General features: G+C 50.5%; 12 protein-coding genes and 1 long non-coding RNA gene across 18 annotated transcripts; 6 read left to right on the top strand and 7 right to left on the bottom strand.

Moving 5' to 3' along the window:
- Positions 1–10,463: 10,463 nt before the first annotated feature.
- On the top strand, positions 10,464–12,546 carry Chst6 (carbohydrate sulfotransferase 6). The gene is made up of 2 exons (XM_048355203.1): positions 10,464–10,541; positions 11,322–12,546. The coding sequence occupies exon 2, from the start codon at positions 11,337–11,339 to the stop codon at positions 12,540–12,542; it is 1,206 nt and encodes a 401-aa protein (XP_048211160.1). The 5' UTR covers positions 10,464–10,541; positions 11,322–11,336; the 3' UTR covers positions 12,543–12,546.
- Positions 12,547–19,899: 7,353 nt separating this feature from the next.
- On the top strand, positions 19,900–31,773 carry Tmem170a (transmembrane protein 170A). 3 transcript variants are annotated; one of them, XM_048355107.1, is made up of 3 exons: positions 19,900–20,160; positions 27,997–28,167; positions 30,784–31,773. In XM_048355107.1, the coding sequence occupies exons 1-3, from the start codon at positions 20,025–20,027 to the stop codon at positions 30,912–30,914; spliced, it is 438 nt and encodes a 145-aa protein (XP_048211064.1). In that variant the 5' UTR covers positions 19,900–20,024; the 3' UTR covers positions 30,915–31,773. The 3 variants fall into 3 exon arrangements, with proteins under 3 accessions (XP_048211064.1, XP_048211065.1, XP_048211067.1); XM_048355108.1 differs by having other exon boundaries at positions 27,997–28,098; XM_048355110.1 differs by having other exon boundaries at positions 20,023–20,096.
- An 8,032-nt stretch (positions 31,774–39,805) lies between these two features.
- Cfdp1 (craniofacial development protein 1) lies at positions 39,806–125,522 on the top strand. Its single transcript, XM_048355111.1, has 7 exons — positions 39,806–40,000; positions 41,176–41,293; positions 44,409–44,634; positions 45,164–45,291; positions 53,292–53,411; positions 115,363–115,521; positions 125,214–125,522. Exons 1-7 carry the CDS (start codon positions 39,937–39,939, stop codon positions 125,302–125,304), a joined length of 906 nt encoding a protein of 301 aa, XP_048211068.1. The 5' UTR covers positions 39,806–39,936; the 3' UTR covers positions 125,305–125,522.
- A 17,393-nt stretch (positions 125,523–142,915) lies between these two features.
- Bcar1 (BCAR1 scaffold protein, Cas family member) lies at positions 142,916–176,249 on the top strand. Its single transcript, XM_048355112.1, is given in 8 exon segments — positions 142,916–143,081; positions 166,053–166,670; positions 171,453–171,614; positions 171,725–171,841; positions 172,151–172,474; positions 172,476–173,249; positions 173,636–173,725; positions 175,367–176,249. Coding segments are annotated over 8 exon segments (2,610 nt in total). The 5' UTR covers positions 142,916–143,069; the 3' UTR covers positions 175,880–176,249.
- A 798-nt stretch (positions 176,250–177,047) lies between these two features.
- Positions 177,048–179,439, bottom strand: LOC125357871 (chymotrypsinogen B2-like). Its single transcript, XM_048354730.1, has 8 exons — positions 179,388–179,439; positions 178,740–178,843; positions 178,560–178,639; positions 178,385–178,463; positions 178,095–178,275; positions 177,722–177,982; positions 177,526–177,659; positions 177,048–177,217 (listed from the first exon to the last, which is right to left on the bottom strand). The coding sequence occupies exons 1-8, from the start codon at positions 179,437–179,439 to the stop codon at positions 177,056–177,058; spliced, it is 1,053 nt and encodes a 350-aa protein (XP_048210687.1). The 3' UTR covers positions 177,048–177,055.
- Positions 179,440–183,464: 4,025 nt separating this feature from the next.
- Positions 183,465–185,879, bottom strand: LOC125357872 (chymotrypsinogen B2-like). Its single transcript, XM_048354731.1, has 8 exons — positions 185,828–185,879; positions 185,180–185,283; positions 184,998–185,077; positions 184,832–184,910; positions 184,542–184,722; positions 184,309–184,365; positions 183,994–184,127; positions 183,465–183,683 (listed from the first exon to the last, which is right to left on the bottom strand). Exons 1-8 carry the CDS (start codon positions 185,877–185,879, stop codon positions 183,522–183,524), a joined length of 849 nt encoding a protein of 282 aa, XP_048210688.1. The 3' UTR covers positions 183,465–183,521.
- Positions 185,880–189,782: 3,903 nt separating this feature from the next.
- On the bottom strand, positions 189,783–192,066 carry LOC125357873 (chymotrypsinogen B2-like). The gene is made up of 7 exons (XM_048354732.1): positions 192,015–192,066; positions 191,367–191,470; positions 191,186–191,265; positions 191,020–191,098; positions 190,730–190,910; positions 190,420–190,553; positions 189,783–190,108 (listed from the first exon to the last, which is right to left on the bottom strand). The coding sequence occupies exons 1-7, from the start codon at positions 192,064–192,066 to the stop codon at positions 189,947–189,949; spliced, it is 792 nt and encodes a 263-aa protein (XP_048210689.1). The 3' UTR covers positions 189,783–189,946.
- Positions 192,067–196,148: 4,082 nt separating this feature from the next.
- LOC125357874 (chymotrypsinogen B-like) lies at positions 196,149–197,658 on the bottom strand (the record flags this gene model as incomplete). The annotated part of the gene is made up of 4 exons (XM_048354734.1): positions 196,149–196,370; positions 196,705–196,838; positions 197,267–197,447; positions 197,542–197,658. Coding segments are annotated over 4 exons (594 nt in total), but the record flags the coding sequence as incomplete, so codon positions are not given.
- Positions 197,621–198,328, bottom strand: LOC125358178 (chymotrypsinogen B-like). Its single transcript, XM_048355113.1, has 3 exons — positions 198,150–198,328; positions 197,898–198,001; positions 197,621–197,799 (listed from the first exon to the last, which is right to left on the bottom strand). The coding sequence occupies exons 1-3, from the start codon at positions 198,235–198,237 to the stop codon at positions 197,716–197,718; spliced, it is 276 nt and encodes a 91-aa protein (XP_048211070.1). The 5' UTR covers positions 198,238–198,328; the 3' UTR covers positions 197,621–197,715.
- Positions 198,329–203,411: 5,083 nt separating this feature from the next.
- Positions 203,412–207,358, top strand: LOC125358182 (chymotrypsinogen B-like). Its single transcript, XM_048355119.1, has 7 exons — positions 203,412–203,463; positions 205,258–205,361; positions 205,452–205,531; positions 205,623–205,701; positions 205,829–206,009; positions 206,803–206,936; positions 207,152–207,358. Exons 1-7 carry the CDS (start codon positions 203,412–203,414, stop codon positions 207,311–207,313), a joined length of 792 nt encoding a protein of 263 aa, XP_048211076.1. The 3' UTR covers positions 207,314–207,358.
- A 5,054-nt stretch (positions 207,359–212,412) lies between these two features.
- Positions 212,413–219,967, bottom strand: Zfp1 (ZFP1 zinc finger protein). 4 transcript variants are annotated; one of them, XM_048355115.1, is made up of 4 exons: positions 219,455–219,967; positions 217,414–217,478; positions 214,823–214,949; positions 212,413–213,902 (listed from the first exon to the last, which is right to left on the bottom strand). In XM_048355115.1, exons 2-4 carry the CDS (start codon positions 217,435–217,437, stop codon positions 212,824–212,826), a joined length of 1,230 nt encoding a protein of 409 aa, XP_048211072.1. In that variant the 5' UTR covers positions 217,438–217,478; positions 219,455–219,967; the 3' UTR covers positions 212,413–212,823. The 4 variants fall into 4 exon arrangements, with proteins under 4 accessions (XP_048211072.1, XP_048211074.1, XP_048211075.1 ...); XM_048355117.1 differs by having other exon boundaries at positions 217,414–217,472; positions 219,450–219,967; XM_048355118.1 differs by lacking the exon at positions 219,455–219,967 and adding an exon at positions 218,905–218,928 and having other exon boundaries at positions 217,414–217,472.
- A 4,039-nt stretch (positions 219,968–224,006) lies between these two features.
- On the top strand, positions 224,007–227,475 carry Ldhd (lactate dehydrogenase D). The gene is made up of 11 exons (XM_048355114.1): positions 224,007–224,118; positions 224,214–224,326; positions 224,444–224,585; positions 224,688–224,829; positions 224,948–225,107; positions 225,639–225,838; positions 225,934–226,062; positions 226,139–226,266; positions 226,756–226,846; positions 226,932–227,043; positions 227,123–227,475. The coding sequence occupies exons 1-11, from the start codon at positions 224,050–224,052 to the stop codon at positions 227,286–227,288; spliced, it is 1,452 nt and encodes a 483-aa protein (XP_048211071.1). The 5' UTR covers positions 224,007–224,049; the 3' UTR covers positions 227,289–227,475.
- A 3,714-nt stretch (positions 227,476–231,189) lies between these two features.
- On the bottom strand, positions 231,190–235,721 carry LOC125358184. The gene is made up of 3 exons (XR_007212277.1): positions 234,643–235,721; positions 233,251–233,342; positions 231,190–232,575 (listed from the first exon to the last, which is right to left on the bottom strand). It is a non-coding gene; the product is annotated as an uncharacterized LOC125358184 (long non-coding RNA).
- Positions 235,722–241,205: the final 5,484 nt, after the last annotated feature.

Below are 241,205 nucleotides of genomic sequence, written 5' to 3' on the forward strand. Positions count from 1 at the left end.
TCCCTTAGCTTTTGTGCTCAGGCCTGAGGCTCTACCACTTGAGCCACAGTTCCACTTCCAGCTTTTTGGTGGTTAGTTGGAGAACAGAGTCTCATGGACTTTCCTACCTGGCTAACTTCAACCTGAGATCCTCAGATCTCAGCCACCTGAGTAGCTAGGATTACAGGCGTGAGCCATGGGCACTTGGCCTTGTGGCCATATTTAAGGATCTTAAGTCAGGATGCCTAACCTCACCAGCAAAGACTGCACTAATTCACCTTCCCAGTGTCAGGGACTCCCGGTTTACAGGTTTTCACAATGCTCCATCCTCTATGCCTGGGTCCTGCCTTGTTATTTACCAGGAGGAAATTCGGTTACCTTTGAGACGGATCCTGTCTTTATTTGGACCTGGAATCTTAGTCGAGGCTAACACTGGAAGTGGACGGGAAGAGGGAGCAAAGCCGCAGGCCCAGCTCCTAAAAGCCACCTGGCCTCTGGGTCCCTTCCCAGCCCACCATTACAGGGCGAAGCGGCCTCAGCTGGGTCTTGGCTTAGGGCTGAGGACTTGGGAAGCCCTTTGGGCTCCAAGTCACTGTGCCATGAAGATGCCGGGAGGGCAGGGATGGGGTGGGTGTGGGCAAGATGATTGCATTTCCTTCACAAGGGCCTTTTGTCCTCCCAGGAGCGTCGGCTCCCCCCCCCCCCCCCCCCCGCCGCCGCCGCCGCCGCCGCCGCCGCCGCCGTGTGTGTGTGTGTGTGTGTGTGTGTGTGTGTGTGTGTCTTTCTCTCGGATGGGGGGGGTTGTTGGCCAGTTACTGGGGATGAGAGGTGAGGGCGGTCACCCTGGCCACCCTCGGCCCATCAGGGTGCTCTCCCTCCCGCGTCCCAGAGCCCACAGGGTGTCCTCCCTCTCCGGGACCCCTCCGTGCCCGCCCTCGGCTGGCCGCCCCTCCCCCGAGGCGTGGCCCACGGCTGGAGCTGGGGAGGGCCGCGGGAGCCCGAAGCCAACGGGCTCCTTTCTCCCCCTGCTCCTCCCCGGTTCCTTGGGGCGGCCTGGGACGCGAGCCCTGGTCGAGTGCCTCCTCCCCGCGTGCGCCCCGCGGACAGGCACAGGTACGGGGATGCGCGCCGGGGCGCACAGGCTCGGGGCGGGGGTGGGGTGGGAGGGGGCGTCGCCCGGCGGGGCGGGGGGTGCACAGGTACGGGGTTGCGCACAGGTACGGGGGTGCGCTCGGTGGAGCGGGGCGCACAGGTACTGGGGTGCGCTCGTGGGGCGGGGGTGCATTGGTACGGGGTTGCGCACAGGTGTGGGGGTGCGCTCGGTGGGGCGGGGTCGCACAGGTACTGGGGTGCGCTTGTGGGGGGTGCACTGGTACGGGGTTGCGCACAGGTACTGGGGTGCGCTCGCTGGGGCGGGGGTGCACAGATACGGGGGGCCGCTCGGCGGGGCGGGGGCGCACAGGAACGAGGGGCGCGCGGGGGGGTGGGGAGATGCCTGCGTGTGATCGACCGGCCTGCACCCCACCATCTCGTCTGGACTGCGCCTCCCTTTTCCCTGAGACGCCCTCCTTGTGTCCACGTCCGCTCTGCCCGCCGGCGCTGCTAGTGCCGAGGTTATCCCGATTCCCCAAGTCCGGTGCTGGGTGTCACCCGCCGCATCCTAGCAGTCGCCGGACCCTGAGAGCCAAGTCCCCCCCCCCTTCCCACTGAGGGGGGGAGAGCTGGCTGCGGGTGGGCCTGGGAAAGGGGCCGTCCAGGGGCCTCGGATGCGCGGAGGGGCGGAGCGCGGGCGCAGGCGCCGACCCTGGAGCACAGTGGCCCATCCGCCGTCGGCGCGGGATAGCTCCCCATCAGGACCGGCTTGGGGCCGGGCCCGGCGGGGGCAGGGCGGGGCTTCCTCTGGGGCTGGGGGGCTGTTTGTGCCGCACCCGGGACTCCTGATGAGACTTGAGTTTCAGTGGACAGGGTTTTGTTAGTTTGTTTTAATAAAGCTCCCCGAAGAGCTTTTCCCCCAAGAAGTTTCGAGGGAGAATCATGAGTTCGGAGCCACACTGGGATGGATTTGAGTCCTACTGCCCCGGCCTTCCCACTGCTCATCCTGGGCTCGGTGGAGGAGACCTGCAAACGCCTCTCCTTTCTCCTCCCTCTTAAACAGGGGGGCCCAGGTGGTCAAGATACCCCTTAAGGAAAAACATCTCCTCTCCTCCTCCTCGTGTGTGTTGGTTCTTGAACTCAGGGCCTGGGCTGTCCCTTAACTTTTTATTCAAGGTTGGCACTCTACCACTTGAGCTATAGTTCATCATGGTTCAAAGCCAGCCCAGGCAGAAAAGTCTGAGACTCTTATCTGCGATTAACACCAAAAGACTGGAGGTGGAGTTGTGGCTCAAATGGTAGAACACCAGCTAAGAGGCAGTACTCATTCCCCGAGTTCAAGCCCCAGTACTAGCATAGAAGGAAGGAAAGGAGGGGAGGGGAGGGGAGGGGAGGGGAGGGGAGGGGAGGGAAGGGGAGGAGAGGGGAGCTAGAATTTTTTTTTTTTACCAAGGCAGAAACTCTCATTTCCCTCTCCATTGGAGATGCTGGCTACAAGGCAATTATCGGACCTCCCTTGTCTGATAGCATAGCATGACACCCCTATTTCAAAAGGGATCTGGTCCTGTACTTGGAGCAAAGACTGTTGTACAGAAAGGCCAAAAAGAAGCTCAACAGACAGGCCGGGCTGGGCTCCCCACCCAGCCTGTGCAGCACACAAATCTAGAAGTCTTCATTCAAACCCAGAGGGACGGGACGAAGCTGGCTGAGCAGAGACGGTTCCTGGAGAGAGTATCGAGTTCCGTGCCTCTTCTGTACCTCACCCACCCTGCCCAGTCTTTTCTCTGTAGCCTTTATAACATCCTCTGTAATAAACCAGCAAACCAAGTGTTTGCCTGAGTTCTATGATCCAGTCAAGAACCTTAACCAATCCCCAGGAAAGGGTCAGGAGCTGGTGGATTCATGACAACCAGGACTGGCACGAGGCATATAAGGGGAGGGGTGGTCTTGAGGGCCGAGGCCCTCCGCCTGTGGGATCTAATCCTGGTCCCAGGGAACTGGAGTCAGAACCAGTGCTTTGGCATTGGTTGCTTGCCCACTAGAGGAGGGAAATCCCACTATTGGGGGGGGGTGTCACAGGAGAAGTTTTTGCCGATCAAGGTGTGGAGGAAAGACAAAGCTACTTTTCCTAAGCAGAATTCTCAAGCTCAGAGCCAGGGAAAGAGGCTTCCTCTGTGCTTCTGTCTGTTTACCTGTTCTCAAATGTCCCAGGGTGGATCTGAGCCTGGAAAGCTTAAGGCTCCTTTCTCAGGCCTGATTTGAATGCACTTGCCCCAAAAATGTTTGAAGGAAGGTCTGTTTCCTCCAGTGGTCTCTGTGTGGTACAACTCTAATCTCGCCGCCCCTAGGGGCTGTCACACAGCTGCTGACAGAGCTGTTGTAGCCCAGCCTAGGGATCAGGTGGGTCTTCTGCAGAGGGGCACAGCTCACAGGGTGGACTGGGAGGCCTTGATACTTGAACTGCACCAAAGTCGGTCCATCCGGTACCTCTGGCTTTCTCAGGCTAACTTCATATTCAGCTCAGCTGGAAGGAAGAGGGCCTTGAAGACATGTCTCCCTTACAGTGAAATTGGAGGAAACCACACTCATGCCTCCTCAAGGCAACTGAAAATAACTAATCTAAGCCAGGAACCAGTGGTTCACACCTGTAATCCTAACTGCTCAGAAGGTTGAGATCTGTGGGTTGTGATTGGAAGCCAGCCTGAACAAGAAAGTCCAACTAACACTAAAAAGCCAGAAATGGAGCTGTGACTCAAGTAGCAGAGTACTAGTTGAGTGAAAATGCTAAGGGACAGTAGTTCCCAGAACCTTAGTTCAAGCCCAGTCCCAGAACTAAATTAATCAATAATATAAAAATGAATAAACAAATCCAATCTGTAAGTGTTAAAGTAATGAAAGGCTATTAGACGATCAGGTACTATAGCAAACAAAAACTAATTTAAAAAGTCTGTAACTTGACCATAGAGAAGTTAACACTAATATTGTTTGTGTCTTTCCACAGTTGTGTTGTTCTTGTATATTTTACAAATGACTTTGAGGCATAACTCCCATACCTTAGAGTTTGTTCCTTTTAAGTGTACGATTAGTGTCATGTATCAGTACATCATTCCCTTTCTTTTTCTTTTTGTCCAACTATCAGGGCTTGAACTCAGAGCCTCTTACTCTTACTAAGCTTTCTTCTGCTCTGTCACTTAAGCCATACATCCAGCCTGGCACCTTGCTAGTTAATTGGAGGTAAGAGCCTTGCAAACCTTTCTGCCCAGGCTGGCTTCAAATTGTGATCCTCCAGGTTTCAGCTTCGTGAGAGGCTAGGATTTACAAGTGTGAGCCAAGGACCAAGTCACCAAGCACTAATTCATATTGCCACAGAACTTTCTGTTGTGTGATATGCAGTACCGTATTTTATTTATCCATCTATCATCTATTGACAAAGGAGCATTTGAGATGTTTCTGCTTTGGGGCTGCTATGAAAATCCATGCTTTTATGAGGCTCGAACTCTGGGCCTGGGTGCTGTTCCTGAACTCTTCAGCTCAAGGCTCTACCACTTAAACCATCGCACCACTTTCAGTTTTCTGGTGGCTAATTGGAGAGAAGAGTCTCATGGACTTTTCTGCCTCGGTTGGCTTTGAACCGCGATCCTCAGATCTCAGCCTCCCGAGTGGCTAGGGTTATAGGCGTGAGCCACCGGCGCCTGGCCCCATGCAAATTTTTGTGTGGCCCTATGTTTTCAGTTTTCTTTGGCACACCACTAGGCCTGGAACCGCTACATCATATGGCAACTTTAGATTCAGTCTTTTGAGGAACTGCCAACCTATTTTCCACTCCGTACCAGCGTGCCATTTTATATGCTCACTAGCACTGTAGAAGGGTTCCAACTTTTCCTGTTTTCACTAACACTTGTCATTTTAAAACTTATTGTCCCTGCCTCTGTCTCTGTTTGTCTCTTTCTCTCTGTGTCTTGCTGGGGATCCAGCCCAGGACCTGGCTCATGCCAGGCTAGCCCTCTATTGCTCTGTGGCTGAGCTATGCCTCCCCCCTGAGCGGCCTCTATTTCCTACAGCTGTTGTAGAGGATGCAAGTAGCACATCATTGCAGTTTTGACTTGCATTGTCCTAATGACTAAAACCAGAACTTTTTCTTTTTTCTTTTCTTTTGCCAGCTTGGGCACTGCTCCTGGCTTCTTTTTGCTCAAGGCTAGCACTCTACCACTTGAGCCACAGAGCCACTTCTGGCTTTTTCTGTTTATGTGGTGCTGAGGAATCAAACCCAGGGATTCATGCATGCTAGGCAAGCACTAAGCCACATTCCCAGCCCTTTCTAGGATAGCTTAAAGAAATAAACCAGCACCAAGGATTTATACACAAACTTCACAACATAAAGGGAAGAAAGAACACAAAAGATTACAAAGATGCATTCTAGAATACCAGCTACAACAGTTTCCATGTAGTGTAAGACAACTGTTTGTTTAGTTTTTTTTGTTGTTGTTGTTGTTTCTGGGTGTTCTTTTTTTTTGTTGGTGGTGGTGGGGAGATGCGTTCTGGGGCCTGAACTCAGGGCCTGGGTACTGTCGTTGAGCTCTTTCTGCTCAAGGCTAGAGCTCTACTACTTGAGCCACAGTGCCATTTCCAGCTTTTCCTGTATATATGGTACCAAGGAACCGAACCCAGGGCTTCATGCATGCTAGACAAGCACTCTACCACTAGGCCAAACTCCTACCACGGTTATCTTTTGATATTTGTGTGTTTTACTCAAAACTGTTGTCACCCTGTGTGACTTGTTACTTCTGGTTTTCCACTTCTCACTTAGGTAATAAAGACCTCTAAAGGCAGACTGCTAGAGTTAAGATTCTGACTAGCTACTATGTGGACCCATTGGTAAATCTTTTAATCTTTTTAATAATAGATGTGGTCATTTTGTCCATTTCCTTATTGTTGTGAGGACTAAGTCAGAAAATAGATGAACCAGGCGCCAGTGGCTCTGCCTTTAGCCCTAGCTACTCAGGAAGCTGAGATCTGAGGATCATGATTTAAAGCCAACCTGTGCAGATTTTTATTTCCAATAACACCAAAAAGCCAGAATAGAGCTGTTGCTCAAGTGGTAGAGTGCTAGCCTTCAGCAACAAGAAACTTAGGGATAGCAACCCAGGCTGAGTTCAAGCCCCAGGACTGGCAGCAAAAAAAAAGAAAACAGAAAAAGAAGAAAAAAGAAGGCTTAGCTGTATAGGAATCCCTCAAGAGATGGTATTTGTGGTTGCTTCTCCACCACCAACAATGATCTGCCTCACTTCCTTCCTGCTTTTCTTTTCTCCCTGCCCTTTTCTCTTCCTCTCCTCTTCATCTTTCTCCCAAAAGAATGTGCTGGGCATTAATATAACTACTTTGCCCTACTGGTAGCCCTTAATGTCTAAGGTTTCCCTACCCAGAATCTCCTGTGGATTCCTCAACAAAGATGGCCTCCAGCTGACACCAAACTGAGAGCAATCCAAGCTTAGGATTTTCACCTAGTATTACATTTCAGCCTCTTAGAAGCCACGCCAGGGCTGGGGCAGGCTGGTGACAAGAGAAGCTGTCTGTTTGAGGGTAGGCAGAGCTTGGCTAGAACTCCAGCTCAACACCTGCTCTGGCGAACCATCCCTTATCCTGTGTCTCCATTTTCCCATCTGCAAGCCAGGCAAACAAGAGCCCCTTCCTGTTTCTCTCAGGCCAAGAAATGGTAAGGGATGTTTTAGAAGATGCTATAATTTTAAGGTCAAAGCAGAAAGAAATGTGGGATAAGTGAGCAATTAGTTACTTTCTTTGGGTTTGGTGATCTGATTTCAATTAAGTAGATATTAATGTCATACTCCTTTGTTCTGTGTGTGTGTGTGTGTGTATTGCAACTCTCACTTAGCTTTTTCAACTAAGGCTAGTGTTCTACCACTTGAGCCAAATCTCTACTTCCAGCTTTTTTCTGGTTAATTTGGAAATAAGAATTTCCCAGACTTTTCTGCCTATGCTGGTTTCAAACCTTGATCCTCAGATCTCAGCCTCCCGAATATCTATGATTACAGGTGTGAGCCACCAACACCTGCCTTTTATTTGGTGTTTAGAATGTTTCTAGACACGATTCATAGTCTTATTCAGTCAGGATTCTTAACCTTTTTTGTCTTGGTGCTCCGGGGGCCTGAACTCATTACCTGGGCACTGTCCCTGAGCTTTTTTGCTAAAGGCTAGCGTTCCTGAGCAGCTAGGATTAGACATGACCACCCGTGCCCAAAAACTCTTAACATTTTGCTGAAGTCGAACATACATCAGAAAAGAGCACAGATCACAAAGCACTGCTTCACAAACGAAATGCAGCCATAATTATGGCATCACCGGTGCCCGTAGGCTTCATTCCCCTCCTCCTTCCCTGAATAAGATTTTACTTCACCTTCATCACCGTCAGTTAGTGGAAAGTAAGGAAAGGGCTGCCTCTGGAGAGGGCATAGGGGACAATGTAGCCGAGTGCTCTGGTTGGGGGGGGGGCAGTGGGTCTGCTCTGAGAACAGGTGGGGCGGGTCTCGTTCTGAGCTTCACAAATGAAATATGCACAGATGCCCTCACCTCACTTGTTCCTTTGGAATTCTGAGCAACCTCCATGCATTGCTTTTTCCAAAAATCCAATGTATATCTCCCCAACCCCCAAAAAGGAGGAAAGTTTATAAGGAAAGGAGGAAGCCTTTGAGGATGGAGCCTTCTCTGAACAAAGGGTTAGGAATATTACCTACCAGAGCCTGGCACAAAGTTCTGGCCCCTGCATACTTCTTCTTTCTCTTCACTGCTGGTGGCACTTGTTTGGTTGGTTTGTTTTCTTGTTTGTTGTGACACTGGGTGGACAGTGAATCCGGGGCCTCATGCCTATGCATGCTAGGCAAGGGCTGTACACGGAACTACAGCCTCACCCTCACCCCTGACCTTTGCTGGCTGGGTATTCTCAGCTTGACTGCTTGAATGAAAACAGGGATAATAATCTCTACCTTGTAGGAATGCCGGGAGGATAAAATGTAATCATGAAGATAAAAGTACGTTTCACAATGTCCACCTGCCATGTTCTTCTTAGGTTGAAACCCTCTGGCAACTGACCATTGTGGAGAACACAAGGCCCCTTATCAGAAGACTCTCGGCTAGGACCAGAACGCCCAGACACCTTGGGTGGCATGGGACGTTACGATGGCTTTCCTAGTTCTTGAATTCCAGTAACAGGATCAAAGAGCAGCTCCAGTAGTATATGAGTCACTTAAAAAGACTTTAGACTTACTTAGCACTGAGGAACCAAAACGCCTCGATCTGGGGAGGTCACCAGGGGAACACCAGACTGACCAAGGCAACAGAGTCCTGCACTCTGTGAGTCTTTCAACTAAAGAACTGAGTTTGCTGGGCACCGGGGTGGCTCATGTCTGTAATTCCGTCTACTCAGGAGGCTGAGCTCTGAGGATCATGATCCAAAACTTAGCAGGAATATGCAAGTGAGACTCTTATCTCCAATTAAGCACCAAAAAAAAGCTGGAAGTGGAACAGTAGGTCAAAGGGTAGAGCAGTAGCCTTAATTACAAAAAGAGTTGAAGCTCCAGGATGAGAAGCAAAAAAAGAGTTCATAATGCCCACATCAGGGGGCTGTTGAGTTAAATCACAGAGTGGATGGATGGTGCCTAGCACGTTTTGGGAAATAGGAATCCCCTTCTTCCCTGTTCTCCAGGGAGCCTGCAACCCAGAAGGGTTGGTGACATGTACAGAGCAGGTGGGTAGCTACCCTTCTCTGTGTTCCAGGTTTTCCAGGACTGGGTGTGGGATCCGGGAAGCAGCTCCAGAGTCAGCAGGTGTTGGAGCTTCTGGGCATCCTCCGCCCATGCTTGTGTCCTCACAGGGAGGGATCTGCTATACCTCAGCCACTCTGTGGTGATGTGCAGAGGGGAGAAGGATGGGAAGCAAATGCTACAAAAGCAGGGAGAACATTTCAAGGTCCCTGCCTGTTGGCCACTGATCTTGGAAATTGTTTGCTAGAGCAAAAGATGCACAGAGATGAAGCACTAGTAGTGCATGCCTATAACCCTTGCTATTGGGGAGGCTGAGAGCTGAGGATCAAGGTTCAGAGCCTGCCCAGACAGCAAGGTCTGTGCGATTCTTATATCCACTGACCACCAAAAAGCCTGAAGTAGAACTATGCTCAAGTGGTAGCATGCTAGCCTTGAGTGAAAAAGCTAAGAGGGAGTGAGAGGCCTTGAGTTCAAGTCTCAGACCTACATGCTCAAAGCCTCAAAGTACACACACACACACACACACACACACACACACACACACACGAAGAAAACTCTGGGACCTTGGGAGCTGGGCCTAGTGCTCCTTCTTCCTGTGGGACAAGTGTGTTGGTTTAAAGGCCCACTGAAGGAAGCAGGGATGTCTGGATGGTAGAGGTTGTCCTGGAAGAGGTTGAAATGCAAAGTAGAGATGGCCTCAGAATGTCTCCTCTAGGCTCTCTCTGCAGGTGTTGACCATGTCCTTCCTCGCAGCAATCCTAAGGAGTTAAATGCTTCCATCTTTGTGATGCCAAGGAGAATATTGAGCCTCCGTGAGATCCAGTCACTTGGGGCCTCACAGCTCCCAAGTGTGGTGCTGGGACTCAAAGCCAGCCCTCTTTCCTTGGTCCATTAAGAGAGTCTATCAGTTCACACACATCCTTAGGAAAAATACTCAGCTCAGGCCAGTGATAGAGTGGCTCCCTTTCCAGCCTCTGGGGAAAGGGGGGCGGGTGTGTGTGGGGGGACAACTATGACGGATGATCAGACTGTCTCCTGGGGTGGGGGGAGGCTCTGACTCAGTCTCCCTCCTGCTTTCTCAGGCCTGAGGAATCTCCAAGCATCTTCTATGGACTCTTCTTCCTGTGGGACAAGTGTGTTGGTTTAAAGGCCCACTGAAGGAAGCAGGGATGTCTGGATGGTAGAGGTTGTCCTGGAAGAGGTTGAAATGCAAAGTAGAGATGGCCTCAGAATGTCTCCTCTAGGCTCTCTCTGCAGGTGTTGACCATGTCCTTCCTCGCAGCAATCCTAAGGAGTTAAATGCTTCCATCTTTGTGATGCCAAGGAGAATATTGAGCCTCCGTGAGATCCAGTCACTTGGGGCCTCACAGCTCCCAAGTGTGGTGCTGGGACTCAAAGCCAGCCCTCTTTCCTTGGTCCATTAAGAGAGTCTATCAGTTCACACACATCCTTAGGAAAAATACTCAGCTCAGGCCAGTGATAGAGTGGCTCCCTTTCCAGCCTCTGGGGAAAGGGGGGCGGGTGTGTGTGGGGGGACAACTATGACGGATGATCAGACTGTCTCCTGGGGTGGGGGGAGGCTCTGACTCAGTCTCCCTCCTGCTTTCTCAGGCCTGAGGAATCTCCAAGCATCTTCTATGGACTCGTGACCAGACAGATCGGCAGAGCCAGCTCTCCCAGGGGCCTTGGACCACAGTGAGCACCTTCTTGAGGGAAGAGGCAGGCAGCCAGCCAAGGGTGAGTCTCCACCCTGTCTCTCTGCCACTCTGGCTCCACTCTACTTCCCCTTTAACTGGACTCTTAGGAAACCCACAGGGCTCTGGGAGGCTGCCTTCCCTCCAGGGGGGAAGGCAACAACCACATCTGTGTATCTATTTGGTTTGTTTACTCTTACTCTACCACTTGAGCCACATTCCTACTTCCACCTTTTTTTTTTTTTAATTGAACCATCTTGTTTTTTGGTTTTTTGCTTTTTTAAAAATACTTTTGGTGGTATTGGGATTGAACTCAGGAACTTCACATTGCCTTGCTGCTGAGCCACGCCTCCAGTCCTTAATTCCAGCTTTTTGCAGGCTAACTTGGGATAAGAGTTCTCTCAGAAGTAGCTTCCTGGGCTGGCATCAGCTCTCATCCTCCTGAGTAGCCACGTTTACAGGTGCGAGTCACCAGCCAGGAACTGGCCTAAGCAAAAGCTAGGATTTCTGTTTGAAAAAGCGACATTTCCCCCAATGAAGGCGAGCATACGGATCCATGGATTTCCCCACGACAGTCTGCAACCACAACTCTGCTGTCAAGTCATCCTAGGCGTGATCATGTCCTATGTCTTAACTTCACGTTTCTGGAAGAGTCTACCGTGACCGAGGGAGAGTTAGGAGGGCCGTACATCTAGGAGGCTCTGGGGGAGGGGGGGCAGAGGGTGGGCAGATGGGTGGCCGTCCCTAACCACCCCCCCCCCCCGCGTTCTTCCCCCGGCAGGCCTGGGCCGACGGCATGCGGCTGCCCCGCGCCTTCTCCTCGGGCACCGCGGTGGCCGCCCTCCTGCTGGGGCAGACCTGCCTGCTGCTGTTCCTGGCCTGGCGGCCGGGTCCGGCGTCGCCGGCGGGCGGCCCGGAGCGCGTGCACGTGCTGGTGCTGTCGTCGTGGCGCTCGGGCTCGTCCTTCGTGGGGCAGCTGTTCAGCCAGCACCCGGACGTCTTCTACCTGATGGAGCCCGCGTGGCACGTGTGGGCCGCGCTGTCGCAGGGCAGCGCCGCCGCGCTGCAGATGGCCGTGCGGGACCTGGTGCGCTCGGTGTTCCTGTGCGACATGGACGTGTTCGAGGCCTACCTGCCGTGGCGCCGCAACCTGTCGGACCTGTTCCAGTGGGCGGTGAGCCGCGCGCTGTGCTCGCCGCCCGCCTGCGGCGCCTTCCCGCGCGGCGCCATCAGCAGCGAGGCGGTGTGCAAGCCGCTGTGCGCGCGGCGCCCCTTCGCGGCGGTGCGGGACGCCTGCCGCACCTACAGCCACGTGGTGCTCAAGGAGGTCCGCTTCTTCGACCTGCGGGCGCTGCGGCCGCTGCTCACCGACCCGGCCCTCGACCTGCGCCTGGTGCACCTGGTGCGCGACCCCCGCGCCGTGCTGCGCTCGCGCGAGCAGACGGCCCGCGCGCTGGCCCGCGACAACGGCATCGTGCTGGGCACCAACGGCACGTGGGTGGAGGCCGACCCGCGCCTGCGCGTGGTGACGGAGGTGTGCCGCAGCCACGTGCGCATCGCCGACGCCGCGCTGCGCAAGCCGCCGCCCTTCCTGCGCGGCCGCTACCTGCTGGTGCGCTTCGAGGACCTGGCGCGCGACCCGCTCGCCGAGATCCGCGCGCTCTACGCCTTCGCCGGCCTGCGCCTCACGCCCGAGCTGCGGGCCTGGATCCACAACCTCACGCACGGCCCCGGCCCCGGCCCCGGCCCCGGCGCGCGCCGCGAGGCCTTCCAGACCACCTCCCGGGACGCGCGGAACGTCTCGCAGGCCTGGCGCCACGCGCTGCCCTTCGCCAAGATCCGCCGCGTGCAGGAGCTCTGCGCAGGCGCGCTGCAGGCGCTCGGCTACCGGCCCGTCTTCTCCGAGCAGGAGCAGCGCGACCTCGCGCTCGACCTGGTGCTGCCGCGCGGCCCCGGCAGCTTCCGGTGGGCGTCGGCCGCCGGGCCGCAGCTGGGGCCCTAGCCGAGCCGCCGGGACACACACACACACCCCCTCCCGCCCCCAGCCCGGAGGAGGAGAGGGGACCCGGTGAGCAGAGAGAGGGGCTGGCGCCAGACACCAGGGGCCCGGAGCTGGAGATCGCCCCCAGTTCCGCCTTCCCCCCTCCCTCTCTGGGTTAATTTCCTTTCTCCCTTCCCCTTCCTTCCTTCCTTCCTTCCTTCCTTCCTTCCTTCCTTCCTTCCTTCCTTCCTTCCTTCCTTCCTTCTTCTTTCCTTCCTTCCTCTCCTTCCTTCCTTCCCTTCCTTCTTTCTTCTCCTTCCTCTCCTTCCTTCCTTCTCTCCCTCCCTCCCTCCCTTCCTTCCTTCCTCCCTTCCTTCCTTTTCTCCATTCCATTCTTTCTTGTGTGTGACTTGAGACTGAGACTTGAACTCAAGGCCTCCTGTTCTCACTTGTCCTTTGTATTTTTCATCTCAAAGCTGACACTCTACTCCTGGAGTCACACCTCCACTTCCAGCTTTTGCTGGCTAATTGGAACTAAGAGCCCCTCGCCCATCTGTCTGGTTTCAGATTGCAGCGTTCGGATCTCAGCCTCCTGAGTAGCTGGGATTAAGGGGCCTAGAGGCGGGACTCAAGTAGTATAGCGCCAGCCTGAGAGCAGAAAAGGGTCGGATGGGGCGAGGGCCCTGAGTAAGATTACAGGCGTGTGTGCCACCAGCCTCCCGCGTTCCTTTGAGTCTTCTTTAGGAGCTGGGCTCCCAGCAGGCTCAATCTTCATGGAAACGAGAAACTCTTACCCCCACTTTCTCTGGGCGTACAGCAGGTATGGCTCCCCTCTAGCACTTTCCTCTTAACTCTCTCCTCTCTTGGATGTACAGTGCAGTAGCTGAGTTCCTGCCCGGTATGCCATTCCTGACTGGGCATGGAGGGGCACCCACGCACCCCATTCTCTCCATGCTTGGGTCACCAAATTCCATCAAAGCCTTGGGCGTCCCATCTCCATCTGCAGAGAGAGAGACAGAGAGCAGAGGCAGTGTCTTATGGTCTCCCCTTCACTTCTCTCTGCCCCACCTTCCAGGGGTTCCCTCCACACCCCATCACCCTGCCCTGGTGTAATGAACCTTTGATTTGTCTGGAAGGGAAACATCCTACTGTGGAAATAAACATCGTCATTGTCTTGTGTGATGCATATTAGACTTGCACTGTCCCCTTGAGCTTTTTCTGCTCATGGCTGGCACTCTGTCACTCCAGCCACGACTCCACTTCCACTTTTTTTTTGCGGGTTACTTGGAGATTAGAGTCTCATGGACTTTTCCTACCCAGAATGGATTTGAACTGTGATCCTCAGATCTCAGCTTTTGGAGTATGTACAATTCCAGGCATGCGCCATCGGTGCCTGGCCAGGTTAGATTTTTTTGCAGCCTATAAAATCCCTTCAGAAGTAAAGGGCCAAGGTGATGAGGAGAGAAGAATCATGAAGGGTGGAGTGAGATTTTGCTCTTGTATTGCAGGCAAAGAAGAGGATGAACGAAGCTTGCCAAGACCCTTTCCCTAGCAGAAAGGTGGACTTCCCCCCCCCACCTTTTTAAAAATTTGCTTTAGGGAAGAGTGGGGCCCGCAACGCAGCTGTGCCACGTAGGAGGTGGTAAATTCTGGGCTGAGAATCTGAAGAGCAACCTGCGTAAGCCTAGCAGGGGGCGGTGAGAAGAGGAGGAAGAGGAGAGGTCTGCACGGCGAGTCGGGTGAAGTGGGTAGCAGGGTTAAGAAGCTGGCACAGGCTGGCCAGAGGCGCCAGTGCCTGGTAGGCATATGGGGTAGATCATGGGTTCAGTGTGATGAATCAGTCTGGCTAGGAACTTGGAAGAAAAACAAGACTCTAGGAGGCGCTTCTACCTTCCCTTTGTCCTTCCCAGCTAAGATGTCTGCTTGTGAGCCACAAACACCAGCTCTGGGTTTAGTCAAGGGAATCTGGCCCCTGACGCGATGTCCTATGCCTGTAGTTCCCACTGTAAGGGAAGTGTAGGTTGGAGGTTCCTGGTCTGAGGCTGGTCCTGAGCAGAAAGTGACGACCCTCCCTGAAAAAGAACTAAAGCGCCGGAAGGGCTGAGGGTGTGGCACCGGTGCATGGCGAGGATCCGGGATGCACCAGGATTGTAGTCCTGAGCCCAGGAAACAAGAACCAATAAATGCCCAATAAACATTTTAAGAGGAAAATAAAGTGCCCAGAACCTCCGGGAAGGACAAGGAAGCAGATGCGAATCCACGCAGAGCACTCTGAATTATACAAGTGCACAGCTGGTCTGGGACCTCAGGTTTGCCACATCACTGTCCCCATAAACTGCCAGAAGGGAGATTCTGGTGGTTGCTGGCTTTGGATTCTCAGCACAGGTGGCTTTTGCTTGGTAGGACAAAGGGTATCGAGAGTTTTGTGCCTCTTTACTTGGCAATAGGTATGGACGTGGATATCTCTGGCCAGGTCATTCAAGTTCCCTCAGACCTTTTGTGTGTGTGTGTGTGTGTGTGTGTGTGCCAGCCCTGGGGCTTGAACTCAGGGCCTGGACGCTGTCCCTGAGCTGCTTTTGCTCAAAGCTACAGCTCTACTACTGGAGCAACACCTCCGCTTCTGCTTTTTTTGGTAGTTTAGTGGAGATAAGAGTTTCTCGGGGGCTGGGAATGTGGCTTAGTGGTAGAGTGCTTGCCTAGCGTGCATGAAGCCCTGGGTTCGATTTCTCAGTACCACATAAACAGAAAAAGCCAGAAGTGGTGCTGTGGCTCACGAGGTAGAGTGCTAGCCTTGAGCACAAAGAGGCTCAGGGACAGCACCCAGACCTTGAAAAAAGAGAGATGAAACAAAGAAAAAAAAAAGATGAGCAAGATATTCATGATGCTAGGAGCTAAGAACAAGGAGATGGTGATCAGGGAAGCTCGGTGCAGGCCCGACAGCGCCACCCCACAGGTCTTATTCCTCTTGATGATCACAGTTAATGGCTTCTGTACTGCACTCTTTCTTTGCCCCGTGAGTCATTCATTCTTCTGTGACTGCAAAGGTGCTAGGACAGAAATAGTTGAGGCCTGCTTTGCTCTCTGCACGTAGAACATTCCAGGATGAGCCCTACCTGGTCTCTTCCTGCCGTGGGCTCACCCAGGCAGGAAGTGTGACCTTATTTTAAATTTATCAGCAGAAGCTAGGAACTGGTGGCTCACACTCGTAATCCCAGCTACTCAGAAGACTGAGATCTGAGGATTGAGATTCGAAGCCAGCCGAAGCAAAGTAGGAAAGTCCATGAGACTCTTAATCTCCGATAAATGAGTGGTAATGCAGCTCAAGTGATGAAGAACTTGTCTTGAGCACTGAGAGGCTCAGGGACAGCATCTGAGCCTTGAGTTCAAGCCCTAGGACCTTCAAAAAAATTACCAGCAGAAAATAGGGCCCAAGGGCTGGGGATATGGCCTAGTGGCAAGGGTGCTCGCCTCCTATACATTAGGTCCTAGGTTCAATTCCCCAGCACCACATATACAGAAAATGGCCAGAAGTGGCGCTGTGGCTCAAGTGGCAGAGTGCTAGCCTTGAGCAAAAAGAAGCCAGGGACGGTGCTCAGGCCCTGAGTCCAAGGCACAGGACTGGCCAAAAAAAAAAAAAAAAAAAAAAAAAAAAAAAAAAAAAATAGGGCCCAAAGTGTGGCTCAGTAGGAAAGAGAAAAGGCAGACTATTAATTTGTGCAGTAATAAGTCACGGGAAACGAATTCAAAGAAATGGTTTGGAACTTGCCTTGCGTAGCCTCTGTGAAAAGGACAATAAGTTGACAGAATGACAGGCTGAAGGAAAGCAGTTGTAGGTTTCATGGCAGGGACCTGTGTGAAAGACAAACTTGGGAGAGAAAAACCAACTGGGTAAGATATGTTTACAGATTCCCTCGGATGCCATCTCCTGGCTGATAAGAGTGTAGAGTTGTCTAAAATATAAAAAGTCAATTTGTATTGTACCCATAGACAGAAAAGAACAAGTGGAGAAATCTTTTCTGGCCTTTGCTTCTCCTTCTCCTTCTTTAATTTGGCTATTCTGGAGTTTTGAATTTAGGACCTCCTGTCATGTTAAGTCCTCTCCTACTTGAGCCACATCTCCAACCTACAATTTAGCTTTATTGAAATGTAATGACATTTACAGCATCTACACATTTTTTGTGTTCCAGTACTGGGGCTTGAACTCAGGGCCTGGGCTTTGCCCCTTACATTTTTTTGCTCATGGATTGTGTCATGTGAGGTACACCTCCATTTTGGGCTCCCCACCACCACCGTGGTTAATTGGAGATTAGAGTCTCATGGACTTCTTCTCAGGCCAGCTTTGAATCAGTAGGAGGAGAATCATGATCCTCCTATCTCAGCCTCCTGAGTAACTAGGATTACAGGTATAAGCCACTCGTACCCACCCAGCTCTAGACATTTTTTTTTTTTGCCAGTATTGAGGCTTGAACTCAGAGCCTGGGCACTGTCCCTGAGCTACTTTTGTTCAAGGCTACACTCTACCACATGAGCCACAGCGCCACTCCTGGCTTTTTCTGTGTATGTGATACTGAGGGATGGAACCCAGGGCTTCATGCATGCCAGGCAAGCACTCTACCACTGAGCCACATTACCAGACTTTAGACATTTTTAAAGTGAAAATTTTTTATTAGGTATGTGTATGTATGATATCAAATCACACCACTATCAAATTTCAGTAAAATTTCACCACATTTCTATTATTAAATGTGATTTTCTTCCTTCTGGTTTCTGGTTTTTTTTCCTATGATGTTCTGATGACTTTGTCTTGTATGGAAATGGTCTTTATGGTCACTTCCAATAGTTCAGTATTTCATATTTGCATTTGGAGTTACAGGAGTCAGTATTTCGGACCTGAGTACTCTGTGCCCTCTTCTGACAGATCCTGTTCATTACAATCAATTTGGACCGGAATCTTTCTTGCTTGTGGGTCTTTCTCCCAGGTTGGTTGCATCAGCTGGACTATTTCTTCAAGACCCATATGCCAAAACCAGCTGGGCTACTCTCTAAATTAGATTTGTGCATCACTCCCAATGCATTTTTTCTCCTTATAAGCATGAGCCACTGACCCTTGGTTACTACTGGGATTTTAATTCAGAGTCTTATGCTTACTAAGTAGACACTGCTTCCCTAGAACCCTTGTGGGCTTAGACACTCTCCGGGACTGGGATTATCCTATTTTTCACTTCCTCTGATAGCTTGACAAGATTGGATGATGGGTATGTGATACCATGCTCAGCTTCTTTCACCAAGATGGAGTCTTGCAGACTTTTGTACTCAGGTTGACCTGTATCCCCAGACCTCCTAATCTCAGCCTCCCAAATAGCTAGGATTACAGGTGTAATCCATCCGCACCCTGCAGATGGTATCTAATTTAACAACTGGTTCAGCAAGGGAAGGGGTGACATTGTCCAAAAAGAAAGGTACTCATTACTTGGGTACATCATCTTTATAATAACAAAAAGTTTTTTAAAAGTTTTACTGTGGGACTGGGAGTATGGCCCAGGAGGAGTAGAGCGCTTGCCTCTCATACATGAAGCCCTGGGTTTGCTTCCTCAGAGCAACATATATAGAAAAAGCCAGAAGTGGCGCTGTGGCTCAGTGGTAGAGTGCTAGCCTTGAGCAAAAAAGAAGCCAGAGACAGTGCTCAGGCCCTGAGTCCCAAGCCTCAGGACTGCAAAAAGAAAAAGAAAAGGCAAAGGGACAGCACTAAGAAACCAATGCATACTATGCATTTCTGTGACACACTTTCTAGCTACACACCTCCAAGGAGGTCTTCATTAATTATGGCTGTGCAAAAAGATAATACATCCATGCAGTTAAAAAAAAGTTTTACTATGCTGAGAAGATAAAAATATTCTACATTGCCCTCTTAAAGTTTTATAGTTCTTCACCTCACTGTAAGTGAGATAAGTGAAGTAGAAGTATAAAGCTTGCTAGGTGTGGTGGGTTGTATCTGTAATCCTAGCTACTCAGAAGAATGAGATCTGAGGATTGTGGTATGAACCTAGCCTAGGCAGGAAAGTACCTGACACTTATCTCCAATTAATTGCTAGAAAACCAGAAGTGGAGCTGTGGCTCAAAGTCGTAGAGTTCTAGCCTTCAGTAGAAAGGCTCAGGGACAGTGCCTAGTGAAATAAAAACAAAAGACTTATTAATCAAGGACCTGTGGCCCATGCCTGAAATCCTAGTTACCCAGAAGCCTGAGATCTGAGGGTCACTATTTGGAGCCAGACCAGGCAGGAAAGTCCATGAAACGCTTACCTCCAATGAGCCAGGAAAAGCCCACTGGTAGTCTTGAGGGGGGAAAAGCTAAGGGATAATACCCAGGCCCTGAGTTCAAGCCCCTCTATCAGTGCAAAAACCAAGCATCCTCTTCAACCCTTCATTTTTAGTTTGCTTTCTATGTGTTTTGTGATTTTCCAAGAGTTTGTGTTGCCTTCCTCCTCCCTCCCCCCAACCAAAATTTGAAGACGCAATAGTCATCTTATTCATCCTGTCATAAAGAATTTGAATTTCATAACTGTTACTGGGTTCGGGTCAATGGATCTGGGAACCAGAAAGCTCTTGTCAGATAGAATTCAGGAATGAATACGGAGGAAACCTAAAGCAGAATCAGGTTTATTAACATAAAGCAAAGTGAAGGCAAAAGTGCCTCCTCCAGATGGGGGAGTGTGCAAGCTCAGGGAGGAGCCATGAACTGGAGGTCTCAGGATCTCAAGCCTGGGCTGGGAATGTGGCTTAGTGGTAGAGTGCTTGCCTTGCATGCCTGGAACACTGGGTTTGATCCCTCAGTAACACATAAGCAGAAAAAGCCGGAAGTGGCCCTGTGGCTCAAGTGGTAGAGAACTAGCTTTGAGCCAAAGAAGCGCAGGGATAGTGCCCAGGCCCTGAGTTCAAGTCCAAGACTGGCAAAAAAAAAAAAGACCTCAAGATTTTATTGGGGTCTGTGAGTTTGAGGGCAGTTAGTTCTGAAAAACTGGGTTAATGTGTCATTAACTCCTCAAGACTGGGTTATGCAACATCATAAATGTTGGGGTTACAAATCTGTTGGGATCCTTGCTTTTGTATCAATCAACCTCTCGGGTCTGAACGGGAATGTGCAATCCCCTCACTTTCTCATAGGAGGCGCTGCAGAGACAGGCACTGCAGAAAGCGGCCAGCTAAAGCAGGAAGACTCGTCCAGCCAGCAGGGGGCGTAGCCTGAGAGGGGTGGGGCTGGGTTTTGCGAGACTTACGCAAACGTCAAGGGGCGGGAGAAACACTCGCCCCGCCCCTGCCATCTGAGGCGCCCTGTGATTGGAGGAAAGAACCATCACTTGGCAGCGCCGTTGGGGCTGGTGGGAGGAAGAAGAGGGCTGCGGCCGCAGGTGACGCCGAGGCGGCGGGAGGTGCAGCGAGCGGAGCTCGGCGTCAGCACTTTGGGGCACTTCTTCCGCTCCTCTCTCTGCGTTGGATGGCGGCGGGATGGAGCGCGGCGAGGGGAGCGGCGGCAGCGGGGGCTCGGCCGGGCTCCTGCAGCAGATCCTCAGCCTGAAGGTGGTACCGCGGGTGGGCAACGGGACCCTGTGCCCCAACTCCACCTCCCTCTGCTCCTTCCCAGGTAGGACCCCGCCCCGCGCCTGCGCACTGCGCGCCGCGCGCCGCCCCCCCCCCCCCCCCCCCCGCCACCCGCGCGTCGGGCTCCGACGGGGCGGCCGCACCGAGCTCGTTCCGGGCGCGGGATAGCGGCCCCCGGGGCGCCGCGGGGCGTCGGCCCGCTCTCTCCGGGAGGCTCGGGGGTCGTCCCCGCCAGGCCGGGGGCGGGGGGGGGGAGGCCGGATCTCTCGCGTCCTTTGTCGTCCAGCTTGTCACCTTCTCCTCCCCCCCCCCCCCGGGGCCCCGAACCCGCCCCCTGCTCCGGCTTCTCTTTCTAGGAATCGCTTTTTTGAGACCTGTTGCACGGCGTTCAGATTCTTAAGTCCCGAGCTTGGTTTCGAACCCCTCCCTCCCTGTGGCCGGCCGGGTCCGGGAGGAGGGTGGAAAGGGGTTCCCTTCCCTGGGGAACCCCGAGGAAGGGCCTCGCGGCGGGGGGGGGCGGAGGGCGGCCGCCGAGGGTGTGCCGGAGAGGGGTGGGGTGGAGGAGGAGGCCGGGCCCCCGGGACCAAGCTGGAGGAGGGAGGCCGGGGCTGCTGACCGCCGTGCTCGTGAGATAAGGAGCCCGGCAGCGACCGCCAGGCGCCTTCCGTGGGCGCCCGGGGCTGGGCATCGGCCGCCGCCGGGGGACCCCGCCTCCCCACCCCGCACCCGGCAGCTCACGCCGGCTTCCCTAGCCACTCAAGAAAGCTGCAGTCTGAAGAACCGTGGTTCCAAGACAGGCCAGGCAGCGAAGACTGTGAGACTCATCCCCAGTTAACCAGCCAAAGAGAAGTCGAAAGTGGAGCTGTGGCTCAGGAAGAGCCCTAGCACCCAGGCCCTGAGTTTGAGCCCCAGTACCAGCACACACACACACACAAAAAATAAAATAAATACAAGTGCTGGGACCACAATTGACAGTGATAAGAATGCACATCATTCTGGAGACCTCGTGTGGAAAAGCGTTCATACACTGACTGCTAAGACTAAATCCGGTTTTCTTTTTTTTTAATTGTTGTTATAAAGGTGAAGGGTTACAGTGACATAAGTCAGGTAAAGAGTACATTTCTTTTTGGACAGTGTTACCCCCTTCCCTTGCTCTCTCCCAGTTTCTCCCTCCAATCCCTATTCACAAATTGTGTAGTTCATTTTCAACATAGTAGCTAGCGAGCACCACTGCTGCGTTTGTTCACCTTCTGTCCCTACACTTCTTGCCCCCTTTATCCTCCCAAGGGATAAGTCTTTTTTTATTTGCTTATTTTCTCCAACTCTTTTTTTGGAAAACTTTCAAATCCCCTACAAATTGAAAAACTGTGCAGCAAACACACTCACTTTAGGCCGAGAGATAGAGCCACACGTGGCTTCACAACTAGTGTTCCTCGAAGTCCTGTGTGAACATCATCAGGTACTTAACACGAACCCAGCAGGTACAGCCAGCCACACACCTAGACTGAGTTACAGTCTGACCCTCACTTTGCCCTGTACGAAGTCCTCCGTGATTACCTGGGCTCACTGAGGATGAGGATGGCAGTGTCCCTTCTACTGCTCATTTCCTTTTGTCTTTCTTATCAGATTACTTTGTCAGACTGACACTTTACCATAGGGTAATGCTCATATTTGGCCCTTGGCTGATGGAAGAGTCCTTATGCAAAGCACACTAGGCTTTCAGGGTCACACACACGTGCACCCATGTCACATTTTAGCTTTCCGCAACCCTGTTCAGGAATTTATGGCATATAATGTATAATACTTCTAAAATGAGGGTTTTTCTTGTCATAGCTACAGGAATCTTATTAATCCTGAGATTTTATATTGATCTAACTATGTCCTCTAACACTTACTTAAATTCCCCCAATTGGCCAAATGTCCTTTTTCCTTTTTGTTTTTTGTTTTTTTTTGTAAATAAATGCCTGGACCTAATCAGGGATCAACCATTATATTTGCTAGTGATATTGCTAAAGATTAATCTTGTTTTACTTCAAAAAGTGTTAACAGTTATTCATTTTTTGTTTCAGTTCTTTGAGATTGACTCTGTCTGTGTGTGTGTGCGCGCGCGCGCGTACCCATGCCCATGTGTCTGTGTGTCCTGAGGCTTGAACTCAGGGTCTGGTCTGGGTGCTTGCTGTCCCTGAGCTGTGCTGACCCTCATATCTCTGCCTCTTGAGTAGCTAGGATTACAGGCATGAGCCACCAGTGCCTGGCAGAGATTGGCATTTTTGAAGAACCTAAAGCAGTTCTTTTGTAGTCTAGGTTCATCGTCGTGCTTAGATGCAGGTGAAACGTTTTGGTCACAATGCTACCTACAATGCGGTGTCTTACATCAGGAGATCATTAATGTCCATTGATGCCCTTCATGATGCTTACTTCAATTATTTGGTGCAGATAACCTGTCAGATCTTTACCCAAATCCTTTTAAGAGTAAAGTCCTGTGTGTGTGACAGGTGGGAGTTGACTGTTCCCTCCATCTGTCTGTCTTGCTCTCTTTAAGGAGGATTGAGGCGAGTCGATCTGGGATGATAGTTTCAGGATATTGTACTGAAGCATCTGTAGCCATGGAAATGGTTTGCTTTCAGAAACAGTTCTGAAAACAGTGGAGATGAAACGTGCTGGAACTGGTTACAGGGACTAATTTGGACAAATGTAGTCTCTGGACTGAGGATGTGGACATCATGGAGCACAGCCCTTAACCTCGGGACTCGAGTATGGGGCTAGACTCGCACTCGCCCTGCTCTGGCTCCTCTGCGCTAGAATGACGGGCTAGTGGGTGATGAAGTTTGTCACTTCGAAGCATCCAAACCTACTTAATGTGAATTTTATTCAGTGTCCTGAATCTGGCATCATTTCTATTTTGGTTCCGCAGAAAAGGTTATTTGTAGTTTATGCCAACTCATTATTGCAGAATCATTGCTCTAAAATAATTCTGTGGTTTCTCCCTACCAGGAAGCTTTGAATTGATTTTTTTTTTTTTTTTGGCCAGTCCTGTGCCTTGGACTCAGGGCCTGAGCACTGTCCCTGAGCTTCTTTTTGCTCAAGGCTAGTACTCTGCCACCTGAGCCACAGTGCTACTTCTGGCGGTTTTTGTTTTTGTTTTTGTTTTCTGTATACGTGGTGCTGGGGAATCTACCCCAGGGCTTCATGTATACGAGGCAAGCACTCTTGCCACTAGGCCATATCCCCAGCCCCTGAACTGATTTTTTTTTTAAACCTTCATTTGCAGTTTGGCCATTTAAGATTTCCACCTAACTCTCCTTATTCTCTACTAAGTGGTTCAATTTCTCCCTCCTTTCCTTCCTTCCTTTTTTGATTCCTTTCTTACTTCTTCCCTCCCTTCCTCTCTCTCTCTAGTCTCTTCTGTCTCTCTATAGTTCTTTCTTTTATTTTGAGAAAGTTTTCACTGTGTACCTGAGGCTGACCTTGAACTTGTCATCTGCCTGCTTCATCCTCCCCTACAATTACAGCTGCATGTCACCACTCATGGCAGTGTTTCCCTCTCCTTTCTGCTGTCGTGTTCAGGAATGACATCTCCTGAAAATAGGGATTTCACCTAAGTGAATCATTGTTAAGGTCTGTCTTATAATAATTAAACTAAACACTGATAATATTTTGATTGAGGGGCTGGGAATATGGCCTAGTGGTAGAGTACTTGCCTCGCATACATGAAACCCTGGGTTCCATTCCTCAGCATCACATATATAGAAAAGCCAGAAGTGGCGCTGTGGCTCAGGTGGCAGAGTGCTAGCCTTGAGCAAAAAGAAGCCAGGGACAGTGCTCAGGCCCTGAGTTCAAGCCTCAGGACTGGCAAAAAAAAAAAAATATATATATATATATATATATATATATATATATATATATGTTGAAACCGGAAAGGATCACTCTTAGAGCATGCCTTCTTTTCAGTCACTCAGCAGATACTGGTTGTTTTCTGGGTACCAAGTTAAGGTACCTGGTGAACAGAACAAAGCTTGTGCCACAGAGCTTCTGTTCCATTGCTGGGGCTTGGGGAGAAAACAAACTAAGCATAGAATATCTGGTGGTGAGTGTGATATGAGATAAAGTACATAGTAAGTGGCTGTGTGGTGTGTGTGTGTGTGTGTGTGTGTGTGTGTGGTGTGTGTGTGTGTGTTTGGAGTTGAGGGGTGGTCTGACCCATTTTTCCCCCCAAGTATACCGTCTAGCAGGTTATAATGTAGCTCAGAGTTATACACCATGACCACAATCAGTTTGAGAGTATCTCCGTCACTCCGTTCTTGATTCTACTGAGTGATGGACTAGCTTTGTATGGAGAACAGACAAGGTATGGCCAGGTTAGAACCAAGGTAACTGGGTGTGAGGCAGGCCAGGGCTTGCCTTCCCAAGCCAGAGGCAAGCATTCCTTTCAGGAAAAAGATGGCAGGCCACAGTGAGGAGTCCTGAGGGCAAGTATTGTGTTCAGGGGGGGCTGGGGTCTGATGGAGCTCCTGGACGGCGAGAGATACCGGCTCATGGGCCATGAGCATCGTGACCACCCAGCCCCCGTGGAGAGTTGCAGGGCTGGTTAGGTCTCCAGTCCCCAGGAGGACCGTGTGGTCTAGGGACAATCACAGCTTTAGAGAAGCTGGCTGAGCGCACCCACAGTGGCCTGGAACATAAGGTCAGAGCAGGGCCAGCTCAAAGGCGGGGCCGCTGAAAGGCTGTCGGCCTCTTTGGCTTAGGCACCTTCTGTCCCTGCTGATGGGGCCAAGTTCGTCTTGAGGCCCCGCTTGGGAGTCAGGTGACGCAGCTGTGGAGGTTCCAAGGCCAGGGAGCTGGCCCTCATAAAGCCCTTTATGAATAACAATTGTATTAATTTAGAATTCTCCCTGTGGCTTTCTTCCCCTGGAATCTTGGCAGCACTGGGGTTTGAACTCAGGAAACTGCCCTTGCTAACTAGGTGCTCTACTGCCCTACTGCTCTACTGCTGAGCCATACTACCAGCACTTTTTTGCCCTGGTTATTTATTTATTTATGCTGGAATCTGGATTCAAACTTGGGGGCGGGGGGCTGAGCAAGCAAAGGGGCCCTACCACTTGAGCCCCTCCTCTAGCCCTTCATCTATTTTTTCTTCCCTGATGTGCCGGACATAGATGCGCTCAATAAATATTTGAGTAATTGATGGCTAAGTTCTTAGTATCTGTATTAGCTTATTATTGCTCCCATAATTACCCCCAACTTGGCATCTTTAACAAGTTTTTAACCGTTTGACAGTCCCAGAGGTCAGAAGTCCCAGACGGGTCTCACCAGGCTAAAAGCAAGGGGCGGGCAGACCGGGTTCCTTCTGGAGGCTCCAGGAAGAGTTTCCTTGCCTTTTGCAGCTCCTCCGGGCTGCCTGCATTCCTGGGCTCATGGCCTCTTCCTTCTCTTCAGAGCCAACGGCCTAACATCCTTGCAATCTCTGTAGCACTGACCTCCTGCTCCCCTTTGCAGGACCCTTGTGGTTACATCAGGCCCATTGGAACACCCTGACCATCTCCAACTGGAAGGTCCTTAATGCAACCCCATCTGCACAAAAGTGTCATGTTGCCAGGTTTGGGGGATGAGGAGGTGAAATTTGGGGTCTGTTGTATCCCTGTGCTTATTCTCATTTCTTTTTATAGTCTTTTACTGCAGATTACTGATCTGATGTATCCTTCACCATGATAGGCCTTTTACTGTTGCTACGGTTTAAAACCCTTTCCTCAAGAATGGATTATGGTGGGAGTAGGGTTTTGTAGGGAGTAGGGTTGTGCCAGAACTGTCCCTGAACTTTTGTGCTGAAGGTTAGCACTCTGCCACTTGAGCCACAGCTCCACTTCTGGGTTTTTTTGTGGTTTTTTTTTTTTTTTTTTTGATGGTTAATTGGAGTTAAGAGTCTTACAGACTTTCCTGCCCCGGCTGGCTTTGAACTTTGATCCCCAGATCTCAGCCTCCTGAGTAGCTAGGATTATAGGTGTGAGCCACAGGTGCCCAGCTGAGAGTGGGTTTGTAATAAAGGCCAGTTTGGCCCACCGTGGTGCCCCCCTCTCCACCGGATGCCTTGTGCCTCATTGTAGTGCAGCCGTAAGGCTGTGGCCTAGTACAGCCAGACACTACCTGATGTAGCCTCTCAGCCTTGTTCTTTCCAGCTTACAGAACTGTGAGCTGAAGAATTTTGGCTGTAGCAGCACAAAACAGAGCAGCACAGGTCCAAGGAAAACAAAGCTGGAGATAATGCCCTTAAAGTGGTAAACAAGAAATACTGTAAGATAGACAGAACAAATATTTTTGACTGTGTTGAGCCAGGGAAATGCGAAGTACTGGATGACAATCTATAAGTAGCTATTTAGTAGATGGCAAATTAAGGTGTGGGCGATTAAAGAGAAATCAATTAGTGTTGTTTTTTTTTAAAGTGTCTTCTATAGATCTGGGTTTGCTTTTGCTATTAACAGTCCTTTAATGATGCCATTCATCTGAAGTGTTTTTATAAACAGAAAACTCATCTAACATAATACAGCCTTTTTTTTTCCTACTTGAAGTGACTTAAGTGGTCTCGTATAAATATGTAGGCGCTGAGGTAGCTGATGGTTGGAGTTCAGGATTATAGGGGTGCAGCTGCTCCCCCTTCTCCAAAACCCAGGAGGTGCTGACCTACTGTTTACAAAGCTGCTAAGGGGAATTGAGTTCGGAGCCTAGTGGCCTCTGTAGACAGGTGCTGTGCCCCCACGGGGAGTGGGAGCAAGTAGGTGCTGGTGGCTTAGCCGGGATGCTCTGACAAGATCCCACAGACTAGACATGCAAACAGCTGACGTTGATCTTCTCAGCTATGGAGCTTAGAAGGCTGGTCAGGCCGCCAGCAGGGTCAGGGTCTGGTGGAGGCTCGCTCCCTTTTTAGCTTGCAGGTGGCTCTTTGCAGCCAGAGCAGGTGGGAAGGAGATCGAGATAACCTCTCTTTTATAAGGCTGTGGTCCTGTCAGATTTAGCTTGAATTTGGGGGTACACTATCTCATCGTGCTTGGGTGGCACACCTGCGCTGGACCCATTTTTCTGGAAGTTACCGGCCAGAGTGTCTCTGGCAATGGAGGCCTTGCCCCCCAGCTCCCGACCTGAGTGTTCTGTGGCGGGAGGCCACGCCCCAGCAGTTTGAGGACTGACTGTGGAAAGCGTTGCCGTGGGCGCGCAGTCTCAGTTCAAGGTGGATGTGGTCTTTGGTGGTCTCGTCTGAGCAGCTCCCCACAGCAGCTGGGTGGTGACTGCTCTGAGTTCTTGGCACCAGGGTCGTGTCCCCTTTGCCCACGGTGAGGCACTCTAGGCGCCCTCAGGTTGCTGAGAAGGTATTGAGTGGTTAGCCTCGGGGCTCTGCGACTGGCTTGGAAAGGAGTTGTGCTGTGCTGTGGTCTGGGAGGAGCTGGCTGTGTTGAGGCCAGGCTCCTGCCACCCAGCTGGGTGCCACAGCGGCTGTGACCCCGTGTGTGTGTGTGTGTGTGTGTGTGTGTGTGTGTGTGTGTTGGTATGAGGGCTTGAATTCAGGGCCTGGGCACCAACCTTGATTTTTTTTGCTTGAGGCTACCATTCTGCCACTTGAGCGGTAGTGTACCTCTACTTCTGGCCTCTTACTGGTTAATTGGACTTACCTGCCTGAACTGGCTTTGAACTACCGTCCCCAGACCTCAGCCTCCTGAGTAGCCAGGGTTCCAGATGTGAGCCCTCAGTGACTGCCTTGGGTATTTTATTAATGAACCCATAATGCAACTAAACGGTAAATGGTTTTGGAAGGGAAACCCTGGAGAGGATAAGGACCTTTTGTGGTGCTTGCTAAGGCCTGTGTGTGACCCAGTCTCTCCTGTCTCTGCAGAGATGTGGTATGGTGTGTTCCTGTGGGCACTGGTGTCTTCTCTCTTCTTTCATGTCCCTGCTGGATTACTGGCCCTCTTCACACTCAGACATCACAAATATGGTAGGTTCATGTCTGTAAGCATCCTGTTGATGGGCATCGTGGGACCAATTACTGCTGGAATCTTGACAAGTATGTTAGACATTAAAATACCAGTCAAAACGTTGAATGTGCTTGGCCAGTTCATTTAGGATTCATTTTAGAAATATATCTGAGTGGGATGAATTTGCTTTTCAAGAGTAGTGTCTGTCATTATGGGGCTTTCTTCTCCTCCTCCTCCTCCTCTTCCTCACCCCCTCCTCTTCCCCCCCTCCTCTTCCCCCCCTCCTCTTCCCCCCCTCCTCTTCCCCCCCTCCGCTTCCCCCCCTCCGCTTCCCCCCCTCCGCTTCCCCCCCTCCGCTTCCCTCCTCCTCCTCCTCCTCCTCCTCCTCCTCCTCCTCCTCCTCCTCCTCCTCCTCCTCCTCCTCCTCCTCCTCCTCCTCCTCCTCCTCCTCCCCCTTCCTCCTCCTTCTCATTATTATTCGTGCAGGTCCTGGGTTCTATCCCTGAACTTTTTTCATTCAAGGTTAGCACTCTGCCATTTGAGCCCCAGCTTCACTTCCTGCTTTTTGGTGGTTAATTGAAGATAAGAGGCTCATATACTTTACTGTCCAGGCTGGCTTTGAACTCTGGATCCTGAGATCTCAGCCACCTGAGTAGCTAGCAAGCTCACAAGCATGAGCCACCAGGGCTCTGGGTCTTTTTTCTTCTCTTTTATCATGGATGTATTTGTTTTAGTTCTAGGGTTTGCTTTTTGCTCAAGGCTAGCGCTCTACCACTTTGAGCCACAGCTCCACTTCTGGTTTTCTGGTTGTTAATTGGAGAAAAGAGTCTCACAAACTTTCCTGCCTAGGATTCTCTTTGAACTGTAGTCCTCAGATCTCAACTCCTGAGTTGCTAGGATTATAGATATGACCCCCAACTTTTTTTGTTCTTTATTTTTGACAAAACAGTAATAATTTTTTTTTTTTTTTGCTGGTCCTGGGGCTTGAACTCTGGGCCTGTGGACTGTCCCTGATCTTTTGTTCAAGGCTAGCACTCTACCACTTGAGCCACAGTGCCACTTCTGTTTTTTGAGGGTTAATTGGAGATAATAGTCTCACAGACTTTCCTTCCTGGGCTGGTTTTGAACTGTAATCCTCAGATCTCAGCCTCCTGAGTAGCTAGGATTACAGGTGTGAGCCACCAGCTCCCCGCTTAATACTTTCATATTATATTTATAAGATGTGTGGTGTTGAGGAATGACTCCATTTTTTTAAATTTTTTTTTTTTTTTGCTGGCTAAGCATAAAGACTACCACTCAGCTACACTACTGCAGCCCAGTTGTGTAGACACTTAATTGAGTATTATGGGTCTCTGTCCCACTCAGATAAATACTGGGTAAATACAGGTGTTTTGTGTTCTCAATTTCTATGACGTTTTCTAACATAAAAACAATTATGTAAGAAAGAGAAAGAAACCCCTGGGATTTTCCTTATTGCCTTTATTTTATTTTATTTTTTTTCTTTTGCCAGTCCTGGGGCTTGGACTCAGTGCCTGAGCACTGTCCCTGGCTTCTTTTTGCTCAAGGCTAGCACTCCACCACTTGAGCCACAGCACCACTTCTGGCTTTTTCTATATATGTGGTGCTGAGAGATCGAACCCAGGGCTTCATCTATGTGAGGTAAGCACTCCACCACTAGGCCATATTCCCAGCCCCCTTTTTTTTTCTTATTTGCAATGGGTCACTTCTCCCCCTCCCCACTTTCTGAATGCTAGAATTATAGGTGTGTACTGCCACACCTGATTCTATGTATCCTTGAATAACTTTGTGGCTTAGAGTCCTCTTCTCTTCCTTTGTCCACAGCTCCTCACCTTCTCCTCTTTCTCTCTCTTAAATGGAACCCTGAGGATGATAGATAGTCGAGCCTCAAGGAAGGAGATTGTTCCCTATAGCCTGGAACATCTCTTGCTTTTCTCACTCAAGAGATTGTCATTTATTGCCAAAACTTTATTACGTACCTCTTAAATAAGAGGCATGGGGTTAAACTACATGGAAATAGAGATACGTTTGAGTTCATAGTCAGACCATATGGAAATTGCTGTCTGTGGTTTTGATTATTTTAGATGATGATGGTAATGCAATGATGATGAGATAATGATTTGCACCAGAACTCTGGGCCAAGGCACTGCCTCTTAGCTTTGTTTGCTCAAAGCTGATGCCTACCATGTGAATCACTGCTCCACTTTGGGCTTTTTGCTGGCTAATTGGAACTTCGTTCTGGAGCTGGCTTCAAACCATGATCCTCAGATCTCAGCCTCCTGAGTAGCTGGGCTTACAGACTTGAGCCACCGGCGTCCAGCACTTCCAGATTGTTTTATTCAATAAACGTAGGCGATTCTCAGTTTTAGGGAGTCCACATCTAAAATCACATTTCAGTGATTTGCAGAGCATATAAAGAACACTTAGCAACTAGAGTGAATAGGAAGAATAGAGGAAATGAAACATTTCTGTAATTTTTTATTGTTATTATAAAGGTGACATACGGTTTACAGTTAGGGAAGTCAGGTAATGGGTACATTTCTTTTTGGACAATGATTTCAGTAATATTTAAATTTTAGTGCAAAAAATCTGGAACATTCGGTATAGAGTGGAATTTTCAGTGCTATTTTTTTCATGATTTTGTTAACCTTGTGTTTTCTTCTGAACACCTTTGACTTTTGAACCAGGTGCGGCCATTGCCGGGGTGTACCGTGCCGCCGGGAAGGAGATGATACCATTTGAAGCCCTTACCCTGGGCACCGGACAGACCTTCTGTGTGGTGGTGGTCTCTTTTCTACGGATTTTAGCTACTCTATAGCATATGCCCTTTCTGGTATGAGGTCGAAGCTCTATGTCATCCTCAGAAGGAATACAATGGAGTAGTATTTTCTTAGCTCTCCAAATGGAAGCAACGTGGATGAATAGGAATATGAACCTATCTCAGCCCCTTCTTCAATTTGAGCTTCAGCCATCGAAGGTCGCTGTGGACTCCTGTCATTCTCAACCGAGACAGAACGAGCTGCTTCTTTCTGTAGAGATTTAATTGAAGAACGTTTGCATCATGCACACCTTGACCCAAGCCAAGCCATCAACGCTTCTGGATTGTATCCCTTGCCACTTGAATTGTCAATATTCTGTGAGGAAAGCAGGGCCTGTCCCCCCTTTGAGCAGCTGTGGAAACTACTGGCTCATGCCAAGTGTGAGTACACTGTACTGAAATCTCAGTTGGTCTAAACTTGATTAAAATCTGAAAACTCCTTTTGCTACAGCTTCATGATGATAATGCCAAGTTTTAGTTGCGTGTAGCTGGTGAGAACAAAATTTAGTGAACTATAATGGGAACAAAGTTGAATCACTCAAGGAAGTGGCTTTGGTCCCACTGAGAATGTGACACTTTATGGAAAACTGTCTTAACCTCTGGTTACTTAATATATTTTAAGAGATGTGAACCAATTGTTTTGTACATTTGGCTAAAATAAGCCAGTTAAGTGAGCTGGTGTTTTTGGTTTTGTTTTGACAGAAGGTCTCACTGTGTAGCCCAGGCCAGCCTGGAACTCACTATGTTGCCCAGACTGGCCTTAACCTCACAGTCTTCCTGCCTCAGCCCCCTAAGTGCTAGGATCACGGAGATGCACGTTTTATTTCTTAAAGAGATGAGCTCTCACTGTGTGGGCCAGACTGGCCCTGAACGCCCGCACTCTCGTGACCCTCCTGCCTCAGTCTCCCGAGCAGCGGGGGCTGCAGGCCCACAGCTTCGTGCATGCTCAAGACTTCCAAAGAATTTCTACACCCCCCATGAGAACAAATCGCTTTAATTGTAATCTTAGTTGAGTTGGAAGGATACCCTCTCTTTTTTTTGTTTGTTTGTTTTGTTTTTTGGCCAGTCCTGGGGCATGAACTCAGGGCCTGAGCACTGTCCCTGGCTTCCTTTTTGCTCAAGGCTAGCACTCCGCCACTTGAGCCACAGCGCCACTTCTGGCCGTTTTCTGTATATGTGGTGCTGGGGAATCGAACCCAGGGCCTCACGTATACGAGGCAAGCTCGCTCGCCACTAGGCCATATCCCCAGCCCCGGAAGGATACCTTCTCTATCCACAAGTTTGAATTGAAATTTTAAGCCAGATTGGGTTAGGATAGCCTTACCCTTTGTTTTATTTTTGTTTATTTGTTTTGTTTTTGTTGCCAGTCCTGGGGCATGGACTCAGGGCCTGAGCACTGTCCCTGGCTTCTTTTTGCTCAAGGCTAGCACTCTACCACCTGAGCCACAGCGCCACTTCTGGCTTTTATCTATATATGTGGTGCTGAGGAATCGAACCCAGGGCTTCATGTATAGGAGGCGAGCATTTTACCACTAGGCCATCTTCCCAGCCCTAGCCTTACCCTTTGGGCATTGAGGCACGAATATACTTCCAACATGCCATGATAGTTTTTCTGAGGGATTGAGGAAGTGTGGCTGAAATGAGGGTTGGTGTTGAGGACTTGGGGGTTGCAATGTGTTTACCTAGCACGTCCCCACAGCCCACTTTGCAGTATTGGAGCATCACCTCCCAGAAAGTGCCTGAAGTTGCTTTTCCAGGGACACCTGCGCCCTGCCCCTTTCAACTTCTAGTCAAGAGAATTTTTAGCCTTAAAGAGAAGTCAAAGTTTTTCGTTCGGGATATTTAATTTTTGAGATTTTTTCAACTCAGTTGTTAGCTGTTTTAACTTTTATTCTGCTGCCAAGCTTGTTTTTCATTGAAAGGCCTGAAAACTGTGACCTTCAAAAGGGAAACAACTGCAAAAAAATTAAGTAACTTTTACCACCTAAACTGTTTAATACAGGGCACAAAGTTGTTGTCTTCTGTTTTCAAAATAGCTTCCAGATAACAACTCTGTCATCTTTTTTTTTTCTTTATTGTCAAAGTACAGAGGGGTTACAGCTTCATATGTAAGGCAGTGAGTACATTTCTTATCCAACTTGTTACCTCCTCCCTCATTTTCCCCCCTCCCCCTTTCCCCCTTTCCCTCTCTCCCCCATGGTTGTACAGTTGTTTACACCAAATGGTTTTGTAAGTATTGCTTTTGGAATGGTTTGTCTTTTTATCCTTTGTCTCTTGATTTTGGTATTCCTTTTCCCTTCCCTAGTTCTAATACATGTATATACAGTATCCAGAGTACTAAGATCAGATACAGTGATAGCAGGGGTAAAACCACAGGAAGGGACTATGAGAATAACTCTGTCATCTTTTCTTTTCTTTTCTTTCTTTCTTTCTTTCTTTCTTTCTTTCTTTCTTTCTTTCTTTCTTTTTTTTTTTTTTTTTTTTTTTTTTTGCCAGTCCTGGGGCTTGGGACTCTTTCTGCTCAAGGCTAGCACTCTAGCTCTTAAGCCACAGCTCCACTTCTTGCTTTTCCTATATATGTGTTGCTGGGGAATCGAACCCAGAGGTAAGCACTCTACCACTAGGCCATTTTCCCAGCCCCCAACTCTGTCATCTTAAAGGAGGGCTTTCATTGTGAGATGAAAGGCCCCAGTCTATGAGCTCAAATGCATGGGAATTTATTTAAAACCTGTGGCTTCTGATTAGAACGGTCAGGAGGATGAATTTGTCTTGTCACTTATCAAAATTAGAGTGACATATATCAAAGTAGGAGGAAAATTGTGAGTACATTTAAATGCCTTTTCAGATTTCTCAATGGGAAGCTCACCTTTCTTCCAACAAATTTTTAAAGATTTCAGTTTTTAGTTCAAAGAGATGTGGTTTTTAGAAAATATCCCTTCAAACCATGTCTGTAATCCTAGCACCTCTGGAGGCTGAGATCAGAGGATTATGGCTCAAAGCTGGCCTGGGCAGAAAAGTCTGTGAGACTCTTATCTCCAAATGACCACCAAAAAGCTGAAAGTGGAGCTGTGGATCAAGTGCGAGCACCAGTCTGGAGCAAAGATGCTACTATGCAACACCCAGGCCCTGAGTTCAAGCCCCAGTGCTAGCTCGCACACACACACACAATGAAGGGAGGGAGGAAGAAAGGAAGGAAGGAAGGGAGGGAGGGAAAAAACCTCCCTTCACTTTAAGAAACTTCGCTTATGCTGGATGATTTTGATTATCTCTTTTAGATGATGCATCGTATTAGAGGTTTCACTTAAAACGTTATTTAGGGTATCCTTTCACAAAGTAAACCTATGGGCCAGTAGTTAGGGGACTGTTCCCCTGAATCCTAACTTTTGAACATATCGACCCATGATAAAAATGCTATTTTTATTTGGAGCCAAAATGAAAAAGTTAGGACATTTTGAAAGATCCTTATTTTTGTCTGTTTCTTGTTTGATATACTTTATCTGCTCTTTTAAAACACTTCAAATATAAAATGTATCTCCAAATTATTGAATGTTTTATTTGTTCCAGTTTGTGAAAATTCTCTTTTGAATAAATGTACATAAAATTTATATAGATTAAACTGTTTTCAGGGAGAAGCTTTGAATGATAACAAAGAATGTATTCCACTTTGTTATTTTTTTTTCCCTCTGTCTCCTTTCTTTCTGTCTCTGGTCTCAACTACAGACTTATTTGCAGGTGGCTGCTCAAAAGACAGAATGTTGGCATTCATGTTGAACATTCTACCTGATAACATTTTTTGAGAATTTTGAGTATTTTCACCAACAATTGAGTCTCTTAGAGATGTATGTGGCCATCATTTCTGTAAATTACTTTCTGTAAATGCTGAGAAAGGGAGGCAGTCCCCAGAAAATTTTTTAAAAAAATCAAAACTCAACCCTATTGGTTCTTTAATAGGCGTTTGGGGTGAAAGCATTTGGTGAGAACTTAAAAAAATTCATATGCAAGAGCAGAATGTCCCTGTGCTATGTGTATTTGCCGATGTCTGCTAAAACGCATCAAGATAACCACTTGGGAAATGTTTCAACTGGTGAGAAGCAGCTGATGGGAGTAGCTAACTTCACATCCTTCCTTGCACCCCTTCTCATTTTTAATTACTCATATGTTGCCTTTTGATTCCGGTGTCCTTTCTGACCATTTCTGGTTTGCGCTAAGTTCTTATCACACTACGGAACATGCCAACCTTCCCTATGGAGCTGTTTCCTGGAATGTGACGCCCTGGTGCCATTAGCAATCCACATACAGAAGTTTGTGAAGTTGCATTTCTTTGTTTGTGCATTCTGTGAAGCTGGTTGTGACCAAAATCAGCTTAACTTTTTTAAATTAGATGATTTCACTGAGGGCTACAGTCAAAACGATCAAATCTTTGTACAATAGGAAATTATTTAAACTTTATTTTTCTACTGACATTTCTAATTCTAATGTAAATGTTTATCAATAAAGATTTACTTTAAATTCTGTGAGTTGAGATTGCATTTCTTTTTCAGTAGCCAAAAAGTTTATCTTTTGTAATAAAGTTGATCAGTTTTGCTTTTTTTGTTTGTTGGTTGGTTGGTCATGGGGCTTGAACTCAGAGCACTGCCCCTGAGCTCTTTTGCTCAAGGCTAGCTCTCTACCATTTTGAGCCACAGCTCCACTCCTGGCTTTTGAGTGGTTAATTGGAGATTAGAGTCTAGTAGGGTTTTTTGGCCTGGGCTGGCTTCTAACTGCGATCCTCAGATCTCAGCCTTCTGAGTAGCTATGATTATAGGCATGAGCGACTGGTGCCTGGCTAGTTTTGCATTAAAAAAAATCATATATATGTTTCACTGTATTTTATGTCAACTTTTTTCTAAGTTATAGAACAGTTCTTACTCAAAGATGTAATTATGCTTGAATGTGAACTTGATTCATCCACTCCACTTTGTGGGCCATAAAGAAGCGTGGGTATGAGTCTGTATTATTGTGTGTTAGTGACATTTCTATAGTAAGAAACTTCCAATAGTGAAGCTTTGCTTGTAGGCTAGGTTCCTATAAGCTTGCGACAACCCTTTGTCACTTGATCTGTAAAGGTATGTTTCTTTTCAAACACAGTTTACTTCACTGGGCACCAGTGGCTCACACCTGTACTTCTAGCTATTGAGGAGGCTGATTTGAGGACCAAAATTGGATGCCAGCCCTGGCAGGAAAGCCTGTAAGACTCTTACTAACCATGAAAAAGCCAGAAGTGGTATTGTAGCGCAAATGGTAGAGTTCTAACCTTGAGAAGAACAAAAACACTCAGGGGGGGCTGGGAATATGGCCTAGTGGCAAGAGTGCTTGCCTCGTATACGTGAGTCCCTGGGTTCGATTCCTCAGCACCACATATACAGAAAATGGCCAGAAGTGGCGCTGTGGCTCAAGTGGCAGAGTGCTAGCCTTGAGCAAAAAAGAAGCCAGGGACAGTGCTCAGGCCCTGAGTTCACGGCCTAGGACTGGCAAAAAAAAAAAAAACAAATACTCAGGGACAGTGCCTAGACTCTTGAGTTCAAGCCCCATGGCGCACGCGCACGCGCACACACACACACACACACACACACACACACACACACAGCTCAAAAGATACCTTGGACTGGGAATGTGGCTTCGTGGTAGAGTACTTGCCTCCTATATGTGAAGCCCTGGGTTTGATTCTTCAGCACCACATAAAGAGAAAAAGCCAGAAATGGTGCTGTGGCTCAAGAGGTAGAGTGCTACTCTTGAGCAAAAAGAAACCAGGGACAGTGCTCAGGCTCTGAGTCCCAAACCCTAGGACTTGTTAAAACAAACAAACTTAGTTACCATACACAATTAAGGGTGCCAGTGGTTCATACCTATAATCCTACCTACTCAGGAGATCAAGTGCTGAGGATCATGATTCAAAGCCCGCCCAAACAGGAAAGTCTGTTAGACCCATTTCCAGCTAACCAGCAGCAAGCCATAAGTGAAGCTGTGGCTGAAGTGGTAAAACAGAAAAAGCTAAAGGATAGTACCTAGGCCCTGAGTTCAAGCCCCAAAATTGGTATCCCCCCCCCCCCAAAAAAAGTCAGGCACTAGTAGCTCATGCTTGTAATCCTAGCTATTCAGGTGGTTGAGATCTGAGGCTTGTGGTTCAAAGCCAGCCCTGGCAGAAAAATCCCTGTGAGACTCATCTCCACTCACAAACTGGAAGTGGCACTGTAGCTCAAGTGGTAAAGCTCTAGATTTGAGCACAAAGAGTCTCAGGGAGAATGCCCAGACTTTGAGTTAAAGCCCCACAACTGACTATGTGTATATATATATTTTATATATGTAGTATTTGAGATAAAAATTTATGTCCACATAATACAGTAAATAGTATCACACTGTACAATTATGACAGTAAAGATACAGTACTGTAAACATTGCACAGTAATACAAATTAAGTTATGAAAAATAAAGGGAATTTAGCATTTAAAATGTTTAGAAGCTGCTGGTTGCTCACACCTGTAATTCTAGCTACTCAGTAGGCTGAGTTCTGAGGATCACAGTTCAAAGCCAGCCTGGCCAGACGAGTCCTTGTAAGACTCTTAGCCAATTAACCACTCAAAAAGCAGAAGTGGAGTGTGGCTCTAAGTGGTAAAGTGCTAGCCTTGAGCAAAAGAGCTCAGGGACAGTGCCCAGGCCTTGAATTCAAGCCCTAGAACTGACCAAAAGCCAGACCGTTTAGAAATATGAAGTGCTTCCTGTTGAGGGAACTGCAGGATGTGATGGAGCAATGCACAGTGTGGTTTGACTCAACTTTGGCCCTTGAAGACCCGGCAAGAGGTGGGTGGCATTCTGCAGAAGAGGGAAAAGGTAGCAGCACATGGATATCTGGCAGGCAGTTCTTCCTTAAAAGTTTGGCTGTCGGGGCTGGGAATACGGCCTAGTGGCAAGAGCACTTGCCTCGTATACCTGAAGCCCTGGGTTCGATTCCCCAGCACCACATATATAGAAAATGGCCAGAAGTGGCGCTGTGGCTCAAGTGGCAGAGTGCTAGCCTTGAGCAAAAAGAAGCCAGGGACAGTGCTCAGGCCCAGAGTCCAAGGCCCAGGACTGGCAAAAAAAAAAAAAAAGGTTGGCTGTCTCCACTTGTTGATGGAATGGGATTGAAAAAATGCACCAGCTTGCTTGGCTTTCTGCTTCATGTTTTTAAGCATCTCCTCATAAAGGGCAAATGAGGTGGTGGTTGAGGGGCTTAAATTTGAGGTTGTGACCAAGCATAGGGTCACACTCTTCCATGTCATTAAAAATACATTGCAGGGCAGAATTCCAGCCCATTGTTTTGGCTGCTTTGAAAGGGACAATTTTGGGAGTCAGGCTCTCTTTGCCCTCCTCATAGCTGACTCCTACACCTTGCTTTGCCTTCTCATCTTTAGGTCTTCATTTGGTGGGTTCTGCTGCCTTGTCTGCCAAAAACTCCTCCACATCTTCTTCCTTCATTGCCCTAAAAGCCTCCAGTGATTAGCCATGCATTAGGTTTTATTGGCACTGTTCCTTATATGTACTGTGACTTTACACACATCCTAGCCAAACATTTTTCTTTCTTTTTTTTTTTTTTTGGCCAGTCCTGGGCCTTGGACTCAGGGCCTGAGCACCATCCCTGGCTTCTTCCTGCTCAAGGCTAGCACTCTGCCACTTGAGCCACAGCGCCGCTTCTGGCCATTTTCCATATATGTGGTGCTGGGGAATCGAACAGAGAGCTTCATGTGTAGGAGGCAAGCACTCTTGCCACTAGGCCATATTCCCAGCCCCCCAAACATTTTTCTAACAGTTTGACTTGATGTTGTTCCAATGCAATTGGTAACATTGCATATAGTGATTACCAATGGTTCATTATTGTGGTGTCCTTGTGGGCCTGGAGGGTCTTCCAAGGCCTTTGTGTAAGGCTTTCTTGTGTGATATGCCTTGAAAGCTTTTATTATGCCCCAATCAAATGGTTAGTTGAGAAATACAGTGTTTGGAGACTAACAAAAACAAAATTAAACCCTTCTACATTGGACTGTGCATATTCCAGTTCTTAATGGCAATGGATAGAGAGAATTAGTGAAAAATTAGTACAACTTTAAAAGCAAGATTTCTGCCCCATGCTTTTTTGTTCTACCAACAATGGGCTGACATATGGTTTGCGTTTTTCTCTCTAAGTGCTAGTGAATTGTAGGCTCTGTGCAACATAAAGTGTTTGCGCTTAAAGTCGCCCTTGGCATTGGCACACAATACAAGGTTACATAGTCTTGGAATGATTTAAAGCCAGGACCTCTAGAGGCCATTTGCATCATATGTCAGTATCCTTGTTAAAATAAGCCAGTCTCTCAAGTGAGACCCTGGTGGCTCAGGCCTGTAATCCTGTGCTTAGGGAGCTCCAGGGAGGGCAGAGCAGCAAGCGTAAGGGCCATTTTAGACAGCAAAATCACCCACAAAAAAATGGAGCGGAAAAGCGGCACTGAAAAGTCAGCGGAAAGGCCACTTCTTCACTGCAGGAATGCTGAACCGAGAGGGCGAAGCTTCATCCTCCCCTTGAAGCGCAGCTGGGATCTGCAAAGTTTCCATTCTCTGTGCAAGCCCAGCCAGGCATGAGCCCAGAAAGCAATGACTATCAACTTGAGGACTATAAAGTTAAAAGTTAGCTACTCAGAGAGCTTGAAAACACAAGAGCCACGAGCCAACTGTACTTCCACGGACAGGTAGTTTTATTTAAGCTTATTTATTGGGTCAACGTAGTGAGGTCAGGCTGCGGACTACAAGTCCCAGCATGCACAGCGCTCGGGAGTGTCCGGGCTCCGGCTTGGGCCCACCGATGGTGGCCGGAAGTGGCGTGTTTTGACCACGTGGCACTCTGTGCGCATGTGCACACGCCTCCGGGGTCGCCCGAGCAGTCGCCGCCCGGGCTCTATGGTCCCTCCCTAGAGCTTTCCAGGTGGGGGAGGCCGCCCGGGTCCTGGTGGGTTGCGCGACCCCGAGCTGCAACAACATGGAGGAATTCGACTCCGAAGACTTCTCCACCTCGGAAGAAGACGAAGACTACGTGCCGTCGGGTGAGCGACTCGGCCTGAGGCGAGCGGTGGATGGTCCCGCCCCGCGCCTCACGTGAGGCGCCCTGTGCCCCCCATTTCCCAGTCCGGGCCGGCTCCGCCGCCGCCGCCGGGGCCCCGAGGCCGGTGGGCTCCGCGCCCCGACCCGTGTCACCTCCTCCCGGCCGCCCGGGCCCGAGGCGTGCGCGGGCCGGCCCGCGCGGCGGTTCCCCGAGGGCCCGCCCGGGCCTCCGCCCCCTCTCGGAGGGCGGGAACCGGCACGTGAGCGCCGCGTCTCCGGGGACGCCGTCCGGGCGCCCCGACGGCCCCGCCGCTCCCCGAGGCTCCCCGAAGCCAGCGGGCCCGGGGGCTTGTTTTCAGGTCGTGCCAGGCCCCGCCACCGCCTCGTCCGGCGTAGGGCCGCCCACCGCCCGCGCCCACCGGGGCAGAAAGTTCCACTCGGTTGTATTCTGCCTCTTCACGGGGTCCGCGCCCCGCCGTCTTCTCAGAACTTTTCCCCTCCCTTTTTGTCTTGTGAGTTCAACGAACTCCGGGCGTGGGCGCTGCCCCCAGGTCTTTTTGGCTCAAGGCTAAAGCTCTGCTAACTTGAACCACAGCTCCACTCCTGGCTTTTTGTTGGAGCTTTTCCCTGGGTTGGCTTTGACCTACGAGCCTCAGGTCTTTGCCTCCCCAGTTGCTAGAATTACAGGCGCCTGGTCTTGCCGCTGTCCTTAAAACTTTTTACTCACACGGTCACTTGGGTGAAAAACAGCCCACCCCAGTTGTTCCTGTTCCTTCAGTCCATCCGCTTCTGGATAAATTCTATCTTGTCTACGTGGAAAACTACTTTTTATGTGTTCGTACTGGGTCTTGAACTCCCTTGTCTTTTTCCATTCAAGACTGACAGGCTACCATTTGAGCCACAACTCCACTTTCAGCTTTTTACTTGTTAACTGGAGAAAAAGTCTCATGGGCTTTTCTCCTGGGGCTGGCTTTGAACCTCTATCTCAGCCTCCTGAGCAGCTAGCATTACATTCATGAGCCAAGGGTGCCTTGCTAGTGAGGAGCTATTTTCATTAGTAATTATTATTGTTCATATCCCTCTTCCCCTCAGTCCTCCCCCTCCCCCTTTCAACAAAGCAAATGTCTTTATGTGAGGACTTTTATTTCTATCTGACCACATTATTATATGATTCCAGGTGGGGAGTATAGTGAAGATGATGTAAATGAATTAGTGAAGGAAGATGAAGTGGATGGTGAAGAACAGACCCAGAAAACCAAAGGGACAAAAAGGAAGGCTCAGAGCATTCCAGCCAGGTGATGCTGCCCTTGAGGCCTTTAGAGTGCTTGGATGATAGAGTTTGGTTTTGCTTTCTGCTTTTTAAACAAATTGTCCAGGTCTCTAACCTTTCCTTCTTTGAGGGAAACATTTGCCAATGTTTTAAATTCATGGTGGTCTTTGGCAAATTTAAGCAAGCTTTGTTTTTATTTTTTGTACCAGTCCTGGGGCTTGATACTCCCGGCTTGGGTGCTGTCTTGGAACTTTTGTGTGTAAGGTTAGTGCTTCACCATTTGAGCCACAGATCCATCTTTCCTGCTTAAGCTGGCTTTGAACTGTCCTTGATCTCAGCCTCCTGAGTAGCTAGGATTACACGTGTGAGTCACTGAGCCCGACCAGATTTCTAGCTTTTCATTTAAAAATACAATAGGTAAAAAGGTGCCCAAATTAAAGCTCTATTGCTTGAAAGCTGATTCCTCAGTACCACATAAACAAAAGGCCAGAAGTAGCTCTGTGGCTCCAGTGGTAGAGTACTAGCCTTGAGCAAAGGAGCTCAGTGACAGTGCCCAGGCCCCAAGACTGGCAAAAGAAAAGAATGCCCTGTTCTTGAGCAGTCCCTAGCACTTAATGCCTTGCCAACCACTCTGTTATTGGACACTCTGTGCATGTATAACATGTACATGTATATTCTCTGTCCTCTTTGTTTAAAAAGTACAAATGATAGCATGCTCTACATGTGGTTTCTCTTTGCTGTGTTGTCCAGGTTGGGCTTGAACACTTGTGATCCTCTGTCCTTAACCTCTTGAGTAGCTGGGTCTGTGCTACCATACCTGCCTGGAATATTGTTTCTTCTCTTAGTTTACAACCTAGGATGGTACAATGGCAGTACATTTACACATATCTCGTTTTTCTCAGTGACTACAAAGTGTGCTTCGTATAACTAGACCTTACTTAAGCATTTCCTTATTGAGGAGCATTGAACCTCAGCATTTTACCTCATAAACGAGGTAAAAGAAGACTGTAGTGAATGTTCTTTGTATATGTCTTTGTATACATGTATGAGTCTGTAAGTCAGATTCATAGATGTAAAGATTATCTGATCTGAAGTCATATGTAGTTACTTTTTTAAACTAAGAATTGCAAGGTTTTTCTCTTTCTCTTTTTTAATCTTTGGGCTTGAACTCGGGGCCTGGGCACTGTCCCTTAGCTTTTTTTTTGCTCAAGGCTGATGCTCTACCACTTTGAGCCACAGCTCCACTTCAGATTTTCTGGTGGCTACTTCGATCTAAGAGTCTCATGGACTTTGTTACCCAGACTAGCTTCTTACCACCATCCTCAGATCTCAGTTTCCTGAAGCGCTAGGATTACAGACATGAGCCATCAGTACCTGGCAATTTTATTTCTTTCCTTTTTTTTTTTTTCCAGTCCTGGGGCTTGAACTCGGGGCCTGAGCACTGTCCCTGGCTTCTTTTTGCTCAAGGCTAGCACTCTACCACTTGAGCCACAGTGCCCCTTCTGGCTTTTTCTATATACATGGCGCTGAGGAATCGAACCCTGGGCCTCATGTATACGAGGCAAGCACTCTTGCCACTAGGCCATATTTCCAGCCCCAATTTTCTTTCCTTTTTTCACCAGTCCTCAGGCTTGAACTCAGGGCCTGGGCTTCTTTTGCTCAAGGCTAGTGCTCTAACACTTGAGCCATAGCTCCACTTCAGGCTTTTTTTGTTTTTGTGGTACTGAGGAATCAAACCCAGGGCTTCATGCTCTACTACTAAGCCACCTTCTCATTCCAGATTTATTTCCTTAAAAGTCACCTTACGACAAATTTAAAATCTGGAAAAGTCCATTATTCCACCAAAAGAGTTGATAATGTGGTGTTTTTCATGCCATATTGTTTGAGGTTGTAGATTATTAACTACAGGGGCTTATCTCTGACCTGGAGCCAGGATGCAGAACAGGTGACAGACAAATCAACAAGACCATGTATTTACACTGAAAGTGTGAGGAGGCCTCCTAAAATGCTAGAGAGGCAACATTGCTGCAAATGCAAACCTTAGCCCAAGATAGCTGAGGAATCAGGAAATTCTAATTTTAAAAAAAAATAGCATATATCTGGTGTTATACTGCCACCAAAGTTAGGAAAATTCTGATTGAATTAAAAAATTTAATGTAAAGATGATGTACAGAGGGATTGCAGTTACATAAATCAGGTAATATGTATATTTCCTTTGGGGGGGGGCAATGTCACTCTGATTTTTTTGTTAGTTGTGGGGCTTGAACTCAGGGCCTAGGTGCTATCCCTGAGCCTCTTTGTGCTCAAGGCTAGCGCTCTACCATATGAGCCATAGCATTTTTTTTTTCCAGTTTTTGAATGGTTAATTGGAGATAAGAGTTTCAAGTGGACTTTTCTGCCTGAGCTGGATTCAAGCCACTATCCTCAGATCTCAGCCCCCTTAGTAGCTAGGATTACAGGAGTGAGCCACCAGTGCCTGGCTTCTGATTAATTTTTAACTCATATAAGAACATATTATTTTTGTCTTCCTGAGTACTAAAGCAGCTTATGAAAAGGAGTAAAAGAACTTTAGATATTAGATCACCACTAAAGGACAAAATACTATATGATGCAATATACTCATACATCTTGGGCCTAGTACTCTTACCTGTAAGTTTTTCTTATTCTAACTTTGATTTCTTTACAAGGTGGTACAGAGTATTGTATTTTTTTCTCCTGTGAGCTTCTGGAGAAAATAACAGAAAGGAACTTGATGCTCTTCCCAATAGAATTTATTCTTCAAATGGAGGAGGTTGAAAAAGTAAAAAAAAATACGTGTGTGTGTGTGTACACACATATATACACATATACATGTGTGCATTTGGCATATACATATTCTTAGAATAATCTTTCTGAACAGATTAGTGCTATGAAGTGATTTGTGTGTTTTCTTAGACTTACACACCATTTTGGTATGATTTAAGTGATTGGTGGAAATGCAGACAGTAAAAACTCTTTATTTTTACAAATTTCAGGTTCCTTTCCTTGCTCCCCCACTTATTATTAGTAGCCCTAGATGCATCTTTTTTCAGGTATGCAAGGGATAAAAATAATTTTGCATGTGTGTCTTGTCTTTCTTCCTGGTGACTGTTGGTGATTAGGAAAAGGAAACAAAGTGGTCTCTTGTTAGAAGAGGAGGAGGAAGAGGAAGAGGAGGATACCAGGGCAGAATCTGGAGGAACTAGTAGCGAGGAAGAAGATGGAGAAGAGCAAGAAAAAGGCATTGGATCAGAGGTTGCAAGGAAGAAGAAAGAGGATGAGCTGTGGGCCAGCTTCCTCAACGATGTGGGGCCAAAATCAAAAGCATCCCCAACTACACAGGTTAAGGTAAGTTTAGAGATGAATATCTCTCCGGAAATATCCTAAGTTTTTAGAATTTCATTTCCTCCTTTTTAATTTGCAAACTGAGATTTGAATCTTTTTTTTTTTTTTTTTTTGCCAGTCCTGGGGCTTGGACTCAGGGCCTGAGCACTGTCCCTGGCTTCTTTTTGCTCAAGGCTAGCACTCTGCCACTTGAGCCACAGCTCTACTTCTGGCCGTTTTCTGTATATGTGGTGCTGGGGAATCGAACCCAGGGCCTCATGTATACGAGGCAAGCATTTTTGCCACTAGGCCATATCCCCAGCCCCTTGAATCTTTTTTTAAATTTAATTTTATTGTCAAGGTGATGTACAAAGGGGTTACCGTTACATACATAAGGCAGTGAGTACATTTCTTGTCAAACTTGTTACCTCTCCCTCATTTTTCTTCCACCTTCCCTCCCCGAGATTTGAATCTTATAGCCAGAAACAGACTTTTTGTTGGGGCTAAGTTTACACTTTGTTGTAATTGATTGGATTTCTTTATCTTTTCATAGACAGGAGAAGAGAGTGAAGAGACAAGTTCAAGTAAAGTGTTGGTAAAAACAGATGATCTAGAGAAACCTAAAGAAACTGAAAAAGTTAAAATCACTAAGGTGTTTGACTTTGCTGGTGAGGAAGTGAGGTAAGAGGACCTTTACATACTAATGAAGCCAGTAAAACTAATGCTTTTAAAAATGAGCAGCTTCCTAATGTTAGCACCTTTCTTCATTTTAACACATCTTAATATTTTGGAAAAGTTTTATTATCTGAGAAAAAAAATTATTTCTACTTGCTCATTGCATGTTTTGTGACTTTGGATGTCTTTATTCTAAAGAAAATGAAATAGCCCCATGAGACCTCTAAAATCAGGTAACAATTGAAAATTCTAGGAGAAAAATTTGGCTCCAATATTATTTTCTTAATGTTATCTAAATGGGTTTGAGGTTTGTTTACTATGATTTAGAAAAACAGTAGAGGCATAAGGTCTTGACCAGTTTAACCTACTGGCTGTTTTAAGTTAAAAGCCATATGCTTGGAATTTATTCACTTAACTGTAAATTTAAAAAAAAAAAATCACACTTGGGCTGGGAATTTGGCCTAATGGTAAAGTGGCTCACCTCCTATACATGAAGCCCTGGGTTCGATTCCTCAACACCACATATATAGAAAACGGCCAGAAGTGGCGCTGTGGCTCAAGTGGCAGAGTATTAGCCTTGAGCAAAAGGAAGCCAGGGACAGTGCTCAGGCCCTGAGTTCAAGCCCCAGGACTGGCAAAGAAAAAAAAAAGTCACACTTGAACAAAATGATTATAAAAGTAACACCTTACAAAGGTGAATGCTTATATTTTGTTACGTTTGGGGGTTTTTGACAAAATAACACTTAAAATACTGTACCTATGTAATTTGTCCTTACTGCGGGTGGCTGATACATGGTTTCTATCATGTGACTCACCTGAAAGTTTGATTCTGAGGCAGTGATTCTGCTGGTCATGTCTTTCTTTTTTTCTTATTTATTGTCAAAGTGATATACAGAGAGGTTACAGTTTCATAAGTTAGGCATTGGATACATTTCTTGTACTGTTACCTCCTCCCTCACTTCCCCCTCCCCCTTTCTCTCTCCCGCCATGAGTTGTTCAGTTGGTTTACACCAAACATTTTTGCAAGTATTGCTTTTGTAGTCATTTGTCTTTTTATCCTGTGTCTCTCGACTTTGGTATTCCCTTTCAGTTTCCTAGTTCTAGTACCGGTATACACTGTTTCCAGTGTACTCAGATAAGATATAGTGATAGTGCAGGTACAACCACAGGAAGGGGATACAAGAGTATCATCACCAATAGAAGCTACGGTTTCACATGGCATGTTGAAAGTAATTACAACAGTGAAACATGTCTTAATATTATGACATCGTCAAGATTTCTATGTGTTTCCAGTTTCCAAACATTTTGTCTTAGACCAAAAGAGGTGGACTTTTTTGCTCTTTCTTTTTTTCTCATTTTTTTTCACTAACATGTAGTTTTGCAGGCCAAACTTTGAGTAGCATTATTTATGATTCTGTTAAAAATTTCCCCCAATTATCTCAATGATGTCCTCTTCACTTAATTTGGCTAAGATCCAATCCAATATTAAATTCTACATTTTGTTTTTTAAGAGTTCAAGCCCCAGGCCTGGCAAAATAATAGTAATTATTATAATGTACTGTACTAGACATATAGATTAATAAATGTACAGGTTAATTCTGCCTTAGCCTAGATAATTTCCCATGTGGTATATAGAATATCCAGGGAAAAATTACTTATAACTTCATCAGTAGTCTGCATAGAGGGCTCAAAAATGCTGGGAATAAGCTGATCAAATTAAAATTTATGGCTGATGCAAATCAAATACTTACATGCCACACATTTACTTCTTTTTTTTTTTTTTTTTTTTTTTGGCCAGTCCTGGGCCTTGGACTCAGGGCCTGAGCACTGTCCCTGGCTTCTTCCCGCTCAAGGCTAGCACTCTGCCACTTGAGCCACAGCGCCGCTTCTGGCCGTTTTCTGTATATGTGGTGCTGGGGAATCGAACCTAGGGCCTCGTGTATCCAAGGCAGGCACTCTTGCCACTAGGCTATATCCCCAGCCCCACACATTTACTTCTTGATTTTTTTTTTTTTTAAGCATGCAGTAAATTTCAATATTGGTGGAGTATTCAAGCAGTTGGCCATTTCCACAATTTGTCAGAAGAGGGCAGTACCAAATCTATCAAAAAGGAAACAAATGAGTATTGAAGGACTTTTTTTTATTCCTGAAAGTAATATGTGCTTATTATAGCTAAGAAGCCATACATAGGAAGACAAGAGAAAGTATCCTTTTTATTTTAATTGCTTTACCTTTTTGGTACTGGGGATCAAACCCAGGATGTTATACTTGCTAAGCAAGTACTTTGCCACTGAGCTGCATCCCAGCCCAAAAAAGTATTCTTTAATTCCCTTTCCCTAAAGAGGATGGAAACTCTATTAATACTTGGTATGTTGGTAGGTTTTTTTAAACCTTATTTATATTTAACTTTGGTTGTTATAAGTAACTCTCTTGAGGGAACTTGGGAGATTTGAATTTTAATTAACAGCCTAGACATAAATTTGGTGTCTAGATTTAAACATATCTTCTCTCTCTCTCTCGCTCTCTCTCTCTCTGCGCTTGGTCATGGTCTTAAACTCAGGGCCTAAGTGCTGTCCATGGGTTCTCTTTTGCTAAAGGTTAGCAACACCTTGAGCCATAGCTCCACTTCTGGTTTGGTTTTTTTTTTTTTTTTTTTTTTTTTTGGCCAGTCCTGGGCCTTGGACTCAGGGCCTGAGCACTGTCCCAGGCTTCTTCCCGCTCAAGGCTAGCACTCTGCCACTTGAGCCACAGCGCCACTTCTGGCCGTTTTCTGTATATGTGGTGCTGGGGAATCGAACCTAGGGCCTCGTGTATCCGAGGCAGGCACTCTTGCCACTAGGCTATATCCCCAGCCCTCTGGTTTGGTTTTTGAGTGGTTGATTGGAGATGAGGGTCTCATGGGGACTTACTGCCCAGTCTGGCTTTGAACTGTGATCCTTAGATCTCAGCCTTCTGAGTAGCTAGGGGTGTGAGCCACTGATGCCTGGCTCTTTTTACCTCTTGATATCATTATTCTACTTTTTCTTTTTGTCTTTGTATCATTATGAACATTACTACATTTTTAAGAAATGTGAGAAAACTAGTAATCGCTGGGAAGAATTTGTACTTGTAAGCACAATGTAATGGTAGCACAAAACTAGTCTTAGTTTTTCTAATGATGTTTTGATTGTTGAGCTGTTTTGTTTTTTGTTTTGTTTTGTTTTTGGCCAGTCCTGGGGCTTGGACTGAGGGTCTGAGCACTGTCCCTGGCTTCTTTTTGCTCAAGGCTAGCACTCTACCACTGGAGCCACAGCGCCACTTCTGGCTTTTTCTGTATATGTGATGCTGAGAAATCAAACCCAGGGCTTCATGTATACGAGACAAGCACTCTACCACTGGGCTATATTCCCAGCCCCTGATTGTTGAGTTTTTTATTTTTGGTGTTTCATAGTTTATTAACCTTGGGAAATAGGGAAAATAGTATTTTTATCTGTCCTTACCCTATAATCAGCTGAGCCAACTAGCTCAGACTGTCCTAAATGATTCACCTTTTGGAAAAGGCCAGTCATGGAAAGTTTCTGCCCAAATGAGGACTTTTCAGGAAATACTGAGTAAGTGAAAATGAATTTAAAATGGAATTTCTGCTGAGAATACTTGAATTAATTACTGGTAACAATAAGGCTTTTCCAGTGGGCATTGGTGGCCCATAGCTGTAATCCTAACTATACAGGAAACTAGTTCAAAGCCAGCCTGGGCAGGAAAATTGTAAGACTCTTATCTCTAATTAACCACCAGAAAACCAGAAGTGGCACTTTGGCTAAAATGGTAGAGTGCTAGCATTGAGCAAAAACCTCAGGGACAGCACCCAAGCCCCTCGTTCAAGCCCCATTGGCCCCCCCCCCCCAAAAAAAGGAGCTTTTTCCTGTCAGGGTTCCCTTTTGTCTCTTTTGAAATGGTCTATGACTTAGCTATTCTACTTGAGAATGCTTTCGTAGGCTAATCTTTTATTTTTGTTTTAAGTAGGGTTCTAATATTCCCAATCTAAAGAATAATCTAATGTTTACTTCAGTTATCAAAAGTCCTGAAAAAAGGGGCTGGGGATATAGCCTAGTGGCAAGAGTGCCTGCCTCGGATACACGAGGCCCTAGGTTCGATTCCCCAGCACCACATATACAGAAAACGGCCAGAAGCGGCGCTGTGGCTCAAGTGGCAGAGTGCTAGCCTTGAGCGGGAAGAAGCCAGGGACAGTGCTCAGGCCCTGAGTCCAAGGCCCAGGACTGGCCAAAAAAAAAAAAAAAAAAAAAAAAAAAGTCCTGAAAAAAGCACTAGTGGCCCACTCCTGTAATCCTAACAATTCAGGAGGCTGAGGATCATAGTTCAAAGCCAACTCGGGCAGGAAAAATCCATGAGACTCTTTATCCCCAATTAACCATCAGGCCCTGAGTTCAAGGTCTACAACTAACAAAGGAAAGTTTATGTATTATGTTTTCTAGTGAATTGTGGGCAAGACTCTGGCACTAGAAATTGAGAGAATTATCTCCACTAGTTATACTTTCTGCATGCCTCCTCTGTGGTACTTAATATATTTAATGAATTGTCATGTCTTGCTTTCATGATTGTTCTGCTGGGCTGTGAGCTTAAAGCAGAAGTCCTGTCACATTTCTTTGTGTCTTCAGTGTCTACACAGAGCCAGGATCACGGTAGTTGCTCCTAAAATATTTATCCAAGTAGCTAATGCAAGTAGTAAACCCAGAAAACAACGAAATGAAGCATGCGCTACGTAAAGGCTATGTTTCTTTCTAATACATTGAGCTGACATTCTGAAATGTCACAGTGGTCTATCTTGATGTGCATTTTTAAAATTTTTGTTCCTGAGTATTCTGTGACTTTATTGAGGGTTGATGGTGGTTGCAGTGCTAGCATGTTCCTCTTTCATACTATGTAAGTACTCTACCACTTGAACCATGTCCCCGGCAATACCTAGCTTTTTTGTTGTTTTTTTTGCCAGTCCTGGGGCTTGGACTCAGGGGCTGAGCACTGTCCCTGGCTTCTTTTTTTTTTTTTTTTTTTTGCTCAAGGCTAGCACTCTGCCACTCGAGCCACAGTGCCACTTCTGGCCATTTTCTGTGTATGTGGTGCTGGGGAATTGAACCCAGGGCCTCATGTATATGAGGCAAGCACTCTTGCCACTAGGCCATATCCTCAGCCCCAATACCTAGTCTTAAATATAAAATAAGAGCTAGTGCCAGTGGCTCACACCTGTAATACTAGCTACCCAGAAGGCTGAGATCTGAGAACCACAGTTCAGAGCCAGCGTGGGCAGGAAAGTCCGAGAGTCCCTTACCTCCAACAAAAAGTCCTCTGAAGAAGCCAGAAGTATTCCTGTGGTTTAAGTCTTGAGCACAGAGATAGTCAGGGACAGAGCTCAGGCCCTGAGTTCAAGCCTCAGGATTGGGAAAAAAAAAAAAAAAAAAGACTGGGTCTTGATAACTTTGCCCAGCTAGCCTTGAACTCTCCATCCTCCCAAAGTTCCTCCCAAGTAGTTGAAATTACAGACATGAACCACTGTTTCTAGCTCTGTAGTTCTGTTTATAGAAGCTCATCCTTCACTTTAGAAAAATTTCCTTATTTATTTTAGGGGGAAAGATGGAATTCAGGGCTTCAGGCTTCTCCACTAACATTGAGACACACCCAGTTCTGGAAATTTTTTATTGTTGGTAGCTTCTCTCTTGTTTTATTTTTGTCTGAATTACATAGTAGTTGAATCAATGTAATGGAGTATACCATGCTTGGGTAACAAGCTGAACACCTCAGCATAGCACAATATAGTGTATATTGCTGCTGAAAAGTCCAGTAGGACTGGGTCGCACTCCATCTTGTAACTGCCCTCTGGAATGCCCAGGCTTCAAGCATTCTCTGGCAAGTAAAGAGTGAAGAGATCTTCACTTAGTTCCCCTGTTGTGAGGGTCAGATCACAGTCCTATTCTTTGTGATATAGAGCTTTGGTAGTTTTTATTTCTTGAAAGGGTAATAGATTCTGCTGTGGTGGGAATGACAGGTGGTGTTTTGAGGCAAGGGATCTGTGCTGCTGACATTCTTTGATTTTTTCAAGGCTAGTGCACTACCATTTCTCACAGCTCCACTTCTGGCTTTTTGGTGCTTACTTGCAGATAAGAGACTCAGACTTTCGTGCCTGAGCTGGCATTGAACCACAACCCTCAGATCTCAGCCTCTTGAGTAGTTGGGATTGTAGGTGTGAGCCACTGGCACCCAGCTTTTTTTTTTTTTTTTAAGTAGTATTGGGGATTGAACTCAAGGCCTTGCATTTGCTAAGCAAGCAGTCTACCACTTGAGCCACACCTCCAGCCGTTTAAAAAAATCTTTCTAGGATTCTGTGTTGCAAACCAAAGATAATGACTTTTTCTATTTGCTTTCTATTTCCTAAAAATTTGATTGAAGTCTTTTCTATTAGATTTCTTGATATCTTTGTATAGTTTCAGTTTTTAAATTTGTTTACTATCATTTAATAGGGTATTTGATAGGGAGAGTAGAGAAAAAGCATGTGTAAATGGAAGCTTCTTCTAGTTCTTAATGATGTTGAATCTGTTCTTCCTCCACCTTCTTGTATGGTGACTTGAGTTCTGAATAACTTGGTGGAGGCAGCACAGAGGCCCCTTCCACAATGGGTCATGTTAAGGATTTGGAAGAGGATGTTGGATGGGAAATTTGTGACAGCAAGTTTTGGAAAGTATTAATCTGTTGCAGGATTCTCTCCAGCATTGTTGCTTAATCTCCATGTAGTCTTGAATAGCAGGTTAACTCCCAAGATTTCACTTTTCAAACTCATGAATGTAAATAATGTCAGCCAGCTGTTGCTACAGTAATGCCAACAAACCATCCCCGACTCAGCAACATGCAACCAACAAAAGCATTTATTTCCTGTTCATGTACATCTGAGTATCTGGGATGTGGCTGATCTGTTTGAGATTTTTATTTTTTTTTTTGGCCAGTCCTGGGCCTTGGACTGGCTGAGCACTGTCCCTGGCTTCCTTTTGCTCAAGGCTAGCACTCTGCCACTTGAGCCACAGTGCCACTTCTGGCCATTTTCTGTATATGTGGTGCTGGGGAATCGAACCCAGGGCTTCATGTATATGAGGCGAGCACTCTTGCCACTAGGCCATATCCCCAGCCCCAAATTTTGAATTGTACAGTGCCAAGGTAAATTATTTTTATTTATTTATTTATTTGCCAGTCCTGGGCCTTGGACTCAGGGCCTGAGCACTGTCCATGGCTTCTCTTTGCTCACTCTGCCACTTGGTGGCTGATCTGTTTGGATGAAGGCTTAACCTTGGCTTTGTGACATATATGTATTTGATACATAGTACTAAATGCGGCTGCAAGATCCACCTAGAAGGTGAATAAACAGAAACTCGCATTCCCTCAGAGGTGTAACTTAAAGGATGTACTAGTCATTCTTGGTCAATCTTTGATTGGATAAGTTGGTTCAATACTTACTATACCATGACCATAATTTTGGACCCTCTTACTGACAGAACTCAAATAACATTCCTTGTGGTTTTTGTTTTTGGTTTTGTTTTTTTGGACTGACAAGCCATAGGAGGCATTAGATAATTCTCTTACATTTATCTGAAATTTCAGTCACCGTAGGTATCCTTATTTGATCCATATAATTCAGGTTTATTGAGGGCAGTTTTTCAAATTTGAAATGACACTAGTTATCTTCCCTTTTCTTAGATTTTTTTTTTTTTTTTTTTTTTGGCCAGTCCTGGGCCTTGGACTCAGGGCCTGAGCACTGTCCCTGGCTTCTTCCCGCTCAAGGCTAGCACTCTGCCACTTGAGCCACAGCGCCGCTTCTGGCCGTTTTCTGTATATGTGGTGCTGGGGAATCGAACCTAGGGCCTCGTGTATCCGAGGCAGGCACTCTTGCCACTAGGCTATATCCCTAGCCCAGATTTTTGCTTCTCTTTATTCCTCTTGTAAATTTGATGTTTCTTTCCTTGAAACAGGGTGACTAAGGAAGTGGATGCTACATCTAAAGAAGCCAAATCCTTCTTGAAGCAGAATGAGAAAGAAAAGCCACAGGCTAATGTCCCTTCAGCTGTGCCATCACTCCCTGCTGGATCAGGGTGAGTATTTTGAGACTCAGATCCCCGTGTACTTGACAGTTGGGAAAGCTGTTTTCCAAAGGACCTGCTTGTTTAAGGACTCTTAGTTTTCTTTACCAAGAGAGAAAATTAAAGAGAATTATTACTGCTGCTTTGACTTTCCTAAAGTATTTACCAAGAAGGAAGTTACAACAAAAATTACTTGCTTTCTTAATGCCAGCTTTACAGAAGCCCTAGTTTTTAGTGCTCACTGCAAAGTTGAACTTGTAAATTTTGTATCTAAAAATAATTTTTGAATTGCATTATCAGCAGTTTGTCAAATCGCCCCTCTCCTTGGTATTGAGAGTCAAACCTAAGATGTTATGGATGACAAGCACTCTATTACTGAGCTATGTCCTCAGCAATTAGAACTTGAAGGAACATTTGACTAGAATATTTAATCATATCCTTGTGATCTTAAAACAACAAAAAGTTGGGCTCACACCTATAATCCTAGCTTCTCAGGAGGCTGAGATCTGAGGATTGTAATTCAAAGCCAGCTTGGGCAGAAAGTCTGTGAGACTCTTACCTCCAGAGAAGCTGGAAGTGGAGCGGTGGCTCAAGTGGTAGAGTGCTATCCTTGAGCAAAAGAAGCTCAGGGACAGTGGCCAAGCCCTGAGTTCAAGCCCCGGGACTCTGTTTATTTAAACTGGTAAAGCAGGTGGCGGGGGAAGAAAGGGAAGAAAGAGAAACATTTCCTACAGGAAATGGGAACTGAAGACTTTGAAATTAGCTTTGCTTTCTTGCTGAGGCTGAACTCAAACTCTTCTTGAGGCAGGCTTGGGTGATTAGATATCAACATTGGCATTATCTCTAAATTGACTTAGCAGGGGCTGGGAATATGGCCCAGTGGCAAGAGAGCTCATCTTGTATACAGGAAGCCCTGGGTTCTATTCCCCAGCACCACATATATAGAAAACAGCCAGAGGTGGTGCTGGCGCCGTGTCTCAAGTGGTAGAGTGCTAGCCTTGAGCAAAAAGAAGCCAGGACAGTGCTCAGCCCCTGAGTCCAAGCCCCAGGACTGGCAAAAAAATAAAATAAAATAAATAAATAGACTTAGCAGAATTCCTGCTAAAACTGGGCTGTGCTGGTCCAGCAAGGACAGGGATGTGTGGCAAGGCTTAATTAAGAATAGGACTGAGGGCTGGGGATATGGCCTAGTGGCAAGAGTGCCTGCCTCATATACATGAGGCCCTGGGTTCGATTCCCCAGCACCACATATACAGAAAATGGCCAGAAGTGGCGCTGTGGCTCAAGTGGCAGAGTGCTGGCCTTGAGCAAAAAGAAGCCAGGGACAGTGCTCAGGCCCTGAGTCCAAGGTACTGGACTGGAAAAAAAAAAAAAACAATAGGACTGAGACAAGCCTGACAAAAGTTTGAGAGCCTTTCTCAGGTTATGCATACAAGGCAGTTCCCTAAGTAGAGAACAACAAGGAGTAGGGCACAGAAGGAATCTGGAGAGCCTGATCAGAAGCTGTTCCTGGAGCCTATTCTAGTTGAATGTTGTGAAATGTTTTTTGGCAAATTAATTACTGCTTATTCCCTTATAAGGGGGTAAAGTGAAATCTAACCCAAATCAAGTTCGTGAAAAGCTGCAATGATCAATGACTTCCAAGTGCCTGAGTCACAGTCTTTAGAATTATAGATAAAAATGAGACTGGGGGCTGGGAATGTGGCTTAGAGGTAGAGTCCTTGTCTAGCATGTAGGAAGCCCTGGGTTAGATTTCTCAGTACTACATAAACCATAAACAGAAAAAGCCAGAAGTGGCACTGTGGTTCAAATGGTAGAACGCTAGCCTTGAGCACAAAGAGGCTTGGGGACAACACCCTTGTTCCATAGTTCAAGCCCCCAGGACTGGCAAAAAGAGAGAGAATACATTTATTTGTGATACAATGCATCCTGTATCATGAACTTAAATTTCTGACCTTCAAGGTTAGTCTGATTGTTAAAATTATGCTTGGGAAAAAGCAGGCCAGGAGGAATTCAGCCATTCTGAGTATCAGGGTGGACTTGTTCTTCCAGTGCAAACTTTAGAATCTGCTGCAGACTCCATATGGTGGGTATGGGAAATCTTTTCAAGGGAAGAATTTATAGGAATAATCTTTATTAGGTCAAAAGAAAATTAATGCAGCAAAATATCTTTTACTGACTTGTTTTCTTGGGGGGGAAGAGGAGAGCTGCTTCAGTTTATAGAAATTATGTAGCAGAAACATGTTATTTGCTTATTTTCCTTTTCTCTAAACAGATTTAAGCAATACAGGAAAACCAGAGCAGGATAGTAAAACATCCTGTCTCACATCGTTAGCTTACAAATAAGAGCAGATTCAGAGGAGCAAATGTTTGTAACTGAAAATGCATTTCCTCCACATGTTTAAAATAGCACACTGCTTAGACTATAAAAAGCCAAAGTTTATACTCTGGGAATGGAGTAAACCCTCTTTTAATTAGAGGCTGGAATCAGACTGCAAGAAGTATTCTGTCTACATTTGGCAGTAAGAAAAAAAACTTACTTAGTGTCTCTAAATTCCCAGGGTCTCATCATTCCAAGTTTTTGATCCATGTCTTTCCTGCACCCTCTGTCTTTACCCACTATAGCCACTTGTAGCCAGCTTTCATCTAGCTAGCTGGCTAGGCTTCAACCCCACATTTGCTACTACTTTCAATCCAACATTTATTACTTATTCTGTTAGTCTCATCAAAATTTATAATCCTAGCTGTAGTCATTTGCTTGCTTTATGGAGGGCCTAGTTTTTAGCTGCCTCCTTAAAGGCTAGAAGCAACCTAAAGCAATAAAACAAGCTAGAAAGTCAGGATTTTCCCATGTGGTTTTATCTTGTCTTCTTGGTCTGTTAAGCAATGAAAAACGTCTAATTGTTGAGTCTCAAAAAACCTCTTGGGTGGTATCTGTCGAAGCAGTGTTTGTCCCAAAGATAGAAGAGACACTGTTCCTCAGTGCCATACTGAAGATTAAGTCCCAGACTAAAGACTGAGAAGACTGTAATGCCTGACTCTGTGGTTTGCCAGTATTTTGTACATTAGATCAGTCCCAGGAACCTTTCTTTTGGGTAGCTGTTGGATCTCTCCCAGTCCCCTTAGTCAACATGAACTTCGCTCATTTTAGCTTTTTAGTTTTTCAATATTACTGCCTTGATAAAAGAATATTGAACATTTTACATAAAGTAATAAGAATTAGATGTGGCCATGATATTGGATTGGGAGGAAATAGTCCTAAGGCTTGGTCAGAATACCTTATGATGATCAGAAACAATCAGATCTACTTTTTTTTTTTTTTTAAAGCCCAGGCTGGTCTCAATTTTTTAAGGGTGTTTTAAAAGGACTACTGTCGTATTGTCGGGAGCATTTCAAAGCTGGCTCTAACTATATTTTATGTTTTCATTCAAATAAAAGAACCCTTAAATTATTCATAGCAAATGTATTTATATCTATAAAAACAAAAAAGATGAGCCACTCCAACCATTTTGCCTCATCTCCTGGTTTGATGCTTTCATGAGATGCCTGAAGAGTTGGCCTGTGTTGGTGTGCCTGATGAACAGATCTGGTGGTGCAGCGTTGTAATGCTTAGAGGAGGGCCAGTCCAGGAAGAGGAAGTTCAGTTTGTTTCAGAAGACTTAACTATAAACCAGGAAATTAGAAGGAAGTAGATAATCCTGAAAAACATGGCTTATGATATTTTTGGTGCTTTTTTTTTTTTTTCCCCCGTCAGTCATGGGCCTCAAACTCTGGGCCTGTCCACCTGAGCTCTTCAGTTCAAGGCTAGTGCTCTGCCACTTGAACCATAGTACCACTTCCTGTTTTCTGGCAGTTAGTTGGAGATAAGAGTCCCATGGACTTTCCTGCGTGGTCTGGCTTTGAATGGTGATCCTCAGATTTCAGCCTCCTGAGTAGGATTACAGGCATGAGCTTGATTTTCTTTAAGAGGATACATTCTGTGTCAATAATTATAATTGGATGTGATTTTTTTCTTTTTCTTTTTCTTTTTTCTTTTTTTTTTTTTGCCAATCCTGGACCTTGGACTCAGGGCTTGGGCACTGTCCCTGGCTTCTTTTTGTACAAGGTTAGCACTCTGCCACTTGAGCCACAGCGCCCCTTCTGGCCATTTTCTGTATATGTGGTGCTGGGGAATTGAACCCACGGCTTCATGCATGCTAGGCAAGCACTCTACCATTAAGCCCATGATTTTTTTTTTTAATACTTTTTTTTTTTGAAATGGGTCTCAGCTTTTCCTCCCTCAGCCTCTCAAATGCTGGGAGTATAGGGATATACCATTGGCCAAAAAAAAAAAAAAGCAAAAATCCCCAGCTTTATTGAGACATAGTTTATATATCATATAATTTACCAGCTTAAGTTCAGTTTGTTGGTTCTTAGAATATTCACAAGGTTATGCATTCATACTGTTCAAAACCATAATCATTTCTACCACTTCTTCCCAAGGAATCCTGAACTTGTCAGCAATCAGACTCCATCTTCAACTCCTCCCCCATTTCCACTCATCTACTTCTGTGTCTAGCTTTGCCAATTTGTATATTTCATATAAATGGAAACATGCAGTGTTTGTTTGTTTGTTTGTTTTTGCCAGTCCTGGGCCTTGGACTCAGGGCCTGAGCACTGTCCCTGGCTTCCTTTTGCTCAAGGCTAGCACTCTGCCACTTGAGCCACAGCACCACTTCTGACCATTTTCTGTATATGTGGTGCTGGGGAATCGAACCCAGACCTTCATGTATACAAGGCAAGTGCTCTTGCCACTAGGCCATATTCCCAGCCCCTGCAGTGTTTTTTTCTTTTTGTCTGATTTCTTTGACTTAGCATATTTTCATGAATACTATAGCACTTATCTGCACTTCATCTTTCTTGTGTCCTTTTTATTTGTACGGTACAGTGATTTATACTTTGAGGTTTTTTGGTTTGGTTTGGTTTTTTGCCAGTCCTGGAGCTTGAACTCAGGGCCTAGGCAGTGTCCCTGGCTTCTTTTGCTTAAGACTAAAACTCTACCACTTGAGCCACAGCGCCACTTCTGACTTTTTCTGTTTAAGTGGTACTGAGGAATGGAACCCAGGGCTTTATGCATGCTAAGGCAAGCACTCTACCACTAAGCCACCTGCTCAGCCCAAGTAACTAATACTTCGTTGTATGACTTTACCAAGTTTTATATATCCATTTGATAATTATTGGACATAGGATGTTTTTACTTTTTAGCTATATATGAACATTCATATACAGACTTCAGTTGTTGAGTATTTTCATTGTTCTTGGGTATAAATATAAGGGGAATTTCTGAGTCCTATGATATGTTACCATGGACATGATCTTAAATAGGCGAATGAGCCATAAGGGAGTATTTAGGGAATTGCTAAAGAAGGATACCTGTATGCCTAGTTTTCTTTCATTTCTCTGAAGCATTCACTTTACATAAACTCCTGCAGTTGGATAAAAACTGATGAGAAACTGTCATAGAATATAAAGAAGAAAAAAGTTTCCTTTTCTCAAAATTAATTCTAGATAGCTGGGAACTACCTAGAGTGCTTGCCTAGCATGCATGAAGCCCTGGATTTGATTCCTCACGACCACATAAACAGAAAAATCCTGAAGTGGCACTGTGGTTCAAGTGGTAGAGTACTAGCTTTGAGCAAAAGAAGTTCAGGGACAGTGCCCAGGCCCTGAGTTCAAGCCCCAGGACTGGCAAAAAATAAAAAAATAAAAGAAAGCCACTCTGTTACAAATTACATTTTGTTACAACAGATATGTTGGTGCCAGTGGGTGGTAGTCAGAAATGTGTGGTGAGATTTTTTTTTTGTCACAATACTTAGAAGCTACTGGTACTTGGGGTTGAGGGAAGCTAAATGTCTCTCATGACAGAGTAGTTTATACACAGATTTTTTTTAATTTTTTTTTACTGTCAACAGTGTTCCCTTTGAAACACCTTTTTAGGGAGTGGGATCCCTCAGTTACATATATCTGAGCTTTTTCTTCATTTAGAGACAAGCATTTTACAACTTAAATTAGAAAATTTAGAAATTATAAATTAGAAAAATAATGCTTTAAAGAGTCACCAAAAGGGCTGGGCATGGTGTCTCTGTCTATAATCTCAGCTATTTAGGAGGCCAAAATTGTGAGGCAAAAAAATAGAAAGTCTTCATCTTAATAAGATGCATGTAATAGTATGTGCCTGTGACCCCCTGCTGCTCAGGCAGAGGTAGGAGGATTATGGTTTGATGCTGGCCCCAAGCAAAAAAATTCAAAACTCTACCTGGAAAATAACTAAAGCAATAAAGGGCTAGGAGCGTGGCTTAAGCAACAGAAAGCACAAGGCCCTGAGTTCCATCCCTAGTAATGCTTTAAAGAAACAAAAAACATTTCCCATAAATAGTTGGAATATTTTGAATTTCTTGAAGATGATTTCTTTAGACTTGGAGATAGTGTTCTGCCCAAGGTAATAATGCGTAAGAAAATTAATGGGGTTTCTTTGGGAGTAGACCTGATGGTGTAGCTAAATGAAACTCCAAACACAGAAACATTTCAAAGCAAGAACTGTTTTTATTTGTAGTTAGCAGGACAGGGTGGAGATGAACATGGGGGTAACCTTTATCACGTGGGATTGGATTCCTATAGCAAATACTATGAACCCAGAAAGTGGCCCAATACTTCTCAAGATTGTTCGGAGCCAAATAATTCTAGTGTTCTTAGAATTAGTCCAAGAGTAATATTTTTATTTTGCACAACAGCTTCTTTCTTTGTTCTTACCCTTGAATTACAACACTAACAAATTTTTTAAATCATGATTAAGGGCCGGGCATCTATCTGTATTGTAATGCCTCTGCTGCACTCTTAAAACTTCAGTTGTGCCAAATTTCTTTTGCTGTGAAAAATGAGATGGTTAAGTGCTTCTAGCACTTTATGGATGTATCAAAGAAGCATTTGAATGATAGATGACAGCCTGAAAATCTACTCAGCATGATAGTCAATATGGGCTGTACACTGAAGGAGATATTCTAAGAATGAAGTAAAATATTCTGGCCAACTTGATAAAGTAATTTGTTGACAGTGGTTGCTTTGTGGACTTTATCTTCTTTTAATGTGCACTAGGGGGCAGAATTCACCTCTGAAAAAGATAGTTGTTTTTGGCATAGTCTCAAGAACTTCCTGAAGCATATAAATATAGTACTTTTTTTCTTTGCCTATTTAGTCTTTGGTTTGAGATTTCTTCATTCTATTCAGCTTCTATGTTTTTAAATTACAATTTGTTTGGTTTTCAACTGTTATATATCTTTAATTTCTGTGCTTTGAGGGGTGTCTTTAAGGAGTATTTTAAATTAGAAAGTAAAAATGATCCTTAACCTCCACTACTTAATATTTTTTAGAAAAAAGGCAATAGAAGTTCCTTTTTGTCTGCCTGATCCTCCCATCCCAGAGGCTAATTGTTAACAAGCTGTTAATTTTGTAATATTCTATCCATGTACATGTGGCATGTGATAGGTTAAATACGAAGTGACGAAGTGGATTTAATTCTGTTGATTATTGGTCTGAAATTTGGCATTCTTAGAAAGCCTTAGTAAGTCTGTTTTGGATATCTTTACAGGTTCAGCATAAACATCTTTTTAAAAATAAAAGTACTTTTATGGTATTCCATTTAGTGAAGATTCCGTAATTTGAGTAACCCTTTCCTTACTAATTTAGTTTCCTAAATTTAGTTATGTAATAGTTTATAGTTACATAATAATTCTTGTCCATGTTATTTCTATATTTTCATGCCTTTTTTTTTTTTTGGTCAGTCATGGGGCTTGAACTCTGGGCCTGTGTATTCTTCAGCTTCAAGAATAGCGCTCTACCACTTTGAGCCACAGCACCATTTTCAGTTTTCTGGTGGTTGTATTTGGAGATAAGAGTCTCACAGACTTTCCTACCCAGGCTAGCTTTGAACCGTGATTCTCAGATCTCAGCCTCCTGAGTAGCTAGGATTACAGGTGTGAGCCATTGGCACCGGGCTCTATGCTGTTATTTTTAGAGGGCAGAGTCTTAGAAGTAGGACTACTGGGTCATCATGTATGTGCATCTTAAATTCTAACAGACACCACCAAATGTGGCCAGCTTGAAATCTTGCCAGTACTACCTGACAGAGCCCAGTTCTATATACCATTACCAGTATTCTTTCAAGGATTTATCCATAACCATTTTGACAATGGTATCATCGTAATACACTGCTTGGAGATACAGTTTAAAATTTTCCCTTTACTGAGAACCTTTTCCAAGCCAAGCTGTGTCTCCATCCTATAATCTTAGCCATGTGAGAGGCTGAGGTCAGGGAATCATGGTACATACCTTGACTACCAGAGAAACACAGTAGCTGGGTGCCTTGGTAAGGGCCTGTAATCCCAGCAAAGAGAAGCATAAGTAGGATTGTAGCCCATGACACCTTTGGCAGAAATCAAGACCAATGAAGACAACAATGCAAAGGGCCTGGAGCCATGGCATAAGAGGTAAGAGTGCCTGTCCAGCAAGCACGAGACTCTTACTTCAAAACCCTATTTAGAAACAAAAACTATACCAAGAATAGTTTTTCCCCGGGGCTGGGGATATAGCCTAGTGGCAAGAGTGCCTGCCTCGGATACACGAGGCCCTAGGTTCGATTCCCCAGCACCACATATACAGAAACCGGCCAGAAGCGGCGCTGTGGCTCAAGTGGCAGAGTGCTAGCCTTGAGCGGGAAGAAGCCAGGGACAGTGCTCAGGCCCTGAGTCCAAGGCCCAGGACTGGCCAAAAAAAAAAAAAAAAAAAAAAAAAAAAAAAAAAAAAGAATAGTTTTTCCCTTAAAATTAAACTAATGGTATTTTTTGTACATTTGTCAAATGTTTCCAAATACACAAATTAAGACATGGGTATTTTAATCTTCTGTATCAGATGATCAAAGTTGGTTCTCAATTACTTAAGAGCTTAGTTGCAGCCCATTGCCAGTGGCTCATTCCTATAGTCCTAACTAGTGAGGAGGATGAGATTTGGAGGATCATGGTTCAAGGCCAACCTTGATAGAAATGTTTGCTAAACTCCAAAATAACCAGCAAAAAGTGGAAGGTGTGGAGCACTAGCTTACCAAAGCATGAGACCCTGAGTTCAAGCTGCAGTACTGCCCCTCTTCCCCAGAAAAGTATAAATTTTCAGTAAAAAGTGAGAATTAATTTTACAAACACTGAGAGCAGTTGTAAATCATTTTAGGAACTTACATTATTGAAAATGCTATGTGTACTTGTGTTGGAAATTATTGTTCTCAAATTTTTTTTCTTCAAATGTTTTAATGTCTGTAAAGACATTGTTCATTTAAAACATGAGAATTGTGATGCTTATGTTCTAAGCAGGGTTTCGATAAGAGAATCATTAGTACCATTTTGTGGATGGTTACAATTATACTGAAAGATTTCTATTAGACAAGCATTTTTATTTGTGTTGACAGATGTTTCTTATGAGAGAGGTTGAATAGCTGTGTTCTAATTATTTTGGTCAGAAATTGAAAATCCTTACTACATCCAGTCACTTAGCCTTCGTTCTTACCAAAACCTTATTATTAAAATTAAACTGATGTAATTCAAAATTAAAATAATTTAAGACTTTTTAAAGTAGACTGATAATTTCCATCTTATTGAGCAAATGGCAGATTCTAAGCAAGCATTCATCTTTAGGTATAGTAACTAGGTTTTTTATGACCATAGAAGTTGAGTCATTGGTTGTATAGTGGTATAATATAGTGTAACAGCCTTCCACAAGATCATAAACTTAGAGCCTTTTGATTTGTAGCTTTCCTTGAATCTGAACATGGTGTGACTTCATCGTTGCTAATTTGAGGACAAACAGAAAGCCCATACTTAGCATTGCCTTCTGCTTTAAACTGAGACTTTGGTTCTAGCAGCTTGAGCAAAAGTGTGTTTATAATGGTGGAAACAGGAGTTTTCTTCTCAGTTAAGATTATGCTTGACATGACTTGTTTAGATCAGAAGTGAGAACTAGAAAGATCCAAGAAATACTGTGTACAAGTCCCCCTTGATCTTGATTCCTTGACTAGTATAACTATCTTCAAAGAGATTTGAGAAAATTTTTGCTTAACACCATCTCTGCTTCCCATCCATGTTTTGTGTTGTACTATGGTTTAACTAAATCCAGGTTTGTTTTATACTATTTCAGAAGGTTTTCCTGATTTAACTTGTGTTGGACCAGTCTGGACTTCAATTTCCCAGTCCCTATGGTAGATGAACTTTGCTTAATCTTCTTGGGCTGACTTGGGTCAGCTCTATTGTATATTATTATATATGCCTCAGCCAGCCAGAATTGCAGCTGTGTGAAGGCTTGGATTATGAAACATCTATCTTACTGAATTAGAAAAAAATTTTTTTTGTTGTTTTTGGTTTTTTTGGCCAGTCCTGGGCCTTGGACTCAGGGCCTGAGCACTGTCCCTGGCTTCTTCCCGCTCAAGGCTAGCACTCCGCCACTTGAGCCACAGCGCCGCTTCTGGCCATTTTCTGTATATATGTGGTGCTGGGGAATCGAACCTAGGGCCTCGTGTATCCGAGGCAGGCACTCTTGCCACTAGGCTATATCCCCAGCCTGAATTAGAAAAATTTTTAAGTCTCCTTTGAAGTACTGGTTTTGCTCACCTTATAATGAAACACAAAGTATCAGTGCTTCCTGAGTAGGGAAGATCTTTGACAAAGGGTTTTTATTCCTTTACATGTCATTGATTCCTAAAGAAATTAGTTCACAATGGAAGAGAAGAGGGGAGTGCTCCCAATACCTGTTTCTGGGAGGAATGGGAGAGAGTACCAACAGTGTTCTCTCAGTTACTTGGGCTCCATCCTCAGAGTCTTCTTTATTTCTTCCTTCCTATCTTTTTTTACCTCTGCAATAACCCAGCCCAATAACTTTAAATACTGCCCTTGTTGTTGTTCTTTGTTTTTCCAGTCCTGGGGCAGGACTCAGGGCCAGAGCACTGTCCCAGGCTTCTTTTTGCTCGAGGCTAGCACTCTGCCACTTGAGCCACAGTGCCACTTGCGGCTGTTTTCTATATATATGGTGCTGAGGAATCAAACCTAGGGTTTCATGTATACAAGACAAGCACTCTTGCCATTAGACCATATTCCCAGCCTAAATGACTGCCCTTAATGTGTCTCAAGTATTGATTCATATTCTCTCCCCTAACACACACATACATAGTTGAGAGTTGCCTCCTTTTTCTCCACTCCCATTGCCTTTTTTCTGATTCTCACATTCTGAAGTGTCTGTCTTCAGGTAATTGGAATATTTTGGAGTCTTTGAAAAGGCTTGGACTATTGTAATCATCTCCTAAATTTACTTAAAACCTATAATGCCTCTTGCCACATCCATTCTACATGCCACTGCCAGGACAATGTGTCAGAGATTCTGTTTAGATCATGTCACTTGTTGAGAATTTTTATCCTTACTACTACTCAGATTCTTTAGCCTGATATGTTGACTACCTACCTCCTTTTTCTCTCAACAATCTCATGTTTTTCTTAGTTACTCCACTTGACAGTATAAAAAAAAATAAAAACTGCCTTTAACTTACAGTCTCTGAGCCTTGGTGTGGATATAATTTTGTTTCTTTTTTTTTTTTTTTTTTTTGCCAGTCCTGGGGCTTGGACTTAGGGCATGAGCACTATCTCTCACTTCTTTTTGCTCAAGGCTAGCACTCTGTCACTTGAGCCACAGCGCCACTTCTGGCTTTTTCTATATATGTGGTGCTGAGGAATTAAACCCAGGGCTTCATGTATAAGAGGCAAGCACTCTTGCCACTAGGCCATATTCCCAGCCCATAATTTTGTTTCTTAAATCTAGGAATGCATAACTTATTAGGCCTGGAAAATTCTCAAACATTATCTCTTTGACTATTACTAGTGTTCTGTTACCTTCTTCTGGGGCTCCTGTCAGCTTCTCACTCTGTCCATCATTTGACTTCTCTTTGATAATTCCCACCTCATTATTTCTTTGGGTTGCCCCTGGTTATTTCCTGTGTTTGGGTTCTTTGCTTTTCCTCCAGCTGTATGTAGTCTTTTACCCAATGTGTTATGTTTAGTTTCAGTGACTTTTTCATTTTAGAATTCCCTATTTGCTCTGTTCTCCAATCTGCCAGACCTTTCTTTTCCTATAGAATCTTATTCTTATAGTTTTGGCCTCTCTTTCACCTCTCCCCTTTTCTTCTCCTTTTTCCTTCCCTCCCCTCCCTTCCCCATCCTCCTTCCTCTCCTTCCCACAAGAAAGGGCCTGAATCTCACTGTATGGACCACGCTGGCCTCAAACTTGCAAATTTCCTGCCTCTGTGTCCTAAGCACTAGAATTTGACTTGTACACCACCACTCCAAGCAGTTTTCTTTTGTAAATTGTCATCACATTTAGTTCAGCTGAGTACCAGTGGCTAACACCTATAATCATGGCTACTCAGGAGGCTAAGGCTTGAGGATCTTGGTGTGAATGTCCTGGGCAGAAAATCCCAGAGACTCCCTTTCCAATTAACCAGCAAAATGATGGACTGATTCAAGTGTTAGAGCACCAGCCATGAGCAAAAAGCTGATCAAGAGCTTGGGGAGCCCTGAGTTTATGTCTCAATACTAGCATAATAAATTAATGAATATACAAATACATATAAATAAAATATGTGTTTAAAAATTAACTATATCTTTACCCTGATAATTCCTTTATCAGAATTTCTTGTGGTTCAAAGGTACTCTATTTAGTTTGCTCTTAAGGTGGCTATCCTATATGGCTAAGAGTTAAGTTGTATTTTTCAAAAGTGGGTATAAATTTGCTTCTTCTAGATACCTTGTTTTGGGGTCTGGGTTGGGTTAATTTTTATGTTAATTTCTTGGTTTAGAGTTTCATTCAGAAATTGGAACTGAAATTATTATTTTGAACCTGAAAAATCCATGTGAGGTACAGGCTCAGAGTTCTGATTCTCAAAAGAGACTTTTCCCTGCCTCCCGCTTCCCCCAAGAGAAACTTAGAAAGTTTCTTGTTTGTGTTCTGGGCTGTTAGAAGAGTATTTTTCCTGGTTCATCCTTTTGTTGGGGATGCATAGAGTTTCCACTTTAGTCAGGATCTAAATCTAGGGATCTGTCTTATATATGTCCAGTCTTATCTTCACACATCATGCAAAACCAAGGCCGGAAGTTATTGAAGTTCTCTTCCCCCACTGTATTAGCTCATGTTATTATTGTGGTTTTCAGTTCCTTCTTTAAGCCTCCTCCCCAGAGGTATTCCTTTCTTTCTTAGTATATTAGCTGTACATTTAAATTTATATGTATATATGTGTATGTGTGTATATATTGTCTAGTATGTGTAGTTCTTTATCTGGAAAATGTTTAGATTGTCTTAAATATCCATCTTTCTCTTTACGGATAGATATTCTTGCTCTTTTTTTTTTTTTCATGTTTCTCAGCAACTAACATGAAGTGACTTAAAGGAAATAATTCATTAGGCCCTAGTGGCTCACACCTGTAATCCTAATTATTCAGGAAACAGGTTTGAGGATCTCAATTTGAAGCCAGCCTGTGTAAAAAAGTCCAAGAGACTTTTTCTCCAATCAGTAAAAAGCTGAACATTGGCGGTACAATGGCGTGCCAACCTTGAGCAGAAAAGCCAAGTGAAAAGAAAGCATTAGGCCTTGAGTTCAAGCCCCAGCACCACCATACAGTCATTAAAAAAAAAAACAAAAAACCAAACTAGTGGGCTGGGAATATGGCCTAGTGGCAAGAGCGCTTGCCTCGTATACATGAAGCCCTGGGTTCAATTCCCCAGCACCACATATATAGAAACTGGCCAGAAGTGGCACTATGGCTCAAGTGGCAGAGTGCTAGCCTTGAGCAAAAAGAAGCCAGGGACAGTGCTCAGGCCCTGAGTCCAAGCCCAGAGACTGGCACACAAAAAAAAAACACACAAAAAAAACAACTAGTTGTACAAAGGTTCAACATGTCAGTTTGTGAATGTAATGCATTTTGATCAACTTTACCCCTTCCCTCATTCTTCTTCCCATCCATTCCAACCCCGCTTAGCCACTTAAACTAAACTTTTTTGAGAGAGTATAGGCTCACAAAGAGTCACAAAATCTGTACAGAAGACCCTTGGTACTTTTGACCCAGTTTCCTAATGCCACGTTGTAGAATAGCCAGGATATTGGCATTGATATAGTACAGACAGCACTACTGTCCATGTGACCCCTAGTGTTGCACTTCTGTCACTATCTCCCCTTCTCAGTGTCTGGCATCTCCTAGTCCAGAAATTGCCCTTTGAGAAATTTTTGAATAACAAATTTTATTTCCTCTCATAGTTATAAGGTTCTCCAAATTATTTCCTGTTGTCTGGGTATGTGGTAACTTAAGAATTTTTGTCTTAATTATCCAATTTGTGTTTGTAGAGTTCTTAGCACTCTCTTAATACCCTTTATTTTTTTTTGGTATGGCTTTTTATTTTTGTTGGTAGTGGGGTTTGAATTAAAGAGCCTCACACTTGCTAATAAGCAAGTGCTCTACCACTTGAGCTATGTTGCCAGCCTCCAATTTGTCGGGGGTTTTGTTGTTGTTGTTGTTGTTGTTTTTGCCTCGGGCTAGCTTCAGACCATATCATCCTGCCTGTGCCTCCCATGTGGTTTGGATGGCTGCCACTTGCCACCATGCTGCTTGCACTTTGAGATTGGGCCTTACTAACTTTTTGCCCAGTGCATTCTTTCTCCCCAAATAGCTGGGGTGATAGGTGTACACCACTAGGTTCAGGCGTTAAATGTCTTTTTGGTGTCTATAGATGATAGGCCAATTTTATTTCTGGTTTAGTAGTGTGTGTCCTTTCTTTTTGTTAGTCTAGCTAGAGGCTTGTCATCTTTATTCATCTTTTCAAAGAACTCCTTGTTTCACTTGTTTTTGCTCTGTTGTCTTTCTGTTTTAATTTTCATGGCATTCTAATTATTCCTTATTTTTTGGTTTTGCATGTACAGGTTGAGCCATCCCTCAACCAAAAGCCCAGGATCAATGCTCCAAAAGTTTCAGACTTTGGATGTTTACATGAGGAATGTTCATCTGGTCTGCTATCCCCCCACCCCCACCCCCCAATCCTGGGGCACTCAGAACCTAGGCACTGTCCCCTGGCTTCTTTTTGCTCAAGGCTAGCACTCTACCACTTGAGCCACTGCGCCACTTCTGGCTTTTTCTATATATGTGGTGCTGAGGAATAGAATCCAGGGCTTCATGCATGCTAGGCAAGCACTCTACCACTAAACCACATTCCCAGCCCATGAAGATACTTTTTTAAAAGTTTGAAATCTGGACCACTTCTGGTCCCAAGCATTTTGTATAAGGGATGCTTGATCCTTTATTCTTTTTCTACATCTTTTTTATTGGAGACAATATATATAATATTAATACTATAATTTGTCCTCCTGTGGTGCCTCAGCTGTTTCCCACCAATTTTGATACGTTCTTTCCTTCTATTCAATTTTTTTTAAATTTCCCTTGAGACCTTGTCTTTCATGAATTATTTAGAATATATTATTTTATTTCCAAGTGTTCAGAGGTTTTTCTGTTGTCTGTTTATTGTTGCTCTTGGGTTTGTTTTCCTTATTATTAGAGAAACATGAGCCTTAGTTTTATGGTTCAGGATGTGGTTCGTCTTAGATGTTCCAGGGACGCTTGCAAAGTTCAGTGGCTTTTTTTTCCTAATATATTTTAACTAAATTCCTTTTCTGTCTAAAGTAGTCAGTATCTGTATTACAACTAAAATCCTAATGCCCCTTTGCAGCTGCATTTAGTATTGTTTATCTTGACATTTACATGTTTTGCTCCAAGTTTTGCTACCTCTCCATCACTCTGTGAGCTTCAGAACATCAATCCTACCTTTTTTTTGTTTGCTTGTCCTGCCTCATGTGGCAAAAATTTGTAAGTACATGAGAGGACATGAGTAGTTTCTTTTTTAAAGTAGTTGATAAGGGACTTCGTTTCCTCAAATCAGATTATGGCTACAGTGTCTTTTGATCAATGTCACCCCTTCCATCATTCTTTCCCCAGCTTCTCCTATCCCATTCCCACCCTAAAGTTACATAGTTCAATTTTTTTTTTTTTTTGGCCAGTCCTGGGGCTTGGACTCAGGGCCTGAGCACTGTCCCTGGCTTCTTCCCGCTCAAGGCTAGCACTCTGCCACTTGAGCCACAGCGCCGCTTCTGGCCGTTTTCTATCTATGTGGTGCTGGGGAATCGAACCCAGGGCCTCATGTATACGAGGCAAGCTCTCTCGCCACTAGGCCATATCCCCAGCCCTACATAGTTCAATTTTAACATAATGTACATTGAACATAATAAGTGTATTTGTTTACCCTTCCTCTCTCCATTTGTGTCTCCCCCACCATTCCTATGAAAAGGTTTCATTATTGAAGATTATATTTAAAAATAATGGCCCGGCTCAGGATGTAGGTCAGTAGTAGTGCTTAGAGTGTGCTAGGTTCTGGGGTTTATTCCCAGCTCCATTCACATCTCTTTTAAAAGGTAAGTTTAACCTGGGGAGATTTAAATCTTACCCTTTGACTTACTCTGTCTTACTTTTAACATCAAGGTATCTTCAGTAACTAAACCCAGGAACAGACTGTAATGTCTGTTAAATTATTGGAATGACATTTTATTTCAGTTTGGTCATGTCATAATTCAAGCAGAGACATGTGGGAAGTTCCTTACTCATTCTGCAAGGCCTATTTTGCAACTCGTGCTATTTCCTTCACTTCAAGTTGGTGTGTCCTCATGTAAAGGTGCTACCTCCACAGTAACATGTTTCATAACACATGTCCTTGTCGGAGTGCACAAAAGCCTAGCTGGGTGCCTATAAGTCTTGTTTCCTAGTAAGGAAGCACGTGGCATTCCCTCAGCCTTTCCTGTGCTAAACTTTTGAGTTGCTTATAGATAACAAAAACGTCCTTCACTTGTTTTCTCCCTTTTAGCATACCTTTTTCTAAGTAGTTGTATAAAGGGCTTTAGTTCTACAAATCAGCTTATGATTATGATTTAGCTGGGGAGTAAAATGTATTTAGTTTTTTTGGTGTGGAACGTATGCCATTATTGAAGTGTTCAGGCACTGACTCGGCCCCTAGCAAAGTTGCTGGGTGGAGTCCATGAATGTACAGGGATGTCAAGTGAACATTCTGCCCCTGGATATGATACTCTGTTAACTGCCAGGGGTGATGGCTTTGGGGAATTTTCTTACAGCTTTTGCTGACTCCCTACTTGGGGAAGGTATAGCATAGATGATTGACTTTTTTGAAGGTTTCCTTGAATTTCAGTAGCATCATGTCTTCCCCCCCATTGGAACTAATGACTAGATTGTTCTTAAACAAGAAAAGTCTTTCTCATTTTCTCATGTATTTAACTTCTTTTTTGCCCCATTTTTCCTTTTCTCTTCCAGTTACTCAGCCAGTAACCTTGTTATACGAATGTCCCTTGGGAATATTCAAGAAAGGCATGAACTGTAAATAAAGCAAGATTTCAGAGAGACAAGGTTGTTATCTTAGTTGTGATTAGTATTCCTTGGTCTCATTTATAAATGACAAATTGTAGCATAAATTGAGTTTTGGGTGGATGCGCTTGAATCTACTGATAGAAAAATGATAGGCTAGGTGCTGGGAATATGGCCGAGTAGTAGAATGTTTGCCTCGTATACATAAAGCCCTGGGTACAATTCCTCAGCATCACATATATAGAAAAGGCCAGAAGTGGCACTGTGGCTCAGGTGGCAGAGTGCTAGCCTTGAGCAAAAAGAGCCAGGGACAGTGCTCAGGCCCTGAGTTCAAGCCACAGGACTGGCGAAAAGAAAGAAAGAAAAGAAAAGAAAAATGATAGGCTAGGCTTTATTATTTTCTCTTATGTAAATTTATTCATCATTCATCAAACAGCATGTGTTGAGAATTGCTCTTTGATTCCCAAAGCATTTGAGTTTCATGTTGGAACGAAGTTAGATATCAAAGGAACCTTAACTGGTCAATTTATTGATTTGATGGTTATCTGCATCCATATAGTCATCACCCAAAATATAGTTTGGCACTTTCACTTCAGAAACTTCTCTCATATCACTTTCTTGTTTCTTTTCATTGTTTTCTCTTCTTTTCATGGTACTAGGGCTTGAACTCAAGGCCTCAAACTTGCTTGGCTTGCTTGCTTGGCTGGTGGTCTACCACTTGAGCCACGCCTTCAGCCTGGCTTTTTGATGATTTTGGAGACAGAGTCTCATGGACTTTTCCACATGCTGACTTTGAACTTCAGTATTTCAGCTCTCAGCTTCCTAAGTAACTAGGATTACAGATGTGATCCACTTTGCCCCTCAACCCCACCCCTGCCCATTGTGCTAAGGATTTACAGGGCCTTTGACATGCCGGCAAGCACTCTGCTATGGAGGTACATCTCAAGCCCTCATGTAAGGTTTTGCCTTACACTTTCTGTCCCTGTCAGCTGCTTTTTATTACATTAGATAATTTTACCTGCCCAAGAACATCGTAACGTCGTATGAATCAAGTCATGTATCGCTTAGCTTTTTTGTGCCCAAACTCAAAACTACCTACTCCCTTCTCTCAGAACTGAGATCTGAATTCAGAGTCTTGCACTTCCTACGCAGGCACTTTATCCCTTGAGTTACTCTTATCAGATATTTTTTCAGATAGGGTCTCAGCCTTGACTATTTGTGCTTTCTCAAGTTGCTGAGATGACAAGTGCCTAACCATTTTGCTTTCCTTGTAGTATGGGATTATAGGCACATAATGAGGTGGAGCTTCACAAATTTTTATGCCTGGGCTGCCCTTGAACCACAACCCACTGTTTTCTGCTTCTGAAGTAACTGAGATTGTAGACTTGAATCCCGTGCCAATCTTTAGAGCTATGATTTTGGACTTCTCTATTTTACAAAGGAGAGAAGAGAATGCTATAGTGAATATTGCTGATTCTTAAGGTGCAAGCAGGTAAAGAAGACTTACGTATGCTTTAGACTGGATAGATCTGTCTGCTTCAAGTCTTTGTTTTACTTTATTTTTTTTCAGCCATAAAGTAGAAATCATAATTTTTACTTTATAGAACAGAGAAAGATGTGATTGAGTTGTCTCAATATCTTTCCCAGCTCAGATGAATTGAAAAAGAATGAAGTTGGAGCTGGGAATGTGGCTTAGTGGTAGAGTGCTTGCCTAGCATGCATGAAGCCCTGGGTTTGATTCCTCAGCACCATATAAACAGAAAGAGTTGGAACAGTGCTCAGGCCCTGAGTTCAAGCCCCAGGACTGGCAAAAAAGAGTGAAGTGTTTTGCTCAGCACTAGTGGCTCACACCTGTAATTCTAGAGACTCTGGAGGCTAAGATCTCTGAGGGTCATAGTTTGAAGTCATTCCAGACAAGAAAGTCTTTGAGACTTTTCTCCAGTTAACCAGCAAAAAGCCCAAGTGGAGCTGTGGCTCAAATGGTAGAGTGATGACCTTGAGCACAAAAAGTTATGAGAAGTTAGGTACCAGTGGCTCACACCTGTGGCTGAGTTCTGAGGATTGTGGTTCAAAGCCAGCCCACAGAAAAGTCAATGAGACTCAAATAGTAAAGCACTTGGCTTGAGCAAAAGAAGCTCAGGGACAGGGCCCAGATCCTGAGTTCAAGACCCAGGACACACACACGCACACGCACACGCGCGCACGCACCTTGAGTAAGACCCAGTACTAGCACATAAAAGAAGAATTAGATGTTTTCCCCTTTTCTCTCCTTAAATAAGAAGGTTGTCCCTCTTAGTTGAAATTAACCCATTATAAAAGTGATCATGGCAGTTGGGAAGAGTGACACACTTCTGATCTACTGTGGAAGCAAAGGCAGGAAGACTGAAAGTTCAATGCCAGCACAACATGATTAAGACTGTCTCAAAAACAAAATACAAACAAAAGGCTGAAGCATAGCTCAACTCACACCCTGGAGTTCAGTCTCCAGTAATAACCTTCCCTTCCCCCTAAAAAATTATTAGGGGAAATAGAAGACAGAGTTAATAGGTGAGACTTAAAACTATTGAAAACCCATGTAGATTTACTTTTTCATGGTTTTTAATAGTTTGTTGTGTTGCATGGATACATGGTTGAGGCTGTTTTGAGAACTAATACCATTTTCCCATGTGTTAGTACTGAGCAGTTCTAGACAGTTGCCAGAGGGTGATATATTTTCCCAACACCTTTTTTGCATGTATAAAATGTTACCATCACTTTTCCCCATAGGTTGTACACTGGATGAATAGGAAATAGTAAAGATGACTGTCACAAGAGACACAAAACAGTTCTTTGGTGCTCACACTTCCATATGTGAAGTCTCTAGGTGACACTCTTAAAGATTCCCCGTTCATTGTTTGGTTTATTATATTTTTCTCTAGATAAAATAAGTATTTTTTCCCTAAAAGATTTTATTGGTTTTGTCAAGCCTGATTCCAATGCCAGAATACCAGTCTCTTTCTTTTCTTTCTTTTTTTTTTTTTTTGGCCAGTCCTGGGCCTTGGACTCAGGGCCTGAGCACTGTCCCTGGCTTCTTTTTGCTCAAGGCTAGCACTCTGCCACTTGAGCCACAGCACCACTTCTGGCCATTTTCTGTATATGTGGTGCTGGGGAATCGAGCCCAGGGCCCCATGTATATGAAGCAAGCGCTCTTGCCACTAGGCCATATCCCCAGCCCCCAGTCTCTTTCTTGTGCTTGAATGAAGTTGGCCAACTACTAACATCTCTTCCTGTAGTGATTCTTGGAGTGCTTCTAGTTCACACACCACTCACAGAAGGCAACTGGATGGATTTCAAAGCCAGCAGTTCACTTGTAAACTACAAGACTGTCCATTTCACATGATCTGCCATTGCAACAAAACCTCAGCTGGAGCTCTCTCTGCCACATTAAGATCCATTCAGAGCCCTCTTGCCCTTCACTCTGTCTCCATGTTGTGTCATTGTTTAAAAAAAAGAAAGAATCTGTACTTACTTTACATAAAACAATCCTGTGGGGCAGAAGGTTTGCTCTCAAGAGAAAGGGAACTAGAATTTCAGATTAAGGTAATTTATGTTCCTCCTTACCAAACAGCCCTAACTAAGATTTGCTTATAAGTACAGGAGAGAAGAGCAGAGGATAGTCTTCTGAAAAGTTCTTCAGTTTACGGCTTGTCTTTGCTAATAGGTTACATGTTGCTATAATAAACATATTTTCCAAACGAAAAATCAGCTAACCTATTTTACCAAATATCTCCAATAACCACCTGCCCTGGGCTTAGTGCAGACCAGGCAAGCACTCTACCACTGAGCCACATTCCTAAACATTTTTTATTTTGATTTTGTTTCCTTTTTTTTTTGCCAGTCCTGGGGCTTGGACTCAGGGCCTGAGCACTGTCCCTGGCTTCTTTTTGCTCAAGGCTAGCACTCTGCCACTTGAGCCACAGCACCACTTCTGGCCATTTTTTGTATATGTGGTGCTGGGGAATTGAACCCAGGGCTTCATGTATACGAGGCAAGCACTCTTTGCCACTAGGCCAAATCCCCAGCCCTTTTATTTTTATTTGAGACAGGACAGTCTTGCTAAGTTGCCCAAGGTGGCACAAACTCCTTATCTTTCTACCTTAGCCTGCTAATTAGCTGGGATCATAGGCATGTGTCACCATGCCAGCCAGACCTAATAGTATCTCTTTTTAATTTGCAGACTTATCAGAAAGGTTTTGTATTGCAGTTCTAGCATTTGGGATGGTAAGGCAGGAGGATCATGAATTCCAGGTCAACCTGAGCTACATTGCTGCTTCCAGACCAGCCTGGCTTGCAAAACAGGACCTTCTAAAAATAAATAAGCACAGACAAATAGAATTACACATTTAGAAGTAAAACAGTTGGAACTCTCCAGGAACACACATATTTGGTTGTCTTGAATGGAGTAGTAAGTTGACTCTTCACAAGAGAAGTATGCTGTATTCTAAATTCCTTTCTACCATCTTTTAGCGCAGTAGTGGTATATCCCTAGAGCTAAAGCCAAATTCTGCTTGTCTACTCAAGATAGACTGTAGCGGAAACCTTGGTCTATATGGAGAGCTTTTATCTTACTATGAGAGATTCTTCTGCCTTATCTTGAAGTAGGAACAGGAGATGACAGTGTTAACCCCAGGACTGTCCATCTGACTAAACTCACCTGATAGGTATAGGTCATACAACATAGGAAGGTACTAACTAGCAAGCAGTTGCTGGCAGTAAAAATATCTCAGAGAAGAAATCCTCATTGAATTCATGGATTTTTCTTGGGTTTTTTCTTGTGCAAATGATTTCCTGTAGATGTGGGAATTATGGTCAAGATAGGCTCTTTTGCTTGTTTTTCTCAGGCCATGCTTCCAGCCAGTGCCGTAGCTGCAAACTGCGGAGTAAAAGGAAGAGAGCAAAGAAATAAATGTTTTGAAAACAAAATACAAGGAAACCAGGGGAACCAAAGAGGAAACAGACACTGAGAAATTCCAAAAGAAACCAGACGAGTAAAGAACGTGTTCGTGTGTTCAGAGTTGTTTTCTACAGTGTATTTATGGAGGGTACAGGTGTCTCAGCAGTTCCATTGTGTATTGTGAAAAACATATTTTGTTCACTCTGAACTTCTCAGAAGGCTATTCCTAGCTGGGCACCAGTGGCTCATGCCTATAATCCTAGCTACTCAGGAAACTGAAATCTGAGGATCACTGTTCAAACAGCCAGTGAGACTCTTGTCTGGAAATGGCACATGGCTCAAAGTGGTAGAGCACTATCCTTGAGCACAAAAGCTCAGGGACAGAGCCCAGGCCCTAAATTCAAGCCCTAGAACCAGCACACACATACAAAAAAAAAAGACTATTTGTTAAGTTCTCAGTGTGACCTAACATTTAGTTTTTAAAAGTATGTTTTAGTTCCTGCTGCAGTCTTGTTCCAAAACAGCAAGTTTGCTGTCATTCAGAAAGCAGGATGAGACAGTATGTATAGGGACTGAGTCTGTGACTGACTGCAAGTGCCTGGTGTGGCAGTGGCCGGGGACTGTGAACATATATGCAGGGCCATGTTTACATGCTGAGACCTCAGCCACAGGACAGTGGGAACCCAGCCTTCTTGCTTGCTTACCTCTCAGTGAGCAGCATCTAGAGCGGTTTGTTAAAAATAGGTGATCAGTAAATATGTGTTGAATTAATACATGAGTTTATAAGAAGAAAATTGAGGAATGAGTGGATAGATCTGCAATGATAGAATATTAAGTGGACTATGAAGATGCATTTTTGCATCTTAATTGGATTATTTCTTGAGAACATGAACAATCAACAGCTATTTTTATTGTGGGTTTTTTTTTTTAAGTTTTAAGACCTTACCTACATTGTTTTTGTGGTGATTTTCTTAAATCATTATTAGAAAGGTGATATACAGAGGGGTTACATTTTCACAAGTCAGGTAAGGGCTACATTTCTTTTTGGGCTTCCTTGGCTGTCTCCCAGTCCTTTTTGTGTTTTGTTTAGTGCCTAGTTAGTATGTCTACTGAAAATGCTAAATGTGGATTGATATTTAATGTAGCTTGTTCTTCTAGATACTTTAAACATCTTATTGTTACAGGAATGTTACTGTATTGTTTGAAGCCAAACTGGGAGGAGATTTTAGTCAGCCAGGAAAGGTTAACTGTTATTGTATCTATTCTGTATCCCTGCCCCCTTGGGAGTTATTGGGATAGAAAAAGAAGGTGGCTTCTCCTTTCCATGAAACCTATTATCAACCCCCTGGATATTGTTTGCACTACTCAATTTTTGTTTTTAATCTTCATTTTTTGTGGTCCTGGGGCTTGAACTCTGGGCCTAGGTGCTATACCTGAGCTTTTTTTTTTTTTTCAAGTAGTGCTCTACCACTTGAGCCACAGCTCCACTTGTATTCTTTCTTTTTTCTGTGATTAATTGCAGCTAAGAGTCTCAAGGACTTTCCTGCCGGAGCTGACTGCAAACCATGAGCCTCAGATCTCAAGCCTCCTGGGTAGCCAGGGATTACAGGCATGAGCCACCAGCACCCACCTATAATCAATTACTTTTACAAATTAGCTTTGTAGTTCAGCCATCTTTACAAAATGAGTTGGTTTCAGCTAACCATGGTTATTTTTCTTGTTGGTGTCACATCATCACAGATTGGCTAATGGCACTCACTGCCATTAAGCTGACCTCTTTGTGCTTTCAGAACCAGCTCTGGACTGTCTTAAAAGTATACTTGTATTCTGACTGTATTGACAATGCCTCTACAGTCTTGGTTTTTATTGTTGTTTGTTTTATTTTGTTTTGTGGTGCTAGCAGTTAAGCCTGAGCCTTGCACATGTCATCTAAGTGGTCTGTCCTTGAGCTCTCCCTGGCCCACTCTCTGTTTAGTTTTTTACATTCAGGTTTTTCTTTGTTTTGAGACAAAGTCTCACTGTGTGGCCCAGATTGGCCTGGAGCTCACTTTCCCCTGAATTACAGGTCTGCTCCACCAGCTCATACGCCAGTCCTCTTTGTCGTTTTCCTACCTCAAGATAGGAAGGCATCTTTGGACCAAGGAGCCTTGTTTTTTTCAAGTAGAGAATAGTAGTTGAGACCAAAATCTGGGTTCAAGGAGCCCATCGTGAATGGCGGTAACCAGCAAAGAGAGCTTTTCATTACAGGCTATTTCCTACATACAAAATAGGTGTGTATATGTATGTAGGTAAGAAATGAAGGTCAAACAACCACCCACACACTACCCAGCATTCGTGTGTAACCATCCATATTATATCCCTTTGCAGCCCTGAGAGGTAACCATCGTCTTCAGTTTCCCTTTATTGTTCTCTTACTTGTCTATACAGTAATTTTAAACCACTTATATGAATACCCCTAAACGATCATTATGTAGGTCTTTTTGTTTATTTAAAGAAAACTGCTTTATTTGGAAGATAAAATGTTTGTATGGTTTGCTTGGTTTTTTTAACTTGAAATAAACATCTTGCTGTCTGCATTTTTCTGTGACTTACTTTGCTTAATTTTTTTTTTCAGTTTGCTAGATAGGCACTCTACCACTTCAGTCATTTCCTCATCCTTTTTGTTTTAGTTCTTTTCCTGAATAGGTTCTTGCATTTTTGACTGAGGCCAATCTCTGATCCTCCTACCAATGCCTCTTCAACATACCATAAATTGCCAACATACCCATTTTATTGGTTGAGATAAGGTCTCCCTAAATTTTGACTAGGCTAGCCTGGAACTATAGTCTTTCCCTATTTCTGCTGCACAGATATCTAGGATTGCAATGATAAACACCACACCTGGCCACTTTGCATCGTTTTGATCCTTTTGCTATAATAATCTTAGTTCATTTGTATTTGCTGCTGAATTATATCTCATTGTATGAATATGCCAAAGTTCTTTTTGGTGTTTCCCTACATTTTAGGGAGGGCATTTGCTGTTGAGAAAATACTACTATGAATATTTATGTACATGTTTCTTTATGCATATGTATAGGGTTTCTGTGAAACATTTTTATATGATATCGTATTAAGAAATACATTTTTGGAGCCAGGTGCTGGTGACTCATGCCTGTAATCCTAGCTATTCAGGAGGCTAAGATCTGAGGATTGGATTCGAAGCCAGCCCAGGCCAAAAAGTACGTGAGACTATAGTCTCCACCTAAGCATCCAAAAAAATAAAAGTAAAAGCTGTAAGTGGAGTTGTGATTCAAGTGGTAGAGCACTAGACTTCAACAACAACAACAAAAAAAAGTTTAAGGACAATGTCCAGACACCAAATTCAAGCCCCAATACTGGTGGAAACACACACACACACACACACACACACACACACACACACACACACACACTTTTGGGCTGGGAACATGATAAAACAGCTGCTTAGCAAGTGGGAAGCTCAAGTTCAAACCTTAGCACTACCAAAAAAGAACTTATTTTCATCAGGACTCCAGTATGTACACCTACTAATTTGAACACTCAACAGAAGCAAAATTTCAGTGAATAATGAGGTAAAAATGTAACACTTTATTCTATTATGTTTCATTTAAATACTGGTTGCAAGGTTGGGAATATGGCCTAGTGGCAAGAGTGCTTGCCTCCTATACATGAAGCCTGGGTTCGATTCCTCAGCACTGCATATATAGAAAAGGCCAGAAGTGGCGCTGTGGCTCAAGTGCCACAGTTGCTAGCCTTGAGTAAAAAGAAGCCAGGGACAGTGATCAGGTCCTCAGTTCAAGCCTCAGGACTGGCAGAAAAAATCCCACAAACATTAAGTACTGGTTGTAGGAGTGGAGGTGTTTTGCTCATTGGTACAGTACTTGCCTAACATGCACCAGAACATTGGTTTAATTTTCCAGAACAGCAGTAAAGATTCTCCAGCATGATAACAAGTAAGTAAAGTAAATACTGACTATGACCTAAATTGATTCATACCCATTGGTTTACAATAAGCAGGGTTTGGGGGTTTTTTGTTGGTTTTTTTCCCAGTCCTGGGGCTTGAACTCAGGACCTGGGCACTGTCCCTAGCTTCTTTTTGCTCAAGGCTAGCACTCTACCACTTGAGCCACAGCACCACTTCTGGCTTTTTCTGTTTATGTGGTACTGAGCAATCAAACCCAGGGCTTCTTGCATACTAGGAAAGCACTGTACCACTACGCCACATTCCCAGTCCTCAATAAGCAGGTTTTTTGTTTTGTTTTGTTATGCCAGTCCTGGGGCTTGAACTCAGGACCTGGGCACTGTCCCTGGCTTCTTTTTGCTCAAGGCTGTGTCACTCTACCACTTGAGCCACAGCGCCACTTCTGGCCTTTTCTGTTTATATCGTTCTGAGGAATCGAACCCAGGGCTTCATGCGTGCTAGGCAAGCACTCTATCACTAAGCCACATTCCCTGCTCCAATAAGTTCTTTTTTTTTTTTTTGGCCAGTCCTGGGGCTTGTACTCTGGGCCTGAGCACTGTCCCTGGCTTCTTTTTGCTCAAGGCTAGCTCTCTACCACTTGAGCCACAGCGCCACTTCTGGCCATTTTCTGTGTATGTGGTGCTGGGGAATCGAACCCAGGGCCTCATGTATATGAGGCAGGCACTCTTTGCCACTAGGCCCGCAGTTCTTTTTTTTAACTATTCTAAAAAATTATTTGCTAGTTTAGAATATGTTTAAATGTTAACCAAAGATTACTGTCAGTTTGTTTTTTAAGGTGATAGAATCAGTCTAGCATGGAGTTCTTAATGCTTAGTCCTTAAGTTGGCAGACTTCATTGTTAACAGTCACAAAACAGGTATTTCAAGATTTATTCCTGTCAGAGTTTTGAGGACTTAGTTTAAACAGTTTCAAACTTGTGGGTGCAAGCAGTCCTTCTACCTCAGCTTCCCAAATAGCTGGAACTACACTTATTCTTCCTCACTCCAGCCTGGGAAGATAAAGAGTTGTAAATGGTAGAGAATATAGATGATTCATCCAAGTAGAAAACGGTTGTTTCTTAGATCATTTTCTGCTGGAGCATGGCCATTGACCCATTAACAATTGTAAATGTGAGGTTGGACACAGCACAAACAACAAAACCTTGAAAATCATAGTTGGTACTTGGAAACACTGGCACTCAGGGAAACCAGCTTTGGTCAAATGGACAGCGAAGCAGAACATCCCTTTTGATCTAGAGTTAAACTTCTTGTTCTGAATTCAGAGATTATTATTCATATTTTAGGAAGACAGTGTTAGGATTTTTAAAACTCAGGGCCTCTTGCTTGCTAGGCAAGTATTCTACCACTGAGCCATGCCTTCAGCACTTTTTCTGTGCTAGTTTTGAGATAGGGTCTCATTATGTGCCTGGGCGGGCCTGAATTTTGAATCTCCTATTTGTGCTTCTGTGCATCTCTAGAGTTCCTGATGCATATCACCTCACCAAGCCGTTGGTTGAGATGGACTCTCTAGAACTCCCCTCCCCGCACCACATCTCCCTACCCCCTACCCCCTGCTGGACTGGCCTCAAACTGAGATCCCTGATCTCTACCTCTCAAATAGGCTTGTGGTTATAGGCTTGAACCACCTCACCCTGCTTGAAGTATTTTTTTTTTTTGCCAGACCTGGATCTTGAACTCAGGGCCTGGGCACTGACCCTGGCTTCTTTTTGCTCAAGGATAACTTTCTACCACTTGAGCCACAGTGCCACTTTCAGCCTTTTCTGTTTTATGTGGTGCTGAGGAATCAAACAGCTTCATGCATGCTAGGCAAGAACTCTACCACTAAGCTATATTCCCAGCCCTTGAAGTATTATTTTTAATATAATTTTATATTAAGGTGTTGTACAAAGGGGTTCATAAGTCACATGAGTATGATTATTCTTGTACAGTGTCTCCCCTCCTTTACCTCATTTTCCCCCTCCTGTCCCTGCCCACAAGTTCCATTGTTCGTTTTCCTGAGGCATTGGTTTTTTGTTTTTGTTTTTTTTTCCAGTCCTGGGGCTTGGACTCAGGGCCTGAGCACTGTCCCTGGCTTCTTTTTGCTCAAGGCTAGCAGTCTGCCACTTGAGCCACAGCGCCACTTCTAGCCATTTCTATATATGTGGTGCTGGGGAATCAAACCCAGGGCTTCATGTATGCCAGGCAAGCGCTCTTGCCTCTAGGCCATATTCCCAGCCCCTGGCATTGTTTTTAATGGTCTTAAAAGCATCTTCAGGTTTTCTCCTGGATGTTACCCCTGGGGTGGGGGTGAGAAGTAGTCTGATAGAAGGTAAGCACTGTTTCAGTAGAGATGTTCACTAGATACAGGTGTAAATACTTTGGAATTTCAGGAAAGACTGGTTGGATAATTAGGCAAATCCAAGACATGAGTTTTTTGGTAAGGTTTATTTTTTGCTTGGTTTAAAAAAATTTTTGTCTCCTCTCACTTTTTGTCTTTATGAAGAAAATAAAAATAATTGCACAGACCAACTAAATTTCACTTAGTTCCCTCACAGCTTATTCCCCTCCACAGAGCTTTGCTATTTTAGAACCATTGTGTGAATTATTCCTTGCTAATATAAATCTGATTTTTTTTCTCCTGCTGGAGAAAAGAAGCTTATGTGCACATTACCCTAAATCAACTTTGCTGGAACTTTTTGTTCTCAGGACCTTTTTGCACTCTTCAGAATTACCAAGTAGCTTGTAACTTATTTATAGTATAAAAATTAAAACTGAATGTTAAAAAATATTTCCCAGCTCATTTAAATATCTATATTTTTTGTGCCAGTACAGGGACTTGAAGTCAGGAGTTCCTGCTTTACTTGGCTTTCTTATTACTGGTACTCTACCATTTTAGCCACACCCCAACTCCTAACAAGCTGTATTTTTAAAAATTAGTGAGAGTAGGAATAGTGGCACACCCTGTGTACCTACAACTCGAGAGAAGAAGTAGAAAATGGTAAGCTTATCATAGCATTAGCCAAGGTTACATAGCAAGTTCAAGGTCAGCCTGAGTTATAAAGACTGTCTCAAAAGAAAGACAAAAGTAACATGAGGTTTATAAATATTTTTAATACAACATTGCTTAATACTGCATAGCTAAAACTCTAATCTCAGGTCTGTGTCACCATTCAGTCTGTTTTGACAAGTTGCTTTAGTTGAATCACAGGAAGAAAATCCATCCATATATAGATACATAGTTGGAAAATTTTAATACCCATTCAGTAATTTTGGATATTCTCCTGTGATACTATACCAAAATGTGACCAGTGGTAGTTTCTTAAAGATTAACTGTAACGTGGAATCTAAACCATATAAATAAATTTTCTGTGGTGTTACATTAAAATCCTTTGGTCTCAAACTTAGACTTTGAATGAACTTTTTACCAATGTGTTAGTCACTTGGAAAATACATGTTTGGTGGATTATGTGGATATTCTAATGTTGACTAATTTCATTAGATGGTATCAGCAAGTCACATTCATTTATCTCATTGCCAATCTCATCAGAAGTGTACTGGGAAGCTATCCAGCTCACAGTGGTACATACGAGTTTTCCAAAATTCTAAAGCTTAAAATTAATCATTGGCAGCAGATACTGTCAGTTGTTCTCCTTGAAATGACAAAGTTACTGCCTTCATTTCTGAGAAATGAGAAAATGTCTGTTGGACACTCAAGTGTGGAGAACCATAGTTTTATTTGCCAGTCACTATTTAAAGTTAAAATGGTGCTGCATTATTGAAGCAGACCATTTCCCCTGCATTTCAGCTGTGCAAATGCTTTTCCTGGAGCTCTGGACTCCTGGCAAAAGAGCTTTATGATTACTTCCCATTTTGATTTTTTTTTTTTTAAATAAGCTGGGTGCTAGCGGCTCATGCCTGTAATCCTAGCTACTGAGGAGGCTGAGAGCTGAGGATGCTCACAGTTCAAAGTTGGTAAGACTCTTATCTCCAATTAACCACCAGAAGACCAGAAGTGCATTGTGGCTCAAAGTAGTAAAGCACAAGCCTTGAGCAAAAGACCTCATGGAGGGGCTGGGGATATGGCCTAGTGGTAGAGTGCTTGCCTTGTATACATGAAACCCTGGGTTCGATTCCTCAGCACCACATATATAGAAAAAGCCAGAAGTGGCGCTGTGGCTCAAGTGATAGAGTGCTAGCCTTGAGCAACAAGAAGCCAGAACAGTGCTCAGGCCCTGAGTCCCATGCCCCAGGACTGGCAAAAAAAAAAAGAAAGAAAGAAAAGAAAACCACTTAGTTCATTTTTCTGGTAAACTTTTTGTACATAAAGTTTTTAAAATCTGTCGTGTAAGAGGTGTGGCATATTAAGTGGTGGAGTGGACCCAGTGATTGTGAAGCCCTGAGTTCAAACCTTAGTAGTGATAGGTAGGTAGGTAGGTAGGTAGATAGATAGATAGATAGATAGATAGATAGATAGATAGATAGATAGATAGATAGATAGACAGATAGACAGACAGATAGACAGATGAGTATACTCTGAAGATGTAAGTTTGGTTAAGATTTGTGAAGATTTTGGGGGCAGTGCTGGGGTTTGAACTCAGAGCCTCATGGGCCAGTCAGGCAGTACACCACTGGAGCCACACACCCAAACCTTAGAATGGTATTTGGATAAGTTCTGTGGAAATTCTTCATGTATACATAAAAATAGATCAGAGAGTATGAACATTTTGCTTGAATTTATAAATAATCTCTTGTATTCCCAGGAAGTGGCACTGAGCAGAGATGATACAGTAAGATGATAAACAGCTTTTCTATAGGAATTTTTTTTTATTATCTGTCTGTTAAAACATCATGATCCCATTTATTCTTTTTTTTTTTGTCAGTCCTGGGGCTTAGACTCAGGGCCTGAGCACTGTCCCTGGCTTCTCTTTGCTCAAGGCTAGCACTCTGCCACTTGAGCCACGGTGCCACTTCTGGCCATTTTCTGTATATGTGGTGCTGGGGAATTGAACCCAGGGCCTCATGTATACGAGGCAAGCACTCTTGCCACTAGGCCATATCCCCAGCCCCCCCCCCATTTATTCTTGTTTTTCTTTTTCTGTTTTGATTTGGTTTTGCCAGTCCTGGTTCTTGAATTCAGGGCCTGGGTGCTGTCTTTGAACCTCTTTGTGCTCAAGGCTAGTGCTCTACTACTTGAGCCACGGTGCCACTTCCAGCTTTTTTGGAATAGTTTATTGCATATAAGAGTCTTATGGACTTCCTTGCCTAGACTGCCTTCAAACTGCAGTCCTCAGATCTCAGCCTCCTGAGTAGCTAGGTGTGAGCTACCGGCACCCAGCTTTCTTTTCATTTTTTACCCACTTCAATAATTAATGATTAGAACTTAACTTTATTTCCCATATGCACCTGCTCAGTCCCCCCCCCCATATTATTTTTCAGCAAGTCTCAGGTAAAGGATTTTGTACATAAATATCTCAGTAATGTGTCTCTTCTTTTTAGTTATACCCACTAGCCATTATCACTTGCAAAGAAAGAAGTTTTCATGTTACCAAATACCCAGTTTCTGTTCAGACATTCAGTTGTTGTATTTGGTTGTTTTCCAGTTTGTTTGACTCTAATAAGTTCCTTTCGTGGCAACTGGCAATCTTTTATTTTATTTTATTTTACTTATTTATTTATTTATTTTTGCCAGTCCCGGGCCTTAAATTCAGGGCCTGAGCACTGTCCCTGGCTTCTATTTGCTCAAGGCTAGCACTCTGCCACTTGAGCCACAGCGCCACTTCTGGCCGTTTTCTGTATATGTGGTGCTAGGGAATCCAACCCAGGGCGTCATGTATACAAGGCAAGCACTCTTGCCACTAGGCCATATTCCCAGCCCTGGCAATCTTTTAGTACCTTTTAACTTTCGGATTTCTGTTTCATATTCTCTCTCCCCTTCTATTCAAACCTCACTCTACCACTTGAGCTACATCTTTACTCCTTTCTCCTTTTGCTTTGGTTATTTTTGAGGTAGGTTCCAGGCTGGCCTGGACTGTGATCCTGCCACTTATTCTTCTTGCATAGCCTCAGTGACAATTGTGTGCCACCACACTTGGCTATCAGGTTGTTGTTGATGAGATGAGGTTTTTCTTTTTCTTCAGGCTGGCCTCAAATCATAATTCTCTGGATTTCTGCCTCCTGAGTAGCTGGGACAACAGGCATGAGCTACCAATCCTGGTTTCTTTTACTTAGTAGGAAGTGCTTCAAAACATTAGGGATGAGGGACAGATCATTTTTTTAACATCCTTTTTGTAAAAGCAATACTGCTACCTCCAAGTCAAATTTAGAACTTTTTAGAACTTATGAGGTTATACTGTTTGAAATTTCTCTCTTAAGCCAAGAAGAACAAGAATGATTGACTAGCATATAAATATTCATTTATGTTACTTTATAATATACATCTTAGAATGACAATACCAACAGCTAGTGTGATTTGTACTAGCAGTTTAAATTGAGATGTTTTGCTTATTTTGTTTTTTGCAGGTTTTTTTTTGTCCTTCGAATATTTTCATTAGATGTACAGAGTCAAATTAATGTGTTGTGCTAAAATCACTTTGGAATAACTTTTTGCTACTACTATGGTAATACCACCAATTGGACACATATTAGATTTGTTTGTCTTATGTTTTATTCATAGTGACTGCTTCTGTTCTATTTAAAACTTCATTATATCCCTTTCCTTAGACTTCATTGTATTATGCCATATACAGCTTTTTTCCACTGTACTTTCACTGAATTTATGCCTGGAAGTCACTTGATAGTAGTACTTCTCCAGTTTCATCATTCAGTTTTTTCATATACAAGGTATTCATTTCATTGTGTGAGTTACTGGAGTTTATTCAGCTAATTTTCTTTGATAAACATTTGGGTTATTTCTTGTGTTTTGTTATTATAAAGAGTTCTGCAATGAATGGTCTTATGTGTTGTGTTTTTGTAGGTTTTGGCAAGGATTTCAATGTGACTTAAGGCTATCATCTACTTAAGTTGTAGCCAATTAAATCCTTGTCTGCAGTAGTTTTAAGATAATATTTACTTAAAGAGCTACAGAGTATAATTATTCATTAGGGAAATGCAAATCAAACCACAATGAGATACCACTTCACACCCACAAAGATGTCCATAGTAAAGAAACAAATGATCCAAGGCATGATAGCTCATGTCTACAATCCCAGCATTTGAGACTGTGAGGCAGGAAGATGGTGAGTTGATGGCCAGCATGGGCTATATAGCAAGACCCTGTCCAAAATAACATGCACACACAAACACATGACTTTAAAGGCTGCAAATTATAGCAAGTGTTGGCCATAGTGTTGAAAGATTGAAAGCCCTATACATTGCTAATCAGATATAAAATGGTATGGCCACCTTGGGAAGGTTTGGCAGTTCCTCAAAAAGTTGTTTAAACAGTTACCATATGGCCCAGCACTTCCACTCACAGGTATATGCCCATGAGAAATGAAAGCATATGTCCGCACACAGTTGACAGTCAAGTATGCCAAGCCATGGAAACAACCCAGTGGCCATCAGCTAATAAAAGGATAAACAGGATGTTGTTCATCTACAGTGGGACTTTTTTTTTTAACATAAAAAGGAATGAGACGCATTCAACGGGGATAAAAGGGAACTTCCCATACCCGATAAAGAGCATAAGAGGTATCCAGATGGGAGAGGAAGAAGTTAAACTATCCCCTTCATAGTTGACATGAGAGGGGTGGTGGGGGTACAGTGTCTGTGGGGCTGAGCACCAAACTCAGGGCTTCATGCATGCTGGACAAGCATATTACATGATTTTTTAAAATTATTTTTTATGGCATGTGAGTTTGAATTCAAGGCTTTAGGATTGCTGGCAGATGCTCTTCTGCTTAAGTAATGCCACCAACTCTTTTTGCTCTCGTTACCTTTGAGATACGGTGTCACTTTTTGCTCATCTGCCCTGGACCACAGTCTTCCAGTTTGTGCTTCCTGCCATAGCTAGAATGACAAGTATGTGTCACTACACCCAGCTTTTTCTTTTGAGATGAGGTCTCACAAACTCTTGCTCGGGCTGATCTAGAATCACAGTCCTCTCTATCTCAGCCTCCTAAATAACTAGGTTATAGATATGGGCCACTGTGATCAGTCCTGAATATTACATGTAGAAAGTATTAAAAAACAGGTATAAGGTAGCAGGATGCAGATCAGTATATAAAAACGAATCCTGGAGCTGGGAATGTGGCTTAGTGGTAGAGTGCTTGTCTAGCATGCATGAAGCCCTGGGTTTGATTCCTCAGTACCACATACACAGAAAAAGCCAGAAGTGGTGTTGTGACTCAAGTGGTAGAGTGTTAGCCTTGAGCAAAAGATGCTCAGGGACAGTGCCCAGGCCCTGAGTCCAAGCCCCAGAACGCGTCCCCCCCACCAAAAAAAAAAAATCTTATTTCTGAAAGTTGTAGTGAACAATTCAAAATGGAAGTTAAAACCCCTTTGAGGGGCTGGGATTATGGCCTAGTGGTAGAGTGCTTGCCTTGCATACATGAAACCCTGGGTTCTGGCAAAAAAAAGTATTTTGCAGATTCTAGTACATAACACATTTCTTTTATTAAGTGTATTCTTAAATATTTTACTCTTTTTGAAATTTATAAATCAAAGTGCTTCTTTTTGCTTTTTTTGTTGTTGTTGTTAGTCCTGGGGCTTGGACTCAGGGCCCAAGCACTGTCGCTGGCTTCTTTTTGCTCAAGGCTAGCACTCTACCACTTGAGCCACAGTGCCACTTCTGGTTTTTTCTATATATATGTGGTGCTGAGGAATCAAACTCAGGGCTTCATGCATGCAAGCACTCTACCACTAAGCCACATTCCCAGCCTACAAAATACTTTTGAAATTAAAGAAGATATAAATGGATATCTGTTACTCATAGATTAGAAGACATGCGTGGCACTGGTGGTTCACAGCTGTATTCTTAGCTACTCAGAGATTGAGATCTGAGGATCATGGTTCAAAGCCAGCCCAAGCAAGAAAGTCCTTGTGACTCTTATCTCCAATTAACCAGCAGAAAACCGGAAATGGTGCTGTGGTTTAAAGTGGCAGAACACTAGACTTTAGCAGAAAAGCTCAGGGATAGCACCCAGACCCCAAGTTCAAGCCCCATAATGGGCAAAAAATAAAAAGAAGACATAATATTTCTTTAAATGACAGACTTCCAAAAATGACCTACTGATTCAGTGCCATCTCCATCAGAATTCCAGCTGGTTTCTTTGTAGAAATTAATTTGATTCTAAAAATCATAAAGTAGCCAGGTGTTGGTAGCTCACACCTATAATTCTAGCTATTCTGGAGGCTGAGAATCTGAGGATCGAAGTTTGAGGCCAGCCTGGGCAGATAAATTTTAGAGACTATGGCCTCCAGTTAACACAAAAGGCTTGAAGTGTGGCTGTGGCCCTTGTGATAGAGCAACAGTACTGACATCAGTGAATCCATGAGCAAATTAATTAGCTTCACCCAGCTTCCGTTCATGCTAATATAGCTATAGCCCTAAATGTGATTATTAAACGTTAATTCCGATTTCTCCAGGCTTTGCACTAATGTATCTTTTTGTGCTCCAGGATCTGACTCAGTATATGTCCCTTTAGTCTCCTCCATTCTGTGACAATTTCTCAGTCTTTTGTTTTTTCATGATTTTGATGCTTTGTAAGAAGATTTGGCAGGTACTTTATAGAATATGTTTCCACTTGGGTCTTTCTTGTGGCTAGACTGAAGTTGTGAATGTTAGGATAGGTTAAGGACCAAGAAGGTAATGTACTGTAGCTTTCTTACCTCCTCCTATGTCAACATGCCTCTGATAAGGCTGATTGTGTGGTGAAGGTGGAGTTTGCCAGGTTTCTCCCCCTCCACTGTTAAGTTTATATTTTATATTTTCCTTTTAAATAGATTTTATTTCCATTGCTTTTTTCTATGATACTAGTAAAGCAACACTAACTCTTGCTACTACACTTACACTCCCAGAATATATTATGGTACCACGACTTGCTGTCAGATGGAAGGAGAGATGAGATTTTTCTGCATTTCCCATGGGAATGTGAAATTATTTTTCCCCGATGGGGCATGACAGACAAGATTTCCAAGTCTTTTTTTTTGGCCAGTCCTGGGGCTTGGATTCAGGGCCTGAGCACCGTCCCTGGCTTCTTTTTGCTCAAGGCTAGCACTCTGCCACTTGAGCCACAGCGCCACTTCTGGCCATTTTCTATATATGTGGTGGTGGGGAATTGAACCCAGGGCTTCATGTATACGAGGCAAGCACTCTTGCCACTAGGCCATATCCCCAGCCGATTTCCAAGTCTTATTAGCAAACTACTGCCTCCGGGTTATTTCCAGAATTTGGGTAAATTCTCACAAGGAGTGTTGCCTTTTTTTTTGTTTTTTGTTTTTTTTGGAGTGGAAGTTTAGAGCATTGGAAAGTCTATCTAGTAGAGATTATCCCAAAACAGTCCATCCTTTCAGTCCATCTAGTTCTGTGTGCAGCAAAGACTTAGCCCTAGAGAACTTGGACAGGTAGATATGCCTGGTCCTTGGGCCACTGCATTTACATTCACCTGCAGATTTTATGTCAAAATCCAGGACCCTGGGAAACAGTCTTACAACTTTTCTGTTACTAACACTTAGATGTAGTGGAGGTGTGGCTCAAGTGGTAGAGTACCAGCCTTAAGTAGAAAAAGCTAAGCAAAAGCAGGAGATCCTGAGTTCAAGCCTCAGAACTCTGACACACACACACACACACACACACACACACTCTTTCACTCTCTGTCTCTGCCTCTCTCTCTTTCTCTTTGTGTGTGTGTGTCTATCTGTCTGTCTGTCTCTGTCTCTGTCTCTCTCTCCCCCCTCCCCTCCCCTCCCTTCCCCTCCCATGTACCAGAAATCACTGGCTTTAAAACAGAATTTAAGAAGTACTCATGGGAAATACATTTTGAATGTTGAGCCATTATTCCTTGTTGCTCACATTGCCCTCCTAGGCCATTGTTTCTCACGTTTCTTGTCTAGTAGGTAGAGACCTAGGAGCCTACAGACGTCATCTGAGAAGCCCTCTAGTATCCCCTGGGGCAGCTTCAGTTTAGTCAGTGATTAGATGAGCTGTTCTTTAGCAGTTGGAGACTACTTTAGGACACAGATAGCCTATACATTTAAAAGATGAACCTTTTTCAAGATACTCAATTTAACTCAGTTACATTCCTTGCAATCTAGCTTGCTTGTTGATCTACCTCAAACCTCTCAAAATAGAAAAATCCATTATCTTGATCTCTTGATCTCCTATTACCAAACTCATAGCTTTGGGGGATTTTCTTTCTAACTCCTGTTGGCTTCTGGGCTCTTCCCACTGGCTGCTATTCCCAATCTAAAGATTTTGAGTTTTTAGCTTTTAGCTTTCCTTTTTTTTTTTCTCCTCTGTTTCCCTCTCATGAGTACACTCCTGAAAAATAACAGAATATAAGCAGTAATATGGTAGTTTGGTATGAATTAGACCAGTGTTTTATAGATACTTCTCTACTAGGCCTCCTTCTCATGATTTTATATCCTATAGCAAGGAAGTATTTGACTCCTGATTCTTTTGTTTTCTCATTTGGCCTAATATGCATAACATAAAATTAATGTTTTTTTTTAATGTTCAGCTCAATTATATTTAGTACATAGACAATGGTCTGCAATTATGTTTGTAGAACAATGGGGGGAAAACCTACACAGGTCCCCAAAGCCTCACATGTGCTGACAGGGCAAGCTTTTCACTGGCTTCAGCATTTGTACATTGAAATGGCTGCAGGTTAGCTTCATTCAGAAGCCAAGGAATTAATCTTTGGGGTTTTAATTAACTGTGCTTTATTTCAGCCTGTTATCTTACTATAATTGCAGAAAATGCAAGCTCTAAGTTTGTTTGTGCTGCTTTCATTTGGGAATAAGAGGGAAACTGTTTCCTACTAAGATACTCTTGGCATGTCGTAATTAAACAGCCTTTTAAGAATTCCACATAAAATGCTCTATACTCATCTGAAACCCAGTTTACTCAACTCTCAAGTAATCTACTGAATTATTCTTGTTTTCTTTGCTTCCTTTGAAATCAGCCTTACTGGAGCTAAGCTTGAGAAGTGGGTTGGTTAGCTGATTCACCATAGGAGGAAAGAGACAAGGGTTAAGTGCCAGGAAACTGATCATTTTTACTTCATCAGGCTGTCTTTGAGAGTTTTGCTTAATTTGCCAGCATAGACAGTTCCAAAGCTTATTGCTTGCTTGCTGTTTGGAAGCTTGAAAAGACTTGAGCTAATGATGAAGTTATGAATTCACTGTGGGGCTTCCCTCTGTGTGGGGGAGGGAGTGATGATTGTTAGAATTGCCCAGGCTGTTTTGCTGTGCTCCAAATTTCCTTTCCATCTTGGGACAATTATATGAGGTTTGTTCCTTGTTTTGGAGATATGATGGAGCAACACCTTTGTTTTTTCTTTCCTGAAAGCAATTTTAGGCCACACCTACCTCATAAGGATGTCTTGGAGGTAGAAATTACAAAGTAACTGCTATTAGACAAGAAAGAACACTTTGTTTCCTAAATAGCTAAAATGTGAAGCCTTTCTTGCTGAGTGATATTCTAAAACCGTTTTGTGTCATACAGTAGGGTCAGGTTAGCCCAGGGACTTTTTCCAACTAAGAACCAACTAAGTCTGTCTTCTGCCAGAACAAGCAGAATTTGGTACTTACAGGATATGTTCACTAATGGTTCTCACCTTAAATATACTTGTTTACACCCAAAGAACCTAGATCTCTCTATCAGAGAGATTGCTGTCCTAACTGCAGCAGATTGCAGAACTGCTGGTTAGACGTGTCATTTCATGTAAGGCCGGACTTAACCTCCGCGTCACTGACCTTTGGGCTGGATAGCTTAGCAGCATCCCTTGCCTCTACTCTCATGTGCCCAGAATATCTCTCCCCTTCCCTGAAATCTCACAAGCTAAAATTTCTCCAGCTAATGCTGAAACCTTTCCTAAGCTCTTGACCCAGCTACTTAACCTCAAGATACATTTTTTTCTAAGAATCTTTTCTAAAAGTGTAGAGAAAGATCTGGTATATAGATTGCAAGAGTGCTTGCCTCTTATACATAAAGCCCTGGGTTCGATTCCTCAGCACCACATATATAGAAAACAGCCATAAGTGGTCCTGTGGCTCAAGTAGCAGAGTGCTACCCTTGAGCAAAAAGAAGCCAGGGACAGTGCTCACTCCCTGAGTCCAAGGCCCAGGACTGGCAAAAAAAACAGAGAAGGGTACCAGTGAGAATGGGAGTGCCCACAAGGATTTGTGACAGTATAAGCAGTGTCTTTCCAGAACAATACATCCTAGATTCCCCTCTGCCCCCCACCCCCACCCCCCAACAGTAGTAGAAGCCAGGCAGGCACTGGTGGCTTGCACCTGTAATCCTAGCTACTCAGGAGGCTGAGATCCGTGGGTTGTGGTTTGAAGCCAGCCCAAGTAGAAAAGTCTGGGAGACTCTGAGCCTGGGTCCTGTTCCTGAGCTCTTCAGCTGAAGGCTAGCACTCTTCCACTTGAGCCACAGGACCACTTCTGGTTTTCTGGTGGTTAATTGGAGGTAAGAGTCTCACAGGAGCTTGGAATATGGCCTAGTGGCAAGAGTGCTTGTCTCATATACATGAAGCCCTGGGTTCGATTCCCCAACACCACATATATAGAAAACAGCCAGAAGTGGCACTGTGGCTCAAGTGGCAGAATACTAGCCTTGAGCAAAAAAAAAAAAAAAGCCAGGGACGGTGTTCAGGGCCTGAGTTCAAGGCCCAGGACTGGAGAGAGAGAGAGAGAGAGGGAGAGAAAGAGAGAGAGGGAGGGAGGGAGAGGAGAGAGGAGAGAGAGAGAGAGAGAGAGAGAGAGAGAGAGAGTGTGTCTCACAGACTTCCCTGCCCGGGCTGGCTTTAAACTGCAATGCTTGATCTCAGCCTTCTGAGTAGCTAGGATTACAGGTGTGAGCCGCCGCCACCTGTGAGACTCTTATCTCGAGTGAAGCAGCAAAAAAAGCCAAAAGTGGACTTGTGGCTCAAGTGGTAGAGTGCTAGCCTTGAACAAAATAACCTCAAGAACAGCGCCCAGGCCCTGAGTTCAAGCCCCAGGACTGGCACAAAACCAATAAGTAGAAAATACGGCACATCACTACATCCAATAGTTTAAAAAAATAAAATAAGCTCTGATGTTAACAGATGGTTGTAAAGGCTCTAGCAAAGCACAGATGCCATGATTGGGTCTGACTGGATTTTTGGCAACATGGTAACAACTGGAACCCTCCCTGGGGTAGTAACCTGTGATATCAAGTGCTTTATTGTAGTAGGTAACATGGAATGTGTGTACTATACAAATATAGATATTAGTAAACCGCCACTGGAATTTTAGAACCAAAAGAGACTACATAGAAGTGAAGCTCAGAGGATCCCAGGCCTAGAGCAGATTCAAGAGATTTTTCTTTGGATTCTTCTAGTCAACTATTCCACAGACACAGACCCACACTGTAGGAAAAGAGAATCTCACAAATGTGGTAAAGAAAAAGCAAGATGGGGAAGAGACTAGGCAGCTTAGCCTCTCAGAATTGCTGCAGCTGGACTTGGGAAAGATGTCAGTTTTGCTGGGTCAGGTTTTTGGGTTTTTTTCCCCCCATTATCCTCCCTCCCCAACCTGCTAAAACCTGCTGTTTGCAAAGAAGCCTTCCAAGGGCATAATTGCTAAAGCAATGCCAAGCATACCCATTGAGTACAATCTGCCCACGGAGAGGTTTACCTTGCAGTTGTGCTGCAGGCTTTTTGCTAATCCAGCCAATTTCTTATTTTGGAAAGAAGCTCCTCGTTTTCTCCTGTCAGCATGATGATTGCCCAGTCTTGTAAAGTTTTCCTCAAGGTAGATGCCAGGTACAACATTACAATATAGCAAAAACAGTTAGGTTTCCATAGGACTAGTGATAGCTGTAGACCCTCTTTGGAGTAGGAACAGTAGGTCATGGTCAAAGATTATACCTTATGGTGAGCAGTTGCGTTTAGGTAGGCAGGCAGTGACTGCTGAAACTTGTCTCATTTACAGCTATTAACATTTACATAAAATTCATTTAAAAACTGGTGTCTTCTCAGTTAAATCCAATGAGGTACATACAGCATCATTAGAACATAATTCCAGGGAGAAAAAAAGCATTAGGAAGTGATGGGGAGGGGGGGTGGCAGTGTTCTTCACTTGCCCATTATGCCTTTGGGCCAAATGTAACACCAGCCTGAGAAAAGAATACTCATCATGAAAATATTTTCCTTCCTTCCAAGTCAGGAAACAGATTCACAATGGAGTCTACTTCACTACTCTGCATTTTGAGATGTGCAGGAAACAACCAGCCATTACCAGCTGAGGTTTTCCTGCTGATAAATGAACCCTGAGGCAGCAGTGACCTGTCTTGTTAATGAGTTAATGAAGAATCTGGTCCTTGCATTGACCCCATCCTTAAAAGCTTTCTGTAGAGCTAAAACATTCCTCTAATTTATGAGTTAACTCTTTCTTACTCAGCAAATGAGAAACAGGAGGCAAGAACAAAACATGTGTGGCAGAGAAATAGAGTTTTCCAAGGGGCTTCTATGTCTTACATACTTTCTATTTAGAACTTTTAACTTGATTTGCAGGGCAAGATGTCATTCAGTCGGTTTTTTTTTGTTGTTGTTGTTGTCATTGTTTTCTCATGATGTTGTCAGTGGGTGAAGGCTCGGGAACGAATTGAGATCTCTACCCAATGTTTCCAGACTCTTGTCAATGTCTGAGAAAGAGACAAAATGAAGAGTTGGGAGGAAGTTTATTTCAGAGTGAAAGTACATACTCAAGAAGAAGTGTGGGCTAGAGAGAGAGAGAGAGAGAGAGAGAGAGAGAGAGAGAGAGAGAGAGAGAGAGAGAGAGAGACCCACTGCCCAAAATTCTGGAAAGCATTTTATGTGCAGACTTGAATAGAGGGCAAAATTATTTATGAGTTAGAGCTAGGGAAAAGCAGGGAATTTCAGGAATGGGTCAGAATTTTCGTGGAATAGGATTTCTTTTTGTCCTTTTATGGGATTTTTAAATATGTTGTCAAATGCATAATGGGAGTAGCTAATTTTGCTACACTGATACTACAGAGATGCCATTATAGTAAAGCAGAGGACAGTTAATGAGTTATCTCAGTGAGCCATGTTAGTCTAAGCCAGTCTTGGGTATCTTGGGTGATCTTGTTTTTTTATTGTTTGAGCAATCATGTGATCAACTCCTAGTCATGGTGCAGTTTGGCTGTTATTTTTCTTATGTCAATCTAGCCTACCTCATTATTGCAGAGCCTTAATAAAACTCCCAGGCTAGGAATGTGGCTTAGTGGTAGAGTGCTTGCCTACAATGCATGATGTCCTAGGTTTGATTCCTCAGCACCACATAAACAGAAAAGGCCAAAAGTGGCACTATGGCTCAAGTGGTAGAGTGCTAGCCTTGAGCAACAGAAGCTCAGGGACAGTGGTCAGGTCCTGAGTTCAAGCTCCAGAACTGGCAAAAATAAATTTTAACACCCCCCCCCATTCTTTTTGTTTTCCTCTTTTTGGTGTACTGAGGATCAAATCCAGGGCCTCAAATGCTAGGCAAGTGTTCTACCACACAGCTGCATCCCCAGCCCAAACTAGATTTGTATTTATATTCCTTTTATCCCAAGACTGACATTTCATTGAAGGATTTCTGCACCCACTGACAAGGAACTGCTTTGAATGGAGTAACATAAATGCTTTGAATTTTGTTTCAACATTTCAGTGTATGGATCAAAAAAATAAATGGGGGCTGGTATGTAGCTCAGTGGCAAAGCACTTGCCTAGCAAGTGCAACGTCCTGGGTTCAATCCCCAGTACCAAAAAAAGAAAAGACAATAGATAGGTAGGAAGAAAGGAAGAAAGGAAAGAAGGAAGGAAGGAAGATAGATGAACCCGGCATCTTACCAAAGGAGGAAAGTCTTATCTTTAGTTTACTAGGCAAAAAACAGTCTCCTTTATATCAGGTGATTATCATTTGATGGGTGCTCCAGAGTTGTCAATATCTCTTTTCTAGGGACAGCACCCAGGCTTGCCCTAGTACCAGCACCAAAAAATTTTAAAAAGTCACCCGGCACTGGAGGCTTATGCCTGTAATCGTAGCAACTCTGGAAGCTAAGATCTGAGGATGGTTGTTCAAAGCCAGCTAAAGCAGGAATGTCCTGAGACTCTTATCTCCAATAAACTAATCAGAAAAGGCTGGAAGTGGCTCTGTGGCTCAAGTGGTAGAGTGCTAGCCTTGAGCACAAAGAGTCTAAAGGACAGTGCCCAGGCCCTAAGTTCAAGCCCCACACTAGGGGAAAAAAAAGAAAATGAAGGTAGGTGCCAGTGACTCATGCTACTCAGAAGGATGAGATCTAAGGATTGCGGTTCAAAGCCAGCTGGGGCAAGAAAGTCCTGAGACTCTTATCTTCAATTAACCACCAGAAAATGGGGAATGGCATTGTGGCTCAAGTGGTAGAGCACTAGCCTTGAGCTGAAGAGCTCAGGGACAGTGCCCAGGCCCAGAGTTCAAGCTCCATGACCAACAAAAACAAAAAAGAAAGAAAACAAATAGGCAATCCACAGATAGAATGAAAACATTTACAATGTATATTTACTTGATTCAGCAATAAGAAGACAAACTAGTTTTACTTTTTCCAGTTCTGGGGCTTAAACTCAGGGCCTTGAGCTCTCATTTGGCTTTCGTCTTGGGCTGGTACTTCTTCTAATTGAACCAAATGTCTAGTCCACAATTCATTTCTTTGTGTGTATGCCAGTACTAGGTCTTGAACTCAGGGCCTCAAGATCTTGCTTTTTTTTTTTTTTTTTTTGTCCCCAAGACTGGCACTCTCCCACCTCAGCCATATTTCCTTCCCTTTCTAACTTTTTGCTGGTTGATTGAGTATAAGAGTCTCAGATTTGTCTGGGCTGGCTTTGAACCTTGATCCTCAGATCTCAGCCTCCTGAGTAGCTAATATAGGTGTGAGCCACCAGTCCCTGATTGGCAAAAAAAGACTTGTCTCACACACACACACACACACACACACACACACACACACACACACACAAAGATATGCAAATAAGTACATGAAAAGGATATTGATTGTAAGGGACATCAGAAAATTGAAAATCACCATAGGTCGGACTGAGAATAGGGCCTAGTTAGTGGTAGAGTGCTTGCCTAGTATACATGAAGCCCTGGGTTCAATTCCTCAGCGCCACATAAACAGAAAAAGCCAGAAGTGGCGCTGTGGCTGAAGTGGTAGAGTGCTAGCCTTGAGCAAAAAGAAGCCAGGGACAGTGCTCAGGCCCTGAGTTCAAGCCCCAGATCTGGCCAAAAAAAAAAAAAAAAAAGGCACCGTTAAGTCTCAGTTCATGCACTCCAAAATAGGCTGAAAGACTGGTGAGGATGTGAGGCAACCAGACTGGGGACGTAAATCCTGAGTGTTCACAGCTCTGGAGCACTATTGGGCCTTTTTTTGTTAAGTTAAACATATACTTATTGTATAAGGAGTAATTCTGCTTCTAGGTTTTCATCCAAAAAGAAAACATGTGCCTTCTGAAAGCATGTTTTACTCATGATAGTATAAAACTGTAAACAGGCCAGGTGTCCAGGAGTAGGTGGATGGATAAACAAAATGTGGTGGAGTAACACGGAACAGTCCACTGGTTCCCATAACACGATGAGTCTCAGAAACGGGTCTGCATGAAAGAAACCAGACACACAGAATCGGTACCATATATCCTGTCTATATATAGTGCAAAACAAGGCAAAACGATGAAGGTAGGAGTCAGAGTAGTCATTGCCAGAAATGGGAAATTGGGAAGGGAACTTTCCAGAATGGAAATGTTCTGTATTTGGTGGTGAGTATGATTTGCACAGAACTATGCATTTACTAAAACTACTAGAAAATTAAACAGTATCTGTAATCAGTATGTTTCACTGTATGTAAATTTCAGTTCTTGGAGGAGCAGCAGATAGGGAGCCTGGAAAAGACTACAGTGATTGCTTATCCTTCTCCCTTCTGTAACGCATGCATCCTAGGCTAGGTTACAAGCTGCAGTTAGCCCTATTGAAACCAGGCGGGTGGGAAGGCTGGTGGTACTTTGCTGCTCTTTCTAAGCTTTGGGCTCTGATGTCACCAACAGCAGGTGGAACGGCGCCAATGACAGGGGAGGCCTGTCCTGAATAGTTGTGAAAGAAGTCCCAGAGCCTACTGAAGTAGTCCTGGTGAATAAAGCCCACTTTGTGTTTTATTTAGTAGCTGGAATTTGCTTCATTTGGTCATAAGGAACGTCTGCCTGAGAGGCAGCCTGAAGAATAATAGCAAAATTGTACTGCTTGGACTCCGTGTGCTTGGAGCTGAACAGTGGGACTTGATTGTCATGAGGCTCATTCATCTTATGAGAGGTATATATTCTTCCTTGTCTGGTTAGCAGTGCACAATCTACTGAGAAGTATGGTTCTATAACGCCTTGTGTACTGGGTGCTAGGAGAGTGTTCTAGCTTTTCATTCCTCTTCAGCGGTTCAGCAGTGTGTTTAGTCCCGCACAGTTCATTTCATCAGGTTTTCCAGTAGAGAAAGAGTAATCAGTTAAGTTGAGGGATTTTTGCCTAAAGAGAAATAAAAAAACAGATAGAGACAACAGACTACTCCATCCTAGCCTCACTTCTATCCTAAATGTATACATTGTCTTTGAAAAGCATCTTCATGCTAGCTTTTTATAACAAGGCTGAATCAACCCAACTTGAATCCATAACTTGACTAAATTTTAGGATAGCTTATCTCCAAACCATGTTTAGATAAATATTTTTGTAGTAATGTTCTTCAACCAGAGACATCAGGGACTTGCTCTAAGATGGCCCACAAGCTTTAGTGTGCCCATAGCAAAGTACAGATCCTGGAGTCCTGTTCTCAAAGACTGATTCATGGGGTTAGGAAAGAGGCCCTATTTATTAAGAACCACATGCTATAATCCTAGCTACTCAGGAGGTGGAGACCTGAGGATCATCATTTTGAGGCCAGATGGGACAGCCAAGTCCTTGAGACTATCATCTCCAGTTAACTACCAGAAAACTGGAAGTAGCACTGTGGCTCAAAGTGGTAGAGTGCTAGCCTCGAGCAAAAAAGCTCGAGGACAGTGTACTGCCCAGGCCCTGAAATCAAACCCCAGGACTGGCACTAGAAAAAAGAAAAAAAAGAATAAATAGTAAAGATATTTATTAGCCAGGCACTGGTGGCAATCCTACATACTCTGGAGGCTCAGATCTAGGATCACTGTTCAAAGCCAGCCTGGGAAGGAAAGTACAAAATGAGACTCTCATCTCGAATTAAACACCAGAAAACCAGAAATGGCACTATGGCTCAAAGTGGTAGAGCCTTGAGCTGAAGAGCTTAGAGACAGCAGCCAGGCCTGGAGTTCAAGCCCTAGAACCAACAGCAACAAATATAAACATGTATGTATGTATGTGTATATATGTTAACATATATACATGTGTAACAGATATAAACATATGTATGTTTAACACATATATAAACATATGCATGTTTAACATGTTAAAGGAGAGCAGCAGGGATGGTAAAAATAGAACATAATTAAAATTAGGAAGGTCAAAGACTTAATAGGCAGACTGGGCCCTCCCCAAGAAATCTCATTCTCTCATATTTTCCTGGAACATTAAAATTAACCAGGATTGGTTTTCACTGATTTTTTTAAAATGAAAGTCATACAGGTACATAGTTTGATAAGTCAAAATATATTACACAGTCGAAATAAACCATATGGTCTCTTGACTCAATTCTGGGTCAGGCTTTCAAAGGAAATTATTTAATACTTGTAGCTGTTTCCTTTGGTACTTTGGGCTATTTTAATTAGTTAATTTCTGTTGTTGTTGTTGGTGGTGGTGGTGGTTGTAGGGCTTGAACTCGGTGCCTGGGTGCCATCCCTGAGCTCTTCAGCTCAAGACTAGCTCTCTACCGCTTTACCGCTTGAGCCACAGTGCCACTTGCTTTTGTCTTTATTTTAAGATAAGGTACTTGGAGCCAGGCATTGGCAGCTCATACCTATAATTCTAGCTATTCAGACAGAGATTAGAAGGATTTTTGTTTTAAGTATTGGGGATCAAGCCCAAGGCAAGCATCTCCCACTGAGTCACAAGCCAGACCTTACATTCTGTAATCTATGAGCTCTGTTCTTTCCCACATCTATTTAGAGCCTCTAGCCTGCTCAGATCTTCACTCTGTGTTCTCTTGGCCTTCCCTGTAGCCATGTATCCTTCTCACTTTATGAGTGCTTTTGCTGCTGCCTGTAGAATGGTATTTCTCTTCAGTATGGTGAAACAATCGCTTCACTCACTGTCAGCTTCCAATGTTGCTAATGGTAAGTCTAAAGTCATTTGGAAGGCTTGTCTTTGTGAATGACCTCATTTCTCCCTCTCTTTGAAAGTTCTTAGGATCTTTCTATCCTTGAAGTTCTAATCAGGCACCAAGATCCCTGAGCAGTGAGAAATTCCTTTTTGCCTCCCTTTCTAGCTGCTAGTAGCTACCTTTGCCTGTCCCACTGAACACACAGCTCATATCCTCACGGAATAAAAGGGTCCATGTGAATATAATCTTCTTACCTTGACTCACTTGGTAGGCCATGACGCTGAGGGGTGGCCATCTTTCCTCACCTCACCTGACTGCCTGTAGCAAATCTGTAGACCTGGTTAATTCTTTCTGGCATATTCTGACAAATGGTTGAGTATTGAATTAGCTAACTGCTTCAATTGCATCCATCCAATGTTGGTGTTGAGCCTCCAGGCTGAATCCAGGCATGGCTTCTGGTTCAATAATATAGCAATATATGTGATGTCAAAACTACTTCCCTGAGGCTGGGGTTGGAGCTTAGTGACAAAACGTTTGCCTATCCTACTTGAGACTCTTATGTTCTATCCCCAGCACTGAAAATAAAAGCAAAACAAAATAAAACAAAAATACTAGCTCCTGCCCCCCCCCCCACCAAATAAAAAGAGTAATGTCATGTCGTAGCCACTAACAAGAGAAGCTCTGCTGCACACATGAAGGTCTTTTGGTTTTTTTACTTGCTTGTTAGAGTTCCATTTTTACATAAAATCCATATCTATTTGCCTCTCCCTTCCCCTGTACATATCAATTAAGATGCCTTCACTCCTGTCTCAGAGTACAATTTATGACAGGATTGTAGAGCATTCCACAGGCCCCCAGAGAAATGGTGCCCAGGCCAGCCTAAGGACAAATTCCAAGCTGCTGCCAGCCACTCAAAATATGTGGGTTGTTTATTGCAATCAGCAAATGTATTTTCTCCGCTGCCTATAAAGTGTGCAGCTCCCTTTAGAAACCTAGCTAAAGAAGGACAGCAAATGAAACAATAGCCAATGTAAAGTTGTTATTTCAGTATGTAACACTTAGGGGAGTTTTTTTATGATGTACAAAGTTTATCTTTTCCAAATTGCATTCCCCTCCCCCCCCATTTCTTATGTGTTCCAGAAATGAGTTCAGAACTTTATGTTCTTGCTTGTCATTCTCACTTATGGCTGACATTCTACCACTTGGCCATGTCTTCAGTCCAGTTTTTTGTGGGGGTTTTTTGTTTGTTTTGGGTTTTTTTTGCTAATTAATCAGTGAGTCTGTCATACTTTCCTTCTCCAGGCTGGCTTTGAACTGAGATCTTCACATCTCAGCCTTCTGAGTAGCTAGGATTCCTGGCATGAACAACTGGCATATTTTGTTTCCCTTTGTTTTTGGTCGGTCGTGGGGTTTGAATTCAAGGGCTGGGCACTGTTCCTGACCTTCTTCACTCCAGGCTAGCACTCTACCACTTGAGTCACAGTGCCACTTCCAGCTGTTTTCTTTATATGGTGCTAAGGAATTGAACCCAGGGCTTCATGCATGATAAGCAAGCCCTCTACCGCTAAGCCACATTCCCAGCCCTGGTCAGACATTTTCTCAACAAGTATTTATTGTGCGCAGATGGCAGATACTGTGCCAGGTATTTGGGTTACATCAGTGAACAAAGCACATGGAGGGTTGGCAATGCATACAGTGGCAAAGCGCTTACCTCACATGCATCAGGCCCTGGATTCCATCCCCAGCATTGCAGAAACAAAACAAAAACCAGATGGTTCCAGCCCTAGAGGAGATTCCATTCCAGCAGAGAGATAGCAAACAGTATGCAAGAGAAATAAATGACGTGCTTTGTCACCTCATGCTAAGTGTGAAGTAGGTAGAGGATCTGGAATGTGGGGAAGGAAAAAGCTTCAGCATTAGATAGGAAGGTCAGTGCTGACCTCAATGATTTCAGTAGTGAGATCTGGGAGTAGGATAATCTTGGTAGAAGGAATGGCTTGAATGTCAAAAGGAAAGACTTACATGGGTGTGTGCCTGAGGTAGAATGAGAGTTTGTAGGCATACAAATAGAACACAAGCCTTCCTTAAGATGGGTGAAGATAGAGCGAATGTTCTTCGAGAAAAGTCCAGAGATTGGCCAGGTGCTAGTGGCTCATGCCTATAATCCTAGCTACTCTAGAGGCTGAGATCTGAGGATCATAGTTCAAAGCCAGCCTGGCAGGAAAGTCTGTGAGACTCTTAACCTCCAATTAACAACGAAAAAGAGCTGGAAATAGAGGTGTGATTCAAGTGATAAAGCACCACCAGCCTTCAGCAGAAAAAGCGAAGTGAGAGTGCAAGGCCCTAACTTAAAGATCTATACCAACAAACCAGCACACATGCATACACACAAAAAGTCCAGAGATTGTATACTGAAGGACTCCTAGACACCTTCAAAGAAGCTGAAACTAACATGGGACAAGCCCAAGTTGCAGGCCATTCTACAGGCAAAGAAGCTGTTCTAAATTAAAAGGTTTCTTGGTTTGAAGTGTTTCAACATCAATTTGTGGTGTGGGAGAAAGAAGCCAAAATTTAAAATTTACTTTGCTGCCAGAGGGGGCATCATTAGAAAAAGTGTAAAACAGCAAGTCCTACATCCAGAAATTTTTCCTAACAGAGCAGTTTTTATTTTTTATTCTTATGATAAAGGTGATGTACAGAGGTGGTTACAGTTGCATAAATCAGGTAAAGAATACATTTCTTTTTGGACAATGTCACTCCTTTCCTCACTGTCTTCCAAACAGCAATTACAAAAAAATAAAATAAAAATCTGTGTTCTAGAGAGCGTTATCTTTTCAAAGATTTCTGGGGACAGATGTGGGGACAAGTGGGAAAATTGATTTCCTCCTGTGCCAGGCACTGGCATTGTACTAAATGCATTCACAAACATCACAGGTACTATTTGTTCTTTCTGGATTTCTCTATCCCAGCCTGTCTATTCCAGCTTGTCCTTCCAGTAGCTTCCTTCTTATCCTTCTACCGCCTTCCCCATTTCACATTCTCTTGCTTTACTTTGCTTCCTGTGTGCAATTTTCTTATAGTGTTAGTGCTTATTTGCATATGTCTCTTATGAATGAATTAAATGAGAAGAAATCTGTCCCCAGTGCCCAACAAAGGGTCCAGCACACCGCATAGATTATCACCCTTCAAATTATCGCTCTCATTTTACTAATTGGTTCCTTGAGACTCAGAGAAATTAACTTGTCCAGAGTAAAAACAAACCAATAGTGAAAGCAGAAAGTAGATTAGTGGTTGCTGAGGGGGTCCTGAGGGACTGCTAATGAGTATAAGGAGTTTTGCTAGGGTTTACAAATTATTCTAAAATGAGTGATAATATAATAATAAAAAAAGACCTGATGGCTGTGTACGTTAGCCAAGTAATGTGTTTTCCTTCCTTCCTTCCTTCCTTCCTTCCTTCCTTCCTTCCTTCCTTCCTTCCTTCTCCTTCCTTCCTTCCTCTCTCTCTCTCTCTCTGTCTTTTTTTTTTGGGGGGGGGTAGTGCTGGGGTTTGGACACGAGTCCTTGCCCTTACTAGGTACACACACTTGAGAGGTTCCCCCAACCCAATGTGTAGGGGATGAACTTCTTTGTGAATTACATCAATAAAGCTATTATAAAAATATTTTCTGAAAATAAAAACTGTTTGGTCATCAGAATTCCCAGCATTCTTTCAAAATACAAATAAGTTTAGTAGCTTATATTTGGGTTGTTTCCATGATCTTCAAAGCTCTTCTTCAGTGTGATTGTGGTCATAGTTTCAGTTAGGTTCTGGGATTTGTATGGCTGCCCCTATCTTTTGAATGAATCATTCAAATGAGACAATCAGTGTTCTTCAGTTCAGAGCCTCCTTCCTGCTTCTGTGCTGTGAGAACGGTGGTCTTGCTAACAGTGTCTCCAAGTTGACAGGAAGGGGCCACAAAGCCACTGGTCCTCCGGGAGAGGGTGTTAGTCACAAACTCCCTCTGGCTTCAGAGTTGGGCGTCACAGGTCAAAGGCCTCCCTCCCTATCAGCAGGAAGGCTGATGCCAAGTTTCCCAGAGCACATGGCTGATGTAGAAGGACAAATCAAAGAGCTGAAGCGTCTACTCCTCTTTAGTGAGTCTTCAGTTGGCCACACTTGAATGGTTTTATCATTGTGACTATCTCCCAGTCTAAATCTAGTAGGATCAGCCAGAAGCTAAACACCTTCATTAGACATTTTTGCCATGACCTGTAATCACACGTCTTTTTCATTGTGACCCATGGTTTTTCATTACATTGTGATTACAAAAGCACATGCTCTTAAGTGAGGCCCAGAATGCAAGAGAATGAAATTGGCTCAAGGGTTCATCTATCAGTCAGCAGTAGCATGACAGGAACCTTGGAGAACAGTCTGCTTTTCTGTATGAAAAAGCTGCTTTGGCCACCTCTGCCTGGCAGACTAAAGGAGGAAGCGCTACTTAGCCATTTTCACTTGCTTTAAAGATAGGAACTCTTTTTTGGTGGTTCAGTGATGCAATACGTAAAAATCTTCCATTTGTTAAAGAGAAACTATGTTGTGGTTTACAGATGGCCCAGCTGTGGCTAGCATCTATGAAACCCATTTCCTGCATGTGGTTAAAAAAAAAAAAAAGACTACATGGGAATAAACATTTCTTTGTTAAAATCCATTATATTAGCTGAGCACTAGTAGCTGTAATCCTAGCTACTCAAGAGGCTGAGATCTGAGGTTCACAGTTCAAAGCCAGCCAGAGCAGAGCAGAAAGATCTGTCTGTAAGATTCTTATCTCCAGTTAACCACAAAAAGCCAGAAGTAGGGCTGTGGCTCAAGTGTTAAAGCACTACCTTTGAGCACAAAAGCTCCAAGACAGTACCTGGGCTGAGTTCAAGCAGCCTCAGGACCAACCAGCAAAACAAAATAAAACAATTTATTGTATTGCCCCATCAGTGTTAGGTTCCCGCTAAGGTAACCCTGTAATCATCCTTGTGCAGATCTCTGCTCCCCAAGGGCTCTTTAAATCATGCTTGTGTTAGGTGGATTGGCCAGGGAAAAGCTGCCATTGTTCCTGATGGTATATCTGGCTTTTAGAGGAGAGGAGGAAGCGCCCCTAGAGAGAGAAAGGCAGACTTGGTGAAGCTCACTACATTACAGTAAGGATGGCAGAAATGTGGCCGCTACAGGGCCAGAGATGCTGTCCCTAGCAACTGAGTGATCAAATGATATGGATGACACTCTGAAGGGTTTGGCAGGAGTGCCAAGTGCCAAAAGATGACCTCCTCAGCCTCATCTAATGAAAGGAAAGGACCATAAGGGACATTCCTCTCCAGACATAACTTTCAGGTGTCAGGAATCCCAGCTGTGTCTAACTTCCAGATTCTTTACATTTGGGATTTTGTATGCTTAAATAGTACCAGTTAAAAGTTGGGGAAGGGGGGCTGGGGATATAGCCTAGTGGCAAGAGTGCCTGCCTCGGATACACGAGGCCCTAGGTTCGATTCCCCAGCACCACATATACAGAAAACGGCCAGAAGCGGCGCTGTGGCTCAAGTGGCAGAGTGCTAGCCTTGAGCAAAGAGAAGCCAGGGACAGTGCTTAGGCCCTGAGTCCAAGGCCCAGGACTGGCCAAAAAAAAAAAAAAAGTTGGGGAAGGGGGCTGGGGATATGGCCTAGTGGCAAGAGTGCCTGCCTCATATACATGAGGCCTTGGTTCGATTCCCCAGCACCACATATACAGAAAACGGCCAGAAGCGGCGCTGTGGCTCAAGTGGCAGAGTGCTAGCCTTGAGCAAAGAGAAGCCAGGGACAGTGCTTAGGCCCTGAGTCCAAGGCCCAGGACTGGCCAAAAAAAAAAAAAAAAGTTGGGGAAGGGGGCTGGGGATATGGCCTAGTGGCAAGAGTGCCTGCCTCATATACATGAGGCCTTGGTTCGATTCCCCAGCACCACATATACAGAAAATGGCCAGAAGTGGCGCTGTGGCTCAAGTGGCAGAGTGCTAGCCTTGAGCAAAAAGAAGCCAGAGACAGTGCTCAGGCCCAGAGTCCAAGCCCCAGGACTGCCCCCCCCCCAAAAAAAAAAAAAAAAAAGTTGGGGAAGGATGGGGAATAATTCTGTAAAATAGATGTGAGCCAGCTCGTCTGAGTTTCATTTAAAGCCATGTGGTTAATATGCCTACCATTTCTAAAAAGGGGCAGGCAAGACTTGTTTTAAATGAAGCTTCCATGTTGTAAAACTAAAGGAATTATTTCTTGTCTGATTGACACCTCCCCTCATGTCCTGAAGCTTAAATGTGACCTCAGCCTCGGAAGTACCCAAGAAGTTGAGATTTATGTTGTCATCCTCAGATTTTTTTTTCATAAGGAGACAGAGCGAAAGAAAAGTTCAAGGCGGCTGGGAATATGGCCTAGTGGCAAGAGTGCTTGACTCGTATACATGAGGCCCTGGGTTCAATTCCCCAGCACCACATATATAGAAAATGGCCAGAAGTGGCGCTGTGGCTCAAGTGGCAGAGTGCTAGCCTTGAGCAAAAAGAAGCCAGGGACAGTGCTCAGGCCCTGAGTCCAAGGCCCAGGACGAACAAAAAAAAGAAAAGTTCAAGAACAGGCAGGACAGTAAGGCGCATTGACTTTCTGCTTTGCTTCTCACTCTAGATAGTTAGGGAGAGATGTGCTGTTGGCCCAGAGCTATTGTCCTCCTGGGCTTGCAGACGTGACCAGCACTAGCTCAGCACAGGTCATAGTAGAAAGCCAGGCAGTATTCTCCTTCTGAGTGCCAGGTCTGCCAGGCGCTGGTGTAATCCTAACTACACAGGAGGCTAAGATCTGAGGATCACTGTTCAAAGCCAGTCTGGGCAGGAAAAGTCCCCAGGAGACTCTTACCTCCAGAAAACCAGAAATGGAGCTGTGGTTTATATTGGTACAGCACTAGACTTGAGTGAAAGAGCTCAGGGACAGTGGCCAGTCCCTGAGTCCAAGTCCCATGACCAACATGAATGAATGAATGGATGAATGAATGAATGAATGCCAGATCCTGATTCCATTCCACTCCTCTTGGCCTCTGTGTTTGTGACTGGTAGGGATTCCACGTGAAACCACTATCTGGAAAATGAGCTGTGTCTTCCTCCATTGCACTCCCAGGGATTTGCATAAAGAAATAAAAGGTCATTATGAGCTTTGTTAGGATCTGTAAATTATTTCTTTAAAATTCCACCTCCAGAAATATAGTTAGTCCATTTGGCTGATCAGTAAGTTGTTGTCTGCAGCTCTAGCTGTATGTGTTTATGTAAATCAGCCCTCTTAATCCTAGTTCCCTTTAAACTGAGTGCTTCCTCCGAGAAACAGTGGTGTGCCCTTCCCTGCTTGCCACAGTCCCCCCATGGGAATGGTTCCAGGAAGGAAACTGCTGGAGCGGGGGCAGGAAAGGCCCCAGCATTATGTTTCCCAGAGAAGGAGTGAAAGCACATTCGGTTGGGACACACTGGGCAAGGGAATTTCAGAAGTACCATTTCCTAGAGGTCTAGAGCCAGATAAGAGGGTATCTCCTCCCCATGGCTTTACGTCACTTATCCCTCAAGGGTACCAGGCTGCAGGCCTTGAGAAGTGTGCTTCACAGGGTGCTTCTGTGGTATCCCAGAGGAGGGTCCCACTGGTGACCCTGTAAATCTTTGCCTCTTCTTTCTGATCTTTCACATTTTAAAGACCTCAAAAAAAAAAAAATCCTGGGGCTGGGAATATGGCCTAGTGGTAGAGTGCTCGCCTCATATACATGAAGCCCTGGGTTCGATTCCTCAGCACCACATATACAGAAAAGGCCAGAAGTGGTGCTGTGACTCAAGTGGCAGAGTGCTAGCCTTGAGCAAAAAGAAGCCAGGGTCAGTGCTCAGGCCCTGAGTTCAAGCCCCAGGACTGGCAAAAAAAAAAAAAAAAAAAAAAAAAAAAAAATCCTCGGTGGATTTTCTGTGTATTATCTTCCAGATGGGCTCCTTTCCCATTCATTCACCCCAGTCTTTGCTTAGTCATGGCCAAGGGCACTACAGAGTAAGGCACTAGAAATGAGGCATCAAAACATCCTACACTGGTAATGTTATACGTGTTAATTACAGAAATGAAGTGTACCTTTACAAATGAAGACCTCTGCAGTCACCACCTTACCCGAGGACCACACTTCGCTTCCCTGTGTGTGCTCACCTGACACTCTGCCCAGTGCCATTCTGATGGCTCAGCTGTGAACAGCAAATAACATTGATGAAGTCAGAAGCCTTGTGGTCTAGCCCCTCCCAGTAACCCACTAGCTAGGAACCAAACTTCTGACACATGCGCTGCTGGTCCTTAGCTCTGGTCATTTATTTCTACGTCAGCTTCAAATACTTGTCCATCAGAACTCTGCAACTTAATTGAAGACTTGGTTTTGGTCTCAAGAAGGCAGGCTAGAGGCTGGGAATGTGGCCTAGTGGCAAGAGTGTTTGACTCGTATACATGAAGCCCTGGGTTCGATTCCCCAGTACCACATATATAGAAAACGGCCAGAAGTGGTGCTGTGACTCAAGTGGCAGAGTGCTAGCCTTGAGCAAAAGGAAGCCAGGGACAGTGCTCAGGCCCTGAGTCCAAGGCCAAGGACTGGCCACAAAAAAAAAAAAAAAAAAGGCAGGCTAGAAGGGCCTGGGAATGTGGCTTAGTGGTAGAGTGCTTGCCTAGCATGCATGAAGCTCTGAGTTCGAGTCCTCAGTACCACATACACAGAAAAAGCCAGAAGTGGCACTTGGCTCCAGTGGTAGAGTGCTAGCCTTGAGCAAAAGCAGCTCATATTCAAGCTTCTGGACTAGTACACAATACATATATATTGAGCAGGCCAGGTGCCCGTAACTCATGCCTATAATCATACTCAGGAGGCTGAGATCTGAGAATCTTGGGACAGACAGATTTTGAGAGACTCGTCTCTAATTAACTAGAAAAATACCACAAGTGGTAGAGCACTAGCCTTGAACAAAAAAGAGCATGAGTCCTTGGCAGTGCTAATCAGGTTGGGTGCAGTGGTATATGCTTGTCATGTCAACAACAAAAAGAAACAAAAATGGGAGGGATGAAGTCTAAGGCATAAAGCTAGACCCTGTCTCTAACACAAAAAGAGGCAGACATAGTGGCTCAAGTGGTATTGCTGGGGATATAGCCTAGTGGCAAGAGTGCCTGCCTCGGATACACGAGGCCCTAGGTTCGATTCCCCAGCACCACATATACAGAAAACGGCCAGAAGCGGCGCTGTGGCTCAAGTGGCAGAGTGCTAGCCTTGAGCGGGAAGAAGCCAGGGACAGTGCTCAGGCCCTGAGTCCAAGGCCCAGGACTGGCAAAAAAAAAAAAAAAAAGTGGTAGAACACCTGAGTTCAAACCCCATTACTTCAGGGGGAAAAAAATGTAGTCACATACTATGAGCCTTTGTGCTTTACTCTAGATAAGACAAAAAATGAGTAAGTCATGAACCCTGCACACAGTGAACTTCGGGACCGCAGGGAAAAGTAAAAGTTACTCCTCTCCCCTCCAGTGAGCCATGATCAGATGTGGAAGGAGCTCCATGGTTACCTGTTCCCAGCTCTCTCATCAAGCACAGAGGAGAAGCAGCCGTCTCAGTGTCCAAAGCACTAAGCGCTAGTCCCATGTCTACCACTATGTAGAATTTGCTCCCTTACAGAGTGCTGTTTACTTAACTCATCTATAAAGAAGCCCCTCAGCTGTTCTCTTATGTGCACTCATCGTATACCAGTTTGCCTGTATGTCACTGCCTTTGCTAGATTTTTCACCTTGAATCCAAAGATTATACTTTATTGTGTGTGTGTGTTCCTAGTTCCCAGTATGGTGTGTGGTAAATAATAGGTTCCCACTCATTTCTATTAGGCGAATTCAGTGTATGCATGCGTGAATGAATGAACAAATGAATGAACCAACTAATGACTATATTCCTTTCCGAAGTGAAAATTCTATTCTGTGAAATAGTGGGATGGCTGGAGTTGTAGATCACAGGGAAAGGAACTCCTGCCACTCATTGTTGAGCCTTGCCAATCTTTCTGCTAACGCTCTCCTTTCCAGACCTCTTGTAAATAGAAGGACTTCAGGGCCTCACTGAGGCTGAGCAGATACAGCAGTATGCTTGCTACAAATCAGAGTCCATGCTAAGGGCCATGGACCAAAGTAAGTCAGTTATCATAATGCCTCATGACAGTCTTGTGATGGCGTTTACCATTTAATTATAATGAAATTTGTTAGCCTTTCATGAGCTAAAAGAGCCAAAATAAGTTCAAGAAATTTATTGTGATAAACTTTGTTCTCAAAACAATGAAAAAAGATACCTATTTTCTCTGTCTCTTCTACTTTTGTGAGTTTCTATTTCTTTTTGGTACAAGATATTGGGATTTGGTATTAAGATAGATAGGTCATTGGAGTATATCCAGGGAGGGGAGAGTTGAAGATAATTACTGGTTGGTAAACAACTAAGCAAAATAGGTAAGGAAGAAACACTTAATAAAAGATTCTTTTGGGGCTGAGAATGTGACCTAGTGGTAAAGTGCTTGCCTCGTATACATGAAGCCCTGGGTTCTATTCCTCAGCACCACATATATAGAAAAAGCCAGAGGTGGCGCTGTGGCCCAAGTGGCAGAGTACTAGCCTTGAACAAAAAGAAGTCAAGGACAGTGCTCAGGCCCTGAGTACAAGTCCCAGGACTGGCAAAAAAAAAAAAAAGAGAGAGAGAGAGAGAGATTTTTTTCTACCAACATGAATGGAGCTCAGCCTCCTCTTGTGGCCTGGACTCTGACTAGTTAGAGCAAGGCCAGCCTTCTGGATGCGCTTTGTCTCTACATCACATTCATGGTGGGGAGGTCAGAAACTGACATTTGGGAGGAGGAGGTTGAAATGCCATTGTGACCCTGGAAACATCTTGGTAATCATAGTCTGGATACATCTCAGTGTAATATCCTGGATATAATCTGGGAGGGAACAAGTGTTATTTCCATGTCTTTGAACTTTGGCTCACAAGAGATGTCTGAGCGTTCTTCAGAACAAAGCACTGTTGTCTTGGAGTGATGTGTCAAAGCTGATCTTCTGCCAGCACCTTGGCCCCTGATTTAGGATCCAGAACAAAGAGCCACTGGTTCCCAGTGATAACAGAAATCTCCAGGAGAGTTCTGACATCTCCTTCTGGAGCTTTCCAGTACACTCAGAGCTGACTTCCTTCCTTCTAGCTCGCAGAGTTCTCAGCTACAGGCCCCCGTGATACTCCCTCACAGCTGGCCAGTGGCACCTGCCTAGAAGCCAACTCTCACCTGCCTTGGCTTCCTGAAAGCCTGATGGATGCAGTCTAACCACAGAGACAGGAACAGTGTGATAGTAAATCTCCCTCCTGAAAGCTGTGCTGGAATGATGCCAGGATTATGCTACTCAAACCCCATAGCAAGGTGGAAGGGAAGGGACTGCTCTCAGAAGCATGCAGGGCCCACATAACAGATTCTAGAAAGAGGCTCGTCACTTGGTGTTGAGTATGTACACACACGCGCGCGCGCACACACACACACACCACATTCTTGGCTGCTATCAGGGCACCATTCACTTTGATTTAGCCTCAGTTAAAGGCAGGTTATTTTGCTTCAGAGACTATCAGGTTAAGATGTCGTAAACCATGTTAATGGCCCAGTGAAAGCAGAGCTGAAAGCTTCCCCTTTCTCCCTAAGTATAGTAGCACAGGTGCCTTCCTGCTAGTGTTCAGTGGTGACAGCAAAGGGTGAGTGTGGCTCATTTTCTTTTTCTGAAAACCATCTCACAACTTTGCAGCAAAACATTCATCAAAAAAGATGATGTAGGGGCTGGGAATATGGCCTAGTGTCAAGAATGCTCACCTCTTATACAAGAAGCCCTGGGTTCGATTCCTCAGCACACACATATACAGAAAAGGCCAGAAGTGGCGCTGTGGCTTAAGTTGGCAGAGTTGAGCAAAAAAGAAGCCAGGGACAGTGCTCAGGCCCTGAGTTCACGGCCCAGGACTGGCCAAAAAAAAAGAAAGAAATCCCATGTAAGTCATGCACTACATGCACCAATGATTCATGTCTATAATCCTAGCTACTCAGGTGGCTGAGATATGAGGATTGTGGCTCAGAGCTAGCCCTGGCAAGAAAGTCAGTGAGATTCTTATCTCCCGTTAATCACTAAAAAGCCAGAAGTATGGTTGTGACTCAATTGCTAGAATGCCAACCTTGAGTGAAGAAGCTCAGGGACAGTTCACAGGACTTAAGTTCAAGCCCCAGTACTGGCGCGCACATACACACACACACACACACACACACACACACACACACACACACACACACACACACACACACACACACACACACTACAGAGACTAGAGAAATTGCAGAGCTGCATTTTCTATTGGTTTGACCTTAGTTGTTTCATTTAACCTCTCTGAGCTTTATTTGTCCAGCTCAACACAAGGATGATGCCTGCCTGGCCTGTTCTGAGTTGATCTAAGCACAGTGTATAGTGGGGCATGAACTTGACAGCGAAGCAGGCTTCCTCTAGACTAATGCTAGTAGAATGACATCATTTAACGTCATTTTGGGCCCCCAAACTTTGTGTTTAACATGGACTTTAGGGGCTGGGAGTGCGGCTTAGTGGTAGAGTACTTGCTTAACATGCATGAAGCCCTTGGTTTAGTTCCTCAGTACCACATAAACAGAAAAGGCCGGAAGTGGCGCTGTGGCTCAAGTGGTGGAGAGCTGACCTTAAGCAAAAAGAAGCCAGGGACAGTGCTCAGGACCTGAGTTCAAGCCCCAGGACTGGGGGGGGGGGAAGCTCAGGGATGGTGCCCAGGCCCTGAATTCAAGCCCTGGAATGAATGAATGAATGAATGAGGACACTGGCCTGTCAGCTCACCCTCGGGGTGCAGGGTTTTAAACTAGGTGGAAGCTGATACTGGTGATCTTGAAGATGATACTTTGACTCTGAGCTGTGATCCTTTGGCCTAGGCTGTGGTGAGCATCCAGTGAGAAAGTGGCTCTGAAAGCACTCAGAGGCTGAGCACTGTGACGTGAGCTCACAGTGTTTAGGTGGCTTAACACTCCTGCATATCTTTATCAGGCAGAAATAGATTCCAGTTTCCTATGTGCTGGTAGATAATTTCATAAAAAGATCAAAAGCCATGTGCCTCATAGTCCTTTCCCTCCTATCACCTTCTTGAGAACCAGCTGTCTTCTGTTTTTCTTCTTTTATCTCATACGTGTAACATTGACTGGAAACATTTGGCCTGCCGAGACTTGAATTTGGGCATATGGGGTTTCTCCCACAGCCCCTGATAGCATCACCAGCAAATAGAGCACAGGCTGTACATTCCCTGTGCTCAAGAATGTTCTCCACCTCCTGGGAAAACCAGGCCTAGCTCACAGAAGTGGAAAGGCAACGAACTGCCTTTAAAAGGTCCTTGTACCCCATTGCGACTTCTTGCTCATCAGTGCTGGGAACTGGTTCTTACTTTTAAAAGAATTTCCAGAGACACAAACAATGACAGTGACTCACAGTGGCCAGGGCTTACAGCACCTTGACCCAGGCCCCGTGCTGTTTTAGCTCTTTACATGGAAGGTAGGGCACAGCCCAATGAGTAAGCATTCACTGGAGATTAGGAAACCCAGAGAGACACACTTAAATGACTATCCTTGAGTCATTCAGGCAGAGATGGAATTTGGACTTGGCCATGTGACTCCAAAGCTTCTCCTGAGCCCCCCCCCCCTTCCTGTAAGCAGAGACTCGCTACACAGGCACACAGAGGTCTGAGGGGTAGGGACTTCCAGGGTCAGCCCCTGAGCAGGGCAGTCACATGTCAGGCAGGAAAAGCATATTAGCATTCTGCTGTACTTACAGTGTTCTCCATACCAGGAAGGAAATAACCCAAGGTATAAACATGGCTTCCATTAAGAAAAATGGCCCCAACCCAGGGAACCCTGTGCAAATCCAAAAAACTATTGAAGAGATCAGTCTTGTACATGGCGCATGCCTTCTGTTTTCTCTTTCCTTAGTTTAAAAAGACCAAGTGGCATGAGCAACCTCTTGGGGAAACTTGGAGCCAAGAAACAGAAAATGAGCACCCTTGAGAAGTCCAAATTGGACTGGGAGAGCTTCAAGGAGGAAGAAGGGATTGGCGAAGAGCTGGCCATCCATAATCGAGGGAAAGAAGGGTAAGAACTTGGAATGACTTACTGTTGATAAGCTCGGTTTGAGCCATGGGAAATGAAGAAATGAGAATGCTTAGATTGTTCCAACATGGGGCAGGTCCTACCACAGGTGAGGGAGGAAAAGAGGGTGTGTGAGAACACAACTGTTTTCCAGTGATGTCTGTCAAGCTGAGTTTGCTGAATTACAGCTCTAGTGAACCGTTAAGTTGCCTGGCTTATTCCCATGGTTGAAATCTAACTCAGCTGTAGCAGTCTTAACCTAACCTGGATCATTTGGCCTTCTGAGAAGTCAGACCAGTTCAAATACTTGAGAAGCGAAGCCAACGCAGTGCCTATGTGGTATCTCATTGTGATTTTTTCTTTTTTTGGTCCATTTCATTGTAGCCAGGGTGGGGCCTCACCCTTGACCGTGGCTGCATTGTGTACCAGCCTCTTGGACATCATCCCAGGCCCTATCCCTTCCTGTCCACTGTGGAATACAAAGAGGATGTCCATTGCATTGTATCTAGTTGTGAAAATGGTCCCTTCCTTTTGTTACATTTGTTTTCCTGGTGATCGAATGAAAAACCAGGAAAGTATTAGTAAGGTTACTACAGAAGTTGGTCCTTGGCTCCAGGTCAACATTCCCTACCCTTAACAGTGGAAGAAAGTGTCGTGTGCCCCTCCCACCATCGGGGCGCCCCTCCCCACTAAACTCTCCCGGTACAGTAGATATGTCTGAGGCTCAGCTCCTTTGTCAGTAACACCACCTTCTGTGGTGAAGGCAGTTGTGCATCTCTCACAAGACAGCATGTAATATGTGCTGTTATATTACATATATTGCATCTATTACATAAGTGTGATAGGCCCAAAGCCTTTCAGAACACCTGCCGTACAATGGCCTGAAGTAAGTACAAACCATTCAGGTTACTAAATAACCTAAATTATAGTAAAGATAACTCAGAGATTTACTTTCTAGGTCATATTTCTTTGTTGTTTTGTGTTGGGTTTGGGCTTTGTAGTTTTGGGGGACTTGAGACAGATTGTGTAGCACAAGTTGGCTCGTATTCACAATCTCCCTGCCTCAGTCTCCTGGGTCGTTCATGGTATTATGGGTATGGGCCACTCCCTTGTTTTAGGGATCATATTTCTAAATGAGGCCTCAACATTATCTGAATGAGTCTAGGAGCCAAACAAAATGTTTAAAATTTTTTTTAATGAAAATTGTTTTAGGGGCTGGGAATTTGGCCTAGTGGTAGAGTGCTTGCCTAGTATGCATGAAGCCCTGGGTTCAAGTCCTCAGCACCACATAAACAGAAAAAGCCATAAGTGGCGCTGTGGCTCAAGTGGCAGAGTGCTAGCTTTGAGCAAAAAGAAGCCAGGGACCGTGTTTAGGCCCTGAGTTCAAGCCCCAGGACTGGCAAAAAAGAAAAAGAAAATTGTTTTATAAGCCTGCTTAGTTACCAGATCCACTTCAGTCTGTCTGTGCCTCATGACAGAGACAGAAGAGCTACAGCTGGGAAAGCCCAGGACAAAGCAAAAGCATGAGGTGGTGTTATCTCCATAAAAATGGGTGGCTCTGACATTCTCCCCACATCTTTCCACCAGCCCCGCTTCACTGTTCACTTCCCACAGGGACCTCAGACAGCAGAGAAAGTTCCAGTGTGTGCTACACTTTATTGCTTCTTTGAGTGTTGATCATATGGTTTGGACAATGTCACTCCTACTTAAGCAAATAAAAGTCTTGTAAAAGTAAGGTGTGGCCCTGTTGAAGATAAGAAAGAGTTAATAAAATACAGACTGGAGAGAAAACAAGATTAAAGGGCCATCTGCCCAAGGTGGACTTATCAGGCAGTGGAAAATCCAGTAACTGAGTTAGGGAACAACTAACAGCATGCCACTTCTGCTTTGTTCTCCTGCATCTAAAGCTCTTCGCCACCACCACTGGATGATGCCACCGATCTGCCACCGCAGATCCTGTGGTTTCTGTGCTCCTCCCTGGATCTTCTGGTCTGCCTTCAGGGCGCGCACGCACATACACACACACAGAGCACACTTCTCTAACTGTGAAGTATTTTATAATAAATTCAAGGTTTTTTGTTTTTGTTTTTGTTTTTTGCCAGTCCTGGGGCTTGACCTCGGGGCCTGGGCACTGCCCCTGAGTTGCTTTTGCTCAAGGCTAGCACTCTACCACTTGAGCCCCAGTGACACTTCCGGCTTTTTCTGTGTATGTGGCACTGAGGAATCGAACCCAGGGATGCATGCTATGCAAGTACTTTACCACTAAGCCACATTCCCAGCTCCCAATTCCAAGTTTTCACCCTCCTACCAATCCGCCATGGACACTAGACTCAGTTTCTTCACCTGTAAGCTTTAATATACCTTGTTGTGGGAATTAAATAAGTAGCAGAAATGCCCAACCTGTTTATAAATAGGAGTTCCCTCTCTTTCTCCCATCCCAAGTTCTCTGCTTACATTTCTTTCTCCCATCTGCCACTACTGACCATGACAAGACTGAGGCCTTACTGGAAAGCTCCATGCTTTATCCCTTTAAATCCTTGCCAACTCTTCAGGAATATTTTCCATAATGATGGGAAAGAAAGCTTAGGGGCATCTCCTAATCTCCCTTCCTAGCTTCTCTTGTTTCCCCAGAGTTTCAACTGTGAACCTGGGGCCCTGGGCAGCTGCCTCATCTTCCTTCCCAAAAGAAGTCTTGGCTCCCATTTTCTTCTGGTGACTAGAAACATCTCCTGCTTATCCATCCCACTGAATTCCAGACTTAGCTTTCTGCTGATTGGTCCATCACTTTATCTGCATGTCCAAGCCACACATCAGACTTACTGTCCAGAACCAAATACTTGCTCACGCTTCAGAAACAGACTCCCTGTGTCAGACTTTGCAGAAAATGCTACCGTTGCTATCAAGCCACTGTCAGAAGAGAAACCTCAGCAGCACTCTTGATTTCCTCTTCCCACTCAAGTCCTACAAGTCTAGTTGGTGCTGTGTCACCAAGTATTTCAGCCTATCTCGCTTGTCTCACCTCTCCACTCGCTGCCAGCTGCTGAAGTGATGGTTTAAAAGTGCAGGCCATTTTTTTTTAATCTCCCACAGAAAGCCCCCCATGGTGCTGGGAATATGGCCTAGTGGCAAGAGCGCTTGCCTCGTATACATGAAGCCCTGGGTTCGATTCCCCAACACCACATATATAGAAAACGGCCAGAAGTGGCGCTGTGGCTCAAGTGGCAGAGTGCTAGCCTTGAGCAAAAGGAAGCCAGGGACAGTGCTCAGGCCCTGAGTTCAAGCCCTAGACTGACAAAAAGAAAGCCCCCCATCACAGATCTAATCCATCTTAAACTCCTAACAGGGCCAGCCAGACTCTCTCCCAGCCTTGCCCTCCCCTCCTCTGACTTCTCACTGAAAGCAGTGCTTCGCTGTCAGGGCTTGAGTAGATGCTACTTTGTAGCTCCAGCCACCCCAGTCCCTTCACCCTTTTGGGGTTTCTCTCTTGTATTTCCTGGCTGGTGCCTATGTTAGCCAGAGCAGGCCACTCAGGGCAGGGCTTTCTGCACCTAGAACAGCCCCCATTGCAGAGTAGGTGCCATGCTGTGACAGTTTCTAAATCCCCATCCTGCTAGCTAGCAGAGAGTCATGGCTTTGGCAACCTAGTCAGATTAGAGCTGAACACCCAGAAAGATGGGGGAGGGAGGAGCCTAGTCAGGCACCAGTGGCTCATACTTGTAATCTTAGCTGATCAAGAGGCTGAAATCAGGATCAAGGTTTAAAGCTAGCTAGGGCAGGAAAAGTCCATGAGGCTCTTATCTCCAATTAATTACCAAAAAAAGCCAAATAGGCCAGGTGCTCGTGGCTTGTGCTGGTTCTCCTGGCTACTCAGGAGGTTGAGATCTGAGGACTACTCAGGAGGTTGAGATCTGAGGAGAGTCCTATCTCCAATTAACCACCAGAAAACCAGAAGTGGTGTTGTGGCTCCTAGTGGTAAAGTACTAGCTTTGAGCACGAAAGCTTAGGGACAGTACCCAGGCCCTGAGTTCAAACCCTTGGACCAACAACCCCCCCCCAAAAAAAAAAAAGAATAATGAAAGAAAGAACAAGATGGGGTGCTTAATACATCATTGTAAGCAAGCAGAATTGGTTTAAATGCCTGTCTCAGAGTGGTCATCTGTCCCACAAGGAACTGCTGCTTTTCTTCTGCTCCCCAGCTGCCCCTTGGCCAAATGCAGCAGACTGCACTTGGACGCTGAGCACAGCCTCCTCCGGCCCTGTAGCTCATCACACAGTGCCCTGCTCGTGTCTGTGGAGTAGCAACACAGCTTTGCAGCACTGCTAGGCACGGGCCAGCAGGCTTAGCCCAGGGCATGAGGCATAGTAAGAAGGGAATTAGAGGCTCAGTCCTGGCTGTGGCTGCTGTCTGGTCACTTGAAGATCACGGGGCCAAATGACCTGAAAGCCAGGTGTTTTGTGACTCAGAGAGGCGTGAAGGAGGTACCAAGGAAACTCATTTTCTCTCTCCCAAGAATCTTATCTCCACCACCCCGACGAGTCCCTCTCTCAGAACCATCCCAGCCTTGAAATAATGGGAAAGGAAGGCAGTGGAGAAGAAAGCATTAAAATATTCACCCTTTCAGTCCTGCCCATGAGATGATTACATGTTAGGTCCTGGGGAAACAGAGCAATGGCACACTCAGTATTGGGCAGTTGGCTTCCTTCAGTTGAGTTTCTCGGGACAGAGGAGTCCACATCTCACTCAGTCCATCCATCCAGACTGTCTCCTTCTTTGTGAAGTTAGGGACCAAAACTCAGCGCTCCCCACCCCATGGATGTGCCCACAAGGGAGCCAGGGCCGGCTGCTCGTTCACAGTGCAGGGAAGTAGCAACCCAGCAGGTGTGTCCTGTTACCTGTGCCTGCCTCAGTGGTCCTTTTCTCTCCAGGGTGGGGGGAGGCATGTCTTGTGGGTGTCTAGCCAGAATAATAACTAGGTGGAGCTTTTGGAGGTCAGCTGACCACTGGGCCTTCCCAGACTGGAGCCCAGTGCCTTCTAGGTGGGGCTTAGTGTCTTCCCTGACGGCACTCCCCACCCCCCCCTTTCTTTGTCCTTCATTTCCAAGTCTCCCCTACTTTCCTTTGTCCTGGATTTCTGGGAAACTGTGGCCAAAAAAGTAATTTGGGCTGTATAACCTGGTTCTGAAAGGAAAAACTAGAAAATCCCTTAGGTCCTTGATGCTATTGGCATATTTGTTCATGAAAATAAAGAACTGCTGCTTAACTGGGCCACAAAAAACAACTGCAGCCGCAAAGGCCTCTGCTCCCTCCCCGCGTCCCCAGGCTTCCCTGTGGACTGAGCTTAATCAGGCCAGTCCCCCAGACACTGGACACAGGCCACCAGCGCACCAAGACAGAAAATGAGCCAGAGCCGCCGTTGCCATCACCCTTGTCAGCCAGTGGGTCTGCGGTGGAACTGTGGCCCACTTGCAAAATGCCTGAACTAGGTGAGCCCTCAGGAGGCCTGGGAGGCAGCCTTCCCAGCCAGCCCTTCTTACTGGAGCCTCTGCTGTCCTAGGGGCCGAGGCTCTATAGGTGAAGCTGTCCAGGTCCAAAAGAAGAAGTAACCCAAAACAACTCTAATAACTTTTTAGTTTTATTGTTTACAAAGTATGTCTCTCGGGGCTGGGGATATGGCCTAGTGGCAAGAGAGCTTGCCTCGTATACATGAAGCCCTGGGTTCGTTTCCCCAGCACCACATATACAGAAAATGGCCAGAAGTGGCGCTGTGGCTCAAGTGGCAGAGTGCTAGCCTTGAGCAAAAAGAAGCCAGGGACAGTGCTCAGGCCCTGAGTTCAAGGCCCAGGACTGGCACAAAAAGAAAAAAAAAAGTATGTCAGTTTCATTGCAAAAGCCACAGGATATTGTCTTGTCTTTTTTTTTTTTGCCAGTCCTGGGCCTTGAACTCAGGGCCTGAGCACTGTCCCTGGCTTCCTTTTTGCTCAAGGCTAGCACTCTGCCACTTGAGCCACAGTGCCACTTCCAGCTTTTTCTGTGTATGTGGTTCTGGGGAATCGAACCCAGGGCTTCATGTATATGAGGCAAGCACTCTTGCCAGTAGGCCATATTCCCAGCCCTCTTTTCTTTTGTGCTTGTATTGGGGCTTGAACTCAAGGCCTTGTGCTCTTGCTTGGCTTTTTCTATTCATTGCCTGAACTGTACCACTTGAGCCACACCTCCGACCCACCATTTTGCTGATTCATTGGAGGCAGAGTTTCTCAGATTTTTCTGCCCTGCTGGTTCTGAGGGTCACAGATCCTCAATCTACTGAGTAGCTAGGATTACAGGCCCAAGCCACTGGTGCCCAGCTAAGGTATCATTATTTTTATTTCTGTTTTACAGAGAAGGGGTTAGGGGACAGAAAATTAAGTATCTTACCCAAAAGCACAACAATTCCTCCGCATCCTTTCTGTGTCTTGGTACTAGAGGAGCCCCTGTCCCACGAGGAGGGCTGTTAGTTTGCAGTCATCTCTTGGTGGTGAACCAAGACGGTCACAAGGACCCCGTGAGCAGCTGCTGGTGGCTGTGACTGGGAAATGAGGTCTCCAGACCTGTCTGGATGGTCTTTGTCAGGTTGTCCCCTGGGAATCCAGTTGCATCCTGCACCTGTGCCCACCTCACTGCCTGAAGCCTCCGGCAGCCCCAGCTCAGCCTCGCTAGTTCCCTTCACGCAGTTTGCTCCTGTGATCTCAGAGTCAGCTGGCCCCACTGAGCTCCCGGAACCTGCAAGGCCTTTGTTCATTCTTCCTCCTCCTTCCTGATCTCTCAGCAAGTAGCCCTGCAAGCTCTGTTCCCCGGGTGCCCCGCAGGCAATTCCAGCACCACACACTCTCTTGTCGAGGCTCACCTCGCTTTTCTACCAGCTTTTCCAAGGGCCAGTTAGAGCACCCTGCTGTCTACACACCTGCTTCCGGTGCTGTAAGCTTCAGGACCTCATACTTGTTGTTATCCTCGTCGTCATTGTCGTCATCATCATCCAGACACATAGTCTGAAAGGAATAGAGTAAATCCATACATTTCCTGCCTGAACTTTGTGTGGGTTTGAACTCAGGGCCTTGTGCTTGCAGGGCAGGTATTCTACTTCTTGAGCCACGTCCTCTTTTCTTGCTTTAATTCTTCACACAAGGTCATATATTTTTACCCAGTGCCAGTCCCAGTCCATGATCACACTGTGTGGTTGGAGTTACAGATATGAACCAACATGCTCAATGTATCTGTTGAGATAGGGTCTTGATAACTTTTTTGCCTGAGCTGGCCTTCAATTGTGATCCTCCTGATTTCTGCTTCCCAAGTAATTGAGGTTACAAGTGTGAGCCACTGTGCCCAATTCCTTTACCTGTTTTATTTACAAGCCTGCATGGGGCTGCTTGCAGTAGATGGGGGAGTTGTTCTGTTGTATGTCCAAGTGCTCCCCACTTGTCCCTTTTATGTGTGTGTGTGCCAATCTTGGGGACTGAACTCAGGGCCTAGATGCTGTCCCTCTGCATTTTTGCTCAAGCCTGGCACGATACCACATAAGCCCCAGCTCCGCTTCTGGCTTTTCTCTGGTTAATTGGAGATAAGAATCTCCTGAACTGGGGCTGGGGATATGGCCTAGTGGCAAGAGAGCTTGCCTCGTATACATGTAGGCCCTGGGTTCGATTCCCCAGCACCACATATACAGAAAACGGCCAGAAGTGGCGCTGTGGCTCAAGTGGCAGAGTGCTAGCCTTGAGCAAAAGGAAGCCAGGGACAGTGCTCAGGCCCTGAGTCCAAGGCCCAGGACTGGCCCCCCCCCAAAAAAAAAAAAAAGAATCTCCTGAACTTTTCCTGCCCAGGAAAGTTGATCTTCATCTCAGCCTTCTACAATGACAGAAATGAGCCACCAGTCCCCAGCCCCCCATTTTTCCCTTTATCAGAAGAAGTCCGCAGTGTCTGCCCTGTGCCTCTCTGTCAGAGAGCCTGAAATTCAAATGTTCCCAGGCACCCTGTGTTTTGACTTGGTAAATCTAATAACTCTGACCCTGGGGACTTACATGAGACCTAAAAGCCAGCCCGCCCTGTTCTCCAGCCCTTCCCACCTTGCCCACTGCTTTCACCTGGCAGCTCAATTAGGTGAGAGTAACTGCTTGCTGATAACTGTCCCAGCTCCACTGGTGTGCTGTCTTCCAGAACACTCTGCTCCCGTGCCCAGCTTTCTAAGACAATAGGAACCTCAAAAGTACCATAGTGTTAGCCGGGCGCTGGTGGCTCACACCTATACTAACTACTCAGGAAGTTGAGATCTGAGGATCGTGGTTCCAAGCCAGCCTGGGCAGAAAGGTCCTCATGATACTCTTATCTCCAAGTAACCACTCAGAAACTGGAAGTGGCACTGTGACTCAAAGTGGTAGAGTGCTAGCCCTGAGCAGAAGAGCTCAAAGAATAGCATAGCGGGTGGTGTTGTGCTCAACACTGTGTACACAGCTTCATGTAATCCTCACCCCAGGCCCTCCCTGTTGTCATCCTCGTGGTTGCCAGTGACAGTCAAGGTCTGGCCGACCCCATAGGTAAGGAAGGGTGCAGGGTTAGTGGCTGTGGGCCTGGCAGGTGAGCAGGTAAAATGGGTCTTACTGCAAAGGATGCTGTGGGGGAAATCAAAGCCTGAACTCAACAAGGAACACCAGTTCCTGACCCTGGCAACATTCTCACCACAAACTTAATAACCTTGCCGTGACAGATGCACATTTTCTGCTGTACAACAAAAGAAAAATGAGTGCAGAGATTCAATTATGTCTCCCATTTTCAATGGCACTTTTGCTCTCTCAGTAGATTAATTAGCAGAAATCTCCTCCCCCCAAGCAAATTGCAGCATACTTTATGGCGAGAAGGTACATTAAAATGCAGCTGTGTCTCATTAAGCCGCCCGCCCGGCTGCCGCTCGCCGGCAAGCCTCCTGCCTCGGCGAGCCTCCCTCCTTCCCACCCTGCCTGGATGGCCGACCTCGGCCTGAGTCAGGAGAGCCAGCACACGAACGGGGATCCTCCCTGCTTGTGACTTTGGAGGAAGAAGCTCTTGATCACAATCTCATTCCTAAGTGACTTGAGAGAAAGGCCTCTCCTGTCATCCTAGCTGAAGCCGCCTGGCCCCAACCAAGTGGAGGAAAAACAAGGAAGATGAGCAGCCGCTGGTCAGCTTAGAACAATTAACGGGCACAGCTCGTAAACCCCACAGCAGCGCTTGGAGATCATTTTCCTGTCCTTTTCATTCCACGTGTGTTTGTGTCCTGTGGAATGGACAGTCTGGGTAGCTTTCCCTCACCCACCAAGAAGACTCACCTCAAGGCCAGGAAACAGGGCATCCCTGCGTTGCTGTGAGGAAAACAAGGCTCATGTGCAGCCAAGCTGACCCATTTTTCATTTCCACTTAGTCTTGTCACAGAAGTGAGTGACTTTGGGACCCAGGACCCCTGGTGTGCTTTCCTTGTGGTATGCTGTGCCCTGTCCTTTACATCTTATTTGTCTTCACATCTAAGCCGGCATCGTCTGCAGGCGGGCACTGGGAGTTAGTGATAGCCTCGGCCCTTCTGGACCGGCCAGGCTCATCTGCTTGTGTTTGCTGCAGCGTGGTCCACCCCGGGTGGGACGGGGCAGGTTTCTTGTGGACTCTTCTCACAAGTGCTTTTTTCATCTTCTTCCAGGTACATTGAACGGAAAGCTTTCCTAGACCGAGTGGACCACAGACAGTTTGAAATCGAGCGAGATCTCAGGCTGAGCAAAATGAAACCATGATGCTCTGGGGAAAATCCATAGCAGCTTAATCCTGTTGACAATGTGAGCTTTCTGTGCGTCTCTGAAACAGTTCCAGTGTTCCTCATCCCCTTTCCCAGAAAGGCCTTTTTTTCTACATTGAAATTCTGTTTATGTATCTTACTCCCATGTGATTTCGTTCAGTTTACTTCTAAAAGTTTGTTGTTAAATAAAAGTCGGACTTCTACAAGGCTGGTGAAGATGAAGACCTTACTCACCTCCCCTTTTGCCGGCTAGAGTGTGAGCCCCGCCCCGCCCCGCCCCGCCCCGCCAGGGCACCGCAGGCCCTACCCCGCAGCCGCACCTGACCGACAGCACGGGTGCTTGTCCTGTTACCCACAATGTAGCTGACAAGCTGCATTTGACGTCATTGTCTGCTCTCCTCCACTTTGATAAAGGATCCTAGGGATAATGATAGAGCATTATATAGGCTTTGACCAGACAGATGGCCTGTGAGGTCTCAGGTGTGGTCCTGTATTGGAGCACTGCTAGAACCGAGGGAAGTCCTTTAACCTAAGCCCAGCCAGAGTGGGTGGGGTGTGACCTCCCGACTCCCAGGCGGGGCCAGCCAAGGCTCAGGCAAGACCTCCGTGCAGTGCTCTCAGATGCCTGTTCTCTGTGTGCCTTCATCCTTCTGACTCACCCACTCCTTCATGTCAGGGTTAATGTACCCACACGCGGGAGCAGACTTCTCTCCCTGTTGGAGAATTATCCAGAATCCTCTAAAATAAGTGGTACTAAACTCATAAAGTAGGGTTTCTTGTAGCAAATGCTCACGTTTGGAGTCTAAGTCAGGCTGAGAGCTGCAAGAGCATGCGTATTCCCCATGGGAATTCCCCTGCCACCCCCAGGCCCTGGGAGCGAAGGCAGAACATGGCTGACAGTGTGCCTGCCGTCCTCTGCCCTGCCTTCCACGGCAGCCACGCTCTGCTGTGTGGCAGTGGACGCGTCTTTTCCACTCATCTCATGAAGAGTCTCCATCTGTGAGTCTTCTGAAAAGCCCCTCGGGTCTCCTCCCTCTGACAGAAGCAGCCGCCTGTTTGCCCTGTTCCTGACACGGATGCCCTCCCAGTGCCCCCCATTTCAACTGTCAGTCACCCCGTGTCATCCAGCCACGGAGCGTCCCCAGGAGCCTCCTGTACTGCACACACTTGGGCTCACCCGTGAGCCACAGGCCCACGGTGACACAGGTGCGTGCACACTTACCATCACTCGTGCACACCTAAGAATGCATGTATTTCACTCAGCCTCAGAGCAGCCCTGGGTCATATCGGGGCCATCGCCTCACCCTGCATTTCCCCGCCCTGGAAGGCAGGCTGGAGGAAAGGGAATGAGAACTAGGTGATAGGTCAGCCAGACAGAGTACCTAGCACACTCGGTCTTTGTCATGGACCAGTAACTTTTCTCCTTTTGTTCTTTAAAATTGTCCCCAGGGAAGTGAATAGGTTAGAGATGAAACAAGAAGAGCCATGTGGTGGTAAGTGTTGAAGCTGGGAGAGGAGTGGATTCTGTCCATTATTCCATTCTCTACTTCCATGTACATTTGAATTTTTCCTAAATAAAAAGCCAGATTGGGGCTGGGAATATGGCCTAGTGGTAGAGTGTTTGCCTCGCATACATGAAGCCCTGGGTTTGATTCCTCAAAACCACATATATAGAAAAAGCCAGAAGTGGTGCTGTTTCAAGCGGTAGAGTGCTAGCCTTGAGCGGAAAAGCTCAGAGACAGCGCCCGTTTCCTGAGTTCGAGCCCCATGCCCAACAAAAATTAAATTTAAAAATTCTCCCAGAGGTTCACACCTATAATCCAGCTACTCAGGAGAATAAGATGAAGATTCAAAGCCAGTCCAAGCAAAGAAGTCTCTGAGTCATCTCCGATTAACCAGCAATAAGCCGGGAATGGAGGTGACTCAAGTGGTGGGGCACCAGCCTTGAGAGAAAAGGCTAAGTGAAAATGCAAGCCAGGAGGCTCATGCCCTGGTACCAGCACACATAGAATTGTGCTGTGTATGAGGGAGGACTTGGAAGGCTCTGCGTTGAGGCGGAAGAGGGTGCGCGGCCTCCCGGTGCTCTCCTGCATCAGCAGGAACAACGCAGAGGTCCAGGAAGGAGGCGCTCTCCGCATCCTAAGATCGGGTGCTTGTTTTAACAACTGTGAAAGGAAGCTTTGGAGATTCTGGATCATTGTCTCTTCCCAGCACCTCCTCTGCCCCTGTGTTCACTTCTCACCACAATCAAATTCAGGGAACAGAGGCACTGGCCAGCAAGACAAGCTAAGCCCGCCAAGGCCAAGCTGGGTGGTCAGGCTGAGTAAAGCCGCTTCATCTCTAATAGTTTTTTTAAAATCACCCTTTGAGAGAACTGGGCAGCCATATGCAGAAAACTCAAAGTAGACCCAAGCCTATCACCATGCACCAATCAACTCAAAATGGATCAAGGACCTCAATATCAGACCTGAATCCTTGAAACTACTGAAGGACAGAGTAGGAAAGACACTAGAACTTATCGGCACAGGAAGGAACTTCCTGAATAGAGTCCCAGGGGCACAACAAATAGGGGAAAGACTCGACAAATGGGACTACTACAAATTAAAAAGTTTCTGCACAGCTAAGGACATAGCCACCAAAATAGAAAGACGGCCAACCATATGGGAAAGGATCTTTACCAGCACAGCAACAGACAAAGGCCTAATATCTGTCATCTACAGAGAACTCAAAAAACTAAGCCCCTCCAAGCCCAAATAAACCAATTAGGAAATGGGCAAAGGAGCTAAGAGAGACTTCACAAGAGAAGATATAAAAATGGCAAAGAAACGTATGAGGAAATGTTCAACATCCCTGGTAGTAAAGGAAATGCAAATAAAAACAACCCTGAGATACCACCTCACTCCAGTTAGAATGGCCTATACTCTGAACTCAGGCAACAACAAATGCTGGAGGGGGTGCGGGGAAAGAGGAACCCTTCTCCATTGTTGGTGGGAGTGCAAATTAGTACAAACACTTTGGAGAACAGTATGGAGGTTTCTCAAAAAGCTCAATATAGACCTACCCTATGACCCAGCCATACCACTCCTAGGCATCTATCCTAAACAGCAAGTCCCAAGATATCAAAAAGACATTTGCACTTCCATGTTTATCACGGCACAATTCACAATAGCCAAAATATGGAATCAACCCAGATGCCCCTCCACAGATGAATGGATCCAAAAAATATGGTACCTATACACAATGGAATACTACATAGCGATTAGGAGTGGTGAAATATTGTTATTCGCAGGGAAATGGTCAGAACTTGAACAAATAATGTTGAGCGAGACAAGCCTAGAACACAGAAAACAAAGGGGCATGATCTCCCTGATATAGGACTGTTAAGATGGGGTAACGGAGAGACAGTAGAAACCAGGTCTGTGAAACCAAAAACTGCTTGTCAAATGGTATTTCCCACAGAATTGGGTCAGCGACTCAACATTATGTAACTAAAACCAAACAACTACTCAACATATAAAGGTCAAAAATTGACCTCTCAGTGGAATACAATAGCTCAAAAGCTATGTATGTCCATTCATATAAGACTACTGTCGACATATTGTCTAATGTCGACATTACATTTAAAGCCCTAGGCGAATTATGTTCTTGGTACATTGGGTATTGTATATATGTCTACCTGACCTAGAGAAGGGAAAGAAAAACAGGGCGTAAGATATCACAAGAAATGTACACACTCCCCTACTATGTAACTGTACCCTTTTTGCACAACACCTTGTCAAAAAATTTTTAATTAATAAATAATTTTTTTTTAAAAAGCTTTTTGCTAGTTATTTTGGAGATGGAGTCTTGAGGACTTTTCTGCTTTGAGTCACTCAGTCTCCTGAGTAGACAGAGGAGTCCAGGTGTGAGTCATTTTATCTTTGAAAATAATCTAATAGAACTATTTTATTGATCTATCAATAGAATAAAAACCATATAAAGGAATATTCCAAAAAGTCTGTACTATTTTATAGCCAGGCATCAGTGGTTCATGCCTAAGCTACTCAGGAGGCTGTGATCTGAGGATGGCAGTTTGAAGCCAGCCTGGGCAGCAAAGTCGGTGATACTCTTATCTCCAATTAACTACCAAAAAGCCAAAGTAAGGCTATGGCTAAAAAATAAAATAAAAATAAATTAAAAAATAATAATAAAATCACCCTTTGATGCTGGGGATGTCATTCAGTGGTCGAACCCTTGCCTAGCATATTCAAGGGCCCTGAATTCAATCCCCGGGACTGATGATAATAATAAAAATAAAAATGTACTTATTACCTGATGTGAAATTGTAACTCCTCTGTACAGTACCTTAATAATAACAGCAAAATTATATTTTAAAATAATCATTACTTTTGGAGAGGTGCCAGAGACTCACACCTGTAATCCTAGCAACTCAGGAAGTAGTGATCAGGGAGATTGCAGTTTGAGGCAAAAACATGGGCAAGAAGATCGCCATTTCAGCAAATAAACTGACCATGGTGGCACAGCTGTCATTCCAGCTGCAGTGGGAGAAACATAATAGCCCACCTGAACAAACAGTGAAACCCTACCTCAAAAATAACCAGAGCAAGCCAGATGCAGGTGGCTCATGCCTGTAATCCTCGCTACTCAGGAGGCTGAGATCTGAGGATTGCAGTTCAAAACCAGCAGGAAAGACCGTGAGACTCTTACCTCCAGTAAACCACTCCAGAATGCTGGAAGTGGCGCTGTGGCCCAAGTGGAAGAGCACTAGCCTTGAGCAAAAGAAGCCCAGGGACAGTGCTCAGGTCCAGAGTTCGAGCCCCAAAACCAGCAAAAATAATTTTTTTGAAGGACTGAAAGCCTGGCCCAAACAGTGGAATGAATGTGCCTGCCAACCAAGCACAAAGCCCTGAACTCAAAATTCCAGTGTCACCAAAACAACGGTCTTTTTAGAGGACAGGATTGTAGCCCAGTGGTTAGCGCATGTGCCAGGCATGCAAAGGCCCTGGGTCCAATCCCCAGCACTATGTTTGAACCACGACAGACACTGCCTAGCCCGTGATTTGTAAGAGGAACAAGTAATGCTTTGATCTAGCTCTTTACATCCACATTTCATGAAAGCTAGCTCCTGAAGGAAGTGGTGTCTCTCTACCCAGGAGTTAGGAATTGTCAAGGAAATGGAAAGAATGAGTCAGGCTCTGGGGTGCTTTGTCCACCTCTGTCAGGTCCAGTGCTGGGGTGCTTTGTCCACCTCTGTCAGGTCCAGTGCTGGCCCTCATTGTGGCCAGCATCGATGGCTGGTGAGACCCAAACCTGGACCCTTCCCTGTCCTGCGGGGTCCGGTGACTCCCGAGAAGTTACCTCCTGGCCATCCACCTCCGTCACCTCCATGTCTCAGATGAAGATGTCACCTTCTCATTACAGAAAAAGATGCCCTAAAATAGTATACGGTCAAAGGCTAAAAGCAAGCCTCATGCTCTGCTCTGCTCACCTATTTCCTGAGGAATGCAGTGTGCTAATTAGGAATGCTGAAGAAAGCCTCCCGGGACCTAAGGGAGTGAGCAAGCTGCGCCATGTCCGAGAAACTAGAGCAAGGGCCCTGCCTGGCACACCCCTAGCCACAGACCTGTCTTCATGCTGCCTGAGTGTGCAGTAAGTGAGCGCGTGACAGGCACTACAGGGGGCCGGGAACCCCCCTGGCGGTGCGTAGATGAATGGGCTGCTGCCTGGCACCAGGAGATGCCATGATGTGGTTAGTGTGCTGAGACGTAGTGGGTGGCGTGTACTGTAGTGTGTACGTGCGCATGTGCGTGCGTGCGTGCATGCGCGTGAGTGGCTTGGTTGGTACGCTCTGGCAGGATAGGGACATAGTGGGAAGAACCCGGGACAGGTGCTGGACAGCGCCATCTTTCTGCTTCGCCAGAGCTCCAGGGACCTTGAATGTGTTGTCTGTCATGAGCTGTGGCTCCAAACACCGAAAGTGTGCAAACCACAAGTGCTGTGAGGGTGGGGGGAGGGGGAGGGCTCCCAGAACAGGGCCAGAAGCATGTAGCATCATCCACAAATGATTGGTGCTCCTCTCCACTGTCCACTGGCGTCTCCCCACTTTCCTGAGGACGAAGTTGGACGAAGGAGCCAGCTGGTGGGCCCAGGCTGGCACACAACAGGGTGGGGGGCATGTGAAGGGACAAGATGGCTCCTTGTGGCTCCCACCACCATATCCCGGGATTCCTGCTGCGAAGGGAAGACTCCAGTGCCAAGGAGAGGAAGCTCAGGCTGCAGACATGCGTGTGGCAGGAAAAGACGGGAGCTGGCACACCACGGCCAGCAGTGCTGACAGCCCCTCACAGAGCCCAGGCTCTGCTTCCCCAGGACGGCTGTGCCAGCCGGGGTCGGGGTAGCGCCCTCTCCACTCGGGATGCTGCTTGGCTTCAGGAAATGGGGGGTGAGGGGGAGGGACAGGGAGGTAGGGAAAATGACTTCAGAAGGGCTTGGCCTCCTCCTCAGACCTGCTCTGCGAACCAGGGAAATCACTCAGCCTCTCTGAATCTCATTCCCTGTCTCCAAAAGATTGCTGAGGACCGGACACCGTGGCTCTCACCTGTAATCCTAGCTACTCGGGAGGCTGAGATCTGAGGATCGTGGTTTGAAGCCAGCCTGGGCAGGAAAATCCATGAGACTGGTCTCTCCAGTTAACCCACAGAAGACCAGAAGTGGGGCTCAAAGTGGTAGGGCGCTAGCCTTGAGAGCTAAAGCTCAAGGAGAGCGCCCAGACCCCGAGTTCAAGCCCCACAACCAACAAAAAAAGAAAAAGCCAGAAGTGGAACTCAAGTAGCAGAACACTAGCTTTGTCCATAAAAGCTCAAGGATAGCGCCCAGGCCCAGAGTTCAAGCCGCAGGGCCAGCACCAAAAAAAAGATGGCAGAGAATGTTTAATACGGCACTGCCTACTCCTCAACATTTTATTAAGTGAAACAAGCTAAGTGCTAAGATGCTATAATTAAATTGCACACGTTGCCCCCCCTGAAAGCCAGTCTTAGGAGATATAAATTAGCACTGCTTTGAAGAACACTTTGATGATGCCTAATAAATGTGGAGCTGTACCTGGCTCGTGACAGCAGACTTTGCTCCTCAGTTGGCATCCCAGGCAAGCCGCAGCTCGTGTGCAAGGAGGCAAGATTCCTTGTAATCATAAAAATCCTAGAAACCTCTGGAGGGGAGGCAAACCTTTTTCTCTACCCTCAGGGTTTCCAGCTGGGCCTAAGAATGCAACTGACATAGATAAGGTTAACAGAAGAAGAAAAAAGAAAAGCACTCAAGCTTCAGGTATTTCTTTTACACATATGTGGGAGTCTTCAGTAAGAAATAGGAAAACCCACAGATACAGTATTGATTATTTATGTCCTGTGTCTGTCCAAGAGTAGTCCATGGTGAGAAGTGAGGAGCGGAGGCTGGGCTGCAGTAAGGGATGGGTGGGGAGTAGCTAGGAGGATGGGGGTCAGACTAGCTTAGATGTCAGAAAGCTGACATCTAAGGATCCCAGCTCCCAGCCAGCCCAGGCAAGAAGTGTGAGACTTTTTGGGGGGCGGGGGTGGGGGCGGTCCTGGGGCTTGAACTCAGGGCCTGGGCTCTGTCCCTAAGCCTCTCTGTGCTCAAGGCTAGCACTCTACCCCTTGAGGCACAGCACCACTTCCGGCTTCCTCCCCCCCCCCCCATTTATGTGGTACTAAGGAGTCGAACCCAGGACTGTTTGCATGTTAGGCAAGCACTCTACCACTAAGACACATTCCCAGCCTCTCTGTAAGACTCTTGTCTCCAATTAACTATCAAAAAGCCAGAAATGGAACTGTGGCTCAAGTGGTAGAATGCCAGCCTTGAGTGGAAAAAGCTAAGGGACAATGCCCAGGCCTTTAGCTGGACTGGCACAGAAAGAGAAGGGGAGGGGAAGGAAGGAAGGAAGGAAGGAAGGAAGGAAGGAAGGAAGGAAGGGAGGAAGGAAGGAAGGAAGGAAGGAAGGAAGGAGGGAGGGAGGGAGGGAGGGAGGGAGGGAGGGAGGGAGGGAGGGAGGAAGGGAGGGAGGGAGGGAGGGAGGGAGGGAGGGAGGCAGTCAGCTAGTTCTGGTATAGGAAAGACACGTTTCACAAAGGAATTTCATCTGCTTTTCCACTTCCAGCTTGGTGGTTAATTGGAGTTAGGAGTTTCATAAACTTTTCTGCCTGGGCTGGCTTTGAACTTTGATCTTCTGGGTCTCAGCTTCCCGAGTAGCTAGGATTATAGGCATGAACCACTGGCACATAGCTTAGGGATTGTATCTCAATGGTAGAGCACATATCTAGCATGTATGAGGCCCTTGGATTGAACCCCAGCACCACAAAAGGAATAAATGGTTCTCCACGAATCTCACCTCCATTTAAAAAAATTTCAAGACATGAAAATAATGCTAAATGTTGATTGGCTTGGAATATAGAGTGGATATATAATGATAAACACTTAAGTGCCACTGACAGGTACCTCTTATAGAATAGAGAAGGCTCTATGGCCAGGGAAAGATAAAGAGCTACATTTACAGGCATGTAAATTGGAAGAGACACATAGCTCTCAGTGTGTAGCCCAGGCTGGCCTGGAACTCGCGATCCTCCTGCCTCAATCTCCCAAGTGCCAGGATTACTGCTATGTGCCACCACTCCTCGTTATGTATTTGTATTTATCTGACAGCTCTCACTATTTCACCTCCGTCTCCTTTCCGGGAGTCCGAGGGACGTTCGGCTGGTGGGAGGATGGAAGCGTTGCCATGGTGATGAGCTGGCTGGATTCAGAGCAAGCCATTCTGGACTAGGAGACGCTCGGAAGTGATCCTCCCAAATGGTCCGGGAACCTTTCCCAGGAGAAGAGCAACACCCCATGTGGAAATGGAGCTTGGGGTGGCTGGAGCTGCTGAGGGGACCAGCCAGGCCACGTGCCTGGAAGAACTGCTCCTCCAGCTGATGGTGGGACACCAGCCCGACAACCTCCCCTCGCGGACAGGGCCTCGACAGATGAGCAAACCGTATGTCAGAAAGATGCCACGGCGGGCCTCGACTCCCGAGATGCAAAATGAATGATTCCTGACCCGGATAAATGAGCTTCAAATCTGAAGATCCTAAAATAAATCACAGCCGGGGGCAGTTTTCTAATAGAAATTTCCTGTAGAATGGCCTGTCTTCAAACTCTGCTCAGTATCCTGAGCCATCACAGGGCCCTCACCACAGCCAAGAGGCCAGCTGGGTTCCTACCAAACCCCTAGACGCCGACAAGCCTGTCTAGACGGGGCCTCCTGCCCAGATCCTCTGGAAGGAAGGCGAGAGCTGCCCTCTGACCAGTGCCCTGCTCTCAGTTCCACTGCCCACATTACACTGTGACCTCCGTTCCGTCTGCCCGAGCTTGAGGCATCCTGACTGAGGGAGGGAAGCCATTTTGAAAGCCCCTGGCAGCCATGCCTGAGAATGCTGTCTCAAGCGGATTGTCTTCTCTTCTCTTTACCAGGGTCTGGAACAGGCCCACGGCTTCATGGCTGCTCAGCCATTGAGCTTCCTTATCAGAGCTTTGAGGTTCAAGAGTCTGAGACACGGTGAGGGGGAGGTGTCCACGATCCCGCGACACCCTTCCCAGCCCTTTTCTACTGTACTCTGGAGCCCGCTGTCAACTGGGCTACAAATAGAATAAGCAGCTTTGCACAAGTTGGTTTTTGTTATTCCAATGCAATGGTGTTTCTCCCAAACTGCAGTTACTCTATGTTACTTTGATAACAAAAATGACCACGGTAGCCTTTTTGTTTCTGGCATAGAGCCTCCCCCCCCCCCACCCCAGACCCTTGGAATTTACTGTCTTCTGTATGCCAATGAAGGACCAGGCATTCAGCATGATTAGAGGGTTAGTAGTCAAGCTCCATTAGCCAATGACTTAATCAATTGTATCAATGCAAAAGTCCTAAGGAACATAGCTCCTGGAGGCTGGTGAGCACATCCACATGCCCCAGGGGTGTTGCACCCCTGAATCTATTGGAATGTCTGTTGCGGTCTGGACCTCACCCACCCAGGATATACCTTCATTTGACAGTTTGTTTGCACGCTGTATAATAAACTGTATTTGTAATTTAGCACTTCCCTGAGCCTGTGAGTTGTTCTAGCAAATTAATCAAACCTGACAGGGGAAAGACATGGGAGGCTCCAAGTTTGTAGACAAGTGAGCAGAGCGTGAACTCCTGGGCCTCCCTAGTGCAGCTGGCATCTGGACTTGGACACAAGCTGGAACCATGCCTTTGATCCTCTAGGTAACTCCTCGGGGTAATTAGTGTCAGAACTGAATTGGGCCAGGTTACTCAGGAGGCTGCGCTCTGAGGAGCATGGTTTGAAGCGAGCCCAGGCCGGAAAGTTCATGAGACTCTAATGAACCAACAATCAGCTGGAAGTGGAGCTGTGGCTCAAAGTGGTAAAGCATGAGCCTTGAGCAAAAAAGGTGAAGGACAGCATCCAGGCCCTGAGCTCAAGCCCCAGGCCCAGCATGCACACACAAAAATTGAATTGGATTATTGGGCGTTCAGTTAGTGTTAAGAAAAACCACATCCCTCACTGTTACCTAACCGCCCTTAGAGCCAAACAACATCCGCAGGCAAAGGGAGGGGCAGAATGATAGACTTCAAAACAGCCACACCAGACACCCAGATCTAAGCCTAGCCCTGCTCACCTTCTAGTGTCCTTGGGCACATGGCTTGGTGCCCTGCACCCCTGACCCCATTGCTACATCTGCAAAATAAAGTGGATGGAATAGTGCCTGGAGTAGAACATTAGAAATCTACTGATGCGTCAGTTTTTTTGTTCTTGTATTATTAAATCTTTCTTTTTTTTTTTTTTTTTTTGCCAGTCCTGGGGCTTGAACTCAGGGCCTGAGCACTGTCCCTGGCTTCTTTTTGCTCAAGGGTAGCACTCTGCCACTTGAGCCACAGCGCCACTTCTGGTCTTTTCTATATATGTGGTGCTGAGGATTCGAACCCAGGCCTTCATGTATACGAGGCAAGCACTCTACCACTAGGCCATATCCCCAGCCCCTAATGTATTACTTTTGTTTCAAGAGATTAGATCTATGTTGCCCAGGTTGGCCCTGGTTCCTGTGTTCAAACTAGCCCCTTACCTTAACCTCCAAAGTAGCTGGGATTATAGGTGCACCACTTCCATAAAACCCAGAAAAGAAATGTTTGAAAATCACTGTTAATGACCTATGGCCTCCCTACCTGTTTTTGTTTAAAAAAATAAAGCCTCCAGCTATGTATTTGGGAAAATTACATCTTCCTTTATCTTCACCACTTCAAATAATTCAAATTCCTAAGTTCCTGCCACACCAGCAAAACCATAATGAGCAAGCCAGCCATAGTTGCTGCCCACATCTGCTGAGACTCACCTGCAGGGACTAACTCGCTCCTTTATAAGCCTTTGAACAGCAAGGGACTCCGTGGAAACCTCTGTATAGTTGTCAGGAACGTAAAGAAGCAGCTGAATTCAGGCCTGGGAAGCAGGCAAGGAATTCAAGCAACAAAAATCCACCCAAGTCCCAACAAACACAGCTGAAGAGGCCACACTGTTAGCGACAGATGGTAAGATCCATGTGCACGTGTGTGTCCCCGCACACACACACTGAGTGTGCAGTGTGTTGGCTAGGTAGTCATGCTGTTTGGACAGAACCCAACCACCTGACAAACAAAACCGGCCCTGAAGGGTGGACGGTCCCAGCTCCAGGCCAGCCTGGCCCAGTGCAGGCCCTGCCTGAGCTTGGCCTGCTCTGCGCTTTGTTTCTCCTTCCTCCCTTCTTCTGATGCTTTTCTTCCTGCTATCCTGATTATTAGAAGGCAGGGGCCTAGGTGTACCCTTGGGATAGAGTGCATGCTTAGCATTCATGAGATCCTGGGTTCTAATCCCTAGCCTATTTTCCCCACAAAATAAAAAAGAGAAAAAAAACCAAAAAAAAAACACCTGATTGGGATGGAGATAGGGCCTAGTGGTGGAGTGCTTGCCTTGCATACATGAAGCTCTGGGTTCGATTCCTCAGCACCACATACATAGAAAAAGCCAGAAGTAGTGCTGTGGCTCAAATGGTAGAGAGCTAGCCTTGAGCAAAAGAAGCTCGGGGGGGGCTGGGAACATGGCCTAGTGGTAGAGTGCATGCCTTGTATGCATGAAGCCCTGGGTTCGATTCCTCAGCACCATATAAACAAACAAAAAGGCAGAAGTGGTGCTGTGGTTCAAGAGGTAGAGAGCTAGCCTTGAGCAAAAGAAGCCAGGGACAGTGCTCAGGCCCTGAGTTCAAGACTGTATAGGCACACAAAAAAAAGAAGAAAGAAAAAAGGAAAGAAGGCTTGGGATGTAGATCACTCAGTGGTAGTACGCATGCCTAGCATGTGGAAGGCCCCGGGTTCCATCCTGAGAGATTGGGGAGCAGGGGCAGCGGGGGTGGAGGGGTGGGATTCATGCAGCTCCTCAGGCACTAGGCAAAGATTTTAAGTGCTCAGTAGTCACATGTCATAGTGGCCAGGGTGCTAGACCGTGCAGACACAGAACATTCCCATCTCTGGAAGATTCTATCAGATGCACTCTTCCATGCCGATTTGGTTTGTTTTTATTTTGTATACAGTGCTGAGAATCAAATCCGGGGTCTTGCACATGATTGGCAAGTGTGCTACCACGGAACAACACCCCCAGCCCTTGTTTTTTTTTGAGGCAGAGTCTTGCTACACAGCTCAGGCTGGTCTCAAACTCATGATGAAGACACAACTTTCTTTTTAAGGGTTAAATGCCCTACTTTATAATTTACTCACATTTTATTATGAATAGTGCCATGTTTAATTGCCTTGTCTAGGTGTTTATCTGCATCCCTGGCTATAGCTAAATTACTTCTGCTGGTAGAGTTCTATTGGGAGTGAAAGTGCACATGTTCTAAGCCTTGAATTAGTAAGCCCTAACTAGTTCCCTTCTGGAGGTGGGTCCTCACACCCTCCCTTTCTCTACTCTGAGTGGAGGCCTCGTGTTTGGTGTTTGGGTGAGACCTGCCTTGAACTGGGAGGAGGTGAGCCTTCCTAGAGTCAGGCTGGACAATACAGTTTTGTTCTATTTTGTTGTGTGGGACTGTCCCTGAGGTTTTGTGGGGTTTGTTTTGCTCAAGGCTAGAGCTCTAGCACTCGAGCCTTAGTTCATGGTTTCCCACTTTTGGGTAGTTAATTGGAGATAAGAATCTCAGACTTAGTTAGCCAGGCCTCAGCGGCTCACACCTGTAATCCTAGCTACTCAGGGGGCTGAGATCTGAGGGTTCAGAGACAGCCTGGGCAGGAAAGACCATGAGATTCTTCTCTCCAGTTACCCACCAGGAAGCCGGAAGTGGCACTGTGGCTCAGAGTGGTAGAGCCCTAGCCTTGAACAAAAGAGCTCAGGGACAGCACCCAGGCCCATGCAGAAGTTCACAGGGTAGGATCCGAGCCCAGGCCCAGCCCCCTGCTCTGCCTTGTCGCTGGAGGCCAAAGGTGATAGGCAGCCTGGGTTCTTGTCAAAGGGCCGATCTTGGCTTCCAACCAGAGTTCCTTCCTGTTTCCCCCAAGATCCGTCTTCCTCGGGAGAAATGTGATTTTCCCAGTGCACTCCCAGACCCTTTGGCTTTGGGTAACATCACAGAGCCACTGATGGAGGTGCCTGGTGATCTGTCCACCCTGAAAACATGAAACTGTGGCTCTGGGGACTCGCACCGATGACCCCAGTGCGGCAGCCGCCCTTTCGGGCTCTTTAATAATTTAAAGAATGCATACTATTCAGCTGGTTGGCTTCGTCTCTAGACTCAGAAACACAGCGCCCTAGGGATTGTTTCCACTGAAGAGTGAAATTCCGCTTGTCACAGTCGCTGAGGATGGGCGCTCACTTCTGGAAAGGGCTCTGCTTGCTGGTGTTTGCAAATACCCTCAAAGACCTGTGAAGCCAGTGGCCAGAGGAGGCCAGTCGCCAGTTCTCTGGGAGTCTGGGGTCTGCCTCGGCTCAGCTGTCCAGTGAGGAGGCCCCTCTTTTCTGGCTAGGGGGAGTAGGGCTACAGGGACATTTCCACAAAACTGTGAATGCCTTTAAGGCCTTTGAGTAGTACATTTGGTTTGTTTATGATTATGGTTTTGTTTCTTTTATTTTATTTTCACAAGGCTGGTACCCTACTATTTGAGTCACATCTCCATTCCAGCTTTGTGTGTATGTGTGCTGGTCCTGGGGTTTGAACTCAGAGCCTCACACTCTCACTTGGCCTTTTCACTCAAGGCTAGCTCTCTACCATTTGAGCCACACTTGCACTTCTGGCTTTTGGCGGGTTAATTAAAAATAAGAGTCTCACAGACTTTCCTGCCTGAGCTGGCTTTGACTTGTGATCCTCAGACCTCAGCTTCCTGAGTAGCTAGGATTACACGTGTAAGCCCCCAGCACTCAACCACTCCCAGCTTTTTGCTGGTGAATTGGAGGTCAGAGTCTGTCAGATTTATCTGCCTAGGCTGGCCTCAAACTGCAATCCTCAATTCACAGCCTCCTGAGTATTTAGGATTACAGGCATGAGCCGCCAGGACCCAGTTGGTGAGTGCATTTTGTAGGATAAATTCCTAAAATTAGGGGGCCAAAAGCATCCATGCATGTGCCAGTCTGTCTGGTGAAGCCTCGGCGTTTGCTCTTGTTCCCACGACAGAGACAGAGAAGCCTACACGGAGCCAGTGGACTCCCGCTGGCCACACAGCCACGTCGTCAAAGCTCAGGCTGTGTGGTGTTCAGTGAAGCAGGAGTTGTAAGGGTCATTGTTCTCCCTGTACTACTTAGACTGCTGTCACCCAGGTCTGCAACACAGGGCAAAAGCTGACTCTGAATGGAGCCTCAGGGGAAATACTGGAACCTCCTAAGCCCCCTGTGGCCAGCTCAATGTGACCCCTAAATATATCCTTAGCTAGGCACTAGTAAGGAGCCATGACAATTAAAGGCGATCTGGTCTAGCCAAGAAGCAGTGGTTTATGCCTGTAATCTCAGCTACTCAGGAAGCTGAGATCTGAGGATCGCAGTTCAAAGCCAGCCTGGGAAAGAAAGTCCATCCAATTAACCACCAGAAAACCAGAAGTGGAATTATGGCTCAAAGTGGTAGAGTTCTGGGGCTGGGAATATGGCCTAGGCAAGAGCACTTGCCTCGTATACATGAAGCCCTGGGTTCGATTTCCCAGCGCCACAGATATAGAAAACGGCCAGAAGTGGCGCTGTGGCTCAAGTGGTAGAGTGCTAGCCTTGAGCAAAAAGAAGCCAGGGACAGTGCCCAGGCCCTGAGTCCAAGCCCCAGGACTGGCAATCAATCAATCAATCAATCAATCAATAAAATAAGTGGTAGAGTGCTAGCCTTGAATAAAAGAGCTCCAAGACAGCACCCAGGGTCCTGAGTTCAAGCTCCATCACCAACCAAAAATAAAACCAAATCGCTTCCTGGCACCTGGGGAAGAAAAGAGCCTCCATTCATTCACCACATTCCCCTGGGCTAGACAGGTTCTCAGTGACCTGATTTGGAAAGGGAAAGCAGCCACTTCCCACCCCTTGGTCCCCCTAGACATGGCGAGGCCAGGGGGCCAGAGGGATCCAGACAGTTGGCTGTGAAGCTAGTCTCTGCTCAGATTTACAAGGCCAAAGAGCCATGCCCAAATTCCTTTCTCTCTCCATGCCAGGAATAACAAGTCCTACCTCAGTGGGGGGGACGTCAGAGTGGGGGGACCAAGGGTGGGAGGGCCCGAGCCAGCCCTCAAGGACCCTCTCTAGAGCTGGCGCCTCCTGGACAGCCTCGCTGTTGCTTCTGGTCTGAACTACCAGTTATCAGGCTCTCAGAAGCCACTCTCCTGAGAACTGAAGTCATCCTGGGATACCTCCCACCCCCCCTCCCCACCACCGCCCCAGGGCCAATAGGAGGGATAGCCATCACCATTAGGGTTATAAGGTAATAATGTCTGAGAATCCTACTGGGTCCCCTGAGGGGCAGATCCCTGCCTCACTCCAAAGGAACAGTCTGCCAGGGTTCCCCCTCTCTGTAGGAAGGGATGAGTTATGGGTGCAGCTAGAGGCAAGGGCTAGATGGCTCTGAGCATGGGGGTGCAACCCCAGCCACGCGCATCCCCTAAGTCCATTTCCCTTTATTCCCCACCCCTCACTCTGTGCTGGCCTGGACACCAAGAAGTGGGCGATGAGACAGAACAGCCAAGGGAGCATAGGAAGGGAGACGACTAAGACGGAGCCCGGGGCCGCAGGGAGGAGGAGACCAGGGAGGCAGCAGAGCAGGCAGCATGTGGCTGGGAGCCCAGGCGCCAGGCTGAGCTGCTGCTCTCCGCCGAGGAGCCCCGGGTGCCAGCTGGATGCAGGCGGGTAGGCACGGGTAGGGCCATGTGCCAGACACACACAGAGCACCCTTTGAGGACGTGGCAGCTGTCAGCCCCGTCCCCCCCCCTCTGGTCCCTGTGGCCTTGCCTGCCCTCTCCAACACCTAGCCGAGCAGTAGGCTGAGGACACTAAGGTCCCTAAGTGGGAATTGCACTCCAGAGGTAAGAGGGGGCGGCCCTGTGGAAAGGGACCCGCTGTCAGTGCCGGGACCAGGCCACCGGCCAGACCCTTCTCAAGCCCCCCTGGGATGGGAGAAGATAGGCCTGATGCGGCTCTGGAGGACTAGGGACAAACGCCAAAGGATAAGCTGACCACGGGGCCTGGGGCCTGCCCCAGCCTCTGGGGGGGTCAGCCTACCTGGCCCCTCTTCCTCTAGTCACCTTGGGCCATTCCACAAGTCCATGAGCCCCTGGAGCAGCTGGGCCCACAGGGAGGGTCCTGGGCCCCCTGGGTGGACACTCGCGAGCGCTCCACGCGTGCGCTCGGACGGATGGTGGTGTTCCACCCCACGTCAGGTGTGGGGCAGCTGGGGACACCGGGGGAAGGGAAGGGGCGGGTGGCTCAGGCGGCTGAGCTCTGAGGGGCACGGCTGGAAGCCAGCCCGGGGGTAGAAAAGGCTGCGAGGAGACCCGAGATAAGATCCCAGGACCGGTCTCCCTGTCAGGGGACTCCTAAAATGCCCCCCGGGGGCGGCCGGGCACCGAGGACCTTCCCCCCGCCCCCTCCCGGGCAGGCTCCCTCTGCACATCGGGGGGACGGAGGTGGTCCCGGAGCCCGGTCCCGGGGAGCTGGGAGGCCGGCGGCGCCCGGCCGCCGCGGGGGACCTGCCGGGTGGGGGTGGGGGGGAGGTGGGGGTGGGGTCCTGGCTTCCAGAGCCGGCTGGGCGGAGCGCAGGGGATCTGGTCACGGTGTGTCCCGACGAGGCCCTGGAGGCGCACGGTCAAGGTGTGGGGGCCCAGCAGCTCCTCGCCGCATTGGGCCGACAGAAAAATGCGAGGGTCCTCCGGGGTCCTCGCCTTTAACGCGGCCCGCGGCGGAGCGGCCGCGAGAGGGAGGGGCGGCGCGCGCGGCGCATGCGCGGCGCGGAGGAGCGGCCGGCCGGTCCGGCCGCCGGGAGCGCGCACGGGAGCGCGTACAGCGCCGCGGGCCGCCGCCGCCGCCGCCGCCGCCGCCGCCGCCGCTGCCGCCTGGACGCCGCCGCCCGGACGCCGGGACCCCGCGCCGCCGCGGCCCCGTGAGCGGCGCGGGTCGACCCGAGCCGCGGCTCGCGACGCCTGGGCCCCTCGTCCTCTCAGCCGCCCTCCGGGCCTCGGGAGCGGCCGCCAAGATGTCGGTGCCGGTGAGTACCGCCGCCGCCCGGGACCCCGCGGGCCCCCCCGCCCCCCGTTCCCCCGGCCCCCCGGCCCCGCGCTCCCTCCGCGGGCCGGCCTGCGACCCCGCGCCGCCCGCCGCAGGCCCGAGCCCGTGGGCGCTGCCGGGCTGGGGTTCGCGCCCCGGGCGTTCTCCCTGGGGTGAGGAGCAGGTTGGGGGCGGCTCCCTCCAGCCGGCCTCGCCGGCCCTCGCCCTGCCATCCTCCTCCCGGAGACCCGGCTCGGGCCGGGGCGGACGAGGAGGGGGGGCCTCCCCGGGACGGCCGGGTCGCCACGGGTCTTTGTGGGTGTCCTGGGTATTCGGGGAGCCCCCTGCCACCCCCCGCCCCACCCCCCTGGGATTCAGGCCTAGTAGGACGAGGACCCTGCCGCTCCCCGGGAGCCCAGCTCCAGCTCCAGCCTTGGGAGGTCGAGGCTGTGCCCTCGGAAAGGCCGGCCGGTAGCCGCCCTGCGGTGCTCCCGGGTCCCCGGCGGGGTGGCCAGGCCGGGGGGACAGGATGAGTCCTGTCCCCGGAGACACCCCTCCCTCAGGACGGCGTGGACCTGTTGGAACTGTGCCCTTGCCACCCCCTCCCCCAACCGATCCCCACACTTTCTGGGAAGTTTTTCTCCCTTACTGAACCCCCTCAGGGCCCCTATACCCAGCAGTCCCCCCCCCCCGTTATCCGATCGGTGGGGGCTGACACCCCTTCATTCCTAGCCCAGCTAGCAGGCTTGAGCAGTTGCCAGCCCCATGGCTCTCCATACTTAGGCCTGACAGCCCGGGGCTTCCGGGTCTCACTTCCTTCCTGCTGGCCAGGGATCCTGACTACCTGAGGTGGTCAGCCAGCTTTACAGATGGACAGACTGAGGTGGAAGGTTACGGGCACTGAGTCCTGCCGGAAGAGCCACCCACCATCTGCAGCTTAGCCTCTAGCCATTGTTTCTCTGCTGAGTCAAGGGCTTTTCCCTCTGACAAGAAGGGCAGCCAAGCCAGAGCCCTGCCCAGCCTGGCCTCAGTTCTGGAGGTGCTCCTCACCTGAGTGTCTCCCTCCATTCAGTAAAACAGGCAGGGCAGGGCAAGTGGCCTCTTAATTAACTACCGTAGTGTGTGTATGTAGATTCCTGGAGGAGAGCTGCTGTGTAAGTGCAAAGCATTGTTATTATAGAATTAAAGATCCTCACTCCTGCCCGCCTACAGAAGCGGTAATGCAGAGTTACAGATGAAAAAATTAGGGCTTCCAGGCTGTGTGGATGTAAGCCCCCAACCCCCATCTGTTCTGGTTCAGAGCGTAATTGCCTCATCTCTAGAAAGAAAAGACAGAAAATGCCTGCCAAGCCTCCCTTCTCTTATGCTCTGCTTTTCTACAAAGGTTTCGATTGGATTTTCTCTGGCCCCAAAGCCTCAGGGCACCAACCAGCCCTGCCCCTTCTGACACCCGTCAGAGGGGTAAGATGGACCCCCTAAACCTGCTAGAAGGCCGGGGTCTCTAGGGCGGTTGTAAACAGAATGCCACTCTGACCACATCAGAGCCTGAAGAGGTCTTTATTTGGGAGGTCTGTGTTTGGTTTGGTTTGCTTGCTCAGTAAGTGCAGCACTCTGGATGTGGAGTCTGAGGTGACATAGAGATCCCTTGGGCAGCTGTCCTCGGCTCTGTGACACTCGCTTGGCCCCCTCTGTAATTAGAGAGGGTAGGAGGGTCTAGTCTGCCTTCCCCATGGCCAGCTTCAGCTTGTAGCCACAACCTTCAGACATTCTGCAGGGGGTGGCTGGGCTATCCGATCACCTGGCTTTCTCCTGAGACCCTGGGTAGTATCTCAGGGTGGGCCAGGAGGCGAAGTTCATTTCTGGAACAGAAAATTGCTTTCATGTGCTGGAGAGGTTCGTTGGGAGCTTCCAGGTTGAGCTGCTTTGTCTATCCTTGTTCTTGGAACCAGCGTGGTGTTTGCCCTGTGGAGCTGGGGAACCCGGTTGGGTTTTAAGCATACCCATTCATTTGGGGAGGCTTTTCCTGGATGGAGCTGACGCAGGCACTTAGACCCACAGAAATTACAAGATGCTTCAGAAGGAGATGGAAGAGAGGAGGTTGGGATGAGCCAGGTTGAGCTGGGTGGGACTCCCTGGGCCCAGAGATAGGACAGAAGGCACCATGGTGTCCCTAGCTTTCTGTTCAGTTATCCTTCTTCTGAGCACTAAGAGCAGTGCTCAGGCATTGCTAGAGAACAACTACTAGAGCACAACTCTAGATTGTCCTGCCTTGCTCCTAGAGATAGTTGTTCAGAGCTGATCTGTTCTCTTCTCTTCCAGCTGGCATTTCACACTTGAAAATGGTTGTCACTCACTTCAGATCCTAGTCAGCGCTGGCATGGGACCGTGTTTAACAGTGGCAAGAGTGGCTGCCCTGCAGTGTCAGGCCAGAGGCCAGCTCCCAGCTTTCCTCTGTTGTTTTTACCTCTTGTTTCCTGACTGGGAGGTGGGCGTGCCCCCTCCAGCCCCTGCTGTGCTCCTTTACTGAGGGGTGGGTCCTTTGAGGAAGTGTACTTGTCAGTCTCCGTGGAGCATGTCTCCTGTGCTGGGCATGGGCAGGGCCTCCCAGGCTCAATGAGGACCTGTGTCTGGCCACAGTCATATGGTCCCTGAGAGGTGAGACGGGGTGGAACCAGGCCTGGCTGAATCCAAAGCCATAAAGTGACCATCATCTTGGTTGGTCTCTCTAATTGCGAGGGCTGCAGCCTATTGGCCTATGCTGCTAAGACTTTGACTCTCTGCTTGTGGTTTTCCAAGCAGGACCTAGTGTAAGCTCCCCTTACTTCTAGTGCTAGGGATCCAACCAAGGGCTTCATTTATGTGTAACTTAGTTTATGTCTCTGTGAGACAGGCATCTTGGGCTCAGAGAGACCAGGCAGCTTGCCCAGACCAGTGCCAGCCAGACTGCCCAGGTCAGTCTAGCCTTGACCAACCCCAGCAGTAGCCAGTGGTGATCAGCGAACTGCGTGTGCACCTGATTGAACCTTGACCAGTGGACCTGGTGTCCGCTCTGTGCCTGGCTTTGGGCCAGCTGGTACTGTGGGTGGTGAGCTGGCCAAGGAGCCACAGGGGGCTGTCCTGAGGCTCAGAGCTGGCCAAGACAGCTGGGGCCTCACAGAAAGGGCACAGAGGATAGGGTGGGGAAAGTGGCCAAGTCCAAAGTCCTCAGCTCCCTCCCCAAAGCCTTACTCTGTCCTGCCACAGGACCTTGGCTCTGCCTCCCTCTGCCTTCTTTACTCTTGCTCACCCAGACAGCACTGGCCCTGGGGTGCCTCCACCCATCCATGGCTGTGCCCTTAAAGGCAGGGTTAGGGCTGGGGGTGAGCCACACCTAGCAAGCACTTGGTCAAGACCAAGTTCCAACCTCAGTGCCACCAAAATACATTAAAAGTGAGTAAATAAATAAGCAAGGAATATAGCCGGGAGCAGTAATCCTAGCTAATCAGGAGGCTGAGATCTGAGGATCTTGGTTTGAAACCGGCTAGGAACTGAAAGTCTGTGAGATTCTTATCTCCAATTAACCAGAGAACAAAGTTATAGGTAGGGCTGTAGCTCGAGTGGTATAGAATGCTAACAGAGAGCATAGAAGCTCGGGGACAGATGCCAGGCCCTGACTTCGAACTCCAGGATGCAGCCAGGCACTGGTGGCTCAGGCCTGTCATCCTAGCTACTCAGGAGGCTGAGATCTGAGGCAGTTCAGAACCAGCCCAGGCAGGAAAGTCCATGAGACTCTTATCTCCAACTAACCGCCATAAAGCTGGAAGTGGACCTGAGGTTCAAAGTGTCAACGTGGTAGAGCGCTAGCCTTGAGCAAAATAGCTCAGGGACAGTGTGCAGGCCCTGAGTTCAAGCCTTGTGACCGACCCCTCCCCCACCAAAAAAAAGACAGTACTCAGGCTGAATTCAAACCCCAGGACCAGCACGGAGAGAGGTCATATGGCTGCTGTCAGGTCTCCTGTGAGACTGCAGACTTGTTCAGAGCAGGGCTCTTCTTCCCCTGGCTCCTCACACTGCTCTGCTCTCCTCCCAGTGTGCCCCTGGCCACCCGCTGAGGGTGTGCAGCCTGCATGGGCAGAGTCTGGCAGGCCAGGAGCAAGAGCTGCAGAGCAGTGCTGGCTGTGTGCCTTGAGTGGGTTGCAGGACCCTGATGCACCTCAGCTTCCTCATCTGTCTTCTGGGCCTGGAGTTTGGGGAGACCTTGGTGAGGAGCACAGGAAGCTGTTAGGAAGAGGCCGGCCACTAGGACCGCTGATGTGAGATTGTCACCTTTTCACCTTTTCTTGGGGTGCTGGGGGCCAAGAACCCTATCCTGATTTCTGCACAAGACAAGGAGAGGCCTCAGTTCTCCCAGGCTTGCCCCACCTCCCTCCAGTGGCTTTTGCTTCATGGTTAGTGTTTGTGCTTCTCACCAAGGCCTTAGGAATGGGATGGCCCAGTCCCATTCCCTGCCCTGGCAACAGACTGAGACCCCTCCCTCTCTTTTATTTATTTATTTATTTGTGCATGCGCCTCTCTCTCTCTCTCTCTCTCTCTCTAAGGGCTTGAACTCAGGACCTGAGCACTGCCCCTGACCTTCTTTTGCTCAAGGCTGGCACTCTACCACTTGAGCCACAGCACCACTTCCGGCTTTTTCTGTTTATGTGGTACTGAGGAATCGAACACAAGGCTTCATACATGTTAGGCAAGGACTCTACCACTAAGCTACATTCCCAGGCCCTCCCTGAGCTTTTTTTTTTTTTTTTTTTTTTTGGCCAGTCCTGGGGCTCAGACTCAGGGCCTGAGCACTGTCCCTGGCTTCTTTTTGCTCAAGGCTAGCTCCCTGCCACTTGAGCCATAGCACCACTTCTGGTCATTTTCTGTATATGCAGTCCTGGGGAACACAGGGCTTCATGTATATGAGGCAAGCTCTCTACCACTAGGCCATATTCCCAGCCCTCCCTGAGCTTTTTTGCACATAGCTTGTGCTGTACCATTTGAACCTCAGCTCCACTTCCAGGTTTTGTAATGGTTAATTGGAGATAAGAGTCTAGGCTGGGGGGCTGGTAATATGGCCTAGTAAAGTGCTTGCCTCCTATACATGAAGCCCTGGGTTCGATTCCTCAGCATCACATTTATAGAAAAAGCCAGAAGTGGTGCTGTGGCTCAAGTGGCAGGGTGCTAGCCTTGAGCAAAAAGAAGCCAGGGACCGTTCTCGGCCCTGAGTTCAAGCCCCAGGACTGGCAACAAAAACAAAAACCAAACAAAGAGTCTAGGCTGGTTTCTAACCTCCATCTTCAGATCTCAGCCTCTGTAGTAGCTAGGGTTACAGGTGTGAGCCCACGGCCAGAGGCTCCCCCTCACCTCCTTCACTTAAGTCTTGTAGGGCTGTCAGCTGCCACTCCATACATCCTTGTATCCCAAGCCAGTTGGAGACCCAGGCAGGCCAGGAGTAGAGCAAGGCAGGGGGCGGTAACCCCCCCAGGGTGGTCTAGGCTGGTCCTTGGGCATGACCTGTAGCAGTCTGGCCTGATACCAGGCCAGTCATGGTCCCTTCAGGGAGAAAGCTCAGGGTTGTGTTGGTGAGCACGGCGGGTAGGGGGGTGTGGGGGGGAAGGGGGGAGGGCTGGGGGTGTGGGGTGGGGGTGGCACTTCAGAACTCACACTTCCCAGCTGGGGCTGAGGTGGTATGCCCAGTGGGCAGCTGTGCCCCTCTCCTGCCTCTAGGCTCTGGTCCACATCTCTACTTCCAGGCCTTGGTGTGGTTTTGACACCCTGCCCTCAAGGCTAGTCTCTACCTCTCCACCTTGAGCCTGGAGCCTCCATGTGGCTTTGTCACCCTGCCCTCAAGGCTTGTCCCTGCATCCCCACCGCCCAGCCTTGGTGCCTGCTGTGGCTTTGTCACAGCTGCTTGCTTTCTTTGCATCCTAGCCAAACCCCACTGGTTCTTTGTCTCACTCTTGTTCATTGTTTACTGGGGCATTGCCTGCCTCTCTCTCTCCAAGACAAAAAGGGACAGGTTGGGGACCTCAGTACACCAGCTTGCCTACTCAGACAGGAAAGACCAGCACAAGTGCTTAATCTCTTTCCTAGGGAGTATTAGAGGTTAGCAGGGCTTTTCCCAAATTCTGATTTGTTATTTAATCCTTGCCAAATTCCAAGAAGGATTTGAAGTGGAAGATACAGATAGTATTGAATCATCAAGAGATTGAGAGCTATATAATGCACGGGAAGAAAAAAATATTTCAGAAAGCCTTTGATAAGAAGTCATACAAATTTTTTTGTTTTGTTTTGTTTTGTGCCAGTACTGGGGCATGGGTCTCAGGGCCGGAGCACTGCCCCTGGCTTCTTTTTGCTCAAGGCTAGCACTCTATCACTTGAGTCACAGCGCCACTTCTGGCTTTTTCTGTTTATGTGGTGCTGGGGAACCAAACCCAGGGCATCATGAATACTAGGCAAGCACTCTGCTGCTAAGCTACATTCCCAGCCCCACAAACTTAACCTTAAAAGCCAGGCACTGGTAGCCCATGTCTGTCTGTACTAATAGCTACATATCATGTTTTTACACATCATGAAACATAAATGTAATTGGATGAGACTGGTGGTTTTTTTGTTTTGTTTTGTTTTGTTTTTTGTGGGTGGTAGGGTTTGAACTGGCTTTTTTTTTTTAATTGTCTTGGGTTTGAACTCAAGGCCTGGGTGCTGTCCCTAAGCTCTTTTGCTCAAGGCTAGCCCTCTACCACTTTGAGCCACAGTTACACTTCCTGTTTTTGAGTGATTAATTGAAGATAAGAGTCCTGTTGGGCTTTTTCTGCCCAGGCTGGCTTGGAACCTTGATCCTCAGATTGCAGCCTCCTGAGTTGAGTTTTGACTAGTATAAATCTCCATGTAACCATCAGTCAAATCAAGACAATGAATATCTCTGCCATCTCAGAAAGATCTCAAAAGCTCCATTGAGCTAGTTGGCAGTCTTATATCTGTAATCCTAGCTAACCAGTAGACTGGGATTCAGAGGATTGTAGTTCAAGGCTAGCCCCGGCAGAAAAGGTCACAAGATCCCATATCAGGAATAGCTAGTAAAGAACAAGACTGTGGCTCAAGTGGTAGAACATCAGCCTCACAAGCACAAATAAAACCCTCTGCAGTGGGCTTGAAATGTGGCTTAGTGGTAGAGTACTTGTCTAGCATGCATGAAGCCCTGAGTTCGATTCCTTAGTACCACATATACAGAAAAAGCCGGAAGTGGTACTGTGGCTCAAGTGGTAGCCTTGAGTAAAAGAAGCTCAGGGATGTGCCCAGGTCCTGAGTTCAAGCCCCAGGACTGGCAACAAACAAAAACCACTGGAGTTAAGTGCTCCCATCGCACGTAAAGTAGCAGTCACCATTCTGATTTCTTTGAGTTGCTTGTTCTTGAAAGTATGTAAGTGGAAATGTGCAGTAGGTACTATGGATCTGACTTCTTTGATTTTTATTTTTTATTTTTTGGCCAGTCCTGGGGCTTAACTCTCAGCCTTGAGCTTTTGTGCTCATGGTTAGTGCTCTGCCACTTGAGCCCCTGCTCTTTTTTTAGTTTATTGGAGATAAGAGTCTCACATACTTTTCTGCCCAGATTGACTTCAAACTGAGATCCTCAGATCTCAGCCTCCTGAGTAGCTACGATTACAGGCGTGAGCCACTGGTGCCCAGCCTAGATCTGACTTCATTCAGTGTAACAATCTTGAGATTGACACTCACATAGGACTCTGTTGCCAAGGAGTTAGTGTTTCACTTCTGAATGTACCACAGTGCCTTTAGACATTCTCTTGTTGATGGGTGGCTTTTGTTTACTGTGCATTCCTTTAAACACTGCTATGTTGTTGGCATATGCCTTGCTCAGATATTTTATAAAATGTAGTAGCTGATCATGTAATCCCTTAGGCATACCCAGAAAGTTACTCGTGCTCCCAAATTCTGACTCTACCAAAGTTGTTTGCTTAGAAAATGGTTTGACCACAATCCTCCAGGTGAATTTTCTCTTCCCAGGTTACCTTGGGAAGGGTTAAGCTTTGACTCACTATATATTTCTCCTGTCTAGCCCAGAGATCCAGGCTGGCAGGTTGCAGAAAAGCAGGAGGACAAAGAGGATGGAGCCTAGAATCCTGCCTGCCCTCCCTCCCTCCCCAGCCCAGGCCGGCCCTCCACATAAACACCCTACCAGACAGATACACCTGGGAGCCCCAAGCCCAACACTCCTTGGGTGCCTAGCCCCCTGAGGCTCGCTGCTCCAGCTCTTGACACCAAAGGAAGGAGCTGCTCACTGCTTGCCTGTGCTGTGCTGTTTTTCTGCATAAAGAACCTGAGCAAGACTCACGTGTGTGTGTGTGTGTGTGCTCAAATGTCACCGCGTCAGAGAGCCCCCAGGCGCCTTGTGGGTCAGCACCCTCTCCATCATCATCCCTCTGCTTTGTTCCCCTCCAAGACCTTCTCACTGCTGATGGGTGAGATTTCCTGTTTGGGCCCCCACAACCACAGCAGCAGTCTCAGAGGGGACTGTTACCATGGGAGTTTTCTAGTAGGGCACCTGGCATGCAGTTCATTCTGTAGGAATGGATGGTAGAGGTGGACCCCCCAACTAGCCACCCCCACATGTCGGGGAGAGACCCTGTCCACTCTCAGCATTGACTGTGGACCTAGAGGCAGCAAATCTCCAAAGAGCTTTAGGGGAAGAAAGGGACTCTCAGAGCATCTGAAGAGGGGTCATCTTTGCAGAGGATGAGGAGAGGAGGAAGGGCTTGCTGAGAGGTGGGCCGAGATGAGTCCACTTGCTCCCTGGGATGTGAGGTGCAGCAGGCTGGGTCTGGACGGTGGCCATGCCCTGCTGCAGTGCGACACCAGCATGTCCTGGTGCAGGTACAGCCTGCGTGTGCCATCTGACGCCACGGGCTGGGGCAGGCCAGGCTGCTGGCTAATGCCTTCACCAGCTGTGCAGACTGAGGCTGTGAGGCGCAATGACTGGCTGGCGGTCCCAAGGCCAGCTGGAATCATTAATGTCTGCTCCTGTCTATGAGGACTCAGCCCGGGCGAGGCCTTGGCCTGGATATCGGGGCAAACAAAGCCCTGCTCTCTGTAGGCTAGAGCAGGCCCAGGTGAGATGGCCACACTCTTGTCCAAAGAGGAGACTTCTCTGTCCTAGGGCCCTCGGGCCCCAGACCCTGCTGATCGCAGACTCTGCTGACCTGGCTTGTGGACCCTACAGAGGCTGGCAGTACTCTTCTGCCCCTCAGTGTATGTCGTGGTGCACAGGCACCTGTGTTTTATGGACATGGCCAAGGGGTGAGCAGCAGATGGCATGTGAAGTCACCCCCCTCTGCCTGATCTGCTAGAGTTGGTTGCCCTGGGAGAGGCAGGAGCATATGGCCTGGCTGGGGAGGCCTCTTGACCACACCCTGTCCCTGCCTCCCCAGCCTGTAAGACTGGAGCAGGGGCTGCCACAGCAGCTGAGCTTTCCCTCTGAGGCCTGGGACCTGAGCCCCCACCCTCGCCTCCTTCCCTCTTGTTCCCCTTTGTCCCTCACTTCTGCCAGCCCAGCTCCTCCTGGAGTCCTGAAAGGCTGATGAGGGCAAAGGCGCAAGCACCTGATCTCAGAGTCAGCAGAGAAGATGAGGCCTTAGGTCCCAGCTGCCTGGTCAGCATCCTGGGGGTGGGGTCAGGAGCCTCTGGGCAGGGCTGGGGCCTCTGCAATCTACTCTCCACACTAGAAAAAACAGTGGAAATAACTGAAGATGTACACCTGAAGGGGGGAGGAGGAGCTGCATGGGGCACTGGATTTCCTGGGCCCCAGGCCCAGGCCTGGGATACAGGAGGAGCTGAGTCAGTTTGTGCCTAGCATTCCCCCACCCCCACCTTCACGGTTGTATGTCTTCGGTTGGTAGCTCCTTCCTATACTCCCTATCTTCAGCCCTACCCCATCCGAGTCTCTGGTGCTTGGGCTGAGGCATCGATCATACTGAATGACAGGACTGGCATGGAGAAATTTGTCTTTGAGTGATCGGGCCCACTCATTTTCTCTCAGTCACTACTGTGATGACCAACTGTCTCATTGGTCACTCCAGCTTGGAGAGCAGGTTGATGGAAAGGCCTGTGTGGCTTGTCACCCCCTTCCTGGTGCTGCCTGGGATCACCTGGGGGCTTTACTGTGCCTGAGTCACTGGATGGGCAGTTAGGGATGTGAGCTCTGCCACTTCCTGGCAGTGTGAGCTGGCCCAGGCACTGTCCTCTGAGACTGGGCAGTGTATTTCCATTCTGGTTCCCAGGGCAGCATGGAGGACTGGCTGGCTGTCCAGGCAGCTAGATTTACTTCTTTGTGCTATCCACAAGGGGCCCTGTACTCTCATGCTTTGAGCCTGCCACTTTAGTGGATGGCCCAGGAGGGAGGTGACAAGGCCTGTGGCCTTCCAGAGACATGGTGTCTTCCTGTCCCCACAGCACTTACCTCCGGCCTCAGGAAATCCCGTCCTGCCGCCACTCCCATAGCCAGCCATAGACTGACCAGCCCACCCTCATGCCGCTGCAAAGCTGCGCTCAGAAGAGGAAGACGCCTGCTCTACCCACTTAGTTGTAGCATTTCCCTGCATGATCTTGATCTTTGAAAATTGCCTTCTTTAAAGCTGTGCAGTCTTCCTTGAAGTGCTTGATTTGGCTAACCAATCCCCTAGGATTGGGCATTTACATTATGCTGCTCCTTTTTCACTCTTGAAAATGCTTCAGTGGACATTGTTGGGCATCAAACAAAAATAGTTCTAGCTGGGCACATCTATAACCCTAGCTGATCAAAAGGCTGAGATCTGAGGATCTAGGTTCAAACTCAGCCCACACAGACAAATCTGGGAGACTTATCTTCAGTTAACCAGCAAAAAAGCTAGAAGTTGAAGTGTGGCTCCAATGGTATAGAGTGCCAGTTTTGAATGGAAAAGGCCAAGTGAGAGCTCAAAGGCCCAGAGTTTTAGGCCCAGTATTAGTACACAAACACATGTGCGTGTGTGCGTGCATGCACACCCCCACCCCAAAAGAGAATAGCTTTGTTACACACTGAATCTGTATTGAAGCTAAGGCTCAGAGAGCCCAGAGCACATACCCTGCCCCAAGCTTTTAGTCCCACCTAGGATCCAGTAAGAGTAGAGGGGACACTTTAATGGCCTACCATAAATGACTACACGAGGCCCCAGGGATTGGTGCAAGCCTGAGTTCATCCTCAGCCTTGTTTTTGGTTTTGTTTTGTTTTGTTTGCCAGTCCTGGGCCTTGGACTCAGGGCCTGAGCACTGTCCCTGGCTTCTTTTTTTTTTTTTTTTTTTTTTTTTTTTTTTTTTTTTTTGGCCAGTCCTGGGCCTTGGACTCAGGGCCTGAGCACTGTCCCTGGCTTCTTTTTACTCAAGGCTAGCACCCTGCCACTTGAGCCACAGCGCCACTTCTGGCCATTTTCTGTATATGTGGTGCTGGGGAATTGAACCCAGGGCCTCGTGTATAAGAGGCAAGCACTCTTGCCACTAGGCCATATCCCCAGCCCCCCTGGCTTCTTTTTGCTCAATGCTAGCACTCTGCCACTTGAGCCACAGTGCCACTTCTGGCCGTTTTCTATATATGTGGTGTTTGGGAATTGAACCCAGGGCTTCATGTATACGAGACCAGCACTCTTGCCACTAGGCCATATTCCCAGCCCCTCATCCTCAGCCTTGTAGGAGGTGCCAGGCCACTCATAGGAGGACTGACAATTGTTTGGGAGAGCAGGGTGCTCTTGTCTGGTTGTGCTCTCCCCATCTTTGGGCAACCTTCTATCCCAACTTGGCTTCAGCTGGGCCCTCTCCCCTTTCTGTCAGACCCACTGTGGATAGCCTCTATTCACCTGTGTGGGTACCTGCAAATCTGCCCACATACTTGTGTGGATACCTGCACACCTGTATGGGTACTGCAATCCTGCATGGTTATCTGCACTCCTGTGTGGGTATCTGCATACCTGTGTGGGTACCTGTACACCTGTGTGGGTACCTGCATACCTGTGTGGATACCCGCACACCTGTATGGGTGCCAGCATTCCTGTGTGTGCTTGTAGGTACACACGTTTGACCACCCTATTCCTGACACTGGCAGCCTCCGATTTCCTACCTCAGAGCCACCTCCCAGGTCCCACTCAATAAATGTTGACTGCATTCCTTTCTTACCACTCCGGTGGGACATGGTGAGGTGCTGGCTCCCAGTGCTGAGTGTAGTTTTGTCTGGGGGGAGGAGGGACTGGAATCTCAGCTCTCTGTTGCTTATCACCTTTGAGTATGACAGGGGCCTTTGGCTTTTAGCCTGAACTGTCCCTTGTCCCTGGTTCCTTTCCTGCTGCAGAGGTCTGGTAGCTCCACTGCCCTCCTTCCCCAGCTGCTAGCTCTGTCCTTTCTGTGCCTGGGGGGCATGGGGTGGGGAAAGGGCCTGTGAATTGGGTCTCAGTCTCCTGATCTGTAAAATGGGGTCAGTGCTGAAGCCCCTCATGCTGAAGTGCTGTGGGAGTGGGCTGAGTGCATCTGGCACAGGGCAGGGTACTGCATCCTTGTCCGCCTTCCTCGGGGGCTGGCTGCCCTGGGGTGGGATGAGGATTTGTTTTCCAGATCTCTCAGCCAGAGCCTAGTGAGTGCCCCTCCCCCACCAGCCTGGGAAGGTGCCCCCCCCCCACTGTGGGGTGTCAGTTCTGGGGCCTTGTTTCTAAAGCGGAAATGCCATTCTAGGAGGCACAGGCTGGGGTGGGGGCGGTGTTTAAGTGGAAAAGGAGCAAATTTTTGAAATGCCTGAGCCTGAGCCCAGTTCCCCTCCCCCCACAGCCTCCTCCTTCTCCTCCTCCTCCTCCTCTTCCTCCTCTTCTTCCCACAGCAGCTTCCCCCACCCCCCCCTCCCCGGGGTCCCGTGTCACTTTAACACTGCCACAGAGAGAGGTCTCCCATTCCCAAGGTCCTCAGCACCCTGCTTTCTGTAGTGCCCTCTTTTGGTCAGCTAGAGGAAGTAGGCACCAGCCTTTTGTGTCCCTGCTCCACCCCCCCCCCCCCCCAAGTAGAGACCCTGGGACAAGTTGAGGACTTCCCTCAGCCCCGAACCCAGGCAGACACTTGTACATAGATCCTTTAGTTCCGTCCTGCTCCCTGCAGCCTCACATGCTAGCCACACTCCCTCCAGGCTGAAGGGTTGGTAGCTAGCTGGGAGGGGAAGGGGAGGAGGGTGGGAGAGGGCACAGTGCCTGGGGACCAGCAGATGTTCCAGGCTGTGCTTCTCTTCAGTGGTGAGGGCGACTGCGTTGAGGGTGACTGGAGGGCTAGTCTTTGGGAGGGCCCAGGGTATTGTCTGGTTGTCCCTTCCCAGGGTTTTGGGTCACAGCTCCTAATTCACCCCTGTGCTGTGAGTTCTGCCCAGTGGGGGGGATGCAGATGCTTGGCTTCTCAGGAGGCTTGTGACCTAAGGATCTGTGCTAAGCACCTTTTCCAAAGGCTTGTGCTGGCCTAGCCCTTGGATTGTGCAGCTGAGAAAGGAGCCCAGAGAGGGAGAGAGCCTGTTCCCGGTGAAACATCTGACCCAGGACTGTGGGCTGGGCTGAACCGTGAGTGACCGCTGCCTGTCAAATGGAAGAGTTGAGTAGACAAGCCTTGTGTTTATGGCCCAGGCCATTCCTGGAGTTCTCTGCTAAGTGAAGCCTGTCTCCTCCATTGCTTCCCTGGTGTTGGAAGTTGACTGACAACGCTGAAGGGACTTGGGAATGCTGATTGTTAAGAGTTTGGAGCAGGTTCCAGTTCAATTCTCCCCCCATTTCACTATGTACTCAGAGACTCTGGCACCGGGTTTGCTGCATGGAGTGACAGTCACTGACCTGCAACTTAGCAAGGTGTGTGGGGGAGAGCTGAGGAGAGCCAGATTGTTCTCCGGTTTTCCTGGGATGGCTTTTTCTTCTCCTTCATTGTCAACATGTGCATACATACATGTGCACTCTCTCACACACACACAATGCTGAAGTAGCGGGTTGAGGCAGGTGCAGGGAAGATATTGAACAGTTTTAGACCTGGACTGGACTGGGCTGACTCAGAATGGGAGGTAGATGGGAACTGAGACTTAAGCCGGGGGATATGAGACTGCTTCAGGAAACCTGGACTTAAGGAGCTGAAAGGTAGAAGATGACCAGTCCTCTAGTTACCGGTTTCCTTGTCTGGTGGCCGAGGGCTTGTGCAGGTAGGACCGAATGAGCCCTGGCTCTGCTTACCTCAGGCTTCAGGGGAGCAGCTGGAATCCCCAAAGGTGGGAGGAGTGCAAGGGGAGGGGAGGAGAGCTACTGTGGCAAGGCTGTAGCTGACCAGGCTGCCGGCTCTGAGTCATTTCTTGGGTCATTATTACAAGCGTGCCTGCCCACCGCTATGCGGTGGTGGTTCTTTTTCTGCACGCAGGACTCCCCCCCCCCCCCCCTTCCCTCTCAACTCAGATCTGAGTCGAGGGGTTGACAGGTGGGGAAGGCAAAAGTACACTTGAGGCCAGCGGGTGTCTGTGGGGGAGGTGGGAGCTGCAGGACGGTGGAAAGGCAATCCGGTGTTCCCCAAAGTGGAGGCGCGGCGTGGCCTTCGAGGGGCGCGATCCCGGCCGCTGTGGGAAACGGACGAATGCCGGCAGGAAAAGGGATATCCCGTGCTGGAGGCTGCCCGCCAGGCCGGGCCGGGACCTCCGGCTCGGAGGAAGGGGCTGTTCCACGGCGCGTGCGCGAGTGCGCCGGTGCGCGCGCTCCCGCCGGGGGCAGCGGCTCATTTGCATGGGGATCTGAGGCGGCCAATGGGCGCGCAAGGCTGGGCATGCCGGGAGCTTGGCTGGGCCAGTCCGCCGCCAGTGGCGGGCGGGGCGAGGTGGGACCGGCTCTGGGCGGCGGAGGCGTCCAGACCGGGAGTCGCGGCCCGGGCTGCCACGGCGCCCTCGGAGCTCCGAGTTCGCGCGGCCCGGGCAGCGGGGTGTGCGCCCGGCGGGAAGCCAGGCCCCAGGCCGCGGGACACCATGAACTACCTGGTGAGTACGTGGGGCGGGCCCGCGCGGCCCTGCCCACCCCGGGCTGCAAGGGTTAAGCGGGTGGCATTTCCTGCGGGACCCGTGGGTCCTGGGAACTGCCGGCCGCCGGAGGCTCCGCGGGGGCGTCCCGGGTCGGGACTGTGGAGCGTCAGAGCCCGCGTTCCTCGGCGACTGCAGGAAAGTTGCTGCCCCGGGGCCCGCCCCCCGGGGCCGGCCGCAGGCTGCGTGTGACCTTGGGCCTCGGCGTCCAGCCCCGGACCCTTCGCGTCCCCGACTCGGAGGGGCCGCGGGGTCGCTCGAGGTCGCGAGGGTCTCCCGGGCGGGTGGAGGGCCGGCCGGCCGCGCCGCTCCTTCGGAGCACCCCGACTAGGGGTTGGGGTTGAGCGGGGAAGTCGGCGCGGCCCGCGCTGGGGCGTTAATGATTCACCGCCGCCGCCCGCCGGCGCTGGATTCCGGGAGCAGGGCGAGGGCGGGGTGCCCAGCGCGGGGACCCGCGTCCGGGCAGCCGAGCCCGGGGCCGCACTGACCCCGCCGCTGGGCGCGCTAGCCCACGGGGGAAGGTGCGGCACCGACAGGACTTGGGGTGCACTCTGGGGAAGCTCCTGGCCCCTCACTGTTGAGGCAGAACCCAGGACCGAGTTGTGTTGTGCCGGTCTGAAAGTGCGATTTGCCTGGGGCCGCAGGTGGGCGGGGAGCCTGGGTGAGTTGGGCCCGAGGGCATTTTGGGGTGAGAATCTCCTTCTAGGGCAACAGGTTTCCTTTTTTTCGGCACCCCTGCTGTGAGGAAAGGTCTAGCCTAGAGGCACTCCTGACCTACAGTTTGCCGAAGCTTTGCTCACCTTCACAGAATGTCTGTGCGTCATCTGTCCCTTGCCAAGTTCAGCCAGGTGAGGTTTCCTCACCGACCAGAGCTGAGAGACTCCCCCCTTGCCTCTCCCCCCTCAGCGAGATGATTAGGGGTTAAGGCCTGCTGGGCCAATAGAGAATCAGGGCTAGGCACAGGTGATGCGGGCACACCTGGCACTGGCATCCACCTCTGGCTGGCCCTGTGCAAGGAAGGAGTCCATTGGAGCTGGGTGGAGGCTGGACAGTGCAATGGCAGGTTCTGCCACGAAAGTCACCTTCAGCTAGGGCGAGGAGGACTGGAGCCTCTGGCATTACTGGTTGTTTTGAGCAAGTGGGTGAGTGCCGGTGGGCACTAGTTAGCCAAGGGATTGAAGGAAAGACTCCTGAGAGATGGTCTACCTCACACTGCACTTACATGGAGAGTACAGATGAGGAGACAGGCATAGAGACATTTTCCCTTTGAGCTCTTTTCAGAACCTGGTCTCCATGTGTTACTCCATGTGTGTCTTCTCTCTTTGCTAGGAATGGGGGAACTCAGAGCTCTGAGGAACCTTTAACTTGATGCACCCCTTAGGCTCTCAGGCTGGTCCTTTGTGGCCCTTTCTTAACAACCATTATTGTTTCAGGAAGTCCCACCATTCTTTTCTCCTGGTCCTGGACAGCTCCCTCCTCAGCTCAAGCTGTCCAGCAGGGAAGGTGGGCTCCCTGGAAGTATCCTGGGAGAGGTCATATGAAAGCCAGACTTGGGGTATGGCATTGGGGTAGCAGGGCAGTGATAGTTCTCCATCGAAGGCCTTGGACCTTCATCACTTCCTCCTAGTCCTTAGGGCTCCGGATAAGGGACATGAATGGAGGTGAAGCTCTGTTCTCCATCCTCTCCTGAGCATTGGGAAGAGCCTGGTTGTTTTTGTCTTGTTCTCCTAACACCCCCTGCCCCGTTACTTGGAGCATCCTAGAAACCATAGGTTTGGTAATTTTTTTTTTATTTTTTTTTTTTTGCCAGTCCTGGGCCTTGGACTCAGAGCCTGAGCACTGTCCCTGGCTTCTTTTTGCTCAAGGCTAGCACTCTGCCACTTGAGCCACAGCGCCACTTCTGGCCATTTTCTGTATACGTGGTGCTGGGGAATTGAACCTAGGGCTTCATGTATGGGAGGCAAGCACTCTTGCCACTAGGCCATATCCCCAGCCCCTGGTAATTTTTTTTTAAGGCAAAGAACCTCACTTTTTGTGACTTCTTAGCCCTTTTATGACCTACTGAAGGCCATCAGTTAGGACTAGAGAGTGGCAGAGCTCCAGAGGACTTCAGATTTAAAGATGGAAACACTAAGACTTTGTATTGAGTAAAGTCCCTACTGTCTCTTCTGTTGACCCTTCTATGATGACCAAGTTGGGAATGAGGGAGGGTTTACTCTATCTGGTCTGGTTCTGTCCCTCAGTGAAGGGTCAGCCTCTGATCCTGGTGCCTCTGGCAAGATACCACATCCTAAAAGTGAACTTGAGCCAGTCCACTGAACGGGATTGGGGAAGGAGAGCTCCAGAGTATACTGAGGTCTGCAGGTGCCATGTCCTGCAGCAGGAGGGTCCTCTTCATGCCACCTCTCCTCTGCCCAGCCTCCCCAGGACAGTGCCTGTGACACTTTGTCAGGAGTTGGGGCAGGGCTGTAGAGTAGGTTGTCAGGGAATTGCACCGGCTCTTGGGTGGCCCTGGACCAAGGTCGTCTGTCATTGCTATTGCAGCCAGTGGCAGCCCATGCTTGTCCAGGGAGTCCCTGGAAATGAGCACCCCACGGGTGGCTTTCCTTTCCATTCCTTCATTCTACAGGCCTTTCCTCTGGCTATGTCTCAAGCATGGAAACAAGGACCTGCATATTGCCCCTGCTTTGTCCCAAGGCCTTACATACTTCTGAGGCAGACAAGCAGGCAGGCAGAGGAGCCAGGTTCCCCTTGGGACTGGACCCAGACTCTGGCTGCTCAGGTGTTCATGGAGGTGTAAGGGGAGGATGCTGCTAAGGCTGACCTGTCTCAGGTCTGCCCTGGAAGTCTGCACTGGGAAGGAAAGGAATGCTGTCTCTCAGAGCCCCCTTGGATCCTGGGTCAGAGCAAGGTGTGATCGGGATTTCAGCTAGTGGCTGCACATGGTCCACGTGAGTGAGGGGTGACTCTGGGCACAAATTCATTGGGTCTCTATCCATGGCCACCAGAGGCTCTTTGGGGCTAGCAGACAGAATATCCCAGAAATAAACTTGGCCCACGTTTGCAGTGGTTCTGGGTATGAAGGGAGCCAGTGTTTGCTGAGTGCCCGCTGTGTGTAAGGCTCTGTACTTTGGGTGGGTGCCCTGTACATGTGTATGTGTTGGAGTGGGAACAAAGCAGGGTGGGGAAAGCCTGTGAAATTTCCATTCATGGGTTCTGTGAACCTAAGCATTACCCCAGGAATCCCAGCCTCCACGATCTCCCAACTCCAGATCTGCCTCCCTTGCTTCCTGCCTCTTGGACCCTGGCTGAGTCGTGAGCCACCTGTCTCCTGGGGTCATTCTGAGGGTTCAGTAAGAGGATGATGACTTTGGAGAGAAGAGTCTTGTCTTTGGTTTGGGGTGAATGCACTGTCGTTAGGAACCTGCCTGTGGTGACACTGTCCATTTCCTTGGCGCTCTCCTGGCTCACTTGGAGCTGGCTTGTGAGTGTTGAGAACGTGCTGCCTGCAGAGGCTTCTGTGGTCAGTAGTACTACAGACTCCCACCACAGCTGGCCTGGGCTCACCCTGCTAGAAGCTCCCTGGAGTGGAGGCTGAGGAGTATCTTCTCCCCTCAGCTCTCCCCGAGTCAGGGCGTGGGGTGCCCAACAGAACTTCCTGGGTTTCGTGAGGCAGCCGGCAGTGTCGAGAAGAGAAGAGTTGAATAACCACCAGATGGGTGCAGCACTCCTTTTGCTGCTCTTCAGGGCGTGGTTCTGGCATGAGGGGGCCCTGTGACACAAGAGTCATTCTCAGAGCCGGGCAGAGCCTGAGGGGAAGCCCTGTCAGGTAGCCCTGTTGGCTCCTGTGTGCAAAACCTGGCATGTTTGGAGCGAGCCTGGCAGGGGAACACTGGTACCTGGTCAACAGCACTTCCTCTATGCATTCCCCTCCCCTCCTGCAGTACTGGGATTTGAACTCAGAGTCTCCCTCGTGCTAGGCTGGCACTCTGTCAGTTGAGCCATACCTCCAGTGCTTATGGTTATTTTGGAAGATGAAGTCTAGGGAATTTTCTGCCCTGGCTAGCCTTGAATGGCGGATTCTCCAGATCTCAGCCTCCTGAGTAGCTAGGATTACAAGTTTAAGCCACTCGCACCCAGCCTATAATGTACCCTAAATCAGACCTGGTGCCCCATTCCAGGTGCTGCGCAAGCGTTATATTGCTGAGCCACACCCCCAGCCATGGCACGGTATTGTTTGTTGTCTTTTCCATTACAATGGGGCTGAAAGCTCATAGGTGGCTTTGTTGAGCTTGGACCTACACTATCTCTTTGTTGAGCTTGGGCAAAAGCAGATCCAGACTGTTAAACAAAGGAACAGCCCTGTGAGACCAGGGCTGCCATCTTGGGCCCTGGTTGGCCAGATATGAAGGGCTCAAGGCCACGCAGCTGTGGGGGAGAGAGCAGGAGCCGGGTCTGCGCTGAGCTGCTATTCCGGACTTGAGAGAGAAGGAAGGAACTGCGTGGCCCTGGGGAGGCAGAGGGCCTGAAAGGGTGGTGCGTGGGCAGGCTAAGCCGTTGGTAAGGTCAGGCGCCAGAAGTGCCCAGGACACAGGCCAGGCAGGGTAGAGGCTGCCACCGGGCGCTGACGCAGGCCGAGGAGCGGCTGGTGCCAGGCACTTAATGCCACGTGCCCAGTCCTAGAGGTGCTTCCTGCCTGGCCCCAGCTGCCCCGGACTGTACTGTTGTGCCACACACACACACAGGCAGTGTGAGCTCATGTTGTTACCATGGGGCAGCAGCCTGGGGGACTCACCTGGTCAGCCAGTCTTCTCCCTTACTCCCTCTCCAGTCCTTGCCCTTAGCAGAGACCGGCAGCCCATAGCTTCTCGGCCTTTGCCCCCCATGATCTGCCTGAGGGCCTGGCTCTGCCCTGTGGGGCTTCTCTGCCAGCTTGCACGACTTCAGTCCAAAGAGGGGCAGGCCCCTCTGTCTGCACTCCTAGGCTCTGACTTGGCTGGAGGGGAATTCTTCAGTGACTCACTGTGCTGGCACTTCCTGTGGTCACCGGGACTGGGGGACTGGGCCAGGCAGCTCTGTGTTCTGGGGTCAGTGAGTGAGGGTGGGCCTGGTGTCCCGCCCCCTGTCGGATGTGATTGCTGGAGGCAAGCTGCAGACCATATTTGGGAAATTTACTTTTCTCGCTGGGAGCTTGGGCATGAGGGCCTTGAGGCCTGGTGGGTCCTGGGCAGTGCCTGCCCCTGCCTGTCTTTCCTGGGCTCTGGCCTCTAGGCCTGTTGGATCCTCTTACCTGTGTCCCATCCTGAAGCCTGTGAGGTGATCCCGTGCCTGCTTTTTCTGGGCATGTATTTTCTTTTCAAGCCCCAAATAATAGGTGCTCAGTTGCAAAACAAGAAAAGAAAGGAGACTCCTATTATCTTGAACATTACCAATGATATTTGAGCTCTTCTCCATTTTACATTTCTTATTGGGCTTAATTTAAATTACGTCAGTTTTAGGCTTTGTTTTGCTTTGTTTTGAGTCAGTCTGTGTGAGATATATATATATATATATATATATATATATATATATATATATATATATATATATATATATACCCCAACTATCCTCAAACCCTCAAACTTGCCTTAGCTTCCCAAGTACCTGGGATGACAGGTGGGTGTGATCACACCTAGCTTCTTCAGTGCTTTTGTTGTTGCTGCTGATATGAGGTTTGAACTCTGGCCTCTTGCTTGTTCAGCTTGTTTGCTCAGCTGGTGCTCTACCACTTGTTATTATCAAGGTGATGTACAGGGGGTTTATAGTTACCTAAGTCAAGTAAAGAGTTCATTTCTTTTTGGACATTGTTACTCCTTCCCTTCCTCTTTTAATTCTTTTGTTGGTTGTTTGGAGATAAGAGTCTCAGACTTTTTTGCCTGGGCCTTACTCGTGATGATTGAGCAAAGAAAAGCTCAAGGACGGTGTCCAGGCCTTGAGTTCAAGATCTAGATTCCCTCCCCTCTCCTCCACATAGAAGCACTTTACAGCTTCCACTGCAACACCTAGGGCATTAGTGAAATAGAATAGCCTGAACACGAGACTGCTCTAGCTACTAGGACACTAGCATGTGAGTTGTGTATGCAGTTAGGGTACATGGGAGAGAGGAACGATTCCTATCTGGGGTATGATAGCACACTTCTCAGAACTGTGCACAAGTTAAAATGTAGGCATTATTTCTGGAATTTCTATTTAACATTTTTATACTATGGTTGGCCATGGATAACCAACTGAAGCTACAGAAATAAAAACTTTATGCTTAAATAAAGGAGAACTACTAAGAAAGCCTGGGCAAATGATTTTTTTTTTTTTTTTTGGTCATAGGTCTTGAACTCAGAACCTGTGTGCTGTCCCTGGGTTTTTCTGCTAAAGGCTAGCACTCTACCACTTTGAGCTACAGCTCTGTTTCTGGTTTTCGGGTGGCTAATTAGAGATAAGAGTCTCATGGACTTTCTTGCTTGGGCTGGCTTTGAATTGCATTAATCAGATCTCAGCCTCCTGAGTAGTTAGGATTACAGGTATGAGCCACCAGCACCTGCAACAAATTATAACAGTGTTAAATCACCTCACCATGATCTTGGTACATTACACACACACGTGCACATGTACACGTGTTCACACACACAATATTTAGTACTGGGAGTTGAACCGAGGACCAGGGACTGCTTGCTGGGCAAGCACTATCACTTGAGCCATACTTTCAGTTATTTTTGCTTTAGTTTGAGTTCAGGTTTTATATTTTGTTTTTGTTTTTGTTTTTTGCCAGTCCTGGGCCTTGGACTCAGGGCCTGAGCACTGTCCCTGGCTTCTTCCCGCTCAAGGCTAGCACTCTGCCACTTGAGCCACAGCGCCGCTTCTGGCCGTTTTCTGTATATGTGGTGCTGGGGAATCGAACCTAGGGCCTCGTGTATCCGAGGCAGGCACTCTTGCCGCTAGGCTATATCCCCAGCCCCAGGTTTTATATTTTGTTTCATTTTTACTCTATTAGTCTCAAAGGCTGGTACTCCCAATCTCTACCTTTTAAGTAGCTAGGATTACAGGTTTAAGCCGTAACACCTGATCCATTCTTTTTAAGTTTTTCCTCTAGCTCTTTGACAAGAACTTCAACAATTTCTCCTGGGTGGTTTTTGCAATTGTTGCTGGAGCTTCTGTTACGTGATCCTTGCTCTGATGGTTCTCATCAGTTACTCAGTCTTCCATTTTGTGGGCTTACATAGGTCATATATGGTTTGAAGACAATTTGGTGTCCCAGTGCATTGTGTGCAGCCCCCCCCCCCCCCATCATACCTTACCCTGTCAGGGTTTCTTCTTCCTGGCCAGTCACAATGATCAGAGCGGCAGGGGGCTGGGCTCTGGGGCTGGAATTGGGAGAGCATCCTGCTTTCTTCTCAGCCTCAAGGGAGGCTCCATTAATTACTAGGTTTTTGGTAGATAGACCTAAACACATTCTTTCTCTCTCCATATTTTTTATCCTAAGAAGCTGTAACTTTGGTGAACTTGATTCTTGTACCCCCTGAGCTAATCACTTGCTGTCTCTTGTAGCCTGGTGGTTATATTACCACCACCATCCCTGGTGGTTGCTGCCACATGACCACAGGAGCTGTCTTTAGGAACATCTGGAAGGTCCTTTCTGGGGTGTTACTTGTGGCTGCTGCCTTAGGGGGGATTGTGAGGGTCCCTCCAGCTCAGTGGAGTCCGGCCAGGTCTGCTGGCCTGTCTGCTGACTGACTTTGAGTTCCTCTTCCAAAGGCAAATCCAGAGCCTCTGCTCCCAGAGGGGTTGGGACTGGGTAAACCCCGGTGCTGCTGCTTCCCTCACCCCTGTGTCCTCTCTCCCCAGAATGTGCTGGCCAAAGCCCTCTATGACAACGTGGCTGAGTCTCCCGACGAGCTCTCCTTCCGCAAGGGCGACATCATGACCGTGCTGGAGCGGGACACACAGGGCCTGGGTGGCTGGTGGCTCTGCTCGCTGCACGGACGGCAGGGCATTGTGCCTGGGAACCGCCTCAAGATTCTGGTTGGCATGTACGATAAGAAACCAGCAGGACCTGGCCCAGGCCCACCTGCCACCCCAGCTCAGCCCCAGCCCAGCCTCCCCCAGGGCCTCCCGGCTTCCCAGTACACACCCATGCTCCCTGCTACGTACCAGCCCCAATCTGACAGCGTCTACCTGGTACCCAGTCCAGGCAAGGCTCAGCAAGGCCTCTATCAAACCTCTGGGTCCAACCCGCAGTTCCAGTCGCCCCCAGCCAAGCAGCCGTCCACGTTCTCAAAGCAGGCACCTCATCACCCATTTCCCAGCACAGCCACAGACCTCTACCAGGTGCCTCCAGCGCCTGGAAGTCCTGCTCAAGACATTTACCAAGTGCCACCTTCTGCCAGCCTAGGGCATGACATCTACCAGGTCCCGCCCTCGATGGACACCCGCAGCTGGGAAGGGACGAAGCCACCAGCAAAGGTAAGGCCACCCTGGCGTAGCCTGGAGCCCGTAGGGTTAGTCCAGGCCCTGGTTTCTGGGCACCGCAGAGCCCAGCCACCTCAGGGTCCCCACACGCCAGCAATGGTTTTGCATGTGTGGGGAATATGTTCATCTGATGCAGATGAGGGCAAATGGAAGACATCAAGCTAGGGCAGGCCAAGAGATGTGGAGAAGCTTCCTGCATTCCAGGATTGGCAGGTGAAGGCAGAAGCAGGCTGGGACAGGCTCTGGAGGGTCCTGGTCCCCACTGGAGAGCGAGATGCTGTCCTGAGGGTCCTGAACTTTAAAATCATTCTGACCAAAGTAGAGGGTACAGCCCAGACCCAGGCACATAGCCCAGGAAAAAGAAGGTACAAGGTTTGAAGTGGTGTTTAAAGGGAAGAAATTATCAGTTGCTGGTGGCTCATGCCTGTAATCCTAGCTACTCAGGAGGCTGAGATCTGAGGATCATGGTTCAAAGCTAGCCCAGGCAGAAAAGGCCCTGTGAGACTCTTATCTCCAATTATCCACTCAAAAACTGGAAGTAGAGCTGCATCTCGAAGTGGTAAGCCTTGAGCAAAAGAGCTTAAGGACAGCACCCAAGCCCAGAGTTCAAGCCCCACAACATAAAAAGGGAAGAAATTAGCTTGGCATGGTGGCTCACGCCTGTAATCCTAGCTACTTGGCAGGTAGAGAATAGGGGATCACAGTTTGAGGCCAGTGCAGGCACACATACAGTTTGCAAGGCACCATGTCTACTAGTGGCTGGGCAAGGTGCTGGCATACCTGTCACCTCAGCAGTTCAGCACAATACTGAGAGGACGATTACACTGTAAGTAAGCCAGCCTGAGCAGAAGGGAGACCATAGCTTGGAAACAACAAAAAGAAGCTGATGGAGTAGCTCAAGTACTAAGGGTACCTACCTCAAGTGTGAGGCTCTAAGTTCAAATACCAGTACAGGCCAGCCAGCCACCTGTCTGTCCATACATACAACCACACATCCATACTTAACATACATTCAGCCATACATGCGTATCAGGAGGGCAGCAGGTCCATTAGGAAATTAAGTCTTGGGCAACAGAAACATTTATTTTACATAAACCACATCGGATGTGAACATGCCAGGGCCAATAGGGTGCTGCGTGCGCTCCAGCCATCATGTCTCTCTCTCTCTCTTTTTTTTTTGGTAAGCAGGAAAAGAGGAAGATGTCTAACCTTTCTGGGGGCTGCACTTACTACTTACCTACCACCTGCTGCCAGAAAGTGAGCCTGCTTCCCCTAGCCACACCGGAGGCCAGACATAGTGCTTTGCCAGGTAGCCCTGTGTATGTAGCCGCCCTTTAAGAAGGCTGTCAGCCATGCCAGCCTCCTGGGGGTCCAGCCTCACGGTCTCACCTTGTCCAGTCCAGAGCCCACCTGTCTCTAGAAAGAAAATGTCCAAGACACTCAGCCATGGCTTTTTTTTTTTTTTTTTTTTTGGTCAGTCATGGGCTTGAACTCAGGGCCTGGGCACTGTCCTTGAGCTTTTTTGCTCAAGGCTAGCACTCCCACTTAGAGCCACAGTTCCACTACTGGCTTTTTGGTGATGGATCATAGGCTTTCTTGCCTAGGCTGGCTTCAAACCACAATCCTCAGATCTCAGTCACAGCTTTGAGGCTCTTAGAGCTGCCTGGGCTAAGGTGGGCACTTCACCCAGTACCAGCTGGGCAGCAAGTAAACACACAGTGCTCCATTCCTGCCAACAGAGGGGCCTAGGGGACCTTGAACCACCCTCCTCCATTCTTTGCCCTCCCTGCACCTTTAACTCTGGCCAGAGTCAGGTGGCCGGAGCCTGCCACGGTGTTGTGGGGCAGCTGGAGGGGAGCAGGGCTCTGGATAAGGGGTGGTTTTGTTATTTGGCATCAGCAGTACCTGGCCAGGGAGCCTTGAGACAAGCGTGGTCCTTCCCCTTCGCACGCATCCACCTCTGTGACCCTCACTTCCACTTCTCGTGCCCCTAGTCTCTGTCCTGGTTCAGCTCCTAAGCTGGGGCAGGCTAGAGGAGGAATCTCAATGGGCCAGGAAGCAGAACCAGGCGCTCCAGCAGCAGGGCCACCAGTGGTAGAGCCGCCTAGGCTTTTGTTCTAGGGACCCTGACCTGCCTTAGGGCCCAGGGAGGGGAGCCAGAGCCCTTGCAGCCTCCTCCTGGCCTAGGCAGCCTTGATTGTCTCTGCTTTCATTTTATGAATATGAAAGCAATGCTTGTTTGCCTCAGAGAATACATAATGCATGAGAAAGTCTAGAGATGAAATTCCCCAATCAAGGGTAATCATTGGGAAATTTTGGCATATTTTGTCTAGCGTATTCTCTATTTGTCTTTCACAGATTTGTACATGTACTTTTGCATTTTGAAGGAGTAAATCCAATGCTACATACCAGAAGCATTTTCTCGTTACTAAAATTGCTTCCTGAGCCAGTTGGCCTGGTTGATGTGTTTGCTGTGCCTCAGCCTCCCTTGGAAGTGGGCACCAGGTGGACTGGGGTCGCTCACGCTTTTATTATAAACTTCATAGCAGTGAGCACCTCTGTGTGGGATGGGCGCTCAGATAGCAAGGTCCCGCCTTCGTAAGCCTCTAGGCTCCCTACCTTGTGTGTGTGAAACTGAGGGTACAGGTCGTGGTCTTCCAGTCCTGATCAGCTGAGGAAGTGGCCAGGGCTGTGGGCGGGTCAGAGGAGCCCCAGTGCTCAGGAATCCCCAGGGACGGGTGGCAGGAGGCAGCAGACCGTCTCTGCAGCATCTGTTCAGTGTGTGGCTGGGCAGAGCAGAGTCACAGCCACTCCAGGGCACCGTGGCCTTCTGAGCTGGGAGTGGGTGCAGGGAAGCCGAGCTTTTCATTCTCTTCTGGGGCGCTCTATCTCCTTGCAGGTCCCCTTGTGGGTTGGGGGCTGCAGAGACCCTAGGACACTCTCATGACACTTGATTTCCAGAAGAAAAAGGAGACTCCTAGACTGGGGACGGGTAGGATGGGTATGCCAGCGCAGAGAGCCAGCCCAGGTTGAGGACACCCTGTCCATTTTTCAGGGGTGGAGGCTGGTGTTGGCGCTGCCTGGAGGGGGCCTTGCTCTCGTCCCTGCTGGGCCACCCTGGAGTTCCAGCTCCGCCCTGGACTCACCAACTGGGGCATGTTTCTAGTTTAGTCCCTTTCGTGGCTGTGGGGAGGGAAAGGGGGAGAGAGAGGCCCTCTCCTGCCCAGTAGGTTTTGTGTGTGTGTGTGACTGGCAGTGCGTCCTGTGCCGTGTACTGTATTCTCCAGTGTGGGAGGATCTGTGGGTGTCAGGGAGTGTACCCACCCCCACCCTGGAGCTCTGGAGGTCCTGCTAATGGGGCCTCAGGTGCAGAGCAGGGTGGCCTGTGATTAGCAGAGCGCAGCAGCTCTCTGGAGTCCATTTCCCTAATGAACTCCCTCATGGCAGCCTACTGTTTTTCTAACAGAAGAAATGTTTGCTGGCCAGAACGGCTGCTTGCTGTCACCTGACTCTGCCGTAAGAGTGACGCACTGCCCTTCGGCTCTGGTGTGGGGTCCGGCCCCGAGCTGCCTCTGGCTTGTGCTCCCAGCCCTTGCCTTTGTGCGGCGCCAGCGGGGCCTGCGGGACTGGGGCGGCACGCCTTCTTCCTGGCTCACCTGTCTGCCCTGGGCACGGGCAGAGCCCTCACCCGCCTGTGGGGCTGTCCCCACCCAGGAGGCCAAGGGGCTTCGCCTCAAGGCCCAGACAACCTGCCACGTCCCTCCAGCCCCCCAGCCCCTTCCTGCCTGCTGTTGGAAGGTTCCAGCATCTAAAAATAGCACTGGAAGAGACTCAAGTCTGAGGCACAGGGAAGGAGATGAGTTTGGAGGGGCTGCTGCAACTCCACCCCCAGACACTGGTGTTGGGGGGGAACACCCCCCACGGGAGGCCCTGGACACAGCCCACACCGGCCTGCAGGCCTCCGCTAGCGTCAGATGGCCCAGCTCAGCGTTGCTGCCTAGAGGCTCTGCCAGACCTGGCGGCTGACCACACTGGGGGTGAGGGAGGGGTGGCTAGCACATGCGCGCTGGAGCCAGTGCGCCCCGGAGGAGGGTGTGTGTGGGCAGGGCCCCAGTCAGCCCTGTCCCAGACGTCCCCTTTGATTAGGGAACAAAAGGCCTTTCTGTGAGCCTTGTGGGGAGGCCGCTCTTCCCGGCTGGGGGATCCTTCAGGAAAGACTGCCCGCAAGCCCTCCCCTTCCAGCCTGGCACGGGCCTGACGGCGGCATGGTCCTGGCTGCGTGGGCATCCCAGGGCAGACCCCAGGCCCCCTTGCCCTGCCAGGCCACCTCCGGCCGCACTGTCCCGGTGAATGGCCTCGGTGAGGGGGCGGCCGGGGTGCTCACAGGGAGGGAGGCCAGGCCCCGCAGGATGGCCCCTTGCCCGCCGGCAGGACTGGAGCCCTGGCCTCGCCCTGCCTGTGCACTGCCATTCTGCCGCCTTCCCCCGTCTCGATGCGAAGCGTAGAACCCTCTGGGTCATTCGGCTTAGAGGCTTCTGATTTCTTAGCCTGAAACCAGTTAGCTGGAAGCAAAACCTAAAGGTCTAGGGTATGGCGGGGCATGTCACCACAGAAGGGCAGAGGATGCGCAGGGATTGAGAACCTGGCCGAGCCACGCGCATCTCCCCCCCCCCCCCCCCCGCCACCAGGAGGCGTCCCCGGGGGCCGCGGGGCCGCGGGCGGAGCACGGGAGGGCTGGCTTCGGGACGGCTGGTGAGGGCTGCGCTCTGCCTCCAGGTGGTGGTGCCCACCCGGGTCGGCCAGAGCTACGTGTACGAGGCCTCGCAGCCGGAGCAGGATGAGTACGACATCCCCCGCCACCTGCTGGCCCCGGGGCCCCAGGACATCTACGACGTGCCCCCCGTTCGCGGGCTGCTTCCCAGCCAGTACAGCCAGGAGGTGGGTGTGGGGCGCAGGCGGGAGGGCAAGGACGGCAGGGCCGCGCCCCGCGGGAGCCGAGCGGGTGCCCTGGGGTGCCCTCCCCCACGAAACCTCGCTCCGTCCCCCAGGTCTATGACACACCGCCCATGGCTGTCAAGGGTCCCGTCGGCCGAGACGCAATGCTGGACGTGTATGACGTGCCGCCCAGCGTGGAGAAGGGCCTGCCAGCTGCCAACCACCACGCGGTGAGCAGTGCGCACGCGCGGGGCCGCCCAGGCTGGGGCGCAGGGGCGGAGCTCGGCGCGCGGGGGTGGTTGCAGCTAGTGAAGCGCATGCGCGCCATGGGGCCCCCCCAGGGCGGCGCGCGGGGGGTGGCTGCAGCTAGTGCAGCGCATGCGCGCCATGGGGCCCCCCCAGGGCGGCGCGCGGGCGCAGGGGCGGAGCCGGCACGATGGGTGCCGCCCACCCGTGTGGACGGGTCCCCCTGCCTCTGGCTCCTAGGGTGAGAAATGGGCGGCAGCTTTGACCCGTGTGGCCCCCCCCCCCCCCACCAGGTGTACGACGTTCCTCCGTCTGTGAGCAAGGACGTGCCCGACGGCCCGCTGCAGCGCGACGAGACCTACGACGTGCCCCCTGCCTTCGCCAAGGCCAAGCCCTTCGACCCAGCCCGCCACCCCCTGATCCTCGCCGCGCCTCCTCAGGACCCCCCGCCCACCGAGGACGTGTACGACGTGCCCCCCCCGGCCCCCGACCTCTACGACGTGCCCCCGGGCCTGCGGCGACCGGGCCCCGGCACCTTGTATGACGTGCCCCGCGAGCGGGGGCTCGCCGCCGAGGTGGCCGACGGCGGCCTGGCGGACGACGGCGTGTATGCCGTGCCCCCCCCCGGCCGAGCGCGAGGCCCCCGCCGACGCCAAGCGCCTGTCGGCCTCCAGCACGGGCAGCACGCGCAGCAGCCAGTCGGCGTCCTCGTTGGAGGTGGCCGCGCCCGGCCGGGAGCCCCTGGAGCTGGAAGTCGCCGTGGAGTCCCTGGCACGACTGCAGCAGAGCGTGAGCGCCACCATCGCCCACCTTTTGGACCTGGTGGGCAGTGCCAGCGGGTCTGGGAGCTGGCGTAGCGCCCCCGAGCCCGCGGAGCCGCCGGTGCAGGACCTGCGGGCCGCCGTGGCCGCCGTCCAGGGGGCTGTGCACGAGCTGCTGGAGTTCTCCCGCAGTGCCGTGAGCAACGCCGCCCACACTTCCGACCGCACCCTGCACGCCAAGCTCACCCGGCAGCTTCAGAAGATGGAAGACGTGTACCAGACGCTGGTGGCCCACGGTCAGGTCCTTGACAGCGGCCGGGGAGGCCCCGGCTTTACCCTGGACGACCTAGACGGCCTGGTGGCCTGCTCGCGGGCTGTGCCCGAGGATGCCAAGCAGCTGGCCTCCTTCTTGCACGGCAACGCCTCCCTGCTCTTCAGACGGACCAAAGCCTCTGCCCCAGGGTCAGAGGGGGGCGGCTCCCTACACCCCAACCCCATTGACAAGGCCAGCAGCATCCAGTCCCGACCCCTGCCCTCACCCCCCAAGTTCACCTCCCAGGACTCTCCGGATGGACAGTATGAGAACAGTGAGGGGGGCTGGATGGAGGACTATGACTACGTCCACCTGCAGGTGGGTGCCCACTCTGGCCAGGACACAGGCCCTAGTGGGGGCCTATGCCTGTCCCCCCCTCCGCCCCCCCCCCCTCCACGGGGCTCTTCTGGAGGGAGGGATGGGACCCATGTTGGTCAAAGGAGGATGTCATGTGGGGTGGAGTGGATGCTCCACACACGCACACACACACATGCACGCACACACACCGCGGGTGCCCTGCCTGTGCCTAGCCCCTTTTTGCAGGAGCAGCTTCCTTTGGGAACTCCCCCTTGGTGGGCCTAGTGCCACTGGCCCAGACCTGCTCGGGCGTGAGCGTGAGCGTGAGCATGCGTGTGCGTGCAGCGCCACCTGGCGGACGGCCTGGGCTCTGCCTCCCACCGACCAGACCTTGTTCTCCCTTCCAGGGGAAGGAGGAATTCGAGAAGACCCAAAAGGAGCTGCTGGAAAAGGGCAACATTATGCGGCAGGGGAAAGGCCAGCTGGAGCTGCAGCAGGTGAGGCCCCCGCCGGGCTGGGGGGACCCTGGGCCAGAGACCAGGCTTCTCCCGGAATGGTGGCCTGGAATAGGGAGGCCACAGTTCCCGCCTGCCTGGGTGACTCCTGCCCTTGCTGTCCACCCCGGCCAGTCACTTCTCAACTCCATGATCATCTCCGTCTTTTTTTGTTGTTGGATTTTTTTTTTTTCTGGTACTGGGTTTGAACTCAGGGCCTCCCACTCGCTAAGCAGGTGCTCTACCATTTGAGTATATCTCAGTATACTACCTGGGTTTGTCTGGAACTCCTGGGCTCAAGTCACCTTCCCGCCTCGGTCCACTGAGGCACTGTTAGTGTGCAGCTGCACACCTGGCTTGGTTTTGTTTACCTCAACGTTTATTATCGGAGAACTGTCAGGGTGCTTGACTAGCATGCCTGAGGCCCTGGACACGATTTCCAGGTCTGCAGTGAACAGGTCCGATTAGGCTTTTATCAGCGTGGGTGTAGACCTGTGAATACGCCCTGCCCTCCACCAGCCCACGCCACCCCGAGGCCGCCCGTGCCTAGCTGCGAGTGGGGAGAGCCACTCTGCCTTCGTCTCCGGCATTCACCCCAGCACTAAACGGTCTTCATAAATTCCTTCTAAAGATCACATAATATCTGTCGTTGAGGGGCTGGGAACATGGCCTAGTGGCAAGAGTGCTTGCCTCGTATACATGAAGGCCTGGGTTTGATTCCTCAGCACCACATATATAGAAAAAGCCAGAAGTGGCGCTGTGGCTCAAGTGGCAGAGTGCTAGCCTTGAGCAAAAAGAAGCCAGGGACAGTGCTCAGGCCCTGAGTCCAAGGCCCAGGACTGGCCCAAAAAAAAAAAAAATCTGTCATTGAATGTTTACACTGTGCCCAGTTTTCCTTATTCTAGATATAGGTGCTCTCTTTATCTGCAGGCAAAGAGTTTGCTTCGTTTTTTTGAGTCATTTCCCAAGATAGGAAAGGGGTGTTTCTGAAAAACAGAGTGTTTTAAGTTCTTATTATGAGGGAATTTGAACATTTAAAATACAGGGTAATAAAAGACAGATATAATGCCCATGAAGATTCTCTCATCATATCTAACCTGCGGCCGGAGTGGAAGACAGAGGGAAGAGCCTGTCCCCTCCCCAGCCCTGGCCACAAAGAGGGGTCCTTTCTGCTGCCTCTCGGCTCCCAGTGGGCTGGCGGTGTGGGTGGGTGCCTCACGGGGGCGCTGTGGAGAGGCAGGGAATGGCAGGAGGAATGGAGATGAAGGTACAGTGTAGAGACAGTTGGACTGCCTGTGGCTTACTTATTTTTTACCAGTCCTGGGCCTTGAACTCAGGGCCTGAGCACTGTCCCTGGCTTCTTTTTGCTCAAGGCTGGCACTCTACCACTTGAGCCACAGCGCCGCTTCTGGCTTTTTCTATATATGTGGTGCTGAGGAATCAAACCCAGGGCTTCAGGTGTACGAGGCAAGCACCCTTGCCACCAGGCCCCATTCCCAGCCCCTGCCTGTGGCTTTAAGGAGTAGACATGTCCTCTCCCCTCCTTCCGTCCTGGGTCCTGGTACTGTGTCTTTCCCTCGGGGAGCCGCGTGCGGGGTGGCCGGGGCTGAGCGCCTGACCTTGCTTCTGTCCTGGCTTCCCCAGCTGAAGCAGTTTGAGCGGCTGGAGCAGGAGGTGTCTCGACCCATAGACCACGACCTGGCCAGCTGGACGCCCGCCCAGCCCCTGGCCCCGGGCCGGACGGGCGGCCTGGGCCCCTCGGACCGGCAGCTGCTGCTCTTCTACCTGGAGCAGTGCGAGGCCAACCTGAGCACACTGACGGACGCCGTGGAGGCCTTCTTCACCGCCGTGGCCACCAACCAGCCGCCCAAGATCTTCGTGGCGCACAGCAAGTTCGTCATCCTCAGCGCGCACAAGCTGGTGTTCATCGGGGACACGCTGTCCCGGCAGGCCAAGGCGGCCGACGTGCGCAGCCAGGTGACGCACCACAGCAACCTGCTCTGCGACCTGCTGCGCGCCATCGTGGCCACCACCAAGGCCGCGGCCCTGCAGTACCCCTCCCCCTCCGCGGCGCAGGACATGGTGGACAGGGTCAAGGAGCTGGGCCACAGCACCCAGCAGTTCCGCCGCGTGCTGGGCCAGCTGGCCGCCGCTTGAGAGCCGAGCGGACCGCGGGGAGCGCCGGATGCCCGAGCCCCGGGCCCCACGGTGGCCGTCCAGCCAGCGCCCGCCGGCTCGGGACAGGCCGCCCGCCGCGCCGGGGCCCAGCGCCCCCCCGTGCGGGCCGGGTGCGTAGTGACGGCGGGCTGGGCAGCGCCTCCCCCGGGCACCGGAGCGGGCGCCGGCCGCTGCTCGCCCCGCGAGGGCGCCGAGGGCCCGCACCGGCCGCGGGGCTCCAGGACAGGCCGGGCAGCGCCGCGGCGCCCCGCACCCGCGCCCGGGGAAAAGCCTCAGACACTATTTTTCCTAATTGATTTTCCAATCATTTGATTAATAGTCTACATTTAATAAAAGTTGAGGCAAAGCAGCTTCCTGCGTGACGAGGGAGAGGGGAGGCCGGGCGGGGCGGGGCGGTGAGGCCCCGTGCCCTGCCGCTGGGTGGGTGGGGAGGGCCGGGCAGAGCCTGCGCCCGGGAGGCCAGCGGGCCCCACCGCGAGAACGCAGCACTGCTGGCTCTTGGGCTCGCCCTCCCCCCGTGCAGACTCGAACTCCGAGTCCGGGCCCCGCCCCAGCCTCCTCTGCCCGGGCGAGTGCTCGACGGGGCTCCGGCGAGGGGGCAGGGCTGTACCCCCAGGCACTCGCCGTGTGTCAGTCCCGGTGCACACCAAGGCTTGGCCTGGCCTGTGGCTGCTGCCCCTGCCAGAGGACCCCAGCAGACAGCTCGGAGGCGGCCATGGTGTGGGCTTCCCTCCCCACAGCCCTGCTGGCCAGGCTTGGGCTGACGGGCGCTGTGGCCCGGGCTCCGGCTCTGTCGGGGGCTGGGAAGGCGGCAGCCCTGGAGCTGCGGGCGGGCGGCGTGGGGAAGAACCCCAGGTCCACAGGTGTGGGCGCAGCGACTCCCCCCCCCCCCGGCTCCCCCATGGCGGGGCCTCTGCCAACTGCTGCCCCAGGCCTTCCTGGCCCCCCACATCCGGGCACCTAGCTCCACCCCCATTCCACCTGCCTGACGGGAAGAGACACTGCTTGTCTAGCCCAGCCCAGCGCACGTCCAACCTCAGGAATGGAAGAGGCCCTCCAGAAAAGCCAGACAACACAACCCTGCTGGGGTTTCCTGGGTTTATTGGGGCGTGGAGGGGAGCAGGGCAGGGGCGAGCCCAGGGCGGGTCTAGGGGCTCAGTTGGCCCCCATGGTCTCCTTAATCCAGCACTCGAATGCAGCGACGCGGGTGAACACAGCCGGCTTGTCGGTTTCGCACTCTCGACTGCCCCAGGACACGATGCCCACCTGGGTCCAGACGCCCCCCTTCTGGCACACCAGGGGGCCCCCAGAGTCACCCTGCAGGGAGGGGGAAAAGGAGCCTTTGGTGTGCAGCCCGGGCAGCCCGGCCTCTGCGCATGCCCCCAGGACGCCTCTGCCTGCCTTCTGGGTGGGTTGGGAAGACTGCAGCAGCTGCTGTGGGTGGAAGTTTCTGGGAGCCTGGCCACCCCGGGGAGCGTCCGTGACAGAGCTCAGGGCGGCTGAGCGCGCGCGTGGGAGCGCCGGGCAGGCGGCCTGCTTCCCTCAGCCCCGCCGGGTCATGTGATCCCTCCCGCAGGGGCCCCGGCCCCCCACCCCCGCTGGGGCAGCCGAGCCCAGGGCCGCACCATGCACGGCGAGGACCCCTCTCCTCCGGCGCAGACCATGTCGTCCGTGACCTCGTCGCCCCAGTACTCCTGACACCGCGCCGTGGACACGAGGGGCAGCACTGCCTGGCGCAGCGTGTACCAGCTCTCGGGGACTAGAAGGCGGCGGGGGCGTGGTCAGCGCGCATGGCCACGCCCACCCGGAGGCCACGCCCACCCCGCCCCGCGGCCGGGGGCAGCACTGCCTGGCGCAGCGTGTACCAGCTCTCGGGGACTAGAAGGCGGCGGGGGCGTGGTCGGCGCGCCCGGCCCCGCCCACCAGGAGGCCCCGCCCACTCCGCCCCGCGGCTGGGGGCAGCACTGCCTGGCGCATCGTGTACGAGCTCTCGGGGGCTAGAAGGCGGCGGGGGCGTGGTCAGCGCGCATGGCCCCGCCTCGCGGCCGGGGGCAGCACTGCCTGGCGCGCAGCGTGTACGAGCTCTCCGGGTCCAGAAGGGCAGCGGGGGGCGTGGTCCTCAGTTCGGTCCGCCTACCCTCCGCCCCGCCCACCCTCCGCCCCGCCCACCCCCGCCCCGCGGGCGGGCACGCACCGGGCAGGAGCGTCTGTCCCCAGCCCGTGAGGACGCACGGCGTCCCGGGCGGGAAGTGGTCGCAGTGCCCGGCCAGGCGCACGGCAGACACGGTGTCGGAGAAGCGGGCCGGGCTGGCCAGCTTCAGCAGCGCGATGTCGTTGTGGACCGGGGAGATGCTGGCGTCCGGGGCCGTGAACACCTGCGGCGGCGCCCGGGGCCCAAGTGAGTGAGGCTGACGGAGGAGCCCGGGCTCTGACCTTCCGGGGACCCCCTCTTGCCCTGGGGTCCCATCCGGCAGGCCAGGCTACCTGTTCAATGTCCAGCACCTGCACGTCCTCCTCATCGGAGTCCAGGTCATACTCTCCCGCCACCACCTTGTCATCCGTCCTAGAAATCGGGCCGAGGAGGGGTGCGGTGGAGAGCGCGCCCGCTGCCCCCTCCGCCCCCTCCGCCCTACCGAGCCCCCGGCTGCCCGGGACTCACGTGACCATGCAGTGGGCGGCGGTGACCACCCAGTCCTCGCTGATCAGGGCGCCCCCGCAGAAGTGGATGCCATCTTTGTACTGGAGAAGCAGGAGAAGGGGGCAGCCCCTCCCACCAGGACAGCGCGCCCTGCTACCCACCACCCACACTGCGCCCCCCCACGCCCAGAATCCCCCTCACCTGAATGTACACCATCCAGGGCCAGGAGCCGGGGACAGCCTCCTCCCCCCCAACCACCCTGGACAGGCCGCTGACCACAGGAGGGATGGCGGGAATCCCGCAGCCTGGGGGAGGGCGCAGCGTCAGGATCCTGGCCACCCTGGAAGCCGAGCTCCGAGGACGGTGGTTCACAGGCAGCCTAAGCAGACGGCCCTGGAGACTCATCATCTCCAGTTAGCCACCAAAAACCCAGAAGTGGAGCAGTTGCTCGTGTGGTGGAGCACTAGCCTGGAGCAGAAAAGCTCAGGGACAGTACCCAGGCCCCGAGTTCAAGGCCCAGGACCAGCAAACACAAACCAAGTTTCCGAAGGGCAGGGTTTAGGGGGCCGAGCCACCAGTGTCCTGGCCCCCACACAGCCGCATCTGTCTCCTCCTCTGGAGGACGCAGACTACCTGGGCAGGCATGGGGAGTGGGGGTCCCGACTGCCAGGCTTGGAGGGGATTGGGGGGCCATGGGGGTGCTGGGACCCCTGTCATCCTCCCAACGCCCCCATGCAGCCATGAGGCCTGGGAGGGCAGGAGAGGACAGGGACTCTCTGGGGCTCACCGCACGGTGCCCAGCGGAACGGGGCGCAGAATGCGGCGAGGGGAACCCACCTTCCTGCCCGCCGAGGGCAGTGCCCAGGAGAGCCCAGCAGCCCAGGAGCCAGAGGCACGCCATGCTGACGCCGCCCGCGTGCGCCCGCCTGCCTGCTATATACCCCGGCAGCAGGCCGTTATCTGAGCGCTGGGGTGGAGCAGCCCTGCTGCGGGCGCGTGTCCAGTGGGCAGCGCGGGAGCCTGGGAGGGCAGCAGCTGCCGTCCGCGGCTGAGCCCGAGGCCAGGGGCTCAGGGCCACGACGGGGCCCAGCAGCAGCTCTCCACCCATCGCGGGGAGCTGCGGGCCCGCTGCCCTGGGGCAGGTTGAACACCCGGTGTGTTCCAGCCGTGTGGGCTGTGGGCAGAGCAGCTGGAAGGGCCGGGGGCTCGAGTACTAAGCAGCTTCTCTTCTGCTATGGGCATATGGCATCCGGGGGGGGACCAGCCAGGAGGGCCTCGTTATAGCACCTCAAAGCTGCTGTATCACCCCACAAATGCGGGGTGTCATCAGGATCAAGAGGTTCAGGCCCACAGGGAGCCTGGTTCGTGCTTTGGTTGGGTGGGTGGGTTGTTTCCTGGCCATTGTGGAACTGGGAGAAATTTGGGGGTGGCGTCAGATGCAGGACAGGCGCCCCCAGAGGTGCAGGGGTTGATCTCCCCTGGCGGCCTTTAATTTCCCCGCATGGTGTCTGATGCACTGATTCTAGCTCAGGGGTTTCAGCGTCAGACAGCTGGGCGGCCTCGAGCCACTCACTGTCTCTGATCTGTTCATTTCTCTTTTCCTTTTTTGTTCTAGTCCTGGGATTTGAACTCGGGGTTTTGTGTTTGTTTATGCTCATGGCTAGTGCCTTACCACTTGAGCCAAAGTGCCACTTTTGGCTTTTTAGTAGTTAATTGGAGATTAAAGTCCCATGGACTTTGACAAGTTCCACCATCCTCAGATCTCAGCCTCCTAGGACGCTAGGATTACGGGAGTGAGCCAACCCAGCCTGGCTGTATTTGTCTTTCTAGAATTAGTTGCCTGTTCGTGGCCTTCGCTCATTTTAGAAGATGAGCTAATGGGGCTGGAAGTATGGCCTAGTGGTAGAGTGCTCGCCTCGTATACATGAAGCCCTGGGTTCGATTCCTCAGCACCACATATACAGAAAAGGCCAGAAGTGGAGCTGTGGCTCAAGTGGTAGAGTGCTAGCCTTGAGTAAATAGAAGCCAGGGACAGTGCTCAGGCCCTGAGTTCAAGCCCCAGGACTGGCAAAAAAAAAAAAGATAAGCTAATGACAGAGAGTCGGCCACATGCATCAGGCGGGAAAGCAGGGCTCCAAGCACACTGTGGCCTGAATGAAGCCACGCTCACAGAAAGCCGGAGCTCATCCCGTCAAGCAGCTCACCAGGCCCCTCCTGGAACAGACCAGGGAACACAGGCCCCATTCAGCAAGCTGGCACTGGAGGAGGAGTGGGAGAAGTAGTTTGCCTTTGAGATCAATGTGCATCACCACCAGCTATTGTTATACTGATTTTATCTATTAGTGACACTGAGGCCAGGAGGTCTGCTCTTAAGGGGACAGTTAACAGCACTGTATACTGAGAAGACTGAGATGTGAGGACCAAGGCTCGAGGCCACTCCAGGCAGGAATGTCTGCGAGACTCTAACTTCCAGTTATTGGGCAAAAAAGCCAGAAGTGAAGCATTGGCTCCAATGGTAGGGTGCTAGCCATGAGGGAAAAGGTCAAATGAGGGTGACAGACTCTGGGTGCCTGCAAGGGGGGGCAGAGGAGAGAGAGAAGAAAAGAAAGGAAGATGGGGGAGGGAGGGAGAAAGATGCAAAGAAGGAAGGACAGAAGAAAGGGAGAGGGAGAGAAGAATGAGAAGGAAAAGGCAACTTTTGAACAGCCGGGGCCTCCCTGGAAGAGGACGAGGCAGCTGCCAGCGCTGGCGTCCCAGGCCCCTGGAAGACCCCCGGGCCCTGCAGAAGCCAAGTCCCCGGGCCGGGGCTGGGGAGCGGGGAGAGTCGGGCGGAGGAATGAGAAGCAGCCTGGGGAAGGCGCTGCGGGGTCTGGGACAGGAGGGGCGGGGCAGAAGCGGCGGCCCCGCCCCTCACCGCAGTCCCCGCCCCCACGGCGGCCACGCCCCTCATCCCCCGCCCCAAACTGTGGCCCCGTTTCTCGGGCCACGCCCCATGCGGCGGCCCCGCCCCAAAGCCCCACCCTAGTGCCCCGCCCCCACGCGGCGGCCCCTCCCCCAAGCCCCACCCAGGGCTCCGCCCCACGCGGCGGCCCCGCCCCCACGCGGCGGCCCCGCCCCATCTCGCTTCCTCCCCGAGTGGCCGTGGGAACCGGCAGGTGGCGCTGAGGGCCCCACCCGCGCCCTTCGGCCTTGGCCTTGGCCTTGGCCGCCGCGCCGCGGGCCCAGCGCCCTCGCTGCCCAGGCTGTGTACACATGGACGACGGCCGCGGGGCCGCGCGCCGGCTGCCGCTCTTCCCGCGAAGGCGCTGAGGGCCCGGGGCGGCGCCAGGCCAGGCCCGCACCCGGCACCCGGCACCCGGCACCCGGGAAAAGCCCCGAGAACTGCTTTTCCCTACGGATTTTCCAATCCTTCCTTTACCACAGTGCGAGCCGCGTGGTGCGCTGGGAGCGCGCGGCCCCGCCCTCGCGGGCCTAGGGGAGGGGGCGGGAGGGACGCGGGGAGGCGGGAGGGGGCCGCTGCGATGGGCAGGGCGGGGTGGGGAGCAGAGGCCTGGGGTCCGCCGAGGGACCCAGGCAGAGCAGGTGGGGAGCGCCCACAGGGGAGGCAGGCGCCGAGGACCGTCGTTTGTACTGCGTCCCTTCCCCCCCTCCCCCCCCCACCCCGTCTTCCCGCTGGAGCTTGAACTCCGGGCCTGAGCGCCGCCCCTGCTGGAGCTCAACCCCCCCAGTCACATCTCCCCCTCCAGCTTGCTTTCGAGGTGCAGTTTTTGCAGCTAGAGTCCGGGGGACCTTGGTGCCCAGACTGGCTTCGGGCCACAGTCCTCAGGCCTCAGGCTCCTGAGTAGCCAGAGCCTCGCTGGAAGGTTTATTCCGCGTGTCACTATGAGCAAGGGCAACTTACCACTTAACAAGAAGGGGGGGTAAGCTAGGTGCTTGTGATCGCTGAGGATGAGAACAGGGCCCTCACCTTCCAGCCTCCCTCATGCCCAGAACCCCTCAGCTCTGCCCCCGCACCCAGCACCCAGACAGCCTCCTGGGCAAATACCCTGGCCCCCACGGGGTGGCTCTCCTCTTCCCGGGAGGGGAAAGGGCTCCAGGGGGTTGCGGAAGAGCGAGCCCCAGGCACTCGCCGTGTGTCAGGCCCGTGCACACCAAGGCGTGGCCTGGCTGAGATGAGGACCGAGCTGGTGTCAGGCACGTGGCTGTGGATAGGATGGGAACAGCTTGTCTCCAGTTTCCAGACTCTTCCTTCTGGGTGCACTGCTTAAGGGGCAAGGGAGCCCCAATCCCCTTAGCCTGTAGGCCTCATGTGCCCCACGGGGGGAGGGGGGAGGAGTCCCCCGGGAGCCCCCCTGCAGCTGTGCGCCCTCTGAGCTCAGAGTCCCAGGCCGCTCCTCAGGTCCGGGGTGTTCCCGTGGCCTCCTTCCCGGCTTATCGGGCCATGGTCGGTGGGCGCACGACCCAGGCTGCCTGGGTGCCCGGGCCTCCTCTCCCCAACGCTGCTGCCCCTGCCAGAGGACCCCAGCAGACAGCTCGGAGGCGGCCATGGTGTGGGCTTCCCTCCCCACAGCCCTGCTGGCCACGCTTGGGCTGACGGGCGCTGTGGCCCGGGCTCCGGCTCTGTCGGGGGCTGGGAAGGCGGCAGCCCTGGAGCTGCGGGCGGGCGGCGTGGGGAAGAACCCCAGGTCCACAGGTGTGGGCGCAGCGACTCCCCCCGTCTGCTACCCCATGGCGGGGCCTCTGCCAACTGCTGCCCCAGGCCGCCCTGGCCCCCCCACATCCGGGCACCTAGCTCCACCCCCATTCCACCTGCCTGACGGGAAGAGACACTGCTTGTCTAGCCCAGCCCAGCGCACGTCCAACCTCAGGAATGGAAGAGGCCCTCCAGAAAAGCCAGACAACACAACCCTGCTGGGGTTTCCTGGGTTTATTGGGGCGTGGAGGGGAGCAGGGCAGGGGCGAGCCCAGGGCGGGTCTGGGGGCTCAGTTGGCCCCCATGGTCTCCTTAATCCAGCACTCGAATGCAGCGACGCGGGTGAACACAGCCGGCTTGTCGGTTTCGCACTCTCGACTGCCCCAGGACACGATGCCCACCTGGGTCCAGACGCCCCCCTTCTGGCACACCAGGGGGCCCCCAGAGTCGTCCTGCAGGGAGGGGGGAAAAGGAGCCTTTGGTGTGCAGCCCGGGCAGCCCGGCCTCTGCGCATGCCCCCAGGACGCCTCTGCCTGCCTTCTGGGTGGGTTGGGGAAGACTGCAGCAGCTGCTGTGGGTGGAAGTTTCTGGGAGCCTGGCCACCCCGGGGAGCGTCCGTGACAGAGCTCAGGGCGGCTGAGCGCACGCGTGGGAGCGCCGGGCAGGCGGCCTGCTTCCCTCAGCCCCGCCGGGTCATGTGATCCCTCCCGCAGGGGCCCCGGCCCCCCACCCCCGCTGGGGCAGCCGAGCCCAGGGCCGCACCATGCACGGCGAGGACCCCTCTCCTCCGGCGCAGACCATGTCGTCCGTGACCTCGTCGCCCCAGTACTCCTGACACCGCGCCGTGGACACCAGGGGCAGCACTGCCTGATGCAGCGTGTACCCGCTCTCGGGGACTAGAAGGCGGCGGGGGCGTGGTCAGCGCGCATGGCCACGCCCACCCGGAGGCCACGCCCACCCCGCCCCGCGGCCGGGGGCAGCACTGCCTGGCGCAGCGTGTACCAGCTCTCGGGGACTAGAAGGCGGCGGGGGCGTGGTCGGCGCGCCCGGCCCCGCCCACCAGGAGGCCCCGCCCACTCCGCCCCGCGGCTGGGGGCAGCACTGCCTGGCGCATCGTGTACGAGCTCTCGGGGACTAGAAGGGCGGCGGGGGCGTGGTCAGCGCGCCAGGCCCCGCCCACCCCGCCTCGCGGCCGGGGGCAGCACTGCCTGGCGCAGCGTGTATGAGCTCTCCGGGTCCAGAAGGGCAGCGGGGGGCGTGGTCCTCAGTTCGGTCCGCCCACCCTCCACCCCGCCGGGGCGGGCACGCACCGGGCAGGAGCGTCAGTCCCCAGCCCGTGAGGACGCACGGCGTCCCGGGCGGGAAGTGGTCGCAGTGCCCGGCCAGGCGCACGGCAGACACGGTGTCGGAGAAGCGGGCCGGGCTGGCCAGCTTCAGCAGCGCGATGTCGTTGTGGACCGGGGAGATGCTGGCGTCCGGGGCCGTGAACACCTGCGGCGGCGCCCGGGGCCCAAGTGAGCGAGGCTGACGGAGGAGCCCGGGCTCTGACCTTCCGGGGACCCCCTCTTGCCCTGGGGTCCCGTCCGGCAGGCCAGGCTACCTGTTCAATGTCCAGCACCTGCACGTCCTCCTCATCGGAGTCCAGGTCATACTCTCCCGCCACCACCTTGTCATCCGTCCTAGAAATCGGGCCGAGGAGGGGTGCGGTGGAGAGCGCGCCCGCTGCCCCCTCCGCCCTACCGAGCCCCCGGCTGCCCGGGACTCACGTGACCATGCAGTGGGCGGCGGTGACCACCCAGTCCTCGCTGATCAGGGCGCCCCCGCAGAAGTGGATGCCATCTTTGTACTGGAGAAGCAGGAGAAGGGGGCAGCCCCTCCCACCAGGACAGCGCGCCCTGCTACCCACCACCCACACTGCGCCCCCCCCCACGCCCAGAATCCCCCTCACCTGAATGTACACCATCCAGGGCCAGGAGCCGGGGACAGCCTCCTCCCCCCCAACCACCCTGGACAGGCCGCTGACCACAGGAGGGATGGCGGGAATCCCGCAGCCTGGGGGAGGGCGCAGCGTCAGGATCCTGGCCACCCTGGAAGCCGAGCTCCGAGGACGGTGGTTCACAGGCAGCCTAAGCAGACGGCCCTGGAGACTCATCATCTCCAGTTAGCCACCAAAAACCCAGAAGTGGAGCAGTTGCTCGTGTGGTGGAGCACTAGCCTGGAGCAGAAAAGCTCAGGGACAGTACCCAGGCCCCGAGTTCAAGGCCCAGGACCAGCAAACACAAACCAAGTTTCCGAAGGGCAGGGTTTAGGGGGCCGAGCCACCAGTGTCCTGGCCCCCACACAGCCGCATCTGTCTCCTCCTCTGGAGGACGCAGACTACCTGGGCAGGCATGGGGAGTGGGGTCCCGACTGCCAGGCTTGGAGGGGATTTGGGGGACCATGGGGGTGCTGGGACCCCTGTCATCCTCCCAACGCCCCCATGCAGCCATGAGGTCTGGGAGGGCAGGAGAGGACAGGGACTCTCTGGGGCTCACCGCACGGTGCCCAGCGGAACGGGGCACAGAATGGGGCGAGGGGAACCCACCTTCCTGCCCGCCGAGGGCAGTGCCCAGGAGAGCCCAGCAGCCCAGGAGCCAGAGGCACGCCATGCTGACGCCGCCCGCGTGCGCCCGCCTGCCTGCTATATACCCCGGCAGCAGGCCGTTATCTGAGCGCTGGGGTGGAGCAGCCCTGCTGCGGGCGCGTGTCCAGTGGGCAGCGCGGGAGCCTGGGAGGGCAGCAGCTGCCGTCCGCGGCTGAGCCCGAGGCCAGGGGCTCAGGGCCACGACGGGGCCCAGCAGCAGCTCTCCACCCATCGCGGGGAGCTGCGGGCCCGCTGCCCCGGCAGGTTGAACACCCGGTGTGTTCCAGCCGTGTGGGCTGTGGGCAGAGCAGCTGGAAGGTCCGGGGGCTCGACTACTAAGCAGCTTCTCTTCTGCTGTGGGCATATGGCATCCGGGGGGACCAGCCAGGAGGGTCTCGTTATAGCACCTCAAAGCTGCTGTATCACCCCACAAATGCGGGGTGTCATCAGGATCAAGAGGTTCAGGCCCACAGGGAGCCTGGTTCGTGCTTTGGTTGGGTGGGTGGGTTGTTTCCTGGCCATTGTGGAACTGGGAGAAATTTGGGGGTGGCGTCAGATGCAGGACAGGCGCCCCCAGAGGTGCAGGGGTTGATCTCCCGTGGCGGCCTTTAATTTCCCCGCATGGTGTCTGATGCACTGGTTCTAGCTCAGGGGTTTCAGCGTCAGACAGCTGGGCGGCTTCGAGCCACTCACTGTCTCTGATCTGTTCATTTCTCTTTTCCTTTTTTGTTCTAGTCCTGGGATTTGAACTCGGGGTTTTGTGTTTGTTTATGCTCATGGCTAGTGCCTTACCACTTGAGCCAAAGTGCCACTTTTGGCTTTTTAGTAGTTAATTGGAGATTAAAGTCCCATGGACTTTGACAAGTTCCACCATCCTCAGATCTCAGCCTCCTAGGACGCTAGGATTACGGGAGTGAGCCACCCCAGCCTGGCTGTATTTGTCTTTCTCGAATTAGTTGCCTGTTCGTGGCCTTGGCTCATTTTAGATGAGCTAATGGGGCTGGAAGTATGGCCTAGTGGTAGAGTGCTCGCCTCGTATACATGAAGCCCTGGGTTCGATTCCTCAGCACCACATATATAGAAAAGGCCAGAAGTGGTGCTGTGGCTCAAGTGGTAGAGTGCTAGCCTTGAGTAAATAGAAGCCAGGGTCAGTGCTCAGGCCCTGAGTTCAAGCCCCAGGACTGGCCAAAAAAAAAAAAAAAAAAGATAAGCTAATGACAGAGAGTCGGCCACATGCATCAGGCGGGAAAGCAGGGCTCCAAGCACACTGTGGCCTGAATGAAGCCACGCTCACAGAAAGCCGGAGCTCATCCCGTCAAGCAGCTCACCAGGCCCCTCCTGGAACAGACCAGGGAACACAGGCCCCATTCAGCAAGCTGGCACTGGGGGAGGAGTGGGAGAAGTAGTTTGCCTTTGAGATCAATGTGCATGACCACCAGCTATTGTTATACTGATTTTATCTATTAGTGACACTGAGGCCAGGAGGTCTGCTCTTAAGGGGACAGTTAACAGCACTGTATACTGAGAAGACTGAGATGTGAGGACCAAGGCTCGAGGCCACTCCAGGCAGGAACGTCTGCGAGACTCTAACTTCCAGTTATTGGGCAAAAAAGCCAGAAGTGAAGCAGTGGCTCCAATGGTAGGGTGCTAGCCATGAGGGAAAAGGTCAAATGAGGGTGACAGACTCTGGGTGCCTGCAAGGGGGGGCAGAGGAGAGAGAGAAGAAAAGAAAGGAAGATGGGGGAGGGAGGGAGAAAGATGCAAAGAAGGAAGGACAGAAGAAAGGGAGAGGGAGAGAAGAATGAGAAGGAAAAGGCAACTTTTGAACAGCCGGGGCCTCCCTGGAAGAGGACGAGGCAGCTGCCAGCGCTGGCGTCCCAGGCCCCTGGAAGACCCCCGGGCCCTGCAGAAGCCAAGTCCCCGGGCCGGGGCTGGGGAGCAGGGAGAGTCGGGCGGAGGAATGAGAAGCAGCCTGGGGAAGGCGCTGCGGGGTCTGGGACAGGAGGGGCGGGGCAGAAGCGGCGGCCCCGCCCCTCCCCGCAGTCCCCGCCCCACACGGCGGCCACGCCCCTCACCCCCCGCCCCAAACTGTGGCCCCGTTTCTCGGGCCCCGCCCCATGCGGCGGCCCCGCCCCAAAGCCCCACCCTAGTGCCCCGCCCCCACGCGGCGGCCCCGCCCCCACGCGGCGGCCCCGCCCCATCTCGCTCCCTCCCCGAGTGGCCGTGGGAACCGGCAGGTGGCGCTGAGGGCCCCACCCGCGCCCTTCGGCCTTGGCCTTGGCCTTGGCCGCCGCGCCGCGGGCCCAGCGCCCTCGCTGCCCAGGCTGTGTACACATGGACGACGGCCGCGGGGCCGCGCGCCGGCTGCCGCTCTTCCCGCGAAGGCGCTGAGGGCCCGGGGCGGCGCCAGGCCAGGCCCGCACCCGGCACCCGGCACCCGGCACCCGGGAAAAGCCCCGAGAACTGCTTTTCCCTACGGATTTTCCAATCCTTCCTTTACCACAGTGCGAGCCGCGTGGTGCGCTGGGAGCGCGCGGCCCCGCCCTCGCGGGCCTAGGGGAGGGGGCGGGAGGGACGCGGGGAGGCGGGAGGGGGCCGCTGCGATGGGCAGGGCGGGGTGGGGAGCAGAGGCCTGGGCGGAGCCTGCGCTGGAGAGCCGCGGTCCGCCGAGGGACCCAGGCAGAGCAGGCGGGGAGCGCCCACAGGGGAGGCAGGCGCCGAGGACCGTCGTTTGTACTGCGTCCCTTCCCCCCCTCCCCCCCCCCCCCCCCGTCTTCCCGCTGGAGCTTGAACTCCGGGCCTGAGCGCCGCCCCTGCTGGAGCTCAACCCCCCCAGTCACATCTCCCCCTCCAGCTTGCTTTCGAGGTGCAGTTTTTGCAGCTAGAGTCCGGGGGACCTTGGTGCCCAGACTGGCTTCGGGCCACAGTCCTCAGGCCTCAGGCTCCTGAGTAGCCAGAGCCTCGCTGGAAGGTTTATTCCGCGTGTCACTATGAGCAAGGGCAACTTACCACTTAACAAGAAGGGGGGGTAAGCTAGGTGCTTGTGATCGCTGAGGATGAGAACAGGGCCCTCACCTTCCAGCCTCCCTCATGCCCAGAACCCCTCAGCTCTGCCCCCGCACCCAGCACCCAGACAGCCTCCTGGGCAAATACCCTGGCCCCCACGGGGTGGCTCTCCTCTTCCCGGGAGGGGAAAGGGCTCCAGGGGGTTGCGGAAGAGCGAGCCCCAGGCACTCGCCGTGTGTCAGGCCCGTGCACACCAAGGCGTGGCCTGGCTGAGATGAGGACCGAGCTGGTGTCAGGCACGTGGCTGTGGATAGGATGGGAACAGCTTGTCTCCAGTTTCCAGACTCTTCCTTCTGGGTGCACTGCTTAGGGGGCAAGGGAGCCCCAATCCCCTTAGCCTGTAGGCCTCATGTGCCCCACGGGGGGGAGGGGGGAGGAGTCCCCCGGGAGCCCCCCTGCAGCTGTGCGCCCTCTGAGCTCAGAGTCCCAGGCCGCTCCTCAGGTCCGGGGTGTTCCCGTGGCCTCCTTCCCGGCTTATCGGGCCATGGTCGGTGGGCGCACGACCCAGGCTGCCTGGGTGCCCGGGCCTCCTCTCCCCAACGCTGCTGCCCCTGCCAGAGGACCCCAGCAGACAGCTCGGAGGCGGCCATGGTGTGGGCTTCCCTCCCCACAGCCCTGCTGGCCAGGCTTGGGCTGACGGGCGCTGTGGCCCGGGCTCCGGCTCTGTCGGGGGCTGGGAAGGCGGCAGCCCTGGAGCTGCGGGCGGGCGGCGTGGGGAAGAACCCCAGGTCCACAGGTGTGGGCGCAGCGACTCCCCCCGTCTGCTCCCCCATGGCGGGGCCTCTGCCAACTGTTGCCCCAGGCCGCCCTGGCCCCCCCACATCCGGGCACCTAGCTCCACCCCCATTCCACCTGCCTGACGGGAAGGGACACTGCTTGTCTAGCCCAGCCCAGCGCACGTCCAACCTCAGGAATGGAAGAGGCCCTCCAGAAAAGCCAGACAACACAACCCTGCTGGGGTTTCCTGGGTTTATTGGGGCGTGGAGGGGAGCAGGGCAGGGGCGAGCCCAGGGCGGGTCTGGGGGCTCAGTTGGCCCCCATGGTCTCCTTAATCCAGCACTCGAATGCAGGGACGCGGGTGAACACAGCCGGCTTGTCGGTTTCGCACTCTCGACTGCCCCAGGACACGATGCCCACCTGGGTCCAGACGCCCCCCTTCTGGCACACCAGGGGGCCCCCAGAGTCGTCCTGCAGGGAGGGGGGAAAAGGAGCCTTTGGTGGGCAGCCCGGGCAGCCCGGCCTCTGCGCATGCCCCCAGGACGCCTCTGCCTGCCTTCTGGGTGGGTTGGGGAAGATTGCAGCAGCTGCTGTGGGTGGAAGTTTCTGGGAGCCTGGCCCACCCCGGGGAGCGTCCGTGACAGAGCTCAGGGCGGCTGAGCGCGCGCGTGGGAGCGCCGGGCAGGCGGCCTGCTTCCCTCAGCCCCGCCGGGTCATGTGATCCCTCCCGCAGGGGCCCCGGCCCCCCACCCCCGCTGGGGCAGCCGAGCCCAGGGCCGCACCATGCACGGCGAGGACCCCTCTCCTCCGGCGCAGACCATGTCGTCCGTGACCTCGTCGCCCCAGTACTCCTGACACCGCGCCGTGGACACGAGGGGCAGCACTGCCTGGCGCAGCGTGTACCCGCTCTCGGGGACTAGAAGGGCGGCGGGGGCGTGGTCAGCGCGCCAGGCCCCGCCCACCCCGCCTCGCGGCCGGGGGCAGCACTGCCTGGCGCAGCGTGTATGAGCTCTCCGGGTCCAGAAGGGCAGCGGGGGGCGTGGTCCTCAGTTCGGTCCGCCCACCCTCCACCCCGCCGGGGCGGGCACGCACCGGGCAGGAGCGTCAGTCCCCAGCCCGTGAGGACGCACGGCGTTCCGGGCGGGAAGTGGTCGCAGTGCCCGGCCAGGCGCACGGCAGACACGGTGTCGGAGAAGCGGGCCGGGCTGGCCAGCTTCAGCAGCGCGATGTCGTTGTGGACCGGGGAGATGCTGGCGTCCGGGGCCGTGAACACCTGCGGCGGCGCCCGGGGCCCAAGTGAGCGAGACTGACGGAGGAGCCCGGGCTCTGACCTTCCGGGGACCCCCTCTTGCCCTGGGGTCCCATCCGGCAGGCCAGGCTACCTGTTCAATGTCCAGCACCTGCACGTCCTCCTCATCGGAGTCCAGGTCATACTCTCCCGCCACCACCTTGTCATCCGTCCTAGAAATCGGGCCGAGGAGGGGTGCGGTGGAGAGCGCGCCCGCTGCCCCCTCCGCCCTACCGAGCCCCCGGCTGCCCGGGACTCACGTGACCATGCAGTGGGCGGCGGTGACCACCCAGTCCTCGCTGATCAGGGCGCCCCCGCAGAAGTGGATGCCATCTTTGTACTGGAGAAGCAGGAGAAGGGGGCAGCCCCTCCCACCAGGACAGCGCGCCCTGCTACCCACCACCCACACTGCGCCCCCCCCACGCCCAGAATCCCCCTCACCTGAATGTACACCATCCAGGGCCAGGAGCCGGGGACAGCCTCCTCCCCCCCAACCACCCTGGACAGGCCGCTGACCACAGGAGGGATGGCGGGAATCCCGCAGCCTGGGGGAGGGCGCAGCGTCAGGATCCTGGCCACCCTGGAAGCCGAGCTCCGAGGACGGTGGTTCACAGGCAGCCTAAGCAGACGGCCCTGGAGACTCATCATCTCCAGTTAGCCACCAAAAACCCAGAAGTGGAGCAGTTGCTCGTGTGGTGGAGCACTAGCCTGGAGCAGAAAAGCTCAGGGACAGTACCCAGGCCCCGAGTTCAAGGCCCAGGACCAGCAAACACAAACCAAGTTTCCGAAGGGCAGGGTTTAGGGGGCCGAGCCACCAGTGTCCTGGCCCCCACACAGCCGCATCTGTCTCCTCCTCTGGAGGACGCAGACTACCTGGGCAGGCATGGGGAGTGGGGTCCCGACTGCCAGGCTTGGAGGGGATTTGGGGGACCATGGGGGTGCTGGGACCCCTGTCATCCTCCCAACGCCCCCATGCAGCCATGAGGTCTGGGAGGGCAGGAGAGGACAGGGACTCTCTGGGGCTCACCGCACGGTGCCCAGCGGAACGGGGCACAGAATGGGGCGAGGGGAACCCACCTTCCTGCCCGCCGAGGGCAGTGCCCAGGAGAGCCCAGCAGCCCAGGAGCCAGAGGCACGCCATGCTGACGCCGCCCGCGTGCGCCCGCCTGCCTGCTATATACCCCGGCAGCAGGCCGTTATCTGAGCGCTGGGGTGGAGCAGCCCTGCTGCGGGCGCGTGTCCAGTGGGCAGCGCGGGAGCCTGGGAGGGCAGCAGCTGCCGTCCGCGGCTGAGCCCGAGGCCAGGGGCTCAGGGCCACGACGGGGCCCAGCAGCAGCTCTCCACCCATCGCGGGGAGCTGCGGGCCCGCTGCCCCGGCAGGTTGAACACCCGGTGTGTTCCAGCCGTGTGGGCTGTGGGCAGAGCAGCTGGAAGGTCCGGGGGCTCGACTACTAAGCAGCTTCTCTTCTGCTGTGGGCATATGGCATCCGGGGGGACCAGCCAGGAGGGTCTCGTTATAGCACCTCAAAGCTGCTGTATCACCCCACAAATGCGGGGGTGTCATCAGGATCAAGAGGTTCAGGCCCACAGGGAGCCTGGTTCGTGCTTTGGTTGGGTGGGTGGGTTGTTTCCTGGCCATTGTGGAACTGGGAGAAATTTGGGGGTGGCGTCAGATGCAGGACAGGCGCCCCAGAGGTGCAGGGGTTGATCTCCCGTGGCGGCCTTTAATTTCCCCGCATGGTGTCTGATGCACTGGTTCTAGCTCAGGGGTTTCAGCGTCAGACAGCTGGGCGGCTTCGAGCCACTCACTGTCTCTGATCTGTTCATTTCTCTTTTCCTTTTTTGTTCTAGTCCTGGGATTTGAACTCGGGGTTTTGTGTTTGTTTATGCTCATGGCTAGTGCCTTACCACTTGAGCCAAAGTGCCACTTTTGGCTTTTTAGTAGTTAATTGGAGATTAAAGTCCCATGGACTTTGACAAGTTCCACCATCCTCAGATCTCAGCCTCCTAGGACGCTAGGATTACGGGAGTGAGCCACCCCAGCCTGGCTGTATTTGTCTTTCTCGAATTAGTTGCCTGTTCGTGGCCTTGGCTCATTTTAGAAGATGAGCTAATGGGGCTGGAAGTATGGCCTAGTGGTAGAGTGCTCGCCTCGTATACATGAAGCCCTGGGTTCGATTCCTCAGCACCACATATATAGAAAAGGCCAGAAGTGGTGCTGTGGCTCAAGTGGTAGAGTGCTAGCCTTGAGTAAATAGAAGCCAGGGTCAGTGCTCAGGCCCTGAGTTCAAGCCCCAGGACTGGCCAAAAAAAAAAAAAAAAAGATAAGCTAATGACAGAGAGTCGGCCACATGCATCAGGCGGGAAAGCAGGGCTCCAAGCACACTGTGGCCTGAATGAAGCCACGCTCACAGAAAGCCGGAGCTCATCCCGTCAAGCAGCTCACCAGGCCCCTCCTGGAACAGACCAGGGAACACAGGCCCCATTCAGCAAGCGGGCACTGGGGGAGGAGTGGGAGAAGTAGTTTGCCTTTGAGATCAATGTGCATCACCACCAGCTATTGTTATACTGATTTTATCTATTAGTGACACTGAGGCCAGGAGGTCTGCTCTTAAGGGGACAGTTAACAGCACTGTATACTGAGAAGACTGAGATGTGAGGACCAAGGCTCGAGGCCACTCCAGGCAGGAACGTCTGCGAGACTCTAACTTCCAGTTATTGGGCAAAAAAGCCAGAAGTGAAGCAGTGGCTCCAATGGTAGGGTGCTAGCCATGAGGGAAAAGGTCAAATGAGGGTGACAGACTCTGGGTGCCTGCAAGGGGGGGCAGAGGAGAGAGAGAAGAAAAGAAAGGAAGATGGGGGAGGGAGGGAGAAAGATGCAAAGAAGGAAGGACAGAAGAAAGGGAGAGGGAGAGAAGAATGAGAAGGAAAAGGCAACTTTTGAACAGCCGGGGCCTCCCTGGAAGAGGACGAGGCAGCTGCCAGCGCTGGCGTCCCAGGCCCCTGGAAGACCCCCGGGCCCTGCAGAAGCCAAGTCCCCGGGCCGGGGCTGGGGAGCAGGGAGAGTCGGGCGGAGGAATGAGAAGCAGCCTGGGGAAGGCGCTGCGGGGTCTGGGACAGGAGGGGCGGGGCAGAAGCGGCGGCCCCGCCCCTCCCTGCAGTCCCCGCCCCACACGGCGGCCACGCCCCTCATCCCCCGCCCCAAACTGTGGCCCCGTTTCTCGGGCCCCGCCCCATGCGGCGGCCCCGCCCCAAAGCCCCACCCTAGTGCCCCGCCCCCACGCGGCGGCCCCTCCCCCAAGCCCCACCCCAGGACTCCGCCCCACGCGGCGGCCCAACCCCCAAGCCCCACCCAGGGCTCCGCCCCACGCGGCGGCCCCGCCCCCACGCGGCGGCCCCGCCCCATCTCGCTCCCTCCCCGAGTGGCCGTGGGAACCGGCAGGTGGCGCTGAGGGCCCCACCCGCGCCCTTCGGCCTTGGCCTTGGCCTTGGCCGCCGCGCCGCGGGCCCAGCGCCCTCGCTGCCCAGGCTGTGTACACATGGACGACGGCCGCGGGGCCGCGCGCCGGCTGCCGCTCTTCCCGCGAAGGCGCTGAGGGCCCGGGGCGGCGCCAGGCCAGGCCCGCACCCGGCACCCGGCACCCGGCACCCGGGAAAAGCCCCGAGAACTGCTTTTCCCTACGGATTTTCCAATCCTTCCTTTACCACAGTGCGAGCCGCGTGGTGCGCTGGGAGCGCGCGGCCCCGCCCTCGCGGGCCTAGGGGAGGGGGCGGGAGGGACGCGGGGAGGCGGCAGGGGGCCGCTGCGATGGGCAGGGCGGGGTGGGGAGCAGAGGCCTGGGCGGAGCCTGCGCTGGAGAGCCGCGGTCCGCCGAGGGACCCAGGCAGAGCAGGCGGGGAGCGCCCACAGGGGAGGCAGGCGCCGAGGACCGTCGTTTGTACTGCGTCCCTCCCCCCCACCCCCCCCCGTCTTCCCGCTGGAGCTTGAACTCCGGGCCTGAGCGCCGCCCCTGCTGGAGCTCAACCCCCCCAGTCACATCTCCCCCTCCAGCTTGCTTTCGAGGTGCAGTTTTTGCAGCTAGAGTCCGGGGGACCTTGGTGCCCAGACTGGCTTCGGGCCACAGTCCTCAGGCCTCAGGCTCCTGAGTAGCCAGAGCCTCGCTGGAAGGTTTATTCCGCGTGTCACTATGAGCAACTTACCACTTAACAAGAAGGGGGGGTAAGCTAGGTGCTTGTGATCGCTGAGGATGAGAACAGGGCCCTCACCTTCCAGCCTCCCTCATGCCCAGAACCCCTCAGCTCTGCCCCCGCACCCAGCACCCAGACAGCCTCCTGGGCAAATACCCTAGCCCCCACGGGGTGGCTCTCCTCTTCCCGGGAGGGGAAAGGGCTCCAGGGGGTTGCGGGAGAGCGAGCCCCAGGCACTCGCCGTGTGTCAGGCCCGTGCACACCAAGGCGTGGCCTGGCTGAGATGAGGACCGAGCTGGTGTCAGGCACGTGGCTGTGGATAGGATGGGAACAGCTTGTCTCCAGTTTCCAGACTCTTCCTTCTGGGTGCACTGCTTAGGGGGCAAGGGAGCCCCAATCCCCTTAGCCTGTAGGCCTCATGTGCCCCACGGGGGGGAGGGGGGAGGAGTCCCCCGGGAGCCCCCCTGCAGCTGTGCGCCCTCTGAGCTCAGAGTCCCAGGCCGCTCCTCAGGTCCGGGGTGTTCCCGTGGCCTCCTTCCCGGCTTATCGGGCCATGGTCGGTGGGCGCACGACCCAGGCTGCCTGGGTGCCCGGGCCTCCTCTCCCAACGCTGCTGCCCCTGCCAGAGGACCCCAGCAGACAGCTCGGAGGCGGCCATGGTGTGGGCTTCCCTCCCCACAGCCCTGCTGGCCAGGCTTGGGCTGACGGGGCGCTGTGGCCCGGGCTCCGGCTCTGTCGGGGGCTGGGAAGGCGGCAGCCCTGGAGCTGCGGGCGGGCGGCGTGGGGAAGAACCCCAGGTCCACAGGTGTGGGCGCAGCGACTCCCCCCGTCTGCTCCCCCATGGCGGGGCCTCTGCCAACTGTTGCCCCAGGCCGCCCTGGCCCCCCCACATCCGGGCACCTAGCTCCACCCCCATTCCACCTGCCTGACGGGAAGAGACACTGCTTGTCTAGCCCAGCCCAGCGCACGTCCAACCTCAGGAATGGAAGAGGCCCTCCAGAAAAGCCAGACAACACAACCCTGCTGGGGTTTCCTGGGTTTATTGGGGCGTGGAGGGGAGCAGGGCAGGGGCGAGCCCAGGGCGGGTCTGGGGGCTCAGTTGGCCCCCATGGTCTCCTTAATCCAGCACTCGAATGCAGGGACGCGGGTGAACACAGCCGGCTTGTCGGTTTCGCACTCTCGACTGCCCCAGGACACGATGCCCACCTGGGTCCAGACGCCCCCCTTCTGGCACACCAGGGGGCCCCCAGAGTCGTTCTGTAGGGAAAAGAAAAGGAGCCTTTGGTGTGCAGCCCGGGCAGCCCGGCCTCTGCGCATGCCCCCAGGACGCCTCTGCCTGCCTTCTGGGTGGGTTGGGGAAGATTGCAGCAGCTGCTGTGGGTGGAAGTTTCTGGGAGCCTGGCCACCCCGGGGAGCGTCCGTGACAGAGCTCAGGGCGGCTGAGCGCACGCGTGGGAGCGCCGGGCAGGCGGCCCGCTCAGCCCCGCCGGGTCATGTGATCCCTCCCGCAGGGGCCCCGGCCCCCCACCACCGCTGGGGCAGCGGTGTTCGGGAGGGGGGGGGCAGTGTGGGCCGAGCCCAGGGGTCGCACTATGCAGGGGGCGGTCCCGCTTCCTCCGGCGCAGATCATTTCGCCCGTGACATCGTCGCCCCAGTACGTCTTGCAGTCCGCCTTGGACACGAGGGGCAGCACTGCCTGTCGCAGCGTGGGCGAGTTCTCCGTGTCTAGAAGGGCAGCGGGGGCGTGGTCAACGCGCCAGGCCCCGCCCATCCAGGAGGCCCCGCCCACCCCACCTCGCCCCCGGGGGCTCGCTCAGGCCCCAGGCTGCTACGACGCCCGGCCCCGCCCATCCAGGAGGCTCCGCCCCGGCCCCCGACCGCGAGCGCGCTGCTCACGGTGGCCTTGCGTCCTCCAGCCCCAGCCCGTGATGACGCCCGGCCCCTCCAGGCCCCGCCCAGCCAGGAGGCTCCGCCCACCCGCCCCGCCCCGCCCCGCCCCCGGGAGCGCTCAGGCCCCGCCCAGCCCGGAGGCTCCGCCCACCCGCCCCGCCCCCGCCCCCGCCCCCGGGCGCGCTCAGGCCCCGCCCGGCCCGGAGGCTCCGCCCACCCAGCCCCGCCCCGCCCCCGCCCCCGCCCCCGGGCGCGATGCTCACGGTTGCCCTGCGTCCGGCCCCAGCCCGTGATGACGCACGGCGTCCCGGGCGGGAAGTGGTCGCAGTGCCCGGCCAGGCGCAGCGGAGACACGGTGTCGGAGAGGCGGGCCGGGGTGGCCAGCTTCAGCAGCGCGATGTCGTTGTGGATCGGGATGACGCAGGCGCCGCGGGGCGTGAATTTCTGCGAAGGAGAACGGTGTCCCGGGAGGCCACGGAGGACGTCGGGGCCGTGTTCCCCCCCCCCCGCGTCCCTCCCGCCCTGCGGGCCGGGGTACCTCTGCAACCCGCAACACCTGGACGTCCTCCTCGTCGGAATCCAGGCTAAACTCCCCCAACACCACCTTGTCCACCGGCCTGGGCACGGAGGGAGACACGGAGCGGTGCGATGGAGAGCGCGGAGCGCGCCCGCTCCCCTCCTCCGCCCCGCGGAGGCCCCGGGCCGCCCGGCCTTACTCGAGCAAACAGTGGGCGGCGGTGAGCACCCAGTCCTCGCTGATGAGCGTGCCCCCGCAGAAGTGGTAGCCGCTCTCGTACTGGGGAGGCAGAGGGCACCGTCACAACCCCCCCAGGACAGGCCCCACGCTGACCCCGCCCCCCTGCGCCCCCCTGCGCCCCGCATCCCCGCCCTCACCTGCAGGGACACCTGCCAGGGCCAGGAGCCGGGGACAGCCTCCTCCCCACCGGCCACCCTGGACCGGCCGCTGACCTCTGGAGGGAGGTCGGAGATGTCGCAGCCTGGGGGAGCAAGGAGGTGAAGGCCAAGGCGGGCACCGGGGACCCCGCCGGGTCTCACCGCCTCCACCCTTTGGGGAGCTTAGCTGGCTCCTCCCTCCTCTTCTCTGAAAAGTCAGCCCTGTCTCCCCCCCCCCCCCCAAAGAAAAACCTGGTATGGGACAGATGCATTCTGGGATTTCATCAAGACACAGGTCCGAGGACTCAGATTCTTGCGTCCAGCTCAGCTTCCCTTCCATAAAAAACAAACATGGAGACGGTGAGGTGCTCAGCAGCACCCCATGGCTGCCTGGCTTAGCCACGCAGCTCGGTCTGTTTCCCCATCAGCACAGGGGGCGCAGGGGCCGCCCTCTCAGAGTAGACATGAGCCGTGACCAAGGAGCAAGGGGCTTGCTCCGTTCCAGGACGGGGCAGGCGCTAAGCAAACAGAGCTTTGAAAGGACAAGTTTGTAGCCAGACACCAGAGGCTCACACCTGTAATCCTAGCTACTCAGGAGGCTGAGATCTGAAGATCATGGTTCAAAGCCAGCCTGGGCAGCAAAGACTGTGAATCTCTTATCTCCAATTACACACACACACACACACACACACACACACACACACTCCAGCACGTTTCCAAAGGACAGGAGTTGAAGCAGTCAAACTGCCGCTGTCCCCTCCGTCTTGCCCCTGTCCCCCACACAGCCGCATCTGTCTCCTCCTCTGGAGGACGCAGACTACCTGGGCCGGTGTGGGGAGTGGGGTCCCGGCTGCCAGGCTCGGAGGGGATTGGGGGGCCATGGGGGAGCTGGGACCCCTGTCATCCTCCCAACGCCCCCATGCAGCCATGAGGCCTGGGAGGGCAGGAGAGGACAGGGACTCTCTGGGGCTCACCGCACGGTGCCCAGCAGAACGGGGCGCAGAATGCGGCGAGGGGAACCAACCTTCCTGCCCGCCGAGGGCAGTGCCCAGGAGAGCCCAGCAGCCCAGGAGCCAGAGGCACGCCATGCTGACGCCGCCCGCGTGCGCCCGCCTGCCTGCTATATACCCCGGCAGCAGGCCGTTATCTGAGCGCTGGGGTGGAGCAGCCCTGCTGCGGGCGCGTGTCCAGTGGGCAGCGCGGGAGCCTGGGAGGGCAGCAGCTGCCGTCCTCGGCTGAGCCCGAGGCCAGGGGCTCAGGGCTATGACGGGGCCCAGCAGCAGCTCTCCACCCATGGCAGGGAGCTGCGGGCCCGCTGCCCGGGCAGGTTGAGTCTCGAGGCTCAGATTGGAGCCCCAGCCCTAGTGGCTGTGGTCTGGAGGACCCTGGACAAATAGCAGAGGTTAGTGTCTTCCAGAAGCCCTGGACTGCTGGAGGACCAGGCCTTCCCTCCGTGTTTCAGTCCAAGAAGCTCCAAGAGGACTGTGCTCAGGTGTGTCTAGCCTGAGGGCTGTGGGCAGAGCAGCTCCAAGGGCCACGTGCTCCTGTACTAAGCAGTTTCCCTTCCCCTATGGGCCCCAAGGTGGCGCGTGGACCTGCCAGGGCCGTCTTGTTCTCTCTCCTCATCATTGTTATATCACCCCACAATTGCTGGTTGCTTCTGGATCAAGTGATTGCAGGGCGCAGGGAAACCTGGGGCCTGCAGTGGTTGATAATCGCGTGGATGGGTTCCTGACAAATGTGGAACTGGGAGAGATTTGGGGGTTGAGGTTGTCAGATGCAGGGTGAGGGCCACCAGCGGTGCCGGGGTTGATCTCCCATGCCTGTTTCTCATTTCCCCGCATGGTGACTGATGCGCTGGTTCTAGCCCAGGTTTCAGAGTCAGACAGCTGGCCCACTCACCTTTTCTGATCTGCTTCTTTTTTCTTTTGTTCCAGACCTGGGACTTGCACTTGGCAATTGGACACTAAACACTGTCTCTATGCTTTTTTTTTTTTTTTTTTTTGGCCAGCCCTGGGGCTTGGACTCAGGGCCTGAGCACTGTTCCTGGCTTCTTTTTTGCTCAAGGCTAGCACTCTGCCACTTGAGCCACAGCGCCACTTCTGGCCATTTTCTGTATATGTGGTGCTGGGGAATCGAACCCAGGGCCTCATGTATATGAGGCAGGCACTCTTGCCACTAGGCCATATCCCCAGCCCCTTGTTTTCTTTTGCTTAAGGCTAGCACTCTACTACTTGAGCCACAGCCCCACGTGTGGCTTTTTGGTAGTTAATTAAAGATAAGAGTCTCATGGACTTTCCTACCCTTGCTGGCTTCGAACCCCAGTCCTCAGATCTCAGCCTCCCGATTCCCTAGTATTAAAGGCGTGAGCCACCACAGCCTGGCTGTATTTGTCTTTCTCGAATTAGTTGCCTGCTCGTGGCCTTGGCGCATTTTAGAAGATGAGCTAATGACAGAGAGTCGGCCACATGCATCAGGCGGGAAAGCAGGGCTCCAAGCACACTGTGGCCTGAATGAAGCCACGCTCACAGAAAGCCGGAGCTCATCCCGTCAAGCAGCTCACCAGGCCCCTCCTGGAACAGACCAGGGAACACAGGCCCCATTCAGCAAGCTGGCACTGGGGGAGATCACATATAAGCCAGGCTCTGTTCACTCATGCCTGTAACCCTAGCTACTCAGGAGATTGAGATCTGAGTGTCACGGTTCAAAGCCAGCCCAGGCAGGAAAGTCCAGGAGACTCCTATCTCCAATTAGTCACCAGAAAACCAGAAATGACATTGTGGTTAAAGTGGTAGAGTGCTGGCCTTGGAGGGAAAAAAGCTCAGACAATGCCCCCACCCTGAATCCAAGCCCCAAGACCAACCAACCAACAAATAAGCAAATAAGTACAATAAAAGCAATAAAAATAAAAGATCAAATATATACTACCACCAGCTATGAAGCTATATTTTAAAATGTTTTACTGTAGAGGTGATGTACTGAGTGTTTGTTACACAAGTCAAGTAATGATTACCTTTCTTTTTGGACAATATCACCGCTTCCCTCACTCTCAGTTATAATAATTTATTTATTATCATGGGCACAAGGCCAGAAGGTCTAGCACTGTGTACTGAGGAGACTGAGATGTGAGGACCGAGCTCTGAAGCCAGCCAGGGCAGGAATGTGGGAGAGATTCCTATTTCCAATGAACCGGCAAAAAATTCCAGAAGTGAAGCAAGCTGTGGTTCAATTGGTTGAACCTTCAGAGAAACAGCCAAGTGAGGGCAGGAGGCTCTAGATACCTGCAAGCGACGGGGGGGAGGGGGGGGGAGGAAGTAGTGAGGAGAGAATAAGGGAGAAAGAAGGAAAAAGAAAGGAAGGAAAGGAGGGAGGGAAAGAAGGAGGGAGGGAGGGAAAGAAGGGGGAAGGAAGGGGAGGGAGGGAGGAAGGAAGAAAGGAAGGAAGGGAGGGAGGGAGGGAGGGAGGGAGGGAGGGAGGGAGGGAGGGAGGAAGGAAGGATGGGAGGGAGGGAGGAAGGGAGGGAGGGACGTAGGGCACCTTTGCAGTGAGGACTGGCGCCTCAGGCCTCCTCCCAGCCCCCGGTGGCCCTGGGGGAGCGAGGGGCTGGGGCGGGCCTGCAGGGTCTGTTAGGGAGGGGCAGGCGCACAGGCGATGCCCCCCCCCGCCCCTCCCTGATGGGGCCCTGGGAACCCCCAGCTGGCTGCCTGCACCGAGGACCCCCAGTCCTCCTGCCCAAGGCTGGGGCCTGTGGGAACCCGCCCAGCTGCAGCGGGGTGCTCCTCTCCCCCCGCCCGGGGGCCAGGGAGGGGACCCAGCACTGCGCCCCAGTCCAACCTCATAGGAAGGGGCTTTGAACCAGAGTCCTCAGAGCTCAGTTACAGCTCTGGTTACGCGAATGAGCCAACAGCACCCAGCGAAGTCATGGTGCTTGCTTGGTGGGTTGTTTTTCGGTCATGGGGCTTGAACTCAGGGCCCAGATGCTGCCCCTGAGCTCTTTTGCTCAAAGCTGGTGTTTTACCACTGGGAGCCACAACTTTTTATGTGCTTTTTTAAAAGTATATTATTATTATTATTATTAAGGCATCGTGCCGAGCGGTTAGCGTTTTGTAATTCAGGTAGTTTCTTTCCTTGGGAATGTCACCCTGCCCTCCCTTCCCTCGTCCGCCCCTCCCATCCCGACTACCAGTCGCCCAGCTCCTTTTCCACAGAGTTCACAGTGAATCCCGTGGCTGCATTTCTTCACCCTCCCCCCCTTCCTTTCTGCACCCCCCTTCGCTCCCCGCTAAGAAACAGGAGACGTCCCCCCAACACCACCACCACCGACAGCACAGATGACCCAGGTGCCCAGTCCCTGGAGTTGGTTCACAGGTTCGGGAGAGCTACACCTCTGGGTCTCCGCCGCTGTGTGCCTCAGTCTGCGGGCGAATGCCGAGTCGTGTGCGGATTAGGGGCCCCGTGGTAGTGTCCACCCGACTCTGAGAGGACACGCGCACCCCGGTCTCCCTGAGCTTGCTCTAGGGCCATCCATTTCCCTGCACATGACATAAGCTGAGCCTTTCTAGTGGAAGAGCGGAACTCCATTGTGCATGTGTTTCCACAAGCCCCGCCGCCCTGTGCTGCTCGCCGGGGCTGCTTCCCACCCCGGAGCCTTTCATGCAGCCCTGGTTCCCCTCCGGTGGCTTCGCTCCAGCGCCTGGCCGGGCCTCACAGCGCCTCTAGTGGAGAAGCGGAGAACAACAGTCCTGCTGGGGACCTCACCCAGTGTGCTTCTCCTGGGCGCGGTGTCCGCATCTGTCGCCAGCACCTCTGCCCTCCTCACCGGGGGCCACTGTGCGTCTGACCACAGCAGAGAAAGGAGCCTGGGCCGCCACTGCCTGCCTGCACAGCCCCCACGCGGTCTCGTTTCAGGGCGCTTCCACGATGGCATGAATCTGTTCCCCGTGTCAACTTGGGGTGTGGTCTCAGAGCTCCGTGTTATAGGGAACTTCCACCCCATAGGAAGGCACAGCCATCCCCTGGCTCATCATGAGGGCCTGGGCGACGCTTTGCTTTGAGTTCAACCCCATTTCTATAGAGAATCCTGCGGCCCACCTTCGTGATCCTGAGCCAACACCAGGATAAGTTCGGGGGCTTCTAGCCACCAGCCACCCCGCAGTGGGAGTGCCTTTCCCCTGTGGCTCTAGGAAGGCATGTCTCCCACCGGTCCCTGGCGAGGACTGCAGGGGGCGAGCCCCGGGCCTGGCCCAGCCCGGCCCCCCATTCCCTGGGGGCGCTGGGTGTTGCCAGTGTTTGCAGATGGCGGCGTGGCCAGGCAGCTGCTCTCTTCCCAGGGGCTGAGGTGTTTTAGGCCTGGCAGCCACTTATCTCCCAAGGTCCCCAGGGAACAGGGAGGGTGGCTGTTTGGCCTTTCTGGTTGGCTAGAGCCAGAAGGAATGGGTAGGGTTTGGGGGACACCGGGGGACATAAAATGGGTCCCAGAGCAGGCAGGTGGTACCTTCCCCGGACCACAGCACGATGGCGTTCCTGTGGCTTCTGTCCTGCTTCGCCCTTGTGGGGGCTGCTGTTGGTGAGTGTTGGGGTCCGGGAGGAGGCTGGGTCCTTGTGACCCTGAAAGCCCTGCCTCGCCAGAGGAGCCGGGGGGCCCTGTCCTGAGTGGGAGCTGAGCCCCTTTTCCGGACCCCTGGGGCATCACCTGCCACAGGCAACCTCGGGACAGGAGGCCTTCTAGGGCTTTCTGAGCCCGCAGGCCCTGCTCTGAGAATGGAAAACCAGGGGTGGCTGAGGTTGGGAACTGTGGGCAGCGTAAGGGGGTGTGGGGCCCCCAATATCTCCATCCAGGACTGTGTGAGTGTGCGGACCACCGGCTAAGCATTTTGTGTTCTATTTTTTTAAAAGAAGGAAAGAAGCCGCGTGCCAGTGGCTCACACCTCTAATCCTGGCTACGCTGGAGGCTGAGATCTGAGGATTGCGGTTCAAAGTCAGCCTAGGCAGAAAAGCCCCCGTGAGACTCTTATCTCCAATTAACCCCTCAAAAGCCAGAAGTGGAGCTGTGGCTCAAAGCATTAGAGCACTAGCCTTGAGCAAAACAACTCAGGGAGGCTGGGAACGTGGCCTAGTGGCAGAGTGCTTGCCTAGCATGCGTGAAGCCCTGGGTTCGATTCCTCAGCACCATATAAACAGAAAAAGCCAGAAGTGGCGCCATGGCTCAAGCGGTAGAGTGCTAGCCTTGAGCAAAAGAAGCCCAGGACAGTGCCCAGCCCTGAGTTCAAGCTCCAGGACTGGCACACACACACACAAAAAGAACTCAGGGACAGTGGCCAGACCCTGAGTGCAAACCCCATGACCAAGAAAGAAAGAAAGGAGAGAGAGAGAAAGAAAGAACCAAATACATGGAAGATTCTATCTACAAATCCACCCTCAAGATTCAGCTTCTTTTATTTTTTCAGATTTGCTTCAAATTTCCCTCCCTCCCTCTTTCTCTTCCTTCCTCCTGGCTTTATCGTTGCTTTGTTTTGAGACATGGTCTGTCTATGGGGCTCTGGCTGGGAATTCTGGGTTCAAGTCTTCCTCCAGTGCCAGCCTCCGGAGTACCCAGAACTGCAGGCCATGCCGCGCCCCTGCTTGGGTACTTCTTAAAACACGAACCAAGTTCAGCCCGCGCTTCCCTTCGCTCTGCCCCCTCCCTGCTCTGAGCTCATTTCCGCTCCACACGAGCATGCCCCACGGTTCTGCCCCGCACGCCGAGGGCTTTACAGGGGTCATGAGCAGCACCCCCTCTGCCTGCCGCTCCCCAAGGTCTGTCCAGTCATTGCATCTTACTAGAGCTCTCCGCGTGCTTGAGTGTGCTCTGTAGCGTGATTACACCACTATTCTTTTTTGCGATTATGGAAATAATGATCGATTTGGCAACACCAGTCCCAGTGAAGAGCCTGGAGCAGAGGAGAGGGACCCGGGAAGGGGCGGGACGCCCCCCTCACCCCCTCACCCCCCTGAACTGAGGAGCGCCTGCTGAGCCAGCCAGTGTCCTGGGCATGCGCAGTTCACCTGCCGGGGTTCACTGTTGGTTTTAATGCTGTGAAATCAGAGTCTGGTGTTTTATTAAATGAACAGGAAACCAAGACTTGACACCCCAGATCTTTCCTAACGGGGGATCTGTCAAAGAAGTGGCAAGCCCAGAAGCTGACTCGTGGGTTTGCTGCTCCTCCTTGCCAGGGCAGGCCTGGGGGCAGGGGGAAGCCAGGAGAAGTTTCTAGAAGAAGTGGCACAGCCATGCCCCTAGGGTGCTGAGCAAGTCAGAGGCAGAACCAGGCATTTCTCATGAGTCACAGTAGCCATCCTTCACCCCAATTCCCCCACCCAGGCTGCGGGGTCCCCGCCATCCACCCCGTGCTCAGCGGCCTGGCCAGGATCGTCAACGGGGAGGACGCTGTCCCCGGCTCCTGGCCCTGGCAGGTGTCCCTGCAGGTGAGGGCGGATGCCGGGCGGTGGGGTGGGGGTGGGGGGGCGGCCTGGGCGCTGTCCTGGGGGAATTGTGACCGCCCCCTCCCTCCCCAGCACGCAAACGGCTTCCACTTCTGCGGGGGCTCCCTGATCAGCGAGGACTGGGTGGTCACCGCCGCCCACTGCGGGGTCAGGTGAGTCCCGGGCGGCCCGGGGGCCCCATCAGGCCCCGTGGGGGGGTGGGGGGCCCACGCCCCTCCTCACCCCTGCCCGTCTCAATGCCAGGACGTCCGACCTCGTGGTGGCCGGGGAATTTGACCAGGGCTCCGACGAGGAGGACATCCAGGTGCTGAAGATCGCAAAGGTATTCAGGCCGGGGTTGGGGGGCCCCAGGGGCGCTGGGGCGGGCCTCCCACTGCTCTCTTGGCTCCTGGGGTCAGTTTATCTGAACACGCAGAGCCCCGGTTCTTTCCTGTACCCGCGACCCACAGGTTTTCAAGAACCCCAAGTTCAACTTACTCACCGTCCGCGACGACATCGCGCTGCTGAAGCTGGCCACGCCCGCGCGCTTCTCCGACGCGGTGTCCGCCGTGTGCCTGCCCCGCGCCGACGCCGACTTCCCCGCGGGCACCGAGTGCGTCACCACGGGCTGGGGGAAGACCGCGCACAGCGGTGAGCCCCCCTAAACCCAAGACGGGCACGCTGGCCGGGCCTGGAACCCCAACACCCGAGGGGCAGAGGCAGGAAGAGCGCACGGTCCAGGCCAGGCAAAAACGCCCAAAGGTCCGGGAGTAACTGGGTGGCACACGCGCTTGTCCACCCCCTGATCCGGACGTGCAGGGCGCCATGGCTGTGCCGGGGACGCAGCAGCTCTTCCAGCACCATGTGGCACTTGCTGCCCACTTGCTGGCCATTCGGTGCCCCAGCTCCAATTTAGAAGGAAGGGAGGGAGGGAGGGAGGGAGGGAGGGAGGGAGGGAGGGATGCCAGGCAGGGAGGGAGGGATGCCAGGCAGGCAGGCAGGCAGGGAGGGAGGGAGGAAGGGAGGGAGGGAGGGAGGGAGGGAGGGAGGGAGGGAGGGAGGGAGGGAGGGAGGGAGGGAGGGAGATGAGAGTGAATAAGGACCGAAGCGCAGCAGGAAGGCCTACCAGCGGCAGTGATGACAGTGGGGGTCTCTCCAACTCCGGGGGGACCAAGGAGTCTCAATCCTCTAGGTCCAGGGCTCCATCTGATTCCAAGTGGGGACCCAGCTCACCCTCTTGCACCTCATTTTAGGGAACAGTTTTCTGGAGAGGGAGGGGGCAGGAGGGAGGAGGGGGGCTGGTCTCTACTGCCCCAGGCCCAGGGCTGATGTGTGCCCCGCCCCGGGTGGAACCCCACAGTGGGGTGTCCCAGGGCATGGCCTGATCTCTGCTCCACGAGTAGACAGAACATGAGGAGCCTGACCCTGTCTTGTGTCCCCGCAGCCAGCAAGACCCCCGAGAGGCTGCAGCAGGCCACGCTGCCCCTCCTGTCCACCGCCGAGTGCAAGAAGTTCTGGGGCTTCAAGATCAAGGACTCGATGGTCTGCGCAGGCGCCAGCGGCGTCTCCTCCTGCATGGTATGCCACGGCCCCGCCGCCCCCCACGGCTGGCCCTTCCCCAGCCAGCCCTGGGGGGGCCTGGGCGCCCCGTGCCCATGGCGCCTGCCCCTCGCGCCTCCCCCCCCCAGCCGGGGAAGCCCGCCAGCTCCCTCCCCTCCTCCCTCCCTCCCTCCTCCCTCCGGGGTGGACGGCAGGGCCGGGGTGGGTCCTGACAGGCCCCCCTCTCCCCGCAGGGCGACTCGGGGGGCCCCCTGGTGTGCCAACAGGACGGGGCGTGGACCCTGGTGGGCATCGTGTCCTGGGGCAGCAACACCTGCTCCACCTCCACGCCGGCCGTGTACTCGCGGGTCACCGAGCTCATGCCCTGGGTGCGGCAGATCCTGGAGGCCAACTGAGCCCCCGGCCACCCCCACCCCAAGGAGCCCCAATAAAGTCATCTACTTAGAAACGCTTCCTGTGCTGTGCAGTTATTGCTCCCAGGCTGGCGGGGAGGGGGGGGCTGGCACCCTTTCCCAGGATGCTTAGCTTCCTGTCTCCCCACTGCTCAGGAGTTCACCCCTGAGATCAGGCTGCACCTGCTAAAGCCAACTTGATGCATGGAACTTTCTGGAAGGGCCCCCTCCCCCGTCAGTCCTCCACCACATGTTCCGCCCCCTCTACCCACCCCTCACAGCTGCAGTGGCGGCGCTGGCCGCTCTTTGAGGGATGGCAGGCTGCGGGCACCTTCATCTTAATATTCCCTTCTCATCCGTGACCCCCAGAACTTCCATCCCCAACCCCTTCCACGCATGACGCCTCCCCGCCCCCCCCTTCTCATTTAAGTGCCAGTGGTACCGCTCTTCCAGAACATGCAGGCCGAATATGTTCTCTTCATTAATCTTGAAAGCTTTGTTTCCTTTCCTTTACCAGTTTTTAAGGTCATGATTTTGTTCCCTTATCGTCCTCTAACAGTGACCCCATTCATTTCTTTTTAATGTTTTAGGATCATTAAACTGGAGGTTTAAACGGATTTTATTTCCTTCTTGTGTTTTTGTATTTTCTCTGTGCCAGTGCTGGGGCTTGAACTCAGGGCCTGGGAACTGTTCCTGAGCTTTTTTGCTCAAGACTAAGCACCACAGCTCCACTTCTGGCTTTTTGGGGGCTAATTGGAGATTGAAGTCTCATGGACTTTTCTGCCGAGGTTGGCTTTGAACTTGGATCTCAGCCTACTGAGTAGCTAGGATACAAGCGTAAGCCGCCCAACACCCGGCTTCTGAGCACTTTTCTTTTTTTAATCATGAAATGCTGTTGGATTTTGGCCAAGAGCCCATTTACATTCACTGAGAGGATCCATTTTCTTCCCTTATTAATTATTACACTGATTTTCTCAGACTGAGTGCTTGAACAAGTCATTCTTGGTTATCATTTTAATAGGCTACTGATTGTTTACTAGTTGGTTTTTGAAGAGCAGTTGTCACGTGTTCCATCCCTAACACTAGAAAAAGAAAAAAAAATTAAGCGTTTAGTTCTTTAATAAACTCCCAGCTCAGTGGGAGAGAACAGCTCTTAAACACATAGCGCTTCCCTGCCCCTCCAGCTGGGGCACCGCCGCTGACAGGCCGGCCCGGGATAACACTGCCACCTGGTGGCCTGCGCAAAACCTGCAGAGCCCATTTGTTCTAATTTATGGCTGTATCAAGCCAGGAAAAAAAAAAATAGGCAAAATAGGTAAATAATTTTTATAAAGCATTTACTCCAAGATATTAAAATATTATTTCTATATTTAATAAATATTTTAGCTACTTTACACACTGAAGTTTAAACTCGAGACTCATTCTTGCTAGCATGGACTCCACCATTCTGCTTTATTTTAACATGGGGTCTGGCTTCGTGCTCCGCTATCCGGGATGCTGTTCCCCCCGCCTATGCTTTCTGCATATCTGGGATGACAGGTCTGAACAACTGTGTCGAACTATCGGCTGAGATGTGGGCTCATGAACTTCCTGCTTGCTTGCTTGCTGGTGCTCTATCATCTGAACGACACCTCCAGCCTCTCTTTCTGCTGGTTATTTTGTAGGTAGGGCTTCACGGACTTTTATGATTGCCAGGATCTTAGTATCCACAGTAGTTAGAAGTATAGGCCGAGCCACTGGTGTCGAGCAAATCTGTTTTAGTTTGTCTATGTTGAAGATTTATCAGACACATGCACATCTTCTCAAATCAGCCCCTCGGTTGTTGTCCTTCATTTCTGAGAAATTGTGACCTCTATCTGAAGTGAATCATACCATTCCAGGCTGCTAATGTTAATTGGCTGTGTGGAATCATTTTCCAACCGACTTAGTTTACATTCATCTAGGTCTATATGTTTAAAGCATGACTCTTTGGGTGCAGATTTAATAGTTCAAAAGAGGATGTGTGTGATAGTGGCATTTTCTTTCAAGGCTGGGTCTCATTATGTTGGGGACCCAAAGGAGTCTCAAATCTGTGACCATGTCTTGAAACCTAGCTAATACAGTTTAATTTTAGGTCGGCCTTTTACAATTCGTGTGTGTGTGTGTGTGTGTGTGTGTGTGTCAGTTCTGGGGTTGAACTCAGGGTCTGGACACCATCCTTGAGCTCTTTTGCTAACGACTGGCACTCTACCACTTGAACCACAGCTTTATTTCCAGCTTTGTGGTGGTTAATTGGAGATAGGAGTTTAATGGACTTTCCTGCCTGGACTGGCTTCAAACCAAGCTCCTCAGATCTCAGTAGCTAGGATTACAGGTGTGAGCCACCGGTGCCCAGCTTCTAGTCATTTTCTATGTATCTTTTTTTCTTGCTCCCTTTTGGGATCAGTTGTATTTAGGGAGGCAGGGGTAGAGCCTAGCGTGCATGATAGGGTTTGGTTCCTAGAACCAAATAACAACAACAAAACGGAACTCTGAAGTCATCTCTGTACTTCTGAGATACTTTTCACTGTGGCCGCCGATTCCTGCCCTGTCTGCTGACCCGTCACTTCGTGCGTGGACCAAGGATGGCGCACTTACCTCGTGGGTTCTGACTGCAGGGTGAGGAGGCCGCATGCACAGCACAGCGCTGTCAAGGGCAGAGCCAGCAGGCAGCGCCAGCTCAGGTCTTACCTTCAGCACGCGGTGTCTCCTCCTGGTGTGATGATTAGCACCAGCTCGCGGACAGCCGCGAGCGTCCTGCCCAGGCCCACCAGGCACCTCAGGTCATGGGTCCAGTGCTGCTAATGGCCCATACCTCCAGCAGCTCCCTCACCCATTGCGGTTTCTTCAAGTGCATAGCATGTGCCCGCACCTCAATCTCTGCGGGGCAAGGGGCAGCCTCTGCGCCTGGCTGGCTCCACCCACCGCTTCCCTGCGATGCATCAACTGTGCACACCCCATGCGCCCGGGGTGGGGAGGTCCTCCCTCCTCCTCTGCCCTGCCTTATCCCAGGACCACTTCACCGATGCCTGGCTGTGTTTGGATGCTGAACAGCGGCAGGTGAAGCTTGTCTTTCTTGCTTCCCTCCTTGCCTCCATCCCGCGTTCCTCATAGCAGCTGTCTCTGCCGGGCTTTGCAGACCTTTCCAGTGATCACAAGGGTGCTGGGAAGACTTCCTGCCGGGCCCTGGAGTGGGGGGGGGGGGGCGCGGCTCCCAGGGCTTCTCTGGGTGCTCATGGCTTTGCTCCCGGGTTGGTGGAGTTCCCCGCCGGCCTCCCCAGGCCTGTGAATCGTGACAGACGCGCACACAGAAGGAGCTGAGATATTTATTTTACAAACATGGGTCTATTCTCAGAGGGCCTCCCCATTGGACTGGAGAGGTCTCTCCACAGTACATTCTTTGCAATAGAACACCATTCAGCCAGGATACATTTTACTACAATTTATTCATCATTCTCATACTGTTTTTGTGGGGGTTTTTTTTTTGTATTTACCAAAAATACTACAATATACATTGATAAACATAAAATCTCAGGTACTGGCACTTTATTCTTCTTTCTTAGAAACAGACTCCCAGGAGTGAAATCTCTGGTTTAAAGACTGTATGTTCTTCATGTTAGGAGACAGAATCACAATATTTTCCAAGGAGGCTGTTGTAGTTTACATTTCAACAGCAGCTCATGAAACAACTGTCTTCCTTTAATAGGCAAGACTAACTTAGACTAAGACCCAGTTGGCCGTGCTGTCCTGGTCAAGCGTCCCCGGTGTGGCTCCCATTCGTACACAGTCACAGTTCGCCAATGGCATTCGATGGTAAGAAGCCGGTGGGCTGCCGGGTACAGTCATTCTAATGCACGATTTAACTTCTGCTGGTGACATCAAGTCTACAGTGGCAATCTTTCAGTTGTGCAGAAATAATGGTGACATTGCTCTCTCAGTCTGGGGACATTACTAGGAAGCCATGTGTGAAGTGTGGACGGTGACAGGACAGGCAAGGGCTGAGTGACACACACACACGCAGGACCAAAGGCCTCCTTCCAACAGCAGGATTCTTTTCAACTCATTTCTAAAATGAATTATGCACATAGAAATTTAAAATGCAATATTGAGTTTCCTCAAAATAAGTTTTTCCTTTAAAATCTCTGAAATGTAACATCTGTGAGCTACATAAGCACTCTACCTTTTTTTTTTTTTTTTTGGCCAGTCCTGGGCCTTGGACTCAGGGCCTGAGCACTGTCCCTGGCTTCTTCCCGCTCAAGGCTAGCACTCTGCCACTTGAGCCACAGCGCCGCTTCTGGCCGTTTTCTGTATATGTGGTGCTGGGGAATCGAACCTAGGGCCTCGTGTATCCGAGGCAGGCACGCTTGCCACTAGGCTATATCCCCAGCCCTCTACCTTTTTTTTTTTTAAGAAGACAAATATGAAAAGAAATGGAAACTCACAAAAATATTTTTCTGGGCTACACAATATTTTGGTAAGACATGCACCTGTAAGTCAGGAACAAGGTCATGGCGCATGCGGCGATCTATCTGCACTGCACACTTGTATCTTGTAGCGTACATTGAGAAACGCAGTTCACATTGCCTCCTCCGTCAAGTTCCTCTTCCTTACCTACACTTGCATCTTAGAACGCATAAATCTTCTAGAAAAATCTTCAAACCTGGAATCAGGTCGAGTCTCCACCAAACTGTCAACTTTAGTGGAGAGGCAGCGCAGTGACGATGGTCACAGCAGCGAGCCGGAGCGAAAAGGCCCAGTGCTACCTCAAATCTGGTACCTATTTCATTTGGAATGCAGAGCAGGTTGGAAAGGTGCTGAAACTCACATTTAATATGGAAAAATCGTGTTTGATGTGCCCTCATGATTGCAAAGACGAACATTTTCAAACTCCCAGTAACTTCACATACATACATTTAAAACATGATGTGTGTTTTGCAGAATGGTCTCGCATATAAATTTCTAGGGTAGAGCCAGGTACCAGTGGCTCACATCTGCAACCCTAGCTACTTAGGAGGCTGAGATCTGAGGATCATGGTTCAAAGCCAGCCCAGGTAGGCTGTGAGACTCTTATCTCCAATAAACTACTCAAAAAAGCCGGAAGTGGCGCTGTGACTCAAGTGGTAGAATGCGCACCATGAGCAAAAGACGCTCGAAGGCAGTGTCCAGGCCCTGGGTTCAAGCCCCAGGATTGGCAAAAACATAAACTAAAATAAACGTGTAGGGTACTGTCTGTCTATGCTTGCGCTATTTCTCGGGGACTGGGTGCAGCTTGGTGGCGGAGCCCACCCAGGGACCTGGTTTCAGTCCCCAGCACTGCACAGGACAATTCCGAAAGCCACCGGATGTGCTGTGACAGGCGTCTCTCAGCCCAGAACCGCGTTCTCCACGGTCCCGGCCTCCCGACTTCCCCGTGGAGACTGCCTGCCAGCAGGAGCTCCGGCGATCCTCGGGCCCCTCCCGCGATGGGCGCTGGGGTGAGGGCCCCGGGCTGCGGCTCAGGGCCTGCCGGCCGAGTGGAGCCGCTGGTGGACGCTGAGGCGGGACTTCCGGCTGAAGGCCTTGCCGCAGTCGGCGCACTCGTAGGGCTTCTCCCCGGTGTGGATGCGCAGGTGCAGCCGCAGCGTGGACCGCTGGCTGAAGGTCTTGCCGCACTCGCTGCACTCGTACGGCTTCTCCCCGGTGTGAGTTCGCATGTGGATGATGAGCTGCGAGTTCTGGATGAAAGACTTGCCGCACTCGCTGCACTCGTAGCGCTTCTCCCCGGTGTGGATTTTCTGATGGATGATGAGGTTGGACTTCTTGAAGAAGGTCTTTGCACACTCGCTGCACTCGTAGGGCCGCTCTCCGGTGTGAATCCTCTGGTGCGTGGTGAGCTCGAACTTCTGTGCGAACGTCTTGCCGCACTCGCCGCACCCGTAGGGCTTCTTGTCCATGTGCGCCCGCTGGTGCACGATGAGGTTGGACTGGTGTGTGAAGGCCTTTCCACACTCGGGGCACTCGAAGGGCTTCTCCCCGGTGTGGATCCGCTGGTGCTTGATGAGGTTCGCCTTGTGGGAGAAGGTCTTCTGACACACGTTGCACTCGTACGGCTTCTCGCCCGTGTGGATTCTCTTATGGCTCACGAGGAGCGACTTAAACGAGAAGGCCTTGTCACAGTAGTTGCACACGAAAGGCTGAACCATGGTTTTCATTTTCTGATGCTTAAAAATCACTTCCTTAGGGCCGAGGGCTTTGGGGCTTTTGTTATACTCGGGGTAGCCCGCCGCGGCCTGGGGCTTCTCTTGCTTCAGACGGAGGAGCGGTTTTCCAAACCCGCTGCCCTCGTCGCCCTCCTTCCTTGCATAGCTTCTGTCACCGAGCGCGTCCGAACGACACGTCAGAGTCTTTTCACAGCCACTGTACTTATAGGGCACTTGTCTCAAAGAAACGTAGTCAGTGTTCAGATGAAAGGTTTTTGCAAAGAGGTGACCTCTTTCTTCGACTGGGGTTTGGTTCTTGAGAATTAGAAACTGCCTTGCCTGCTCGTCTGGGGTTTTGGGGTCCCTCTCCATCTGGTCATCGGCCTTCCACACTTCTAGGATGCAGCACAAAGAAATGCACTAGTCAGCCCCTCACCACTTCCACAAGGGAGTCTCCGCGGATGTGCTACCTCTTTGATCTAGCAGGTGACTAGCTCTCTCCCACCGCAAGCACAGCCCTGCTGACATCTTTTTCTTGGTCTTAAACTTTGAAGGACAAAAATATAAAAGGCTGTGACCAAAAAAAAAAAAAAAAGGTACAAACTGACAATGGACATAGGTAGCATTGCTAGATGACAAAGTGACCTTAAAGTGGATAAAAAACAAACAAAAACTAAAGGTGAGGGCTGAGGGCATGCGCAAGGCCCTGGGCTCAACTAAGAGGAGCAGGATGCCGAGAGACTGGCGCCTCCGGGGACGGAGGGGACTTAGAGTCTTCAGGGACCTGGAACCACACAGACTAAGGGAGTAGGCAGGGCAGACGTGAAGTGGGTGGGACTCGCGGGGGGGACCAGGGTGAGTGACTGGTGTGGGACTTGAACGGCAGACCTTCTGACCTCCGCCTCCTGAGCAGCTAAGATTATAGACACGCACCATCACACTTGGCCAGAAACTACATTCTGGAAAATATTCTGAAGACACCAACTTGCTCCTACGTGGTATCTGATATCATTTCCACAGTTTCTCCCATTTTCCTTCTTTTCATATTGTCCCTAGAAAGTTCTGGGCTGGTCATTCGAGCTACACTATCCACAGCTTTTTGTTGTTCCCATCACACCTAGTTTGACAATCACAGGATGCACGGTTCCTGCTGTCTAAGTCGCTGGTGAATAAAGAAGGCAGAACTCCACAGGCTGCATCCTCCCAGCCTCAACATGCGAAGATGGAGGGCAGCAACACGCAGTAACGCAGAAGCTCCTGTGAAGGACAGAGTGCTGACCGGCAAACAGGGAGCGACACCAAAGGCCACGCTTACCCACTGACAGCAAGTTGCTGTAGTTCTCCAACATCACGTCCATGTAGAGGATCCTCTGGGAGGGCTCCAGGCGCTCCCACTCCTCCTGGCTGAAGTCCACAGTGACATCCGTGAACGAAACCGAGCCCTGAAACGACATGTTGTCCAATCTGAGGTGGCCAACTCTTGGTGATGCAGAGAGAACACAGAAGAGCAGGCATGATAGTGCATGCCAGTAATCCCAGCACTCGAGAGGTTGAGAGTGGGGGCCTAGAGTTGTTGGGTTTTTTTTGCCAGTCCTGGGCCTTGAACTCAGGGCCTGAGCACTGTCCCTGGCTTCCTTTTGCTCAAGGCTAGCACTCTGCCACTTGAGCCACAGTGCCACTTCTGGCCGTTTTCTATATATGTGGTGCTGGGGAATTGAACCCAGGGCTTCATGTATACGAGGCAAGCACTCTTGCCACTAGGCCATATCCCCAGCCCCAGCCTAGAGTTTTTAAAATGTAGATCTTACAAGAGTCAACTGAACATACACTGGTGTGTGTGTGTGTGTGTGTGTGTGTGTGTGTATGTGTATGTGCACCAGGCCTGGGGCTGGGCACTGTCCCTGGGCTTTTATGCTCAAGGGTAGCCCTCTATCACTTGAGCCACAGCTTCACTTCTGGCTTTTTGGTAGTTAATTGGACATACGAGTTTTACAGGATGACTTCAAACCATGGTCCTCAGATCACAGCCTCCTAAATAGCTAGGATGACAAGCATGGGCCATCAGTGTCCAGCTGAGTCAATTTAACTCCCTTATTGGGTGCCACAAACACCTAACTGTTATTACAGTGCCTGCTTTGGTGACAGTCCTCAGATGCTTGTTTTTGAATTACCAATTACCCTGTTCCAGTTTATGCTAGAAGCAACTTGGTGTCATTATCATTCTTGCTCCTCTTACAGTTTTTTTTTTTTTTTTTGCCAATCCTGGAGCTTGAACTCTGGGCCTAGGCTTTTGTGCTCAAGACTAGTGTTCTACCACTTGAGTCACAGCTCCACTTCTGGCTTTTATTGTAGTTTACTGAGGACAAGAGTCTCACAGACTTTCTTTCTCTGGCTGGCTTCAAAGCTCAGTCATCAGGTCTCAGCCTCCTGAGGTGCTAGGATTACAGATGTGAGCCACTGGCGCCCGGCTCTCTTGCGAACTCTTTGTAGGCATTTCTTGTAGCTCTCTTGCCTTGAGTTCTGTCTGCCCCTTCTCATGCTGCTGTTCTTTGGAGGTTACTGTTCTATTTGAGCACACTAGATACATTCTGATTTTTTATGTTTTTTCCCTGCATGTGGAACCTCAGCTACTTGGAGGCTGAGATCTGAGGATTGAGATTCAAAGCCAGCTCAGGAAGGAAAGTCTGGGAGATTCCATCTCCAAAATAACCAGCAAAATGCTGGGCTGGAGATGTGTGGCTCAAGTGGTAGTGCTTCCCAGCCTCACTTCCTTGCCCCACGTGGCTTGCTTTGTCCCGAGCACACGCTGACATGTGTCTCTCCCTCCACACCAGGTTGCCTTGGATCAGATGAAGATATTCATTTCACTTCACAAAAGTGTGCTGAGAGCTGGCAGTGGAGCCAAGCAGAAAATACAGCGCATCCCACTCCCTCTAATTATATTCCTGTCAGACACCCAAGACTCAGCCACACTCTGACCCGCCAGATGGACCAACTGTGTCAAGCCGTATGTTTCCTTATGTTTCTTATGACCTTGCCAATGACTTCCCCAAATGAGGCTGCTGTAAGCTTGGAAAGCTAGAGCTAAACTATGACCAGAGACTTTACTCTGCCCCTCTTCTCTTGGGAGGCTTGTACAGGTGTTGAAAAATATTTAGACACAGCTAGACATGTCTAGGTTTGCTCGGTAAGTATTGTCAGACTGCTCCCAACAAGGCTGCCACCAGCAATGCATGTGTTGTTTCTTTTCTCTAATACCAGCTACTATAACTTGAGAGGGAAAAAAAATAAAGATTTGAAATACCCTAAGCCAGATGCTGGTGGCTTGTGCTTGTGATCCTCCCTTCATGGGAGGCTGACAATGGAAGTGTGTGAGACCCCTTCTCAACAGATCCTGAGTGTGCTGGTACACACCTGTCATCTCAGCTACATTTGATGGAGGCACTGAAACCGGGAGGATCGTGGTGCCTGCCCAACACCAACACCAAAGCAAAGAGTACAGAGACAAACCCCAGACTGGGAAAACATCTGACAAACACCCGTTTAATAAATAATTAGTCTCTAAATATACAAATAACTCTTGAAGCTCAAAATAATAAACAATGTAGTTAAAATGGGCAAAAGATTGTGAACAGACGCTTCACCAAAGATGATGTCTGGATGGTAAATAAAGATGCGCAACATTACAGGTTACCAGGGTCCTGTAAATCACAGATACTGCCATTCACCAATGAGAATGCACAATATACAGAAACTAATATTCTAAACAACTGCTCTTTGGCTGCTGGCATCAACCACTTATTTTCACTGTTTTCCTTAAGTCATTCATACTTCTCTACCTCATTTTTTGGATCCACATACGTTTCCACAAATGTAATATAAAAAAATAGGGAATATACAACTCACCTGGGATTTGCTCATTTTGTTCATTTCTGACGTAAAGACAGAGAACTACGAAGACAGAACTGGAACACAAAAAAAAGGAAGGCACGTTATTAAAGAGTTGCTCTGCCTCGTACCCATGGAATGTCTGTTTTAGAAATCTCTATCTACTACCTGGCAAAATAATAATTCCTAAGCTAGGCACTCGTGGTTCATGTCTATTAGACTCGCTAACAAGAGGCTGAAATCTATGGATTGCAGTTCAAAGCCAGCAAAGGCAGGAAAGTCCATGAGATTCTTATCTCCAATTAATCACCAGAAAAGGTGAAAACTGTAGTTCAAGTGAGCAAAACAGCTCAAGGATAGTGCCCAGTTCATGAGTTCAAGCTCCAGGACAACCAAAGAGAGACAGACAGAGACAGAGAGAGACAGAGACCGAGAAAGAGGGAGACAGAGACAGAAACAGAGATGGAGAGAGAGAGACAGAGACAGGGGGAGAGGGAAGAAAATGCTTCCCATTGACCCCACTGCCTTTAATTGGGTTGTCTCCTAGAACAGGACTAAGGTTGAGCCTCTCTGAAGTGACTTACTAGTACCCTTATTCTAATATAATCATTAATAGAATCAAAATAAAAGCTAACAGGTGGTTCATGCCTGTAATCCTAGCTACTCAGGAGGTCCAAAGCCAGCCAGAGCAGAAAAGTCCCCAAGAGACTGTTATCAAAAAACGGGAAGTGGGGGCTGGGGATATAGCCTAGTGGCAAGAGTGCCTGCCTCGGATACACGAGGCCCTAGGTTCGATTCCCCAGCACCACATATACAGAAAACGGCCAGAAGTGGCGCTGTGGCTCAAGTGGCAGAGTGCTAGCCTTGAGCGGGAAGAAGCCAGGGACAGTGCTCAGGCCCTGAGTCCAAGGCCCAGGACTGGCCAAAAAAAAAAACAAAAAAAAAAACAAACGGGAAGTGGCGCTGTGGCTCAAAGTGGTATAGCACTAGCCTTGAGCAAAAGAGCTCTGGGAACAGTGCCCAGGCCCTGAGTTCAAGCCCCACGACTGACAAAATATTAATAGCAATAATAATAATAATAATAATGTGAAGAATAAGTAGTAGTAGCTAACAATCTAAGAATAATGCAATTGGTTTCAAAGTTTCCAAACTTTTGAATCCTAGGGAAACCTTCCTGGCTTCTGTGCTAGACCAAACTCAAGGCTTCCTGCATGCGAGTTAAGCGCTCTGCCCCTGGCCTATACTCCCAGTCCATGGGGAAACCTTTGTAAAATCACCAAGTTCGGTTTATAGTCTTCAGGGTGCCTCGGGAGGAATAAACAGCAAATTCACCCACGAGAACATTGCAAACACACGCAAGGCAAAAACCACCAGTAAGCCAAGTCAAAAGACAAAAGGAAGACACAATCGGCTGTCGCCTACTACAAAGTAACAGCTGGCTGTCTGCCCTCGGGTCAATCACTCCCCCCACCCCCCGCCGTGGGAGCCTTTCTTTCCGCGGATACCCACACCGGAAGGAAGGACACGGGTCGGATGTGAAGACCGGGTGCGAACACTGTAGACGGAGCGGGGCTCTCGCTCCCGGGGCGTCTGGAACGACTCAGGAGCCTTCCCCCACTCCCGCCTCCCGCACCAGGATGCGGCAGGTGGCAGAGGGTGGTACCCGGGGCGTGGCCAGGTGCGGAGGCCCCGCCCCCTCCCGCCCCTCCCGCCCCTCCCGGCAGGTCCGGCCCCGCGCGCGCCCGCGGGACTTCCGGGCTCGCTCCCGCGCGGCCGCGGCGCCTCGCTGTGGGTCGCGGGCGCCTTTGCCTCGGCTGACAAAGGGAGGCCGGCAGGCCTGGCCGCCGCCCTCGCCCGCGCCGCCGCCCCCCCGGCTCTACCGCGAGGCCCAGCCCGTGGGCTCCGCCCCGAGGAGGGCCGGGGAGGCCCCCGACGTCGCCTCGATGGTCTCAGCCGAAGTTTGGGCTCCCACCCACCGGGGCAGGAATCCACGCGTCATCACCGGGGCCTCGGCCCCGGGCCACGCCAAGCCTCCTGACAGCGCCTTTTCCTACCTGGAGGGCAGAGCCTCGGCTCGTGGCTCCGTGGCTTCGGGCCACGGCGCGGGGCGGCGAAGACGTGGGGACGAGGGGTCCTGTCACCCACTCGCGGCCCGGGGTGGGGGGGGGAGGGCGGGCGCCGCTCGGCGCGCCGCACATGCGCAGATGTCTGGGCTGGCGCGCCCAGGGTCCTCGCTGCGGCGTCCTGCCGGCCGCGGAACTACATTTCCCATAAGCCTCCGAGCTGCACACTTAGGGACGCTCTGAAAAGTCTAGAGGGTGAAATGAGCGTTTTTCTAAGACAGTCTCCTAGCCTGGATTGTGTATTTCTCTCAGGAGGGGTTGTGAATTACAGTCCTTTTATTTCTCAAAAAAAAAAAAATCCGCAAGTAATCTTGTTACGAAAATATGCCCAATAAGGCAAGTATTACCTTTCCAAACGCGGATCTCTTAATTTTTTAAATGTAATTTTGTTTTTACTAAGGTGTTGGACAGAGGGTTAGCATGTCACAATTCAAATAATGCATATATTTCTCTTTTGGACAATGCAACTACTTTGCATAATTTTTAACTTTTTTCTTTAATGCTGGCCCTGAGGTTTGAATTCTGAACCTGAGCTCCTTTTTTTGCTCAAGACTTAGCTCTCTACTATTTGAGCCACAGTGTCACTTCCGGCCTTTTCTGTGTATGTGGTGCTGAGGAATCGAACCCAGAGCTTCATGCATGCTAGGCAAGCACTCTATTGCTGAGACACATTCCCAGCTCCTGTTGTTTTTCTTTCTACTAGGATTGCACAGTGCCCTTTTCTCCATCATCTACACTGAACGCTAGTGGTTGTTTGATCTTCTTCCTAGCGTGTTACAATGTTCCTTCTTTTCTAATACATTCACCTCCCACTAGCAGCGAGTCCCTTCTCTTTGCCAAGTTTTCAAAGGGTGTGTGTGTGTATACCAGTACTGGGCTTTGAATTCATGGCCAGTGCTCTCACTTTTTCACTCAAGCCTGGTGTTCTGACGCTTGACTCATACCTTTACTTTGGGCTTTTGGGGATAAAAGTCTGAATTTGTCTCCTGGGGTCGACTTTGATCTGCAATCCTCAAATCTCAGCTGCCTCCTCCTGAATAGCCAGGATTATAGGCATGAGCCAGTTGGCTTTTTTTTTTTTTTTTTTTAAATGTAGTTAAGCCTGGCCTGGAATTTGGCATTCTCCTGCCTCAACCTCCTGAGTGCTGGTATTACAGGTGTGCACTGTCATACCCAACTGCCTGTATGATTTTTGGCTACTAGAAGTGCAATAAATAAATGGAATCAGTATAGTAAATTTGTCTTTATGACTGGCTTATTTCACTTAGTATAAGGTCCTTAAGGTTCACCATGTTGTAGCTTGTGTCAGGATTTCCCTTCCTTCTGAGGCTAACATTCCCCTGTTTATTCTTTTGCTCATTGCTTCCATAAATAATAGTGTTACTATAAACTCTCTGAGTGGTGCCAGGCTTCCAGGTAAACATTATCCTTGCAGGATAATTTAGCCAAGAGTAGAAGGATCTATCTGACCTGTGGACTCATGAACAAGAGTGAATGTTTGTCATCTCAGGCCAAGGCCACTCAAGTGTGGTTTGCTATAAAGTAATAGCTGATGCAGCACTTTTTTTCTTTCTGCTGGTATTGGGACTTGAACGTGGGCTCACACTCTTGCTTGGCTTTTTCTGCTTAAGGCTGGCACTATATCACTCGAATTACACTTCCACTTCTGGTTTGTTTTGTTTTGTTTTTGCAGGTTAATTGGAGAAGAGAGTCTTAATGGAGTTTCCTGCCAGGGCTGGAAGCTGGGTTCCTCAGATCTTATAAGGCCTCTGAGTGGCTAGAATTACAGGTCTGTGCCACTAGTGCTTGCTTAATACAGTATTTTTTGAAATTGGATCTCCCTGTATAGTCTAGGCTGGCCCTGAACTCAACAATTCTACTACCTCTGCCTTTTGAGTTCTGGAAATAAGGTTGTATGCCCAGCTGCAAAATTTGTTTTCGATATTAAAATGTATTAACACAAGTCAGAAAAGTGTTATGCTTCTTCAGCATATGATGGTTATCTAAACATTACTGAGTCCAAGGGATGTGGCTCTAAGAATCAGCAGTATTAAAAAAGAAAAAGATTTGTGCCAGCACTGGTGGCTCACCCCTATAATCTTAGCTCCTCAGGAGACTGAGATCTGAGGATTTCTGTTCGATGCCAGCCTTGGAAGGAAAGTCTGTGAGACTCACATCACAAATTAAACACCAAAAAAGCTGGAAATGGAGCTATGGCACAAGTGGTAAGGTGCTAGACTTGAGGGGAAGAAAAGAAAGGAAGCTCAAGGACAGAGCCCAGGCTCTGAGTTCAAGCCCCAGGTCTGGCACCAAACAACAACAACCACCCAAAGATTTGTGTATCATTTTACCTCTCGACAAGATGAAAAAATGTTAGTGGTTATGTTGAATAAGAGATTTTTGTTTTTGTGGTCGACAGAGTCTCACCTTATAACCCATGTTCGCCTGAAATTTGCCATCTTCCTGCTTTAGGCTCTTAAGTGCTGGGGTTGCAGGTGTGAGCCTGATTTGAGATTGGAAAAGAGGCTTTTTGTGGGGAGGACAAGCAAGGTAAGCAGCATAACAAACAATTTGGGAAGCCATTGTTTTGCAGTGAACTGCATGAGGCCCCAACAAGAACAGACCAAGTCAAAATATGAGTCACTTGGGCGCAATGCCATAAAAATCAACTTGAAACTTTAGAAAAGCAAACAGATCCTAAGACAGGCCAGTTTCCCCTCCACCTGAACGAAGGAGATTCCAGTTTAATGTGTAACAGGGGAGTGCCATCTGTTTTGACCTTATCAAAAAGTAACCTGACTGGTATAGTGCTAGCCTTGAGCAAAAGGAAGCCAGGGACAGTGCTCAGGCTCTGAGTCCAAGCCCCAGGACTGGCAAAAAAAAAAAAAAAAAAAAAAAAGGCCAGGCTGGCTTGAAAAAAAAAAAAAAATCCAAGTGCCAATGGATCACACCTGTAATCCTAGCTACTCAGGAGGCCGAGATCTGAGGATCATGGTTTGAAGCCAGCCAGGGCAGGGATGTCCCTGAGACTCCTATCTCCAATTAACCATAAAAGCTGGAAGTAGAGCTGTGGCTCAAGTGGTAGAGCACTAGCCTTGAGAACAAAAGCTCAGGGACAGTGCCCAGGCCTTGAGTTTAAGCCCCAGGACAGAAAAAATAAATAAATAAAAAGAAAAGAGAAAGCAAGACCCTATCTGAAAAACAAAACAACAACAAAAAAAAACTAAAGCTGAAGGAGTGGCTCGAGTGCTAGAGTACTTGCTCATCCCTGACTTCAAATTCCAGCAACCCTAATATATGAAACAAAGCCCTCTTGGGGTCACATTTTATCTTTTTTTTTTTTTTAGCCAGTCCTGGGCCTTGGACTCAGTGCCTGAGCACTGTCCCTGGCTTCTTTTTGCTCAAGGCCAGCACTCTGCCACTTGAGCCACAGCGCCACTTCTGGCCATTTTCTATATATGTGGTGCTGGGGAATTGAACCCAGGGCTTCTTGTATACAAGGCAAGCAGTCTTGCCACTAGGCCATATTCCCAGCACATTTTATCTTTTGACAAGTTAATCTAAACAAGGTGGGAGTGAGGAACCCAATTAGAATGAGGTTAGAGTTTGTATTCCTGACCCAGAAAGATGAGTGTAGTTTATCTCCATTTTGTTAGAGCCTGCATGAGTCTTTCAGAGCCTTGTTGGGATTTGCTGTGAGAATAGAAAGGGGTTAGGAGTAGCTTCAGACACAGCAGCCATTCTACACCAGGGCTCTGCCCTGGGGGAGGTAGACAGAGTGGTAGATGAAGTCATTTCCTACACCTTCCTGGTGCTATGCTGTTCATTCTCAGATCTCTTCTAGGAAGCACTTCTAGGATATCCCACTATGTTATGCCCTTCCATCCTGGAAGGGCATTCTAGAATTCCCCACCTCGTGGCCTTCCTGGCAGCCCACCCTAACCATGACACATGCGCTAAGACCTGTGGGGGGGGAGCGGGGGTGGGGAACTCAGCTGGCTGAATGCATAGCAGGCAAAGGCCCAGGGCTTGGCTGGAACTCCCTTATACCTGGACAGAAAAGGAAACTGGAGCATAGAGGTCCCAAAGGAGGTTGGAAGGAAATAGGGTAGATGGAGTGGTCAGCAGGAGCCAACAGAATTATTTTATTTATCTATTTATTCTTGTGCTGGACCTGGGGCTTGAACCTGAGGGCTGTCCCTGAGCTTTTGTGTTCATGGCTAGACCACTTGAGCCCAGCTCCATGTCTGGTTATTTTTGGTGGTTACTTGGAGATAGGAGTCTGAGCCACTGACAGGGTCAGCCATTCTAAGGCTTCCATAGGAAGCAATGGCAGACTTCCAAGGCAGAGTGTGTGTCCTTCCCTTTCCCGAGCTATCTAGCAAGCCCGTCCCAGGCGTCCTGACCCAGCTCCATCTGCGAGGGGCCACCTTAAACTTGCACCACCTTAAGCGGGCCGGGCCGCGGGCCGGGGATTGGTCACTGGCCCCCTGGGCTGGGCTGCGGAGGAACGCGCTGCGCTCCGGTGGCCATGGCCTTGCTCCGGGCTGCGACCTGGGGGCTGTTTCCCCGGAAGGGCTACTGCTCCCGGGGGTCGCAGGTGGGGAGGGTCCCAAGTTTCCCAGGGTTCCGAGACGCCGCCCCTCAGCCTGACCAGCGCCCCCGTGTGACCGGGACCCTGTGTGTCCCCCGCAGGGCCAGCTGAGCCAGAGCTTCGTGGAGGCTCTGAAGGTGGTCGTGGGGGACCCCCACGTGTCCACTGCCGCCGCCGTCCGCGAGCACCACGGGCACGACGAGTCGGTACACAGGTACCGGAGTTCGGAGCCTGGGCGGCTGGGTGGTGGGGGGGGGGGGAGGGGGGGAACCACCCCCCCCCACGGCCCCCGGAAGGAGGCGGGGACCTGACCCGGCGACGCCGCTCCTAGGTGCCAGCCCCCCGACGCCGTGGTGTGGCCCCAGAGCGTGGAGCAGGTGCGCCGGCTGGCCGCCCTGTGCTACAGCCAGCGCGTGCCCGTCATCCCGTTCGGCACGGGCACCGGCTTGGAGGGCGGCGTCTGCGCCGTGCAGGTACGGCGGGGGGGGGGGGGGGGGACCCTCCCCTCTCCGCCCTCCCCGCCTGCTACTCCTCAGGGCCCGCTCAGCTCCTCCACGCCCCCCCTCCACCCCCAGGGCGGCGTGTGCGTCAACCTCACCCACATGGACCGCATCACCGAGCTGCACCCCGAGGACTTCTCGGTGGTGGTGGAGCCCGGGGTCACGCGAAAGGCGCTCAACGCTCACCTGCGCGACACCGGCCTCTGGTTTCCCGTGGGTAGGCCGGGCCCCTGCCCCCTGACCCCGGAGGAGGGCTCGCTGGGGGCTGGGCAGCGCCCCTGGGTCTCACTCCCGAGGCCTGCCCAGGCCGCCCTCCCCAGCACGCTGCCTTCCAGACCCAGGTGCAGATGCCTCTCTCTGCGGCATGGCGGCCACGGGAGCCTCGGGCACCAACGCCGTGCGCTACGGGACCATGCGGGACAACGTGCTCAACCTCGAGGTGGTGCTGCCGGACGGCCGGCTGCTCCACACGGCGGGCCCGGGGCGCCACTACCGGTGAGGGCCCTCTGCCTGCCTCCCGCCTCCCTCCTAGGATGTTGTTCCAGGGGCCTCCGCCGATCCTGGCGCTTGCTGGGCCCGGGGCTGGTGGCTCTGGCCTATAATCCTAGCTACTCAGGAGGCTGAGTCTAAGGATCCCAGTTCAAAGCCAGCCCAGTCAGGAAATCCATGGGTATCTTTATCTCCAGGTAGCCACCAAAAAGCTGGAAGTGGAGTTGTGGCGCAAGTGGTAGAGCCTTTGCCAGCCTTGAGCACAAAAAGCTCCAAGGGCAGCACCCAGGCCCTGAGTTCAAGGCCCTGAGTTCAAGCCCCAGGACGAGCGCACGCTCATGTGTGCACATGCACACACACACACACACAGATTTATGTGGGTTGGATGTGAGCTGGAAAGCAGCTCTATGATAGCAACGGGGGGCATGGAAGGCCAGCCCGGGGCCTGGGGCCTTGAAGGTCTGGCTCCGACGCCGGGCAGTCATTCCTCATGATTTGGGCCAGGGGTCTCAGCTACCTTGTGTCCCTGGTGTGCAGGAAGAGTGCAGCCGGCTACAACCTCACAGGGCTTTTCGTGGGCTCCGAGGGGACACTGGGCCTCATCACATCTGCCACCCTGCGCCTGCACCCCGCCCCCGAGGCCACGGTGGCTGCCACCTGTGCATTCCCCAGTGTCCAGGCCGCAGTGGACAGCACTGTGCAGATCCTCCAGGCTGCGGTGCCTGTGGCCCGCATTGGTGAGCCAGGGGCTGGACAGTTGGGGTGGGGTCCACAGAAGAAGCCCCCCTCTCCCTGCCTGGCGTTATCCAGCCATCCCCATTCCTGGTCCCAGAGTTCCTGGATGACGTCTCCATGGATGCCTGCAACAGATACAGCAAACTGAACTGTCCTGTGGCTCCCACACTCTTCCTGGAGTTCCATGGCTCCCAGCAGGCGCTGGAAGAGCAGCTGCAGCGGGCAGGTGTGCTGCAGGGGGTAGGGTTGTGCGGCTGACCTTGAGGTCAGGCCCAAGGTCAACTTGCCTCCTCCCACTGCAGAGGCAATCACTCAATACAATGGAGGCTCCCAGTTCTCCTGGGCCCATGAAGCTGAGGCGCGCAAACAGCTTTGGGCAGCACGCCATAATATTTGGTATGCATTCCTGGCAGGGTCTCCTGGCTGCAAGGTAAGTCTGGGGCTAGGATGAAGTGGGGGTCTGCACTTGGGCCATAAACCCTTCCCTCAACCTTCCGCCCTCCTGTATATATAGAGCAGTGTGCTGAGGCCTACTAGGGGCCTGGTCCTGGCTGACTGGACACCAGAACACAGGCTATAGAGGGTCCTACCCAGCTGCTTCTCAAATGCTGCCTAGAGGGAGAACTGAACTGCCTGCCTAATGCTTGGGAGTCCCTACAGAAAGCCTTGCTCTGGGCTCTCTGTGCAACTGTAAACACAGAGGGAAGGCATCTTGGAGGGAGAGAAGTGATTAGCCCAACCTGGAAGGGAAGGCTGGACTCCAGGCAGGGCATGCCCGTTCAGTAGTGTGGGGTGCAGGGGATTTGTACATCGTTGAGGCTGGGGATCTAGGGCAGAGATGAAGGGCTTGCTTGACCCCTTAAGTTCAGGCAGGCAAGAAGTGAAGGGAAGCAGCTCACTGGCCTGTCCTGTGACTCAGGGCTATTCCACGGACGTGTGTGTGCCCCTTTCCCGGCTGCCCGAGATCCTGGTGCAGGCCAAGGAGGAGCTGAAGGCCTCAGGACTCACAGGTTCTGCCCACTGACATTGCGCTGAGGGAGGCACGAGGGCTGACGAGTGCGGGGCCAATGGCAGCTCTGTACTCTGGGCCCCCAGGAACCATTCTTGGGCATGTGGGTGACGGCAACTTCCACTGCATCCTGGCCATCAACCCAGATGACGCCGAGGAGCTCCAGCGAGTGAAGGCCTTTACAGAAGAGCTGGGCAGGTAGGAGCTGAGCTGGGGAACGAGGAAGGCAAAGGAAGTCAGGGCCAAGGTCACTGAGAACCCCCTCGTGGCATCCTAGGCGGGCGCTGACACTCCACGGGACGTGCACCGGGGAGCATGGCATCGGGCTGGGCAAGCGGCAGCTGCTTCAGGAAGAGGTCGGTGCTGTGGCGCTGGAGACCATGCGGCAGCTCAAGGTCACCCTCGACCCCCGCGGCCTCATGAACCCAGGCAAGGTGCTGTGAGAAGCTTCAAGTGCTACAAGCCTCCAGACCACAGAGCCTTTGTTCTGGAAGCTTCCTTTAAACCACCAACTCGGCAAAGAATAGACAGTGGCTATGCCGTCAGTGAATCTTGTATAGCAGGGGCTGAAAGTCAGAGGGTGAGAAATTGGCTCCTCTTGCTGTCCCCAGAAACCTTTGGTTCAGTGGATGGCAGGTGTCTAACTGTGCTTCCTTTGTTTTTTCCCCCCAGTACTAGGGCTTGAACTCAGGGCCTGGGCCCTGTCCCTGAGCTCTTCAGCTCAAGGCTAGCACTCTACCACCTGAGCCACAGTGCCACTTCCAGTTTTCTGGTGGTTAATTGGAGATAAGAATCTTAGGGACTTTTTTGCCCAGGCATGAGCCACTGGGCTCCCAGCTCCCTGAGCTTTTTTACTCGAGGCTAGCACTTTACCCCTTGAGCCACAGCTTCACTTCTGGCTTTCTGGTGGTTAATTGACGTCTCACACACTTTACTGTTAGGACAGGTTTCAAACCACGATCCTCAGATCTCAGCCTCCTGAGTGCCATGATTACAGGTGTGAGCCACTGACACGCAGCTCCTCTCTGCTCTTACACATCCTGTCTTGGCTGGGAGAGGTGTCGTGGACTCACCTGAAGATCATGTCCCTCTACAGAGGCCTCCCTACCACGAGGCAAGGAACCCTTCATCTTCCATTGACAGGAACACTCCTGTCCTGGAATGGGGAGCTCTTCCTTTCCAGTTAGTCTTCTCCTTGTCCCCCTGAAATGAATCTGTACTCCACTTGCCATATCTGGGGAGCAGACATTCTGACCTTGGCCACTGTTTGTTTTGAGCCTTGTCCTCTGGCTTACAGAAGCCTGGGGAAGAGGGTGGTGCTCAGGCTTTGGAAGCAAGCCAGGTCCCTGTCCCAATTTCTCTGCTTCCGGGAGCCTCAGGCTGAACCCCTGCCCAGGATGGACGTTAATTTTGGTAGCTTCCCCACCAGGCCTGGACTGAGCCTTGGAATACCAAACTCATTCCGGAAGCTGCTGCGTCATTAGAAATGGAAGTGAGATCTTCCTCCTCTTACCACACCTCGCCATGCTGCGATGTATGGGAATTAACAGTGTTCGCCCTCAGAATTAAGCTCTGCCCACCCTGGGGCCTGCCTGCCTGTTTTGGGATTCCCCCAGGTCAGAGCCCATCTGCAGTACTTGGAAGTTGTTTCTATTATGCCCACAAGAGGGCGCCCGACACCATCTGCTCTGGGCCCCAGCTGCCCAGAGCTCTTCTGTCTATTCACTTCCCAGGATGCGAGTGCATGGCCAGCTTCTAAATCCCCCACCACTTGCAGGTCCCAGGAGCTCACAGTTCTCTCCAACTCTCGGCCTCTGGCCCCCTTAGGAAAGGGGCTAGGCGAGGGCTGTGGGAGCCAGAGCATGTGGGCAGCAGCAGCCTCCAGAATCTAGAGAGCCCGGGCTCTCTGGAATCCCCTCAGCCCCTCACCAGTCTTCCCATTGAGCTCTGGGGAGAGGCATCCTCCTGTGGCTTTCTCAATCCAACCCCAGTTCTTGGGATCCCCGCTCTGGGTTCTTGCACACAACAGTGACAGTGGCCTGTGCTTCAGGCTGGGAGCAGAGGCTCCGCCAAGGATTGTGGTGGCAATTCTCATCAGCCTTCTCCCAAACCACTGTAGGGAGTGAACCATCCGACTATGGGTCCAGACTCGTCCTGTAAACACCACTGTTCCAGGCAGATTGCAGCCCCTTCCCCCGGCCCACCATAACTGAGCAGAGGCTGTCCCGATCCGACGTGCCTTTCAGTACCTGGCAGCGAGTACTCGCTCAGCAAATGCCATTTCCCAAGTTTTTTTTATTAAGAAAAATTCTGAACATACAGAAAATTTGAAATAACCAGCACATTGTTCTGTGAAGATTCAACAATAGATACTTTTTGCCTTGTGTTGTTGTGTTTTGGGGGGGACACAATCTGAAGATTATACATGCCTCAAAATCATTCGCCTACATAATTCTATCTCCTTAGAATAAGAACATTCTTCCTTGACTTTCCACACTATTAAATGGCTGTTACATGAGTGGTTTCCAGGAGGGCTTGTATCCAGGAAAGCATGCTGGGCCCCGCAGCAGAGGAGGAACAGAGCCCAGCTTCCTCTCTCCGTGTTCTCTCACGAAGGTGGAGAGGAGGGGACACAATCTGGAGAGATGCTTTCTGGATGGAAAGTGTCAAACAGCAGCTGCACTTGGGAAGCCCAGACAAGCCCCGCCCCACCCCCACACCAGGGCCTGGCAACCTGGATGGGAACTCAGAGGACACAGCAGCTAGCGGAGGGCTGTGGTGTGCCAGGTGGGAGCTGAAGTCACAGGGGTGGAGATGCACATGCTCCTTGAGAGCCTGGAATAGCACCCAGTGTGGGCCCCAGCTCTGTCCCACCCAGCTCCCAAACGCTGGGCTCAACCATGGCACTGCCAAAGCAGCCAGGTTCTTGCTACCAAGGTGGGCACACACAGACTATATTTCCAGGCTCAGGGTCAGACAAGGAGATTTCCTTCCAAGCTGGGCCCTGCCCCGCCAGTCTTGCTGGTGGAATTAAATATAGAACAGGGAGACACAGTTGCTAGGCAGAAGCAGGAATTGCTGTGAATAGAACAGTGCCCTTTGCAGTGACAAAGCTCCAAGGAAGCCTGCTGCACATGTGCCAGGCCTCCAGGGCCAATCCTGACCTTCATGATGGCCTCTGAGTTGTGTGATTTTGTCCCCATGCCACACACATGGAATCTGAAAGTCAGATGAATAAAGCTGTGCCCCCAGGATCATTCATTCTTCCAAGTAGGGAGTCCAAATGCAGAGAAGGGCCCATTTTCTGATTGCTAACTCTTTCAGCAGTGCTCCTGGGTTTCTACTCCAAGGCAGGTCCAACTCTTGACGCCCAGGCATCAAAACCTAAATTTCTTCAGTTCTTTAAAACGTGTCTCCAGCTTTGCCCACTGGCTTGCAATGCCTGCCCTCGTATAGAGTGAGACTAAAGAGCCAGAGGCCTGGCGGCAGCGCAGTCTGGACTTGTGAGCCTGGTGGGATTGGGCCGAGGCCACAGCGGAAGCAGACTCGGAAGGGTCAGGCCCAAGGTGTGGAGTCTTCCCCCTTCCGCTTTCCTTGGCTGGCTCTGCAGGCGGCCCTGGAATGCAGCTTCTGGAGCCTGGCTCAGAGACAGGCCAGGCATGTACTACTACCCCCCCTGCCCCGAGCTTCCGGCCCAGTCTGCTGTTTGCCAACTCTTGAGAGCTTGAGTAGCTGGTTCGAGTTCAAGGGCTCTGGGCTGGCTCAGCTCCAAACCAAGGCCTCTTCCTGGGCCTCAGAGAAGCATGCCCATGAGTCAGCACTTAGAGGAGGACCTGACAGCAACAGGCAGGCAGGGCAGGACATGGCACAGAAGCAGAGGCTGCTAGCGAAGGGCTGTGCTGGCACCAGGTGTGTGTGTGTGTGTGTGTGTGTGTGTGTGTGTGTGTGTGTGAACCCACATTCTTGCATCCTCCAGTGGGGACAAGCTCTGATCTCTCCAGCAAAGTTCCATCATGACCGCTCTGCAGATGTCGGCAGATGGGTTCCACAATGCTCAAGTTAGCATGTAGGACGCACACCTGAACCACCGCTTCCTTCAGGCATGCTGCATGAGCGAGCTGGCACCCGCAGTGAGCTGAGGAATGCTAAGGAGGTAGGTGTGGGGGAGGGCGCGGGCCCCGCCCCCAGGGCCTGAGCACTGTCGCTGGCTTCTTTCTGCTCAAGGCTAGCACTCTACCAACTTGAGTCACTTCTGCCGTTTTCTGTATGTGTGGTGCTGGGGAATCGAACCTAGGGCTTCATGTATATGAGGCGAGCACTCTTGCCATATTCCCAGCCCCTGGCCCCCATTTCTTACTTGAATAGCAGTACTTGATTAAAATTAAATCACACAGTGCATCTTTTGTTAGACATTATTTTAATACCATATCAAAACACCTTGACTAATGAAGAAAGGTTTTTCTCCCAAGCTTTGAACAGTTTTTTTTAAACATTTTAAAGGTTTTTTTTTTGTATTTTAATATATAAATACAGAAACCTATCTTGCATGGGCTGATGCCACATATGAACATCAATGGCTAGAATGTTCTCAGAGAGTCTGAAAACAAGGGTAGTGGTACATGTTTCTTTAGTAAAGTCTTTTGCTCATCTGTTTTAAGTTTTCTGGGGGGAAAAATCCATAAGGACCTAAGAAATGTTCCGGTATTTATGCAGTATACTTGTGATTGTTAAATCCTCGGAACTGACCAGAACCACAAGGAAAGAAAGGGGAAGTTATGGAAACGGGGTAGGAGAAAATCCTTGATGGGCATTTATTTTGTTTTTGGCAATGAAATCAAGTGGCTATCAGGATTCTTAGGGGAGAAAAGTGCAAAACGAAGCCAGAAAAAAATATGGAAAAACAAAACCAAATAAGCCCCAGGCAGAGAGGTTGGTGATGCAGAGAGTGAACTGGGCCACCGGGCAAAGGGACCGTGTGCCACCGGCCGCCAGGGCGCTGGCAGCGAGGACATGGCTAGGTGTGGCTCTGTCACTGAGTGAGTTACAGCGGGGCAGCAAACAGCAATCTGTAAACATCACGAGGGAAAACACCAGTCGACACTAGACTTTTTTTATATAATTTTTTTTTGTAAACACTTTAAAGACAGACCCACACACTTTTCAAAGGTGAAAAAGAAAATGCCCTTTCCCTCCGGGGCGGAGGGCGACAGCAGTAGATTCACTCTTCTCTCAAACTCGCTCTCATCTGACTGGCTGTCCTCGAGGAGGAGGGAGGACCGATTTCTGGAAGTCAATGCAGAAGGGGTGCCCTGTTCCTTCTGGGGGTCCCAAGCTCAGCTCTGTCCAGTGTCCAAGGAGCCTCCTCCCAGGAACAGGGGCTGTCTGTCCCTGTGTGAGTCAGAAGAAGTCAGTTGTGCTCCCTCTGGCCGAGGGCCAGACTGCATCCTGTGGCGGCGGCGGCGGAGGCACGTCCCCCCGAGGGCAGGAGGGCGGGCTGGCGGGGCGTCTGTGGTCCAGTCCAGGCAGGGCCCCCGGAAGCCAAGCATCATGCTGGGGATTTGGCCCGCACTAGGTGGCCAGGCTCCACTCCCTCTGCCTCACTCTCGCCCTGGCTTTTTCTTCTCCCCTTGCCATCAGATTTTTGAGGTGAAGGTAAAAAGAGCAAATGTCCCCGATTTGTCTGACATCATCAGCTGTTCTGGGCATTTACTTGGAATAAATAAAATAAACCTAACAAAAGAAAACAAAATAGAGCAGAAAGAAAATAGGCCCCCAAACCCTTTGGATCTGAGATAAGGTAGAAATAAACTTTTTTTTCCCCCTGGAGTTTGTGTTTATTTGTTTACCAGAAAAAGAAAATGTCAGCCCAGAACTTAGAAGAAACAGGTCAGGTGGAGGGCAAGAGAGGGTAGCCAGCAGCCAAGGTGCCCTGGGAGGAAAGGGCAGAGGCAGGGGGAGGGCACGGCAGGGTCCTAGGGGACAGAGGGGCCCCCGTATGGCTTGCAGGCCTGAGAGTCCCCTGCGATCGAGGGAGGGAGGGAGAGAGAGACGGCCTGCAGGCGAGAAGGCAGTGCTTCTGTGGTGGACAATGCACAGAGCCCACAGGCGAGTCACCGCGTACATGTCCCTAAGGTCACAGGAAATGACTCCATGTCTAGAGAAGTGGGAGAATGAAGCGTATCTGGCTGTAAACCCGGCGCCCGGCTAGGGGCTCACCGGCTTCTTTTCCCAATTCCCCCTCTGCTGCGGGCACGTTTATCCTATCACAGAGCATCCTTCCGCTTCCAGATGTAAGTCCCTGTCTTTCCCTGTGCACCTCTGGCTTTCCCCTCCGAGAGGCGTGTCAGGGCAGCCCTGCTCCCCCACCAGGCCCTGAGCCTGGAGTCCCCTCAAGCACGAGCTCACCTTTGAGAGGAGTCGGCAAGCAAGCCTGGCAGGGTCAGTCCGCAGGGTGTTCCGGACAAGATCTGTTCACTTCAAACCATGAGTCTATGCAACTGTGGGGCAGGCAGAAGGGGCACAAGAGGAACCATTTTAGCTCCTGCCAATGGGGCTCTCTAGTGTCAGACTCCTGAGAGGGTTTTCTAAGTCTCTCCTGAAAGGGGCCCCAGGGCAAAACTACCTGCCCTCTTCCTGAAGCAGGGAGAAGGGACTTGGTGGGGGGGGAGGGTGGCTGGTACAGGCTGTGCGTGATCTGGTGTAGGAAGGATGAGCGAGCGCCTTGAGACCCACGTACAGGATAACCCAGCAACGGCTACCAGGGTGAATGGATGGAAGGGTGGCTGGCCCGTGACCAAGGCCTGAAGGGCAGGGAGTGGTGAGCAGACATGGGCAGCTGCGGTGACTCCCGGCTGTCAGGTCCTAAGAGAGCAGCCGGATAGCTCTCTTCCCAGGGCGGGCCCTCCAAGTCTACTGTGCTGGGCTACCAAGGTGAAAGGTGGCCAGACCCTGGAGCTCTGACACTGCTGAGTAAGTGAGCCCAGGAGGCGCTGGCAGTAAAGTCTGGCTCGCCAATGTTTGAAGAGGACTGCCTGCCCCAAGACAGAGCCCAGCATTCCTAAACTAACATGTGGGCCCCTTCAACTCAGATACATAACCTGCGTGTTTCCCTTGGGGCCAAGGAATTTTTCCTTCCCCTTCTGGGTCTGGCTAGTGCCCCATTAGGACATTTGTGGACTAAGAATCCGTTCTCCGGAACAATCTCGGCCAGGCACAGCCATCATTCTGTAGAGCAGTGGCCCCAGGTTGGGCTTGGAAAAGCCTGTGTGCCAGACAGCAGCACTGAGCTGGGGGAGGAGGGAGCAGGTGGCGGCCGCGGGAGCACAGAGCGTCCTCCTGTCCTGGGCAAGGAGGTGTCTTCTTTCCAGTTGGGAACAAGAACAAGGTTCCTCCTGGAGGCCGAGGACAAATCTTGGCCCTGCTAATTATAGCAGTGTGTGCCCACAGGTAGTGGCTCTTGCTGCCTCCTGCTCCTCAGGGGAGAAGGGCAAACACAAGGCAGCAAGGACATCCTCCACACTGCCTCTCTTACCCTTTGGAGCAAGGGGCTCGTGGAGGAAGAAGAGCCAAGCCCCAGGTGGATCCTGAGTACCTAGGACCTGTGGGCCCCAGGAAGCAGAGCTAGACCTCTGGCTTCACCTATGCCTAGCCCTTGGCATGCTTAAATGCTCTGTCAGCACAGCTGGACACTGGGCCCCTAAGAGGTCATCCTATGGCCAGAGGAGACCGGATGGCTGGTGCGGGGGTCTATCCTCAGGATGCGGGATGTGACGGAGCCACCCCGCCAGGCCCTCGTACCTTTTGTGATAGATGCACAGGCAGGGCAGCCTGGCTATCGTGTCCCCCTGAAGCAGCTCCTCCAGGCAGATCACGCACTCACCCGCATCTTTAGTCAGCACATCATCTGCGAGGGAGACAGGGAGAGAGGGCTAGGCAGGAGGGAGACGCAGAGCAGGCACAGGTCAGGGAACTAGGTGGAAGACACAGAAGCCTGGAAAAGACCGTGACCTTAAGGTCCTCCACCCCTGCCCCATGAGACAAGATACATGCATCCCATGTGGGACCTCAAAAGGCAGCTCGACGCAAGCAGTTTCCTTCATGTAGGCTTTCCCCTAAACACACACATATGCCAGGTACACTGCTCGGGGCAGGAGCAGATGGGAACTTTGGTTTTACTCCCAAATGCACTGAAGGGGAAGAGGGGTCGCTTGGTTGATGGCATGATGCAGGTCCTAGGTGGTGGATGTATGGATGTTTGCCGTAGGTTGCCTTCAGTATTGCTTTCTGTTTGCTACTTTTCATGATCAAATATAGAAGCGGAAGGAAAGCTGACCTAGTTTTGAGAGCGTAGTCATCCTACAGACACTCGTAGCCATTTCTTCCTTGTTCCCAGTCTCGGGAGTCTTCCCCTGACATGGACATTCAGGCTGTAGTCCTTGTCATCTTTCCTGCATCCCTCGGGACTCAGAGTATGGGGGCATCATGGACAGAGCAGCGCTTCCCTTTGCAACAGGGGAGCTGAGTTTCCCTTCTACCCATGGGTAAGACAGCTGTGAGCCTCTGGAGCAAGTTAGACTCCTCTAGATCCCAAACAGCACAGCCACCCTTACCGGCTGTGTTCATTCCCCATCGGTTATGTGCCCGGCAACAGCCCCCAAGGCCTCCAGAGGCGACAGATTTGGAGACAGGGGAGGCCGAGATGGAGACTCAGCGTAGGGGTTTTCTTCCTCAGCAAGGACTGGACTTATGTCTCCTCTCTCTTCATAATGCCAGGAAAGGCAGGGGACAAAAGGGTGAGTCATTTTCCTAGAAGATCCAGGCCTTCAAGGACTGAGACTTGCACACCTGTCAGTTATACAACCTTTCCTGGTCATTTCACAAGTGATTTTCTGCACTTTCCCAAGCAGCAGCCTGGGTCAGAACACTGATGGGAGGATGTGTGCAGTGGCCCTGCCATGAGGGGAAGCACAATCCACTGGGAATGAGGCTGCAAAAGGCCACATGGAGGTTCCCAGGAGTAGTGGCAGAGACTCGGCAGTGGACCATGTGGCCCCACACCTAGGGAGCAGCATTCTTCCACCACAAAAGGCTGTGTATGAGCTGAGTGCAACTTCCTGTCTTGGGGCTCTGGGAACCAATAGTTTCCAGATATCTGGGGGCTAGGTATGGCTGAAGTCTCACTATCCATCAGACTTCCACCCTCATCTGACACGAGCGCGTAGCCTGCTGCTAGAGGGAAGCTCTGGATGGGGGAAGGAAGTAACACAAAGTCAAGGACTCTGAGCCAGCACATGTTGAGGCCACACTGCTGATGGAGTCAAGCACCTCTCGGCAAGCTCAGAGCCCAGGACAGGAGTGGGGGTGGAGGGGTGCAAAAAAATCCTAGACAAAGAGAAGTGCAGGAATTATTTTCTTGCTGCTTCCAGTCTTCTTGATTCTATGTGCAAAGACAAGCAATGTCTGCTTAAAGGAGGGGTGGGCCCCTCCATATTAGATGGTGTCACATTGTCTGTCCCTCCAGCAAGACCACGGACCAACCAGACAGCAGGCGAAGCCCTCTGGACCCACGCAGGTGTGGTGCTGGGATGAACTGAGGTGGAGGCGAGGGCATACTTCTGCTCCCCAGAAGATCAAGGGTGGTGCTTCTGACAGCTGCTATTGTCAGAAGAGGTACAGCACCCCCATTTCTCCGGGACAGCCAAGAACCTCACATGTTGCAGGAAATCCTAAAAATCTAGAGTGGGGCCTTTGGATCAACTCATGGAGCTGCTAAGTGGCCACGACTCCTTCCAGCAGACTCCTTGCCTACTTCTCTTCTTCCTTGGGGGTTGAAAGCCACTACCCATCTCATAGTCTGCTCTAAATGTTCCCTTTCTGTGAAGTGTGCAGGGCTGGGGATGTGGAGGTGGAGCACCCAGATGCTGAGTGGACAGGGCGGACTGAGAAGCAGTTGGGCATGCCAGGGCATGGCTGCCCTGGGAGAGCTCTGGTAATGATTTCCCAAGGGCCTCGAAGGGCTGCTGGTAGCCCAGGACTTGAGGGAGGCACCCAAAGACACCTCCCTACCAGCTGGCTGCGAGGGAAGGCTGACAGGCAGCTCTGAGTCGGCAGAGAGGAGCGGGAACATACATGAACATTCTCCTCATGCCCCATGGCAGTAAGGAGAAGCTGGGAGCCAGAGGAAGAGAGAACCCCTAGCACACGATGGAGGACCTGGCCTCATTGCCAACTTAGGTGCAAGAGAGGAGTGCTTCCTCAGCAAGTGCAAAGTCGCTGGCATACGCTAGGGGACAGGACAAGCCAGCATCACTAATGCCAGACTTTGTGGCTCCCTCCTTAGGAAGTTTGGGGAGCTCCACTCTCCAGACAAAGGGGAGATGCTAAGCAGAGGGTATCCCCTGCCAGCTGTAACCCATCCCAACATCCTAAGACTGTGACGGGAAGTCTAATTGTTTTGTTGAGCTGGGTTGCCCAGGGAGGCAGGGTCTGCTAACTGAAAAAATCACAGGCTTGGGGTGCCCAACTCCCCACAGCTCCCTTAAGCAGTGCTCTCTCCTCAGGCCACAGTTTCTGGTCTTACCACTAGCACTGAGTCCCTGTAGGCCCCCTCACCCCCCTTCACACCCAGTGGTAGCTAAGCTGGCAATAAGTGCAGTTGGTCAGCAGTGGCTAGGAACCCTGGGCAGGCACCCCCTCCCTGTTGCTCCCCTCACCCCTAGTAGAGGGAGCCTTAGGACAGACACCTCCACAGCTGCCAGACTTCAGCCACTGCTCCAGCATCTAACAATAGCTCTGGGCAAAGCCCCACTTGGGGCTGGGCCAATTCTCCAGCCAAGATTCAACTACCCAGGCCTGAGAAAGGGAGGGCACCTCCACCCCAACCATGAAAATTCTAAGAGCAAACGTCACAGGACTTCTACAGGGGAACCTGTTGGTTTCCCCAGTGCCTGGCTCAGGGTGGACTGGCTATAGCAGGAGGCTTTTTGTTATTAAGGAAGCCCAGTTCCCTTTCTTTAAAGCTTATACAACATTTTAGTACTTCCAGAACTCTGAAGATGAGGCAGTTACCTTCGGCACACAGGAGAGGGAAGGCAACTGGAGCGAAGAAGCTAGACAGGAGCCTGTACTTACAACAGAGATAAGGAGGTGGGAGTTTCCTGAAGCAGCAAATCACATGACCCATCAGACTCGCCCAGTGCAGAGGAGTCTTGAAATAGCACCCCTAAACTTTCTGACAACCCTACAGTGTCAGGAGTCTCTTCTGTCAGAACAAAGATCCCATCTCTATCCCAGGACTCATTCTGCTAAGTCAGGAAATTTGGTGGTCACAACTTATGTGTGTATTTGTCAAGGCCCAGTTCCAGGAATCTCAGAGCCACAGCGATGCTGGAGGATGAGTTAGTAAGAGGTCCGTGGAAGCTATCCACACATTTACCCAGAGGGCTCCCTCATCCGTCCTCCCTCTCTCCTGCACAAGCACAGCACTCTCACGTTCAGAAGTGCTAGGTTCAGGGCTGCGAGGCAGGTCAGGAGGATAAAGTGTCTAAAAGTTAACCCCCCACCCCCAAACTCCAGGAGCAATCTGTCCACAAGCCTCAGCCAGGCATGTGCCCGGGAGCACCAGGTGCCGATCCTCACTTTCCTCGGGTTGCATTGTTGAGCCAGTTAAACTGGTCTTGCTTTTCCTAAGTTTAAAAAAAAAAAATGTCTGGCAGGCAGCTAGCTACTGGAGGCCTTCCAACCTTCTGCTCAGGCCAGCCCTTCTAATAAGAAAAATACTACTTTCTATCTGCCTCATTTAGGAGTTTCTACTTTTTGTCTTTGATGGTTAACTAAATTTCAACGTATTCCAGCCACTATACATTTTCTCCAATTGGTGCCAGTAATTGTGAAAGGTGAAGATGTCATTTCTCCAGGGACCAGAAGTTAGTGACTTTTTTTCCCCCTGTGGTGGAATTGAGCCCCCTTGGGCTTTCCAGGCAAGTTCTCTACTGTAGATGAGCTACATCCTCAGCCTTCAAGTGACTGACTTCATAAGAAATAGATCCTCGCCACCATCTGAGTAAGCCTCACTTGGTCCTCTTTCCGGAAAGACTCTGAAAGCTCACACATCAGAGACCTAAGTTTCCTTACCTCCCCCCCCCCCCCCCCCCCCCCACTTTAAGTAGAACAGTAATGTGAAGCTGGTAATGTTGGGATCCTTGAGAAACTATGGGTAGAACATGTTACTAGCAAAATCAAAATAAATACTGATCACCTTTATAATAACAATAAAAAAGAAACCCAACAACAAAAAACAAGATAAACCTGGAGCTCCTGCCTTGGAAGCTTTGGCCTGCGACCTGAAGGGTTGTGTACTCTATCTGATCTAGAATACACCCTGACCATGCCTAGAACAGGACCTAGAACTGACCCTGGACTCCATGAGACTCTTATCTCCAATAAACTACTCAAAAAAGCCAGAAGCAGCTCTGTGGCTCAAGTGGTAGAGTGCTGTGGCTTGAGTGGTAGAGCACTTGCTTTGAGCAAAAGAAACTCAGAGACAGCCCAGGCCCCGAGTTCAAACCCCAGGATGGGTTAAAAGACTCCACTCTACATGATGTCCTCCTATTAGCTGGCAAATGTTGCCCTGGTACCAGGAAGGTTGAGGTGTCTTTAGACAAAAACAAAGACTGGATATGAGGAGTTCATGCCACCCAAACCTCCTTTCCACATTAATTATGTGGATAGAGGAGCCAGACATTGATGCTAAAGGCACCTTAAGACAAACACTACCCACAACAAAACTGGAGATGACTAGCCTCTCTGCCTCTGGTGGTAAAGACTGGCTTTGGACCAGTGGCTCATGCCTATAATCCTAGCTACTCAGGAGGCTAAGATCTGAGGATTGAGGTTAGAAGCCAGCTCAAGCAGGAAACTCCCAGAGACTCTTTATCTCCAATAAACTACTCAAAAAAAAAAAAAAAAAAAAAAGAAGCAGCGTGGCTCAAGTGGTGGAGAGATTGCTTTGAGCAGAAGAAGCTCAGAGATAATACTTTAGGCCCAGAGTTCAAGCCCCAGGGCAGGTTAAAGAAAAAAGCACAATAATAACAAAAAACACCTAAGACTGGCCTTTGCTAGAACCTCCCCATCCCTTCAAGCAGAGGTTGAGGGGAAAATGAAGAACCCTAATGGCTGTGTCTCAGCTGGCCATCCTGCCTTCTACTCTAAGGGATCCTTGCCCAGCCTGCTAGTGGGGAGGTCAGCAGCTTCAGACACACAAGTGTTGATATGGAAGAGGACCTGGGGACACTTTGGGGTGCCACTGGAAGTTCTCTGGAAGAGAGCTGGGGACCTTCACCTTTCCCATTCTGCATGTTGGTGGGGAGATGACTCCTGACCCAGGGTGGCCCTGAGGTCACTTTGTCCTCCACAGCTGCTCCTGTAAAGTTCTCTCTGAAAACTCCAAGACCTAAGTTAGCTCAGCCAAGTCCCTTGTGAAGCTCCTTTGTGTTCTTATTTTGCACAGCAAAAGCAGTGTCTACAGAGAGCTTTCCCCAGAAACCCACAGGACAAAAAGGTTTTCATAAGGTCGCAACACATGGACGGCTGAAGTGAATACAGCATTTGAGGCTATAGTTGGGAGGGCTGAGACAGCAGGGAGACTCTTCTCCCTCCATGACTATCTCCCAGGAAGAGATAGTCAACAGGGACAAAGACCATGTGAACCCTAAGATCATATGACAGCAAATCCAGAGGCAGGGTGGCCATCAGTCCCCCAAGGGAAAAAGAAAAGGCTGCCTTGCGGGGAGGAAAGGAGATTCTGGACACTAGGTAGGATGTAACAGAAAAGGCATCACTGGGATACAGACAGGGCCATGCGTGCCCTATAGCTGCCCAGCCTGAGCAAAGGTTATTAGATGCATGCACCAAGACAAGTAGGCAATTTGACTTCCAGCAACTAGAATCTTTTAGCCAAGAAAGATACAGGAGTATGAAAGGAGCATCTCTAAACTCTTCACTAGTCTGTGTGGAAAGGACACATATGATATCATGAGGGTGTCCCCAGGAAAAGTCTACGGTAAGGATGGGGGCAGGAAATAAGTCCGCAGACTCTTAGGAGTCTTTTCCTAGGTCCCGCTGATTTTAATTCCAGAAGCTGGGCCTGCACTGGGTGTAGGAGAGCAGCCACTCAGCTCCACAGCCTGTTCTTTTAGAGAATGCAGTTCTCGACAAATGTAGTTCGAAGGTAAACATATACGAACCTAAGAACAGGAAACCAGTGACCCCAGCAGCCTACTGATGGCTTTGCCTGTTCTAGGACAGCTGTGCCTTCATAAGCACTAATTGTATGCCAGGCTCTAAAGGGTTTAGGTGCATTG

This window comes from Perognathus longimembris, chromosome 10, assembly GCF_023159225.1.
Source record: "Perognathus longimembris pacificus isolate PPM17 chromosome 10, ASM2315922v1, whole genome shotgun sequence".
Taxonomy (NCBI): Eukaryota; Metazoa; Chordata; class Mammalia; order Rodentia; family Heteromyidae; genus Perognathus; species Perognathus longimembris.

What these genes read in the sequence shown, in the direction of transcription:
- Chst6 (XM_048355203.1), top strand. Translation starts at nt 11,337, where the DNA reads ATGCGGCTGCCCCGCGCCTTCTCCTCGGGCACCGCGGTGGCCGCCCTC.
- Tmem170a (XM_048355107.1), top strand. Translation starts at nt 20,025, where the DNA reads ATGGAGCGCGGCGAGGGGAGCGGCGGCAGCGGGGGCTCGGCCGGGCTC. An exon ending in CTCCCTCTGCTCCTTCCCAG is followed by an intron (nt 20,161 to 27,996) that starts GTAGGACCCCGC and finishes CTGTCTCTGCAG; the next exon opens with AGATGTGGTATGGTGTGTTC. An exon ending in TACTGCTGGAATCTTGACAA is followed by an intron (nt 28,168 to 30,783) that starts GTATGTTAGACA and finishes CTTTTGAACCAG; the next exon opens with GTGCGGCCATTGCCGGGGTG.
- Cfdp1 (XM_048355111.1), top strand. Translation starts at nt 39,937, where the DNA reads ATGGAGGAATTCGACTCCGAAGACTTCTCCACCTCGGAAGAAGACGAA. An exon ending in GCTCAGAGCATTCCAGCCAG is followed by an intron (nt 41,294 to 44,408) that starts GTGATGCTGCCC and finishes GTTGGTGATTAG; the next exon opens with GAAAAGGAAACAAAGTGGTC. An exon ending in CCCCAACTACACAGGTTAAG is followed by an intron (nt 44,635 to 45,163) that starts GTAAGTTTAGAG and finishes ATCTTTTCATAG; the next exon opens with ACAGGAGAAGAGAGTGAAGA.
- LOC125357871 (XM_048354730.1), bottom strand. Translation starts at nt 179,439, where the DNA reads ATGGCGTGCCTCTGGCTCCTGGGCTGCTGGGCTCTCCTGGGCACTGCC. An exon ending in CCTGGATGGTGTACATTCAG is followed by an intron (nt 178,640 to 178,739) that starts GTGAGGGGGATT and finishes CTGCTTCTCCAG; the next exon opens with TACAAAGATGGCATCCACTT. An exon ending in AGGTGCTGGACATTGAACAG is followed by an intron (nt 178,276 to 178,384) that starts GTAGCCTGGCCT and finishes GCGCCGCCGCAG; the next exon opens with GTGTTCACGGCCCCGGACGC.
- LOC125357872 (XM_048354731.1), bottom strand. Translation starts at nt 185,879, where the DNA reads ATGGCGTGCCTCTGGCTCCTGGGCTGCTGGGCTCTCCTGGGCACTGCC. An exon ending in AGGTGCTGGACATTGAACAG is followed by an intron (nt 184,723 to 184,831) that starts GTAGCCTGGCCT and finishes GCGCCGCCGCAG; the next exon opens with GTGTTCACGGCCCCGGACGC. An exon ending in GCCCCCAGCCGCGGGGCGGA is followed by an intron (nt 184,128 to 184,308) that starts GTGGGCGGGGCC and finishes GCCGCCTTCTAG; the next exon opens with TCCCCGAGAGCGGGTACACG.
- LOC125357873 (XM_048354732.1), bottom strand. Translation starts at nt 192,066, where the DNA reads ATGGCGTGCCTCTGGCTCCTGGGCTGCTGGGCTCTCCTGGGCACTGCC. An exon ending in GCCGCCCACTGCATGGTCAC is followed by an intron (nt 191,099 to 191,185) that starts GTGAGTCCCGGG and finishes CCCGATTTCTAG; the next exon opens with GACGGATGACAAGGTGGTGG. An exon ending in AGGGGTCCTCGCCGTGCATG is followed by an intron (nt 190,109 to 190,419) that starts GTGCGGCCCTGG and finishes CCCTCCCTGCAG; the next exon opens with GACGACTCTGGGGGCCCCCT.
- LOC125358178 (XM_048355113.1), bottom strand. Translation starts at nt 198,237, where the DNA reads ATGGAAGGGAAGCTGAGCTGGACGCAAGAATCTGAGTCCTCGGACCTG. An exon ending in ATGCATCTGTCCCATACCAG is followed by an intron (nt 198,002 to 198,149) that starts GTTTTTCTTTGG and finishes TTGCTCCCCCAG; the next exon opens with GCTGCGACATCTCCGACCTC. An exon ending in CCTGGCAGGTGTCCCTGCAG is followed by an intron (nt 197,800 to 197,897) that starts GTGAGGGCGGGG and finishes CTGCCTCCCCAG; the next exon opens with TACGAGAGCGGCTACCACTT.
- LOC125358182 (XM_048355119.1), top strand. Translation starts at nt 203,412, where the DNA reads ATGGCGTTCCTGTGGCTTCTGTCCTGCTTCGCCCTTGTGGGGGCTGCT. An exon ending in CCTTGTGGGGGCTGCTGTTG is followed by an intron (nt 203,464 to 205,257) that starts GTGAGTGTTGGG and finishes TCCCCCACCCAG; the next exon opens with GCTGCGGGGTCCCCGCCATC. An exon ending in GGGGAAGACCGCGCACAGCG is followed by an intron (nt 206,010 to 206,802) that starts GTGAGCCCCCCT and finishes GTGTCCCCGCAG; the next exon opens with CCAGCAAGACCCCCGAGAGG.
- Zfp1 (XM_048355115.1), bottom strand. Translation starts at nt 217,437, where the DNA reads ATGAACAAAATGAGCAAATCCCAG. An exon ending in ACAAAATGAGCAAATCCCAG is followed by an intron (nt 214,950 to 217,413) that starts GTGAGTTGTATA and finishes ATGTCGTTTCAG; the next exon opens with GGCTCGGTTTCGTTCACGGA. An exon ending in CAGCAACTTGCTGTCAGTGG is followed by an intron (nt 213,903 to 214,822) that starts GTAAGCGTGGCC and finishes GCTGCATCCTAG; the next exon opens with AAGTGTGGAAGGCCGATGAC.
- Ldhd (XM_048355114.1), top strand. Translation starts at nt 224,050, where the DNA reads ATGGCCTTGCTCCGGGCTGCGACCTGGGGGCTGTTTCCCCGGAAGGGC. An exon ending in GGTGCCTGTGGCCCGCATTG is followed by an intron (nt 225,839 to 225,933) that starts GTGAGCCAGGGG and finishes TCCTGGTCCCAG; the next exon opens with AGTTCCTGGATGACGTCTCC. An exon ending in AGAGCAGCTGCAGCGGGCAG is followed by an intron (nt 226,063 to 226,138) that starts GTGTGCTGCAGG and finishes CTCCCACTGCAG; the next exon opens with AGGCAATCACTCAATACAAT.